Genomic DNA, 288,358 nt, shown 5'->3' with positions numbered 1-288,358 from the left:
AATTGATGTAGCTACAACAAAGTTAAAAATTCGAACCATTTGAAATGCTTACATGAATGAACATAAAAAAGTATTGAAATCACTTAAGAGTGGTGCGTCTACAGACGGTATTTATAAACCCAGCCTTGCTTGGTTTGAAGCTGCAGACCGATTCTTAAAACACGTAGTCGAGACAAGAGAGACGAGAAACACTTTGGTAAGTAATATTTTACATTTATTATGTTTCCAAAACATCTTATTTAGTAATATGTACAGCTGTTTAATCAGCTGATACAGGTGACGCCATTTTGCAAACTGCTCAATTACGAAAAATTTGTGGCGTCCTGTGTGAACGGTAGCTCGCAGCGCCACTTCAGAATGACTTGACTTGACTTGTGGCGATACTTTCGTTGCGTGTGTGAACCCGGCTTTAGATGCATGGCACATTCCATTTTGGAAATCATTAGGAAACTCAATATCCCAATATATAGAATACTAAATTTCAGACATTACTTCTCACCACGGACAACACAGTGGCCGACAGCCTTCACGTAATGACTGAGACCAGTGCCTTTTACGCAGAATTGTCAGTGCTAACAGACAAGCAACACTACATGAAATAACCGCAGAAATCAATGTGAGACGTACTACGAACATATCCATTAGGCCAGTGCAGGAAATCAGTGGGCTACGGCAGCAGACGATCGATGAAAGTGCCTTTTGCTAACGGCAAGAAATCGCTGACAGCACCTCTCGTGTTCGTATCAGTTGGACCCGAACGACTGAAAACTGTGGTCTGGACAGATGAGTCTCGATTTCAGTTGGTTATTATTATCGTATGCATCAATTACAGTAATACACATTTAGCAAAACAAAGAAATATATATAAAAATGAACATGTGAAATTATACAGGTTGGTCCATTGATAGTGACTGGGCCAAATATCTCACGAAATAAGCGTCAAACGAAAAAACTACTAAGAACGAAACTTGTCCAGCTTGAAGGGAGAAACCAGATGGTGCTATGGTTGGCACTGCCATAGGTCAAACGGATATCAACTATGTTTTTTTTTAAATAGGGACCCCCATTTTTTATTACATACTTGTATAGTACGTAAAGAAATATGAATGTTTTAGTTGGACCACTTTTTTCGCTTTGTGATAGATGGCGCTGTAATAGTCACAAACTTATAAGTACGTGGTATCATGTAACATTCCGCCAGTGTGTATGGTATTTGCTTCGTGATGCATTACCCATGTTAAAATGGATCGTTGCTAGAGAATCGGGAATCTCAAAAACGTCGGTGTTGAGAATGCTACATCAACATCGATTGCGCCCGTACCATATTTCTATGCACCAGGAATTGCATGGCAACGACTTTGAACGTTGTGCACAGTTCTGTACAAGAGAAATTACGCGTTCTATTTAGTGACGAAGTGTCATTCACCAAGAGCGGTAACGTAAACCGGCATAATATGCACTATTAGGCAACGGAAAATCCACGATGGCTGCGACAAGTAGAACATCAGCTACCTTGTCGGGTTAATGTATGGTGCAGCATAATGGGAGGAAGGATAATTGGCCCCCATTTTATCGATGGCAAACAAAATGGTGCAATGTATGCTGACTTCCTACATAATGTTCTACCGATGTTACTACAAGATGTTTCACTGCATGACAGAATGGCGATGTACTTCCAACAGTATAGATGTCCGGCACATAGATCGCGTGCGCTTGAAGCAGTATTGAATAGCATATTTCATGACAGGTGGATTGGTCGTCGAAGCAACATACCGTGGCCTGCACGTTCACCGGATCTGACGTTCCCAGATTTCTTTCTGTGGGGAAAATTGAAGGATATTTTCTATTGTGATCCACCGACAACACCTGACAACATACATCAGCGCATTGTCAATGCATGTGCGAACATTACAGAAGGCGAACTACTCGCTGTTGAGAGGAATGTCGTTACACGTATTGCCAAATGCATTGAGGTTGACAGACATCATTTTGAGCATTTATTGCATTAATGTGGTATTTACAGGTAATCACGCTGTAACAGCATGTGTTCTCAGAAATGATGCCTGTTACCAACTATTCGTTTAAAATTGTGAGTCATATGTTTGTGACTATCACAGCGCCATCTATCACAAAGCGAAAAAAGTGGTCCAACTAAAACATACATATTTCTTTGCGTTCTACACGAATATGTAATAAAAAATGGGGGTTCCTATTTTAAAAAACGCAGTTGATATCCATTTGACGTATGGCAGCACCACCTAGTGAACCAACCATAGCGCCATCTGGTTTCCCCCTTCAAGCTAGACGAGTTTCGTACTTTGTAGATTTTTCGTTTGACGCTTATTTCGTGAGATATTTGGCCCGGTCACGATCAGTGGACCACCCTGCACAGTCCCCAAGTTTTAAAACGGCTCAGACTACACTCTGATGTTGATGGACTCGATCCAGCGGAGTGCCTCGTGGGATGCTTGATGGAGCTTCTCAATGCCACCAGGGAAGCGTCTGATTGGACATTCGTTCACAATGTGGCTCATTGTCTGGGTGTCACCACAGTCTCACACACTGTCACTTGAAAAGCCCCACTTGTGCATGTTGTATTTGCACCTACCCTCTTCAGTGTGATATCTGTTTAGTTGCACCCACACCTCCCTCGGTTGATGTAAGCCTGGAATTGGAACTGTTGGATTCTCTACACATTCGTGGTTTCGGGTTCTTGTAGCTTGCCACTCACATTTCCACTCTGCGTCCTGGACGAATCCTGTGGACAGCAGTTGTTGGGCTCCCATTTTGTATGCTGGTCTTCTAAATTTGAGGCGTTTCCTAGGCAGTGATAGCAAATCGTCACGAAGAGGGATCGAGTTGTTTTCAGAAACTTGCTGACAGAGGTCGTAAAGAGCAGCCTTTCGACAGAGGTCTGGTGGACAGCAAGTAGTTGTAGACCAGACTGTACCACTAATTGCTCTCATAACTGCGTTCAGTTGGACGTCGACTTTCACTACGTTGGCACTTCGGAGCCAAACTGGTGCACAGGATTCTGCTGCAGAGTATACCAGTGCAAGGGTGTGTTTACATTTTGCGGCGTGCACTGCAGCTGTAGCGGTTATAAGCTAAGTACTGACAAACTTATTTGTGCTCTGTAATACAGTTATTAAATTTAATAGACTTCAGCGGTGTTGCGTGCCGTTTGTGGCAAAATAACGACTTAATAAACTTTTGTAATCATTCGCTCGCTGTGTTTTAGAGAGTTTTCAGTGTGTTGAAGTCGTTAGTAATTTTCGTGCTTTAGTTTTCAACTGATGTTTATTATTCTTCCGAGTGAAATATTTCAGTAAAATTTTCATATAGTGTTTTAACTTCGTATAGTGTTACAGTGGTAGTTTTAATTTCTTGGTTGTAGCTAATAATTTTGTACAGTTTTGCTGGTATTGGTATCGGCTGTGTTGTAGTAGTATTAATACAAGTAGCTGCTTTCTTAGTAGGCAGAGAATTTCGAGACCATTATTGTTAGTTGTTAAATAGTTCTACTGGTGTAACTGAACTTTGGTAACATAGACGTATAGTTTTTTTTTCCAGTAACTGTAAAATTTTACCATGAGTGAAAAGTGTGGGCTCTGTCGTAGGTTTGTGAGTGGTCGATTACGGTGCGGGATTTGTTCGAAGTATTTTCGTTGGGGAGGAATGCAGTGGGGTAGCCAGTGGTCATTTTAGGGAGATCCTCTCCTGGGAATGTAGAATCTGTAGTAGAAACAAGTTAATAGAGGAGCAGGAGCGTAAGATCTGTGCCCTTCAGGTGCAGCTACAATGCGCAAAGGAGGAACTAGATAGGTTGAGGAGGGTGAAGGGTGGTGGGGAATGGGAACTGGCTGTTGGCAAGAAGGCAGCTAGGAAGAGGAGGTACTCAGACAGTTTTACTTTGCATACATGCAATAGATACGACCAACTGTCAGAGTTGAGTGGAGAGGAGCCTCGTGTAGCTGTAGATGTAGGTAACTTGCAGCAGTCCTCAGCAATTAGGAGGCCGAGGTTAGTTGCAAAGTCTAGCAGAAAGAAGATTCTGCTGCTAGGTAGTTTCCATGGTAGAGGTGTGGGCCAGCAGTTGCAGGAAGTGTTGGGGAGTGAGTACCAGGTCACCAGCATTGTGAAGCCTAGTGCAGGGTTGGCTCAGGTGACTGAAAGTATAGGGGAGTTATGTAAGGATTTTACGAAGGAGGATCAGGTAGTGATAGTGGGTGGAGCAGGAACAGTCTCGATAGGGACGGGGAATATGATGTCAGTCGTGACTTGGTTAAGATAGCTACTCAAACTGGTGGTACTAATGTGCATCTCGTGCAACTGTTTCAGCGTCATGATCGGCCTCACCTTAATGCAGCTGTTAGGCGCGTTAATGTGGGGCTGTGGAGGCCACTGATGGTGGAGGGCATGGATCACATCTCAGTGGTGCCAGTTGGGTCTATCAGTAGATGGGTTTTCACTAGGCATGGCCTGCACCTCAATAGGTATGGGAAGGGGAGGCTGGCTAAGCTTATAAGTGACAGTGTAGTGGGTGGTGGTGATGGTGGTGGTGGTGTCACTCATGGAAAAATTCCTGTAGTAGTTGGTGTTAGAGCTGCTCCTTTTTTCGATTGAAGTCAGCTGATAGGTATACCTGCTTAAAGGAAGTCCCTCTGACTAAGGGCTCAGCTTCAGAGGATGTAATGTTTCCAAGTAGAGAAGGAATTAGCATATTTCATCAAAATATAAGAGGTATTAGAAATAAAGTTAGTGAACTACTAATAGAGGTTAACTCTGAAATTATTGGTATATCAGAGCACCACTTAAATAATTTGATAATTCAGAGGCTTCCTTTACCAGGCTACGGATTAGCTGGCTGTTTCTCAAGGAGTTCCTTGCGGGGTGGGGGAGTTGCTCTGTACGTAAAAAACAGTATTTCATTTGAGTCCATAGACGTATCACGACACTGCACTGAGCAGATATTTGAAAGTTGTGCAGCATTAGTTGAATTTAGTGAAACTAAACTTCTAATTGCTGTTGTTTATAGGTCCCCTAACTCCGACTTCAGAGCATTTTTGCTTAAGCTAGAGAGGGTTCTTGATTCACTTTGTAGGAAGTACCAGAAAGTAATTCTATGTGGTGACTTCAATATTAATTTTGTACATGATTGTGCAAGAAAAAGGATGTTGGTAGATCTCCTAAATTCATATGATCTGATGCAAACCGTTTTTTCCAACTAGGGTGCAGGGGAACAGTAGCACAGTCATAGACAATATTTTTATTCATTCTTCATTACTAGATGGGCATTCTGTTAGTAAAAGGGTGAATGGTCTTTCAGACCATGATGCACAAATTTTAACACTAGAAGGTTTTTGTACTCAAACCAATGTTGTATTTAATTACAAACTACGTAGGAAAGTTAATCCAACAGCAATAGAGAGTTTTTCAAAACTTGTCAAGGAACAAGAGTGGCAAGATGTTTATAGTGCCGATGATGTACACTCCTGGAAATTGAAATAAGAACACCATGAATTCATTGTCCCAGGAAGGGGAAACTTTATTGACACATTCCTGGGGTCAGATACATCACATGATCACACTGACAGAACCACACGCACATAGACACAGGCAACAGAGCATGCACAATGTCGGCACTAGTACAGTGTATATCCACCTTTCGCAGCAATGCAGGCTGCTATTCTCCCATGGAGACGATAGTAGAGATGCTGGATGTAGTCCTGTGGAACGGCTTGCCATGCCATTTCCACCTGGCGCCTCAGTTGGACCAGCGTTCGTGCTGGACGTGCAGACCGCGTGAGACGACGCTTCATCCAGTCCCAAACATGCTCAATGGGGGACAGATCCGGAGATCTTGCTGGCCAGGGTAGTTGACTTACACCTTCTAGAGCACGTTGGGTGGCACAGGATACATGCGGACATGCATTGTCCTGTTGGAACAGCAAGTTCCCTTGCCGGTCTAGGAATGGTAGAACGATGGGTTCGATGACGGTTTGGATGTACCGTGCACTATTCAGTGTCCCCTCGACGATCACCAGTGGTGTACGGCCAGTGTAGGAGATCGCTCCCCACACCATGATGCCGGGTGTTGGCCCTGTGTGCCTCGGTCGTATGCAGTCCTGATTGTGGCGCTCACCTGCACAGCGCCAAACACGCATTCGACCATCATTGGCACCAAGGCAGAAGCGACTCTCATCGCTGAAGATGACACGTCTCCATTCGTCCCTCCATTCATGCCTGTCGCGACACCACTGGAGGCAGGCTGCACGATGTTGGGGCGTGAGCGGAAGACGGCCTAACGGTGTGCGGGACCGTAGCCCAGCTTCATGGAGACGGTTGCGAATGGTCCTCGCTGATACCCCAGGAGCAACAGTGTCCCTAATTTGCTGGGAAGTGGCGGTGCGGTCCCCTACGGCACTGCGTAGGATCCTACGGTCTTGGCGTGCATCCGTGCGTCGCTGCGGTCCGGTCCCAGGTTGACGGGCACGTGCACCTTCCGCCGACCACTGGCGACAACACCGATGTACTGTGGAGACCTCACGCCCCACGTGTTGAGCAATTCGGCGGTACGTCCACCCGGCCTCCCGCATGCCCACTATACGCCCTCACTCAAAGTCCGTCAACTGCACATACGGTTCACGTCCACGCTGTCGCGGCATGCTACCAGTGTTAAAGACTGCGATGGAGCTCCGTATGCCACGGCAAACTGGCTGACACTGACGGCGGCGGTGCACAAATGTTGCGCAGCTAGCGCCATTCGACGGCCAACACCGCGGTTCCTGGTGTGTCCGCTGTGCCGTGCATGTGATCATTGCTTGTACAGCCCTCTCGCAGTGTCCGGAGCAAGTATGGTGGGTCTGACACACCGGTGTCAATGTGTTCTTTTTTCCATTTCCAGGAGTGTAGATGATAAATACAATGCTTTCCATAACACATTTCTCATGCTCTTTGAGAGTTGCTTTCCATTAGAACATTCTAAACGGGGTACTAGCAGTTATGGACAGCCCGGTTGGCTGACTAATGGGATAAGGATATCATGTAGAACAAAGTGGGAATTATATCAAAATGTTAGAAGTAGTCACAATCAAGCTACAGTAACCCATTACAAACAGTATTGTAAGATGCTTAAAAATGTTATTAGCAAGGCAAAAAGTATGTGGTATGCAAATAGAATAGCCAATTCACAGGATAAAATTAAAGCCATATGGTCAGTTATGAAGAAAGTGTCTGGTCGGCAGCACAAGGTTGACGATACAAAGTCAGTTTGCAGTAATAATATTTCTATTACTGATAAATCAGATATATGTACAGTATTTAACAACCATTTCCTGAGCATTGCTGGTGAATTAAATAAAAATTTAGTATCTACAGGAAATCATATAAATTTCTTAGCAAATGCCTTTCCGAGATTGACGTCTGAAATACTCCTCTGTGATACAGACAAGAGAGAGATTGAGTCAATAATTAAATCACTGAAGACTAAGGACTCTCATGGTTATGATGGAGTGTCTAGCAGAATATTAAAGTACTGTGCTACACATGTTAGTCCTGTATTTAGCCATATTCGTAATTTTTCCTTTAGGAATGGTCAGTTTCCTGAGCGATTAAAGTACTCAGTAGTAAAGCCGCTTTATAAAAAGGGAGAAAGGGATAATGTAGATAATTTTAGACCTATTTCTACGTCATCATTGTTTGCAAAAGTTATCGAAAAGGCTGTGTATGTAAGGTTAATTGATCATTTTATATCACACGATTTGCTATCAAATGTACAGTTCGGCTTTAGAAGTCGTTTGACAACTGAAAATGCTATATTCTCTTTTCTCTGTGAGGTACTGGATGGGCTAAACAAAATGTTTCGAATGCTTGGCGTATTTTTTGATTTAACAAAGGCATTTGACTGTGTTAATCACACAATATTGCTCCAGAAGTTGGACCATTACGGAATAAGGGGAGTAGCTCACAATTGGTTCACCTCTTAGTTTAGCAACAGGCAGCAAAAGGTCATTATTCACAATGTTTATAACGGCTGTGATGTGGGATCTGAGTGGGGTACTGTCAAATGGGGGGTGCCCCAGGGATCAGTGTTGGGGCCGCTCCTGTTCCTTATTTATATAAATGATATGCCATCTAGTATTATGGGTAACTCTTAAAATATTTCTGTTTGCTGATGACACTAGCTTGGTAGGAAAGGATGTTGTGTGCAATATTGACTCGATTTCAAGTAGTGCAGTACATGACCTCAGTTCATGGCTTGTAGAAAAAAAAACTAACGTTAAATCACAGTAAGACTCAGTTTTTACAGTTCCTAACACACAATTCAACAAAACCTGACGTTTTAATCTCACAGAATGGGCATATGCTTAGTGAAACTGGACAGTTCAAATTCCTAGGTGTTCAGATAGATAGTAAGCTGTCGTGGAAAGCCCACGTTCAGGATCTTGTTCAAAGACTTAATACTGTCATTTTCACTATTCGAACAGTATCGAAAGTGAGTGATATTTCGACACGTAAATTAGTCTACTTTGCTTATTTTCATTCACTTATGTCGTATGGTATTATGTTTTGGGGTAATTCTTCCCATTCTAGAAGGATATTTTTGGCTCAGAAACGGGCGGTTCGGGCAATAAGTGGTGTGAGTTCACGAACCTCTTGTCGACCTCTTTTCACGAGTCTGGGTATTTTGACATTGGCCTCTCAATACGTATATTCCTTATTGTCATTTCTTGTTACCAATATTAGTTTATTTCCAACAATAAGCAGTTTTCACTCGGTTAATACTCGGCAGAAATCAAACCTCCATTTGGATCGGACTTCCTTAACTCTTGTGCAAAAAGGTGTGCAGTATACTGCTGCATCCATTTTCAATAAGCTGCCACTCGAATTCAAAAATCTTAGCAGTAATCCACGCACTTTCAAATCGAAACTGAAGAGTTTCCTCACGGGTCACTCCTTCTATTCTGTCGAGGAGTTCCTTGAAAAATTAAGATGATTCTCATTGTATTGCTGATAGCGTCTGCTTGAACTTATTGACTGATATTCTTTGAGGTTCGTGAACATTTATTTTTATCTGTTATTACTTTTTATGTTGTAAGTTCATGTACTGACACGTTCCATGACCTTGGAGATTTGCTCCTCAATTTGGTCCTACGGAACTTGACATTTAAATAAATAAATAAAGGGATGCTCCTCAGAGGACTGATGTGGTTGCTCCCCGTGTACTGCCTGCCAGCTTTCTCACAAGGTTCACTCGTGTTTGTATCTTCTCGGCCAAGTTGTAAGGTGTTTTTTGTATGTTGAAGTTCTGTCCAGAGTGACTCCCAGGTATTTTGGACTTTCGTTGTATCTGACTGTGCCAAGAGGGCCGAACTGCGGACTGACCTTTGCTGGTGAAAGGTGATTAGAGAGGTGGAGCAGGCTTACCTCGATTTTAGAAACATTTGGTCTCAGTCGCCATTTCAGTCGGTAAGGGCTGACGGTAGGGTTCGAGTGTGACGTAAACCCCACCGAACCGTGGACCCGAGTTGTCAACGAGGCACTGTGCGAGCTGGCGGTGGCTCCGTGATGATGTGTGCTGTGTTTACACGGAACAGACTGGATCCTCTGGTCCAACTGAATTGGTCACTGACTAAAAATGTTCATGTCAAGCTATTTGGAGGCCGTCTGCTGGCGTTCGTGTACTCCACGTTCCCAAACGACGACGGAATTTTTACGGATGACAGTGCACCGTGTCACCGGACCGCAGTTGTTCGCAACTAGTTTGAACAACATTCTGGACAATTCGAGTGACTGGTTTGGCCACCCAGATCACCCAACATGAATCCCATTGAACATTTACGAGTAATAATCAAGAGGACAGTTTGTGCACAAAATCCTGCACTGGAAACACTTTGGCAGCTGTAGAGCCAGCACGGCTCAGTATTTCTGCAGTGGACTTCCAATAACTTCTTGAGTGCACAGCAAGTCAAATTGCTGTACTACACTGTGCAGAAGGTCTGACATGATATTAGGAGGTAGCTCATAACTTTGTCATCTCAGTGTAAGTGACAGTGTTCGAAGCAGAGAATATACGAGGGTTGGAACTTTGATAGTGAAAACTATTTATTTACAGCTTGTACAAAATAGATACTAGGGTAAAATATAAGGAAAGCAAGAAAGGGGCACAGACCATAGTTAGGGCGGAGAAGAAGAAGTGGATGGAAAAATGGACAAGAATGTTAGAAGAGGACAGTGAAGGGAACAAAAAAGTACTTTACACCATGGTAAGAAATAAGAGGAACGACAGAAGCGAGTGCCTGAGGATCATGGATAATAATGGAAGAGTTGTGGAGGAAATGCATGAGCTCAAAAAGATTTGGAAGGAGTACTTTGAAGATCTGTTGAATGCCGCCAAGCGGGTAACTAACAGCGTTGGAGAGCCTAAGGCAGCAGATGATTATAATAGTGGGGAAATTGATGATCTAACTTGGAATGAAGTGGAAGAAGCCATAAAGAGGATGAAAGGGGGCAAGGCACCAGGTTGGGACGAAGTAACAGTGGATATGATACGAGCAGCAGGAGAAGTAGGAACCCAGTGGCTATACAGAGTGCTGAGGGTGGTGTGGAAGGAGAACAGAATTCCTAAGGATTGGAAGAAAGGAATTATAGTCCTGATCTTCAAGAAAGGGGATAAAAGGAGATGTGGGAAATACAGAGGAATCACCCTGCTATGCCACTGTGGAAAAATCTATGAAAAGATCCTGGAGAAGAGAATAAGAAGCAGTATTGAAAATAGACTGCAAGAGGAGCAGTACGATTTCAGACTGGGAAGATCAACAACGGACCTCATATTTGCGGTAAGGCAACTGCAGGAAAGGCACTATGAGTACGGGAAGGACTTAATCGTGGCCTTTTTAGATATTGAGAAGGCGTATGACAGTATCTGTAGGGACAAGCTCTGGGATGTGCTGAACGCAAAAGGGATAGATGAAGAGATAACACGAAAAGTCAGAAAAATGTATGAGGGAAGTGAGAGTTGAGTGAAAGTGGGGAGGGAACGTACTGCATGGTTCAAGCTGGAAAATGGGCTGCGACAGGGAAGTGCACTTTCGCCTTTATTGTTTATTATTGTTATGGATGAAATCCTACAGCAAGTATCAGATGCAATTGGAGATCATAAAATGAAAGCAGTGCTTTTTGCCGATGACCTGATGTTATGGGGAAATTGCGAGAAGGAGGTGCAAGAGCAGTTAGATGTATGGGAGGCAATGGCAGCACAATATGGAATGCACTTCTCTGCAAAGAAAAGTGAAATATTTGTCACAACAAGGAAGAAGAATAGGCCAAATGTGGATACAACTTGTGGAGGGGAAAAACTACAAGTGGTAGAGAACTTCAAGTACCTGGGAAGCATGATTGAAAGTGAGGGGGGAAACGCAATGGAAATAAATGAAAGGTGCAGAAAAGCAGGGCAGTTCTACAAATGCATTAGGGGGCTTATTTGGAGCAAGGAGGTGCCACAGAAATCCAAGGGAATTATATACCGAACCTACTTTGTCCCCATATTGGCATACGGAAGTGAGACATGGGTAATGCACAAAAGCGACAAAAGTAAAATACAGGCTAGTGAAATGAAGTTCCAGAGGAGCAGGTTGAGTGTAACAAGACGAGACAGATTGCGAAATGTGTATGTGAGGGAAAGACTAAAGGAGGAACCAGTACAGGACAGGATAGAAAAATCAAGACTGCAGTGATATGGACACATGAAGAGAATGGATGAGGGAAGAATTCCAAAGAGGATGTTTGATCTGCAACTGGAGGGGAAGAGGCCCAGAGGAAGACCAAGAGATAGATGGGTGAAGGGAGTGAAGGAATGTGTGACGGGAAGAGGAGAGAACTGGACGAAGGTGGAAGAGGGGGAATGGTGGAAAGACAGAACACGATGGAGAGGCTTGTGTTCCCGACAGACCCAGCCAGTGGCTGGAAACTGTCCAAGATGATGATGATGACAAAATAGATACGTGTTTCAGAGTTTTACTGACCTTCAAAGTAGTCACAGTCATTGTGTATAACCTGTTGCCAGTGATGTGGAAGTCGTAGGATACTCTTAGCAGTGCCAGTCGTGTTGACAGTTCGAGTGATGCGCACTATTGCCCGACAGATTTGTAACAGTTCTGAAGCGAATGCCGTGAAGTGTTTCCTTCAGTTTAGAAATTGAGTTGAACTCGTGAGGGCTTAAGTCAGGGGAGTGCAGTAGGTGGTACAGCACTTAGCAGCCCCATCAGTCAAGCAAATCAGTAACAGCTTGCACTGTACGTGCTCGAGCATTGTCGTGCAAAATGACGGTCAGATCCTGCAGAAAGTGTCATCACTTCTGTCTCTAGGCTGGTCGTAGGTTGTGTTCCAAAACTGAACAGCATAGAGGCAGAAGTAGTGACACTTTCTGCAAGACATGATCATCATTTTGCAGGACAATGCTCGAGCATGTACAGTGCAAGCTGTTAGTAATTTGTTTGACTGACCGGGCTGCTAAGTGCTATACCACCTACTGCACTCCCCTGACTTAAGACCTCGTGAGTTCAACTCGATTTCTAAACTGAAGGAAAAACTTCACGGTATTCGCTTCAGAACTGCTACAAATTTGTCGGGGAATAGACCGAGCCACTTGAACTGTCAACACAACTGGCACTGCTAAGAGTATCCTACGACTTCCACATCACTGGCAATGGATTATACACAGTGCTTGTGACTACTCTGAAGGTCAGTAAAACTTTGAAATACGTATCTATTTTGTACGAGCTGTAAATAAGTAGTTGCTTCGTATATAGTGCAGACTGGCAATATCGAGAATTATTTCTGGAAAAAAACTGCTACCTCTAACAAATTTAAGTGTTAGGAAGTATATGTCTGGGATGCAGCCTTGTACAGAAGTGATACATGGATGATAAGCAGTTCAAACAAGAACTTAATGGAAGCTTGTGAAATGTTGTATTACAGAAGAATGCTGGTGATTAGGAAGTAACTAATGATATTGATGAGGTATTGCATAGAATTGGGGAAAAAGAAATTTATGGTACAATTTGATTAAAAGATGGGATCTGTTAATAGGACATATCCTGAGGTGTGATGGAATAGTCAGTTTGATAATTTATGAGTGTGTGTGTGTGTGTGGGGGGGTGGGGGGGGGGAAGGTTATAAATTGTAGTCGGAGACCAATGCAGGTTCAAATGGGTGTAGGTGACAGTAAATAAGCACAGATGATGAGGCTTGAACAGGTTAGCTTAGCATGATGAGCTGCAAGAAACAGTTTTTGGACTGAAGATACCAACAACAAAAAATCATCATATGAAGTATCTTGAATACATTATTCATTCATAAAGTTTTGGAACAAAAGTAAATATTATTCTTACCCACATAGTAACAGTTGATTTTTTCACAAAAAATACATGTGACACAGTTTAGAAACAAAATATTTTTCAATACTCTACTTTTTTCACAGGGTGCCTAGTCTGCAGACTAAACATTTGCATACCGTACACAAATCATTATCTTTTTGTTCAAGAGTGTAGTCACACACTTACCTATTTTACAATGAGTTTCCATCTGAAATACTGGGTAAACTATAGTCTACATTAGCATAGGTGGACTGGTCACACAGACAGCTTGTGGAACCTGAGATTGGTCTTCCTGAAATCCAATGACCACAACCAGGTCTGTTCATTCACAAGCTCCCTTACCACATTTTGGATCTCTCTGTCACTCTGCAGAAAAACACATTATATGTGAATGCAGTTGTTAAGACAGTGAGAGAGAGAGAATTTGTCTCCTAACCTGAACATCTTATACATACTTTTCCCAAGTCTTTATTTTCATTTCTGATGGAAGATTTCTTCGTTCTGAAAGTTGGGGAAGCAATACACACATTTTGAGATGGTGTTGATGACTGCTTATCTTCTGCCAGGAACTATCTTACGCACCTGACCTGTGGGCCTCATGCTTTTTATAGATGCTGACGAGCTCACCTTAGTGCTGGAGGGGAGGCTTTTCTATGTGGTGTGGTCTCATCTCTTCAGCTGGCATCATGGCAATGTGGCTTTTGTTTATTTATCCAGGGATCATATCACAATGATATAGGATTTGTCATCAAAATACAATAAAAGTAGACAGCCCAAAATATAAGTACCACAAAGTATATCATCATCAGCAGCAGCAGCCAATTCAATCATTAGATGATGTGGCCTCTTCGAGTCGTGGATTCAGGTAGGCTTTCAGCAGTCTTCTCCGAGTGGGATGGTCTTGGGCAGTTCTCTGCCAGGTGTTACCAGCGATCTTCTCGATGTCTTTGTCCCATCTGTCTGGTGGTCTTCCTCTAGGCCTCCGGTGCTCTCTCAGACTCCACTCCAGTACTAGCTTCGTGCCCGCATCTCGTGGTCGTGCGGTAGCGTTCTCGCTTCCCACGGCCGGGTTCCCGGGTTCGATTCCCGGCGGGGTCAGGGATTTTCTCTGCCTCGTGATGGCTGGGTGTTGTGTGCTGTCCTTAGGTTAGTTAGGTTTAAGTAGTTCTAAGTTCTAGGGGACTGATGACCATAGATGTTAAGTCCCATAGTGCTCAGAGCCATTTGAACCATTTGAACTAGCTTCGTCCATCTGTTGTCTTTTCTTCTTGCAACGTGGCCAGCCCACTGCCATTTCAAGGAACCTACTCTCTCTAAGATGTCATTAACCTTTGTCACAGACCGGATGTCATCTGCCCTTTTCCTGTCCTTTCTTGTATAGCCCAGCATTGATCTCTCCATGGCTCTCTGTGCTGTCCTAAGTTTCCCTTTTGTGAATGAGTTCAGTGTCCATGTCTCGCAGCCATACGTCATCACAGGAAGAATGCATTGATCAAATACTGCTTTCTTCAGATTTACTGGCATTTTTGATCTGAATACTTTTGAATTCTTCCCAAATGCTTGCCAGCCAAGCTCGATGCGTCGATAGATTTCTGGCCTTATGTCTCCCTTCATATTTATAATCTGGCCAAGGTAGACATATTCACTAACCTCTTCTAGTAGACTGTCCTTGACTTTCACATCTCCAGCTGGGACCCATTTGTTGGATATTACTTTTGTTTTGGAAAGGTTCATGTTCAAGCCAACCAGCTGACATTCCGATGCAAGATCTGTAACTAAGTTTTGGAGCTCTGCGAAGTCTTTGGCCAGTAAGGCAATATCATCAGCAAATCTCAAGTTGGTAAGCCTTCTTCCATTAATTCTAATTCCCTTACCTTCCCAGCTCAGCTTTGACATAGCCATTTCCAATACAGCAGACAACAGTTTTGGGGAGATGGGATCGCCTTGCTTGACACCCCTCATGATGCGGAACTCTTGAGTTGATTCGCCGATGTTAACATAAGCTGAAGAATTCTCGTAGATTTTCCTGAGCACTTCAATGTGTGCTGCTCCCACTCCTTGCTCACTCGAAGCTTGGAGGACAGCTACGTGGCTAACGGAGTCAAATGCCTTTTCAAAGTCAACAAAGGCAATGCAGAGAGGCAGTTGGTATTCATTCGCTCTGCTTATCACTTCACTTACGGTCAGAATGTGGTCAATAGTGCTAAAATTGCTTCAGAATCCAGCTTGTTCTATAGGTTGGGCTGAGTCTAGGGTGGAACTAATTCGGTTTAGCAAGATCTTTGTGAAAATTTTGTACAAAATTGAGAGCAAGCTGATAGGACGGTAGTTTTTAATATTGTGAATACTTCCTTTCTTGTGTATCAAAATAATCTTAGCCTTGCTCCACGATAGTGGGATTGAAGCATAGTGCAGGCAGAAAGTAAATACTTTTGGCAAGTGATTTATTGTTACCTCTCCTGCCAGTTTGAGGATGTCAACGCTGAGCTCATCATCACCCGACACTGTTCCCTTCTTCATGCTATCTAGAGCACACTTGACTTCCGATGGGAGTATATCTGGAACACTAGATATATCATTTAAATTAGATATACTCAAATTTTCCCCTGGATTGCTATACAAATTACTATAAAAGTCTCTGATGAACTTCAAAACCGCCTCCTTTTCAGTGATTCAACTGTCTTTTCCATCGAGTGCGATAATCTGCTTTTTACTGATTGGGAGTTTGCATTTGGCTGACTTTAAACTTGTCTTGTTCTCCAAGCTTGCTCGTAAGGTGTCTTCAGTGAATTTCTGTATGTCAGTTTTCATTTCTCTTCGCACTGCCTTACGTAGTTCGGAATACGCAACCATGTCACGATCGGTTTGGATTTTCATTTCTCTCCTCTGTTGTAAAAGGGTTTCAGTTTTGGCGCTGAATTTCTTTGGTTGTTTATTTTTTTGGCATAGGCCACCGACTTCTTGTGCACTTGAAACAATCATTTCCGCCAAATCACAATCTTTAGTTACGTGGAACTTGCTTTGGAGGACTTCTTGGAATTTTGAGGAATGTTCTTCCAGGTTTTTGAGGTTGATTACCCTTCTCTTCCCTTTCATAAGTTTACTCCTTTCACTTCTTACATTGAGTTCGACCCTTGCTCTCACAAGACGGTGATCTTGTGAGAGCAAGGGTCGAACTCAATGTAAGAAATGAAAGGAGTATATAGGTATGCTTTTATGAGGATGGGATGGATGGTTAGCCGCGGCCTCAATTAAGGAACGATACCTAAATCGGGATAGCTCGGCAGAACAAACTCCATCTTCCCAAATATGTCAGTGTCTCAACAAGTGCACTGCCTCATTCAGTTGGTCCCTATTGTACAGTTATTTGATTTGCCCCCAACTTGCCCCAATTATTATGTAAAACATTGTTTTGCGCTGCAAACACCGACAAATAGTAAGCTTAGCCTAAAATCTGGTTAAAAAAACCTTTCTAAGGTATCTCATTCATCACTGTACAATTAGTATGTATTGAGGCAAAGAGATGTTGACTTGAGAAATAAAATATATGATAATGAGTCAGGGTGTTACTGTTATGCCCTTTAATTATTAACCACTACTACGAGTTCTCTAAGTGACCTTTAATTGCATACTATGCATTACTTATAAAGAATGGTTTACTTGCCTTTTTTTACAGATTTATTTTAGTAATCTTTTTCATCTCCTTGTGCAGTTTGTTACACAATTTTATTCCCTGTAAGAAAATGCAGTTTTGAGTTTTTTTGTTTGTTTTTCCCTGGTAAATGTAAATCCAAACTAGCTCTTGTTCCATGATTATGTATAGAACTATTCCTTTCCCTGATATGCACGACAAATTGGTAGGTGCACTCAGGTGATGTAGGGAGGATAACCACCCCCTCCCCCCCTTTTTTTAACAATGAGCTTGACTGCTTCCTCTAGTTCTTATTCTTATGACCTATTAATCATGCTTAAAACCATTTGCACATTTTGTGCCTTTTAGTCTATACCTACATCTACATCCATACTCTGCAAGCCACCTGACGGTGTGTGGTGGAGGGTACCTCGAGTACCTGTATCGGTTCTCCCTTCTATTCCAGTCTCGTATTGTTCGTGGAAAGAAAGATTGTTGGTATGCCTCTGTGTGGTCTCTAATCTCTCTGATTTTATCCTCACGGTCTCCTCGCAAGGTACATGTAGGAGGGAGCAATATACTGCTCGACTCCTCGGTGAAGGTGTGTTCTCCAAACTTCAACAAAAACCCCATACCGAGCTACTGAGTGTCTCTCTTGCAGAGTCTTCCACTGGAGTTAATCTATCATCTCTGTAATGCTTTTGTGATTACTAAATGATCCTGTAATGAAGCACGCTGCTCTCTGTTGGATCTTCTCTATCTCTTCTGTCAACCCTATCTGGTATGGATGCCACACCGGTGAGCAGTATTCGAGCAGTGGGCAAACAAGTGTACTGTAACCTACTTCCTTTGTTTTCAGACTGCATTTCATTAGGATTCTTCCTATGAATCTCAGTCTCGCATCTACTTTACTGATGATTAATTGTATATGGTCATTCCATTTTAAATCAGTCCTAACGCCTACTCCCAGATAATTTATGGAATTAACTGCTTCCAGTTGCTGACCTGCTATATTGTAGCTAAATGATAAAGGATCTTTCTTTCTATGTATTTGCAACACATTACACTTGTCTTCAATGAGGTTCAATTGCCATTCCCTCCACCATTACCCCTGATTGCAATCACATATTAGCTAGTACTCTTCCCCACTTTCCCATCAAACTGCTCTGCCCACCCACACCCCTCCTCTACAACTCTTTCTTTGATCAACTGTAGTGCCTAACTAAATTTTAGGATGACACAGAATTTTTTAAACACTTATTCCCGTAAAAGAATCTCATGGCTAAGAATTGAATGTATGTAGGAATAGTATGTCACCACAAGACACCAGCTGTTACAAACTGATGACAGAACCCTAAGAGAATAACATGGTGATGGCATTCTTTGTTCCAGTATCTTTGTGTGTTCTTGCCATGTCAGTTGACAATCACTGTACAGGGTGTCTGAAAAGTCTTTCCCTCATTACATAAATTGATAACTCACGCTAGAAGTGTCTAATTGTTCACAAACTATCAAAAGTTTTTTTCACACATCTGTAAACTTCCACGTGAGCACCCATGGTAGCACGTAGCACATCTAGGCGATATTCAATTTCCGTCCACACATTAGCCAACATCACTGGAGGGATCGATTCAACGACTGTGGTTATCTGTTGCCGCAGGGTTTCAAGATCTGGTACACGTGTTCGGTAGACCTTGTCCTTGACATAACCCCATAAAAAGAAGTCTAATGGGGTTATGTCAAGAGAGCGTGGAGGCCAAACCGTTGGCCAATCACGAACAATCCGTTGCCCAGGAAAGGTCGTATCGAGATAGGCACGGACGTCCAAACCCCAATGAGGCGGTGCACCGTCTTGCTGAAACAAGACATCGGGGTGATACTGAAGCAGCTGAGGAACAGCATACAGTTGCAACATGTCCAGATACACTGCAGTTGTGACGGTAGCCAGCGAAGAAGAATGGCCCGATAATTCGGTCGTGCAGTAGCGCGCACCAAACATTCACCTTTGGACTGCCTCCGGTGCACTCTGTGACCTCGCCAGGGGGTTGTGAACCCCAAATGCGCACATTATGGCGATTCACTACTCCACTGACAAAAAACGTCGCTTTGTCAGAAAAGGCAATTCGTCTGAGATAACCGTCATCGTCCTCAATACGTGATAGCATTTTGACCACAAAGTCATATCGACGTGTACTGTCATTGGGCAACGAGGCCTGAAAGATTTGCACTTTGCATGCACGAAACTTTGATAGTTTGTAAACAATTAGACACCAGTTTCATATTTGTATCTTACTTCTAGCCTGAGTTATCAATTTATGTAATCAGGGAAAGGCTTTTCGGACACACTGTATCTGTTACTCAATCTATAGATTTATCATATATGCTTACTGAGATACTTGTTTCCCCTTTTTACGCTGAAGTGCATACTGTTTGTTTTCTGTATTACGTGCTGCCCAGTCATAAATATCACTGACAGTTTTGTTTAGTTTCTCTTGCAGGAGTTCTGATGTTTTATCTGTTACTATAGTGTTGCTGTCATCAGCAAAGAGCTGCATGTTTTATATTACTGGAAAGACATTGGTATACATTAAGAACAGAAATGGACCCAATACGCTATCCTGAGAAACATTTGTGTTTATACGTTTCTTGTCTAGCAATTGCTTCACTAAAAATTTATCATCTGCAGGTATGTGAACTATGTCTGCCTCTTGCACTCTGTTAATAAATAATGAGCACTGGTGGCCAGGAGACTCCTCACGGAGCAGTTCAGTTGCCGCTCCACAAGTTCTGTAACGCCACTACAGCGACTTGCGAGTGAATGTGGATAAAATGATGATGAAAGACACACAACACCCAGTCGTCTCGAGGCAGAGAAAATCCCTGACCCTGCCGGGAATCGAACCCGGGACCCCGTGTGCGGAAAGCAAGAACACTAGCACAAAACCACGAGCCGCGGACTTGCACTCTGTTTTCGAGATAAGTCTGGAACCACTCATATGCTATTCCTCTTACACATAGTGTTTCTTGTGCAGTGGTTCCCAATCTTTCTTAGCCCATTACCTCTGAGTGCAATCATATTTTAGCTAGTACCCTGTCCCACTTTCCCATCAAACCACCCTGATCCACCTCCACCTCTCCTCTACTACTCTTTCCATAATCAACTGTAGTGCCTAACTAAATTTTAGGATGACAAAGAATTTTCTTAAACACTTATTTTTACAGTGATGTAAGATAAAAGACATTTAATTTTTGTGGGTGTGTTATGAAACCACAATACAACTGGTACTGCTTATGTCTAACAACCTTGTTGTCCTCAGACAGTGCATGTCATAAATTGTGCTCTTAGTCCCTTCAGTTCCTCATTTTCATTTTCATTGCTGTCATGAAATTCTACATTCCCGCTTATAAATCTGGAATGCCAAATTCTTTCTTTCTCTCTCTCTCTCTCTCTCTCTCTCTCTCTCTCTCTCTCTCTCTCTCTCTGGAATGCCAAATATTTTCTCTCTCTCTCTCTCTCTCTCTCTCTCTCTCTTTCTCTCTCTCCAGAATACACTGGGGGACTCTGCTCCTTCATATTCAACTGTTGCCAAGTGGACAAATGAATTTAGATTTGGTCAGGAGAGCTTAGACAATGATCCGTGCAGTGGTTGGCCGAGATGTGTCAGTTCTCCAGAAATCATTGTAAAAGTGCACAAAATGGTCACAGAGGATGGCCGATTTAAAAGTGTGTGAAATTGCACACGCTTACCAGGTGTCATCTGAAAGGGTATATCACATTTTAACTGAAGAATTAGAAATGAAAACATTATCTGCAAGATGGGTGCCGCGAATCTTCATGTTGGATCAAAAATGCAGGAGGATGGACATATATCAGAACAATGTTTGGCCCGTTTTAGGAGAAACGGACAAGATATTTTGCGCCAGTTTGTGACCAGACATGAAACTTGGGTGCACCACTACACCCAGAGACAAAACAACAGTCAAATCAGTGGAAAGATGCTGATTCTCTGCCACCAAAGAAAGCAAAGAGTTCGTTCAGCGGGAAAGGTTATGGCATCAGTGCTCAGGGATGCGAAGGGGATTCAGTTTGTAGATTATCTCCCCACTGGGAAAAAAATTACTGGAGAATTAAGGCTAACCTCCTGGACAAATTGCAACAAAAGATACGTGAAAAAAGGACAGGTTTAGCAAGGAAGAAAGTCATCTTCCATAAAGACAATGCATGCCCGCACACGTGTGCTGTCGCCATAGCAAAATTACACGAACTAAGGTACGAATTGTTGCCACAGACACCTTATTCACCAGGTATGGCTCCATCGGACTTTCAGCTCTTCCCAAGATTGAAAATTTTTCTCGGTGGATGAAGATTCACTTCAAATGAAGAATTGATAGCCAGAGTTGACAATTATTTTGCAGCCCCCGACAAAACTCATTTTCGAGTTGGGATGAAGGAACTGGAATATCGTTGGACCAAATGCATTAATCTACACTACTGGCCATTAAAATTGCTACACCAAGAAGAAATGCAGATGACAAACGGGTATTCATTGGACAAATATATTACACTAGAACTGACATGTGATTACATGTTCATGCAATTTGGGTGCACAGATCCTGGGAAATCAATACCCAGAACAACCAACTCTGGCCGTAATAACGGCCTTGATACGCCTGGGCATTGAGTCAAACAGAGCTTGGATGGCGTGTACAGGTACAGCTGCCCATGCAGCTTCAACACGATACCACAGTTCATCAAGAATAGTGACTGGCGTGTTGTGACGAGCCAGTTGCTCGGCCACCATTGACCAGACATTTTCAATTGGTGAGAGATCTGGATAATGTGCTGGTCAGGGCAGCAGTCGAACGTTTTCTGTATCCAGAAAGGCCCGTACAGGACCTGCAACATGCGGTCGTGCATTATCCTGCTGAAATGTAGGGTTTTGCAGGGACCGAATGAAGGGTAGAGCCACGGGTCGTAACACATCTGAAATGTAACATCCACTGTTCAAAGTGCCGTCAATGCGAACAAGAGGTGACCGAGGCACGTAACGAATGGCACCCCGTACCATGACGCCAGGTGATATGCCAGTATGGCGATGACGAATACAGGCTTCCAATGTGCGTTCACTGCGATGTCGCCAAACACGGATGCAACCATCGTGATTCTGTAAACAGAACCTGGATTCATCCGAAAAAAATGACGTTTCGCCATTCATGCACCCAGGTTCATCATTTAGTACACCATCGCAGGTGCTCCTGTCTGTGATGCAGCGTCACGGGTAACCGCAGCCACGGTCTCCAAGCTGATAGTCCGTGCTGCTGCAAACGTCGTTGAACTGTTCGTGCAGATGGTTGTTGTCTTGCAAACGTCCCCATCTGTTGACTCAGGGATCGAGACGTGGCTGCATGATCCGTTACAGCCGTGCGGATAAGATGCCGGTCATCTCAACTGTTAGTGATAGAAGGCCGTCGGGATCCAGCACGGCGTTCCTTATTACCCTCCTGAACCCACCGATTCCATATTCTGCTAACAGTCACTGGATCTCGACCGACACGAGCAGCAAGGTCGTGATACGATAAATCGCAATCGTGATAGGCCACAATCCGACCTTTATCAAAGTCGGAAACGTGACGGTACGCATTTCCCCTCCTTACACGAGGCATCACAACAATGTTTCACCAGGCAACGCCGGCCAACTGCTGCTTCTGTATGAGAAATCGGTTGGAAACTTTCCTCATGTCAGCATGTCGTAGGTGTTGCCACTGGCGCCAACCTTGTGTGAATGCTCTGAAAAGTTAATCATTTGCATATCACAGCATCTTCTTTGTGTCAGTTAAATTTCGCGTCTGTAGCATGTCATCTTTGTGGTGTAGCAATTTTAATGGCCAGTGGTGTACAAGGAGACTACATTGAAAAATAAAAAAAGTTTCAGTGATGTAAATACTTTTTTTTCTATTCGGTTCCGAGAACATTTCAAACCACCCTCGTATATGGGGTTGATTAAAAAATTTCTGTTTGAGGGCATCAGCGCACCATAAATGCAGTGTAGCATGATTCCAGTGACGGTACATAAGCACTGCCACGTAGACAAGAGATCAGTGAGGCATTGATGTCTTTCTGACGTGTGTGCAGTAAATGTGGAAACGTGAACTGTGGCGACGTTACTACCAAATGTGTCCAAGCAGGAGCAACGTGCTGCTATTTTTTTCTTGGCTACTGAAGGACAAACACTGGCAGGCATCCATCAGAGAATGGAGAATGTGTACGGGGCAGCACGTCCGTCAAAAACCACCATTGTGGAATGCCGTGCTAAGTTCCGTGCCAGTCACAATTTCACACGAGACGCCAGCCGATCTGCGAGGCTGGCCTCATCGAGTGGGAGCCACTCGAGCACCCGCCTTACACTCCCGATCTCTCCCCGTGCAATTATCGTGCATTCGGTCCCTCGACCCTCGAGCTGGCAAGCCCGTGTGTACGAGTAAAGTGCGCCAATCGCAAAAACCACTGTTTCGTACCAATCCGTTGTCAATTTGCAGTTGTGAGCCTGTACCTACTCTTTCGTTATTGCTTCAGCTAACAATGTAATATGTTGTGGTGTCATACGTCGAAGTGAGCAGTGGTAATATAAAATAAAGAGCGAAGTAAGTGGGAAAAAATTATGACCTGTAAAAGAAAATGACCCAGATTCTGAGCTAGCAGCATAGTCGCACAATAAGGCAGATTGTTTATGAGATAATTAGTAATAAAATATGTGATTGTCAGGGATCTGATGCAACTGCTCTGTTTAATGCTTTGAGTGAGTCATTAGCATGGGGGTAACAGCTGTATGCAGCAACAAAGTGATATAATAAAAGTTTATTTTATTGTTTAGTTAAACAGTGATTTAGCTCATGAAATGTAAATTTATGACCGTTGCTTAATTGAACTGAGATTCAACTATGATTTTGTTCACATATGTTTACTTCGGTAACATACAGACAGCTTTTCTTTACATGCGTACAAAGTACGCCACGTGCATGCTCATGTCATGAAAAATATCACGCCTGCCCGAGGGTTAAAAAAGGCCTCAAAGGACTGATGATGAGGATGTGCAGCAGGCAGTTACGGAGTTCTTCATGTGGCCGGACTCAATGTTTTACCAGAGGAGTACCTTCAACTTGGTGCATCAGTGGGACGATTGCCTCAATCTAACAGCAATTTTGCTCGACTCGCAACCGATTCTGGATTGTACAGCCTTTGAATGGAAAATTTGATTACCTCTTACACCTACTACTTGGGGAAGAAAATAGATAGAGATAGAGATAGAGATAGAGAGAGAGAGAGAGAGAAAGAGAAAGAGAGAGAGAGAGAGAGAGAGAGAGATAGAGATAGAGATAAGTGGGAGCAGCATAATCCCACAATAAGGCAGATTCTGTGAGATAGTTAGTAATCAAATAAGTGGTTGGCAGGGATCTGATGCAACTGCACTGTTTAATGCTTTGAGTGAGTCATTAGCGTGTGGGTAACAGCTACATGCAGCAACAAAGTGATATAATGAAAGTTGATTTTTTATTGTTTACTTAAACAGTGTCCACCCCAGGTAGCTGAGTGGTCAGTGTGACAGAATGTCAATCCTAAGGGCCCAGGTTTGATTCCCGGCTAGGTAGGAGATTTTCTCCATTCAGGGACTGGATGTTGTGTTGTCATCATCATCATCATCATCATCATCATCATCATCATCACTTCATCCCCATCGACGCGGAAGTTGCCAAAGTGGCATCACATCGAAAGACTTGCACCCGGTGAATGGTCTACCTGATGGGAGGCCCCAGTCATGACAAAGACTTGAACAGTAGTTTAGCTCATAAAATGTAAATTTATTATCATTGTTTAATTAAACTGAGGTTAAACTGTGATTTTGTTCACTCATGTTTACTTTGGTAACATAAAGACAGTTATTCTTTACATGCGTACAAAGTACACCACGTGCCTGCTCACGTTGTGAAAAGCAGCAATTCTGTTCTCCTGGATGAATAGTATTAATGTGGCATTTGTTCCCAATTATTTTAGTTGCTATCCAACAGAATTTTATCAACTCATTAGTTTCTTTTTTTGTAACACTATTATGAAAAGGGAAGTTGCTACACACCATTTTTTTAAAAAAAAAAAAGAACACACACACACACACACACACACACACACACACACACACACACACACACACACACAGAGAGAGAGAGAGAGAGAGAGAGAGAGAGAGAGAGAGAGACTGCAGTCTCAGGCAACTAACAGTGTGGCTACTATCTTTGTTGAAGGCCTTACTGGCCAAAAGCTTCATTTGCGACAGTCTTTTTGTTGTGCTTATCAGCGACTCAGCATCTCTGCTATATGGTACTGTAATAAGATCAAAATTTATTGAGAATAATTTGCTGAATACCATGTATTTAATCATAAGGAGTATATAAATGTAGATCACTGAATCTAAATGGTGGCATTCGTATTCTAAATATTTTGGTATAAGAGTAATGTACCTAGAAGACACTGAGTGGATATCTGTCAGTATTTGGTGATAAAAAGTTTAATTCCTCTCATGTTTATCTTTGTCTCTATACATTCTCAAATTCACTGATTCAATTATATCAGAACTGGCAATTTTAGAATTTTGCCACTTTTTTAAACTCTGTAACAGCTGACACTATACTTCTCCCACTGCAAAAACTAAACTGTGCTTCGGTAAAAGTGTTATTATTTATTCAAGGAACTCAATCTCTCTCTTATGCTAGATAACCTCAAAGAAAAGTTCAAATAAAACAATTATCTTTATCAGTCAATCTTTTTATTTCATCCCATGACATGTTTTGAGAGTATATATACTAGCTGGATGCAGAACTAAAGAGCTCCATGCACTTGAACAGATAGTAACTCCATCATCATTTAAAATTTATAATTTTAGTGTCATATTATTGTAACAAGTACCTGTTATACATTTTTGTAGCCAAATTAAAACAACAACAAACTGGCTGCATCCAGCTAGAAAACATGTAGCACAGTGCCATTGTTCCACCTGAAGGTGCGAGTCTAAACTCTAGAAGCACATCACGGGGTGAAATAAAAGGAGTAACTGACATAGATAATTGTTTTATTTGAGCTTTTATTGCCATAAACAGTCACAGCTCCTTACAACAGTCCAAGATGGATGACATAAAGTCATTAATTACCTTTTTTAAGTAAGGACACAAATCGAACATACTTCAACATGCATTTACAGTGAGCTTAAAAACCCATTTCTCTTCATGGCATTGTTTCAAATCACATCTACAACATGTTTATAACCATGTTCCATGTTTGAATCCTCATCTACACTAGCGAGAAACATTTCTACGTATGTATTCACATTGTCTGCTACACTGAACTGACAGTAAACTTTTCACATTTTGTGTTTGCATCAAGAGATATGCTGTGACAAGTGAAGGATGAATTAATATATGGTGCTGCATTAGTAATACTCAATGTAATAAGCAGATGAAGAAAAAGACCCAAGCATACTACTGAACATGTGAGGGGAGTGGCATGCAGTGTGGGCCGATTTTGGAAGACGGTTCTTGCTTTTGTAACTTCACTAGGACGTCACTGTCCTGTTTTAAAATTCTAAAGAAGTAAGACACAAATTTCAGAAAAAAGTTCCTGTGAATCAAAGACATCAAAGACGCACTGTTGCTCTTCGATTTTATGAAAAGCCTTGCATATTTATTCCACATTTCAAAGTCGGCTGTATATCAAATACTTCCTGTCATTTGTGAAGGTTTAGCTGAAGGGTGATGCAGTTAATGTTAATGGCACTGAAACACACACTTTATTGATCATAGATTTATATCTATATGAAAATTACACCATATGAATGGTAGAGCACTTGCCCGCGAAAGGCAAAGGTCCCGAGTTCGAGTCTCGGTCGGGCACACAGTTTTAATCTGCCAGGAAGTTTCATATCAGCGCACACTCCGCTGCAGAGTGAAAATCTCATTCTGAAAATTACACCAGTTACCATTTTCGATAAACACAGCTTCTTCCATTGCAGTGTCACTGACAATTTTAACAAAGGTGAGTGGCGGAATCTCCAGTTGAACATTACACCATGATACCCACATTCCCTGTTGACTCATACATTCACATCTACCTCATAGGTATCTTTTTTATTGTTGTAACTGCCCTTTCACAGGACGGTAGCCTGAGAAATTTGCTGTTGCTGTTGCGATCCTCTACGACTGTTTTGTGCACTTTTGCAATGATTTCTGGAGTGGGGACACATCTACATCTACATCTACGTCCATACTCCGCAAGCCACCTGACGGTGTGTGGCGGAGGGTACCTTCAGTACCTCTATCGGTTCTCCCTTCTATTCCAGTCTCGTACTGTTCGTGGAAAGAAGGACTGTCGATATGCCTCTGTGTGGGCTCTAATCTCTCTGGTTTTATCCTCATGGTCTCTTCGCGAGATATACGTAGGAGGGAGCAATATACTGCTTGACTCTTCGGTGAAGGTATGTTCTCGAAACTTCAATAAAAGCCCGTACCGAGCTACTGAGCGTCTCTCCTGCAGAGTCTTCCACTGGAGTTTATCTATCATCTCCGTAACGCTTTCGCGATTACTAAATGATCCTGTAACGAAGCGCGCCGCTCTCCGTTGGATCTTCTCTATCTCTTCTATCAACCCTATCTGGTACGGATCCCACACTGCTGAGCAGTATTCAAGCAGTGGGCGAACAAGCGTACTGTAACCTACTTCCTTTGTTTTCGGATTGCATTTCCTTAGGATTCTTCCAATGAATCTCAGTCTGGCATCTGCTTTACCGACGATCAACATTATATGATCATTCCATTTTAAATCACTCCTAATGTGTACTCCCAGATAATTTATGGTATTAACTGCTTCCAGTTGCTGACCTGCTATATTGTAACTAAATGATAAGGGATCTTTCTTTCTATGTATTCGCAGCACATTATACTTATCTACATTGAGATTCAATTGCCATTCCCTGCACCATGCGTCAATTCGCTGCAGATCCTCCTGCATTTCAATACAATTTTCCATTGTTACAACCTCTCGGTACACCACTGTGTGGATCATCGTGTAAGTCCTCTCGACCAAATTTTAATTCATTTGTCCACTTGCAACAGCTGAATACGAAGGAGCGGAGTCTTGCAACAGCTGAATATGAAGGAGCGGAGTCCCACAGTGAATTCTGGAAATCGGCATGAATGTCCTTTGCTTTCATACCTTTCTTTACGAAGTACTTAATCACTGCTCAAATCTCAATTTTTTTTCCATCTTTGCAAATCACTATTCGGGAACAACAGAGCAACATCACTGCACAGCTCTCTTACAAGAGCACTGACGTGGCACGTGTTTACAGACAACAGTCCAATGAATATCACGTGAACAACTCGTTGCACTAGCATTGATGTCTCGTGGTGATTACGAGAACTTTTCAAACCACCCTCATACTTCGTCCTAGGTTTGCTTTACTGATACCCTACAAAAAGTACGTATTTTACATTCAGAGAAGATTCTTTTGTACCCCTGCAGTTTTTACCAACCTTGTCTTTAGCTTTCTTATCAACAGTAATGATCAGAAATGCCTCAATCTCTTATAAATATTTTACAATTTTCAAATGAAACCGTATGGTTCCAAAGACATTTTCAAGTCTCAAACATCTACTATGTATATACACAGACTGAAGCGACAAACGAAAATTTGTACCAAGGCCAGGATTTGAACCTGGGTCTGCGGCTCACTAGGCAGACGCACTAACCACTACGCCATCCTGACACAGTGGCTTTGCACAACTGCACAGATTACCATAGCACACATCCGTCCTCAGCTAAAATTCCCATTCACGCCTTCACCCACTTGGTATTTTCCGTAACTGTAACAATATTCCAGAAGCCCTCCAACTGTACTGCATTAGCACCTCAGAATCAAACAATATTGTGCAAAGCAAGCACACCAGGGTGGCGTAGTGGTTAGCCCGTCTGCCTAGTGAGCAGAAGACCCAGGTTTGAATCCTGACTTGGGTACAAATTTTCATCCGTCGCTTCAGTCTGCATGTATACATCGAGGATGTTTGGCTTGAAAAGATCCTTGAAATCGTGTAGTTTCATTTGATTAAAGCACCTATGCCTGCAGGATACCCAATTTTGTTCACTGCCGAGGTGCTATTCCGACACAGTAGGATAGCTCCTGCAATGCTGTTTCAGTTTAGGGGGAATACCAAGTGGGCGAAGGTGTGAATGGTAATTTGTATTGAAGAGGGAAGAGTGCTAGTTTAGTCCGTGCAGTTTTAAAAAGCCACTGTGCCAGGATGATGTAGTGATTGGTGCACCTGCCTGGCAAGCAAGAGGCTTCTCAGAATCCTGGCCTCGGTATAAATTTCTGTTTGTCACTTCAGTCTGCATTTATATACAGAAGGGTCCAAAAAAATGTATCCACTGTTTAAAAGTCTATAACTCGCAAACTAATTGACGGAGTTGTCTCATTTTTGGTGAAAGTGTAGCTTAAAGTCCAACTTAAAGATATCGGTGTAGGTGTTCGAGACGGTCACCATTAACATTCGCACACAAACGATGCTGCTGAACTGCAGCACGAACGTGTTCAGTTGGATATTTGCACACGAATGTACGATGGATTCTCGAAGTTCATCCAATGTGCGTGGCTTTTGTCTATAAACGACGTCCTTTAGTGTTCCCCACAGGTAAAAGTTCACAGGAGTTAGGTCTGGGGAACGTGGTGGATACTCCAGAGCACCTCTACGGCCTATCCATCTTCCCGGTAGATTTTCGTCGAGATACGCCCAACCACGATTTTGGTAGTGGGCTGGGGCACCATCTTGTTGAAAGTAAACTCTTCTGTCTCCATACAAGTCTCAGATGGCAGGTAAAATGGATGTCTGAAGCTTCTGAAGGTACACCTCACTGGCAACTGTGCTGTGAAAGAAGAATGGCCCAATCAAGCCCTGGTAAGACAACCCACACAACACATTTACTGCTGGAAAATTCACAGCTTTATCTACATGGACATTCAGATTTTTGGCGGCCCAGCGGGTGCAATTGTGGCGATTTACTGTACCATTGAGTTTGAACTGTGCCTCATAAGACCACACAATCATTTCTGCAAACTCTTCATTGTTGCGCACCATGTTAGTAAACCACTCGCAGTACTCCATTCTACACTCTGGGTTGTCCTTGTTCATTGCGTGTAGCAATCGTGGGATGTAGCACTTCCACTTTGCTGTCTTCAAAATTTGCCGAACACTTGAGCGACTCAGTCCAGTTTCACGGGCACACTGTCTCACAGACTTCTGTGGTGAGCGAGTGAATTGTTGTAACACATGATGGGTGTTAGCTTGACTTGTTACTGTTACAGGTCATCCAGATCGTCGTTTGTGTACATCTTTAACACAGCCCTCGGCTCCAAATTTGTCTCGAATGCGACGAATCGTTAAACGTGTCGTTGGTTCTATTGGATATTCATTTCGCCATTGCCGTTGAACCTCATTAATGTTTTCATGCTTAAAATACCACTTCAAAACTGACTTCCTTTTATCCAATGTAAGCCTTGCACCAGCCATGTTTACTCAAGTAACTAGGTGCAACTAAGAACAAAACACTGACTATCTGGCGACTGTCATCTGACAAAGCAAAACACCACAATACAGCACTTGCTGCTTTGCTCACATAGATTGTAAAATCTGCACAGACTTACATTGTTTTTTCTTTAATTGCGTTTGTATGCAGTTATGCGCATTACTCCTGTGTAAGTCTACACATTACAAAAACGTTTTTGACCCTTTACATAGCTATCAGTCTTTGCTTAATTAAATTGTTCCAAAATGTTTAAATTAATTTCATACAGTGGGTTACATAAGAAAGAGAGAAATCATTCTACAGGGCGCGCCAAAAAAATGTATACACACTTTGAAGTGTCATAGAAAATTTATTTCCCGTTCTACACTGTTAAATTTCTGGAAATGGAAAGTGTGGTGTCACAAGGCTTAGGCCTGTCCCACCCCTCATTAAATTGACCAAGACTTATACGAATAACTGTAAGAACAGTTATTATTATTGTTATTATTATTATTATTATTATTATTATTTCTTTCTTGTCTCAGACGTTATGTCTGGTTAAAAATGGAAGGTGACGCGGACCTTGATCAAGCGTGACTTCCTTTTAACTGTACGGTATATGTTACATTGCATTTAGGAACTTTTGGGTAATTGAACAAGTGTCAATAATTACAGATTTCTGTAGTTGTATATATAAGTTTGGATGTAGCTGTATTGCATTGATGTACTGGTGGAAATTGTGTGGTATGACTCCTGTAGTTGATAGTATAATTGGTATAATGTCAACTTTATCCTGATGCCACATGTCCTTGACTTCCTCAGCCAGTTGGATGTATTTTTCAATTTTTTTCTCCTGTTTTCTTTTGTATATTTGTTGTATTGGGTATGGATATTTCGATTAGTTGTGTTAATTTCTTCTTTTTAGTGGTGAGTATGATGTCAGGTTTGTTATGTGGTGTTGTTTTATCTGTTATAATGGTTCTGTTCCAGTATAATACGTATTCATCGTTCTCCACTACATTTTGTGGTGCATACTTGTATGTGGGAACATGTTGTTTTATAAGTTTATGTTGTAAGGCAAGCTGTTGATGTATTATTTTTGCTACATTGTCATGTCTTCTGGGGTATTCTGTATTTGCTAGTATTGTACATCCGCTTGTAATGTGATCTACTGTTTCTATTTGTTGTTTGTAAAGTCTGCATTTCTCTGTTGTGGTATTGGGATCTTTAATAATATGCTTACTGTAATATCTGGTGTTTACTGTTTGATCCTGTATTGCAATCATGAATCCTTCCATCTCACTTTATATATTGTCTTTTCTTAGCCATGTGTTGGATGCGTCTTGATCAATGTGTGGCTGTGTTAGATGATACGGGTGCTTGCCATGTAGTGTTTTCTTTTTCCAATTTACTTTCTTCGTATCTGTTGATGTTATGGGATCTAAAGGGTTGTAGAAGTGGTTATGAAATTGCAGTGGTGTAGCCGATGTATTTATATGAGTGATTGCTTTGTGTATTTAGCTAGTTTCTGCTCGTTCTATAAAGAATTTTCTTAATTGTCTACCTGTCCATAATGTAGGTTTTTTATGTCAATAAATCCCCTTCCTCCTTCCTTTCTGCTTAATGTGAATCTTTCAGTTGCTGAATGTATGTGATGTATTCTATATTTGTGGCATTGTGATCGTGTAAGTGTATTGAGTGCTTCTAGGTCTGTGTTACTCCATTTCACTACTCCAAATGAGTAGGTCAATATTGGTATAGCATAAGTATTTATAGCTTTTGTCTTGTTTCTTGCTGTCAATTCTGTTTTCAGTATTTTTGTTAGTCTTTGTCTATATTTTTCTTTTAGTTCTTCTTTAATATTTGTATTATCTATTCCTATTTTTTGTCTGTATCCTAGATATTTATAGGCATCTATTTTTTCCGTCGCTTCTATGCAGTCGCTGTGGTCATCCAATATAATCTTCTTGTTTAGTGTGTTTTCCCTTGACTATGCTATTTTTCTTACATTTGTCTGTTCCAAAAGCCATATTTATATCATTGCTGAATACTTCTGTTATCTTTAGTAATTGGTTGAGATGTTGATTTGTTGCTGCCAGTAGTTTTAGATCATCCATGTATAGCAGATGTGTGATTTTGTGTGGATATGTTCCAGTAATATTGTATCCATAATTTGTATTATTTAGCATGTTGGATAGTGGGTTCAGAGCAAGGCAGAACCAGAAACGACTTAATGAGTCTCCTTGGTATATTCCACGCTTAATCTGTATTGGCTGTGATGTGATATTATTTGAATTTGTTTGGATATTAAGTTATTATTATTATTATTATTATTATTGTGCTCTTTAAGTTTGTTTTGGGGTTTTCAGGAATACTGTGGGGAGAAAGTTTATTTATGTTGCAGATAACGTGGAAGACGTTGCCCAACAATCACCATGAAAGTTTCACGTAGCGGCAAGTGGGTAAGGAATAAAACGAATGCTGCATACTACCACGAGCCGTGGAAGTGCCCGGGCCGCGAGGACGTTGAGCTTCCTAGGTTGTTGTTGGACAACGGCAAAGGAAGAGATATTCTGCTTTCTCTTTGTAAACAGATCAATCGAGTCTCGAAAGGTTAATGTAAAATGTATAGGCGGGTGACACATTAGGTGGGACCCGATGCCTGTAATACTTCCACAGTTATTAAAAAGTTGTTAAATGGCAAAACCAATAGTTCATCATTTATATAGATAAAAAGTAGTAAAGATATAGGAAAGGAAGAGTTGCGGTGTCAGAACGAAAAGTGATACATCACTCAGCAACGGTGGGCGTTACATGGTGAAAACAAATCAACTGATAAAATAGTAAGTCTGTGATTAAGTATAAAGCCACGTAACACAGCAAAAGCTTAAAGTCCAATTGGAAAAATAAATGTACTTTGCAAATGTGATTAATGTTCAAACTGGTGGCCTTCAGCATCAATACATTTCTGAGTACGAGTCACCACTGATTCCGTACATCGTACCAAAGTGTCCAATGAGATTTCTGCACACACCGCCTGAATCTCATTCCAAAGCGTGTCCAGGTTACATGGTTTACGTTTGTACACCTCATCTTTTACTGTGCCCCATAAGAAGAAATCCAGCGGCGTGAGGTCTGGAAAGCGTGCAGGAAACTCGATTGGTCTCCTGGGTCCTATCCACTGGCCTGGCACATTCTGATCCAGGTATGCTCGTACGTCCCTATGATACTGCGGCGGGGCGCCATCTCGTTGGAAATAAAACTCATAATTACTATTTAATGCACGAATGGCAGGGAATATGGAGTCAGCAAGCACTGTTAGGTACGTTTCTCCAGTAACAGTACCTTCAAAGCGGAAAGGCCCAATGAGTCCCCTTGCACACAAACCACACCACACGTTTACACCACGCAAATTCACAGCCTTTTCAACTGTAATGTGAGGATTACCTTCAGCCCAGTACACACAATTGTGGCTATCGACAGTTCCATTGAGTTTGAATTGGGCTTCATTCGACCAAATTATGCTACTCATAAATTCCGGTTCACGTCTCACTATCTCCTAAACCCATTCACAAAATTCTAACCTTCGATTTGGATCGTCGTCACTTAGCTGTTGCACCAGTCTTGGTATGAACACACAAAACTTGCCTTTCTTCAGAATGCGTAGCACACTACTTGCACTTAAATTACTCTCAAGAGCCACTTGCCTTGAAGATTTTTGAGGCGAACGCTGAAACAGTTCCGAGACTGCAGTTGTGGAATCATCACTTGTAGCTGTACGAGGCTGCTCTGATCGACCTTTATGCACATCACACACTGTTCCATGAATTTCGAATTTGTCTCTTAGACATTGCCAGTCTTACATATGCCAGTGGATTCTCTCTTCTCAAACAGATATTTCTGTACATAAAATTGCATTTAAATGTGCTATACATTTTGTCATCAGTAATGATTAATTTGAGGCGTTATTACAACAAACATAATTTTATGAACATGTATTAGGCTTAATGAAAAATTAATGTATTTAAGATCAGTTTCTTTTTGTATGCAATTCTGCCAAAGCAGATTTGTCATGGTGCCTGTCAAATAGCTTTCCTCGATTTAGTTCAGAAACTGACACCACCTTCTCAACTTTTCACACTAATTAAAGCCATAGAAGTGTGGCCTTTTGAGAATGTACTTCTGACCAAAAGCGATTCTGCTTTCATAGTTAGACATTTTAGTGAAACTTCTCATTCCCTACTTCACCCCTTTAGGCGCTGAATTTCCAACACCGGACTCGCATTCACGAGGATGACAGTTCAAACCCATATCCAGCCATCCTGATTTAGGTTTTCTGTGATTTCCCTAAAAAGCTTAAGGCAAATGCTGGGATGGTTCCTTCAAAAGGGCACAGCTTCTTTCCTTCTCCATCCTTTCCTAATACGAGCTCGTGTTTCATCTCTGACGACCTCACTGTGCGTGGGATGTTAAACACTAGCCTCCTCTTCCTCCTGAACTTCCAAAAACAATGAAACATTTATTTCTTTATTGCTAACCGAGAAACAAATATGAATTTTTGTAGTTCTAGCTTCAAAACTGCCTTAATAGGGACATATTTCATAAAGACATTCCATCCCCTATTTTGCCCCTTTAGGAGTGGAATTTCAAACAAATCTCTTCTTAAAAGATGCCTACAGTATTTGACCAACACCATCTCCACATTTCAAATTTCTATCCTTGGTGGTCCGTGTTGGGTGATGATGAATCATTCGGGTCATTTCCTTTCATGTATAGAAATGGATACCAATCATTTTGAGATACAATAAATTTTGTGCACTTGTCACCAAATGTAGTTCTTGGCCTACAACACAACTGCAAACTTACCAAATTAGTTACATGAAAACTGGAAATTTTACAATCTTGCCCCCTTCTTGGACCTTGGGAGGAGGTAAATAAGACAGTGCCCAGCAGAAGAGATGCACTCATCGCGATCACCAGAAGATGGCAACAAGTCAGCTTGCCAAAATTTCACACCATTTGGACAATGCCACCCAGCTGTATACATGAGGACTTTTAAAAAACACACACGCATTTGCTTGTCTGCAGTTGTCCAGTTACTCTGGTTTTTGTGGTTGAACGACTATTCCAGTCTTACTTGTTGCAAATATTTTTTACTTTAGCCAAGAAAAATGTCACATCAGGAGAGCCAAACTTGATCTAGAACTAGAAGTAGATACTAATAACCGTAAACTACATCTACGCATTTACTCTACTATTCACAATGAAATGCCTGGCAGAGAGTTCAATGAACCACCTTCAAGCTGTCTCTCTACTGTTCCACTCTTGAATGGAGGGGAAAAATGAGCACTTACATTTTTCAGTGTGAGCCCTGATTTCTCTTATTTCATTGTGATGATCATTTCTCCCTATGTAGGTGGGTGCCAACATAATGTTTTCGCAATCGGAGAAGAAAACTGGTGATTGAAATTTCATTAGAAGATCCCGTCGCAATGAAAAACGCCTTGTTTTAATGATTGCCACTCCAATTCACATATCATGTCTGTGGCACTATCTCCCCTATTTCACAGTAATACAAAATGAGCTGCCCTTCTTTGTACTTTTTTGATGTCACCCATCAGTCCCATCTGATGCAAGTTCCACGATGTCATCTGTCAGTCCCACCTGATTCAAATCCCACACCGCACAGCAATACTCCAGAATAGGGCGGACAAGCGTGGTGTAAGCAGTCTCTCTAGTAGACCTGTTGCACCTTCAAAGTGTTCTGCCAATGAATCGCAGTCTTTGGATTGCTCTACCTGCGACATTATTTACGTGATCATTCCAATTTAGGTTATTTGTAATTATAATCTCTAACTATTTAGTTGTATTTACAGCGATCAGATTTTTGGGACTTATTACGTAATTGAAATTTAGCAGATTTCTTTTAGTACTCATGTGAATAAATTCACACTTTTCTTTATTCAGGGTCAATTGCCACTTTTCCACTATACAGATATCTTATCTAAATCCTTTTGCAGTTCGTTTTGGTCATCTGGTAAATGACAGCATGATCTGCAAACAATCTAAGACAGCTACTCAGATTGTCTCCTATGTCGTTAACATTGATCAAGAACAATAGAGGGCCTATAACACTTCCTTAGAGAAGGCCGGATGTTACTTCTGTTTTACTCGATGACTTTCCGTCTATTACTACGAACTGTGACCATTCTGACAGGAAATCACAAATCCAGCCGCACAACTGAGGCAAAACTCCGTAGGCATGCAGTTTGATTAGAAGAGGCTTGTGAGGAACGGGGCTGAAAGCCTTCAGGAAAGCTAAAAACATAGAATCAATTTGACATCCCCTGTCGATAGCACTCATTACTTCATGAGTATTAAGAGCTAGTTGTGTTTGACAAGAAAGATATTTTCTGAATCCGTGCTATGGGCCGATAAACTTTTTTCTTCGAGGTAATTCATAATGTTTGAACACTGTATATGTTCTAAAACCCTACCGCAAATCGACATGGGCCTCTAATTCAGCAGATTACCCATATTTCCCTTTTTGGGTATTGGTGTGACTGAGCAATTTTCCAATCCTTAGGTACTAAATGCATAGAAGTCAAAATAGAGTCAACACAAACCACTCAAGACCGACAGTTCAACATGTATTGCCTGTAAAAACATATTTCATTGTATTGGCTCAAAGTCTGGAGTGCAGGCATATTTTTGCTCCTTGTACACTCCTGGAAATGGAAAAAAGAACACATTGACACCGGTGTGTCAGACCCACCATACTTGCTCCGGACACTGCGAGAGGGCTGTACAAGCAATGATCACACGCACGGCACAGCGGACACACCAGGAACCGCGGTGTTGGCCGTCGAATGGCGCTAGCTGCGCAACATTTGTGCACCGCTGCCGTCAGTGTCAGCCAGTTTGCCGTGGCATACGGAGCTCCATCGCAGTCTTTAACACTGGTAGCATGCCGCGACAGCGTGGACATGAACCGTATGTGCAGTTGACGGACTTTGAGCGAGGGCGTATAGTGGGCACGCGGGAGGCCGGGTGGACGTACCGCCGAATTGCTCAACACGTGGGGCGTGAGGTCTCCACAGTACATCAATGTTGTCGCCAGTGGTCGGCGGAAGGTGCACGTGCCCGTCGACCTGGGACCGGACCGCAGCGACGCACGGATGCACGCCAAGACCGTAGGATCCTACGCAGTGCCGTAGGGGACCGCACTGCCACTTCCCAGCAAATTAGGGACACTGTTGCTCCTGGGGTATCAGTGAGGACCATTCGCAACCGTCTCCATGAAGCTGGGCTACGGTCCCGCACACCGTTAGGCCGTCTTCCGCTCACGCCCCAACATTGTGCAGCCCGCCTCCAGTGGTGTCGCGACAGGCGTGAATGGAGGGACGAATGGAGACGTGTCGTCTTCAGCAATGAGAGTCGCTTCTGCCTTGGTGCCAATGATGGTCGTATGCGTCTTTGGCGCCGTGCAGGTGAGCGCCACAATCAGGACTGCATACGACCGAGGCACACAGGGCCAACACCCGGCATCATGGTGTGGGGAGCGATCTCCTACACTGACCGTACACCACTGGTGATCGTCGAGGGGACACTGAATAGTGCACGGTACATCCAAACCGTCATCGAACCCATCGTTCTACCATTCCTAGACCGGCAAGGGAACTTGCTGTTCCAACAGGACAATGCACGTCCGCATGTATCTAGAAGGTGTAAGTCAACTACCCTGGCCAGCAAGATCTCCGGATCTGTCCCCCATTGAGCATGTTTGGGACTGGATGAAGCGTCGTCTCACGCGGTCTGCACGTCCAGCACGAACGCTGGTCCAACTGAGGCGCCAGGTGGAAATGGCATGGCAAGCCGTTCCACAGGACTACATCCAGCATCTCTACGATCGTCTCCATGGGAGAATAGCAGCCTGCATTGCTGTGAAAGGTGGATATACACTGTACTAGTGCCGACATTGTGCATGCTCTGTTGCCTGTGTCTATGTGCCGTGGTTCTGTCAGTGTGATCATGTGATGTATCTGACCCCAGGAATGTGTCAATAAAGTTTCCCCTTCCTGGGACAATGAATTCACGGTGTTCTTATTTCAATTTCCAGGAGTGTATTATGGAGCTATCTTCTGGGGCAGTGCAACTATAGTAAATAAAGTATTTATTTACCAGACATGAGCAGTAAGAATACTGTCTAAAGTAGATAAAAGAATTTTGCAGAGGCCTTTTTAAGGATTTCTTACTCTCATTTTCCAATACATTTATTTCTTAACGGTTTTCCTTGCCGATAACAGTTTCTGCTGAACTGAGATCTCCACAGTTGTGTTACAAGACACAAAAATAATTCTTTTATGTAGACTTGGGCTCCTAGTCTAGGGTTTGGAGTGGAATTGTGTACTCCAAAGCTCAGGCCTCTGACAAGCTCCCGTGTAACATAGCCGCAAAGTTGGAAATCCCAACCATTACAAAAGGAAAGATCTACCTTACTAGTCTCTCTCTTTACAAATTATCTGATTACCTAGATTCAAGGATGGAATAGCTTTATTAGCAACATGGCAAACAGTTGAGTACATTGTACAGCTGCATAAATAGTAGTAATGTGCTCTGAGCAGGAGTCAGTATACAAGGAGCCCCATCATCGTGAGAAGCATTTTCTCTTTTCCCTCATTTCAAAATCTGCTACATTGTTTTTTGCATACAATGCTGAGGCATATATATAAAGATTAATAACTGTTAATATTTTCAGCTGAATGAACAGTGGCTGGCAGTGCTCTGAACTACTAGAATTGCTCGTTGCCCTTATCACTTTCTTCTGAATTTTTAGAACTTCAGTGATGTGAAGAGAGTGTCCCCATATCAGCAGTTCATACTCTATATGTGACTGAAACAGTCCAAAATAAATATCTCTTAAATATTCTTTTGTCACTAGGTTCCTCACTTTCCACATTAAAATACATAACTCGAGACAATTTTGCGCAGGTATGGTTGATGTGTGTTTCCTACGTTAACTTAGAGTCTACATGAATTCCTAGAGTTTTAACTGCTTTCACCTCTACCTCTTTTGACAATCCTAGTATAATCTGTTGGTTTTTAACAGAATTGCAAAGCAGTGTATTTGATGAGAACCAATTTAGTGCTGCTTCCAGGCCATCTTGCATCATATCTTGCAGAACTGATATGTTCTCGTGCTGAGCAAGCAAATTTGTGTCATCAGCATAACAGATAACAGTATTGGGGATACAATGGGGTAAATCATTGACTTCTATTATGAAAAAGAAGGGCCCAAGGACAGAACCTTGTGGGACTTCTGTCTTAACTTCTAGCAATTGCGAGTCTCTGTTTCTGACAGAGTCAAACTGCTTCCTATTGTTTAGGTATGATTCAATTACTGCCAATGCAGAGTCTTGTACGCCATAGAATTTGAGTTTAGCAAGTAAGATATTTTTTTGGTGCTTCGGCAAATATTTTGCAGTTTCATTTTTGCTGTGTGCAGGCGGAGTTATCCCAAACAAATGCTGCTCGTCACGTCTCGCACGTGATACCCAGTGTCAATGGAAAGCTCCAGTTTGTCTCCCATTACAAACAAAATGATTTTTAAAACAAAATGATTTTTAAAACAAAATTTCATTTGCCCATTTGATACAGCAGTCCCAAATTTGCCTAGTGCGATATTTTTTTGGTCAATATGTATTACCAGGGTCAGTTAAATATGGAGACTAACCAGTACACCAGTGGCAGCCTTGCTGCATGGCGGTAGCATTCGCTGGTGGAATATTGGTTTGCCTTCATATTTAATTGTCCCTGTTGGTACATATACACAGGTGCCAACCTTGAGAAGTGGCTGTCAGTAATCACTTGGAAAATATGGGGAGGGAGGGTGGGTTGCATGCCTTCACACCCCTCTCCCCAGAGAAAATTTTAAATATTACAGGGTGGAGCAAATGAAGGTGGCCTGGGGAACAAAACACAGTAGACGAAAGGAAATACAGTGCCAACCTGACTATAGCAGATGTTGACATTGACCACTCTTCATCTCTTGGCACTTCTGGCCCCTGTCAGCAAGTTGCTAAAGGCTAATCGAAGCTGGACTCCTGGAATTGCTGCAGTCTCACCTGAAATGTTCTGCTGCAGTTCTTGAAGACTATGAGGGTTGTTATGACACACCTTTGACCTGAGGGCTCCTCACATAAAGTAACTGCACATGACAGATCAGGCGACCTGAACACCCAGCTAGACCCACAGTCAGACTGGCCTCTGCTAACAACTCAGGTGTGACGAGTCATGTAAATGTGCTCTGTGGCTGTATGGGCAGTTGTTTTATCCTGTTGGAAGTAAATGTAGGTCTTCTGCTTCTTCGTTCACGCTGCCACAAATGGTTTTAAAAGGTTGGCAATGTAACGCACCAAAGTGAGCATCGGACGGAAGAAGATGGGAACAATAATGCGGCGTGCAGGCGCTGCACACCAAATCCCAACCTTCTGATCGTGCAGTGGTGTTTGCGGAAGTTATGTGGATTCGCTGCTGCCCAGAACCCGCGATTCTGTGCAGTGACATAACCACTCGGATAAAACCAGACTTCATCGGACAAAGAACAGATTCGTGCCCAAGCCATTCACTGTTCTCAGTGAAAAGCCACTCACAAAACTGGAGCCCCGAGGAGCATCTGCCGCTTTTAATGCACAACAATAGACACTCTGTAGGATTTCATCTGCAGGTCCAGGTGGAGTACTCGTTTGCACGATCGATATGACACGCCTGTCTTTTGCGACAGGTGTTGTGTAGATTTGGTAGGACTCCAAACTACAGCCACATTTTCTGGTGCACAGTCACGTTTCAGGATCTTTTATCGACTTGTTAAAAACAGATCCTGCCTGACGCTGTTTTCAGACTAAGTGTTGTATGGCACACACTGCTGGCACTTTGACACCATTTAACTTCTCGGCAAACAACTGGCCGTACCGTTTACGCTCTTCACGGATATGCTGCCGGATACGATCATCTTCACTACACGGTATTTCGGCGATCAATCTGGCCGTCATCTTCAGATGCGATCGCTGAGTACACAATCGTGCCGGAACTGAATGAATATCAGAAATAGTGCCTCCTTTATACCCCGGGTCGAGGCCACTGCACCTGCGTGAGAAGCTGAAGAGCTCCCCCTTTGAAGCAAAGAATTGCATTGCCACCGGTGTAATTTGTGATTTATCACTTTCACCAGTATGCGGCAGCGCTGCAATTTCGTCGCTTCACAGGGGGCAGTTCTTCCACTTCTCGCGCAGGCACAATGGCCCGGACCCAGGGTATAAAGGAGCTGCCGGTTCTGATATTCATTCAGTTCCAGCACGATTGAGTACTCAGCGATCGCACCTGAAGATGGCGGCCAGATGGATTGCCCAAATATCGTGTAGTGAAGATGATCGTATGTGGCAGCATAACCGTGAAGAGCATAAACATATGAGATGCTATCAAAAATTTTCAGGACTGGTGCTGCCATCTGTTGAAAACCTAACCTTTGGACTAATGGTCACCATCACCCTCGAAGTAGTTCCCATCCACATGTACACACCGGTCCCAGCGCTTCTCCCACTGGCAGACATGCCAACTTTCAAAAGTGAAAAATCAGGAGAATTTTAGCGATGTACTATTGTGAATTACAACACATCCATGACAATTAAAGTTGCAATAATTCAATAACTGTAACAATTCAATTACATTTGCTTTATTATTTACATGTAAATACTAAATAATGGACATAACTGAGCCTTCGGACTGCATAATTTATCATTCAACATGCTGAACAATACGAATGATGAGCTCTGCAGGTTTCTTTGGATTCACACACATTCAAATGAAGCGCTCTCGAGAGAACTACACTTCGAAATTGCGATCCGAGGAAACAAATTAACGTATATTAGATTTCTGTTTTGACTTTAGCACAGTTTTTGCAGGAATAAATCACTGTTAAATGATCACGTTTTCATTTCATAATGCAACCCATATTTGCATGACATCTTATATCCGTAAGACATCTTTCCCAAATTTAAATCAATTTTATACAGGATGTACATGTTAGGCTTAGGAAATAATCTGAATAGTTTATCAGTCTGAATTTGTCTGATTATGGTAGTTACTTATTCAGCACACCCGTAGCTGACTTAGCCTTCTTCAAAAACTCTGAACTAAATTTCTGCTCATAGCATTTGCCTTTTTGAACTGATTTCAAAATCAAAATTTCTCCAAAGACGTTTCTGAAAGCGTGGACCTGAACTGAGTTTTGGTCTTTGTAACTGTGCTAAAAATTCTCTCACATTCTGCATTACTATGTGGAATAGACAAAATAGCCAGCATCACCTCTGCAGGTTTATCATATTGAAGAACTCCATCAGCCAATTTCTTCTGACCTACCAATGCCCACTGAACATCAGTTCTCTCTGCTGCCAAGTTGGTTTCTTCCAGCTGAAAGTTACAGAACTGAGAGTGAAGAATATCAACTTCTGTATCTAAGTGCTCACTTTTGCTAGTCAGAATATTAGGAAATCTGTTTATGAAATCCTAAATATTTTCCCCCCTGAAACATTTATCTCTCTAACTTCCCCCTAGGCACCTAGGTATCAAAGAAAACGACCACGCTCTTCGCTTTGCTCTTCACCTGTCTCGCTTTTTTGGGTCTTGGAGAGCCCGGGCTCTTCCACTGGGACCACTGGAGCTTTGTCTCTGGGTCATAACTGTAAATCCAGCTCTCGTCACCAGTGATAACCCACGACAAGAAGGTAGGATCATCAGGAAGGTCCGTGCACACTTCAACACGCTGTGCCTTCTGATCGGCAGTCGAGATCCTCGGCACAAATTTTGCGGCGACACGATCCGTGCCCAATTCGTCAATCAACATTTGTTGGCATGTTCCATAACCAATACCCACTACATCCGCAAGGTCTCGAACGGTTCGACGTCGATCCGTGCAAACCAATTGTTTAAGTTTGGCAACAATGTTTGGCATTGTGCAGCTAACGGGCTTTCCAGTGTGAGCATTATCTTCGACGTCTGTACAGCCTGCCCTGAACAGAGCACGCCACTTAAACACACGCATACGGCTCAAGCTCTGTCCCCCAAACACTTGTTGAACCATTGAAAGAGTCTCCGTAGCACTTTTCCCGAGATTCGCACAGAATTTGATACACACGTGCTGTTCTGTTTGCGAATCCATTGTACAATCGCCATGTTCTGTTTTCGGATCCATTGTACTATCGCCGTGTCCTGTTTGCGGATCCATTGTACAATCGTCACACACCAAACAGAGTATTACACAAATCACTGTGGACATGCAACACTTCCTCCCAGCTGAATGCCACTCTGCACATTGATTCATCAGATATGCAGCTCTCGTCACCCAGCGGTGCAAAGATCTAATACTACTACTACTTTCCAGATGGCAGCACCAGTCCTGAAAATTTTGGATTCTACCTCGTATGAGACGCCGGGAAAATCTACAGAATCACAACTGACCATACCATTTCCACGACTGTCACGTTAGTTTCCATAGTGGACACCCACTTCTCCACTGGAAGCACCATCGTCTCCTTAACACCACTGCACTCACATTGACACAGCCTGCGATGTGCTCTGGATCACGTGGCAGGCACACATGTGATGTGTGCGTCACGGGCTGTGCTCATATGCGTACATTCACATCCAACCTTATCCACTTGCCTGTGCCACTTATTTACTCCACCATGTAGAAGCCAGATTTAAGACTTTGAATGCTATATCCTAAATAAAGGTGGTTGTTGTTGTTGTTCTCTTCAGTCCTGAGACTGGTTTGCTGCAGCTCTCCATGCTACTCTATCCTGTGCAAGGTTCTTCATCTCCCAGTACCTACTGCAATCTACATCCTTCTGAATCTGCTTAGTGTATTCATCTCTTGGTCTCCCTCTACGATTTTTACCCTCCAATACTAATTGGTGATCCCTCGATGCCTCACAATGTGTCCTACCAATCGATCCCTTCTTCTAGTCAAGTCGTGCTACAAATTTCTCTTCTCTCCAATTCTATTGAATACCTCCTCAGTAGTTATGTGATGTACCCATCTAATCTTCAGCATTCTTCTGTAGCATCACATTTCGAAAGCTTATATTCTCTTCTTGTCTAAACTACTTATCGTCCACGTTTCACTTCCATACAAATACTTTCAGAAACGACTTCCTGACACTTAAATCTATACTTGATGTTAACAAATTTCTCTTCTTCAGAAACGCTTTCCTTGCCATTGCCAGTCTACATTATATTTCCTCTCTACTTCGACCATCATCTGTTATTTTGCTCCCCAAATAGCAAAACTCCTTTACTACTTTAAGTGTCTCATTTCCTAGTCTAATTCCCTCAGCATCACCCAACTTAATTCGACTACATTCCATTATCCTCGTTTTGCTTTTGTTGATGTTCATCTTATATCCTCCTTTCAAGACACTGTCCATTCCGTTCAACTGCTCTTCCAAGTCCTTTGCTGCCTCTGACAGAATTACAATGTCATTGGTGAACCTCACAGTTTTTATTTCTTCTCCATGGATTTTAATACCAACTCTGAATTTTTCTTTTGTTTCCTTCACTGCTTGCTCAATATACAGATTGAATACCATCGGGGGAGAGGCTACAACCCTGTCTCACTCCCTTCCCAACCACCGCTTCCCATTGATGTCCCTCGACTCTTATAACTGCCATCTGGTTTCTGTACGAATTGTAAATAGCTTTTCGCTCCCTGTATTTCACCCATGCCACCTTCAGAATTTGAAACATTGTCAAAAGCTTTCTACAATTCTACAAATACTAGAAACGTAGGTTTGCCTTTCCTTAATCTTTCTGCTAAGATAACTCGTAGGGTCAGTATTGCCTCACGTGTTCCAACATTTCTACGGAATCCAAACTGATCTTCCCCGAGATCGGCTTCTACCAGTTCTTCCATTCATCTGTAAAGAATTCGCGTTAGTAATTTGTAGCTGTGACTTATTAAACTGATAGTTCGGTAATTTTCACATCTGTCAACGCCTGCTTTCTTTGGGATTGGAATTATTATATTCTTCTTGAAGTCTGAGGGTATTTCGCCTGTCTCATACATCTTGCTCATCAGATGGTAGAGTTTTGTCAGGACTGGCTCTCCCAAGGCTGTCAGTAGTTCTAATGGAATGCTGTCTACTCCCAGGGCCTTGTTTTGGCTTAGGTTTTCCAGTGCTTTGTCAAACTCTTCACGCAGTATCATATCTCCCATTTCATCTTCATCTACATCCTCTTCCATTTCCATAATATTGTCCTCAAGTACGTTGCCCTTGTATAGACCCTCTATCTACTCCTTCCACCTGTCTGTTTTCCCGTCTTTGCTTAGAACTGGGTTTCTATCTGAACTCTTGATATTCATGTAATTGGTTCTCTTTTTCCAAAGGTCTCTTTAATTTTCCTGTAGGCAGTATCTATCTTATCCCTCGTGAGATAAGCTGCAACATCCTTACATTTGTCCTCTAGCCATCCCTGCTTAGCCATTTTGCACTTCCTGTCGATCTCATTTTTGAGACGTTTTTAATCCTTTTTGCCTGCTTCACTAAAGGTATCCCAAGAATAAAAACTATTGTAAATCAATGTTGTAAGGAAAATGCTAAAAATCAGTTTAGTAGACATCTAAAGTGCTTTAGAAACACTCCACTATTTTTAAACATTGCTTAATCAACACGTCTCTTAAATTATGAATAAAAATAAAACATGGGAACAAAATCCACTTACATTATGAAATGAGAAAAGTTAGCCAACCACTGCCTCTTCTTCCTGGACCTGCCTGTACCTGCATAATATAGAATCTGGAATTTCGGCGGCTGAAGATAATTACTACAACGGAATCAGTGTGGTGTTTATTATTAACCCTGTGGCGCATGAATTTCACTGCAGTGGACAACTTTTAATGGTCAATTCTTTGGTGGTTTCAATGAGTCATGAGGCTGCAAATGCATGCAGGACACAACACCAGTAGGGAGTGCCCACTGCTGTGAAATGTGTGGATTTTCAGCCTCAGGACTGATTGAAAATGCCAAAGAAGTGACCATTAACAACTGTCCACTGTAGTGGACACTATGCGAAACTTGTGACATAACTTGGCTCGAAAGCAGTTTTATTCTCATCCTTTAATCTAACCTGCACAGAACGAAAAAATTTTGTTACTCAGTATAACCAACATTACAAAGCTGTGGTGGTGAAACCATTATGAGACAGGTTTACTACATACTCAGGAAGGAAATCATTAAAATCTATAAAACATTTTAGTAGCATATGATTAGTGAAATGTAAACAGTACTTTTCAGATTTTTTTTAGGTCTAATTGTAAAATTTCTATTTCTCTAATTTTCGAGTAACTTCCTGTACTACATAATTAAGATGATAAACTCCATAACAAATACAGACAACCTATTACAGCAGACAGCTATGCATATTGATAAAACAAATACTGCAGTAGACTAATTTGCAACTCTGTCAAATGTGCCATAAAATTCCACTTAAAAATAATTCTGTTTGTGACAAAACAAACCGACGCTTTCTACAGACACTGGGCATCGCACAAAATGTGACGGGCAGTATTTGTTTGTGCTGGCTTGAGCTGCACACCGCCAAAATGAGCTGCAAATATCTGCCGAAACTCCAGAGAAGATGAGCCGAGCAACTGTCAGCAGAGAGACCCAGTATACTGATGTGGGTTCACAAGAGCCTTGTTTATACAGATCTCATTAATCCACATTTCTGGCTCACCCAGATTAATTTCTTTCTCTCCTTTTTCTTTTTTTTAACATGAAAATATTCAGTATACAGTTGGTACTCTACAGTATATGCACAGCTATCACACTGAAACTGCAGGTAACAGATCGCCAGTCCCACACTTACAGCTACTAACGGACAGGAGCACTGCTGGAACACGCAGTTGCAGAATATGGTTAGGGACACAACTGTGTCAGACTGGAAAAACTGAAGACTTCTGCTTCAAAGCGATGACTAAAGACAGTTTGCGTAACTGTGGTACAGTAAAGAAAACAAGGAGTGAAATACTGGATAAAGCTTTCTTCATTTGGTTCAGAGAAAGAAAAGACAGCATGGGGTTCTAATATCTGGTCCAATCCTGCAGAAAAAGCGCCAAGCTTAAATGGCAGTCTATCCGATGGCAATCTCAATTTCACAGTGAGGTGTAATGAAGTTATTCTGTGGAATAACAAGTTCCACTTCTAACCACGTAGGCTGATGAAAGATGTTCACGGCAACCAAAACTGTCGTTTAGATAGTAAAGTTTGGAACAGCCCACTGCGTGTGCTCTGGTTTGCCGTTTGTGTAGATCTAGTGTAAGAGGTGTGAGCTCAGAACACAGACAAGGTGTGATAGTGAAAGACCATCTCCACTTCCTGCAGAGTAGCCACATACGCTTTGGCGTTGCGGCTCAGTGTTGCCTCCGAAGCCATAGAGGAAACGGTGCAGGCAATAATGTCAACGCCCAAAAAATTTAAGAATACGCGTACAGATCCCATAAACAAGCAAACTTGTTTATCAACTGCACCCTCGCCTCCCACAGATTTGTCAAACAAGCCTGTACACGTACAAAACAAGTTTGTCAGTTTAACCTCAATGTTCATGTTCATGTTCGTATTTTGGCAGTAGTGAGAATGACTACAAATGCACACAAAGCAGTCCTAGCATCGACTTTGGCACAGTGTTTAAAGATGGAGAAGAAATGGAGAATGGCTTCAAATGACAGATTTGCCCATGAAAGTCTGCTACAGGAACATTACTCTCAGAAACAGATGATTACAGCAATTTTCTCCAAATGGATAAGGAAACTTTCAAAAACTTTTTTAACTCCTCCTGAAAAGAGAAAATTTCATTCTTATCTAGCCACGGATGTGTCTAACAAGCACGTACACGTACCAAGAAAGCTTGTCAATTTAACATTACTTTTGAATTTGATGCTTTTCGTGTATGCAGTGTTTTGGCACCAGTGGGAATGGTTACAAATGCAGATAAAGCATTTCCAAAATTGTCTGGCACTGTGTTTAAAGAACAAGGAAACATGACACTGATCCAAGGAAATGTTTAACATTAGAGAGAAATATAAGGGGCGTTCAAAAAGAAACGAGCTGGAGGCATAATTACAGAAACCAGTACCTGTATATTACAAGTACTGACCCTGGCTGTTGAGACACTTGTCCCACTGTGACAAGGCAGTAAATGGCTGACTCATAAAATTCCTGGGGCTGCGAAGTTAACCAGTTCCGCACTTACAACTGGATGTCGTCGTCCCCTATGCTGACGTTCTTCTTTGAGCAAGATAGCCGCCTCCTGCTTCATTTCCTACAGCACGGGAGGGTAGCAAATGCCCAGCGTTACTCGCAAACCTCGACCACCATTCGCCAAGCGATCAAATCGGAACGACCGGGCAGTCTCACCCGAGGGGTCATTCTACTCTACAAAAATGCAAAGCCTCATACAGCCAATACAGTCGCGGCACTCCTGCAGAAATTCAAAGGGGTGGTTCTCGGCCACCCTCCGTACAGTCCGGACCTCTCCCCCGTGATTACGCCATTTTTTGTCCCCTCAAAAAGGCTCTGACAGGCAAACGATTCACCTCGGACGACGACGCCCAGCTGTACGTGTGGAACTGGTTAACATCACAGTCCTGGGAATTGTACGAGACAGCCATTCACCGCCTTGTCACAGTGAGACAAGTGTCAACAGCCACGGTCAATACTTCTAACATACATGTACTGGTTTCTGTAATTATGCCTCCGGCTCGTTTCTTTTGAATACCCCTTATACACACATGAAAACTATTCATGGCAATGTGAATACATCAACCTTCTGTGAATGGAGAGTGAAATATTCAATAACTTGTTTAGTGTTGCTTCACACTCATGTCGAAAAAGAACAAATATGAAAAACTTTATTCTCTAGTACTTGGTCCACTAATGACATTTCATGAAAATACCAAAATGTGGGAACATATAGCCCACATCGTCCTGTAAGAACTACAGAACTTTGATTCCTTTTATTTCATTGCAATCCCACTTGTGTGTAAGTAAAATATTGATTTTGTTCACAACCTGGTCCTGTGTAATATATGTCTGGGAAAGATGTGCTAAATCTACCATTTTCGCAGTTGTCAGTGCTATTTTGTTTTTATCTTTGATCATAGTTTACGTGCATGTGGAACCTCATGATGCAGTGGGATAAATTTTAATAACACACTTCTTCACCAAAATTATGCAGCAAAACAATGACACAAACATTTTCCGTCATCTTGTCAAACTTTCTTTCAATCAAAATTTCCTGCAAACACGATCTATACTTGACAGTCACATGAAACAACACTAAATGTTTGGCAAACAAAGTACAGTTTGACACAATGTTTCATCATGTATGAGGGCCTTAAGAACTGTAACATTTTAATGGCAAATCAGAACAGCAAAGCCAAATCAGTAGAGCATAACACGCTACAATAGACTGTGACCTACAAGTTGCGATCAATCTTTATCATCCGTAGATATAAAAGTAATTGTGCAGTGAAGACTTTGTGATTACAATAAGGAAGAGTTATCGCAAACCTGTTTACGCCATTTTAGTAGTGCTCTTTCGGGGCCCGCCCTGCTACAGAAGGCTAAGAAGTATCACGTCACGGTCTAGTGACACTGCATAGCAAGTGCACTATAGCAAATAATTTCAAGAATAGCGACAGCAAGATATTTGTAAGGCAAAATTTATTGCATTTATCAACCGTATGTCAGATCGTACACCGATTGGAACACACCAAAACTATAACCCACATCAATTTTTACATTCCATTAGTCAGTCGAAAGTTTCTGGGGGGGATATAGTGGCAGTATGTAACAGAGTTTTTGCATTTAGTAGAATATTTCTGTATTACACAGATTACATTCGGTCCCACCTAGTCCGGATAAACGTGGTTCTTGTGCACATATTTTCTTTAACAAATTGCACTGTAAGGAAGTAAATACTTACCTGCTAATAACGGGTAAATCGCAGTTTTCCTTAAATCACTTCTTTCAAATTTAAGAAAATTTCATTAGCATTAGCGAATAGCACTGAGCAGTATACACTGATCAGCCACAACATTACTGTGTCTGTATGTGTGGATGGATGTGTGTGGCTGGATGTGTGTGGCTGGATGTGTGTGCGCGCGCGCGCGCGCGCGCGCGCGTGTATACCTGTCCTTTTTTCCCCCCCCAAGGTAAGTCTTTCCGCTCCCGGGATTGGAATGACTCCTTACCCTCTCCCTTAAAACCCACTTCCTTTCGTCTTTCCCTCTCCTTCCCTCTTTCCTGATGAGGCAACAGTTTGTTGCGAAAGCCTGAATTTTGTGTGTATGTTTGTGTGTGTATCGACCTGCCAGCGCCTTCATTCGGTAAGTCACCTCATCTTTGTTTTTATATATAATTTTTCCCACGTGGAATGTTTCCTTCCATTATATATATATATATATATATATATATATATATATATATATATATATATATATATATATATAAATACAAAGATGAGGTGACTTACCGAACAAAAACGCTGGCAGGTCGATAGACACACAAACAAACACAAACATACACACAAAATTCAAGCTTTCGCAACAAATTGTTGCCTCATCAGGAAAGAGGGAAGGAGAGGGGAAGACGAAAGGAAGTGGGTTTTAAAGGAGAGGGTAAGGAGTCATTCCAATCCCGGGAGCGGAAAGACTTACCTTAGGGGGAAAAAAGGACAGGTATACACTCGCACACACGCACATATCCATCCACACATATAGACACAAGCATGTCTGCTTGTGTCTATATGTGTGGATGGATATGTGCGTGTGTGCGAGTGTATACCTGTCCTTTTTTCCCCCTAAGGTAAGTCTTTCCGCTCCCGGGATTGGAATGACTCCTTACCCTCTCCTTTAAAACCCACTTCCTTTCGTCTTCCCCTCTCCTTCCCTCTTTCCTGATGAGGCAACAATTTGTTGCGAAAGCTTGAATTTTGTGTGTATGTTTGTGTTTGTTTGTGTGTCTATCGACCTGCCAGCGTTTTTGTTCGGTAAGTCACCTCATCTTTGTATTTATATATAATTTTTCCCACGTGGAATGTTTCCTTCCATTATATATATATATATATATATATATATATATATATATATATATATATATATATATATATATATATATATATATATATATATATACTGTTGCCTCATCAGGAAAGAGGGAAGGAGAGGGAAAGACGAAAGGAAGTGGGTTTTAAGGATGAGGGTAAGGAGTCATTCCAATCCCGGGAGCGGAAAGAATTTTGTGTGTATGTTTGTGTGTCTATCGACCTGCCAGCGCTTTCGTTCGGTAAGTCACCTCATCTTTGTTTTTATATATATATAGTGCACTGTATGTACAGTAATGTAGCTGACTACCCCATTTTACCCATTTGTGTAAATAACTCGTTTATTTGCCATTTCGAACTCTAATTACTAGACATAAAACTGTAATAATACAGGCATTATCAACACTGGTCATTATTTAAAAGACTAGCAAAACGAATAAAAGAGCATGTGCAGTAGCAGTAGCAGTAGCAAAGCGAGTGAACTGACTGTCTGGAATCAAGATGGGAGCTAACGAACTAAAAGAGCGACTTAGTTCGCAACGGAACCGCGAACTGAACTGAACGCTCCCAGTCGCGAAATAATTATGCGCAAGACTACAGATTAACATCGGCGTGGGACATTGGTGCAGTGGCAGAGCCTCGTACAGTCTGACGAATCACAATACCTTCTTCATTGTGCCGATGGGAGAGCACGAATCTGTCATCTTCCACGGGAGAAGCTCCTCGACACCCATATGACGGGTCCGAGACAAGTTGGTGGCAGCTCCATTATGCTCTGGGGTACATTCGGGTGGGCATCCGCGGGACCAGAGGAGCTCGTGCGAGGCGCCGTGATGGCCACGGAGTATCGTACACTGGTTGCAGACCCCATACATCCCTCTGTGACAATCACCTTTCCCGAAGGCAGTAGCATTTTCCAACAAGATAATGTGCCGAGTCACAAGGTCAGGAGTGCGATGGAGTGGTTTGAGGAACACAATGGCAAGTTCCAACTGATGTGCCAGCCCCCACCGACTTGCCAGATCTGAACCTGATCAAACACATGTGGGAGGTGCTGTTACGGTCGTAGGTTCAAATCCTGCCTCGGGCATGGATGTGTGTGATGTCCTTAGGTTAGTTGGATTTAAGTAGTTCTAAGGCTAGGGGACTGATGACCTCAGATGTTAAGGCCCATAGAGCTCAGAGCCATTTGAACCATTTGAGCCATGTGGGAGGTGATTGAATGTGGCATCAGAGCTCACGGCCCCCTCCCCCGGTATTTACAGAAATTAGGTGCAGATGTGGCGCTAACTCCTTCTGGTGACCTACCTAGGTCTCACTGCTTCCGTGCCACGACGTGTCGCCATTGTTACCGGTGCCTATGGTGGACATATCAGCTTTTACGAGGGTCACTCTAAAAGAAATGCACACTATTTCTTTTTTTAAATCCATCTTTTATTCTACATGTTTGAAAGTTTTACAGTGTGTAGATACATCCTTTAGGAACAATATTTTCATTTCTCCACATAATTCCCATCCCTCTCAACTGCCTTATGCCATCACTGTTTGGCAGCGTGCGCAAGGGAGTCGTCATCTTCAAACCTTGTTCCACAAAGAGAGTCTTTCAGTTTCCCAAAGAGATGACAGTCACACGGAGCCAGGTCAGGACTGTGAGGCGGGTGTTTCAGTGTTGTCCATCCGAGTTTTGTGATCGCTTCCACAGGTTTTTTTTACTGACATGTGGCCGTGCATTGTCATACAACAGCAAAACATCCTGCTTTTGCTGATGTGGTCAAACACGACTCAGTCGAGCTCGAAATTTCTTCAGTAACATCACATACGCATCAGAATTTATGGTGGTCCCACTTGGCACAATGTCCACAAGCGAGTCCTTCGCAATTGAAAAACACTGTAGCCGTAACTTTTCCAGCAGAAGCTGTGTTTTTGAATTTTTTTTCTTGGGTGAATCTGCATAATGCCACTCCACTAATTGCCTCTTTGTCTCTGGTGAAAAATGATGGAGCCACGTTTCATCACCTGTCACAATTCTTCCGAGAAATTCATCTCCACCATTCTCATACTGTTCCAAAAGTTCACTGCATACCGTTTTTCTTGTTTCTTTGTGAGCCACTGTCAACATCCTGGGAACCCACTTGGCACAAATCTTTTTTAACGCCAAGTCTTTCAGTATTCTGCAAAAATTTCCTTCCCCTATCCCCACGTAGCGTGACAATTCCTTCACTGTGATGTGTGTGTCAGCAGTGACCAAATCGTTAACTCTCTGCACAATGTCTGGAGCGTGTGTGCAGTACGAGGCCTGCCACTGCGAGGACAATCCTCAATATTGCCGTGCCCGCTTTCCTCACATAACCTGCTTTCCCACCGACTAACTGTAGTGCGATCGACAGCAGCATTTCCGTACACCTTTTTCAACCTCTTGTGGATGTTTCCCACTGTCTCATTTTCACAGCACAGGAATTGTATGACAGCACGTTGCTTCTGACGAAGGTCAAGTGTAGCAGCCATCTTGAAGACATGCTGTGACGGCGCCGCTCACGGGAACAGGTTGAACTAAGTTTCAAGACAAGCGAGAAGGATGTACCTACACACTGTAAAACTTTCACACATGTAGAATGAAAACTGTATTTTTAAAAAAATAGTGTGCATTTCTTTTGGAGTGACCCTCGTAGATAGGTTGTCACAACGTTCTGGCTGATTAGTGTAGTGGCAGTTATTTTAACACAGCACACAGATTAAGATTATACAATATGCTAGTGTTTTCCTAATGTATACCTCGAATAGTTCACATCTCAGAAAGCTTTCCTACTTGACCAAATGAAAAAAAATCTTGTTGCAATCTGTAACAGCCGTAATTCAGCCGTAACGTGTCAAAGAAGAACACCAAATTTAGTAAGTACTGCTAGTAAATATTTTATTTCTATTTATAAACAATGTACATATAATGAAGTTTGGAAACATGTATGAACAAAAACTCAGAATGTAGATTTTTGGACTACGAAAACCAGTCTTCATTCGCAGGTGTTAATGTAACAATCTTGCCACAGCACAGATCCTTAAGTGAAACAAAAATGATCAGCAGCATGTCATCTCTTAATTTTATCAACTTTGTTGTGTTTTCAGGAATGCTTTCTATTGTAGACACCAATATGTCATTGCAATATTGCAAATAGTATCAATAGCATTTACAATGACATCAATCACAAAATGGAAAATACACACATCGCTTCAATCCACATGCAAATTCCACACACAGCTGTGGAAGTAATGGATTATACAGTTAACTTTATCAGCAAAGCTTTTTTAAAAATATTTTACTCCGACACAAAGCCTTTTAACCACAAATATACGATGGAATTCAATTCCAGAATGATGAATGGGGCAGAAAAGGCATCAGTTACTGGAAAATTAAAACTTTCTTAGTAATTTTTTCTATAATTTAGTTGATTTTAGTATATTAGAATCTCCTCGGCGACCAATTACTACATCTAAGAATGCAAAACAACAAATTAATGGTTGTCACGGTGAATACAATAGAAGATATCTCCCTCAATTAACTGCTGCCGATTGACACCATGTACATACTTCTTATTTACTCTCCCACTCGAGGAGGCTTGCCGTCTTGTTTGTAGCGATCACTGAAACTGTTCTAGTCACCTGTGGCCAACGGATTTAAGTATTTATCTGTTACACATAACTGCACACGCATCTTAAATAATGACAGCAACTGTAGATTGTCCGAGAAGAAACTCCAAATACAGGCTGCCGATACTCGTCCCACTCCTCTGATACCTGTGGAATTATTTCACACTAATTAGAAAATATTTAACAGCAGTGGAACATAATTATACAACACTTACTAATAAAAGTTTAGGAAATGAAGTGTGCAATGTACATTTACAAGGGCACAGAAAAAGTTACTCACTGACAAGGCAGACTTTTTTTGTTTTTTTTTTTTTTGTTTTTTTTTGTTTGACGAAAAAATTAGATTTTTTTGACATAATCCCCTCTTACAATGCCACAGCCTAAACATCTAAAATGAGGTTGGGGAGGGGAGCAAAAGTGCGCAGAAATTGAGACTAAAGAAACCTTGAAATTTGCTCATGTTAAAAATATATTGTAACTTACCAAACGAAAGCGTTGGTATGTTGATAGACATACGAACAAACAAACTCAAACACACACACAAAATTCAAGCTTTTGCAACCCACGATTGCTTCATGCTGATGAAGCAACCATGGGTTGCAAAAGCTTGAATTGTGTGTGTGTGTGTGTGTGTGTGTGTGTGTGTGTGTGTGTGTGTGTCAACATACCAACGCTTTCGTTTGGTAAGTTACATCATCTTTGTTTTTAGATATATTTTTCTCACGTGAAATGTTTCCCTTGCTTTGACGTCTTGTATGAACACGTAGACATATTGAGTTATAGTGTTGCTTTTGTAGTGATTAATGTTATGTAAGATGATGATTGGCAAACTCATGATTTATTGATATATTGTTCACAACATTTGCTTGAGCTCGTATCTGCGTAGCTTCCATTTGAGGTAATCACATGGCTGTGGGCAGTGTCGGGGTGCAGCAGGCAACAGCGCAGTGGAGACACGACACTGCTGACCACAGCTTCGAGGAATATGCCAGTCGAAGATCCCGTGAACCCAAAATGGTAACAGGAAGAGACTATCAATCTCTGACGCATAATTGGGCAGTCTCTTATCAGAAGTATCTGGATAAACCTCTGAAGATATACGAGACATCATACATTTTATAATGGTGTCTGGGAATAAAGTTGGATTTGTGTCAGTTCAAATACCCACTGATGACATTTATCAGCAAAATTCTGCATTTGTGTAAAACTGACATTTTAAGGTTAACAAGTACAAAGCTGAGAAAGCCCAAGTCACTGAAAGAGCAGCACTGTGTAACAGTCAGTTATGATCAGCAGAGTCACAAGATTAACTGGTATTATTTGATGGTGGGGAAAAAAAGAATTACACTGAAGCACCAAAGAAACTGGTATAGATATGCTAGACAGAATACAGCGCTGCAGTCATCAACGCCTACATAAGACGACAAGTGTCTGCCGCAGTTGTTAGATCGGCCACTGCTGCTACAATGGCAGGCTATCATGATTTAAGTGAGATTCAACGTGGTGTTATAGTCGCCGCACAATCGATGGCACATTACTGTGAAAATCAGGAATCCGGTAAAGCGTGGAATCTCAGACATCGCTGCGGCTGGAAAAAGATCCTGCAAGAATGGGACTGACGATGACTGAAGAGAATTGTCCAATGTGACAGAAGTGCAACCTTTCTGTACACTGCTGCAGATTTCAATGCTGGGCCATCAACACGTGTCAGCGTGTGAACCATTCAATGAAACATCGTCGATACGGGCTTCCGGAGCAGAAGGCCCACTCGTGTACTGTGATGAATACATGACAAGGCTTTACGCCTTGCCTGGACCAGTTCACACCAACGTGGCCTGATCAGACAAGTCTCATTTCAAATTGTATTGAGCAGATGGACATGTACAGGTACGGAGACAACCTGATGAATCCATGGACCCTGCATGTCAGCTGGGGACTCTTCAAGCTGGTGGAGGATCCATAATGGTGCGAGGTGTGTGCAGTTGGAGCGATATGGGACTCCTGATACGTCTACATACGACTGACAGGTGACAGATACGTAAGCATCCCGTCTGATCACTTGCATGCACTTGTGTCCATTGTGCATTCTGACGACTTGGGCGATCCAGCACGACAATGCAACACCCCACACGTCTAGAATTCCTACGGAGTGTGTCCAGGAACACTCTTCAAAGTTTAAAACACTTCTGCTGGCCACCAAACTCCCCAGACAGGAATGTTATTGAGCACATCTGGGGTGACTTACATGTGCTGCTCAGAAGAGATCTCCACCCCCTAAAACTCTTACAGATTTATGGACAGCCCACAGGATTCATGATGTCAATTCACTCCAGCACTACTTGAGACATTAGTTAAGTCCATGCCACGTGAAGTTGTGGCACTTCTGCATGCTTGCAGGGGCCCTGCACGTCAGGCGACCCATGTCCTCGTGCGTTACCTCTCGTGCCGTAGTACTGCGGTACCATTTTTCGTGACAGTGCTCCTCGACAAACGGTGCGTGGCTCTATGAACTGTCTACACAGTGATAATGTCCTCCCGTGGCCACTAAGAAGCCCAGATCTGTCCCCAATACAGCACGTGTGGGACCAGCCGAGGCGTCAACTCTGTTCCACTGCCCGTACCTGGGACATTTAGGAGCAGTTACAACACCTGTTGGCCAGTTAACCTCTGGAGACAATAAAATGGGTTCACTGCACCCTTACCTATTTAATCTGTGTGTAACATTACGAGTCAAGATAGCTGTAACGGAAATTGAATAGCGCAAAGTTATCATTAAAAATGCACGCCGCGCGATTTGGTTGGTCATAATAGTAGTAACATGCATTTGAATACAATTAAAATATAACGGCGATACCTGTTTAGTGTGTTTGGAAATAATATGTAGTAAATTAATGAGTAAGGTAGCCAATCCTATAAGAAGAGGTGAAATTGGGCATATTAAGGTGTTTTGCTTTATGTCGACTAAGCCGATGATACGGCGTCTTTTTTTCCGTTTACTCTTAGAGGAAAAAAAAACAACAAAACAAGTAACGAAGTGCTAATTGTGCGTTGTGAAAAATATAGGGGCGAATTTTAAATAGCTACAGTGTATAAGCAGACTAACAAATGGACATTCAGCTACGCGAAATAGCGGACAGTGAAGTGTGGTCATTAAATTGAGTACACCTACAGGGCGGTCAATTCCGGGATAAGTCTATTCGCATCTCACGAGGGATGCGGTATTGAGACCGGTTTTTTTTTATTATACCACGGAGAGTGGGCTTCAATTTATAAAAAGGAGAAAAGCTGTATCAATATCATTGACTGTTGGTGTTAAGCAACCAAAACTGTTCATCAAAGGGTTGTGGTGAATGCTAAATGAAACTGTGAACGAAGTTATGTTAAATAAAGCAGAAGAGACAAGACAGTTTGGTCGCATCTGTTATTATTCCATAAACCGTAACATTTCTTCTCGTTGTACGAAGCCTTTATAGACGATCGTTATGACAATTTGCTTTGAAGGGATCTCGTTGCGAGTTAAGTTTTGGGGACCTGGTCAACAGGGGATAGTTCGTAGATCTTAACTACTGCAGCTATTCTGGACTCAGGTGCTACCGTGACCGTTGTGTGTTGTCAATGGCTTAAGGTCATCATATCTCATGCTCTAAGATCGACGCGCCTTTCTTCTTGGTATAACGGTGTCTCACGGTAACAACGACAATGCCGACGGCGAAGGAAGATACGGTAGAAGTGGTGCCACAACGTGCGGCTCGATCGAGGAGGATTGCTGCATCGAGTCGAGTGTCATCTGGATTCACGAACCCTAGAGTTGGAAAATATTGTAGCAGCCAGTGAGTCTGTCCAATGAAAGAGGTATTCTTTAATAATCGCTAAAAGTGAGCGATACTACCAGGTATGATTAAAGTAACTGTATAATTATATAAAAAAAAGGAAGTTAAGACTTGTGATTTCGGTAGATAAATATATATAAATACATAGTGAAAATAAGTGTATGTCTTGATAGTGAATAATCATGTCAAAACGAACGAAAAGAATTCATGATAATGTGCAGTTGAGTAGAGTAATGAGTAGAGAGAGAGACAGAGAGAGAGAGAGAGAGAGAGAGAGGAAAGTGAAGAGGATAGGGATGATGCATCCCATGAGCTCAATGAGGGACAGGAGATATGTACAGATAATAATACAGTTATTGATTTAGAGCCGTTAGGAGATTCAAATACAATGATAAGTAAGGTAAGCAGCGTGGGAGAACATAAAGATCTTGAGGTTTCGGAAGTAGATCAAGTTGATCCTGAAAATGGAAATATTAATCAAAAAATGTTTGATATGCTGGTATACCCCCCATGAACCATGGACCTTGCCGTTGGTGGGGAGGCTTGCGTGCCTCAGCGATACAGATAGCCGTACCGTAGGTGCAACCACAACGGAGGGGTATCTGTTGAGAGGCCAGACAAACGTGTGGTTCCTGAAGAGGGGCAGCAGCCTTTTCAGTAGTTGCAAGGGCAACAGTCTGGATGATTGACTGATCTGGCCTTGTAACAATAACCAAAACGGCCTTGCTGTGCTGGTACTGCGAACGGCTGAAAGCAAGGGGAAACTACAGCCGTAATTTTTCCCGAGGGCATACAGCTTTACTGTATGATTACATGGTGATGGCGTCCTCTTGGGTAAAATATTCCGGAGGTAAAATATTCCCCCATTCGGATCTCCGGGTGGGGACTACTCAAGAGGATGTCGTTATCAGGAGAAAGAAAACTGGCGTTCTACAGATCGGAGCGTGGAATGTCAGATCCCTTAATCGGGCAGGTAGGTTAGAAAATTTGAAAAGGGAAATGGATAGGTTGAAGTTAGATATAGTGGGAATTAGTGAAGTTCGGTGGCAGGAGGAACAAGACTTCTGGTCAGGTGACTACAGGGTTATAAACACAAAATCAAATAGGGGTAATGCAGGAGTAGGTTTAATAATGAGTAGGAAAATAGGAATGCGGGTAAGCTACTACAAACACCATAGTGAACGCATTATTGTGGCCAAGATAGATACGAAGCCCACGCCTACTACAATAGTACAAGTTTATATGCCAACTAGCTCTGCAGATGACGAAGAAATTGAAGAAATGTATGATGAAATAAAAGAAATTATTCAGATTGTGAAGGGAGACGAAAATTTAATAATCTTGGGTGACTGGAATTCGAGTGTAGGAAAAGGGAGAGAAGGAAATGTAGTAGGTGAATATGGATTGGGGGACAGAAATGAAAGAGGAAGCCGCCTGGTCGAATTTTGCACAGAGCACAACATAATCATAACTAACACTTGGTTTAAGAATCATGAAAGAAGGTTGTATACATGGAAGAACCCTGGAGATACTAAAAGGTATCAGATAGATTATATAATGGTAAGACAGAGATTTAGGAACCAGGTTTTAAATTGTAAGACATTTCCAGGGGCAGATGTGGATTCTGACCACAATCTATTGGTTATGAACTGCAGATTGAAACTGAAGAAACTGCAAAAAGGTGGGAATTTAAGGAGATGGGACCTGGATAAACTAAAAGAACCAGAGGTTGTACAGAGATTCAGGGAGAGCATAAGGGAGCAATTGACAGGAATGGGGGAAATAAATACAGTAGAAGAAGAATGGGTAGCTTTGAGGGATGAAGTAGTGAAGGCAGCAGAGGATCAAGTAGGTAAAAAGACTAGGGCTAGTAGAAATCCTTGGGTAACAGAAGAAATATTGAATTTAATTGATGAAAGGAGAAAATATAAAAATGCAGTAAATGAAACAGGCAAAAAGGAATACAAACGTCTCAAAAATGAGATCGACAGGAAGTGCAAAATGGCTAAGCAGGGATGGCTAGAGGACAAATGTAAGGATGTAGAGGCCTATCTCACTAGGGGTAAGATAGATACCGCCTACAGGAAAATTAAAGAGGCCTTTGGAGATAAGAGAACGACTTGTATGAATATCAAGAGCTCAGATGGAAACCCAGTTCTAAGCAAAGAAGGGAAAGCAGAAAGGTGGAAGGAGTATATAGAGGGTTTATACAAGGGCGAAGTACTTGAGGACAATATTATGGAAATGGAAGAGGATGTAGATGAAGATGAAATGGGAGATATGATACTGCGTGAAGAGTATGACAGAGCACTGAAAGACCTGAGTCGAAACAAGGCTCCTGGAGTAGACAATATTCCATTGGAACTACTGACGGCCGTGGGAGAGCCAGTCCTGACAAAACTCTACCATCTGGTGAGCAAGATGTATGAAACAGGCGAAATACCCTCAGACTTCAAGAAGAATATAATAATTCCAATCCCAAAGAAAGCAGGTGTTGACAGATGTGAAAATTACCGAACTATCAGCTTAATAAGTCACAGCTGCAAAATACTAACACGAATTCTTTACAGACGAATGGAAAAACTAGTAGAAGCCAACCTCGGGGAAGATCAGTTTGGATTCCGTAGAAACACTGGAACACGTGAGGCAATACTGACCTTACGACTTATCTTAGAAGAAAGATTAAGGAAAGGCAAACCTACGTTTCTAGCATTTGTAGACTTAGAGAAAGCTTTTGACAATGTTGACTGGAATACTCTCTTTCAAATTCTAAAGGTGGCAGGGGTAAAATACAGGGAGCGAAAGGCTATTTACAATTTGTACAGAAACCAGATGGCAGTTATAAGAGTCGAGGGACATGAAAGGGAAGCAGTGGTTGGGAAGGGAGTAAGACAGGGTTGTAGCCTCTCCCCGATGTTATTCAATCTGTATATTGAGCAAGCAGTAAAGGAAACAAAAGAAAAATTCGGAGTAGGTATTAAAATTCATGGAGAAGAAATAAAAACTTTGAGGTTCGCCGATGACATTGTAATTCTGTCAGAGACAGCAAAGGACTTGGAAGAGCAGTTGAATGGAATGGACAGTGTCTTGAAAGGAGGATATAAGATGAACATCAACAAAAGCAAAACAAGGATAATGGAATGTAGCCTAATTAAGTCGGGTGATGCTGAGGGAATTAGATTAGGAAATGAGGCACTTAAAGTAGTAAAGGAGTTTTGCTATTTGGGGAGCAAAATAACTGATGATGGTCGAAGTAGAGAGGATATAAAATGTAGGCTGGCAATGGCAAGGAAAGCGTTTCTGAAGAAGAGAAATTTGTTAACATCGAGTATAGATTTAAGTGTCAGGAAGTCATTTCTGAAAGTATTCGTATGGAGTGTAGCCATGTATGGAAGTGAAACATGGACGATAAATAGTTTGGACAAGAAGAGAATAGAAGCTTTCGAAATGTGGTGCTACAGAAGAATGCTGAAGATTAGATGGGTAGATCACATAACTAATGAGGAAGTATTGAATAGGATTGGGGAGAAGAGAAGTTTGTGGCACAACTTGACCAGAAGAAGGGATCGGTTGGTAGGACATGTTCCGAGGCATGAAGGGATCACCAATTTAGTATTGGAGGGCAGCGTGGAGGGTAAAAATCGTAGAGGGAGACCAAGAGATGAATACACTAAGCAGATTCAGAAGGATGTAGGTTGCAGTAGGTACGGGGAGATGAAAAAGCTTGCACAGGATAGAGTAGCATGGAGAGAGAGCTGCATCAAACCAGTCTCAGGACTGAAGACCACAACAACAACAACAACATGCTGGTATAAATAAATACTCAAATGGGTGTAATGAATGGAAGACTTGGTTCACTAGAAAAAGATAATAAGCAATTAAAACAGGACAATCAAAAGTTAAATGAAAAATTTGAGGCCAAATTTGGTTCATTAGAAGTTAAAATGGATTCTTTGGAAAGCAAACTGAACACCTTTGATTATAAACTGGAAAATACTAAGAAAGAATTAAAGGCGGACTGGGAGACTCAATTAAATGCGAAATTTGGAGAACTAGATGTAGAGTTTTCTAACACCTTAGAAAGGCAATATAATAATTTAATGGGAAAACTTCATGACGTAGAAAAGAAATATGAGGTAGTTTCGAAGAGTTATGATGGCCTGTCCAATAGGATGGTTAAGTGTAAAAGCAGCTGTTTAAATGCTAGCGCACAGATAGAAGAGCTTTCGAAACAAATAGTCGAGTTTGAGTCCGATGCTCGTAAGGGGATTGACAAGTATTTAGTAGATCAAACTAAAAGACTTGACGAAGATCTATCTGAATGGATAGAAATAAAAGGAAATGAAATTATAGACAAGGTTAAGACTACTATTGGATCCTAGCCAAATGAAAATATCAATGAGCACCTAAGTAGAAATGATGAATTAATTAAGCTCTTCACTAGCGAAATTCAGAAAATAAAAGAGAAAATAGTTGGTAAGTTACCTAAATGGCAAAAGGAAACCAATCATAAATTGGCGGAGTTAGAACGAAAGTCATCACAAAATTTGTTGACAGAGGACGAACGTTCGGAGAATAGGTCGAAAAACAACCGAACATGTGATAATACGAAGTACAATTGTGGCGAAAATTTGCATTGGGAAGTTGATGATTCGGTTGGTAAAGATGACGATTCTTTTGGTCAGCGAGGATATTTGTCTTCTTTAAAGGTAGAGAACAGCATTTTTAAAAGTAGACAATTCCCAACATTCTCCACTGAAAAGAACAACCTGCATCCGAAAATCTTTATCAATAATTTCAAAAGAATATTTCCACGTAGCTGGTCAGAACACGACCGACTTCAATTTATAGTATCCAAAATTACCGGAGAAGCCGTATCATGGGCCGCCGAAGTAAGTGAAAGTTGCCATACTTGCGCTGAGTTTGAACAACTTTTTTTGGCTAAATACTGGTCGTCGAGTAAACAAGAGAAATTAAGAAAAGAGGTTTACCAACCTGAGTATTTTAACAGTAAAAGGAGTACTTTAAGGCAGTATTTTGAAAAGTACATAAATAAGACACGTTATTGGAGTGATCCAATTTCTCACAAGGAAGTGATCAGAATTTTGAAGGGAAGGTTGCCGATAAATATACGTGAGAAGTTAATAAATGTTCCTGAGCACGATGTAGAACAGTTCTTGTCGGTGATTGACTCTATAGATACGATTATGGAAGACGCGAGACAAATGAGTAGTAATCAAATGTCGACTCACACTCTTAGTAATACGAATAATTATTATAATAATTTAACGTATGATAATAATAATACCGAAAACCAGGTCAAACCTGCATCACAGGAGCGTGGACAATCTTCATCCTATGGTTGCAATAAAAACAATGATTATAATAAATATAGAAGAGATACTTACTGTGCTAGAGGTAAACCTCGATATGGTGACGTGAATGTGCATAGTAGTAATATTAATAAGAGTAACAGATACCCAAGTGATGAATCCAATTGTATTCGACCTTGGGAAGATAATTCGAAGCATAATGTTCATCGGCAGGATGGAACAAATGCCTCGAGTCCTCATCCAGCACAAGGAGTTATACCAATGGGCGAAGGAGCCTCCAATGTGCGACGGGGTGAATACCATAACTCGGATCATACTGTACGGATTGTGGAAGTTCATGAACCCCCACCGATGACTCAACGAGATAGATTAAACTAATACCAGTCACCAAATGCCTTCCTAGTATGACTGGAAAGGAGAAGGAAGGCAGGCATCAATTTGAACAGAGTATTAAGGTACAATAATGATCAGGATGTAAGGAATGAATTAATTGAAGAAAAACCTGAAGTTTCTAATAAATGTGGACAAATTTTACAGGCAATAATTCCAACAAGTATAAATAATGTTGATGTTGAAATATTAATAGATACTGGAGCAACTATTAGTGTCATGACGCTGGACTGTTTAAAACAGATAAGGCGAGGGGTAAAAATGCCCACTTTTCCTATCACAGGAAAAGCGTTCAGCGCAAAAATGCAAAAAGTTGTGAAACAGGTACGTGTTGCCGTTACAATACGGGGGGCTCAAATAGAAAGTACATTCCTGGTTGTTCCTAAAATGACAGTACCATGTATCTGGGGGTTTGGATTTTTTATGTGAGACCGGTGCAATCATTAATTTAGAGAAAGGTGAATGTATATTTAATTCCAATGGTAATGTTTTTGACAGCCACCATGAGAAAGGGCCGAGTAATTCCAAATCAGTTGTGTATGAATCTAATGGTAAAATATGTCAGTATTGATGATGAAAATGTGTATGATATATGCCTTATTGAATGTTCTGAAGAAATGATTGATAAAATGTCATTGCAGAAAAAGGTGTTAGAATCAGAATATTTATCTGCTATCCAAAGGGACGAACTGTACTACTTGTTGGAAGCATATCAGTCGATTTTTAGTAAACGTCCGGGTATAATAAAAGACTTTGAATACCATATAAAGACGTATGCACATAAACCCTTTTGTCGTACTTCCTATTCTATCCCGTGGACAAAGAAAGAAGTAGTCAGAAAGGAAATCAATAAAATGTTAGAATGGGGTATTATTGAGCCCTCAGATTCCGAATATTGTAACCCTCTTGTGGCGGTAATTAAACCCAATGGTGACATCAGATTGGTGTTGGATGCGAGAGATCAATAAGATCATTATACCTGTACAAACGCGACCGGAGAACCTAGAAGAGTTAGTACAAAAGTTTTATGGTGCCCGCTTCTTAACTTCTTTGGATATGCGTAGTTCATATTGGCAAACTAGAATATCGAAAGAATCTAGAAAATATACTGCATTCGTTTTTCTGGGCCGAAGTTACCAGTTTACTGTCATGCCATTTGGGTTGAAAATAAGCGGTGGTGTTTTCATATCGGCATTAGATACCGTACTGGGCAGAGACCTTTTGAATGAAGTTACTTTATATGTGGATGATTTGCTAATTGCTTCTGAAACTTGGGAGGAACATTTGGACTTATTAAGAAGAGTTTTTGCGAAATTTTTGGAATACGGAGTTACTGTAAATTTGAGCAAATCCAAGTTTGCTCATAACCAATTGAAATTTCTTGGACATATAATCACTCCTGAAGGGATAAAACCAAATCCTAAAAAGATGGATGCGATTAACATATGTGCTTATCCAAAAAATAGGACGGAATTAAAATCATTTATCGGCTTAGTTTCATTTTTTCGACGATTTGTACCCAATCAGTTAGGAAGCCAAGACTGTTTGTTACGGCTGTTAAGAAAAAAATGTCATGTGGGAGTGGAATTCCAAATGCACGTAAGGTTTTGATAACATCCGCAATGCTTTGACTAATGCTCCACTGTTACATCATCCGAGACTTGATCAAGATTTTTATATTGCTGTGGATGCTTCTGAAACAGGATTGGGTGCCACTCTTTTCCAGATGGACAATCCAGAAGATATCAGTACCATCAAAATAATTGGGTTTGCCAGCAGAACACACTCTAGCTGTGAACGTGCATATTGCACTACTGAATTGGAAGTACTGGCCGTGGTCTGGTCCCTTAGAAAGTTTCGCTATTTTGTATATGGAAAGAAGATCATTGTATTCTGCGACCACAAAGCTTTATCTTTTATTTTAACAGGAAGGATGTTCCATTCACGTTTAACCCGGTGGGCCTTGCTACTGCAAGAATATGATATTACGCTCAAATACATCAGAGGGAAAGACAACATCATAGCCGATGCTCTTTCAAGACTACCGAAAAGAAAGAATGACGACGAGTGTGAAGAACGGACTATTGACTTTAAAATCATGAATTTATCAAGGCAATATTGTGAGAGGCAGATTTCACAGCTATGTCAAAGTCTTCCACAACTGCAAGATGATGATAAGTTGTGGAAAGCCATTAGGCATGCTGTTGAAAGCAAAACGCTAAGTCACTCTCAAGAACAGTATCAATTAAAATCCGGAATACTGTATCGGAGGAAGGATGAAGAAGATGTTTGGAAAGTTTGTGTTCCAAATAAATATTTAGAATCACTAGTATGGTACATGGTACACTCACTTGAATTGGGGTCATTTTGGTGCCGCTAAATGTACAGCCAAAATAGCACAATACTGCTATCATCCAAATTTGGGACGTATAGCTACAAATATTCTTAAGAAGTGCAAAATATGTCAGAAGGCGAAACCCATAAACTATTGTCGGAAGATAGAATTACATCCTATCATCCCACAACAATCTTTAATGTTGGTGTCATGTGATGTCTGTGGGCCATGTCCCATGACACGTGGACGGTTCAAATATGTATTGGCTTTCTAGGATCTCTTTTCAAAATATGTGAAATTATATCCTTTGAAAAATCTCCACGTTCGACCCATGTTACGCAAATTTATCAACAACTATGTAACTGAGCTCGGCAAACCTATAATGGTCTTGACAGACGACGCTGCTTATTATACAAGCAAAGTATGGAGAGACACTATGAAAGAACAAGGAATCCAGCACATTTACATCTCAAGATTTTACCCTTGTGGAAATCCGGTTGAAAGAATCTTCCGAGAGTTGAACCGATTTTTACGGACGTACGTACCCAAACAACATTATAAATGGATCGATTGGATTTATGAATTTGAGAAAGTGTATAATGACTTACCACACTTATCGACAAGTTATTCACCTAACCAAATAGTATTTGGTGAAAGTACTGTGCCAGAATGGATGAAGAAATTACCTGTGATAGAACAAAAGGTTACCAAGAAAAAAGATATGGTGAAGAAGGTCTACGAAAACCTGAAGCATCAAGCACAATTGAGAAAAACCCGTTTTGATAAAAATGTGAAGAAAGTAGTCACATATGATGTAGGGGAAGAAATTTTATTGAGAAATCACCCAAAAGCATCAACCAGGAAAAGACTGAATAAGAAATGGCAATATTTATATACAGGTCCATACAAAATAATGAAAATACCTCATGAAGGGAGCTACCTCCTGGCAGATTGTGATACTGATGTAATTAAAGGCTTGTTCCCTCACATAGACCTGAAGAAGTATTATCAATAATGAGCAAAATATAGATTCAAGAAACACTGAATGATACCAAGACTACACTCAGTAAACTAAATAAAAGCACCAGTAGATAAATACGTACTTATACTAACTTACAAAGAAAATTAAAGAATGTACCGACGATTTCCATGAGATACCTTCTTGGTATCAGCAACAATGACGACCCTGAAATACGATTTATCCTCTCACCGAACAGCGAGGATGGACGATTTAAAAGTGGAATTAAGAGGAAAAGAAAAGGACCAAATCATCTCTGGCTAAACAAGTGGCCTAATAAGGGTTTTGGCCTAGGATGCCAATCGTCGAACCCACAGTCGGTTGAAGAACTGAGGGCTTCATCCAAGAAAAAAATGTGGTGTGAATATGAAGTGATTAGTGCGAAGTGTTTCTAAGACGACCTATAAACAAATGTGGAATTTAGTTAAGGGCATTTTGTCTAGGCCCATTAACTCAACTTAAATATTGTAGAATGTACGTACTGACTTGTTGAGTGAATCAGAGTGTGTGTATTCGCCGAAACAAATACCCTCTCCTGTCACTGTAAAAAAAACTGTTCTGTCTGGAACACTCTTCAAGACATCACAGTCTGGGGGGCCGTGTAACATTACGAGTCAAGATAGCTGTAACGGAAATTGAATAGCGTAAAGTTATCATTAAAAATGTACGCCGCGCGATTTGGTTGGTCATAATAGTAGTAACATGCTTTTGAATACAATTAAAATATAACGGCGATACCTGTTTAGTGTGTTTGGAAATAATATGTAGTAAATTAATGAGTAAGGTAGCCAATCCTATAAGAAGAGGTGAAATTGGGCATATTAAGGTGTTTTGCTTTATGTCGACTAAGCCGATGATACGGCGTCTTTTTTTCCGTTTACTCTTAGAGGGGGAAAAAAACAAGTAACGAAGTGCTAATTGTGCGTTGTGAAAAATATAGGGGCGAATTTTAAATAGCTACAGTGTATAAGCAGACTAACAAATGGACATTCAGCTACGCGAAATAGCGGACAGCGAAGTGTGGTCATTAAATTGAGTACACCTACAGGGCGGTCAATTCCGGGATAAGTCTATTCGCATCTCACGAGGGATGCGGTATTGAGACCGGTTTTTTTTTATTATATCACGGAGAGTGGGCTTCAATTTATAAAAAGGAAAAAAGCTGTATCAATATCATTGACTGTTGGTGTTAAGCAACCAAAACTGTTCATCAAAGGGTTTCGGGGAATGAGTGGTGAATGCTAAATGAAACTGTGAACAAAGTTATGTTAAATAAAGCAGAAGAGACAAGACAGTTTGGTTGTATCTGTTATTATTCCATAAACCGTAACATTTCTTCTCGTTGTACGAAGCCTTTATAGACGATCGTTATGACAATTTGCTTTGAAGGGATCTCGTTGCGAGTTAAGTTTTGGGGACCTGGTCAACAGGGGATAGTTCTTAACTACTGCAGCTATTCTGGAATCAGGTGCTACCGTGACCGTTGTGTGTTGTCAATGGCTTAAGGTCATCATATCTCATGCTCTAAGATCGACGCGCCTTTCTTCTTGGTATAACAGTGTCTCACGGTAACAATGACAACGCCGACGGCGAAGGAAGATACGGTAGAAGTGCACGCATACAGACTGGAGAGGCTGCATCATCATACTTGTAAGTGGGCTCGTACTGCAGAGCTATCTGCAAATTTGACTATTTTGTAACCACTGAAATGACATCACATACCGTCTCAATTTGTGAATCTTCCTTTTCTTTCCTCTCCCCCCCCCCCCCCCCTCCTTCTAGGTGTGTAACTTTTTTGTCAGACTGTGTCTATTCAAGCATTGGTCTCATCTCTATATCTCTCTGCTCCCACAGGAATCAACTACCTGTTCCGAAAGCTGGGATAAAGTGGTCTCTTTCACTTTTACACGTATCTATCAGCAGTACTGCACATTTTACTTACTACATTTACCAGCTACTCAGCACACACTTCCGTTCACATGGTGACGTAACAGATTATGTTTTTCCACTTTCCCAATACACTTGACTTCAGCTACTTTGGTTACGGAAGCATCCACCGTACAACTACAAACAATCTGCCCGTATTACAATTCACTTAGCTCTGACGTAACACACTCACAATTACACAGAACACTGTTCTGATTATGGCTGACTCTTGCAACGTATCGAAGGCATTGCTCTGGTGCCATTTGTGGTCAAATACAACCTGCACACTTGGCTAACATCTGATTTATGTTCAGGAAGGATTTTCTTGTGTTTCCATATTTTTATCCAACCCCTCTATATAGAGCAGACACACATTATCTTTCATAAGTTAAGCTGCTGAAATCGTGTCAAGTAATGGAGGGCAAACAGCAATGTTTCAGTCAGCTGAAACTGAGCACTAATTTTAACAAGCGAATAACTTTTAGAAGTGTTATACATCAGTAGTAGTAGTAGTAGTAGTAGTAGTAGTAGTAGCAGCAGCAGCAGCAGCAGCAGCGCTAACCCAATTTCTCCAAAATACCAATATTAATCTACATCTACATCCATACTCCGCAAGCCACGTGACTGTGTGTGGCAGAGGGTACCTTGAGTACCTCTATCGGTTCTCCCATCTATTCCAGTCTCGTATTGTCCGTGGAAAGTAGGATTGTCGGTATGCCTCTGTGTGAGCTCTGATCTCTCTGATTTTATCCTCACGGTCTCTTCGCGAGAGATACGGAGGAGGAAGAAATATACTGCTCGACTCCTCAGTGAAGGTATGTTCTCAAAACTTCAACAAAAGCCCGTACCGAGCTACTGAGCATCTCTCCTGCAGAGTCTTCCACTGGAGTTTATCTATCAACTCTGTAACGAAGCGCACTGCTCTCCGTTGGATCTTCTCTATCTCTTCTATCAACCCTATCTGGTACGGATCCCACACCGGTGAGCAGTGGACGAACAAGTGTACTGTAACCTACTTTCTTTGTTTTCGGATTGCATTTCCTTAGGATTCTAACAATAAATCTCAGTCTGGCATCTGCTTTACCAACGATCAACTTTATATGATCATTCCATTTTATATCACTCCTAATGCCTAGTCCCAGATAATTTATGGAATTAACTGTTTCCAGTTGTTGACCTGCTATATTGTAACTAAATGGTAAGGGATCTTTCTTTCTATGTATTCACAGCACATTACACTTGTCTACATTGAGATTCAATTGCCATTCCCTGCACCATGCGTCAATTCGCTGCATTTCAGTACAATTTTCCATTGTTACAACCTCTCGATACACCACAGCATCTTCTGCAAAAAGCCTCAGTGAACTTCCGATGTCATTCACAAGGTCATTTATGTATATTGTGAATAGCAACAGTCCTACGACACTCCCCTGCGGCACACCTGAAATCGCTCTTGCTTCGGAAGACTTCTCTCCATTGAGAATGACATGCTGTGTTCAGTTATCTAGGAACTCTTCAATCCAATCACACAACTGGTCTGATAGTCCATTTGCTCTTACTTTGTTCATTTAACGACTGTGGGGAACTGTATCGAATGCCTTGCCGAAGTCAAGAAACACGGCATCTACCTCTGAATCCGTGTCTATGGCCCTCTGAGTCTCGTTCACGAATAGCGCAAGCTGGGTTCCACACGATCGTCTATGTGACAGTTATTTTTATATTTCTTTCTTTTTTGCAACTAACAATTACAGTTCAACGAATTTCCATATTTATTGCAATTTGAGACATTTAGTTCACTGCTTTCACAGGAATAGAACATAAAATATCACTTTGGCAGGAATCACTTAGTTTTCTAACAAATCCTCAACCATGTGTGTGTTAAATGTTTTGTAATGCTTTCACAAGAACTGATATCTATTTGTATCTATGAAGTCCAGGTTTTACACCAAAGTTTATATTTATGACTTCCTTTTCAACTATAGCAGATACCGAAACAATATTCAGGTAATATATTTGAAAACATTCATTACAGAGAAAATCTGTCTAGTGAGCTTTATATTAACATTCTACTGTCTCAAAATCTTAATATTCATTGAATTTTAGATCTGAGGAACAACATACTTTTACGAAGTACATATTTAATAACAATAATTCAATTTTTATTACTTACAAATAAATTAACACTGCTACATGGAACTTATGCATCTGTGTGGTAAGAATATCACTCCTTAGCTTTAGCCTGCAAATTAATTTGAATATCTATGTACATAACTTGTTTGTGTGGAATCAGTTATTACTTTCTTCCAGATATTATCTTTCAGTGCAACCAAAAACTGCACAGGACTTCACCACTGCAATAAATAAACTTTTAGCAAAAACATTTCAGTTACCATATATTGAATAGTGTACTATTTGTCTTGTGTTAGAAGACAGGTTAAGAAAAAGCAAACTTGTGTTTATAGCATACGTAGATTTGAAGAAAGCTTTTGACAATGTTGACCCGAATACACTCTTTGAAATTCTGACGATACCAAGGGTAAAATACACGGAGCAACAAGATTGTATACAACACATATAGAAACAAGACAGCAATTCCCACAAGAGTCAAAGGGAATGAAAGGGAAGCAGTGGTTGAAAAGGGGGTGAGACAGGGTTTTAGCCCATTCATGATGTTTTTGAATTTGCACACTGAGCAAGCAGTAAAGGAAACCAAAGAAAAATTTGGAAAGGGAATTAAACTTGAGGGAGAAGAAAGAAAAACTGAGGTTTGTTGATGATACTGTAATTCTCCCAGAGACAGCAAAGGACTTGGAAGAGCAGTTTAACAGAATGGATAAGGTATTGAAAGTAGAATATAAGCTGAACATCAACAAAAGCAAAACAAAGGTAATATAATGTAGCTGAATTATATCAGGTGATGCTAAAAGAATTAAATTAGGAAAGAAAACACAAAGTCATATTATTTGGACAGCAAAATAACTGATGATGGGGGAAGCAGAGAGGATATAAACTGTAGACTGGTAATGGCCAGAAAAGAGTTTCTGAAGAATAGAAACTTTCTGACACAAAGGACAGATTTAACCGCCAGGATGTTTTTTCTGAAAGTATTTGTGTGGAGTGTAGCCATGTATGGAAGTGAAATGTGGATGGTAAATAGTTTAGACAAGAAGAGAATAGAAGCTTTCGAAATGTGGTGCTACAGAAGAATGCTGAAGATTAGATGGGTAGATCATGTAACTAATGAGGTGGTACTGAATTGGGGAGAAATGAAATTTGTGGTACAACCTGACTTGGAGAGGAATCAGTTGGTAGGACATCTTCCAAGACATCGAAGGATCACCAATTTAGTATTGGAGGGCAGCATGGAGGGTAAAAATTGTAGAGGGAGACCAAGAGATGAATACAGTAAGCAGATTCAGAAGGACGTAGGTTGCAGTAGGTACTGGGAGATGAAGTAGTTTGCACAGCATTGAGTAGTATGGAGAGCTGCATCAAACCAGTCTCAGGACTGAAGACCACAACTACAACATCCCATAAATAGCCTGCAAATATACACCACCACACATCAGCTGATTGAGATGTAGTTTCGATACAATGATATCTCTTGTGATCTGTTTCATCTGTGGTCCAACACTACAGCACGTCTGATGTACTGTGGTGTGTGCCGTGTCTGCCAGCAATGTCTAAAAGACTTACAGCAAGAAAATACGACTGATGTCATGGATCATTTAATATCTATTGTGTGTAAATGGGTTATCACTCCGTTATTATCAGTGATACCACCCTACAATGCTGGAATATCTTAATTCCATTCACAAGCACACTATTCACAGTAATTGGAAATTAGTGATCTGTCCAAAGCAGATATATTTGTAATTGTTACTGTTATCACTCAAACTATTTTTAATAATAAATAATATTATTAATAAATAATTATTAATAATATATTAATAAATAATAGATTAATAATAATTAATAAATTAATATAATTAATAAATTAATAATAATTAATAAATTAATAATAATTAATAAATTAATAATACTTAATAAATTAATAATAATTAATAAATAATATCAAATTAATAATAAAAAATACCTATGTGGATACTGTAATTGGCTGTGGGAAAACAAAAAAGGAAACAGTATAAGCTGACACTACAGTGAAGCTCAAACATTAACTGAAATCTTTTACCAACCTACTTTCGTATATTTAATGGACGTATTAATAAACAAGAGTAAATAATGAGATTTGTAAATGGGCACAGAATGTAGCAGATGAGACGAGGGGCTAGTCCGGCAAGTAAGCCGACCACTAACACGCAGACCTCGCACCATCTACCTGATGGATCGGCAAACTGGGCCATCCTGACAATCCCCTGCCATTCTACTCCACACCTGTTACAGCAGTGCTAAGATTAGGCCACACATTGCAGCGAGAAAGAGGTCAAAATATACTCTCAGCGTCAGTGCAGTCACGTACGTACCTCAGCTATTCTGCCGCAATAGTCCGCAGCACGTACTTGACGGTGTAGGCGAAGGCGGCGAAACCGATGATGACGCAGATATTGGCAATGGCGTGATGCAGCGCGCCCTGCGGCTGCTGTTGGCCCCCGCGCCCCGCAGCCACCCCCGCCCCGGGCAGCCCCGACGACGCGCCACCTCCCACCCCCGCCACTGCCGCGTCCGCTGCTGCCGGTCTTCGGCTCTCCTCCTCCACTTTCCGCCTCTGCTCCAGCTCGGACTTTATCTTCTGCAATGTGCACCAGAAATAAAAGCCTTCAACAGTAATTATTTTATAAGGGAAACAACCCGTAAAATAAAGAAAAATAACACAAAACAATGTAAACTCCATGTAGGAATATCAACAGTGTAGAGGGTGGGGGGGTGGGGGGAGCTCGATAAGCCGCAGGCAGGCACAATTAAAAACACACTCAAAGAAAGCTTCAGCAACATAAGAGAAAGGCACACCAGTCATACACACAAGCAGCCACACCTCTCTCTCTCTCTCTCTCTCTCTCTCTCTCTCTCTCTCTCTCTCTCTCTCTCACACACACACAAACACACACACACACACACACTGCACTGCACACCTACAACGCCTCTCAGTGTTAATAAACCAAAATAGCTCCCAAATTAACTCCCATGCCCTCGAAATACAAATTCAGAAAATGTCCCAAGCTCCTCCACAAGTAGTGAGTTACGAAACAGAAATAAGAGACGAATAGAGGGAAATCTGTTGTTGTTGTGGTCTTCAGTCCTGAGACTGGTTTGATGCAGCTCTCCATGCTACTCTATCCTGTGCAAGTTTCTTCATCTCCCAGTACCTACTGCAGCCTACATCCTTCTGAATCTGCTTTGTGTATTCATCTCTTGGTCTCCCTCTACAATTTTTGTCCTCCACGCTGCCCTCCAGTACCAAATTGATGATCCCTTGATGCCTCAGAACATGTCCTACCAACCGATCCCTTCTTCTAGTCAAGTTGTGCCACAAACTCCTCTTCTCCCCAATTCTATTCAATACCTCCTCATTAGTTATGTGATCTACCCATCTAATCTTCAGCATTCTTCTGTAGCACCAGATTTCGGAAGCTTCTATTCTCTTCTTGTCTAAACTATTTATCGTCCATGCTTCACTTCCATACATGGCTACACTCCATACAAATACTTTCAGAAACGACTTCCTGACACTTAAATCTATACTCGATGTTAACAAATTTCTCTTCTTCAGAAACACTTTCCTTGCCATTGCCAGTCTACATTTTATATCCTCTCTATTTCGGCCATCATCAGTTATTTTGCTCCTCAAATAGCAAAACTCCTTTACTACTGTTAAGTGTCTCATTTCCTAATCTAATTCCCTCAGCATCACCCGACTTCATTCGACTACATTCCATTATCCTCGTTTTGCTTTTGTTGTTGGTCATCTTATACCCCCCTTTCAAGACACTGTCCATTCCGTTCAACTGCTCTTCCAAGTCCTTTGCTGTCTCTGACAGAATTACAATGTCATCGGCAAACCTAAAAGTTTTTATTTCTTCTCCATGGATTTTAATACCTACCACGAACTTTTCTTTTGTTTCCTTTACTGCTTGCTCAATATACAGATTGAATAGCATCGGGGAGAGGCTACAACCCTGTCTCACTCCCTTCCCAACCACTGCTTCCCTTTCATGCCCCTCGACACTCATAACTGCCATCTGATTAAATACAATAATGTGTTAATTTGAAACTGACTATTCGTCTTGAACTTTACTTCGATTTAGGTTCATAAATAATCAGGTTACGTGATTTTCACCAAGAATAAACTGCGGACTAGTAACTGAAACAAGTGAACAAGAATCTATTGAAAACACAAGTATGAACTTACTTATGGTTTTTTCCTTCACAACTGGGAAGACAATACGTGTAGTGACTCACTGGGGTTAATTTAAGAACTAGCCAGTATAAAACAAAACCCCTCAATACCAGTCAATGTATAGATAAATTAACATTCCTACTTTCATGCAAGATACGGAAGTCAGGATAGAAAGAAGTGTCGCCACAAAACACACACACACACACACACACACACACACACACACACACACACACACACACAAACGCGTGCGCGCATGGCCATGAGCTCTGGCCAGAATACAACTTTCATGTGGGATGAAAGGTGAGAGGACAGAGGAGATTGGAATCTGTTAGGTGGAGGTGTGGGGACAGCAGACTGCAGTGGGTTGAGACAAGGATAATTACAGGAATGTGGGATAATTACACTCCTGTAATTATCCTAGTGTCCGCTCCTCGTGGTCTCGCGGTAGCGTTCTCGCTTCCCGAGCACGGGGTCCCGGGTTCGATTCCCGGCGGGGTCAGGGATTTTTCCTGCCTCGAGATGACTGGGTGTTGTTGTGTCATCGTCGTCGTCGTCGTCGTCATCATCATCATCATCATCATCATCATCATCATCCATCCCCATTACAGTCGGAGAAAGGCAACGGCAAACCACCTCCATTAGGACCTTGCCTAGTAAGGTGGTGCGGGTCTCCCGCATCGTTCCCCCTACGCTCTGTAAAGAAACATGGGACTTCATTTGCATTTCAATTATCCTAGTATCCACCCACGATAACCTACTGTCTCCACACTCTTCACTCAAGTTTCCACCCTCTCTGCCTTGTGATCTCCTCCCCATTCTCTCCTCACACCCCCTTTGTTTTCCGCCTGCTGCCACCGCACCTGCCTACCTCTCCCCCATTTTCTCCTCCCTGCCTCACAATGTCCAGACACTGCACCTATTGGCTTTCCAGACCCTGCACACTCCACCAGACAGCGCCCCTCTGTCCCCACCAGTACACTACTATCCCTCCCCTTCCCCACCCCCTCCAAACTGGTGCTTGCATTCCACGTTACAGTTACATTTTTCTGTTGCTGATGAAAGCTGTAGCCGAAATCACTGTGCAAGTGCCTTAATTGTGCCTGTCTGCAACTTAACATGCCCTCTATATGGTAAGTGGCATTCTATCTTCTCTGCTGTGTTTGAAGAAGAAAACAATAATTTTGAGTTCTGAGAAAATAACCAATTGCAAAGTAGTCTCTCAGGCATAATATGAGGGTCTTTCTGACAAGGACCTGTCTCCAGCAGTGGAAATGACGTTTTGAAACTGTCCCTAAGGTGATATAGATTGCGATCCCTGGTATCACACTGTACAATCATTCACTCTAGTGGGCTGTCGTTTGAGAGTAACTGACGAGAGGGGGAAAGATTTGGAATATTATGCGACACTCAATAGTGTTGTTGTTGTTGCTGTTGTTGTGGTTTTCAGTCCTGAGACTGGTTTGATGCAGCTCTCCATGCTACTCTATCCTGTGCAAGTTTCTTCATCTCCCAGTACCTACTGCAGCCTACATCCTTCTGAATCTGCTTTGTGTATTCATCTCTTGGTCTCCCTCTACAATTTTTGTCCTCCACGCTGCCCTCCAGTACCAAATTGATGATCCCTTGATGCCTCAGAACATGTCCTACCAACCGATCCCTTCTTCTAGTCAAGTTGTGCCACAAACTCCTCTTCTCCCCAATTCTATTCAATACCTCCTCATTAGTTATGTGATCTACCCATCTAATCTTCAGCATTCTTCTGTAGCACCACATTTCGGAAGCTTCTATTCTCTTCTTGTCTAAACTATTTATCGTCCATGCTTCACTTCCATACATGGCTACACTCCATACAAATACTTTCAGAAACGACTTCCTGACATTTAAATCTATACTCGATGTTAACAAATTTCTCTTCTTCAGAAATGCTTTCCTTGCCATTGCGTCTAAATTTTATATCCCCTCTACTTCGACCATTATCAGTTATTTTGCTCCCCAAATAGCAAAACTCCTTTACTACTTTAAGTGTCTCATTTCCTAATCTAATTCCCTCAGCATCAATAGTGTTAAACGAGAAGAATTTTGTACAAACATTAAAAATGTAGCCTAGATACCTATCGCAGTATGGACAAATAACCCTGCCTGCTTAGTCGTGCAGTCTAACACACTGCTTTCTGGGTGGGTAGGCGTGCTGGTCCCCTGCACGAATCCACCCAGTGGATTAGTGTCGAGGTCCGGTGCGCCGGCCAGTCTGTGGATGGTTGTTAAGGTGGTTTTCCATCTGCCTCGGCCACTGCGGACTAGTTCCCCTTATTCCGCCTCAGTTACACTACATCGGAGAGGGCAGAGGGCGGGGGGGGGGGGCCGACAATAACCCTGTGTGGGGCAGCGGTGGGGTGAGTGGACTGCTGTAGCGTGTTGTGAACCACGCGGAGGGCCACGGCGGGGACGAAGCCTCTCCGTTGTTTCTAAGTCCTCAGTTCAATACCATACAATACAATGGACAAATAAAACAGATGAAGATTAAAACCAGAAAAGGGATTCTAAGTAAAATAAAATTCAAGCAAAATGTGGAATAGAAATAATGAATGCAATAGCATGGACAAAAAATAGGATGATAAACAAAATTAAATATGCAATAATTAAAACAAACCAAATAAAAAAAAAATGAAATTAATTCCTAAAATAAAATCACATGAACAAAGATTTCAAGCGGAAAGAGAATGATAGGAAGAAATTCGAGAGCATATGAAGAAGTTGATACGATGATTAAAATGAGGTGACAAAGGAACAGAAATAAAATATTACATTTAAACTGATTAACTGAATAAAACAAATGAACAAAATAATTCTGATACAAATTTAAAAATAAAAAAATTCGAAGTACCTGAAAAGATCCGAACCAACCTTCTGTGTATCAAGGGCCTTACCTTATCTATTACACCAGGGGACCAGTCAAAATATTAGTACTTTTTAACGCTACTGAGCATCACGCAAAATACCAAAAATTTTTTTTTTTTTGATAAAGAACTTGCAAACGAGGGCGCACCAGGGAGAATAGCTAGAAGGTCGGTAGCTGGGACACTAACCCCCATGGTTTAAAAAATTTGATCCCACCGCTGGGGACCTCTCCTTGGATATGTTTGAGATAGGTTGTGCCTGCTTAGAATTCATTTTTGAATCTTTCAACTAACAGCCTACTTGTTTCATTTTCCCCACAACAGATAGCAGCAACAGCTGCAGGAGCTATCCAAAATGGCATTTATCACCACCACCACCACCACCACCACCACCTCCTCCTCCTCCTCCTCCTCCTCCTCCCCCTACTCCAGTTTCCAGCAGCTGACTGGGTTTGTTTGGAACAGGAGTCTCTCCAGAGTCTTCTGTCTTCCCAATATTCTGTCTCCACCTCGACCTCCTCATCTCCTTTCTTTCACTCCTTCCAGCAATCTGCTGCAGTCTTTGTCCTTTCCCTTTCATTTCATATATATTCCTGGGTAGCCTCCTCACTTCAATTCACTTAACATGTCCACACCACCTGAACCTCGATTCCTCTATACCGGCAGTTCCCAACATTTTTAGCTGTGTGGACACCTATTTTATAAAAGAAACTTAGAGGCCTAGTAACTAAGTACACAAGCAAAAACATTTATTACATTCACTTAGCTGTCACAACTAGATTAAAACTCAAAGTCAAGTGAGTAATGTTATTTCTGACCCACGAGAGAACAATATTTGGATTAAAACTGGTTAATTTTAGTCTCAACTGACTATCTATATTCCATCCACTCCAGTCCTTACTTTTCAGAAAAAGTTCAGTTCAGATGACTCATTCACGTAGACAGTTTTCATAAAGCCCATCAATTATCTCAGTGAACAGTAATTATGCAGTATCTCCACAGGTACTGAGCAAAGAGGTACATCGGCTAACGCCCTAGACGGGCATTCAAGAGACCCAGGTTTAATTCTCAGGTTGGCCTTCCACATATAAGTTTTCTGTGCTCACCCAGGTCACTTCTTGCAAATGCCAGATGGTTGCTTCCTTCACCCTCCAGTACAAGAAATCTGAGGAAGCTTCGTCTCTTACACTCTTAGCCGTGCAAAGACATAAACAGAAAAAAAACTGCCCTTTCTTATTCTCGTGCCAGGATAGTAAACGAGCAAAATTTAAACGAGCCGTTCTCGTCGACATTTGTGTCCGAGAAACTACAGCCTCGACAAATTGCTATCGTGTGACACGATACGTGTTAGGCCACGGGTGGCCAGCCCTGTAGTGCAGTCTCTAAGGCTGTAGACTTCCAGTAGCCTGGTTGCACACAATAAATATGGGTAATTTTCAACATAAGAAAATACTGGGAAGCATTTCAATTCTTATTTCATTCTTTTCTGGCTGATAGACAACCGACAAATGAAATCCCTGAAGCTCCCAGTACCTTCTATCTCATCTCTGACTTGTCCGATGCTCACGGTCCAGTGCCACGCCGCCTGCAGCATGTGGGTTGGGAACCGCTGCTCTACACTACCCTGTAATGGTGCCTCCTTACTAATTCCCCGATCCTGTCACTCCTTAACATTTCTGTCTTTGTCACTCCAACACTGTTTCTCAAAATTTCATCTTACTAGCTTTTATTTTTCTTTTCTATTTTCCTTTTATTAACATCAGGAACGGGCAGCAACTCTTGGATTTCTGTGCCAGTATGGGCTTAGTAATCACAAACTCCTTTTTTAAACATAAGAACATTCACCGGTATACTTGGGAAAGCAGGGGAACCAGATCTGTCATTGACTATATAATAACAGATCAGGAATTCAGGAAGGCTGTGAGGGACACACGTGTATTCAGGGGATTCTTTGATGACACTGATCATTATTTAATCTGCAGTGAAATTGGGATTGCGAGGCCGAAAGTGCAGGAGGTCAGGTCCATATGTAGGAGGATAAGAGTGGAGAAACTTCAGGATAAGGAAATCAGGCACAAGTACATAACAGCGATCTCAGAAAGGTACCAGTTAGTTGAATGTAGTCAATTACAGTCATTGGAAAAGGAATGGACAAGGTACAGGGACACAGTACTAGAAGTGGCTAAAGAATGTCTTGGAACAGGAGTGTGTAAAAGTAGGAGGAAGCAAACAGCTTGGTGGAATGACACAGTCAAGGCAGCCTGTAAAAGGAAAAAGAAGCCGTATAAAAAATGGCTACATACTAGAACTCAGGTAGACAGAGAAAGTTATGTTGAAGAAAGAAACAAAGCCAAGCAGATAATTGCAGCATCCAAGAAGAAATCTTGGGAAGACTTTGGAAACAGATTGGAGACATTGGGTCAAGCTGCTGGAAAACCATTCTGGAGTGTAATTAGCAGTCTTCGAAAGGGAGGTAAGAAGGAAATGACAAGTATTTTGGACAGGTCAGGAAAACTGCTGGGGAATCCTGTGGATGCCTTGGGCAGATGGAGGGATTATTTTGAAGAGTTGCTCAATTTAGGTGAAAATACGATCAGTAATGTTTCAGATTTCGAGGTAGAATGGGACAGGAATGATGATGGAAATAGGATCACGTTTGAGGAAGTGGAGAAAATGGTCAATAGATTGCAGTGCAATAAAGCAGCTGGGGTGGATGAAATTAAGTCGGAACTCATCAAGTACAGTGGAATGTCAGGTCTTAAATGGCTACACAGGATAATTGAAATGGCCTGGGAGTCGGGACAGGTTCCATCAGACTGGACAAAAGCAGTAATCACACCAATCTTTAAACATGGAAACAGGAAAGATTGTAACAACTACAGAGGTATCTCTTTAATCAGCGTTGAGGGTAAAATCTTCTCAGGTATTGTTGAAAGGAAAGTGCGAGTATTAGTTGAGGAGCAATTGGATGAAAATCAGTGTGGGTTTAGGCCTCTTAGAGGTTGTCAGGACCAGATCTTTAGCTTACGACAAATAATGGAGAAGTGTTATGAGTGGCACAGGGAATTGTATCTATGCTTTATAGATCTAGAAAAGGCATATGACCGGGTTCCTAAGAGGAAGTTATTGTCTGTTCTACGAGATTATGGAATAGGAGGCAAACTTTTGCAAGCGATTAAAGGTCTTCACATGGATAGTCAGGCAGCAGTTAGAGTTGATGTAAACTGAGTTCATGGTTCAGAGTAGTTTCAGGGGTAAGACAAGGCTGCAACCTGTCTCCACTGTTGTTCATATTATTTATGGATCATATGTTGAAAACAATAGACTGGCTGGGTGAAATTAAGATATGTGAACACAAAATAAGCAGTCTTGCATATGCGGATGACTTAGTTGTGATGGCAGATTCGATTGAAAGTTTGCAGAGTAATATTTCAGAGCTAGATCAGAAATGTAAGGACTATGGTATGAAGATTAGCATCTCCAAAACGAAAGTAATGTCAGTGGGAAAGAAATATAAACGGATTGAGTGCCAAATAGGAGTAACAAAGTTAGAACAGGTGGACGGTTTCTAGTACTTAGGATGCATATTCTCACAGGATGGCAACATAGTGAAAGAACTGGAAGCGAGGTGTAGCAAGGCTAATGCAGTGAGCGCTCAGCTACGATCTACTCTCTTCTGCAAGAAGGAAGTCAGTACCAAGACTAAGTTATCTGTGCACCGTTCAATCTTTCGACCAACTTTGTTGTATGGGAGCGAAAGCTGGGTGGATTCAGGTTACCTTATCAACAAGGTTGAGGTTACGGATATGAAAGTAGCTAGGATGATTGCAGGTACTAGTAGACGGGAACAATGGCAGGAGGGTGTCCACAATGAGGAAATCAAAGAAAAACTGGGAATGAACTCTATAGATGTAGCAGTCAGGGCGAACAGGCTTAGATGGTGGGGTCATGTTACACGCATGGGAGAAGCAAGGTTACCCAAGAGACTCATGGGTTCAGCAGTAGAGGGTAGGAGGAGTCGGGGTAGACCAAGGAGAAGGTACCTGGATTCGGTTAAGAATGATTTTGAAGTAATAGGTTTAACATCAGAAAAGGCACCAATGTTAGCACTGAATAGGGGATCATGGAGGAATTTTATAAGGGGGGGCTATGCTCCAGACTGAACGCTGAAAGGCATAATCAGTCTTAAATGATGATGATGATGATAACATCAATATTGGAACATATGAGGATGTGCTGAAAAGTAATGCCTCCAATTTCTTTATCTGGAAACTCTTAAAACTTTTTAAATAAAACAAACTTTGTTAACATTATACAGGGAGTGGCAGTAATATCTGAAAGAAGAAGAAGGAGGGGGGGGGGGGAGGGAGGGAGAGGGGAGAGGGGGGGGGGAGAGAGAGAGAGAGAGAGAGAGAGAGAGAGAGAGAGAGAGAGAGAGAGAGAGAGAGAGAGGAACATAAATGTGACCTTTTACAGACATAAAAATCCTTAAAGGAGGAAAAAGTCAAATGCTGAGATCTGGGGAATGAGCTGGCCAAGCAATGCCACCGCTGCAAGAGAGGTTATGCAGCCACCTCCTCTTCCTCCTCAAGTAACCCATTACATCATTAGCTGTGTGGGCAGTTGCTCTCTCTTGTTCGAACAAGATCTTTTTCACACCCCGATGTTCTCTTTTCAGTTCAGGAATTAAGAAAGTGTCCAACATTCTCAAGTAACATTCTCGGTTTAGTGTAACTGTTTGCCCTATAACACATTTCTTAGTAACCCCACACCACATTGTGACTTTAGAACTATGCAGGGAGCGTTCATCTAAGCCTTGTGAGTGTGTGTCCAACCGACAGCAAAAATTTTGTTCGTCAACATATCTGTCGAGATATAATCAAGTGTAATCACTCATTACATGTGATTCTATTGCCATTCATCAGATCAATCACTCATTCATTCCGTAAGTCGGCAGTCTTTCAAAAGCTTAATTAATTATCACTATTACACTAATTGTATTACACTAATTGTCAGTTTTGTAAAGGTGAAAGTGTAGCTCCTTGTGCAGTATTCTTCTAAACGAGTGGTCAAACATTTGAAGAGCAGCAGTTTGTCTTCACAAGGGTCAGTGTGGGCCAGCCAGCACAGCTTGTCTCGCATGCTCTATGTTGTCTGGTGTTCTGACTGACTTTGATGGTCTTTAGGCTTTTGTTTTAATGTTGAACCAGTTGATCTGAAGTTCTTGACCCACAACTTAATCATGTTACAGGATGGAATTTGCTGCCAACTACTCACATGAAAAAGCCTATGAAGCTGATGTGTGGTCACCACTTTTAAAATACATCTCAATGATGAATGTGAAATGCTCACTGGAGCACTGCCTCAAGTAACCTCACAAACGTTGCAGAATGTTTGGCAAGAGTTTGAATACAGTGTTGATATTCTGCAGGTTAACAGAGGTTGCACGTGTTGAAGTGATCGACGTACTGAAGTGCATTACTTGTATTAAATGTTTATGTTAGGTTCCAAACTTAATGAGTAGAGGCATAAGTGATACAACAAATGCTTCATTTACTGTATACAATAAAGAGTTGCAATGAAAATAACAATATAATATGATTGGACGGATAATCTCCTCACCAAGCGGCAGGAGGAGAACACACAAACAACAAGGTTTAACTTATGCAAGCTTTCAGAGACAGTGGCTCCTTCTTCCAGCAGAAGAGTTGAAGGGGAAGGAAAAGGACTGGAGAGGACAAGGAAAAAGGGTACAGTTCAGAAAAGTCACCCAGAACCCCAGGTCAGGGGGGACTTAGCAGACAAGACGACAAGGCAAAGACTGATTGTTGGGGACTGCACCAGACGAGATTCAAAAACTTGGCAGCTTAAAAGGCAGAATACAGGGCAATAGGCAAGACAAAGGCTACTGCTAAAACATCATGCACAAGTTAATATAGGTGAAAAGCTAAGTGCATTGTTTGTAACAGAGGTGGGAGGGGAGATGGGGAAAAATAGACAGATCAGAAAATGAGATATGTAGAAAACTAAAATGAAGTGAAGAAAGGAGTAGTTGCTGTTAAGAAATGCTGAGACTGAAGGAATTAACATAAATTAAGGCCAGATACAGGACATAGTGTGTGTGGCTATGCCCATTCATTCTCCTAACTGGTAGCTCGGTGGTAGTCATACCGATGTAAAAGGCCGAACAGTGTTTACATAACAGCTGGTATATGAAGTGTCATTTCACCGGTGGCTCTCCCTTTGATAGTATATGGTTTGCCAGTTACAGGGCTGGTAGGATGGTGCATAGGATAAGTCTTGCAGTGGGGGACCGTCACAGGGGTAGCAGCCGTAGGGTAGGCATAAGAGTGCAGAACGAGCAGTGTCTGATAAGGATATTGGGGAAATTGGGAGGGTGCCAAAAAACTACTCTAGGTGTGTAGGGCAAAATAGATTTCATTACAGGGCACAATTTTAGGAAATCAAAGCCTTGTTGAAGTACCTGATTAATATATTCAAGACCAGGATAATACTGCGTGTGACAAGAGGGATCAGCAGTACCAGGATTGGAAGTGATGGCCCGGGAAATCTGCTTTGAACTAGGCTGGAGGTTTAATTACTTCCAGTGAAGGCTGAGGTGAGAATGGTGGTGTACTGCTGTAATTGTCTGCATCTGAACAAATATGTTTGCCTCGAATGACAGGGCTATTTGGGAGTGAACATCTGACACGGAAAGGGTGGCAACTATTTAATGTAAGCACTGCTGTTTATTAGTAGTTTTAATGTAGAAAGAAGTGTGTAAATGGCCTTTGGAATGAGATCAACATCAAGGAAAGTGGCACGCAATTCAGAACAGGAATGTGAGAAATTTAATTGTGGAAGGTATTTAGAGATTCCGGAATTTTAACATGTCGAGCTCACTGTGAGTTCGTATGACAAAGATGTCATCAATGTATCTAAACCGAACCAGGAGCTGAAGGCTTACGGATCCCAGAAAAGCCCCCTCCGAGTGGCCCACGAAAAGATTCGAACAAGGAGCCATCCTGGTTCCCGTGGCTGAAATCCTGATCTGTTTGTGTCTGCCCCTCAAAGGCGAAGTAACTACTGGTAAGTAGGAAGTAGATTAAGGCGAGTAGGAGTCATAGGTTTGAAATCAGGTGGGAGCTGACTAAGGAAATGTTCAGCAGCAGACAGACCAGTACATGGGGGATGACATTGGGTACACCACATCCAATCCTGGTACTGCCGATCCCTCCAAAAAACAACTTCGGAGCACACCACTTGTCACTCAGTATTATACCGGTCTTGAACGTATTAACCAGCTGCTTTGACAAGGCCTTGACTTCCTAAAAATCTTGCCCTGAAATGAGATCCATTCCGTCTGAGATTTTGCCCACGACACCTAGATTAAGCTTTTTGTCACCCTCCCAACCTCCGCCATATCCTTGTCAGCCCCTATGCTCCTTCTGCACTCATCTCTCTACCCTATGGTTTTTATGTCTGTTACTGTCCCCACTGCACGACTTGCCCTAAGCACCCTCCAACCACCACCTGTAACTGGCAAACCATATACTATCAAAGGGAGCACCACCTGTGAAATGACACGTCGTATCAGATGTTACGTAAACAATGTTCGGCCCTTTACATCGGTATGACTATCACCCAGTTATCAGTCAGGATGAATGGGCATAAGCAAGTGGTGTATACTAGCAACACACAATATCCTGTTGCAGAGCACGTCCTACGACATGACAGTAGTGCCCTAGGAGCCTGTTTTCACCACAAACACCGCTTTCTCAGAACTCCGCAGGTGGGAACTAGCGCTACGTGTTCAGGTTTTTGCCACCCACCTGGCCGTAATTTATGTTAATTCATTCCGTCTCAGCATTTCTTCTCAGTAACTATTCCTTTTTTCACTCCTTTTAGTTTCCTACATTTCTCATTTTCTGACCTGTCTTTATTTTCCACCGTCCCCCCTCCTGCCTCTGTTACATACAATGCACTCAGCTTTTCATTCGTACTAACTCATGCACAATATTTTAGCAGTAATCTCTGTCTTGCATATTACCCTGTCTTCCACTTTTAAGCTCTCAGGTTTTCAAACCTTGTCTGGAGCAGTCACCAACTGTCAATCTTTCCCTCTCATCCCATCAAGTAAGTCTCCTGACCCGGGGTGCGGGCTGACATCTGAACTGCACTGCTTTTCCTAAATCTCTCCAGTCCTTTTCCTTAATCCCTCTTCATTCCCCTTCAACTTTTCTGCCAGAAGAAGGAGCCACTGGCTCCGAAACCTTGCCTAAGTTAACTGCTGCCGCTTGGTGACATAATTTTTTTATCTGTCCAATCACATTATATTGTCAGTAAAAGAGTTAAAATAGTCTTTTTATCAGTGTAAACATTTGTAGACACCCCATATTAAGCTCCCCAGATACTTTGGACCCTCCACCTTCTTCAGTTGTTCCACACCTTGTGCTACTCCAGTTGTGACATTCTCCATCTTGCCGATTGTGATCATCACACTACACTTATTCTATGCTACGTTCCATCCCATATCTTTGTACTATTCTTTGCCATACATTCATAACTGATACGGCACTACTTCCTCCTTGTTTCCCCACATTTTCCACACTTCCTTCACAAACTAATTTTGCAGTGCCAAACAAATTCGACACTTTCCAAAGGCACGTGGAGGTGATACAGTAGACTCGAGCAATGCGAGGTGGTGGATCTCTTAACTTCAATAGCCGTGGAAATGACGAGCACGATAGCCCACGCCCTGGTCGACCTTGCTCAACTGCCGTCCCTCACAGTGAATGGCATCTCTATCGAGTAATCTGTGACGGCTGGTGGATTACGGTCATGTAATTGTCTACACAGCCAAATACTGACTGTAATGCCCCAGACGAGACGTTACACAATCTTAGTTATCGAAAAATTTGTGCGAGATGGATCCCTCAGACACTTACGAGAGACCAAATCAGTTATTTGTGGAAATTTGTCCGGATCTGAGGCCAAAGGCCAAAGCTGACGCTTTCCTGAACACCGACACAGGTGGAGATACATGGTGTCAACACTACGAGCAGGAATCCTAAAGACAAGTCTATAGAATGACGACCGGAGAGATCTCCCACAAACAAAAAATTTGAGAGACCACCATCTGCAGGCAAAGTAACATGCATAGACTTACGGGATAGGTAGGGTGCAGTTCTTTCGGATATCTCGGGGCCGAAACGACTGTCAGTTCATCATGGTACAAGAAGACACTGACTAGGCCTAAAGTCCAAATTTTGAAAAGTCAGGCCAGCAACACGGGTATACAACATGCCCCGCAACAGTTTTACAACTGTGGAGTTCATTGCCAAATTTGGCAACCACATTCACCACACACTCCCGACTTAGCACCTCCGGGCTTCCACCTCTACGGGTCTGCGAAAGACAGACTATACGGCCAGCATGCTACTGTCAAAGCCGTAAAATGGCAGACACCCTCACCCGGTTCAAGTTCTTGTGCACTCACCATGCAGTTGCTTGGCCTCAATTGGTGGAAGTGGGTAACTGATGTTGGCTACTATGTGGAAAAAATGACTGTTTGTATAGGATATCTTAATTTAGTTAACTGTGTCACTGTGGTGTCTGTCTGGTTGTAGTTTCCATAAATATAAAAAAATGATTTGTTGAAAGGTCATCTTATTGTGCTACTTTGGTTTTGGCATTCCACCATTACAGAGCATCTTCTCAGTGTGATGCGATACAAGAGTTCCCTTGCTGATACAGCTGCAGAAACACTGGGCAGATGCTCTGTATTGGTGGAATGTCTAAGCTGCAATAGTGAAACAAAATCCCAACAGTCATAAAAGAAATACGATATCATTTTGGCTTCTCAATGTAATTGCCACTCAGATCTACACATCTCTTACCACCGAGCGAGGTGGCGCAGTGGTTAGCACACTGGACTCGCATTCGGGAGGACGACGGTTCAATCCCGTGTCTGGCCCTAACTCTCCAGGCAAATGCTGGGATGGTTCCTTTGTAAGGGCACGGCTGACTTCCTTCCCCGTCCTTCCCTAATCCGATGACCTCACTGTTTGGTCTCTTCCCCCAGTGGCTCCTTCTTCCAGCAGAAGAGTTGAAGGGGAAGGAAAAGGACTGGAGAGGACAAGGAAAAAGGGTACAGTTCAGAAAAGTCACCCAGAACCCCATGTCAGGGGGGACTTAGCAGACAAGACGACAAGGCAAAGACTGATTGTTGGGGACTGCACCAGACGAGATTCAAAAACCTGACAGCTTAAAAGGCAGAATACAGGGCAATAGGCAAGACAAAGGCTACTGCTAAAACATCATGCACAAGTTAATATAGGTGAAAAGCAATACCTTCAAGTTTTCCATAGAAATCAAAAGGTTTACAGCCAACACACATTTTTTGAACATATCAAGTGATGGAAACCACTTTTAACCGAATCTGGGCTGTAGGCGAAACATTAAAAAATGCCTCACTTTGAGGCACTGTGCCCAAGCAATGTCATTAAAAGATGTGACCCCGGCAGTTGAAAGAGCATTTCAGTCATTCTGAATGGTTCTGTTCAGTTTTCTTAATTGTCGTAGCAGGCTTCACAATTGCTGAATGTTTTTCATCATTCCATAAAATTCATAAACAAGATTCTTTTCGTGTCTCAAAAAACAGTAGCTGTAACATTCCCAGTTATCAAAATTTTGGTGTGATTTTATTCAGCTTTTTGGGCAAGACAGTACGAGTCCACACCTTACATCTGCATCGGTATTCCGCAAGCCACTGTACAGTGCGTGGCGGAGGGTACCCTCTACCCCTACTAGTCATTTTCTTTTCTGTTCCACTACGAAATAGAATGAGGGAAAAACAAATGTCTACATATCGACATATGAGCCCTAATGTCTTCTACGTTATCTTTGTCAGTCAGCTGCTGTTGTCTCTATGCATTGGCACAACAAACAGTCTCTGCCCTCAAGCCACGATTCTGTTTGGTATGAAGAAATGAAGCCAGGGAAGCAGTCATCCACTGAGCCGTGTTTCCCAGGAAGTAGTTTTGGAATCAAACACAGAACTCAGAGTACTGTAATTGCTTGCTCACGAACTTGTGTAGAACAATCTAAGAAATCTGTGGAAAGTTGTCTATGGCCACTTCTGTCACTATCAGGAACTTCATCCTTCCACTCAAATGACATCATCAACCAACAACACCCTCACTCGACACATTCTGTCCGCTCGCAGCATCAATTTTGCCACTGGTATAAATAGTGTTTATATTTTTCACGACTAGAAACATTACTGGAGGATGGATTTTATGTTTGGTGGGATTTTCAATGGCTAATGAGAAAAGATGCATGTTTGCAGTTACCACTTTATCACAATGACTCAATGTATGAGGTAGGGCAGCAGCTCTTCCGTTTTCCTCCCACTACTTCCCACACTACATTCTAACAGGTGTAACTCTACAGATAGCCCTTGTATGTTAATTACTAGAGTATTCAACTTACCTCAACAAGGTCTGGGAACAGCTCACGAAAAATTTTGTCCTTCAGATTGAACTCCAGGCTCTGTGCAGCCAGGACCCGCTTCTCGTGGTCGGACGACTCTATACTCCCCAGGGTAGGACTCTTCTCAATCTGTAACAACACAAACAAATTCAACTGTATTTCCTAATGTTCTGCAAAATTATATTTATTTGTTTACCAACCAGCTTTTGGCTTCTTGGGCCATCGTCACGTGACAACAGAATGTCGAACAAAGATAAGGGAGTACATAACAGGGTACAAAGGCAAACACATGGTAATGAAATGGAAAGACAGAGACGCCATTACGGTCATGTAGAGTGTTTATGTAGGAAAGTACTACATTTTTAAGGTCTAATTTTCATAATTACACACTTAAGTAAAAAAGAAAATAGTTTTTATGTAGAGATATGTATAACAACATATGAAAAATAAAGTTGAATTTACATTTTTAATCTATTGTTTGTATAACTAGAACCCCACTCCACTAAATTAAGTTCTGTAGCATTGTGGTACTTCACTGTAATAATTAAACCAAATGGAATGTAAAAATTTTGCAATCTAATTCAGTTTGTGATCGTCTTCTGACAAAGTTCAGCTATTGTCAAACAGTCAAACTAAGTACGCAGCCCAGTGACATTAATGTGACCACCACGTATGTTCGACATCAGTGGATGATGTACAGAGCATGTCAGTCGGACGCAGAAAACAGTGCAGTTGTTGTCTTAATGTGGATACAAAGTGACTGATTCATCTGACACCCAAAAAGGCATGATCATTAACTTTTGGGTCAAAAGTGAAAGCATCTCCCAAATGGTACTGTTTATACACTATTTGTGTGCTGCCATGGTTAACCTTTTAAGTGGGCATGACGGATATATCCGTCTATGCTCTGCTATTGCACATTGGGTTAGACGGATATATTCGTCCACTGCGTTCTGTGGCTAGTATCTAGTTATCGGCCTGCCATTGACATCGTGGTATTAGTTGAGCTTCATCCAGTAAATGGCAGCTCTTTTGACGCGACACAGCGTGTTCTAGGCAAGTTATAACATTGTCCACCCGAGCGCGTGTTGAGAAAATGCGTCCTGTGAAGCAGCCGCAAAAGCGCGCCTTTTTCGTCTGTTTACCGCAGCGTTAGTGAGAGATCTTTTGCAATGGCGAAAAGAAGTTGTTTATCAGATTCAGAGATTGAGAAGCTGCTTTTAGAAAGTGACGATAATTTCAGTGACAGTTCTGAGTTTTCAAGATACAGATGTCGAGGCTAGTGAAAGTGACTTCGATTCAGAAACATCCGATGCCAAGACACTACTGCAGCAGACGGTACCTAGCGAATTTGTGCGTGCTAGTTCAGTTCGTATTCAATATTTGTTCAGTGGTAATAGTGGTACAGTTGTACCTCTAAAACAAAACGATGTGATGAGTTGTTTTATGTGTTTTGTGGATGATGTTTTGTGCACAATGATAGCTGAACAGACGAACTTATATGCAAAACAGTTCATAGCTTCCCATCCCAATTTAGCAGCACGCTCCAGGGTTCACAGTTGGCAGGATACTACACGCGACGAGGTAAAAACACTTATTGGAATTGTAACGCTGGAAATGCATATCCTCCTATTTCCATCTATTGTACTATTATTTTTTTTCCTTGTTTTGTTACCTCAAGATATGACATTTCTGTCTCTTTATATATTGTAATTGTTTTACTGTTTGTATATATATATTTATGCTTTTATGTCGATGTATAATTGGTTTGTTGTGTAAAGATTATTTGTATTTTTACGCTGGGTCTTGCCTAGGGAAAACTGCTATCGAACGATTACATCGATAGGTCGTGTGAAGAATCAAAGTGTGTGGGATCTTTGGTAATGTTAACTCTGCCACGTGGAGCGCGGGCAGAGCAGAGAGAGTCTGGCTGGGGTGGTGCAGTGGAGCAGGTGTGTTGTGTGACGCTCCCGCGAGTTGCCGCGCTTTCGGGGTTGGGCAGCATGTAATTGCGCTCGACTTGCGATGATAGTTTCTGACATGGTGTCGCGGACGGGAAGCATTAGCTGGCGCACATCAAGAGCCCGTTTCGCCTGGTGACCGTGTCGAGAAGAAGGCGCGCCAACATCCAGCTTCTGCAACAGCGACGGCCGACAATGAGTGACTGTCGCCACCTTCTCGATCGACGGCTTCAAACCTTCAATCAACCAACAAGGAAGACTAAAAGCACGTAAAGTTTCAGAACTGTATGGCAGACCTCAGCTTTTCAAATTGTTCCATTTGCCTCGCAAAATTACAGCAACTTAGCATGAACCTTTGTTGCTCATTGTCCCAATTGCATTGCTAAGCAGGCTCCCTTCCTTTTCCGAAATGAGCCCGAGGGTCGTTGAAATTCAAACGCCAGCATCATTCGATTTCACTGCTTTAATTTCAAAGTTCAGCTGGCTACAATATTTAGATTGCACAAGCACAAATTAAGAGTGCGAGTTTTGTTACCGTATTTTAGTTACCTGTGACTGCAGCTCAGCTTGGTACGTACTAAATTTTACTATTGTTAATTGTTCAGAATCATTTAATTCAAGTTCAAAGTTAAATCTCTTATTTCTAAATTGCGTAGATTCAAGTAGCTTTTGAAATGATTATTGAGGTAGTCCAAGACTAACCGTATTTTACTGAATGTCGATGTGCTTCAGAAAGAAAGCTTCTTATTAATTTCAGTCACTAAATTAACTTTCAGTTTTCTGGTTTTATTAATTCTTCTGCTAAATTAAGTCATGAGTGTAGCCAAATTTATTACTTCTGACAAACTTTCAGTTTTCACACTACACGTGTCAACCTTCAGTTGCCATGCTTCTAGTGCTAATTATATGTGTAATTACCTTTCTTTTTCAGTTACTATAGTAATTGTCCTTAGGACTGGCGACCGTAATTTCCCCCAAATCTCAAATATCTAATTACCGCTAGTTAATTGTTAACGTAACGGCCGCACATTTACTTTCTTTATTAACTTTGCCCCTTTTCAAAATTAATTTCCACCAGTTTCATTTGCATTTTTCCGTTCATTAAGACGTAACCCTTTCCTCGCTCTTTACCGACAGATTAACTTCGGTAACGATTGCTTTTCCCAAATTTCCATTAGGTACACGCGGTTTAATTTTTCACTGTCATTAAGGTCGATAAGTGAGGGGGAGGTTACAGAATGCTTGTACTTCAAGGAATTCTTCACAAACCAGACCACAAAATGTACTTTTCAAGGAGGGAATCAGTTGACACACCTTTCTTCAGGAAAGTGATGAGTGAAAAGCGGTTTCATCTTCTACTGAAATTCCTCCACTTTGCTGACAAAACTTCATATGATCCACTAGGCACTATCAGCAGAAAACTATTCAAAATTCACCCCATTATGGAGCATCTGCGGGGTAAATTCAGATCAGTGTACATGCCAGAAAGGAACATCACTGTTGACGAATCGTTGTTGCTCTGGAAAGGACGGCTTACACGGAAGCAATCTATTCCATCAAAGCGTAGCAGATTTGGCATCAAATTGTACGAACTCTGTAAAAGCAGTTCCGGGTATGTATGGGACTTTAATATTTACACTGGAAAGGACACTAATTATGGTAGCTATTATCCAGATGAAAAAATAGCCTCTCGAATTGTTTTGGAGCTTGCACACGATCTACTCGAGAAGGGCCACTTTATTTATCTTGACAAATGGTACACCAGTACAGATTTGGTGGACAAACTAACCAGCAATAACACCGACGTTGTCGGCACAATGCGGCAAGACAGGAAGCGGTTCCCTGACTTCATAAAAAAAGGAGAAACTGAAGAAAGGGGAGTACATAACAGGGTACAAAGGCAAGCACATGGTAATGAAATGGAAAGACAGAGACGCCATTACGGTCAGCACCTTCCGTGACGATACATCTGTAAATGTAAACTCGAAGAAGGGAATCGTTCAAAAGCCACAAGTTGTCGTTGGCTACAACAAGAATATGGGGGGCGTGAATAGGTGCGATTCTCAGTTACAAAGCTACCAGATGGCCAGAAGCAGGCTGAAAAAATACTGTCAGAAACTTTTCCGCCACTTGTTGGGCATTGCATGCTGCAATGCATACATTCTGTACAAGAAGCATGCTTGCGAACAAAGTAGAATGAGCTTCCTGATTAGTCTTGGTGAACAGTTGACCATATCTTCACCACATCAAGGGACATCAAGGGACATCAAGGGACATCAGTAGGACGCCCACCTCGAACACCAAAAGCACCACGCCTTACAGCCAGGCATTTTCCAGACCCTCTGCCACACACAACAAAGAAAGGACCAACAAGGAGGTGTGCGGTGTGTACAAGAAAAGGCCTTCGCAAAGAGACTTCATACTGGTGCGCAGAATGCGAAGTTTCCTCGTGTGCAGCACCTTGTTTTAAAATGTTTCACACTGAAAACGATATGTAATATTACGAAAATACAGTTTTGTTAACTTCTGCAATATATTTTATTCATTTCCACCCAATATCAATTTAAATTCAACAATGAAAACGCGAAGGAAAACGTGAGAACAGTGCACAGCACCACTGCGAACGGGCGCGCTGGCATATATTACCCACTGTGGAAGAGGCACACGCACGCAAACTACCCACTTAACAGGTTAAAGGACACTGTGCACGGCAAAATGGCACTGTGCAAAATTTGTGCCAAGGCAACTAGAGGGGCCACAGAAAATAGGGGGTGAACGACAGCTGCAGGGATGTGTACGAGCGAACAGAAGTGTAACTGTGGAGCAACTGACCGCCAAGATGAACCGAGCGGCTACCGACAGTGTCTTCTCAGTGAACGTTGCTCTGGAGGCACCTGCTTTGTGCGCCCATGCTGACTGCTATTCACTGGCGACAAAGTGCGGAATTTGCACACAAATACCACTGGGTGTCCACTGAGTGGTGAGAGGTGGCCCCATCAGATCAATCGCATTTTATGCCGCACACGACAGAAGGACGTTGGCGTGTACTGCACGAAATGTTTGGTCCAGGCTGGAGGATGGAGCATTGCGGCCTGTGAAATTTTTTGTGAAATTAGCTGGGTGATTTTGTCACTCGGGAAGACACAATGGATCGACACAAGTATGTACCTATCATTCGGTACCACGTCCACCACTAGTGGCAGTTTTTTTTCTTTCTTCTTGGTATAACATTACAGGTCGGGATTGATCTATGAAGTCTTTAATATATTATTTGTATCTGTCAGTTTGTAGGGAGAAACTGCGATTTCCGGCATTTCTTTATATAGTTTTGCCTGATTAAGTCCCGACGCTATGCAAAGCTGTCATTTAGTTACGGGTGATTTGCGATCTGTTATGTTTTATTTTTCGATAATAAGTCATATTTTTCTGAATACCGTTAAAATATAATGACTATAAATGTTTGAGGTCATTTGGAACAATATTTTAATAACTACGTAGACGATGTGAGGTCATTCTTTTACTCTTAAAAAATGAGTGTTAATTGTGTGTTTATGAACGGTCAGTGTCGGGATCAGTGATTACGATACGAGAAGTAATTGATTTGATGAAGTTCAACTGCACACAATCGCATGAGGCAAAAGACGACCTCAGAATTGATTGTCGACGTATGCAGGTCAATTTCGTGACAGGCTAGTAAGCGCCGCGAGTGTGTTGCGGTATCGAGACCGCTTTTGTGCCGCCGACAGTTTGCTTTAAACTCGCGAGAACACAATTTACACAAATTCTTAATTATTGCCAAAGGGTAGAATATTTTATGGTTTTCTCACTGTTGATGAACCATTGCGGAGGATGTAACTTTGGATAGAAAGATCAATTTCAAAATCCAATAGAAACCCTGTTGATCGAAGTAGCCTTGCAACCCAAAAGCTCAGACGTGGTTATCAGCAGAAACAGTGTACAATTTTTCATGCACACATTTACACTCTACATCGAAGTGTGAATGATCTGTTGGTGCGAAATAAACATTTGAAAGTATTTGATTGAATAAAAGGAGAGATATAAAGAAGTTTATTCATAAATTTTGTTATTTCATGAATAGTGATATTTCCTTCTAGTGGTGTAGAGCTTTATGTATTATTAATATGGTGACAGACTGGTCGTAAGTGCTCTCATTACAAGTTGAATTTTGGGCTTGATTAAGAGTAGCCGGTTCTTAGAGTCTCAAAGATTAAGTGAAGATTAAAATCACACTTAAACAACGCTGCATCGAAACCCACTATCTTTATACTATATTAAGCTAGCTTTCCTGGAATCAAGTGGTACCATCGCCATGTAGTTGTGTGTTGTCTCCGGCCGCTGTGGCCGAGAGGTTCTAGGCACTTCAATCTGGAACCGTGTGACAGCTACGGACGCAGGTTCTAATTCTGCTTTGGGCATGGATGTGTGTGATGACCTTAGGTTTGTTAGGTTTAAGTTTTACGGGACTGATGACCTCATTGGCATGATGGCAATGCAACATGTCAAACAGCTCGCAGTGTTCGTTCCTGGTACAAAAAGTGCCAGGATGAGCTTACCGCACTTTCTCGGCCACAAAACTCTCTGGATTTAATCCCAAGTGATAATCTGTGGGACAAACTCTATCGGGCTGTTCCAGGGTGTATACGTGGACAAAGGAGGGGGGGGGGGGGGGCCACACCTAGATTTTTCCCGGTTAAAAACACACTTTCCCCTGGGTGAAAACACACTTATTCCGTGTTACATAACAATATATTTTCCCTCCAAACTGTAAAACTTATCAACCCTTTGAATGATTAAGATTTTATACACAGGCATAGAATTTCTCAGCACTTTAGAAAACGAAGCTCAGCGTAAAAAAATACATTCTGGAAAGATCTTTGATGTGCAACAACATGTCGCTGCATACTTTCGCATTATGAAAGTATAAATTCGAATTCCAGAGAACACAGCACGTTTCTTTCCGAAGTATTAAAATCGAGATTGTGATGCACTTTTGTAAGCCAGTCATAGCTCATGTACCATGATCTCGCCAGCCGACGACAGAGACATTCAGAGCATAGGACAAGTGATGTACAGCCAATAGCAACGTCACTGTTAAGCAGTGCGAAAAAACAAACAGGAAAAGTTAATGGTTTAGATTAATATACACAGTATGCTACAAGAAAAGCACAGCTTTCACATATAATGTTTATCTTTTTTGCGGTGTTTCACTTTAAGATATACCACACAAATGTGCCACTAACATTTTTAACGACAGCGTAAATGACTGATCTGGGTTCGAAATTCTTCTACATGGCTTGTCATCAAAGAGTTGATTTTCAAATGAGACTGAAATGAGAAGATAATACGTAATCTTTTCTACCTGTTATTGCTGTTAGTCATTTATTTTCACTCTGGTAGTCTGAATCTACAGATTTTGCTAGTAAATTGTAACAACGCTGATCATTCGCAAACCCAGTTAACCACATAAACACGCAGCAATTGGCGTTCATCCGTTTGAATTTACTCCACTCAGCTCGTATAGACCCATCCACTTTTGTCTGCAGGAAAGTTTATTTCTAGATGCAACAAGGAGTCCCCTGACAAATACGCCACATACACCATGCACACATTCAAAACTCAACTTATGATTCATTCAGAAATTAACTTAAAATGTGTTCAAAAATGTTCAAATCCAACAGGGATGAGTTTCAAAATCATATCAATAATTGTTAGACTAACTGGATGCTAGGCACTTTGTGAAACAAGACTTTTTTCCCCTCAATAATATGAAGTTGCCCCCTCCCCCAAAAAATTGCCACCCGGGTCAGAAACCTTGATTTGCCCTGCCTTCACCAAGCCAAGCAGTGCTATGGTCTTAGCTGGTGGCCGGAATACACTTTTAATATGAAATCTCCTTAAAACCCTTCCTATTTTTGAAGACAGGTGTCCCTATAAAAGGGAGGAACGCCACCAATTTGCTTTACCTTCTGTCTGCTCCTGTGAAGGTTCCATCTGTAGAGCACGATGGATCTGACTGTCGGTATAACCGTTCTGCTTCAACACTGCTTTTAGGTGATGGAATTCTTGTGTGAACCTCTCTGCATCTGAGATGGGATAAGCTCTTTTTACCAATGTACATAGGACCCCTTTGCACTGGTATGATGGATGACAACTTGACATATGAAGATATAGGTCTGTGTGTGTGGACTCACAATAAACACTGTTCTAATGTCCCATCATCCCTCTTGTAGACACACCAAATCATCTAAAAACTGAAGTTTTCCAACCTTATCAACTTCCACCGTGAAATTAAGTATTGGGATGCAGACTTTGAAAATTATCTAGGAAATGATCAAGAGCATCCCTCCCATGTGGCCATACCATGAACGTATCATCAACATATCTCTGAAAACAAGTCTGTTTTAAGAATGTGGGCAGCTGAAATGCCGAAATATTGCATCAAGATGACGTTATGTTAAGGCTGGAGACCCAATACGAATATCATCAATTAATACACCGGGAATGTTTAAGGAGTTGGAATGCAATATAGTCTTTTACAGAGTTTGGCACAAGACTATAAAACTGCATTCTTGTAGAGAATGACCTCCATGCCAAACAGCATGAATTCTGAAAAAATCTATCATGTGGAACCCAAGTCGCACTTTCCTCATATGACATTCTGAAAGCAACGGGTGAAGGCAGTCTGGCAGGTGTGGTAATTCTTGACTTCCGGGAATCAACCAGATAGTACTTCATTATAGATAACTGCATTATCTGCAAAAAAGTCTGGGGTTACTATTAAAATTGTGTTTAGGATCCATACCAATTAGAACTACAAGGGTATATTGAACGTGTATAGAGAAGGGCAGCACAAATGGTCACGTTTGTTTAATCCGTTGGACAGTGTCACAGAGATAATGAACAAACTTAACTGGAAGACCCTTGAAGATACATGTAAACTATCCTGAGAAGTTCTATTAACAAAGTTTCGAGAACCGGGTTTAAACAGTGGCTCTAGGAATATACTACAAACCCTACATATTGCTCACAAAAGGCTTGTGAGAATAAGATTAGAATAACTGCTGCACACACACAGAGGCATTCAAACTATCATTCTTCCCACACTCAATACGTGAATGGAACAGGAAGAAACCTGAGTAACTGCTATAATGGTATGTACCCTCTGCCATGCACCACACGACGGTTTGCAGAGTATAGACGTAGATGTATGCACACCTGAAAAGATGCACGTGGGTGAGGAGGGCAGTGTCACGACAATGCTGACTGGTGACGTTATAATCGTTTCGGTGGGACGGATGTTATGGTGAGGAGGTACGATGTTGCACGTGCGTACTGACTCCGAATCTTTGAACACGGTACACTTACCGGTCAACGTTGTTGTGACTGTACTCCTTTCACACCTGTACATCTTTTCAGGGGGCATCCAGTCCCACTTTATATTTCACGGACAACAATGCGCGACCGTACCGAACAACACAAGTGAAGTGGCTCTCGGAATGAGAGAATATTCTGTGAAGTCAGCTTGCCCATTCCCTGACTTAAAACCCATCAAGCATGTGTGTGATGTTTGGAAGATGTACTGCAGCAAGTGCACATGCCCTACTGACCATCCAGCAGCTGTTAACTACACTGGTGGAGGAACTGAACATTCTACCACAAGAACTCCTTACCGATGTTGCGGCCAGCACGGGAACACGTTGCAGAGTGTGCATCGTCTATTAAGAACAACGTCCCATGTTTTGTAATATAGAGGGGGATCATCATGAATCATGGTCACTATAGTCCAATTTTTGCATTTGAATGAAAGTACCATTTCTGTACGTCTCATCGCGCATTTCTTTCAGTTACCTGATGTACTACACTAGTAATTCTTTGTATGTACGATCCAAGTTTCGTTGAGTAATGTTACTTGGCATTGCAGTTTGCTTTCACCCGTAAGTCTTGCGCATCACTGTATAAATTGCTCAAGTGAGTGTAAAGGGGAGGGGGCAGGAGAGGGGAGGGGAGGGGGGGAGGGAGCACGGCTGGATGGACAACAACACTGCAGTATCATTCTAAATTCCATATAGTTAATAGACACAAAATTATACAGGAAAGTGTTATAATTGGCTTTTTGGTCACAATTAATGAAGGGTCGTGTCACGAACTGAGAGAAAGTGGGCTACCAATTGTAACAGCACTAGTTATTGGATAGTTAATGTATTCTTCGATACCACAAAAAGTGTAGCAGATTGTGTACCACCCAACCCACAATATGTAATGAGCGAATGATGGAAAGTACAGTTTTTCTTAATTTCTACCACCAAATTAAACTGTATGGTTCCCTTGCATAACAAATCAACATAATTATTATTTCAGATCATTTAACTGTAATTAACAAAAACTCATAATTAGTTAGAAAACCTGTTGTGAACTCCAGCAAAATTTGTAATTTCATTCTCATGATTACACGTTAGGAGAAATATCTATGTCTTAATTAAATCAATAATTAATTAGGAAAAAAATTAGACACTTGTATTTAACTTTTTCACTAACAATTCTCAAACATTCTGATGTAAACACTATTAATTTTCAATTATTTTGTTACTACAAAAATATCATACAGAACTTTACCCTGAAATTGCATTTTGGCATATTCTACTGTACCGTAATTACTGTTAGGAATAAAATCCGATGCGAAATCAAGATGTAAATAGCAATTTTATGATAGGTATTTTTTTGTATTCAGAATGAATCACTGCTTATCATCTTTAAAACTGTACTAACAATTTGTTGTAAATCATTAACTTTTCAGTCTAAATTAGCAAATGTAACCGTTTTTGACAATAGGCCAAAGAACATACATTTTTAAAATAGGGTATATATTGAGTAGTGCAAAGCACTTTAAGTCAGTAACTGTTTGGACTGTGTAATGACGCAAAATCTATCACAGTTGCTGTTTTGTCAGTCATGTTGGTAGGAAACAGTTTGTGTGTCAACATCTTTGTAAATGCTTATTTTCCATAAGTCTGCTGTTAAAAAAGATTCACCAGTGTGTTGGAAAATATTATTTTAACATCCAAGTTTTCATCACATCCGAAAGGCTGGCAAATCTGTAATATACGTCACCTAATGGAATTTATAGGTGGAGGAGATTCAATGCTTCAGAGCTAAGTATTCCATGGTAGAAACTACATCACTCTCATACTATGACGAATCTCTCATGACGAGAAGTGTTTCAGCAAGAACTGCAGTTAGAGTAACACTAGACAATCCACTCTGCACATCAACACAGTGAAAGAGACATCTAATTGCAAAACAGGCAGCAAACATACCATAAAACTAAGAAGGCCGGTGAGAATTGTGGACACACTCCATGCAGGGTTCCACGAGTCAGGGTGGAAGTCGCTGATAGACAGGCACAGCCGAGTATTCGTCTTGAACCTGCAACACAAAACTTTGCACTTCAAAAACATTATACATGCCTTGCATTCCACACATAAGCACTGGATCCCAACTGTGGCTAACTTAGCTGGACACATGATTAAATAAGTGCTACTTATAATCACTGCTATCAACAGTAGCATAGAAGGCGGGAGGCATAAAAATTACATGAAGAGAGCAATGCTTGACAACTAAAAGCAGGTTCAAGTGGATGGGCTGCAGGAGTTATGTAGAGATGATGAGGGTTGCTCAGGATGTAATAGTGTGGAGAGAAGCAATAAACCATTTTTCGGACTGAAGCTAACAAACACAACAACAATAAAATCATCCATCGTTGTCTTCTGTTTCATTACATCTGGAATTGCTCTATTTGAAACTAACAAGTTACTCAGTATAGCCCAATTCTCCATCATCTTCCACAGATGTAAATGTAATTTCAGGTGTAAGTATACACCTCTGAAGTGTTACACGACGATTACTCTCTACGATTTATTTTAAAGATCTTGTTCAGGGCCTAACAACCTCACTGGTTTTGAGCACAAGCAGTCACACTTGCTCAGGCTCTCGCTCGTGAGCCGAGCTGTCGCAGCAGGTTGGGGATGAGGGAAATGTGCACGCAACAAATGGTAACGACAACGCTGGAGAAGTACCAACTGTGAAATGAGGCAGGACCAGTTTCGACAGTGAGGCCACCTAATAGCAGCAATGGTGAGTTAACATCTGTAACACCTAGAATGTCTTCGCATTTCAATCCGAAATGCGAGGAACCTCATCTTTTCAACAATGTAGGGAAAGATAGATTGCTACTTACCGCAAGACACAAAAGACACTCACATATAGCTTTCAGCCACAGCCTTCATCAGTAAACACACACACACACACACACACACACGAAAAAAAGGGCAAGCATGCAAACAACACACCTCACGCACACACACCGCCGACCCGATATGCTGGAGTTGGCAGTTGTGTGTGCATTACATGTCCTTGCTTCCTTTTTTTCCGTGTGTGTGTGTGTGTGTGTGTGTGTGTGTGTGTGTGTGTGTGTGTGTGTGTCCATTCAGACCGATGTAGAGTGAAAAAATCACATGTAATAAATTGGGGGTGAAGCAGATTCATTGGGAAAATCTCAAAGGAATGTAATTTGTCCACAGAAGAAGTGCCTTACGAAACACTTGATTGGTCGATTCCTGAGTACTGGTCATCAGTCTGGGACACATACCAGGTAGGATTAATAGAAGGGAGAAGGAAGATGGATTTAGTCACACGATCATTTTGTAACCATGAGAACATTACAGAGATGCCCAATGAACTACAGTAGCAGACACAAAGGTGTCACTGCATATCAAAGAGACGTTTATTGTTCAATTTCTGATGGTGTACATACCAAGAAGAGATCAGAAACATGTTACTCCCTCCCACACATCTTGCAAAGTGACCACAGCAATAAAATCAGGGAACTTAAAGAGTTCATCTGGCAACTCGTCAACAATCAATCTCGACTTGTCATTTGTGAATTGAACAGGGAAAGTGGGAAAAGGTAAGTGGCATCACAAGTATCCTCCACCACACACTGTAAAGTAACTTGTGGTGTATAGATTTAGGTGTTTTAAGAGGGTGGACTTCAAACGTATATGGATGGATGTGTGTGTGTGTGTGTGTGTGTGTGTGTGTGTGTGTGTGTGTGTGTGTGTGTGTGTGCGTGCGTGCGTGCGCGCGCGCGAGCGCGCGAGTGTATACCCGTCCTTTTTTCCCCCTAAGGCAAGTCTTTCCGCTCCCGGGATCGGAATGACTCCTTACCCTCTCCCTTAAAACCCACTTCCTTTCATCTTTCCCTCTCCTTCCCTCTTTCCTGATGAGGCAACAGTTTGTTGCGAAAGCTTGAATTTTGTGTGTATGTTTGTGTGTCTGTCGACCTGCCAGCACTTTCATTTGGTAAGTCACATCATCTTTGTTTTTAGATATATTTTCCTACGTGGAATGTTTCCCTTATATATATATATATATATATATATATATATATATATATATATATATATATATATATATAACCAATGTTTGTCAATTAACATTTTAATTTTAAAAAATTGCTACTAACAATCAAACTGACAACTTTCACGGTAATAAAATAACAACATTGCACACTGAGTTACACGTGGCTCTATTCGTTATAATATTTACTCTTAACAGCACCTGGAAACCTTTTAACTAGGTTTTTTTTCAGGCGTTTTACAGAAATTTATCCTACTGCTTTAGGAAACTGATGCCCAGGCACTGAGCTTCAAACCATTTAAGTATGAAGAAAATTGAAGAGGTCCAGTCCATAAAAGGAGCCCTTGCTACACGAGTTCTACAGACGTGCTGTGCACCTATTATGTTGATTAATTGACACTATCTTGTGCTGTTCTGGTCTTCAGTCCACAGACATTACTCCTTCCTGTGCAAGCCTCTTCATCTCTACTACAAACCAGATTCATTTGAAACTGCTTACTGTACTCATCTCCTTGCCTCCCTCTTCACCAGAATGCATCCCAATGACCGATCCCTCCTTTTAGTCAAGTTATGACACAAATTTCTTTTCTCCCAATTCTACTCAGTCTCTCCTCATTAGTTATATGATCTATCCATCAACAGTCCAATTAAAATTACTTGACAGTTGACACTCCACACATTGGAGCTGGTTTCCTCCAGTCAAAATGTTCAACATCACTGCCGATCCTTTCATCGTCGTCAAACTGCAACAATTGGACAGTTCACTTCCAATTCCTTGCCCACCCTTCTTTATTTGTGTGTTTTGATCCTGAATCTCTCTCTCTCTCTCTGAGACACACACACACACACACACACACACACACACACACACACACACACAACAGATCGGCTTACGTTATTAGATAAGCTTTGCCCAACATTGCATGAAGCTGAAGTTTTAAAGAGTGCAATTACTCACTGCAACTCTGTAACAACAGTTGTATTTACAGCTATTTAATCTAGTGTTGTTAGTTAGCATAGGAACATGACATAAAGAAGGTCATTTTATCTACTCAAATGTTGCATAATGTGTTTTTATCTCTAAATCTAGTCAAACATGTTTTGATTATTACTTTTGTTCAAAGATTTCTTATTTCTAATACTTTGCCACATCATTTTCATCACCATATTGACTTCTTTATTTGCTCGTATTTTCTTCCTAACATTCTTTTTTTTTTTTTAATTTGAAATCTGCCTGTGATGCCTATAATCTGCAACCAAGTGCCAACAATGACTGCTCATTGGTTGGTAACACAGCAGCACATGTAGCCAGTGTGAGAATAGTTTCAGGTAACATGTAATAACAGTGAGAAATTACAGTTTGCTTTTAGCAGTGAAACCAATTTTTTTTTTGTCTTGGTTTGCTATTACAGGTTAGCTTTAATCACTGTGAAAATGCAACTGTTATTTCAGTTGTTCTGCAATTGCTGACCACAGTTTACTTTGATACATTACACATTTCGAGGTTCTGGTCAGCTTATGACAAAGAGTTTAATTTCAAGGCTACAAAACGCATTGCCTGCCACACTTCAATCACTGGTCACTTAAAATCAGCTGTCGACAGAGGATCTCGCATTTCGGAGCATACTTCATGGGACCACTTCAAACAATCCTCAGTTACACACTGACAACATTTGTGAAGTGACGTGCATTATCTGTTTGTCACCTATAACCGAGCAGTAGCTGTTAGCCGATATTTGAGAATTCGCGCGCATTTGTTTGCACCGAAGTTGGGCCGTGGTTCCCTAGAATAATTTTTAAATCAACTACGGGTTGTAAATTAACAATTCTATCCCCATTTATGAAAGTTACAGCACGTCCACACTCGACGACTACTTGATAATATACACTCGAGCAACACGGAAGTTTTTTTTTTCTTACAAAGAGAAAACATATGGTGCATAATGCAACAAGGTTATTTGCTATGTCAAATCATATTTATATCTATCTCATTAAAACTCATTACCTATTAAATGTTGTACATAATTAAATTCTTTACTCTGTAAATAATCAACAAAATTTAGAAATGAATGACATGTATACAAAAAATCTCAAGTTTATATGACGTCATGGGTCACTACCGGTTTCAACTCCCCTACACTCACGTGACGCAAAGTACATCAGACTATATAGGACATACTCGTGTAATGTTACAAGCTCATAATGAGGATGACCCCAATAGGTGAAGTGAACTTTTTGAGTGGTTCGTTAACAGATGTGAAGAAGAGTAACATTTCCATGATCTAATTCTTTGGGCAGATCAACTCAATGGAACAATTAACTACCGTAATTTGCATGTACTGGGCCACTGAGAACCCGTACGTAACAGAGGAAAGACGTGTTAATCTACCAGGTGTATGAATCTAGTGTGCTCTGTCTTCTGGAAGGTTAAATGGGCTGTACTACTTTGAAAACACTGTCACAGGTGACTCTTACTTAGAAATGTTGCATAGAACAACTCCTGGTCTTAATGACTTTTTGGAAAATGAAGATTACTGCTTTCAACAGGGTGGAGCACCACATCACTTTCACACTGATGTGAGGGTATTTGTCATTCCCTGCAAGATGGACAGGGCAATGAGGGAGTCTGGAGTTTCCAGCTTGATCCTGATTTAACTCCACTAGACTTCTGTCTGTTGTGTGGGGTACTCTCAAGAACACAGTTTACACTACAAGACCACAAACACTAGATGATCTTAAGAGTGCAAATTGAGGAGGCCTGTGATGCTATTTCATTAGGAGCAATACAGTTGGCATGCCACTCTGTTCTCTCATTGTCAATGGTGTATTGCAGCTGAAGGAGGCCATTTTGAATATTTACCACCTTTAGGCGGACCTTAATGTATACCACAAACATTGTACTGTATTTCTATATCCTACAATTAATGGATGGGTGAAGTATCTTTTAGGAACATTATGTTTGTACATTGTCGACAGTTGGAAATGTGGGTCTCACGGGAAGCATGCAAGGTATAAGTCCCTATTCACCTGTGTCCTCGGTGGCTCAGATGGATAGAGCATCTGCCATGTAAGCAGAAGATCCTGGCTTCGAGTCCCCTTCGGGGCAAACATTTTCTCTGTCCCCATCGAGGTATGTCAACAACACCTGTCGGCAGCTGAGGGTTTTCAATTAATTATAATTTATTCTACAGAAGCTGCACGGTCATCAATGGTATCTGTTCTTTCGAGAACAGTCACTGTCTTCATATTTCTATCTCCTTTAATTAAAGAGATATTCAGTTTCAAAGAGTGTATACATTATTTTGGGACACCCTGTATATCCAGTGTTAACAAATTTCTCTTCGGAAATGCTTTCCTTATTATTGCCAATCTACTTTTATATCCTCTACACTTTGGCCATTATACATTTCTTACAGCCCAAAAAGATAACCTTGTCTACTGTTTTAGTGTCTTGCTTCCCAATTTAATTCCCTCATCATCACCTGATTGTAGTACATTCCACTACCTTTGTTTTGTTTTATCAATGTCATCTTATATCCTTCTAGATATGAGTGAAACAAATTCTTGAGTAATGTTCCAACGTTTGCAAAGCTTATCAAGTACACATGACAACAGGCATCAAACTAATTGCTTAGATTGTAATGGGACGGTACTGGTTGTATGAAAGTGTAACAGAAACAATTGGGGAACATAAATCTGAATCCTCAGAAGAAAGACGATGAGTGTTCTCGCAAAACCCTGTTAGGAACATTGAAGAAAAATCTGGTACTCAATGAAGCCCACACAATAATTCTGCTGCCACTATCTCATATCCTATGTGGGCACCCAAAGAGCAAGATGAGAGATTAGGACACATACAGAGGCATATATTCAAGTCACACTTCTCCTCCCAGAAAACCCTCCACAATGAACTGAAAGTCCTTTACACACACAGCTATTTCATCATAATTTTAGTAGCACTTGCAGATATTGTCTGTATGCGTTAGTTCATTGACGGCCACTGTGAAGAATGCTTGCATGACGAGGTCCATTTTTACATGAAGCTGCACTGTACTGCTTTTCATTCCAAGTTCTGCAGCACACTTTCTGATTGACTTTCAGAGTGAACAGATCACTAATGCACAAACTTCAGCACATGTTTCCCTTCATCTGACTGACGGCCAGAGTGGTGAAGCATCCAAAACACTTTCCAGACACACAGCTTTCTTCTCCGACGTGACAAGTCTGAAGACTTGGTGGCTCCTTATCACATCGTCCGTGGACTTACCGGTCACCTGTGCAATATTTTCATTGTTGTGCTTCAGTTTATTGTTCAAAATACTTGCCATTAAATACATCTCCAAAGTTTCTTTGAAAATATACAGTTGGACAGACAAAAATCTACTCACCCAAAGGTGAAAAGAGAAAAAAAAAGTCTTTCCTTGTCACTTCGTCATCCAGGAAGTCTCCCCAACCTGGGGTGCTGGGCTACTTTTCTTTAACTCCCTATTTGCTAAACCTCGCCAAGTCTTTTGCAGCATCCCTCTTCTTTCCCACTCAACCCTGCTGCCAGAAGAAGTAGCCACCGGCTCCAAAAGTTTGCACATCTTTGTAACTTTTAGATGTGTCATTTTCTGACATCACTTGCCAAGTAGAATTTAACCTATTGAATTATGTCACCATCTTACATTGTTAAACACATTTATTTTAGGTGGAAAGGGATTATGTGGGCACCCTGTGGACTTGCTTATAAGTACATATACAGATGTAGAATTTTGGCAGCAACAAATTTTTAATTGTCACTTACAAAAAATGAGACAAAGACAGGATACTGCAAAGTGGAAGGATCCAACACGAAACATCAGATTGCAAGCTGTTTTGGTAGCCGCCTACTCACCTGCCATTTGGTGTTGTCATGTAAATGCTGGGCGGCTTGAATGGAAATTCCCTTGGAAAGACCAACTTTCCGTGGTAGATCCCACCCTCGTACAGTGTTCCTTCGGGACCCGTGACGGCATAGTGCCTGCAGCAGTGGAACCAAATGTTTTCCATTTTCTTTCTATACTACTGAAAAAGCTGTCTAGTATACATCACTTTAAAATAAATAACAAATCAAAATGTGAGACAAACAAAGAACGTGTACTCTGCCGGGATCCCTTAATCGGACAGGCAGGTTAGAAAATTTAAAAAGGGAAATGCACAGGTTAAAGTTAGACATAGTGGGAATTAGTGAAGTTCGGTGGCAGGTGAATACAAGGTTATAAGCACAAAATCCGATAGGGGTAATAAAGGAGTATAATGAATAAAAAATAGTAGTATGGTTAAGCTAGAATGAACAGCATAGTGAACACATTATTGTAGCCAAGACACAAAGACCATGTCTATCACAGTAGTACAAGTTTATATGTCAACTAGCTCCACAGATGAAGAGATTGAAGAAATGTATGATTACATGAAAAGAAATGATTTAGGTAGTTATGGGAGACGAAAATTTAATAGTCATGGAGGACTGGAATTTGACAGTAGGAAATGGAAGAGAAGGAAAAGTAGTAGGTGAATATGGACTGGGTGTAAGGAATGAAATAGGAAAGCCTCCTGGTAGAATTTTGCACAGAACATAACTTAATCATGGCTAATACTTGGTTTAAGATCCATGAAAGAAAGTTGTATACATGGAAGAGACCTATAGGAACCAGGTTTTAAACTTTAAGAAATTTCCGGGGGCAGATGTGGACACTGACTGCAATTTATTGGTTGTGAACTGTAGATTAAAACTAAAGAAACTGCAAAACGAGGGAATTTAAGGAGGTGCACCAGGATGAACTGAAAGAAACAGACGTTGTAGAGAGTTCATTAGGGAATGATTGACCAGAATAGGGGAAAGAAATACAATAGAAGAGGAATGGGTGGCTTTGAGAGATGAAATAGTGAAGGCAGCAGAGGATAAAGTAGGTAAAAAGACGAGGGCTAGTAGAAATCCTTGAGTAACAGAAGAAATATTGAATTTAATTGATGAAAGGAGAAAATATAAAAATGCAGTAAATGAAGCAGGCAAAAAGGAATACAAACGTCTCAAAAATGAGATGGACAGGAAGTGCAACATAGCTAAGCAGGGATGGCTAGAGGATAAATGTAAGGATGTAGAGGCTTATCTCACTAGGGGTAAGATACTGCCTACAGGAAAATTAAAGAGACCTTTGGAGAAAAGAGAACCACTTGTACGAATATCAAGAGCTCCGATGGAAAACCAGTTCTAACCAAAGAAGGGAAAGCAGAAAGGTGGAAGGAGTACATAGGGGGTCTATAAAAGGGCGATGTACTTGAGGGCACTTATGGAAATGGAAGAAGATGTAGATGAAGATGAAAAGCGTGAAGAAGTTGAGAGAGCACTGAAAGACCTAAGTTGAAGCAAGGCCTCAGGAGTAGACAACATTCCATTAGAACTACTGATAGCCTTGGGAGAGCCAGGCACAACAAAACCATCTAGTGAGCAAGATGTATGAGACAGGTGAAATACCCTCAGACTTCAAGAAGAATATAATTCCAATCCCAAAAATCCTGAAGGTTACAGGAGTCAAATATAGGAAGCAAAATGCTATTTACAATTTGTACAGAAACCAGATGAAAGTTATGAGTCGAGGGTCATGAAAAGGAAGCTGTGGTTGGGAAGGGAGTGAGACAGGGTTGTAGCCTATCCCCAATGTTATTCAATCTGTATATTGAGCAAGCATTAAACAAGACAAAAGAAAAATTTGGAGTAAGAATTAAAATCCACAATCTGTATATTGAGCAAGCATTAAACAAGACAAAAGAAAAATTTGGAGTAAGAATTAAAATCCACAGAGAAGAAATAAAAAGCTTGATGTTTTCCAATTACACTGTAATTCTGTCAGACAGGAAAGGACCTGGAAGAGCAATTGAACAGAATGGACTGTGTCTTGCTATGTCTTATGTTATGTGTATGTGATTTATTTATCTCATTACATACAATTTCCAAATCATTTGATTTGATGTACACAAGACATGTCAAGGTTCACAAAATAAACTTTTTTCACTTTAAGAGAAATACAAAAGTTTACACTATATTTTACACTTCTAAGTTACAGCTACACATGTACATAAAATAATACATGTAATACAATCCCTGTGTTCAGACTGTGAAGCTGTCCTCAATGAATTCATCGACAGAATAACAACACTTTTCCACCAGAAGAGTAAAGAGCAATCTTTTCAGTGAACCAAGCTCCATCTTAAATATATTGCTGCCTTTTATTTTACTGAAAATTTTTAACCCCATATAGTCTAGCATTTGGGCATAAAGTTTTAAACGATGTGTTGGAAGTTCGTAGTTATCTTTGTGGCGAGTGCTGTAATTGTGGTCAAAACAGAAAGTGTCTAGTGTATGTTGATTTTTATATAGGAACACCACCACCTCATATATGTAAAGTGGGGGCTGAATTTACCCAGAAGATTATGCCATAACGAATAATTGACTCAAAGTAGCCGTGATAAACTATCTTTCTGGTATCCATGTTTGTGTCACCTAACAAAATGCACATTGCAAATGCCAAGCTGTTCAGTTTATTTGCTAAGTAATCTATTTTTACCTCCCAATTTAAATTTTTGTCAAGATTTAGGCCTAAGAACTTCACAAGGTTTGCTTCTGTGATATCCTGATCATTGCAAGTTATCTTTATTTCAGTCCTTTCCTACTGATTTAGCTTCAAATTGCATCATTTTGGTTTTAGTTACATTTCGTTTCAGTCCATTTTGATAGAACCAAGATTAGAGTTTTTCTAAATTATTTTTGGCTTTTTCTGGAATACTTTCAGATACTTCATTTTCAATTAGAACTGGTGTATCATCAGCAAATAAGACGGAATGAACATCAATAGCAAGTGGTAGGTCATTTACGTAAAAAAGAAACAGATGGGACCCAATATCGGACCTTGTGGGACTACCTAGGGAACTGTTTTCCCGTCTGAGGAATAATTGGTTCCATTTGAAGTTAAAATTACTCTGTTTCCTACCTGACAGGTAAGAGCTCAACCATTTTAAAGCAGTGTCCCTGATTCCATACACCTGTAATTTGTGGAGGAGTAATGCATGGTTCACTGAATCCAAAGCTTTAGTTAGATCACAGAATATTCTTGTGACTTTTCTACCCTTATCTAACGTGGAGCATATTTTTTGGATAAATTCATTTCTAGCATTCACAGTGCTTTTACCCTGTTGGAATCCAAACTGGTTTTTAAAAATTATATCATTTACAATAAGAAAGGTCTTAATTTGTTTTGCTGCAATCTTTTCAAACACTTTAGAGAAGACTGGCAAGAGAGAGAGAGAGAGGGTGGTAATTCCCCATATCTTCTGTCGATCCTTTCTTGAATAGAGGTTTGATCTCAGCATATTTCAATACATTCGGAAAGCATCCCTGTTCAAAAAACTTATTTATAATAAGTGACAGTGGTTGAGAAATAATATCTTACACATACTTGATTACAGATGATGTTATTTCATCCCAAACACATGAGGTTTTGTTTTTTAGAGCCAATATTTCCTTTTCCACATCCTTTGGGTGATTTTTTCAAGATGTTTAGAAGAAGTGTTCTAGCTGTTTTCCAGACTTGTGATGCCTTGATAGAATGTCATATCCACATCTGAACTTACTACATTTAGGAAGAATTGATTGAAACAACTTGACATCTGAACAGGGTTTACTATAATTTCATTATCACGTCTTAATTTTCAAAATCTAATGAATTTTTACTTTGGCTCCTAATTCAGACTGAACAGCTGACCACACTGCCTCTGTCTTTTCTCTGTGTTCTTGTATGAATTCATTGTTTGCCATTCTTTTATCTGTCACTACAACTTTCCTAAATACAGATTTATACTGTTTGACATAAGTAATAAAATCCAGAATTCTGTTTGATTTTAACTCATTGTGGAGCTCTCTCTTTCTGGCACTAGAATTTTTTATTCCTGTTGTAACCCATTTGAGTTTACCATTTACTATCTTTTGCTTATAACTATGAGGAAATGTTTCATTAAATACCTCTAAGAAGCAATTTAAGAATTTGTCATAGTTTATCACGCTTGAACTATTGTGGTCCACAGGTCAGCTTATTATACTTAATTTACTGCAGAATAAATCCATTTTACTTTTACTGAGATCCATTTTTAAATACACTTCTGGAGGATTTAGGTTATTTGCTTTTGGGAGCTCAATAAACAGAGCTGAGTGATCTGAAATACCCAAGTCTAAGCAGTATCTGTGCTTATTTCCAGTGTCAAATTTGTAGTTGGTAATAATATCATCAATGCAGGTCACTGATCTGCTGTTTTCCCTAGTGCCTTCAGAAAAGTTTAGCTTGAAACCAGATTTCTGAATTAAGTCACGAAATTTTGTGGAATCATTGCTTTCAACTAAGACATTGAAGTTGAAGTCTGCTGCTATAGCAACTTTTTTCTCACTTTCTTTTCTGGACATTTTCTAGGAGGCTTTCGAATTTGGCTAAGAACACTTTTGTTACCACACATCCAGGAATTCTGTAGATTGCTATAACCAGTGTGTTCAGATCATTTAGTTCTACAGAATAACTTTCAAACACGCACTCTTCATTTAAATAATTAAAACTCTCTCTTACGGTATAACTTACAGAAGAACTGACAAGAGTGTAGGAGCCTCCACAAGATTTGCTTATTCTACAAAAGCTAGCAGCTACCTTAAAATTATTAATACTATTTAATACTTTTATACTATCTTCTGCTAACCAGTGTTCGTTTAGGCAGATTATTTTAATATTTACAGATTCTGAAAGCAGAATTTTTAGTTCGTCAATTTTTTTAGTATTTACGATTTGGTAGTTCTGCCCCTAAGCCATTTATATTCCAGTGCAGCAATAGATCATTTTTGTTTTTGGTTATATCATGTGCATCCTTTGTTGGGTACCTAAACGTTTTATTTTCAATTTGAGTTTTTTCTTTGTCACCCCTATCAGAATGAATTAGTTTCCCTTGCTTCTTAGGATTTCACACACGTCTACGAACATTTTAGTAAGATTCACAGAGCCTAATCTATTCAAGTGCAGGCCGTCTTTTCCCAGACACTTCTAGTTTAAGAACTTGTTTGGGTCAATGAATACTGCACAGAGTCCGTTGCACTGTTCCCTAATGCTGGTATTTATCCTGTTGATGTAAGTATCACTTACCGATCTTCGATGAATCATTCCACTAATTACCAGCCTGGATGTTGAGTATACAGTTTTCATCGATCTAATCAGATACCGTGTTTCATTCAAGATTTCTTCCTCACTGTTACTGCGAATGGAGTTTGTGCCCATGTGGATTAAGACACCACTGTAATCGTTGGTGCTTAAAGTTTTGTTACCAGTTCCGCCCGTGTTTCTTTTCATACAAAATACACTCTTAAAATGTTTGACGAGTTGATGCGATCGAATTCCAAGTCGAACATCGATCTTACAGTCCAGCACAATAACATTTTTAAATATAGAATCACCTAATTTTCAAAATTGTTTTTCTCATCTTCTTTATTCGTTGCACTTTTTGTGTTTGCCCTTATTATAGGAAACTGTTTGCAAAGAGTATATGAGATGAACAACAACAAAAGCAAAATGAAGATAATGGAATGTAGTCGAATTAAATCAGGTGATTCCCAGGGAATTAGATTAGGAAATGAGAAACTTAAAGTAGTAAAGGAGTTTTACTATATGTGGAGCAAAATAACTGATAATGGTCAAAGTAGAGAGGATACAAAATGTAGACTGGCAATGGCAAGGAAAGTGTTTCTGATGAAGAGAAATTTGTTAACATCGAGTATAGATTTAAGTGTCAGGAAGTCTTTTCTGAAAGTATTTGTATGGAGTGTAGAGATGTAGGGAAGTGGAACACGATGATAAATAGTTTAGGGAAGAAGAGAATAGAAGCTTTCGAAATGTGGTACTACAGAAGAATCCTGAAGATTACATGGGTAGATCACATAACTAATGAGGACGTTCTAAACAGAATTGGGGAGAAGAGGAATTTGTGGCACAACCTGACTAAAAGAAGGGATCAATAGGTAGGACACGTTCTGTGGCATCAAGGAATCACCAATTTTGTACTGGAGGGAAGCGTGGAGGGTACAGATTGTAGAGTGACACCAAGAGATGAATACACCAAGCAGATTCAGAGAGATGTAGTTTGCAGTAGTTACTCAGAAATGAAGAAGCTTGCTTAGTACAGAGTAGCATGGAGAATGGCATCAAACCAGTCTCTGGATTGCAGACAACAACAACAACAACAACAACAACAACACGATTGCTCTGGGCCAGTCTTTATTTTTTCTTTCCAAGATATTTTTTATGGAGCTGTTATGTCTAACTCAGCGCCCATTTAATTTAGTTTTTCTCCTTTGTTTCAGTTAATCAATGTCCTTTTCTCTTTAATTTCTTTTAGTAGTTGTTCATTAGATTTTCTTTCAGCCCACACTTTTTTTTGCGGCTCTACTACATAACCACATCTCTACCACTCCTCAATTTTTTTGTTTCCACAAGGTTCACCTTTCAGAACCTAAGCCTAAAACACTCCAAATAAATGTCAATTCTCGTTTCTATATTAAGAAGCTCGTTTGTTAATAAATTAATCTTATTTCTGAAAGGATTCAGTCATTGCAATTCTTCTTTAATAATTTTCGTGTGTGTTGCCAGATCCTGTCAACATTCTGCCACGATATTTCAGCCAGAGAAATCCACCAATCTTCAGGTGAGCGGACAACTACTGAAGAGCTGAAGTGCAATCACAGTACTTATGCGAAGTATTACGCAAGCGAAATGTACCAGTGTGTTTCAGCGCTTGCATCAGGTGATGTGTGCTGCTCTCAGTGGTGGAAGTGAGATATGATCTACTTATCTGAGTATCGAATGAGCCCATTGATTCGCTGTGACTGAATAATTTTATACACCTGTCTCCAGTTTTTATCCAGTTGAAAGTTGTTGCCACAATTTATAAGGCTATCCTGCACGCGTCATCATCTGATGGATGCACCGAAAGATGTCAGCACATTTTGCGTGCACAAGATTCAGCATAAATACCGTGAATGCACCTGGTCTCTTCAGTAGTTGTCTACTCACCTGAAGAAGTGAAGATGGCCAGATGCCACTGGGTCAAAATGTCACAGCAGAATGTCACGGGGTTGCGGCTGATTATAATTACTAATAGTATGCCAAGAAAATTTCAGAAGTTACACTGCAATTCTTTTTTTAGTATCTCTTATACACTGAAGAGCCAAAGAAACTGGTACACCTGCCAAAAATATCAAAAGGGGCCCCTGCAAGCACGCAGAAGTGCCACAACACAATGTGGCATGGACATGACCACTGACTGTAGTAGTGCTGGAGGAAATTGACACCATGAATCCTGCAGAACTGTTCATAAAACCATAAGATTATGAGGAGGTACAGATCTCTTCTGAATAGCATGTGGCAAGGCATGCCAGATATGCTCAATACTGTTCATGTATGGAGAGTTTGGAGGCCAGCAGAAGTGCTCAAACTCACAAGAGTGTTCCTGGACCCACTCCATAGCAATTCTGGACATGTGGAGTGTTGCACTGTCCTGCTGGAACTGTCCAAATCCATCAGAATGCACAATGTACATGAATGGATGTAGGTGATCAGACAGGATACCTATCTATGTGTCACCTGTCAGTCATATCTAAACTTACCAGGAGTGTCACATCACTCCAACTGCACAAGCCCCACACCATTACAGAGCCTGCACCAGCTTGAACAGTCCCCTGCTGGCGTGCTGGGTCCAAGGATTCACGAGGTTATCTCCATAAGATGAGCTCCAAAAGCCCGTATCAATGATGTCCGTTAAATGGTTTGCATGCTGACACTTGTTGATGGCCCAGCGTTGAAATCTGGCGCAATTTGCAGACCTGTTGCACTTCTGTAATGGTCAATGATTCTCATTCAGTCTTTGTCGGTCCCGTTCTTGCAGGATCTTTTTTGAGCCACAGCAATGTCTTAGGTTTGATGTTTTAAACACTTCTGTTACAGTTTATCAGTACACTCACTTGACTATTCTCAGTATGCTTGTTACTTGTTTGTACTCTGCCTCATTATGCACACGGGTCAGCTTATCAGAGGGACACTTATTGACCATTAATTTTCGACAGGAAATGCTGTCTGAAATATTGTTGCATGTTAAACAAACAAAATGTTGACACACTAAAAAATCTTACATGAAAGTGTAATGTGCAGTGGTACTTTTAGTTTATATTACATCTGTATCATCTGGTAAGATAAAGTTACCGTGAATGAAAGCTTAATATCTGTACATACCTTATTACAGTACAGTGACAGGCAACTAATTTGCACTCAACTGTTAAAATTAAAAAAATTAGAAGTAAGGTATAAAGATTAAGGTTTAACATCCCATCATTGTAAAAAATGTTCTGTTCTTACACAGGACAAAGAAAGACTGCAATATTCTTTTGCTTTGCTTACCACACGACAACCTCGATTTTGTCACGATGTTCTGCCATTTCCTAACCCATAAAATGTCTAATGGAGTAGATGTAGAGCTTTGCTCAATGTACTGAAGGGCTTCATGAAATGCATTTATATCATCTGCATGTGATACTTAAGCCACAAGCCCATTGTCTTATTTGTCACCATACTCTTTCTTGTTCTTTTCAGTTGTTCAAGTTACAGCATCAACAATTTGGTCGTCAGTTAATATCAGCTGTACCAATATACACAAGTCATTGGGCTCAATGTCCGGTTGTAAACACAGCGTCACATGTTTATTTTTATATGGTGCCGTAATTTAGTTTTACACACTTTAACATGTAAGAAGAACATCACTAATTTTTAAAACAAATGCATGCTCAACAACACTTATCAACAGAATCAGAAACAAGTTATTTCATACTAAAAGTGATCGAACTATCACACCCAGCAGTTGTCAACTGCCTATTGATCCAAATCTCAGATGACAAGTTATCGACAAGTCCAATCCTGACTGCAGCAGAGGCCAGTATATAAACAAACACCTGAACTCTGGCCACTCATCCTGGGACACCCTCTGAACAACAGTATCTCAGAATATGTACTTTCTGAATTCAACAACATTTTCAAAACTTTATTATTCGCTATGTATTTTTCCAATTACTGAATGTAATGTTTAGTTAGTTTACCTAGAAATATTTGTAGTTTTCCAAACACACACACACACACACACACACACACACACACACCAACTGAAAGGGAAATTTTCAATGACGAAAGAGTTGTTTGTTTCTAAATTGATATAGCTCACTTTAATGCCCTCATCCTCATCTTTTCAACAAAAATAATACTTCACAAAAACTTTATACTTAAATTTGTGTGTTCGTAAAATGCAATTATTTCTAAAATTCAGTGCGACTGTTTTATAGAACTGATCTTCCTGTCTCTAAAAATGCAAATTTGCACTAGAACTTGTTAGTTTGTTAACTATCACAATTATGAAATTTCACTTTTTTAAAAGGTTCTGGTTGGCTTTAGTAACCTTAAAATCTTCCTCATGAATCAGTTCCTATTATTTTTGGCATTTTATAGTTGTATCTGAGTCAGCTAAACAAAACTTATGCCATTATTATTATTATTATTATTATTATTATTATTATTCTGTTCCTTTTAATTTTTCTGTTTTTTATATTATCAACTAACAGGTAATATATTTACATTTTATTAAATAATAATTTTCTTTATTACTCTCGTCTATGAAGAGCATCCGAGTCAGTCCGTGCCAAGTACAGTTAGTAAAGCATGCTTCAGTTGTGAAGAACCTACTATAAAGCCATTAATAATAGGAGCACAGTCCATGAAAAGAGGTTTGGTAAGCTTACAGACTACTGCGTACCACTCTAAGATGTTGGCCGGCAGTGGCTCGGCGACTACGTAGGGCACCGGGTCCTTCTTGAGACGCAGGTAGTCTTGCTTGAGGCGCAAAGTCGCGCTGTTGGTCTTCCGCGGCTGGGACATCGCTACCTGAGACAACTGCTGCAGACCACACACTGTCAGCTGTGAGTCGCGTCAGAAGGCAGGCATTCCTGTACGAGAGAGAGAGGAGACACCGTGAAGCCGGCATCACGAGGCGTCGATTACAGTGATAAACGAGCTGTATCTGAAATTTTATACGGTATTCGGACGAGTCTTATCGTGCGTATAGTGCATTATTTCAGCAATCTGACTTGTTGACATTTTTGGACTTTCCAGGTGACCGACCGTCATGGTCAGTGGCCGACTGACTCCTACTCCTACTCCCCATTCTCGTTCTCGTCCTGGCAGGTGTACCGGTATGAAATGAGCGTTAAGATACAAATGGTCGATAGGGAACATTTGTTGTGAACAAGGCTTAATTTTTTTCGTTTGGTTGGTATGACATCTGGCAAAGATATTTAGTATACATCAAGTCATGGAACAAACAACACCATATGTTTTCATCGTGTTAACAATAGGGTGAAGTGGGGTAAGTGTAACCATGGGGTTACTATAACCACGGCTTATGGTGCCTTAAAGAAGCTGTATTTTTACCTCTGACCTACCACACGTTAATTTACTCCTATCTTTGTTATATTTAACCATAAGTTATCAAATCTGACAAATTGGTAATTAATTTTTGGACTTTAATTGACGTCTACATTTTCATTCTGCGAGAGAGTGACATGCTCAGAATTAGGTGGTCTGTCTTTTTTGCAGTTTTAAAGACAACTGCACAATTTTGCTTCAAAGACATGAAAGAAAATCAATTTTGCATCGAATTGTTACTGGTGATGAAAAATGGGTTTATTTTAAGAATCCTAAACGGGAAAAATCGTGTGTTAATCTGGGACAACCATCAACATTGACTGCAAAACCAGATCTATCCGGCAAAAAGACAATGCCCTGTGTTTGGTGGGATAAGAAAGGTGTGGTGCATCATGAGCTTCTAAAACCCGGTGAAACTGTGAATACTAATCGCTACAGACAACAAATGATCAATTTGAACTACACATTGATCGAAAAAAGACCAGAATGGGCCATAAGACATGGCAAAGTAATTTTTTTTTTTAAATGACAATGCACCTGCACACAAAGCAAAACTGATTCAGGATACAATCAAAACACTTGGCTGCGAGCTGCTACCCCATCCGCCACATTCACCAGACTTGGCCCCTTCCGACTACCATTTGTTTACATTAATGGGATACGTATTGGCTGAGGAACACTACAGTTCCTACGAAGAAGTCGAAAATTGGGTGTCTGATTGGTTTGCTTCAAAAGATGAACATTTCTATTGGTGTTGTGTCCACAAATTGCCAGAAAGGTGGTCAAAATGTATAGAAAGCAATGGTCAGTACTTTGAATAATATGTTTTTACTTTTCAATTCAAAATTAGTGTTTCATTTAAAAAAACGCTCATTTCATACCGGTACACCTGGTACATTTGGAAGCAGGCCGTTTTGACGGGTTAAAATGTTCCCTTTGCTATCAGAGGTTATCATTTTTGTATTGGTTTTAATTCTTCCCTTTCCTGACAAAAGTCTGCTGGCATTTTGTTTTTAATACGATGTCTCGAAAAACCAAAACACTCGATATTAAAATACAAAACTGATCATTAGTTAATAAGACACACAGAAATGATCTTTATTAAGTTACAATATTTTTCTCTGTTTAGTATGGCTTTAGCAGCTTCTTTCAGAGTTAGCACTAGACACACAAAATTATGGTTAAGTCAGAAGAGAATAAAATAAGGGTGGGCAAGTGGTAAATTAAATACTGATCATAGGGTTTAAGTTCAATTTATGCAGTTGAAACAGCATTACACTAAATGGTTATAAATAAAATATAAACAGCGATAAAAAAATTTGCATTTGAGGGGGGGGGCGGGGGGGGCGGGATGGTTGCTGAAGCGTATAAGCAACAGTGTGACTCAGTTATGGGTATACAAGCACCAATGTGTAGGCAAGGGATTACTGTGTCATTTGTGTCTTACTGACCCGCATGTGGTACATGTGGAAATGTGAACCACAGTTGCAATTCAACACGAGACGCCCATCAATCTGGGAGGCCACCCTCACCCACTACACTGACCTAAGAGGAAGACACTCTAGCACCCACCGTATAGTCCCGATCTCTCTCAGTGTGATTATCATGTCTTGGATTTCATAAAAAAGACCTGAACAATTCTTAAGTGGTGATGATGCACAGCTGGCAGTTACGGACTTCTGCACACAGCAGGACATAAGTGTTTTACCATATGGGTATCTTCACCACAGTGAGTTGGTGAAGTGACTGCATCACTGCTAACAGGGATTTTGCTGTATTGCCATATCTATGCTGAGCTGTACAGTGTTCGAATGGAAACTTTTTGATTACCTCTCTCATAATTTTAGCGACAGTATAAAGTCAGTTTGGTTTTGGTTCAAATTTATGTTCTGAGCTACAGAAAGGTAATGGGGGTATAGGGGAGACAATGCTTGAGTTAAGTGGGGATGAGGCAAAGTGATTATTGGGAGACTTTTGTTTTCACCTCGGGGAAGATGAGTTCAAGTTTGAAGGAATGTAGGAACACATGACACTACTCATTTTAAAGGCTTCTTGGGTTACAGATTGAAGAGAGCAATAGTATGTTTATATCATCTGTTGATGTAGAGAAATCTTTTGGCAATGTTTACTGGGCAGCATTTTCCTGCTTGGTGTAAGAATATGCTTAAAACTGTTCCAAGATGTGATACTACGAATAGGTATTGATAAAAGAAACTTAAGTAATTTCTCCACTTTTTGCACAAAACTAGTGAGACAATCTACAGAGAAGGACTGCTATATTAACTCAAGAAAGTGTTCCAGCTGCAACGAAGATCACTGGACTTCCAAGATACTTTCTAACCTCTAAGGTAAGGCATCCCAGTAGTTTGCAGAATTTCTTCAGAAAAGAAAACAGCTGAGTGGTAAAGCAAGAAAATCCAAAATAAGTTGGTTGTGCTCTGACTATAATATGGTTGTGCTCTGACTATAATACTCTGCTTGACAAATTCTTCAAATGGTGTGACTTAAATGGTAAATTAGACAAGAACTTTATGATTAATAACATTTCGGTATTATTCTTAAACTATTGTTAAAGAATTTGAACAAGGGCTATAAAACTAATAGTTCCTATTTGACATGGCTCTTTAATCACGAATCATATGCCAGTAACACTTTAACAAGAACGACGGTTTCTGCTTGATGTCAAAAGCGTTAACACACACACACACACACACACACACACACACACACACACACACACACACACAACCATATTTTTTTCCCTTTCTTTTCAATATTGCTGTTACTGCAAAACATACAAGGAAAACAGTTTGCCAGTCATGCCGAGTAGTTTGGCAATGACCTACCACAAGATTTTAAATGGTACACAAACACGCTCCTACATATGTCAAGTCATTTATGTCAATCTTTGAGAGTGATAAGTACATCCAGCTTCCGCTACGCGTACTATTATTTTTTTACGTTAAGCCATTGTATGTGACAGGGCACACGCAGGCGTGGCCACGCAGTTTCGCCACGAAATTGGTGTTAATGTCTTGTCGCCGCTATCTTCGTTATGTAGTTCACACGGGGTACTGAAAAAGAACAGTAATGTAATTCAAGGTCAAATCCACGCCGAATAATGCCAGTAATTGCTAGGTGTACGTCATCTTACTAAAATAACTGTCTTAGTTCGAAACAGACTACCAAAAATACAATCAGAGTCATAGAACACGATTATATGAGCAGCGTCTATTGCAGGCGACAGCAAGCTCTGTAATCGGCCCAAAATATGGAGTCAACACCTCGGAGAGGAAACAGATAACCCATTCCAAAATCTGAAGTGAAGTAATTAGTTGCTTGGAATTTCAAACAATGACGATTATTCCAATATCAACGTGATTAGCATTATTTGCAAAAACGGTAAAAGGTTTCGATAGAAAATACTGTAAATCATGAACTAATAACCCGTGAATCAATCACCATATTCAAAAGGACACTACTGTATGGTGCGTGGCATTCAATGAAATGCGGAGCTGACATGGGAAAGGATGATATGGGGAATGCAAAAACCATCTTTTGTATGGAACCAATGACGTAAGACGGGAGGAAGAACATTTCCACAAAGCATACGTACCAACAGCACAGGGAAGTTCTTAGAGTTTTACGAAAAATATCTCCGTTATATCGAAAGGATTCCTTCTCGTCATTACCACTGGAGAAACTTCCGCACGTTAAAGTTCCGATTGTCTTTCAACATCAATCACTCCACTACGCTGTAACTAAACTGTAAACATAAAGAGGTCTCACTCACTCTTCGTGGACTTCCCCGCAGCGTTTGCTCTATTTACTGGAAACATCTGAACTGCCCGCACAACGTGTCAAAGTACAATCAAACCACTTTGATAAATTCGACTGGACAATCTAACCATTACAAAACTTTTCATTTAACATGCCGGAAGAGGGAAAGTAGATCAACAACTGTCAAATTTTGAGTCAATATTTCTAATTCAATACAATTTCATGTTCCGCTAGATTAATTTTCAGATATTCGACGCACCTGGAGACGATATCGCTTATTGTAAAATAAACAAATTTTGTTTTTGTAGAGAGGAATTCATTTTACTAGAGCTAGAACGTAATATCCGGAACAAACGCCAAAGCGATGCTAGATTGTGATTGGTTGCTTTAACAGTTGAAGCGTTGAAAGTAATATGGCCGACGTTCTATTGGAGAACGACGTAGTTAGATTTTTCGCGATGTAATTTGTTTGTCGACGTATTATTTGATATCGATGATTCTCGACGTTAAGCTCCTGAAATTCAGGAAGTTCCTCTCTGCTACTTTATTTGCGCCGTCGGGGGCTGCGCGCTCGGCGGCGCACGACTACGAAATGTCGATCAGGGCAGCCGCAGCTAGGCTGCTCCATAATGGTCGGCTACTGCTGCGCAGCGCCAGACCGAATCAAAACAATCGACAGACCGACGTCGTAGACGGTTTCGGCCTCAATATTTTGCCCAAGCGAGGGTCAGCAGCCGAAAAGGCCGTAGGATCAAGCAGTCCCGCCCCCACTGGAGGTAGGGGTGCGTCTGTGGTGAGGAATGTTGCTTATAAATTTCACCAGCACGCAAGACGCTTATTTGTTGACAACGTACTTCGGCGAGTGACAAATTCCCAGTCAGCAGAACTCCGTGAGAGAGCTACGAAGAGATTACTGTATGGAGATTCAGCCCCCTTCTTCGCGCTGGTGGGCGTCAGTCTAGCATCGGGAACAGGGATTCTAACAAAGGATGATGAGCTGGAAGGCGTATGCTGGGAGATTCGAGTAAGTATGAAATCGTAATGCGAAGTTATAATGAAGAAACACTACTCAGTTTTTGTGTGTTGATACTTAATGTGCCCCTACTTTTTTAAAGGGTTGACGTCATTGACAGTGCTGTTATGTTCAGCAACAATGAGGTCATACTCATATTTTTTTCTTGTTTACGTCAGATTCTAGAGATTTAATTCTTTTTGTATAATAATTTAAATAGTTGCAGTGATGCTTATACCAGTACAACTTTTTGAAAGCATTCGTTTCTATGTAGGCTATTTTAATGTAGAAACTAATTAACTTCCGTTTGAAGTACAGATAATAATTTGCAGTGATTCGATTGTTTGTAATTGTGTGAAGCTTTTTAAAAATGAAAGCAAATGAAAGTGTCAGTAAAAAGGAACACTTCAGTACTGTAGTCTAGTATATGTATGGTGCCTTACTACATGCTAATAGAGGTCTAGTCAAGCGTTGTCCCATGTCATGAATAAGTATAGGACCTAACAGAGAAGTGAAAGGATCTTGCTGCCTGGGGGAGGAATCCATTGTTTCAGTCAGATGGCTCTGCACATCTAGTTTCAAATGTCAGTCTATGATCAGTAATTGTTGTACAGAGAAGTGGGGTAACTGGAACACCTGGTTATTAGAACCAGGTTCTGCAAACAGTAACTAAACAAAGTTGAGTATAATGTAAAATTGTTATGGAAAGTCTTTGCAGCAGTCAGTTATGCCTCAGTCAGTGCCATAGTTTTATATTCGACACATGACAGGAAGATAAGATATCTTTGCCCTCTTGTACATTAATTTTTGTGCCTAAAATTTTAGGGATTAAATTTGAAGTACCGTAAGGCTGGAAAGTAGATGGAATATTTAGTGTGTCTGTTGGCTATACTAAGGGAAACCAATGTGGAAGTCAATACACTAGATATAAAGGAGGCAGTAAATGAAGGTTAGGTGGAAGTAATGATATTGCAACAAGAATTTGACAGGGCTATGAAAGAACTAAGTTGAAAAAGTCACCTCAAGTAGATCATATTCCCTCAAAATTATGAAGATCCTTGGGAGCGAAAATCATTACAAAAATATATTACCTTTTATGCAAGATATATCAGACAGGCAAAATACTCTCAGACGTAAAAAAAGTATGTAATAATTCCCATTACTAAGAAGCCAGGAGCTGAGAAATGTGAATATTACCAAGATATCAGTTTAATAAGCTATTTCTAAAAAATACTGACAGGAATTATGTAGGATCTAAGAGAATGGAATAAAACTGTTAAGTCAAATTCAGGGAAGATGAGTTCGGGTAGCTACTGGGAAGAGGTAGGAACATGTTAGGCCATAGTGACCTTATGATTTATTTTAGCTGACTGAAGAAACCCAAACCTACATATGTAGCATTTCTAGATTCATGTGCAGTGTTGACTGTTACAGTTCAAAATTCTGGAGTTAGCAGGGATAAAATACTGTGTGTATGTATGTGAGAACAAAATGTTGCCTACAACCTGTACAGAAACCAGACTGCAGTTTTAATAATCAAAGGGCATGATATGGAAACAGTAGTTGAGAAGGAAGTGAGACAGGGCTGTACATTGAACAAACAGTATGGGAAGTCTGAAGAAATTTGGGAAAGGAATTAAAGTTAGGGAGTAGAAGTAAATAATTATACCTCGCCGTTGACACTGTAATTTGTCAGCTACCAAATGGCTTTAAAATGCAGTTGAACAGAATGTATATTGTCTTGAAAAAGAGGGTGTAAGATGAAGATCAATAAGAGTAAAACAAGGTTAACTGAATGTAATCTAATTAAATCAGATGCTGAAGGAATTAGATTGGGGTCTTTCCACATCAGAGACCAGAGGTCTCCACATCAGAGACCAGAGGTCTCCACATCAGAGACCAGAGGTCTCCACTCAGCCATCTCCACATTTAATGAAATTTGATGTGAAGGTTCTACATGGTCTTTGATGGTTATATACCAAACTTTGGATCAGTATCTTCAGTGGTTGAATTTTTAGGGGCTTCTAAAGAGAGGCTATTCATCTTCACATCACAGGTGATGGTGAAAATGTGATAAGTTTTCTGGGCTTTTTTTTAAAAGTTCTAAGTAACATTTGGTCTCTTTTTTATAAAAAAAAAAAAAAAAAAAAAAAAAAAAAAGCTGTATTGTTTAATTTCTGGATCTTGCATTTTGTTAAGTAAGAATACATTTAAAAAGTTGTAATTTTAGCACTTCGAGAACATTGAAAAGTGAAATGTTTTAGTCATTAAGTCCCATATTTTTTATATTTGAGTTTGTGAAGCAGTTTCAAACATTAATTTAACACATGCCATAAATACAAGTATAATACGTAAGCAAAACAAAAATACTAAATAATCAGTTCCATTTTTGGTTAAACAGATCTACAATTTTGTATCGTCTTCCTGATGACGTTGGTGGTGCTTCTAAAGTCTTGAAAATACGTTGCTCAGGAATCCAGCAAGTGTCTTCAGCAGTTGGCCAGTGGGAGGAATGAGCAGAACTGCGTTGTTGCATAAAGCTGAAGAGAACATCTTGTTGTTCATGTGAAATTTCACACACATTTCCAGCTCACCAAAAATTGTCATACGTACATGCAACACACAATACTGGTTGTAAACTTGCTATTGAGATTGCTGGAATTTCTTCATCTGCTTCAAAGGCATTAACTGTGAATGCTGTAGCATCCTTCCCAGATAGCACAGTAAGCCAGTTTCAAACTTGTTTCCAGATGTAAAGTTCAAGTATATAAGCTTGATCAAAGCTGGAATATTCAAGCCTGTTCGTTGGATTCAAGCTTGAAACAAACATCAAAGTTGGCAGAGTTCAAGCTATATTTCAAGCTTGACTTATGAAGTTTGGCTCCAGCTGTATCTACACACGTGGAATACAGCCTGGTATTTACAGCTTGTTTTAAGCTATATAATTATTAATCTGAATTTATTGAACCTAGTTAATTAAATAAATATCAGAATGGAAATGGTGTGAAAAAAATTATCAAGACATGTATGTTTAAAAAATTTTATTTTCAAAGTGTTTAAAATTGTTTTATTTTAAAATTTAATTATTCTGAAGCCCCTCCGGCCCCAGCACACAGACCAGAGCAGGATCAAATATCGCTGACTTCTGCTGGTATAATGATCCTGTAACAGGTAAAAGAAAATGTTAGCCATACCTAAACATAAAAAATGCAAAAAGTTGAAACTGATCAATCTAAATATAATTTATGCCCCAGATTAGCAAAATAACTTCAAACTCACTGATGTAGTAAGAATCATTAACTAGTATAAAAGTCACTGAGTAAGCAGCTGCTTCTGGTGACTTCATTCCAAAGGGTTTTTAAAGTAATTTGAAACAACTTTTTGTTTGAAATTTTGAAAGTAAAGATGACATTTGGGTAATTTTGTGATGACTTCATGAAGAAGCCACACATCACTATTTCTAACAGTTTCAGGGCCATTTAATCTGAATTATAAAGAAACAATTACTTGAAATCATGTACACCTCGTACTGTAAGCTTATAAGGAAACTACCGTTTGGAAAAATGTAGACGGTTTATTCTATCCACAATTATATTTTGGTGAGTAAAACTGAATCAAAATGAAATAAAAGATGAAATCGAAATGAATTTAAGAAATTACCAGTTCAGTGGAACTGAAATGTAAAAAACAAAAAATGTTCTCCTTGTCATATTTTAATATTGCCTTCATTTCAGCCACATTACAAATAACAATAAAAGTAAGAAGTACCAGTAGGACTTGCAGTATTATTTCACCTAGGGAACAACAAAATTAAGAGCAATTGAAGACCAGTCAAAGCTACGTAAATAAAAAATACTGACACCTATGTAGTGACTGGTTCTTGATGCACTTTTCCCGTTCACCATGTCATTACTATTTGTATTAGCAAAGAAATGTTTCACACTTCACGATTATTCATTCATGGTGTGACACACGCGAGTATTTACAAGTAAACAAATGTAATAGGGCGATATATATAAAAAGGCGAGATTTTAAGAAGGTAAAATAACATTAAGTTTTAATTTATTAGTGCCACGTACTAGAGAGCTAGTTTAAGATGACCTCTTTTTGCTGAACAACTTGTAATATGTTTTCTTAGCTGGTAATCCGTTTCACTTTCATCCAGGTTCAATTTTTCTACGTAAAAGAATATGATATTTCTTTACGTACGTAATAATATTTAACATTTTTAATATGAGAAAAAATGCACCAGCGTACCTGTAACACACTATATATCTCCTTCAGACCCGGTGTAGCAGTTAAGGCAGGGGACGCCACACACTTTCCGAACTATTTTCCAGTATAAAACAAACTTCACAACAGTCAATAATCATTAATGCACGTCACAAAAATAAAATGGCTGTAAACCTAGCAGATTCAGTGCAACTGCAAGGCTTATAAACGCTTGTGGCGCTTCCCGTGGACGTCTATGGAAGCTATGCTGCGCGCGCATCTGCTGTACAGCCTCCCAGAGAAATTACAGTTTATTTCAAGCTTGGGAAAATTATTTTAATTCAAGCTAAATTTTTACAGCTTGATGTAAACTTTGTAACACGTTGATTTTTCAATCTTGAATTTTCAACTGAACGTAAACTCGATATCCACCTTGAAATAAGCTGTGTAACAGGTTGATTTTTCAATCTTGAATTTTCAACTGAACCTAAACTCAATATCCACCTTGAAATAAGCTTGAGTGCTAGCTGGGTTGGAAACTCTGCTTACTCTGAGCTGATTACAATTAATTGCTTAAATTGGCGATATTATCTTGTTACAGATAGTGTATGTCCCATTGCAAACCATGTTTCTTAACTGGTGGTTTACTTTTTTTCCAGGCTTTATGCCTGGGATACTGTCATCACAGAATTTGAACAGATCATATGGAGTCAATATTTGGTTATATGGGCCTCTGCAGACTAGCACAGGCTGCTAATCGTTTTGCTGTTCCCCAAATATCATCACAAGGCAGTTTACTGTGGCTTGTTCCAAAAGAATTCCATTCGGCCGAGATGCCAAAAACCTTTTTGTGCAGACATCAGTTGATGAAATTTGTGAAATTCTTATTTATAGCAGCAGAACCATCATTAAAATAATAAATAGTCTTAATGTTTTCACTCTTTGTCTTTAAATATGCTATTAACATTATTTGAAAGGCATGGTCAGCAGTTGCATCATGACGGAGACAGTAGCTGATCATACAAATGCTGATATTCTGACATTATTTGCCACCAAAATAGACAACAAATGGATGTAATGTGACCTGACTATACTCCCAATGAAATCCTTGCAGAGCATATTGAACAACAAATGAATAATTATGAGCAAAATCCATCAATATAATTAACCCATTTTCTGCAAGATTTCTTTTTAGCTCCTTAAGGTATGAACATTGGTGTTTTGACACAAAGTGATGGCTTCTTAAACTGGTAATTTTCAAAATCGGTGCCTCTATGAAATCTTCAACGGTTCTGACATGTCTCCAATGTGTGTGTGTGTGTGTGTGTGTGTGTGTGTGTGTGTGTCAGTATTGACCCATTGCTTGCTTTCCATTGTTTCTTCAGGGTCATGGTCTTTAAAAGCGTCTTCAAGAAAAGCCTCGTATGTGATCCAGAAGCACCACCTGTAGTACACCATTTCAGCCTGAGCGTACAAAATTAATGAGAAACTCAGCTGATTTCCACATTGCTTATTGTAAGCAATGAACATTTCTTTCAGGTGACAAAGGAGCAGGTGTTTCTGCGTATGAATCTTTTCCTCATTTATTTGTACTGCAACACAATCCTTTTTGCCTGGCCATAACCAAGAAAATTAATTACCTTCAAAAAAAGTAAGGACTTTTTGTTTTACTTCATTACTGAGCTTTTTCCCTTTTCGATTTGCAGGTGTTGCCAAAATTCCATCTTCCATCTTTAGTTTCCTGATCTTCGTCACCATTTAAGTTGAACAGCAAATTAGCAAATTCTTTGGCCCCCCTCCCCCCCGCTCCCCCTCCCAACAGCCCAGCTTTTTCTGACCAGGGTCAAAATTTGAACTTTACTGCAATTGCTTGAAGTCTGAACCTTAATCTTAGTTCTTCAATTAAGATTCCATATCTTTACATTTTTGCTTGCCACCCTTCTGTTTGTATTTGAGTAATATCTACTGCTCTACCAGCAGCTGCGACAGTTACCTTAAAATGCTATGTATCCCATTGGATCCCTTTTGCTGAGCCGTTGAAGCTTTAGTGGTGTTCCTCAAAGCAATCATAATGAAGTATTAGCAGTAAAGCAAGCATGAACAACATCCATGTCTTCAGTGGATAGTGATTCTTGCTTACCCTAAGGGGGTGATTTCTTTTGGGCCACTTCATCTCTACATTTGATACAAATTTTCTGACAAGGTTTAAAAACCTTAGTAACTTCAGCCTATCACTCATCTCAATAGTTACGTGTTTTTCTTTATTGAATGTGTTCCAGGAAGTCTTCTGCAGGAATTAAATTTTGTCATCAACAAGGCATTATGGTATGAATAAATTTGGGTGTCTTCAGTAAACTCAAGCGCAGACCTATGTCATAGAAGCTCCTTATCGATTGGTGACATTTCGTTAACTGATTGTAGTTGACTTTTGCCATAATAGAATGGTGATGACTTAAGACAGTCAGCTCCATCTGATCCACCAAATTAGCAGGATACTAGGGTCTCTTGGTTATACAAACCTGTAACAAGCAACTTTGAAAGCTGATGAATATCCTGGTTTGAAGCATATAATATTAAGTCTTGTTTGTATATAAACCATATAAATTAGGCTGTCAAAACAATTGTTTCAGTGTGTACCTTGAGCTACAACAGTGATTGATTATTCAAACACTGAGTACTCAACACGAAGATTGTGCGTTACCAACACCAAAGATTACACCGCACAGAGGAGTGCCACTGTGAAAATTGCCTATAATGAAAGCAACAGTTGAAAGTGGTGATTCAGCAATGTATCACTGCTGCGAGGATAGTCTTCAAAAACTATTGCTGCATTATAATGTCAATGGAGACAATGTAAATGCATATATGCACCACCATGCATTGTAGGGTTAAAACATCATAAAGCAACATAGCATTCCATTACAATCTTCTAGATTTTATACTCTTAAAGAGCCTTTTCTGAGGTTTTGTTATATTTATATTCCATATCTATACTGTAAAATAATGTAAAAACATTTCTTATTAGCATAGTTACATTCCATAAACTACAGGCAAGTCTTACAATATTAAGACATAACAATTACACATTTCTTGATTTACAACTTCAAATTGTATTAATTTTTTGTTTATTGATAATCCATTTTCCTTACTTTTGTTATATATTCTTACTCATCAAAATTAAAGATCCAGAAATTAAACAGTATAGCTCTCAAAGCTTAAAACATGCTCTTTCCAGCTGTGGCAAGAAGAAGAAGAGAGGGAAAAAAGGGGAGGTTGAACCAGACACAGTTGAGATATTTCCCGCCAAAAATATCTTAAAATTTGCATGAAGAAAACATTGAACAACTTTGCAGACACATATCTTTTCATCTAAGCATTCTATGTTATTAAATTTGATCCATATATAGACATCATACATGGGAATAACACTGTGAAGTTTTGGTGTGATTGGTTCATATGAAAAGTAGCAGTGCTTAGTCAAACCTTGGCTCCCAGAATAGTGCGACGAATTTTTTATTCACTTTAGACGCTTGTATCCATATTTCGGTATGGTTAAATCCCTATTTTTGCCATGGTGTGATTCAGCAAAGCAAATGACCAAATGTTTCCTAGAACTTTTTTAAATGCCTAGCAAACTTGTCACATTTTCACCTTTGTCCGTGATACGAAGGTGAATAGCCTCTCTTTAAAAGCTCCTAAAAATTTAACCACTAAAGATACTGAACTGAAATTCGGTATATAACCACCAAGGAGCATATAGAACCTTCACACCAAATTTCATTAGGTTTGGAAGTGGCTGAGTAGGGACACTTTCTAATATCAGTCCTGTTGACGTGGAATGACCCATTAGGCAATTAGATGCCATAAGTAGTAGAAGAGTTCTGCTATTTGTGCATCAAATAACTGATAGTAGATTTAGAGAGATTGTAAAATACAAACAGGCAATAGCATGTAAAGCATCTCTGAAAAAGGAACTTCTTTAATATTAAATATAATTTTAAGTGGTAGCAGTTATTTGCTGAAGCTGTTTGCAAATGTTGAGCCTTGTACTGAAGTGAGCACGGATAACAAAGGGTCAGACAAGAAGAGAATAGGAGCTTTTTAAATGTGGGGGTACAGAAGAAATTTGGGTTAAAATAAGTGTTGGAACCCACCCCTCACACACACACACACACACACACACACACACACACACACACACACAAAGTGTGTCACTGATCTGTAGCATAGTCCCAGGTCTAGGTTAGCCAATGAATTTTAAATCAGAAAATCTGGTTGCGTTAACAAATTGACCAGTAGCAAAACCTAATGTTTACATCCATGCTGTATTGGAAAATGTAAGGGGGGGTGTGGAGGGGGGGTCCCAATACATAATTATTACTGAAATTGAAAATGAAGTAACTTACGAGGAGGTACTGAATCTAATCTGGGATAGAATAATTTGTGGCATAATTTAACTAAAAGAACAGTGTAGTTGAGAGAACACGTTCTGAGACATCAAAGTCATCAGTTTGGTATATTAGGTTTTTTTGGGGGGGAGAGGGGTGTACAATTTTTTAGGAGAAGCCAAGGTTTGACTACAAATGGAAGTAGGTTTGATGTAGTCACACAGAGATGAAGAGGCTCTAATAGGATAACCTGGCACGGAGAGCTGGAGCAAAGTAAACCTTGGACTGAAGATTAAACCAACCATTCTCCTTTCATATGGTAGTTGTTTATATTGCCTGTTCTAATTATGCCAGGTAAAGTGACTTTTGGTCTTTGGAACAATGTAAATATACAGAGGGGTCCAGAAAAATGTAGACATTCTTTGATAATTAATATCTTTGGAACAAAGTGACTTATCATTGCAAGTTTGCGCAGTAGTTCAGTCCATTATTTTCTTGACAGATCTTGCCACACGTTTTGCAGCAGATGACATTACAGCAGTCAATGAAGTAAGATTCTCATGTGAGCTATGCAAGTGCTACTGGTAGTACAAAAATGTAATGTAGGTATAACAGCAATTTGGCGTAATGTGTATGGAAGTCGGCCACCGGCACGTGTAATAATTTATTATATTCGGGACAAATTTGAAGCTGACAATACTGGTCTGGATATGTGTAAGGAAAGGTCTGGCTGACCAACAAGATCAAGTCCAGCTTCCAGCGTTGCTGTGTTGCACCATTTTTCTAGGTCACCTCAAAATCGGTGAAGCAGGCTGCACATGAAAGTACGTTAATCCAATCAAGTTTACAATGAATCTGAAGACTGCAGAGTTGTGGACACTGTACCTTCCGAGATCACTTTGCGCTATGAATGAGGACAACCTGGATCGAAGGATGGAGTACTGCAAGTAGATTGAAGGCACGCTTCACAAGGATGAACGGTTTGCGGGGATGGTTATCTGGTCTGATGAGACACTATTCAAACTTAACGGCACTGTAAACCACCAAAACTGCATGTACTGAGCTGCTGAAAATCTTCACGTTCACATGGACAAACGTCTTAGCCTACCGGGTGTTAATGTGTGGTGTGGACTGTTATTGCGCAGTTCGATTGGCCCATCCTTCTTTGAAGGTGCCATAACTGGTGAGGTGTACCCTCGTATGCTGCAAACATCGATTTTACCTGCCATTTGAGAGGTGTTTGGAAACGAAAGATTTTACTTGCAACGAGATGGCATCCCACCTCACTGCCACAGAGATGCCAGAGCCTGCTCGGATGAAAATCTACCTGGACGAAGGGTAGGTCGAAGAGGAGCTGTAGAGTACCCACTGTGCTCTCCAGACTGTACAACTCTCTACTTACCTGTGCGGACGTTGAAAAATGTTTATCAACAGAAGCTAGCTACAGTGAATGAGTTAAGAGAAACCATAGAGGCGTCTTGTGCGGCTATCACAGTGTCAACAGCGACAGCTGTAGTTTGGTCGACAATTCAGTGTTGACTGCTAATGGGGATCACTTTGGACACACAAAATAACCTTCACCTTGTGCAAGAGTTGTAATGGAATGTCATTTTGTTCCATTAATATTGACTATCAGAGTGTGTCTACATTTATCTGGACCCCTTCATACTCTGATGATGGTCATCAAGTAATTAGAATATTTGAGGGGATTATTAGAACACTTGGTTACATTAGTAAAGTTTCTTTGCACTGAAGAGTATAAGAATAAAGTGGAGTCTTTTTTCACAAAATTGTTTCGAAAGGAAGAGTAGAATCCATAGGCTCTTGATACACTTAACAAACTGATCAAATCAGATGTGTCCAGAGCACACAGAACTTCATTGTTTCTGAAAATCCTATAGCACCAATTTCTTTCAGCCCTTTACCTGCTCCACCGAGTTTTCAACTGGTACGGTACCTCTTGAATCAGCACATTTTCAGGGTGTGCTTCCAGTGCTCGCTACTGTTATATTTAAAATGGGTGGATTTATATGGCAACACGTGTGTACTAGTTTGAAAAATATTTTCTTTCACATGCTAGATGACAAGAAAGTTTACAAATCTCTGGGAGACAGTTCACTATTTCACTACAGTCAATAGGTTTTCAGCCTCTTTAGTGTTCATGATTTAAAACTTGTTTGTATGTTACCAAATTCAACAACTCCATGTCAGACACTGGATGTCACTTTCTAGAGGCTTCGGAGGGATGCGTATGAGGAGTGGCAGAAGTTCGCAGCTCACCGAATAAAGGTTATTAATCTACAATGGTAATCTAGGATAGAATAATGACAGCATTATGGAAAGGATAGATTGCTGCTCACCATATAGTGGAAATGTTGAGTCGTAGAGAGGCACCACAAAGCAAGTAAGCATTTGGCCAAAAAGCCCTCTGAATTGACACACCCCTCGCTGCCCCTCCTCCCTCCACACACACACACACACACACACACACACACACACACACACACACACACACACACACACACACACAAGCAGCTATGCATGATGGGAGAAACAGTCTGGCTGATGGCAGTAAGTGGGGGCTGGGTGGGGGAGGAATGGTAGGGTAGGGGTGTGAGCATACAGGGACGAGTTGGGGAGAGCGTAGGGCAGTGAATTGCAGTCGGGATGTTAAACAGAGGGCAGGATGAAGGAAGTGGAAAAGGAGAGATATAAAAAGATGTGGTGCATTGGTGGAATAGAAAGTTTGTAGTATTGTAATGAGAACAAGGAAGGCGGTAGGTAGGTGAAGGACAGAGACTATCTAAAGGTGAGTTTACACCTGTGCACCTTACAGCACACGGAAGTAGACGTCCCCAGTGCAAACACAGGTGTGAATGGAATCACTAGCACATTCATGTTAAGGAAGTGGCATGCAACCTACACACGTGCCTGTATTTAGCGTATGGGCCAAGCATTCACACAGCAACTAGCCGCAAGGTCTTCAGGTGTAAAAGCACCTTAAGGTTGAAGCTAGCAGGCCTACGGGATATATTGCAGGGAGAGTTCCCGGCCACGCAATTCAGAAATGCTTGTGTTGGTAGAAAGGATTCAGATGGCACAGGCTGTGAAGCAACCATTGAAATTAAGAATGTTGTTAGGCATTGTACTCAGCAACCGGGTTTTCTAGCTGTTTCTTGGCCATTTGTGCAGACCGACAGCTTGTCGGTTGTCGTGCCTACATAAAATGCAACACAGTGGTTGCAGCTCAGCTTATAGATTGCATGATTGGTTTCACACGTAGCCCAGGTTTTGATGGCATAGGTGATGCTTGTGACCGGACTGAAGTAGGTGGTGGTGGTGGTGGGAGGAGGTATTGGAAAGTTTTTGTGTCAAGGTCATATTCCTGGGATATGAGCCATGAGGCAAGGGGTTGGGAACATGGATAGTGTAGGGATGGATGAGCATATTGTTTAGGTCTGATGGATGACAGAATGCCACTGTGGGAAGGTAGGAAGGACAGTGGATAGGGCGTTCCTCATTTCAGCTCATGACGGGAGCTGGTGGAAACCCTGGTGGAGAATGTGATTCACTTGCTCCAGTCCTGGGTGGTACTGAGTCACGAGGGGATTGCTGTTCTGTGGTCGGATGATGGGACTTTGGCAGGGGGTGGGTGGCTGGAGAGATAAGACACGGGACATCAGTTTCTGTACAAGGTTGGAAAGATGATTACAGTCTGTGGAGGTCCAGTGAGACACTCTGTATATTTCGAGAGGGACTACTCGTCACTACAGGCACAACAGCCACAGGTGGTTAGGCTGTATGGAAGGGACTTGTTGGTATGGAATGGGTGGCAGCTGTTGGAGTGGAGGTACTATGGGTAGTTGGTAGTTTTGATAAAGACGGAGGTACTGATGTAGCCAACTTTGAGGTGGAGGCAAACATCTAGGAAGGTGGCTTGTTTGGTAGAGTAGGACCAGATGAAGCAAATGAGGGAGAAGGTGTTGAGGTTCTGGAGGAATGTGGATAGTGTATCCTCAGTTCTGGAAGAATATGGATAGTGCCTCACTCTTGATTGTGGAGAGTCAGCAGTAGCATTTATACAAATTGGTAGGATTACGAAGTTGGATACTGGTTTTCATATGTACCTCTTGTATTGTATGTTTCTTGGAATGTGACAGGATATTTTGGGATATTGCTTCATATTCTAATGTTGTAGTGTGGCTGAGGGTTGGCAAAACTAACAAATGTGAGTGGAGGAAAGCTGGCTGTGGTAATTGGTTGATCTGTAGCATAGCTCAGTGATTTGTTTCAAAGACTTTTTGTGGCATTTTCAAAATTTCCAGATTATGGTTATGCAGGAACCTAAAAGTATGTTTAAAATTTTATGGAATGTTTAGTTTTATATAACAAAATCCTGGGAGAAGAAACAATACAAGCAAGAGTATATATTTGTGTTCATTGGAAGTTCTCTAAGACCAGGATAGAAAGACACTGATATTTGTGAGACAAATTTGAGGTTCTCACAAAGTGTATAGAGTGGAAGAAGCTGACGTCACAGTAGAGCCTATGAAGGACATTTTATCAATTTTACCAATATTTTCTATTGATGCAAGTGGTCTTAGAAGAAAAAAAAACTAGTAACACTAACCTATGTAATGGCATCAAATGTAACTTATTATGTGAAACAGTTATTCTGTTATAAATTTTTATAATCAGGGCAAGACTTTGTGCTTACCCTGTATTTTATAGGCATCTTTATGTTTTCACTATGCACTCACAACTGAAAAGAGCGATGTGACGTGATCGACGGGCATGCTAAAGACACTATCCAACACATACATGCAAAGCTTCATCAGATTTTCACTAAAACTAAACTAAACTACTCCCGAACAGGCCATGAGGGCCCAACGGTACTGACCAGCCGCCGTGTCATCCTCAGCCCATAGGCGTCACTGGATGTGGATTGGCGGGGCATGTGGTCAGCACACCGCTCTCCTGGCCTTACGTCAGTTTCCGAGACCAGAGCTGCTACTTCTGAATCAAGTAGCTCCTCACTTTGTCTAACAAGGGCTGAGTGCACCCTGCTTGCCAAAAGCGCTCGGCAGAACGGATGGTCACCCATCCAAGTACTAGCCCAGCCCGACAGTACTTAACTTCGGTGATCTGAGGGGAACCCGTGTTATCACTGCGGCAAGTCCGTTGGCATCCGATTTTCACAGTGGTTTCCATTTCGGGACTGATCGGAATTTACTTTCTGAATATCCTTTGTAGATAATATTGGAGACACACAGTTTGTGTGTGTGTGTGTGTGTGTGTGTGTGTGTGTGTGTGTGTTCATCACAAAAGTAGCTTGTTTTGTTACAAACTATAGACAACAGACAAAATCTTTTATTAAATATGTGAGCTGCTTCTCATTCCAGGAAGCCGTGTCGAAACTCCAGTGGTCCATATCGCAGCTGCAGAGTGGCTGTCATCCCAAGGCAGATCTGGACGCGTCTGAGTGTGTGAGTGGACTGAAAGACCTGGACGTGGGGCCCATGATCGCTAAGGGCTGCAGTGCTGTCGTGTATGCCGCGAAACTAAAGGAAACAGGTAAACGTGGCTCTTAAGCCGTTCATTGTGAATGCATTGGAGAAATTAAATTTAATTTGGTATCCTGGCACTTAATGTTCTGTCAAGTGAATTTTATGTTAGTTTCTCCCACATTGTTTCTTTTGCACAGTTTATAGTTTGAGAATGTTAACTACACTACTGGTCATTAAAATTTCTATACCAAGAAGAAATGCAGATGATAAACGGGTGTTCATTGGACAAATATATTATACTAGAACTGACATGTGATTACATTTTCACGCAATTTGGGTGCATAGATCCTGAGAAATCAGTACCCAGAACAACCACCTCTGGCCGTAATAATGGGCATTGATACGCCTGGGCATTGATACGCCTGGGCATTGATACGCCTGGGCATTGATACGCCTGGGCATTGAGTCAAACAGAGCTTGGATGGCGTGTACACGTACAGCTGCCCACACAGCTTCAACACGATACCACAGTTCATCAAGAGTAGTGACTGGCATATTGTGACGAGCCAGTTGTTCGGCCACCATTGACCAGACGTTTTCAATTGGTGAGAGATCTGGAGAATGTGCTGGCCAGGGCAGCAGTCGAACATTTTCTGTATCCAGAAAGGCCGCACAGGACCTGCAACATGCAGTTGTGCATTATCGTGCTGAAATGTAGGGTTTCGCAGGGATCGATGGAAGGGTAGAGCCACGGGTCGTAACACATCTTAAATCTAACGTCCACTGTTCAAAATGCCGTCAATGCATACAAGAGGTGACTGAGACGTGTAACCGATGGGACCCCATACCATCACACCGGTTGATACGCCAGTATGGCGATGACAAATACACGCTTCCAATGTGCATTCACCGCAATGTCGCCAAACACGGATGCAACCATCATGATGCTGTAAACAGAATCTGGATTCATCTGAATAAATGACGTTTTGCCATTCGTGCACCCAGGTTCGTCATCACGAACAACATCGCAGGGGCTCCTGTCTGTGATGCAGCGTCAAGGGTAACCGCAGCCGTGGTCTCTGAGCTGATAGTCCGTGCTGCTGCAAACGTCGTCGAACTGTTTGTGCAGATGGTTGTTGTCTTGCAAACATCCCCATCTGTTGACTCAGGGGTCGAGATGTGACTGCACGATCCGTTACAGCCGTGCAGGTAAGATGACTGTCATCTCGACTGCTAGTGATACTAGGCCGTTGGGATCCAGCACGGCATTCCGTATTACCTTCCTGAACCTTCAGATTCCATATTCTGCTAACAGTCATTGGATCTCAACCGGCACGAGCAGCAGTGTCGCGATACGATAAACCACAATCGCGATAGGCTACAATCCGACCTTTATCAAAGTCGGAAACGTGATGGTACGCATTTCTCCTCCTTACACGGGGCATCACAACAGCGCTTCACCAGGCAACGCCGGTCAACTGCTGTTTGTGTATGAGAAATTGGTTGGAAACTTTCCTCATGTCAGCACGTTGCAGGTGTCGTCACCGGCGCCAGCCTTGTGTGACTGCTCTGAAAAGCTAATCACGTGCATATCACAGCATCTTCTTCCTGTTAGTTAAATTTCGCGTCTGTAGCACATCATCTTCGAGGTGTAGCAATTTTAATGGCCAGTAGTGTATGTTCTTTGCATCTGCAAGGTGAGCCTGTGCAGGATAGTCAATGTGAGGGCACCGTTTAGGGGTTGTTAAATTATAAGATACGCAGTGTGTTTGGAATTTCCCATTACAGACTTCTAGGACTTTTATAGTGGAGTGAGTATATAATATTTTTAATACGAACGCATGTCCTGAAATGTACTGTTTCTGTTCTATGACACTTTCAATTCAGATGTATGACGTGTCCACAACTGCTGGGGCAAAGAGAATGTGCATCTCCGATACAGTAAATGTGGTTCGGTACACATTTTAGGAATACACAGATGTTCTCCTCTTGCATGACGAAGCTCGAGATAATGGGAGAGCTACCAGTCGGCTGTACCACAAACGTTTTCCGCAACATAGCGTGCCACTGGACAAAGCTTTCGCCCGAGTTACACAGTGGCTCCAAGAAACCGGTACCCTGACCGTGCTGAGGCAGGAAACTGGTGCTCCACAGCAACACCACATGCCCGAATTTGGAGATGTACTACATCGCATTGAACAAAACCTATCAACAAGTACTCAAACAATTGCACAGGCAATGGGTGTTAGTCACAGTTTCATCTGGGATGTTCTGCGTGAGCAGCAGTGGCATCCATACCACTTACAAAGGGTACACACTATCAGTCCAGTCAATTTTGTGCAGCATGTTACCTACAGCATACGATTCCTTCACTATTGCATCGACACACCTGTTTCCACTTGTTCACATATAAATGTAAGCTCATTAGGGACCATGTTCTGTATCCACAAAACGGCCTTGTCTGGGCAATTAAAACCCTCGTGCCATGCATTTTCTACATCTACATACATACATACATACATACATACATTCATACTCTGCAAGCCACCATGTGGTGCATGGCAGAGGGTGCGCTGTACCACTACTAGTACTTTCCTTTCCTCTTGCACTTGCAGATAGAGTGAGGGGAAAATGGCTGTCTACACGCCTCCGTTGTTGTTGTTGTTGTTGTTGTTGTTGTTGTTGTTGTCTTCAGACCAGAGACTGGATTGATGCAGCTCTCGATGCAACTCTATCCTGCACAAGCTTCTTAATTTCCAAGTAACTACTGCACCCCACATACTTCTGAATCCACTTAGTGTCTTCATCTCTTCGTCTCCCTATACAATTTTTACCCTCCACACTGCCCTCCAATACCTATCGCCTTAAAATAGGACATTTTCCCCACATTCATAAAAGAGCTGACTGCGTTCCCACGGTTCAGTGTTGGTCCGAAGGGCTTGTATGTGATCGAGACACTAAACATTTATAATGTCATCTCTCTTGGATGCCTATGTGCTGCTTACGACAATTTTGTAAGGCCTGCGTGTTATAGGCAACTATTAATATCGCCATTGTTTGCCTTGATGTTGTAACCTGTATGTGTCCTAAAGTATGTAACTAAATTTATATGTATGCATGTTATATAAGTGGAATCCAAGCCCACTGTTATAGTGTTTTCTGTCCTCCCTAGATCCGATGATGGCGCCGAATCCGGTAGTCGGGGAATAATAAGAATTCCTGCATCTTGGCTACCAGTTTATTGTTTTATGTAAAATATATAGTATAAACAGCTACACACAAAGGGCCTGACACACAAGCAGTGGTTCGCAGACACCTATCATGTGTAAGACCTCTGCAATTGGTCAGTTGCTTTGACAGTTGCCCCACACGAGCAATTTGCTGAGCAGTTTCAACCACTCTTATGAATGCTGTTGTGGAGAGAAGTTCTACTATAAAAAACAAACTGCTGTGTTTAACAGTAGTTGCAATTGGCCTTTATATCCCTAAGAACATGTGAAGAAAAGCGGGGGGATTGTAATTTAATTATTACATTTTCAAACTATTTTCTTCGGAACTGTAGGTTATTTTACAGAATATATTACAGTGGAACCTCTCTTAACGAGCACTTCCAGTAACATGCAATTCGCATAATGAGCAAAACAAACGGTGTAAAAAAAAAAAACAAAACAAAAAAACCCTCACTTAATGAGCGATGTTTCACATAACGAGAGATGATGATTTAGTTTAATGTCACCAGCCATTTGCGCGGGGGAAATGTTCAACAAAATGAACACCTTTCATTGTTGGCAGCGACATATGAACAAAGTCTTTACTACGTATTGTAGTCTGGGTTTAGTGCTCTTTCTGCTAACATCTTAGTGCAGCCTGTGATCTCACATTTTTTCTAAACTTTTGTTCACACAGTGTTTTTTGTGTGCAAATTTTAATAACCTCTGTAAAAATGTGTCTGAAGATAAAGCCGAAAGATTATGACCATAAGAGAAAGAAATTTACCTCAGAAATGAAACATAAAATCATTGAAAAATGTGGACATGGTCCGAGTGTTGCTGATTTATCATGCACATAGTCAGTCTACATAAACTATTTGCACTATCCTCGAGAACAAGAACAAGATTAAAGAGATAGGGGGCTTCAAGTGGAGTGACAAGACTACCTAAACAACGGTGTCGTATTCTGGACGATATAGAAAAGTTGCTCCTTATATGGATGAATGAAAAGCAATTGCAAGGTGACACTTTAACGAGAACATCATTTGTGAGAAGGCAAGAATAATTTTCGTCAACCTCGTTAAGAAGACGCCAGGATCATCAGTGGCGGAAGAAATGTGTAAGGGAAGCCGTGGTTGGTATCGGACGCTTAAGAGAAGAACCGACAGTCACAGAGTTGTGAGGTGCGGCGATGCATCCAGCTCCGATACAGAGACAGCAGAGAACTTCATCAGCAACTTTGAGATGCTCGTAGATCCTGAGGGTTATCTACCACAACAGGTTTTTAATTGTGACGAGGCAGGTCTATTCTGGAAAGAGATGCCGAAATATACCATTGTAACAGCAGAGGAGAATGCATTCCTGGTCAGAAGCCAATGAAAGACTTTCTGACACTATTATTCTGTGCCAATGCAAGTGGTGATTTGAAAATTAAGCTGCTTCTTGTTTACTACTCAGAAATTGCGCAAGCCTTCAAGAAGTGTAAAGTCCAGAAGAGCAGTTTAGATGTGATGTGGAGGTTCAACAACAAGGCTTCGGTGACACGTGTTTTTTTTAAATAAATGAAATGTTTGGTTGAGATGAATCTGCCACTCCATGTCATGGTTGTGATGGACAACACTCCTGCCCATTCTCCAGGCCTACGAGAACAACTCCTTGAAGACTTTCAATTCATCAAGATCAGATTCTGCCACCCAACACCACGCCCGTCATGGACCAGGAGATTATTTCTAACTTTAAGATGCTCTACACTAAAGCACTCTTTGAGCATTGCTTTGAGTTTGACTTTAGCTACCAATCAAACTCTGAGAGTTTTGGTTAGCTACCAATCAAACTCTGAGAGTTTTGGAAATATCACTTCAACATCATTGCCTGCGTGAAGATGATGGAAAATTGTGGGAAGGGGTTACCAAAAGAATTCTCACTTCTGCTTGGAAGAAGCTATGTACCGGAGTGCATTGTTGAATGTGACTGAGGTATTTGAGTCAGTACCTGTGGAGCCTGTACTCAATAAGATTGTGTCTTTGGCCAAGAATACAGGGCTATAAGAGGATAACAACGATATCAGTGAGCTTGTTGAAGATAACAGCCAAGAAATGACCACCAAAGAACTGATGGAATTGCAATGTGTTTCACAGCAGGAAGTTGTAAAGAGAAGTTCTTCAGAGGGTTGGGGGGGTGGGGGGGTAAAATTAAAGCAGCAATCTTCTGATGCAATAAGAGAAATGCCGAAAGCATGGGTATTGCTTCCACCATACATTGAAAAATCATTACCCCCAATAAAGCAGTGTCTAAGCGTGCCATAAATTTATTTTATGGTAATGCTGTGTCACATTTTTGCCAAGTCTATTGATAGCTTCTTAGTAAAAGTAATTATTTATGTATCATGTATGTAATTTTCTTTGAATAAATGGTATGAATAAAATAAAACTTTAGAACTTTTCTGCGCGACACACATTATCATATTTTACATTTATTTATATGGGATAAATTGTTTCACTTAATGAGCATTTCGCACTACGAATAAGATTCTGGAATGAATTATGCTTTTTATGCGAGGTTCCACTGTACGTTTTTCACTGATTCTAAATGGGTTGTGCACCTCTTTCCAGTCTGCTGATACAAATCATTTTTCATTCGATAATCCTCAATTCCCTTTTCATTCATTAATCTTCCAGTTTTAACTACAAATGATCAAGTAGTTTGATTTCTAACGTCAGTGTGCCTATAGAAATGTCAATAGCAGGTCTGCTGCTTACCATAACTTTTATTAAACATTGTATTAGGGAGAGTTAGGTTATACCAGTAAATCCAGTTTCATTAAAAAATCGAACCCCTGTGTTCAAACATCTGCTTCAAACATCTGATTGCTTTACAAATGAGTTAATGTTTAAATATATGACATTAAACATGAGAGAACATTTTTTGAAAAAGTTTAAAATTATGATTAAACTTGTTTGGAAGTTAGTAAATGCTCTCATTATGAAACACTGGGTAAATATAGCCTGGTCGGTTTGCACTCCACCATAAGCAAAAGCAAGTTTTTCATGCATCTCAATGTTTATGGCAACATATCTCCTGAAGTATGTATTGCACTGAGACATAATTTTGCAGATACATTCAACGATATATGTAGATACTGTGTGCAAAGTGTGTGGTGAATGGAGTTAGTACTAAATAAGTAATAAATTAAAATGTCATGCTTGATGTTCAAGTTTCAGTGCACGCCGTTTTAAGCAGAATGTGGTTTTTCGTGCATCTAAATGTCTTTTATGCCAAAGGGGAATTTCACAGTAATTATTTTTTAGTTGACATGTGACAAAAAGTTAAACTTACCATAGCTCTTGTATTTAGTAATTGGTATGTACCTTTCAATTTACAAAAATTTAAACAACTGATACAAGTAGGATAACCATTAACGACAAGTTACAATTTTATTTTTGTATGTAAAATATATCATCTTACATTTGTTATGCATGTGACAGAGAAGAGGGCTAGAAAAAATTGTTTTGGTGATTTGAGAAAAATCTTCTGAAGTTTAATGTATAATTTTTTACTGGTAACCAGAACCTTTCATTAAGATTCCATGGTAATGGAGACTATTTTCATACTTCTACAACTACATCTACTAACTGCATATCGTTATAGATGCTAATCCAAATTAGCCATCTGACACTTTGTCCTTATGAAACTTAATTGTCATAGATTTTGAAAGTAATAGGATATATCACAAGAACACTATAAAACAAGAGTAAAGTCTATGAATTTATGAGGCGACCCCATGATGAGAGCCACATTTCACACAAAGATGTCAAAATGAAGTCCACAATTACTCTATAAGGCTACATTCACAGACAGACATTAAATTCCAGACCGGGCAACAGTGTACTTACACCAGCTACTGAACATACATTGTAGCAAGAAACCCAACAGCAATAATCAGTCAGTTTCTCCAGTCAGTTGTTGGTTCAGGTGAAACAGACACTATACTGGTACCATCAGTCAGAACATAAACATTCTTGTCATTTGGTCTCACAAAGGTGGCATTCTTACTTTCTACAAAATGTCTCCTCTATCTCATCATCTACATTTGGCATAACAACTGAGGTATTACGTGGGCCCATATGACACTCGGAATTGATAATTGGTGATATCACAGACAAAGAAAGCCTTAATAACATCACATGTATCGTTTACAGTGACTCAAATCTCTCCTTTTCATGATGTTTCACCCACAACTATGTCTTCTTTTATTGGTGACAGTTCGCAACAAATTTGATCTAGTAGCACTGCTTGCTCATGGGTGACCAAGGTAGTGCTTTCTTACATCTGCAGACTGCTTTTCCCAATGCTTGAGGAAAACTTTTACGAGTGTTTATGTCTTGTCGCTGCTTGTTAATTTTTTCTTGCCCTCACTGACAAGATTTCATTTCTGTTGCTCTTCCCGCCCTGCCAATGTTGCACTAGTTTTCTTCTTTTGTCGATACTTCCTGCTTCACTTTTCTGTGTTTTTCTTCTTCACCTGCTAGCTTCTTCCTCCAATTTTTCCAGCTTACTTTCCCAGGTGTATGAGATGCGACCCTAGATTTAGCCACTGTTTGGAGTAAGAATAAGCTTGCCACATACGTGAAACTTGAACAATGCTACACGTCATATTTCAGGAACAAACAATATTACTTGAGAATTGATGGTTCAGATAGATTCAATTGGTGATGATGAAATTAAGCACCTAGAAGTTCTCAATCCAGCACAAACTGTTTCACAGTTTCAGCACAAAAAATTAGCTTAGATTGTTAGACGTGTGACGAGAACTGCATGTCCAGATTGTTGGCAGCCATTTCAAATAATTTGGGCAGTATTTCCAGACAAGATTCATGATGCCAGGTGCAACTATGAACAGTACTAACTTTGGAAAATACTTTCTGCTTGCTCTGGGAGGATAAAAAAGTCACATACCCAACAGGAATTAAAAAATTTTCATGTTTACTGTTACAAAAGTCGTGGTACAATAATTTCTGATAGTTAATTTTGTTATACGAAGAGTCATTGCGAAAGTCGTGGCAACTATAACTTATCTCAAAAATGATAACAAATGAAGATATTCTGAAATATGCAAGTTGAATGCTAGTTCATATGTAAATGTGTGTCTACCCACGGAGCAACTGTTTGGTACAGTAGAGCAGCATTTTCTACCGTTCCCTCTAGCTCCTGGTGGCATTGTCATGAATTACTTCCACAGTGAACTGCAATCTTTATGATAGTGCTGTTATAGTCAGGTAATATCTGTCCCAATTGGCTGCTCGACTCACAATGTGGTCTCTCTTCACGCTCCTCTCTCCTGCATAGTACTGCCATCTAGCATCGCATCACATTACTGTGGATTCTTGCGAAGACTCCAGATTCCGTGAAATCTGCGTAGTTTCTAATATACTGTTGTACGCTGTTGCAATTGACAATAAAACATTTTTTGCAACAACAAACTTTTTTTTGTTTTTATGTGGCAATACCGGTTCCCATCAGATCGCCAAAGTTAAGTGCTGTCGGGCTTGGCTAGCACTTGGATGGGTCACCGTCTGGGTCGGCAGAGTGTCGTCGGGAAGTGAGGTGCGCCCAGCCCTTGTGAGGACAGTTGAGGAGCTACTTCATTGAGAAGTATCGGCACTGGTCATGAAAGCGGACAGTGGCCAGAAGAGCTGTATGCTGAACACATGACCCTCCGTATCTATGTGCAGTGAAGTCTGAGGATGACATGGTGGCTGGTCAGTACCATTGTGACTTTGAGGCCTGTGGGTGTTTGTTTTTGTATCTTTATAGTGTTTGATCCAGTTGATATGGGAGAAGGAGACACTGCCAGAAGAATGGAAATTGGCTATAATGTGCCCAATATACACTACTGGCCATTAAAATTGCTACACCAAGAGAAAATGCAGATGACGAACGGGTATTCATTGGACAAATATATTACACTAGAACTGACATGTGATTACATTTTCACGCAGTTTGGGTGCATAGAGCCTGAGAAATCAGTACCCAGAACAACCATCTCTGGCCATAATAACGGCCTTGATACGCCTGGGCATTGAGTCAAACACAGCCCGGATGGCGTGTACAGATACAGCTCCCCGTGCAGCTTCAACGCGATACCACAGTTCATCAAGAGTAGTGACTGACGATTGTGATGAGCCAGGTGCTCGGCCACCATCGACCAGACATTTTCAGTTGGTGAGAGATCTGGGGTATGTGCTCGCCAGGGCAGCAGTCGAACATTTTCTGTATCCAGAAAGGCCCGTACAGGTCCTGCAACGTGTGGTCGTGGATTATCCTGCTGAAATGTAGGGTTTCGCAGGGATCGAATGGAGGGTAGACCCACAGGTCGTAACAAATCTGAAATGTAACGTCCACTATTCAAAGTGCCTTCAATGCGAACAAAAGGTGACAGAGATGTATAACCAATGGCACCCCATACCATCACGCCGTGTGATACGCCAGTATGGCGATGACGAATACACGCTTCCAATGTGTGTTTGCCACAATGTTGCCAAACGCCGATGCGACCATCATGATGCTGTACACAGAACCTGGATTCAACCGAAAAAATGACGTTTTGTCATTCGTGCACCCAGGTTCGTCGTTGAGTACACCATCGCAGGCACTCCCGTCTGTGGTGTAGCGTCAAGGGTAACCGCAGCCGTGGTCTCCGAGCTGATAGTCGGTGCTGCTGCAAATGTTGTCGAACTGTTCGTGCAGATGGTTGTTGTCTCGCAAACGTCCCCATCTGTTGACTCAGGGATCGAGACGTGGCTGCACGATCCGTTACAGCCGTGCGGATAAGATGCCTGTCATCTCGACTGCTAGTGATACGAGGCCGTTGGGATCCAGCACGGTGTTCCGTATTACCCTCCTGAACCCACCGATTCCATATTCTGCTAAGTCATTGGAACTCGACCGATGCGAGCGGTAATGTCGCGATCAGATAAACCGCAATCGTGATAGGCTACAATCCGACCTTCATCAAAGTCGGAAACGTGATGATACGCGTTTCTCCTTCTTACACGAGGCATTGACGACGTTTCACCAGGCAATGCCGGTCAACTGCTGTTTGTGTATGAGAAATTGGTTGGAAACTTTCCTCGTGTCAGCACATTGTAGGTGTCGCCACCGGTGCCAATCTTGTGTGAATGCTTTGAGTAGCTAATTATTTGCATATCACAGCATCTTCTTCCTGTCGGTTAAATTTTGCGTCTGTAGCACGTCATCTTCGTGGTATAGCAATCTTAATAGCCACTAGTGTACGAGAAGGGAAGTACTATGAAATCTGGTAACTGCAGAGGAATCAGCTGGTTGAATGTAATATATAAGGTACTGTCCATCATTATCCTCAGAAAATTGCAACCATTCATAGAGAACAACATACAGGAGTACCAAGCTGGCTTTCGACCGAACCGATCAACAATAGATCACATTTTCACACTAAGACAATTGTTCGAAAATCACTGGGAATATGATAAAGATAGCTACAGCCTGGTCATCGATTTTCAATGTGCAGGAATAGCCTATACAATGCAATGCGTGACTCCAGAATCCCTGAGAAGCTAGTGAGAATGGTGCAAGCTTGTATGGAAGGGTCAAAGGCAGCAGTACATTTCCGAGGAGCCACATCAGAAACATTAGAGATTGGACAGGTCTCAGACAAGGGGATGCTCTCTCATGTGTTCTGTTCAATGTCATCTTAGAGAAAGTAATAAGAGTGTAGGCAACAAGAGTGGGCTGGAGTTTAGATGGACGGTAACTTCAGTTGTCTCGCGTATGCAGATAACATAGCACTTCTCAGTGAATCAAAGCACGAGTTGAAAGGAATGTATCAGAAAATGGATGATCTTGCACATAAGATAGGGCTCAAAGTGAATAAAGACAAAACAGAGTTCGTGCAGAAAAAAAAGAGCAGGAAGAATTTCTTGAGATAGATGGCAAGAGGTTCAAGAGAGTACACCAGTTCAAATACTTGGGATGTTGGTTTACCACGGATGACAACATAAAAATAGACATCAAGGCCAGAATAGCAGTGGGAATGAAATGCATGTATTCCCTCAGAGAGACGCTCGGCTCTAAATCGTTCTCAGTGAACACTAAGATGAGAATCTACAACAGAGTTTTATGCCCAGCAGTAATGTACAGTTCAGAAATATGGAGCACTACTAAGCGAGAAAAGAAAAAACTATTAATATTTGAAAGAAGAAGAAGAAGAAGAAGAATGAGGAAGATATGGAGACCAGTTTTAGACAACTGAGAATGGTGGAGGAAAAACTAGGAAATCTACCTTCTGATGTGACAACCAACTATACTACAGAAGAGCAAAAGAATACAATGGGTGGGCCATGCCAGGCACTGCGTCAATAGCAAAGCCTACAACAGGCAATGAACACACAGCACGTGGTCAGAGGAACTGTCATTCGTCAGTGCCATCTGCTGTGGCAATGATACGTTTTTGCCCCTGCATTTATTGGTTTTGTTAATGTTCGCCCTATAGTTTAATATAGGGGTCATCTTAACATTTACAGGTGAAGCTTTGGTCATTGACGTTTTGTTCGAATTTATTTTGACGAGTTCCAAAAGGTATATCTTGGCAAATAGTACTATTTGTTTGAATAGGTTCGAGATTTCCCGATACGCAGAAGCACTCGACGCAGTATCGATCTTGCTAGGTCAATCGCGTGACTTTTGACTCGTGGCACTATTGCAGTGAAGTGATACACGAGGAGCTATGAACTATAGGCACTACAGCAATCTCAGGCTCTGCTTAAAAACTGACAATTTTGTGAAACACAGGAGGAAATAGCATTACATTCGATCAACTCTCAAATTTTCATTGTATTTGAATTGGTTTGCAGTAGAAGTTATCATACATATATGGATACCGTACACGTATATTGATGCTGCTCGTTGAGTACAGGTAACATTCGGAGACGAGAATCTTGTCCTTCAAAAACCCATTACATGATTCTGAACCCAAGTCATTATTTTACTTGGTTGTGAGAAACTAATCATTTACGAAGTGAGTTGCAAATGATAATTCAGTAGCTGTTGTCGTATTAGTATATTGGGGGGGGGGGGGGGGATGCTACTAGGTTTTAATCTGATTTAGATCAAGATGGTGCATTCAGATCAAACAAGGATAAAATAATTCAGAATGAAATATCTAGCAAACAGAACAAATGGCATTAAAGTGAGTGCAATGGCTATCACAAATTAAGTTGTAGTGAAGAGACCCATTGTGGAGATAGTACCAACAGATGTGGGTCGAGCAAAAGTTTGAGATTTGGACCGAATCTTGACTGCGATCTTTCGTTTGTGTGTTAGCTGCTGTTGTCGCGTATGACCTGCCCACCTAGAAGATATAGCCGTCCATGTTTCAGTTTTGTTAAAGCACAACACTATGGAAGGCTCGGAGGGAGAACAGGGACAAGATTTTAGCAGAGAACTGGGTGTGGCGAGGGCAGTGGTGAGCAGGAAGCAAATTTTGTCTCGCTGACTACTACGGGAATCTATACTGTGTACTTCAGTTGTTTATGGACATCTATCACAGTTTACCTGAATCCATTTGTAGTTAGAATTGAACTGACTTTAAAATTGGACAGGTATTCGACAATAGCATACATTTCTGTAGCAGATGCTAAAAGTATAGACAAGTGGTGTGTCAGCTGCTATGGGAGGATGACAAGCAGACGATATGTTTTGTAATGAAAGACATTGTAAGATTCTCACATAAGTACAAAAGCGAAATCTGCTGTATGATTTAAAAATCAACATATTTGGAAGAAACAGTCAAATATTTGTGAAAAGGAAGATGCAAGTTTCACAATTGCACTGCTAGGCTGATGGCAATAATGATAATGTGCTACATTGAGCGTAGGTGGAAGAACATGGGGCCCAATCAAGACATCACTGACAATGCCTGCCCAAACATTCACAGAAAATCTGTGTGGATGACGTGATCTCACAATTGCGTGCGGATTCTCGTCAGCCAACACGTGTTGATTGTGAAAATTTACAATTTGATCATGTTGGATGAAGCCTCATCCGTAAAGAGAACATTTGCACTGAAATTAGGATTGACACATTGTCGGATGAACCGTTCGCAGAAGTGTACCACGGACGACGGACTAAGCGAACAAAAAAGACAGTAACGTTAATAATTAATGTAAAGAAATTCTTTTTGTTTATTTTATCTCTTCATGTGTTATCAAAACGTAGACAATCAATAAATGGTATAAGTTTAGAATAGGTGTATGTAAATTTTTAAACAAATATGTTAACATCAATAAAAGTTTATTTTGATTAGACAGAACATTTTAAAAATCAATTTTTCTCGAGGAGCCTCTTAAAAAAAGTAGGGTTATCTTGTTTGTATTCAGGGTCGTCTTATACTCGGGTAAATACGGTAATCTTAAAAAAAAAAAACTGAAATTGGACAACATAGGTGACATTGGCAAAAAAGCAAAATTTGGCAAAAAGATTAAATTGAATCTGGCAAAAAAGTAACACCAAATCTGCCAATAGAGTTTGTTGAGCAACTTACTAATGCCGTTGCACCGACTAAATGACAGTGTGATGAAACATGCCGCTCTTCATTAGATCTTCTCTGTCTGTTCTGTCAGGCCTACATAGCAAGGATCTCACACAGATGAACCGTACTGAAGAACCGGTTTAACAAGTGCCTTGTAAGCCATTTCTGTCGCGGATGACTCTGTCTGGCATTTGCTTTTCTTAAGTTTTGTTTTATGTGGTCACTATACTAAAGATAACTCTGCATAGTTACTGCTAGATATTTTACACTAGATACTGTTTCTAGCAGTTTCTCATCAATAGTGTGTGTATACAGTAGTGACTTTCTTTTCTTTTGCACACACAGGTTGTTACATTTATTTATGTTCCGTGTTAGCTACACTTTTCATCAGTCCTCTGCAAGTCATTCTGAAAATCGATACTGTATCCTGGTATTGCTACGTTCTCACAGACAACCACATCAGCTGTGAACAGTCTTAAGCCACTTCCGACGCTTTCTAGTCGATCATTTATACAGGGTGTTACAAAAAGATACGGCCAAACTTTAAGGAAACATTTCTCTCTCTCTCTCTCTCTCTCTCTCTCTCTCTCTCTCTCTCTCTCTCTCACACACACACACACACACACACACACACACACACACACAAAGAAAAGATGTTAAGTGGACATGCGTCCGGAAACTCTTACTTTCCATGTTAGAGCTCATTTTATTACTTCTCTTCAAATCACATGAAACATGGAATGGAAATACACAGCAACAGAACGTACCAGCGTGACTTCTAACACTTTTTTACAGGAAATGTTCAAAATGTCCTCTGTTAGCGAGGATACGTGCATCCACCCTTCGTCACACGGAATCCCTGATGCGCTGATGCAGCCCTGGAGAATGACGTATTGTATCACAGCCGTCCACAATACGAGCACAAAGAGTCTCTACATTTGGTACCAGGGTTGCGTAGACGAGAGCTTTCAAACGCCCCCATAAATGAAAGTCAAGAGGGTTGAGTTCAGGAGAGCGTGGAGGCCACGGAATTGGTCCGCCTCTACCAATCTGTTGTCGAGAAGCATACAAACACTTCGACTGAAATATGCAGGAGCTCCATCGTGCATGAACCACATGTCGTGTTGTACTTGTAAATGCACGTGTTCTAGCAGCACAGGTAGAGTATCCCGTATGAAATTATGATAATGTGCTACATTGAGCATAGGTGGAAGAACATGGGGCCCAATCAAGACATCACCGACAATGCCTGCCCAAACGTTCACAGAAAATCTGTGTGGATGACGTGATCTCACAATTGCGTGTGGATTCTCGTCAGCCAACACGTGTTGATTGTGAAAATTTACAATTTGATCATGTTGGAATGAAGCTTCATCCGTAAAGAGAACATTTGCACTGAAATGAGGATTGACACATTGTCGGATGAACCGTTCGCAGAAGTGTACCCGTGGAGGCCAGTCAGCTGCTGATAGTGCCTGCACACGCTGTACATGGTACGGAAACAACTGGTTCTCGTGTAGCTCTCTCCATACAGTGACGTGGTCAACGTTACCTTGCACAGCAGCAACTTCTCTGACGCTGACATTAGGGTTATTGTCAACTGCACGAAGAATTGCTTCGTCCATTGCAGGTGTCCTAGTCGTTCTAGGTCTTCCCCAGTCGCGAGTCGTAGGCTGGAATGTTCCGTGCTCCCTAAGACGGCGATCAATTGCTTTGAACGTCTTCCTGTTGGGACACCTTAGTTCTGGAAATCTGTCTCGATACAAACGTACCGCGCCACAGCTATTGCCCCGTGCTAATCCGTACATCAAATGGGCATCTGCCAACTCCGCATTGGTAAACATTGCACTGACTGCAAAACCACGTTCGTGATGAACACTAACCTGTTGATGCTACGTACTGATGTGCTTGATGCTAGTACTGTAGAGCAATGAGTCACATGTCAACACAAGCACCGAAGTCAACATTACCTTCCTTCAATTGGGCCAACTGGCGGTGAATCGAGGAAGTACAGTACATACTGACGAAACTAAAATGAGCTCTAACATGGAAATTAAGTGTTTCCGGACACATGTCCACATAACATCTTTTCTTTATTTGTGTGTGAGGAATGTTTCCTGAAAGTTTGGCTGTACCTTTTTGTAACACCCTGTATACATTGTAAACAGAAATGGTCCTGTCACTGTCCCTAGATATACTCCGGAAATTACCTTTACATATGTCAATTTTATTCTGTTAATAGCAGTGTGTTGAGTTCAGTCTGCAAGGAAGTCCTGAATCTAGTCAGAAATCTAATCCAGTACTTACCAAACTCCCCTGCTCTACCCCCCCCCCCCCTTCCCCCTCCCTTCCTCCTCCCTTCCTCCTCCCCCTCCACACACACACACACACACACACACTAAATGGCAGGGTGGGACGGTGTCAAATTCCCTTCCTGAAGTCAGGTAACACAGCATCAACCCGAGTGCCTTTGTCTGCAACAGTATCGATCTCGTGAAGGAACAGAGTTTGTCTACAACAGTATCGATCTCGTGAAGGAACCGAGTTGTCAGAGTTCCTCAGCCTCTTTTTGCAGAATCCATATTAATTTTTATAGAGAAGATTTTTGTTCTCGAGAAGCATAATAATTCTTGAGCATAAAACATGTCCCTTATGTCTACAACAGATAGATGTCAACGATATGGATCTAAAAGTGTGGGCATCTACCTTACAGCCGTTCTTGAAAAAGTGATTACTTGCAATTTTTTTCCAGTTGATAGGTATGCTTCGTTGCTCCAGTGATGTACAATAAACCGCTACTAGAAGGGAGCAAGTTCTTTCGTGTGATCTTAACTCATCTTGTCCTGATGGCTAACAATTACTAAGCGATTAGATTTCTTTTTCTACTCCGTGATCGGTTATCTCAATTTTTGCTATTTCGACCTTCATACAATGATTGAAAGGAGGGACTGTGTTATGAGCATCTGTGCTGAATCAGTTTTGGAAGACCGAATTCAGTATTTTGGTCTTATTTCTCTTATTTTCTGTTTTGGTGTCAGTGTGATCTCCGAGTGGAAGAAGACATGATTTTGACAACACTGATTTTACATTAGACCAAAACCAGTTAAGGTTTTTACTCAGATCAGCTGACAAAATTTTAGTTTGTGTCATTTAATGCTTCTCTCACTGCGATGTTAACCAGTTCCGCCCATACAGCTGGACGTCTTCTTCCGAGGTGAATCGTTTGCCCCTCGGAGCCTTTTTAAGGGGACAAAAAATGACGTAATCATAGGGAGATAGATCCAGAGTGTATGGAGGGTGGCTGAGAACCTCCCATTTGAATTTGTACAGGAATGCCGCGACTGTGTTGGCTGTACGAGGCTTTGCATTGTCATGGAGCAGAATGTCCCCACAGGTGAGATTGCCTGGTGATTTTGATTTGATCGCTTGGCAAAAGGTAGTCAAGGTTTGCAAGTACCATATTTACTCGAATCTAAGCCGCACATTTTTTCCGGTTTTTGTAATCCAAAAAACTGCCTGTGGCTTAGAATCGAGTGCAAAGTAAGCGGAAGTTCTGAAAAATGTTGGTAGGTGCCGCCACAACTAACTTCTGATGTCAAATATATGTAGCGCTATACAGGCATGCTTGGCAGGCACAAAGATAAAGACTGTTTGGGATGGTTGTCAATATGTCCAACTCTACGTTCTGAATTTTTTGCTACCTGTGAGAAGACATGGTTGCTAATAGGAACTTTTATGAATTGTGAATCACACGCAGTATTCTCTTCACCATAAGAATAATACGAATATAAACATTTTGCCATGTATTCTTTGGTGTTTGCTGCCATCTCATTTAAATCCTGTCTGCCTAATAAACTACGAAACTAGAGTGAGACAACAGCAAACACGGAAGAATATACATATCATGTCATGTTTATATTCGTATTATTCTTAAGCCTAATAGTGATACAGTCAGAAATGAAGCATGGTAATTGATTAGATTTTTAAATCTAAGGTGACTCTAATTTGTGTGCAGAATGTAATGTACTAAAGAGGTGTCTGCAAAGATTTTCAAACGGAGAAAAATTTTCGCTAAACTTTCGTTCAGAACATCTATCACACGCAGTCTATTATTTGGTTCTTGTTGATCATTATCAAAGAAAGCAGCAGTGTAAGTAACAACAAATAGCAGTCTCTTGCCATTGTTTTGCTAATGAGACGATTTTTTTTTGAAATTGTAGGCTGCGGTGGCACGCACAAAAGCAAGCCATGCAGCGAATGGCGACAGGTCGTAAACACTCATTATCAGAATGCGACAAACAATGCACAACACAGTACAATAATGCATTTTGAGCTTACAATAATGCATTTTGAGCTTACAATAATGCATTTTGAGCTTACAATAATGCATTTTGAGCTTACAATAATGCATTTTGAGCTTACAATAATGCATTTTGAGCTTACAATAATGCATTTTGAGCTTAGAGTGACGGAAACACCTATAACAAAGAGAACGGCACTTATCAGATCAAAGAAAAATAAGCATTCAATTCAAACCAACACTTGAAAAAGGAAGGGTACCCGTATAAATACGGATGGAGCGCCTGACGCATAGCTGTGATGTCCTGGTAAAGCTTAACTGCTAAGCTTACCACAAGAACCAAACTACTGTAGCTGTATCGTCATTCATTCGACCCAAATTGTGTCTCATATTACAGTGGACCAACTTTCGTTTCGATTTGGAGGTGCGGTCTAAAACGTTTCTCTCCCCTTGCATTTCGAGTCTCAAATTTCAGGTGCGGCTTAGATTCGGGGAAATTTTTTTTCCTTGATTTTGAGTCTCATTTTTCAGTTGCGTCTCAGATTCGAGTAAATACGGTAACTCTGGGTATTCACTGTAGTCCTGTACTGCAGGAAGTGAATCAGAAAGGGTCCATCTCGGTCAGAGGAGAATGTCAGCATAACGATTCACCTCAGACGACGACGTCCAGTTGTAAGTGCAGAACTGGTTAACATCGCAGCCCCGGGAATTGTATGAGACTGCCATGCAGTGTCTTTTGTCACAGTGGGACAAGCGTCTCAACAGCCAGGGTCAATACTTCTAACATACAGGTACTGGTTTCTGTAATTATGCCTCTGGCTCGTTTCTTTTTGAACGCCCCTTATATGCTACGACACCGCCGTCATTGAGTGTTTTGAGAATAGTTGTTCTGGAATTGCCAATTTAGTTTTATACCTTTTTGTAATTTTATCAGAGGAAATGCTTTCTGTTTCAGTGAGCGACACTGGTGAGGAACGCGAAAAAAGCAAAATCGACAACCTCGTCCAGTTGCACGACAGTGGCATTTCACGGCTGGCGTTCCCCCTCGCCCTCAAGATGATGTTCAACTACGATGCAGAGTCAAATGCGTCTGCCATCTTGCGAGCCATGTACCGCGAGACAGTGCCAGCTCCGCACCACCTCGTACTCAACTTGGACCTCGAAGGCGACAGCGAGTGGGCGACAGAGTAAGTTTCCCCTACTAATACGGGTTTGCGACTCCGGCATTGTGCCAGGATAGCAGACCACACGGGGTCAGATTTTTGCAGTGGACCAGAGTCTCAATACTGTTCTGCAGGTACTTTGAGGGACTCGGCTTGCCCATCTCGGGGCCCCTCGCTTCCCATTGACGAACTGACAGTCCCCCCTTGTCAGATTTAGTCTCTCAGATCTTCCCAGGTGGTGTGTAGGTAAACAGGGATACTTTTTGTGATTTATCAGTGGACACAGGACTGGCAGTAAATGCTCAACCTGCCAGAGGCCGCTGGCTACAGATTTCGGTAGTCGTGACTGTCTCAGCTTGTCTTTTTGGAGCTGGCCAGGGTGGCTGAGCGGTTCTAGGCACTACAATCTGGAACCGCCTGACCGCTACGGTCGCAGGTTCGAATCCTGCCTCTGGCATGGATGTTTGTGATGTCCTTAGGTTAGTTACGTTTAAGTAGTTCTAAGTTCTAGGGGTATGATGACCTCAGAAGTTAAGTCCCATAGTGTTCAGAGCCATTTGAACCATTTTGTTTATTTTGACACTGAGTGTAATATATTTCTTGATTTTGTAACTCATTTATATAGCCTTAAATAAGTCAGTATGGTTGATAGTAGGAAGAAAATTCTGGCAATGATATGCTAGGAAGTGGGCTTTTGATCCTTTCTAAAGTACAGTAACTTTCAATACCTGTAGAATAATGGATGTAACACATGCATAATACAGGGTGTTCAAAAAGCACTCTATGCAGTGCCATATGATTGTTGGCCGTGCGTGCCGTATGATTGTTCGCCTGCTTGGGTTACTTCCCTTCAAGAGGACTCTCCCAACATTCCACTGTTTCGTTTATCTCAGCCAGCATCAGTAGTATAGTTGGTGTGTGTCGTTAAGTGTTGACGTGAACATTTAAGTTTAGTTCCTTTGTTCGTTTGTTTCATTTTTCTCACTGTTAAAATGCTAACCATGGAAGATTGTGTGTTTTTAGTTGAACAAGTGTTCAAAGCTGGCAGTAAATACACAGTTTCAGTTTGTCAAACATTTTATTCAGGTTTCCTGGAGACAACACTCCCACATCGCAATACTGCACGAGATTTGATAACAAATTTCGAAGTATGGGTTCAGTGATACATGCACCAAGAAGTGGTCGTCCTAGTGTTTTGTCTAAGGATAAACTACTCAACATTTCTGATAAAATGTCCACGAGTCCGAACAAGTCAGTAAGAAAACTCGCCCAGGAAATCGATGTTAGTGTCAGAATGGCCCACACAGCTGTAAGGAAAAAATTAGAACTTTTCCCATACAAAGTGACAGCCGTGCAAGAACTGAAAAATACTGATTGTGGCAAGAGACTGCATTATTGTCAATGGTTCAAAAATTTTGTTCAACAAAATGGAAGGGATATTCTTAATGAAACGTTTTTCACTGATGTGTGGTTTCATTTATCCAGTTACATGAACTTGCAAAATTCTCTTTTGTGGAGTACTGCAAATCCATTGTGTATTCATGAGAAACCACTTCATTCTGTGAAAATAGGAGTTTTGATTGCAATTTCTAGACATCGGATTGTGGGTCTCATATTTTTCAACGAAACAATAAATGCACAACGATACAGCAGTGATATTCTGTACCCATTCATAGGAGAACTTGTGTTAAGTGAAATACTGAACGGCTATTTTCAACAAGATGGTGCAACCACGCATACAGCTCACGTTTAAATGTCACTGCTTGCTGATGTTTTTGGTGATCGCATAATTTCACAGGGACTTTGGCCTCCACGATCACCTCACGTAAGACCACCTGACTTTTTCTTCTGGGGTGCAGCGAAAGCAGCTGTTTATAAAAACCGTCCAAAATCCATTGATGAATTGAAAACTGCAGTATCCACTTTCATGATTAGATGAATTGAATTGTGTATTCAACAACATGGGAGGGGGGGGGGACACTGAACATTTAACGTGAAAATTTGTAAGTGAAAATGAATATTCAATAAATTAATATCTTGTATTTCACTGAGTTTCATTTCAGTATATTCACTGCGGCATATGGCACTCGTGTCTGACAATCATACGGCACTGTGGAGAGACTTTTTGAACACCCCGTACAACAGTGAACTTAGTAATAGCAGCTTCTTATTGTCACTCACCATTATGTAGGTTTTCAATTCATTCTCCCTTTTTCCACTTCTTTCAGAGGCTTGCAGCTTTGTGAGCTATTACCTGAACCTTGATCTCAAATCTTGGGTCTTAATTTTTATTACATTTTCGTCCACAGCTGGAAAATTTCTTGGTATGTTTCAACTACATCTTCCTATGCCCCCCCCCCTTTTTTTTCTCCCCCGAATCGTATTTACCAACTAGGATCACGTTAACAACTTCAGTTCCTCGTCTTTCTTTGTTGTTGTTTCCTATTTTTCCAGTATTCCCTCATTTTCTCCCCATGAAATCTCTTCCTTTCATCTGCCGTAGTTGTTTCCGATTTTTTTATTTCTTCTGCTGTGAAAACCTTCCAAATTTACTATTTTGTTTTTAAAACGGTTTCTTTCTGCTACTTATGGTTCTTTGATGTTGTTTCTTTCTAGATCTTTCCTTACTTCTGTAATCCATGCTACTATTGATTTCTTCTTCCAGAAATATAGGAGTATTTGTTTTGTTAGTGTATTTCCATCCATTTGATAGAGGCTTCGGAAAGGGTTAATCTTCATTTGGCCATTACTTCAGACATTTTCTCCGTGTTTTTGCAGATCTCCTCATTTCTTCTTATTTTCCAACCATCTGCAGTTTTTATTGCAACCATTATTTTTCTAATGATCCTTCTTTCCAGTACTTCCAGTTTGTCCATGTTGCAGTTCATCGTTATGCTTTAGATCCATATAAACATTCTGGTCGTACCACTGTGGTGTAGCGTTTTAGTTTTGTTTTTCTAGATATACATTTCTTATTGTAAATATTTTTGGTCAAACCACATGCTTTTTCCATTTTGTTAATTCTTACATCTATTGCAGATTTTTCTAGTCCATTCAGGTGTATACTTTCTCCAAGATATTTAAATTTATTTACTCGTTCTATTTTATCTATTTGTGTTTCTTTGAATTTTGGCACTTTTTTATATTTGCCATGAATTTTGTTTTTTCAGCTTCCTATGCCTAATTTTTTATATTCTTGTTCGCTTAATGTTTGTGGATCAGTTACCACAAATAAGATCTTTTGCAGTATAGTTATATAAGTTTTCTCATTTTTTCCAGTTATGTAACACCCTCAAAGTAACTAAAACTTGCTATCACACGAATACTACAAGAAAACACACTCTTCAAATTTGGAGTGCTACAGAAATGTGCTTATATGTCCTAGCTGAGGAGGTAGAATTGCCAATTGAAAGAACTGGAAAGGTAACGGTCTGAAGGTCGTACCTCCACTGCCGCACAGGTAGGGCCTGCGGGTTTTCCACAGTCTGTTGGAAGCATCTATGCCTGTTGTAATTCTGCATTTCAACAACACAGTCTTTTTTTTTTTACCACCCGTTGAGTACAAATAATTTGCAGAGCACGGTGTCCAGTCACGTCAGTGTGATACCCTGTCAAAAGCCTGGATAACAATGTTATGCAGCACAGACTTCTGCGAGATGTGCAGGAAAGGAATCTGTGGGGTTCTGGAAAGTACTGACACGGATACGGAGCTGTGCCGACTGCAGTGCTGTAGCTCCCTGGGCTCGTTTTCTCGGATGAGGATCCACGGCATGAACAGCCCGATCGTGGTGGTCACACAGATTCTCAGTTGGGTTTTAAAGTGTGGGGACTTCAGTGGTCAGGGGTGTGCAGTAAACTCGTCCTGGTGCTCTCCGAACCACCCAAATAAATTGAGAGTTGTGCGACACGTGGTAGGTGTGAGTGTCCCGAGGAAAAACAAACTGTTTGAAGGGGAGGACACGGTCCCCAAGGATTGGTGCATACTTCTGTTGATCCGTTTCGCCTTCCAGAATGACAAGATCATCCAGGAAATGCCATTAAAACATTCCCCAGACAGATAATGCTCCCAATAATGCTTAACGGTGTCCTCACGCCATACGTGCCGACAGCTGTATGTAGAGTGGAGCATAAAATGTGATTCGTCTGCAAATGCTCCCTGTCTCCACGCAGTGGACTTCCAGCTGAGGTTTTGGTGTGCAGATTCTGGCCTGTGTCACTGATGAACAACAGTCAGCGTGGGTGCACAAACCGGTTTCCTGCTGCAGAGGCGCGTATACGGAAACGTGTGCTGAACGATCACTGAAGGCACACTGGGTGGTTAGTTGCTCAACAGTTGCACATGTATTTGCCCGTACACATATCTCCAGACATTGTCAGCCCTTTTATCTTGGCGGTTCGTGCATGCCCGCCCAGATGCGGGAGATTGCTGCATTGCCAGTAGCACGTGCCAAGCAAACTTACATTTATGGGGTAAGCGCGCAGTTTATGAAGTAAATCCACCACGGCTGCGTTAACCCTTTCGCTGCTACAGAGACGTGGTGCTCCCTGCATTCTGCGCTGTGCGCGATTTTGTCATCGCTGCACTGCTCACCTGTGCAGACACACGGTGTTCCGACTGCTTTGACACACTTATCATTCGATTTCACAGAAACTATTTGGTCCAAAAATTTGATTTTTACACATTGTCTTGACTGATACCTTCCCCCAATAAATGACTTAATTTTGTTTCGAGGTTTAACGCAGTTATTGAGCAGCATTAAATGTAGTAAACCATTGTACGAAATTGTGAAGAGTTTGCAGACGTAAAAGTCGATAGATTATACCTTCCGTATGGTCGATTTTAGTTGCCACTAGAAATTTCAAAAAATTACATTCAAACGAATAAAATTCATGATTAAGACACTTAGATATTGTTTCTAAATAAAGAAAATATTAAGCACTGAACGAGGTTTGAACTCAGAACCTTTGGCTTAGCAGCCAAGCACTTTAACCATTACGCTAAAGCAGCTTATCATTTAATATAACTTCCGGAGGACTTTAAAATAATACGCAAAATATCGACAAACACTGTTGGTATGACTATGAATTACTCACGTTTCTTCGAAGTACAATAGGAAATAAACAATTACCGCTGTTCTTCATTGTGAAAAAGCGGTTAGTGAGAATGATACAAACACCTTTCCTTGCTATCGCCTGAATTAGGAGGCTTATTGCTTGTTTGGTTTAATTAATTAATAGAATATGAAGCAGTTGGTACGAGGAATACTTTTTCCAAACTTTCTATAAAAGAAAGTCTGCTATCAAGACATTGCTTTTGTTCAGTTACCTTATTTATGACTGACTGTTTCTAAAACTGAAGACACTTGTCCGTGCTCTGCACTGCAGTCCATCTCTGGCAATGTCGTTCTCTGTTCATTGGCTGACTGTGTTTTGTGACATCAGATGCGCAGAACGAACCTAAACTTGGCCGCCGTCGCAAATGACGTGCACTTTAGTTTTGTATAGCACGATTCTGCCACGTGTGGTGTACTTCAACCACAGCGGTAGGTGAATATTTTACAAACTTCGCTATTTTGGAAATGTTTCCACATTTGGCCCGCAAGCCATTGATCTTGTCCTTTTGGATATTAGATAATCCTCTCAATTTCTGCGCTATAACAGTGACTGCACTCTTTTCCACATCCCCTGACGTGCTTTATCAGTGTGATGATTCTTCTGGAAAACCTGGAATTCTCAGTAAATTATAACATACCCGGAAAAATTGAGGGACTTCCAGGACTCTCATAAAATCTCCCGTCTGGTACCGCGTGCTGCGGAATTTGAATCCCCGCCAGACGTCATAGACGTCAAAGTCCCCTAGAGGTCTCTGCACCATCGTGCCATTAGCTGTGGTGGTGCGCGCGTCCTGGTCCGCATTTAGTGTGAGGGCGCCATAGTGGAACACGGGGTTCCAGCAGCCAATAGCGGCACCCCCGATAGAGTCTAATTGTTGCGTGAGTCTTGACACATCGCCTCGACAACAGACAGCATGTTATTCATTCTTTGTTTTCCTTACTAGTGGTCATCTTGGATTCGTTTGGTTGTCTCTGTAACTCCGTTGATTCTTACGTGTGGTCGTCGTAATGTGTCTCCCCCTCGTCTGTCGTTGTTTCGTGTCCGTCCTTTCCGTTTGATTGTTTGTTCTCGGGCCGCTCTCCGTTTGGTCCCGCCGCGCTTTCTCGGCCACCCTGTGACCGTTCCGGTCGCAGTTACAACAGGTTACAACATCATGGTTATCAACACGCCTTTCGGATTGTATGAGTACAAGCGCCTTCCCCTTGGTGTCTCTTCGTCGCCAGCCATTTTCCAGCGATTCCTGGAGCAGCTTACACGGCCTATCCCATCCTTGTCACCAGATCATGGAATTCTCCCTTTGTAACCTAACATTGAAATTAAATATTATTGAACTTTATAAATCACAAATTTTAAAATACTTAATATTTCAAAGTGTTTTAATTATATGGTTATTATTCCTACATCAACATCTATATTGTGCAAACCACCATGAGGTGCACGGCAGAGGGTACAGTCTATTGTACCAGTTATTAGGGTTTCTCCCTGTTTCATTCACATATGGAGTTTGAATGCTTCCGTGTGTGCAGTAATGATTCTCGTCTTATCTTCAAGATCCCTATGTGAGCGATATGCAGGGAATATAGTATATTCCTAGTGTCATCATTTACAGCAGATTCTCGGAACTTAGTGGACTTCCTCAGGATAGTTTGTCTGTCTTCAAGAGTCTGCATGTTCTGTTTCTTCAGTATCTCTGTAACTCTCCCACGGACCAAACAAACTTGTGACCATTTATGCTGCCCTTCTTTGCATACATTCTGTACCTACTGTTAGTCCTATCTGGTACAGGCCCCACACACTTGAGTATTAATCTAGAACTTGTCGCACAAGTGATTTGTATGCAATCTCATTTGTAGACTGATTGCACTTCCCTAGAACTCTATCAATAAGCGAAAGTCTACCACTTGGTTTACCTACAACTGAGCCTATGTGATCATTCCATTTCATATCCCTACAAAGTATTATAGCCAGGTATTTGTATGAGTTGGCCATTTCCAACAGCAACTCGTCTGATATTAAAATTATAGAATACTGCGTTTTTTTGTTTTGTGAAGTGCACAATTCTACATATGTGAACATGTAGAGCAAGTTGCCAATCTCTGCAGCACATTGAAATCTTACCAAGATCTGACTGAACGTTTGTGCAGCTTCTTTCAGACAGTTCTTCATTATAGATAACTGCATCATCTGCAGAAAGCCTGAATTTATTATTAATGTTGTCTGCAAGATCATTAATATACAACATGAATAGCAAGTGTCCCCTCATGCTTCCCAGGGGCACACCCAGAGATCCACGATAACATCCTCCCCGTCAATACGTCCTCAAGCCAGCCACAAATTTCACTTGATACCCCATACTATCATACTTCTGACAGCAAGAGTAGGTGCAGTACTGAGTCAAATACTTTTCGGAAATCAAGGAATACTGCATCTACCTGGTTGCCTCAATTCAACGCCTTCAGTGTGTCACATGAGAAAAGAGCAAATTGGGTATGTGTACTAAGAAAAATGGGTCTGTAGTAATGTAACCACATCAGGTACTGGATTACAATCTGAATAAAATTGGAGTGGTTATCTGAGACCAGTGCCTGCAGTACAATCCATTCCAGTACAGAGCATTGAAATGGTGGCGAAAATTAATTTCCATCTGCTGCTGATGGGAGTATCAAATGCTTTTTGGCTATACAATGGAGTGCACAACAAAAAAATAACAATAACAGACTTCGTAACAGTGCTGGCAGCTCAGCTTGTTGAAGATGATACACTTGAAGTCGTACAAAGGAATGAAGGAACTGTAGGTCGGCTAACAAAGATGATCTACAAAGAAACATGCTGCTCGTGTGCGTCATGTGTGCAGTGCCAGGAATAAGAAAGAGAATGGCAAAGCTTCTCGCAAAGAGACACGGTACGAATGTGAACAGTGTGGTGTTTCACTCTGCCTGGAACCTTGCTTCAAAATTTTCCACATTAAAAACAATATGATTCTGTGTGAAACTTGTATGCAGTTATTGTAGACTGACAGAAAGATGTTATGTAGTGCCATAATATTAGTTAAAAATAAATAACAATTCATTCTCTTATCCGTATGACTTTTATAAATTCTTAAAAACACCTATGTGATTTCTATAACTGTACCTTAAAGCTGTGCATTCCAAAGTAGTTTGTGTTGCACAGAAATAAAGATGAAAAGTGCAGCTTCAAAATGGTACCAAATTTGCCACAATCCAAAAAGTAGATTTGACGGAGTGAATTTCTAAATATTGACAAAATTGCCTAGTTTCTAGGGATAGGTACATAAAATGGGCCTGGTACAGAGGGTGTTAAAAGTGCAATACATAATTTTAGAATCTAGTAAGACTGTTAGTGGATCACCATAACATCTTTCTTGTTAAAGATGAGTAAATAATTTCTCTTTGCAAGGCACACGAGTAACACATTGTTAAATAATAAGAGCTACATCTCTGTTTAATAATATTGATTAATATTTCTGTAAAATGAAGGCGCAATTAAATGCATTATTTGTAGTCTTTCTTTTAAGCATGTGTTGTTATCGTGTATCTCAAAAATCTTCAGTTAAAATGGTAAAATCAAATGTGAATTTAAATTGTTTGATTCTAATAATGTAATAAATTGTCATTAAATAAAAAATATTGAGCTGATAGCCTTATTTGGTTTTTGACTTACTACATTTTAATAATAAGTCCAAAGCCATAAAGATTATGCTCAAGGTGCTGTGCTTACCTGTAAAGTAAAATTTATTTTAATATGTTCCCACTGTAACACTATCTTGAAGATTGACACACACATCAACAAATAATGTATGACTAATATACATTTTTTTTCCAAAGCAAAAAAATCAGATTTTGAAATTTTCAGAATTTAAAAATAATTTCATGTGAGAAAATGCAGCATTGTTGTATCATCAATTAGCGCATACTTTTACAGCTTATAAGATACTGAGTAAAGTGGTACACAATTTAGGTCTGTAAGTCATATACAGCATTTTTGAGAAGGGTAATTTTGAGGTTTCCAAATGTAACAAAAATCAAAGAATTTTGGAAGTTTTAAAAATTAATAATTAAAAAATGGAAAGGTTAAAAAAAAATTTTAATCCGGGTTTTTAATTCAAACAATTTTTACTATAAGTGTACAGAAAATTATTAAAATTAGATATGTCAAGAACTTCAAACCATTGGTTGATCTCACGTAAGACCGACCAATAATGTTTTTCCCATTCTCTCAAAGGCATTAAGCTGTCTACTGATTTGTTTACCGGTGTCCCCTTCATATCTGTAGACTCCTATTGTTTGTGATCTACATATTAAACCCTCAATCTGGTTGCATTTCTGTTCCCAAATGTTATTTTGTGGTTTATTTCTGTTTCTTAACCACTGATTCATTGTCTGGTAACTATGTCTGTCTTGAGGTGATGAGATAACCATTTTTTTTGTACAAATTCTGATTTTCGTAAACCATCTCTGACATCCATGGAAGAACCTGTTTGTCTGTGCTCTTACTCTGTCCCCAGTACCTCTAGATCAAGTCCACACTCTAGTAGAGTTTCTCTTCATTGCATGGCTAGTTGTCCAGTTGTTAATGGTTGTTTTTCTAAAGAGATGTCATTTTTGATGCGATTAAGTAGTGCTCAGGTCCATAGTTTGCTCCCTACATGACTCAACAGTCTTGTAGTACCATTCTTTATCTTTGCTTAGCAATTAAGTAACCAGTTATTGACTTCTGTGATTGTATACACGATTAATGTGTGTCAAGAATTTCAGGTTGTGCTGCTTTCAAAATTATACAAATTTTTTTCCAGAACTATTCATGACATTTTCTCTATATCTTCCTACTGCTGCACCATTTACTTCTGAGCCCATCCCAGCTTTAAAAGTCTCCTGCTATTGCTGCATATTGATAGTTTTTATCTTGGTTGAGTAGGTGATCTAATTTCTGCTAAAGAGAATCTTTGGTCTGCTTCGACAAATGATCATTTGGTGCTTATACTCCTATTATAACCATTTCAATTCCGTGTAACTTGATGATGGCAGGTGACAATCCTTTCATAGAAGAATGTGTAGTCCTCGAAGTAAATGCTCAATTTTGTTAATTAGATTGAAAACACCTGCTTATGCCCATTTATGTCCATAAACTCCAGACCAAAATGGATAAAATATCCAAATTACTCATTTCCTTGTGTGTCTATTTTTTATTTTTTTTATTTATTTATTTATTTATTTACTTGAAACTGGAAAGATTCCACGTGGAATCAATTCATTTCATTCTCTATTTGTACTTGTTTGTCATGCTCTGAATGTTCCATGTACCAAATCCGTGTGTTCTTTTTCTTGCCAGTAATTATCATAATATTTTTCCATTGAAGTGCCGAGGCTTTACTTTAGATTCTGGAGCCTTAGAAAAATTGTATGGATAATACAATGCTGTTCCATTGATCCAACCCTCGACCTGGAGGATCAGGATTTGACATCAGGGTTTACTCCCTTAGGAGGGTTGGCGCCACTATGCCTTAGTAGACACCCCCCTCCCCCCCCCCCCCCTCCCCCACTTCCTAACATCATGACGAGGTCCTCAGCAGTGGGATCAACTTAATGAAATAATCTATACCACTTTGTAGGTTACGTTTCCAGGTATCACACCCTCCAACCATTCACCCTGGTGGATCCTCATTCGCAAACAATATAGCTAATTTTTTGTGATGCCTTAAAGATTTAAAAATGTCATAATGATTGTTCACGTAGCATAATGGTTGTAGTACAAGCCTCATAAGCAAGAGGTTGTTGGTTTGAATCTTATAAAGTGCTTTGAAAATTTTTTATTTTTAAATCTTTATAGAATTGATTTTGGTCATTATTTTTATTCAATTAATAAAAAAAAATTATTTTTGTTTCTTTGTTACATCATTTTAATCATTGAATTAACTTCAATTGATCCCATTTTTTTCTTCCCATCATTCTTTATCTGTCTGATCTTTCTGCATGTGAATTTAATTACTTTTATTTATCTATAAATAATATTTAAACATTTGAAAATACCAGTCTATTGGTTGAAAAACTAAAGATGAAATAATCTGTTTGTATGTGCAATGTTTTAAAAATGTAATTTACATTACGGGGTCTACATTTTCTGTAGTGGTAATTATCAAACAAACTCGTAAAACTTAAATTATTAATGCACAATGGACAAAATGATCCAAATGAAGATTTAAAAGAAAGAAGAGCTTATAACTAAAATGAAATTCAAGCAAATTGAAGAACAGAAATAATGAGTCAAGAACATGGATGAAAATGAAAATGTAGAATGACAAAATGTGAAATTAAATTGCCATCAATACATGGAAACATTTGAGATCACATGCCTAAATATTCTCAGCAGTAAAAGAATTACAGGAAGAAAAAATGAAAGCTATTGGAAAAACTCAATAGGATGGTTAAAATGGTGTGACAAGGGAACAGAAATTTTAACACTTTGGGTCCTGAGCCATTGCGCGTGAGTGTGTACCATAGAGACTGGCTAATTTTAACGTATTTTAAACTACTACAACTCATAAAAGGTTTCAGTTATAGCAATAAAATTACTCTTATTGAAAAACCTAGACTTTCTTGTTTAAAACCATATAGAATACCTTTCTCTTGAATTAATACATACTTTTGACAAGCGTTATTATTATAACATTGTTTTTGAAAAAAGGAAAAATTGGTCAAAGGTATATTCACTGTATTTTCTAGAAGAAAATTTTTTTATTTCACACAAAAAATGGAATTATGATGGATACAGTATGTCTTATCTACAGTAACCTCCTGTAACTGTTTTAGGATGCAATTTTGCCCTTTGTGTGGTAAATTTTGAAGTGCGGCATTTTGCACAGTGCTACTTTACATTCACTACGCTGGTAGCTTGTGTGTTTTCGCCACACTTTACCAGAAACTTCCTTATTTCCATAAGTGTAACTCCTTTGCACTTTGATAATGGGCAGGTGGGTGAAAGGGAATTTGTGCTTCATAATTTCCTGATGCATTGTTGAGCATACAGATTAGTTTGTTCTTTTATATGTTTCATCATACTGTCTGTCAGGAAATATGAAAAAAAATTCTAGAGGTGCACTGTTCTGGTCTAAACTGACAACATTGCATATTCCAAATTGTCCTGAGAATAGATCGGTATCTGGTGCACCATCAGTAGTTGTCCAACCTTCCTCAGAATCAGTGCTGCGTGCACGTCTCGGCTTCCCACTCACCGTTAGTCTCACTCGTTATTCAGGCACAATATCGACGGGATTACTTGCTGCTGAAGTGCTTGGACATCTGCTCTCCTCTTCTGAGTCTATCAGAACATTAGTATTTGCAAATAAAATCATAATTACGTACTGAGAGTGTTTTCAGTGAAAATCTGAACAAAAATTATAGACGTTTTGTTGTCAGAATTCTTTACCTGAACTGCCAGAAACTACTTCTTGAACATAGTCCACATCATCAGAGTCATCTACAATATCTTCCTCTGACAAATCAACGTCAATTTCTTCTAAATCACTGTATAACTCGTGAGCAATTTCTTCGTCCGTCAAGCCACGCTTCGCCATGTCGACGCTACTGAGACCGCGTGGGGAAAAAAAAGCCGCTCACAAAACCCGACAAATAAAAAGGGAAGCACACCCTTCCACAGCATGCCCGCACCATCTAGTGACCAATACTCAAACTACAGTCCGTGCAGCGCCTCCCAGACAAGTGGGAGCCGTAAGAACACACAAAGGAAAGAAGAGGAAGAACGAGAACACGCGCCAGTAAAATTACGGGCGCCGGACTTTTGGGCAGGTCGCGCACGCCCTTATTTTTACGGGTGTCGGTGCCTAAGTGTTAAAAAACTTATGTTTAAACCTACTAATTGAATAAAAATAATGATAAAGATCCTAGAATGAGATTTTCTCTCTGCAGCGGAGTGTGTGCTGATATGAAACTTCCTGGCAGATTAAAACTGTGTGCCCGACCGAGACTCGAACTCGGGACCTTTGCCTTTGGAAGGTAGGAGACGAGATACTGGCAGAAGTAAAGCTGTGAGACCGGGCGTGAGTTGTGCTTCAGTAGCTCAGATGGTAGAGCACTTGCCCACGAAAGGCAAAGGTCCCGAGTTCGAGTCTCGGTCTGGCACACAGTTTTAATCTGCCAGGAAGTTTCAGTGATAAAGATCATTTTTGGCAGATTTAAAAATAAAAAAATTCAAAGCACTTCATGAGACTTGAACCCACAGTCCTTGCATAAGAGGCTCGTGCTATAGCAGTTATGCTACAAGACCAGTCTGTGTGACATTTCTCGTTTGAAGCTCTAGAGCATCGTGCAAAAAAAAAAAAATTATTATCAATTACTTGCAAATGAAGGTCCAGGGGGTAAATGGCTGCAGGGCATGATATCAGTGATCTTAACCTACATTACAAAAATATCAGGGATCTTAACCAACATTACAAAAGTCATCCCACCATTCCTCGTAAGTTGAGGCTAGAGAGTGAAAATGAAAGACATCCCAGGCCTTGTAGTCTAACACCGACGGGGTTGAAAAAGTGTGAGTCGAGCGGGACTGACAGGAAAGTTTTCTGAAATTCCTTCACCAGGGAAGACGAATGGAATATTCCAGAATTTGAAACACGAACAGCTGCTAGCATGAGTTTCTTAGAAGTAGATACCTTAGGGGTTGCGAAGCAACTCAAATCGATTGATACGGGCAAGTCATCAGGTCCAGATTGTATACCGATTAGCTTCCTTTCAGATTACGCTGATACAATAGCTCCCTACTTAGCAATCATATACAACTGCTCGCTCACCGATAGATCCGTACCTACAGATTGGAAAATTGCGCAGGTCACACCATTTCTTAAGAAAGGTAGTAGGAGTAATCCATCGAACTACAGACATATATCATTGACGTCGGTTTCCAGTAGGGTTTTGGAACATATACTGTATTCAAACATTATGAATCATCTCGAAGGGAACGATCTATTGATACGTAATCAGCACAGTTTCAGAAAACATCCTTATTGTGCAATGCAGCTAGATCTTTATTCGCACGAAGTAATGGCCGCTATCGACAGGGGATCTCAGGTTGATTCCGTATCTCTGGATTTCCGGAAAGCTTTTGACACCGTTCCTCACAAGCGACTTCTAATCAAGCTGTGGGCCTATGGGGTATCGTCTCAGTTGTGCGACTGGATTCGTGATTTCCTGTCAGGAAGGTCGCAGTTTGTAGTAATAGACGGCAAATCGTCGAGTAAAACTGCAGTGATATCAGGTGTTCGCCAGGGAAGCGTCCTGGGACCTCTGCTGTTCCTGATCTTTATAAATGACCTGGGTGACAATCTGAGCAGTTCTCTTAGGTTGTTCACAGATGATGCTGTAATTTACCATCTAGCAAGGTCATCCGAAGACCAGTATCAGTTGCAAAGCGATTTAGAAAATATTGCTGTATGGTGTGGCAGATGGCAGTTGACCCTGAATAACGAAAAGTGTGAGGTGATCCACACGAGTTCCAAAAGAAATCCGTTGGAATGCGATTACTCGATAAATAGTACAACTCTCAAGGCTGTCAATTCAACTAAGTACCTGGGTGTTAAAATTACGAACAACTTCAGTTGGAAAGACCACATAGATAATATTGTGGGGAAGGCGAGCCAAAGGTTGCGTTTCCATGGCAGGACACTTAGAAGATGCAACAAGTCCACTAAAGAGACAGCTTACACTACACTCGTTCGTCCTCTGTTAGAATATTGCTGCGCGGTGTGGGATCCTTACCAGGTGGGATTGACGGAGGACATCGAAAGGGTGCAAAAATGGGCAGCTCGTTTTGTATTATCACGTAATAGGGGAGAGAGTGTGGCAGATATGATACGCGAGTTGGGATGGAAGTCATTAAAGCAAAGACATTTTTCATCGCAGCGAGATCTATTTACAAAATTTCAGTCATCAACTTTCTCTTCCGAATGCGAAAATATTTTGTTGAGCCCAGCCTACATAGGTAGGAATGATCATCAAAATAAAATAAGAGAAATCAGAGCTCGAACAGAAAGGTTTAGGTGTTCGTTTTCCCTGTGTGCTGTTCGGGAGTGGAATGGTAGAGAGATAGTATGATTGTGGTTCGATGAACCCTCTGCCAAGCACTTAAATGTGAATTGCAGAGTAGTCATGTAAATGTAGATGTAGAAGCCGCTGCCCCCCCCCCCCCCCCCCCCCCCCCCCCTGCAGCAGGATAGGTCCTTCCAATATAGCTCTGTGGATCATTGAGACACACGGATCTAATCACCACGTTAAAGTGGTAGTTCACAAGGCTGATAGGCAAGGATATATTCAGGTAATCAGTGTACAAAGTTGTTCTTACATTTTGTGATAATTAGGTGGGACTGACTTGTCATTCGCAGCTGTACTACTTGTTGCACACACATGACATAAGTTTAGAATCAGAAGTGCTTTTTCACAATCCTGTTTAATTTTAATTCTGTTTAATTTTAATCCAATTTAATTTTAATCCTGTGTAATTTTATTAGGGATACTATTTTTAATTAATGAAGAATGCACTCTGATTATGATCCTCTGACGACCACCCTGATGTTGCAAATACAATAATTACTCTTACGTAGGCCCATTAAAACAATTTTGAGTTAAAAGGCTATTTTACAAATTGAATCTGAGGTGCAATATGCACAAGACAAACTGAAAACACAAACATTTGAAACACTGTGCAGCTTTTTTGTGAAGCTCTGTCAACATTTGAATGGTGAATATTGTTGAACTGTCAATTCTCAATCTCCCATGCTCAGTATGTGTTGACAGCTTTGAGAATATTTTTGATTATCAATATTCTAAGTATTGACAGTATGCTCCGCCAGGCAGTCAATATATTAACAATTTGACAATATTATCAAACATGTTGTGTTGCTTAAGGAAGAGGCACAAAGCGAAATTGAAAGGGTGCAGTTGACATCTGTTGAAAGGCAGATATACTGGGAAAACAGTAAAGAGTAATTATTAAATCAACGAATAATTTCAAAAAGTTGCTTCGGATAAATGAAAAAAACAACATAACAAATGATAAAGTCCCCAGTAGACAAACACTCAGTTTTTTTGCAATGTTTACAGTTGTTCTACCTGTCCACCCTTCATCAAAGGTCATACATCTAACAGGTAGTCCAACCCTACCCATACCCAATGCACCATATCAGGAGTGGTAGTAAGAACAGTAGATGTGGTTTGGTGTCGCAAGTCTTTGAGCTTCTGTGGTAGAGATGGAATGTAAATGTTACCAATGATGTATACCCACACGAGAAACATGGGACGTCAAGTCCGGATATGCAGCCGCTCCAGTGATGTGACAGTGCCCCATTTGGGTAATCTTACACACTATTCTGGAAATGTGGAGGTGCGCCATCCTGTCCAAAGATGAAATCCCTTCTATCACCTTCAGATTCTGGCACGAGCCAAAAGTCCAGTATGTTGGGATAGGTGATATGACGGCAGTTCCCTTAGCGAAGAGGGAAGGTCTGCAGACAGTTTTGTTACCCACAGCACAGAACACACTAACTTTATCGGGCTGTTAGACATGTTGGACAGTTTATTCCTTTTGACCCGTGTGTGTGTGTGTGTGTGTGTGTGTGTGTGTGTGTGTGTGTGTGTGTGTGCCTGATGATTAATTTGCTTCTCAAGATGCCATTTTAAGATGGTTCCAGCTTATCAGTGCAGAACTGCAAATGGTGCAATTTGCCGTCACTGTTTAGGCTTGCAGATGGTGCAAATTTTTCGGTGTCACTCTTTAATTCCTTATGGACGATTTTGCAGACTGTTAGCAGAGGGTCTCCACTAGCTCGATTGGTTTACTTTGTGGGACTATACAATGTTCCATCCTTAACACAATTCACTGTCTGTTTTGACACGCCTGATTGGCCCGAATGTTTTGAATCACACAGACGACTGTCATCATCAAATTTCTTGTGCCATTCCTCTATGCTGTTGTAAACTGGTGGTGCACTGTATGATTTACCACAGAATGCTCTTTGCACACTCACTGCCAATTGACAATGAGCAAATTCTAACCCCAAAATGCTTTCTTGCAGATTTGTCACAGTTTTCACTAACTATGGACAGTGGCACCCAGTTTTTCCAAACTAACTTACCAGCACAATTAAAAAAAAAAAAAAACACTTAAAGAGTTTGGCTTTAGTGTACTGTATCATTTAATTGGTTATATGTAGTCATTTGCTTATACAGAGTTATTTTAAAATGTTCCATGGGCTGTATAATTGTTGTGCATCATCTATGTGGGGCCTTGTGATCTATCCAATTAAAACTGGTAGTAAATGAAGTTTTTATGTATTTATTTTTTAAAGAGCAACTCATACTGGTGAAAAGTATGTTGTTAAAAGTATTATGGGAGCACGTGATCAGATTCAGTCCTTATATTTGACAGAATTTCTTCCACCTCTTTACCAGTAATAAATTGGCTATAAAATGTATAGAAGACATTTTGTTGCTTTACATTTAGTGGTGAATCATGGCATTGGCTTTCAATTCTCTGTCTTGCCAAGAATGTTATCACTATAGAGACTTGTGACACAGTGATAAGCATCGTGAAGGAAAATTGTATTCTGGAGTTGCTGCGGATTGGTTTTGTATTGTGACACCTGAAGCTTTGTTTACTGTCTCCGTGGAAATCTGCTGTTGCTCAACAATTTCTGGTGACATGAGCTGATAGAGGACTGGCCCAGTTATTGATGAGACACTCCTGAGTTCCTCCTCTAAAGAGAACAAAGCTATCAGATGTGGTACCATGTCATAGGGAAGGCCATTGTTCCACAGTCCTTTGTTTGGGCAGGCAGACTGGAGAAACTGATAACGTGGAATTGTGAGAGTTTAGATACATTGCCTTTTGAGCAGCTTGCAGTTCATAGTTAGAGAAAAGATCTTAATGACAGAATATATATCAGTTGTGAACAGAAAAACTGTAGATGTGAGTTCTGTTTGGCATGGCCAAATAGATATCTTACATTTCTGCTATAATTCTTGCTGTAAATGAAAATAAATTGAAAATAAACCATTTTTATATAGTTTTTAGTGAATAATTCAGTAGAAATTGGGGAATTTTGTCATCTGGGAAAAATATGGGAAAAACCTGGACATCATTTTAGAATTTCAGGAATTTTTCATTGTTTTAAGTTTTCAGCAAAGTTTCCTTAGTTTTGACTTGTAAAAACTGATTCTCTAAGAAAGAATTTTACTGTAGCTCACTACTGCAGAATAATACTGCAGCAAAATAACATAAACAAGAGAATAACACCAAAATAAAACTCAAGTTGCAAAGAAAACACAGCGCACACCCACGTGTCCGCCGACAGTAAATAACAGTGAGCTGCTTTCGATGAGCGTGACAGCATTCATGTTGTGTGACATGAGCTATGATTGGCTGTCAAAAGTGTGTCAGTCCTCTCTGTTTTAGTACTTACAGTGCTGCATTTGATGTAATTTGTACTTACACTTTCATAATATGAAATGGGAGATACGAAACTGCGTGAAGAGTTTGACAGAGCACTGAAAGACCTGTATTGAAACAAGACCCCGGGAGTAGACAACCTTCCATTGGAACTACTGACGGCTTTGGGAGAGCCAGTCCTGACAAAACTCTACCATCTGGTGAGCAAGATGTATGAGACAGGCGAAATACCCTCAGACTTCAAGAAGAATATAATAATTCCAATCCCAAAGGAAGCAGGTGTTGACGGATGTGAAAATTACCGAACTACCAGTTTAATAAGTCACAGCTACAAAATACTAACACGAATTCTTTACAGATGAATGCAAAAACTGGTAGAAGCCGACATTGGGGAAGATCAGTTTGGCTTCTGTAGAAATGTTGGAACACGTGAGGCAATACTGACCCTACGACTTATCTTGGAAAATAGATTAAGGAAATGCAAACCTACGTTTCTAGCATTTGTAGACCTAGAGAAAGCTTTTGACAATTTTGACTGGAATACTCTTTCAAATTCTGAAAGCGGCAGGGGTAAACTACAGGGAGCGAAAGGCTATTTACAATTTGTACAGAAACCAGATGGCAGTTATAAGAGTCGAGGGGCATGAAAGGGAAGCAGTGGTTGGGAAGGGAGTGAGACAGGGTTGTAGCCTCTTCCCGATGCTATTCAATCTGTATATTGAGCAAGCAGTAAAGGAAACAAAGGAAAAATACAGTGTAGGTATTAAAATCCATGGAGAAGAAATAAAAACTTTGAGGCTTGCCGATGACATTGTAATTCTGTCAGAGACAGCAAAGGACTTGGAAGAGCAGTTGAATGGAATGGACAGTGTCTTGAAAGGAGGATATAAGATGGACATCAACAAAAGCAAAACGAGGATAATGGAATGAAGTCGGGTGATACTGAGGGAATTAGATTAGGAAATGAGACACTTGAAGTAGTAAAGGAGTTTTGCTATTTGGGGAGCAAAATAACTGATGATGGTCGAAGTAGAGAGGATATAAAATGTAGACTGGCAATGGCAAGGAAAGCATTTCTGAAGAAGAGAAATTTGTTAACATCGAGTATAGATTTGTCAGGAAGCCATTTCTGAAAGTATTTGTATGGAGTGTAGCCATGTATGGAAGTGAAACATGGATGATAAATAGTTTAGACAAGAAGAGAATAGAAGCTTTCGAAATGTGGTGCTACAGAAGAATGCTGGAGATTAGATGGGTAGATCACATAACTAATGAGGAGGTATTGAATAGAATTGGGGAGAAGAGGAGTTTGAGGCACAACTTGACCAGAAGAAGGGATCGATCGGTTGGATGGACATGTTCTGAGGCATCAAGGGATCACAAATTGAGCATTGGAGGGCAGTGTGGAGGGTAAAAATCGTAGAGGGAGACCAAGAGATGAATACACTAAGCTGATTCAGAAGGATGTAGGCTGCAGTAGGTACTGGGAGATGAAGCAGCTTTCACAGGATAGAGTAGCATGGAGAGCTGCATCAAACCATTCGCAGGACTGAAGACCAAAACAACAGCAATATGAAAATATGCAGTGTACACGACACTGCATATCAAAGATGTTTCCAAAATACGTTGGTTGTTTTTCTAGGTTCCAGGAAGCTCTACGTCAGTGTATAAAACATTTACCATTCAAAGGATTGATAAGTTTTACTGTTCTGAGGGAAAGCATATTGTCATTTAATGTGTAACAATGTACTTTCACCTGGGGAAAAAGAGTATTCTTAACCGGGAAAAATCCGGGATTTTTTTTTTTTCTCCTTGTCCGCATATGCACCCTGTAATAATGATTTGTTCTGTACCATTTTTTACACAAAACTGCAGTGACTCCGTGCTCCAGAGGTGCTGCTCCTCCCTCTTGGCCTTACTCCCCCCACCCCCCACCCCCCCCTCCCCTTCTCCCGTGTCTGCCCATTAGTCTTCTGACTGATTCGACACAGGCAGCCACAGATTCCTCTCTCGTGTCAACCTCTTGATCTTAGAGTAGCACCTGTTTATTTGTCGGATGTATTCTAAGCTCTATCCACCCCTACAGTTTTACCTTCTGGAGCACACTATAGTACCGTGGGATGTATTCTAGTGTCTTAATCCTGTCGCCAGCCCCGGGTTATTATACTTACTCGTAATCGTATTTCATTACTGCATTTATTGGAATACGTTGCACCACTTATGTAAGCTCTTGGCATCTGTTTCAGTATACTGTCTATGTTGCAGTTTGTGATTGTTGTGAAATACAGTTTTTAGGGCCGTGGGAAGTTGGGAAGTATGCTTACCACCAAAGTAGTTTCTCCAGCAGACGTGGGAAAATATTTCTTTTGTGAAATTTGAGAAGCATACATAGTGGTTTTACTATATTTATTAGAATATGTCTTACACCTCTGGATGTGCCTGACATCTAGTGGTAGCAGGCTGTACGCGGTGTATAAAAACTTCTAAAACAAATGGTGTCCACTTCTCGTGAGATCATTACTGTTGTCACATGTGAAGTCGGAACACATTGTTTAATGTCTGCAAATGGGAAATACACTTACACCTGGGTTTAACTACTCATAAATGGGCTGTGGTAAAATCACATATCACCATTGCTTTGGGTCCTAAATTACATAAATGCAGTTATAATAAAAATTAGTAGTCATTTGATCACAGTTCTAATATTGCACAAGAATAAAAAAAACCACCTTTGTTGACTTGCTATAAAATCACCTACAAAAAGGTTAAAAAGTGTACTTTCATCCTGCCCCTTCACCTTATCAGTGTTTTCCGTATGTTCCATTCTTTGTCAGTTCTGTAGAGAGCCACCTTATTTTTTCTCTCATGAGTCCACCTAATTTTCACCCATCTTAGCACACCATCTCAAATGCTTTGATTCTCATTTTCTGGTTTTCTCACAGCCCATGATTCACTACTGTACAATGCTGTGATCCAAACATGCATTCCCAGAAACTTCTTCCTCATACTAAGGCCAGTGTTTGATACCAGCAGACCTACTTTGGCTAGAAATGCTTTCTTTGGGATTGGAATTATGATTAATAAAGCCAAATTTCTTTAGCAAACTGACAAATAACTTCATTGTTCTGCAAGGCAACTAATGCTTGACTGCTAATAACCTGGAAATAAAATAAAATCAGAAAACTGAAACTCATAATATATTTTTGCCCTCCGTAATTATGTGAATGCTTTTTATGTCCTCCTCGCTTCATCTATCGTCTGTTATTCTGCTTCCAAAACAGCAGAATTCCTTAACTTCATCTACTCTATGGCCCCCTAATTTTGATTTTAAGTTTGCCGCTAGTCTCATTTCTGCTACTCTTCATGATTTCTTGTCTTTCTTCAGTGTACTGTCGATGCATATTTTCTGTCATCAGACTGTTCAATCCATTGAGTACATCTGTAATTCTTCTTCACTTTCACCGAAGATAGCAATGTCGTCAGTGAATCTTTTCATTGATATCTTTTCACGCTGAATTTTAATCCCATTCTTGAACCTTTCTTTCATTTCTGACATATCTTCTTATACGAGGGCTATCCACAAAGTACATTACGTTTTGGAATTAAAATAAATAAAGTATTGGAAATTTTTTTTATTTTATACATAGTTGCCATTTAAATTAAGGCACTTGTCGTAGCGATGGACGAGCTTGGAAATTCCTTCGTCATAAAATTCGGCCGCCTGCGCCTTCAACCGCGTGGTTACCTCTTTTGGGACAGAAAAGGTGTGATTTTTGTGGATTTCCTGGAAAGATGCACTACAATAAACTCTCAAAGGTATTGCCAAACTGTGCACAACCTCAGAAGAGCAATACAAAACAAATGCAGGGGAAAGTTGGGCTCAAAGATCTTGCCGGTTCACGACAACACCCAGGCACACACAGCAAATGCCACTCGTGAAGTTCTCGAATCTTTTAAGTGGGAGTTGTTTCCTCATCCGCTGTACAGTCCCGACCTGGCACCGAGCGACTTCCACTTACTCCCAGCAATGAAGAAGTGGTTGGCTATGCAGCGTTTTGATGACGACACACAGCTTCAAGAAGAGGTAACCATGTGGTTGAAGGCGCAGGCGGCTGAATTTTACGACGAAGGAATTTCCAAGCTCGTCCATCGCTACGATAAGTGCCTTAATTTAAATGGCAACTATGTAGAAAAGTAGTATTTAAGTGTGGCTTTCATCTGTATATAATAAAAAAATTTCCAATACTTTATTTATTTTTAATTCCAAAACATAATGTACTTTGTGGATAGCCCTCGTATATAGATTGAACAGCAGGGGCAAAACACTACACCCCTGTCTTGCACCCTTTTTGATATAAGCACTTCATTCTCAGTTTTCAGTGAAGGAACATGGTGTATACAACCCGGGTCAACCAGGAAACCCGGGAATTTTTTCATCCGGGAGAAAACTGTGAATTTTTCGGAATTCTGTGACTTTTTCATTGTTTTAGCTTTCAGTTAAATTTTTGTAATTTTGACTGCTAAGAATTGATTCTCTAGCAAAGAATGTTACTGTATCCTGCTACTGGAGAATGATACTGCAGCAAAAAATATAAACAAGAGGAAAAAAATAAAACTTTAGTGGCAAAGGAAATGCACCATTAACAACAACAAAACACCGTGCACGCACAAGCGTCTGCAAACAGCAAAAATATGTCAAAGACCTTAGGGCGAAGACTATGTAATACCTCGTAACAATAAACTACTTTCTATGAGCGTGACGTCACAACTGTTTACCTTCGGTTCGTTTGACCAGTTGCCAATGGGCTCATGTGCATGCACAGTTGACTCACTAATGAGCAGTAGCTTCTCCCATTTCCTGCTACTTGAAGAGTGGCTGTTAGCTGTATTGGCAGTAGCAGCAAGCAGCCAGACGCTAACGAGGGGGAGGGGGGGGGGGGGGGGGGAATTCTTGTGAGCCCTGGTTGTCAGATTCGCACATGTGCAGAGTTGTCTGAACTGTAGTGGGGAGGGGTTAGACTCCACGTGACCCATGTTTGCGTTAAGTAATTTTGCAGTTTCCTCTTCGTTTACAGCTCCCACATCAAATGAAAACAAAATGGATTTGTGGCCGGGAGCTATCAAGTGAATTGAAATACATTCACATAATTACGGAGGGCAAAAATATATTATGAGTTTCAGTTTTCTGATTTTATTTTATTTCCAGGTTATTAGCAGTCAAGCATTAGTTGCCTTGCAGAACAATGAAGTTATTTGTCAGTTTGCTAAAGAAATTTGGCTTTATTAATCATAATTCCAATCCCAAAGAAAGCAGGTGTTGACAGATGTGAAAATTACCGAACAATCAGTTTTATAAGTCACGGATGCAAAATACTAACGCAAATTCTTTACAGACGAATGGAAAACCTGGTAGAAGCCAACCTCAGGGAAGATCAGTTTAGATTCCGTAGAAATATTGGAACACGTGAGGCAATACTGACCCTACGACTTATCTTAGAAGAAAGATTAAGGAAAGGCAAACCTACGTTTCTAGCATTTGTAGACTTAGAGAAAGCTTTTGACAATGTTGACTGGAATACTCTCTTTCAAATTCTGAAGTTGGCAGGGGCAAAATACAGGGAGCGAAAGGCTATTTACAATTTGTACAGAAACCAGATGGCAGTTATAAGAGTCGAGGGGCAAGAAAGGGAAGCAGTGGTTGGAAAGGGAGTGAGACAGGGTTTTAGCCTCTCCCCGTTGCTATTCAATCTGTATATTGAGCAAGCAGTAAAGGAAACGAAAGAAAAGTTCGGAGTAGGTATTAAAATCCATGGAGAAGAAATAAAACCTTTGAGGTTCGCCGATGACATTGTAATTATGTCAGAGACAGCAAAGGACTTGGAAGAGCAGTGGAATGGAATGGACAGTGTCTTGAAAGGAGGGTATAAGGTGAACATGAACATGAGGATAATTGAATGTAGTCGAATTAAGTCGGGTGATGCTTAGTGAATTAGATTAGGAAATGAGACTCTTAAAGTAGTAAATGAGTTTTGGTATTTGGGGAGCAAAATTACTGATGATGGTTGAAGTAGAGAGGATATAAAATGTAGACTGGCAATGGCAAGGAAAGCATTTCTAAAGAAGAAAAATTTGTTAACATCGAGTATAGATTTAAGTGTCAGGAAGCCATTTCTGAAAGTATTTGTATGGAGTGTAGCCATGTATGGAAGTGAAACATGGACGATAACTAGTTTAGACAAGAAGAGAATAGAAGGTTTCGAAATGTGGTGCTACAGAAGAACGTTGAAGATTGGGTGGGTAGATCACATAACTAATGAGGAGGTACTGAATAGGTTTGGGGAGAAGAGGAGTTTGTGGCACAACTTGACTAGAAGAAGGGATCGGTTGGTGGGAGATGTTCTGAGGCACCAATGTAGTATTGGAGGGCAGCGCGGAGGGTAAAAATCGTAGAGGGAGACCAAGAGATGAATACACTAAACAGATTCAGACGGATGTAGGTTTCAGTAGGTACTGGGAGATGAAGCAGCTTGCACAGGATAGAGTAGCATGGAGAGCTGCATCAAACCAGTCTCAGGACTGAAGACCACAACAACAAACAACAATCTTTCCGCTGAAGCAATCAATTTATCTGAAACGAAGTGCTTCATTCCACAGTTTTGGCTAGTCCCAACTATTCGCTGAATTCGAAATGCACATTTTCATCCTCTGCCATGTATGGCATTATACCATAATAAAGAACCAAATATTAGATAGTACAGTACTGTTACTCCAAGAAAATTTATATCCCAAAAACTACACTGAAAAGCTTAATGTCAGATGGGACCTACTTCATTGTGAATCTGGAAAAAAAAAAAGGACAATATACACTTCGAGCCGAATTATGCATTTTAGTATGTTTTCCAAAATTCAAATGCTCTTGGAGTATCCTCTGATGACCTGTTTCTTATATTGCGTAATGTAAGCCTTATTAGTGCTTTATACATACGAACATGCGGGCTTCCTACACCACTGCAGCTGCACCCATGCAATAATGTCTGTTTTCAGGCGCTCTTTGGCAACTGCTAAATTTTGAACCTATTTCTAACAGTCTTGTGATAGTATAATGAACGGTGGTTTGAAAAGCGTTACTTTCAAAGTAAAGTTCTTTCTACGCGAGATGAATTATGTTACGTGTGAGGAAGTGGGATGAGTTTCTTAAATCACAGAGCATTTGAAACTGAACACTTTGAGGACCAGCCACTTACAAGAATTTCGAGCCCAGAAGACCAGACATTTATGTCATTATTTTAAATCTGTTGGCACATTCGTGTGATGTATCTTAAAGTATAACACATGCAAACAAAGATTAATATTACATGTGAAAGCTTAGCTTCTCTTGAAGCTTTTTAATCTTAGAGACCAATATTATATGTGAAAGCTTAGCTTTTCATATAGCTATACTATGTATATTAATGTAAACCATTAACTTCTCCTCTTTGTGTGTTCGCGCTATGTAGCAATGATCTTGCTACTGGCTGACTATAGCATGTGTCCTATGCTCTGAATACCTACTATCATTGGCTGACGAGATCTCGTGGCATGAGATATGATTGGCTTACAAAAGGACATCGCAATCTCAATTTCAACACTCCGGAAACCAACGTGCTGTGTTTGGTGGAATTTGAATTTATACTTTTGTAATACGAAAATATGCAGCGTATATTTTGCTGTACATCGAAGGTCTTTCCAAAACCTCTCTCCACACTTACTTTTTTTTTTTTTTTTTATAGTTCCGAGGGAAAAATCTACGGAAAACCTACTGTCACTTAGCACGGAAAAAGTGTATTTTCGCCCGGGAAAAAGTATTTTTTTAAAATGGGATATCCGGGAATTTTTTTTCCTTGTCTGTGTATACACCTTGAGGAAGTTGTCAAAATATTGTGGAAATTAAAATGTGCGCTGTACTCGACTGTAAACCTAGGTACTTGGAGATCTTCACTTTTGTTGAGGAAGTCCATAATATTGTGAGAAGCTAATTAAGGTGTAAGGAGAGTGTACTTGAAAACAATTGGAATTCCAGAAATAATTTTACTATTGTTGTGTTGTTATTAGTCTCTCACATTTCTGTCATCTTCTTGTAATTCCAGTAAGGTGTAAGTGTGAAATATGCCAATTTGTTTGCTGTCGTTCAGGTTGGCCAGCCGTGTACGTCGCCTACCTCCACATCCGAACATTGTGGAAATCCTGGGGCTATTTGCAGACCGTGTGCCATTTCTACCCGGCTCACTGGCTATGTACCCGGATGCCCTCCCATCGAGGCTAAATCCGGAGGGCTCGGGAAGGAACATGAGTTTGTTCTTGCTTATGAAAAGGTAAGTGGATGAATTAAAAGTCAGCAGCATGAGGTAGTTTATGATGCTATTATTATAAGGTGTATTTGAGAAGTAGAGAGATCCAATTTCTCTGTCATTTCATGTGTATTCCCAGCCAGCAGTAAAGAAGTGAAACACTAATCGAACTCGTACACAGAGGGGTTGAAGAAGCAAGTGCAATGACAACAGAAAAATTCGATTAGTGATTCCCTTTGTTGCTTTTGAATGGGAAAAGGTGTGAGGAGATAAATGGGAAATTGGATGATGGATGGGAAGTTGGATGCTCGTAACAATAACCCTTTGCCTACAGTGATATCAAAATATTATCACTTCAGTGTAATGAAACATCAGTTTTCACTGAGGATTCTACATCTACATCCATACTCCGCAAGTCACCTGACGGTGTGTGGCGGAGGGTACCTCGAGTACCTCTATCGGTTCTCCCTTCTATTCCAATCTCGTATTGTTTGTGGAAAGAAGGATTGTCTGTATGCTTCTGTGTGGGCTCTAATCTCTCTGATTTTATCCTCATGGTCTCTTCGTGAGATATACGTAGGAGGGAGCAATATACTGCTTGACTCCTCGGTGAAGGTATGTTCTCGAAACTTCAACAAAAACCCGTACTGAGCTGCTGAGCGTCTCTCCTGCAGAGTCTTCCACTGGAGTTTATCTATCATCTCTGTAACACTTTCGTGATTACTAAATGATCCTGTAACGAAGTACGCTGCTCTCTGTCGGATCTTCTCTACCTTATCTATCAACCCTATCTGGTACGGATCCCACACTGCTGAGCAGTATTCGAGCAGTGGGCGAACAAGCGTACTGTAACCTACTTCCTTTGTTTTCGGATTGCATTTCCTTAGGATTCTTCTAATGAACCTCAGTCTGGCATCTGCTTTACCGACGATCAACTATATATGATCACTCCATTTTAAATCACTCCTAATGCGTACTCCCAGATAATTTATGTAATTAACTGTTTCCAGTTGCTGACCTGCTGTATTGTAGCTAAATGATAAAGGATCTTTGTTTCTATGTATTCGCAGCACATTACACTTGTCTACATTGAGATTAAATTGCCATTACCTGCACCATGCGTCAATTCGCTGCAGATCCTCCTGCATTTCAGTACAATTTTCCATTGTTACAACCTCTCAATATACCATAGCATCATCCGCAAAAAGCCTCAGTGAACATCTGATGTCATCCACAAGGTCATTTATGTATATTGTGAATAGCAACGGTCGCACGACACTCCCCTGCGGCACACTTGAAATCATTCTCACTTCGGAAGACTTCTCTCTCCATTGAGAATGACATGCTGCGCTCTGTTACCTAGGAACTCTTCAGTCCAATCACACAATTGGTCTGATAGTGCATATGCTGTTACTTTGTTCATTAAACAACTGTGGGGAACTGTATCGAAAGCCTTGCGGAAGTCAAGAAACACAACATCTACCTGGAAACCCGTATCTATGGCCCTTTGAGCCTTGTGGACGAATAGTGCGAGCTGGGTTTCACATGATCGTCTTTTTCAAAACCCATGCTCATTCCTACATAGTAGATTTCTAGTCTCCAGAAAAGTCATTATACTCGAACATAATACACGTTCCAAGATTCTTCGAGAACTTACTGAACTGCCCTCATAATGGGTGCATTGTGAAGGCTTCCCCTGCCGAACACAGATGCTGGTGCTGAGAATTAATAGAATTGTTAAGCAAATGTACGAAGAGAGACCTTCTCGTGTTGCAGGTACGACACGAGCATGAAGCAGTATCTGGAGCAGCACAGCCCGTCAGTGAGGGAGGCGACGCTGCTGCTGACCCAGCTCCTGGAAGCCGTCACGCACATGACTCGCCACGGAGTAGCACACAGGTGTGTTGTCAGAGTCGACACTGGGTGGAATTGCTAAAAATGTGCGGGCAAACTAAATTATCTCGTGGATTAAACTCTTTCGTCACCAAAAATAGGTAATCCACTATACCTAATGTTTCTAACATTCCACTAACAAAGTAAGTACCTCAGCCTATCCATAAAACTCTGTCTTTCTGTGTAATTGGTGAGTGAATGTTAATCACTAAAGAGTATTCAAGTCGAATGCTGGAGAAACAGTACTGTGTGGCAGTGGAATGAGAACATTTGTTGTTCTGTATTGGAGATAATGTGATCAGCCTTCACCACAGTGAAGATACATGCCATTTCTACTGAAATGCTAGAGTTCTACTGGAGAAAGTGCCACTTGAAATACGTAGTTGTGGGTGGTACTAGCGAGATATGTGCTCGGCCTATTACTCACCTGGCTCTTTCCCGGTTGCCAAATAGGATGTGAAAGTGTTGCTAATTGGCCTGCGCGTATGCCTGACGTGACATCATTGGAGTTTGTTCTCTGGGAGGTAAAGTCAAAGATGAAGTCTGCGCACAGGTTTCAACGACATGAGGATTTAAAATACCTCATTCTTACAACATGTGCAGCAATATCAAAGATATATCTTCAATTCCTCCTGAACCAGTGACTGAAAATGTGTATTACTGTGGACAGTGGGCGTTTTAAACACTTCATGACATAAACAAAATTTTAAGGAAGTGCTTGTGACCACATTCCTTGGGGATTTCTTCTTAGTTTATGGGGAAGGGGGGCAGGTTGATAGTGATGTATTATTTTGCAATGTTAGTGTGGATCTTGGCATTAAATTTATGGCAGGAAGTTATTATTTTAAGAGTCTTTATACCTCAGTTACCTGTTGTACATATCTGTTCAGTTTTTGTTGTGCACCTTTTGAAGCTCTTGCAGGAACGAGCAAAACTGGTACCATCGTTAAAATCTAGAGGTCCGGCCACTTAGAAAAATTTCGGACCCCAAAGGCTAGCCATTTTTAAAATGTTACTGGCACATTTGTTTGATATAAAAGGTGTTAAGTAAGTAACATTTAGATATAAAGATAAAGTGAGTATACTTTTTTCAGCAGTTTTATTTTTCCGTGAAAGCATGTACTTTGTCTATTCTTCTGCTCAATTCCCAGCAATATAAGGCACTTACTGTATTGCACAATTAGCTTTTGAGTACCATCCTCCTAGAAATCTGCTGCCCGATCAAACAACCATATCCCCAGGGGGCTCGCCACTCTTTGACACCCCCTGCGGGTTCGGGGGTAAGAATAGGCCCGCGATATTCCTGCCTGTCGTAAGAGGCGACTAAAAGGAGTCTCAAACGTTTCGGCCTTCTGTGATGGTCCCCTCTTGGGTTTGACCTCCTTTTTTCTTCCAAATTTCCGTCGTCAGTGCGTGCCATTTGGGGAAGGACACCTTACGTGGTGTTTTTGTATTGGTCCATCATGCTCCACCATCTTGCATGTTACCTATTGTCGTGTGGGGGGGACTACGCCCAACATCTTCTGGGTTGTCTCCTTCTCGCCTTGTGCGCACTCTTCTTCTTAGCGCCTACGACAACTGTGGACCCTTTAAACACCTAAAATCCAGCACGGTAGCCAGTCCGTTGTGGTGGGGTCGTCATGTACCCTCTTGGTGGTAGCCCTCTGACCACGCAGGGATCGCACTACAGATGCCAGAGCTGTTTCCTCCCCATGCATGCCAAGGAGTATGTGCCCATCTTGTCTGGGGCACGGGGACTCCGGGCAACGGGATATCGGCCAGGTACCCGTTGCTTTGGCTGGGTGGCGCCCTTGGGGAGAGCCCTCGTTCGGAGTAGGTGGCATCTGGGCGGATGTGGCGCAATGAAGCGCAATAAATCACACCAAGCTGGTGGTCGCACGGCCACCAGCGTCTCTAAGCGAGGTAGAGTCGACTTCGATGCTGCGCAATATGACCCTCAGACATTCCCCTCGTTGGCTGCGCCATGGGAGGGACGCCGATCTAGTGCCAAGCGGGAGCCTTATGTACCGCAATACCTTGTCTGCAGCAGGACTGATGGTGACTCCTTTCTTACGACGAAGCCTATGTTTTTTGTGGAACACCTGGAGGATAAGTTTGGGGAAGTGGCAGGGTTGTCAAAAATGAGGAATGGGTCCACCCTCCTCAAGACGTCCTCCCCAGCCCAGTCACGAGCGTTGCTCTTGTGTGATAAGCTGGGTGACGTCCCTGTTACCGTCACTCCCCACAGTAGCTTAAATATGGTCCAGGGGATTATTTATCATCGTGACCTCTTGTTACAATCCGATGACGAGCTGAGAGCCGACTTGGAACGGCGTGGTGTGCATTTTGTCCGTCGTGTCCATCGAGGACCCAAGACAAACAGGGTGGCCACCGGTGCCTTTATCTTGGCCTTTGAGGGTGATGTCTTGCCCGAGAAGGTCAAGGTAATGGTTTACCGTTGCGACGTGAAGCCATACGTCCCTCCCCCGATGCGGTGCTTCCAGTGCTGGAAGTTTGGGCATATGTCCTCCCGTTGCCCATCCAGCGCTACATGTCGAGATTGCGCACGCCCCTCTCATCCCGATTCTCCATGTGCGCCCCCGCCTGTATGTGTCAACTGTGGGGAGCACCACTCTCCATGCTCGCCGGATTGCCCCGTTCTTCATAAGGAGCGGAAGATAATGGAATTTAAGACCCTGGACCGGCTTACTTATCGAGAGGCTAAACAGAAATATGCGAGGTTGTATCCTGCTTCCCTTCGAACATCTTATGCTGCAGCCACGTTATCGTCGCCCACGCGAGCGACGGTTGTCGCTTCATCTGTGCCGCCTTCAGTGGGCCCTCAGGGCCATGTATCTCTGTCTGCCCCCCTCGTGCCTGGGTGCAAGCCTTCCTCTATTGCCCCCTTAGCAGTTGGGGGCAAACCCTCTTCTGTCGCTCCCCCCAAGCTTACTTCGGGAGTGACATCTGCTCCACAACTGGGAGGCTCGATTCCTCCCCCACCTTCTCCGGCGGCGTTGCCTCCGCCGGTTCCTCTCTCGCGGAAGGGGTCCCTCGGGGCTCTCCCTTCCTCCGTTTCTTCTCCTTCCCAGCCAGATGTCAGCCAGTGGCTGAAGGTTCCGCCACCTGCTGATCATAGGGCTTCTGCATCGTCGTCAGCCTCCAACGCTCCTTCAGAGAAGCTCTCCCAGCCCTCTCACCCTAAGGGCAGACGCGAGAAGAAGGAACGGAATGTGTCCAAGAAGAAGGACTTCCGGCGGTTTCAGCACCGCCTGCTGTACATAGTCCTGGCTCCGGGGATGAGGTGGAGATCATCGCCTCTGCCGCGGATCTCGCCCTCACGGAACCCTTGGGGGCCTCTCCTATGGACTCAGCTGACTCTCCCCCAGTGGCGGCAGTTGGCTCTGAAGCGCTGTCTGCCTCTTAGTCGCATTCACGCCCTCCCAGTCCCTTCCTGCTTCCATTCTCCAATGGAACTGCGGCGGTTATTTCCGCCACCTGCCTGAGCTCCGGATGCTTCTGAGTGATTCCCCTGTTCTCTGCATTGCTCTGCAGGAAACTTGGTTTCCTGCACTACGGACCCCCGCCCTTCGCAGTTATCAGGGATACTATAAGAACCGTGCTGCCTGTCATCGAGCGTCAGGTGGGGTTTGCCTCTTTGTTCACCACTCTGTCTGTAGTTCGCCAGTACCCCTTCAGACGCCTTTAGAGGCAGTTGCTGTCAGGGTTGAGCTCTCGCCGGCTATTACTGTTTGCTCTGTTTACATTCCTCCGGATGGGGAGCTCCCCCGACATGTCTTGGCTGCGCTGCTGGCTCAACTCCCGCCACCATTGCTGCTTCTGGGCGATTTCAATGCCCACAACCCTCTATGGGGTGGGACTGTCTCTGATGACCGCGGTCGGGCCGTGGAGCATTTGTTGGCTCAGCTCGACCTTAGCCTCTTGAACACCGGTGCTCCCACGCATTTCAGTGTTGCCCATGGCTCGTTCTCGGCCATCGATCTCTCTCTTTGCAGCCCCGGACTTGTCCCATCCCTCCACTGGAGGGTGCACCCTGACCTGTGCGGTAGTGACCATTTTCCCATCTCTTTGTCCCTACCCCAGAGTCGTTCTTCTGGGCACCTGCCCCGCTGGGCTCTCCACAGGGCAGACTGGTCGGCTTTTACTTCTGCTGCTGCCATTGAGTCTCCCCCACAGGGTGACATTGACGAGGTGGTCCATGTTTTAACCACATCCATCATTTCAGCGGCCGAGGCTGCCATCCCCCGATCTTCTGGCCTCCCTCGGAGGAAGGCTGTACCCTGGTGGTCACCGGAGATTGCTGAGGCTATTCGCGACCGTCGGCGGGCTCTCCAGCGGCATAGGCGGCACCCGTCTCTCGAGACCCTCATCGCCTTTAAGAGGCTCCGTGCCCTGGCCCGTCGTCTTATTGCACGGCGTAAGCAGGAGTGCTGGGAGAGGTATGTCTCATCCTTGGGCTCCCATGTCTCCCCCTCACTCGTGTGGTCCCGGATCCGGCGGATTTATGGATACCAGACCCTTATGGGTGTCCCTGGGCTCTCCTTGGACGGCGCTGTCTGCACGGACGCTGCCGCCATTGCTGAACGGCTTGCCGTGCACTTTGCTCAGAGCTCTGCGACTGCCTCCTATCCCCCCGCCTTTCGCTCTCTAAAGGAGCGAGCCGAGCGGACGCCGTTCTCATTCCACACGCGTCGTTCTGAAACATACAATGCTCCTTTCAGCGAGAGGGAATTCCTCGCTGCCCTCGCCGATTGCCCTGATACGGCACCAGGCCCAGACTGCATCCACGCGCAGATGCTGAAGCATCTCTCCAGGGACTGCCAGAGACACCTTCTCGCGATATTTAATCGCATTTGGAGCGAAGGCGTGTTCCCGTCGCAATGGCGAGAGGGTGTTATTGTCCCCATCTTGAAGCCTGGTGCGGACCCGCTGGCGGTGGACAGCTATCGTCCCATTACCCTCACCAACGTTTTGTGCAAATTGCTCGAACGTATGGTGGGGCGGCGTTTGTGTTGGGTCCTTGAGTCGCGCGGTCTCCTCGCTCCATCCCAGGGTGGCTTCCGTCGGGGCCGGTCTGCAGTGGACAATTTGGTGCGGCTGGAATCTGCTGTCCGTACGGCTTTTGCCCGACGTCAGCATCTCGTTGCTGTATTTTTCGATCTGCGGAAGGCGTATAACACCACATGGAGGCATCACATCCTCGCCACATTGTATGGGTGGGGTCTTCGTGGTCGGCTCCCGGCTTTTCTTCAAACCTTTCTATTGCGCCGCTCTTTCCGGGTGCAAGTTGGTGCCGCCTCTAGTTCTTCTTATACACAGGAAAATGGGGTCCCACAGGGCTCGGTGTTGAGTGTGTCCTTATTTCTAGTGGCCATTAATGGTCTGGCTGCAGCCGTGGGGTCGTCGGTGTCTCCTTCTTTGTATGCCGACGACTTCTGCATCTCATTTAGCTCCACGACTACGGGAGTCGCGGAACGCAGGCTGCAGGTAGCCGTTCGGAAGGCAGCATCATGGGCTCTGACTCACGGTTTTCAGTTCTCTGCAGCCAAGACTAGAGTTATGCACTTCTGCAGGCGTCGGACGGTCCACCCTCATCCTGACCTTTACCTCGACGGCCACCTGCTTGAAGTGGTGGACACTTGCCGCTTCTTGGGACTCGTGTTTGATGCCCGGCTCACATGGGTTCCTCATATTACTCAGCTGAAGCAAAAATGCTGGCGGCACCTCAACGCTCTCCGCTGCCTTAGCCACACGTCTTGGGGTGCGGATCGCTGCACGCTGCTGCGATTGTACAGAGCCCTTGTGCAGTCTCGGCTTGATTATGGGAGCCTGGCCTATGGGTCTGCATCACCCTCAGTGTTGATGTTGTTAGACCCCATACACCACTGTGGGGTCCGGCTTGCAACTGGCGCTTTTCGTACGAGCCCCGTGGATAGTCTACTGGTGGAGGCCGGGATTCCCCCACTGCGGATTCGCCGCCATCGACTGCTCGCCGACTATGCTGTCCACGTGCATTGCTCGCCAGGCCATCCCAATCGTTGCCTGCTTTTCGCTGCCATGGTACTCCATCTGCCCGAACGGCGACCTAGGTCTGGGCTTTCCGTCGCCGTCCGCGTTCAGTCCTTGCTGTCGGAATTGGGTTCATTCCCTCTTCCGCCTCCCTTCCGGGTCCGTTCCCCCTCGCCTCCCTGGTGTTTGTTCCGGCCGTCCGTCCGTCTGGACTTGGCACAGGGACCCAAGGACTCGGTTCCGCCTGTGGCCCTCCGTCGCCGTTTTCTTGCGCTCCTCGCCTCATTTCCGGGCTGTGAGCCTGTCTACACTGATGGTTCCCTGGTTGATGGTCGTACTGCCTACGCCTTTGCTCACTCTGCCCATGTTGAGCAACGCTCCTTGCCGGCTGGCTGCAGTATTTTTACTGCAGAGCTGGTGGCCATCTTGCGCGCTCTTGAGCATATGCGTTTCTGCTCAGGTAGGTCCATCGTGATCTGCAGTGACTCCCTGAGCAGCCTTCAGGCCATCGACCGCTGCTATCCCTCCTCTCCTCTGGTGTCCTCCATTCAGGAGTCTGTTTCCGCCATTGCCCGTTCGGTGGTCTTGGTTTGGACGCCCGGTCATGTTGGCATCCCAGGGAACGAACGTGTAGACAGGCTGGCCAAAGGGGCGATCGACGCCCCGGCTTTGGAGGTCGGCCTTACGGCTCGCGACCAGCAGATGGTGTTGCGCCGTAAGCTGATTGGGATGTGGGCTGCTGAGTGGCGTGGCATGACAGCCCCGAATAAACTGCGGGCTGTCAAGGAGACGACCGCCGTGTGGCGTTCCTCCCTGCGGGCTTCTTGCAGGGACTCGGTAGTCCTGTGTCGGCTGCGCATCGGCCATACATACCTGACGCACGGCCATCTCTTGCGTCAGGAGGATCCCCCCCTGTGTCAGTGTGGGTCCCGGCTGACGGTCGGCCACATTTTGCTGGAGTGTCCTCGACTGCGCACACTCCGGCAATCTTTTAATCTCCCGGGCACTTTGGCTTTGGTTTTATCCGACGATGCCTCCATGGCTGACAATGTTTTACATTTTATCCGTAGTAGTCGTTTTTATGGTTCGATTTAGGGAGGTCCTGCGCCTTTCCCTTTCTGTGTCTTTTGTCCTTGTGTCTGTTGCTGTTCTGGTGTGCCGTCAGATGGTTGACTCTTTCCCTTTTTTTTTTTTCTCATGGTCAGTCAACCAGTCTCCGGCCATCCTCCTTTCTCCTGTTTCTTTCTGTCTGGTGCTCCTCTGTCCTGTTCTTGTATGTAGTGTTTCTTACTGCATTTGTGTTCTTTTAGCGCCTGGGGGGACGTCTCCTCCCCCTTTGGTTTTTATCTGCTCCGTAGATTTTCGGCTCGCCTGATTTTGGAATGGGGGACTGATGACCTTTGCTGTTTAGTCCCCCTTAAACATCCCAACAACCACCACCACTCTTTGACGGGTTCGTGCTCGGCTGCCACGGGACCCCATCCTTTACAGCATCTTTTCCCTTCCGTGCTGCATGTGTATCCTCTTGCTATTCTTTTTCCCCTCTCTCGGGGAACAGATCTGGGGTGTTATTGGGAATGTTCCGCACTGTCTTTTGCTGACATAAGAACAGTCTCACCACTGTTCTTCGTTCCCTTTTCCACTCTTTGTTTACCTTGTCCTATCCTTCCTCCGCATCAGTGTTTGATGTTCCTCTTTTTGTTCTTCCTCCCTTTGCACCCCTGAAGACTGGTCCACGCGTCTGATGCTTAACAGGTGGCTGGGTAACACGATAGGTAGCGTTCCCACGTACCCCCCAGTACAGGCCGGGCTCAGGGAGGGGTAATTGCCTGAGCTGCTACCTTCCAAATTGCCGATTCGTCCCCCTGTCAGGTGTTCGGGAGGTGTGAACAATCACCTAAGGTGGGTGCAGCATCTAGTGAAGGGCCCCCCAGTTGGAAGGAGCGTGCCATCGGAGATGCTGGCAATCGCGGGAAATTTTCTCGCTGAGCCGATCGTCTTCACGAGCGACGTCTGCGAAACGAAACGGTGCTAACAATTCGGGCCCTTTGAGCTGCACCGCAGTTTCCTGGTTTCACGTACTGTAAACGGTCAGTCCTTCACAATGGTACATCCGTTTATTATTCAGAAAGGCATTGATGGAGTTGCTGGCCCTGTGAAATCCTGCTCTCGTTTACGGAATGGTGCTTCGCTTTTGGAGAGTACTTCCGATTCTCGAGCACAGTGCCTGCTGCTTTGCGTCTCCTCGGCTATCCTGTTTGTGTCGAGACCCAGAGAACTCCGAATTCTTCCCGCGGTGTTATTTACACTAGGCAGCTCGACAGACTGACGGAGTATGAAATACAAATATACACCTCTGAGCAGGTGTCATTGCCATCGATCGGCTGATGAAAAAAGGTGGATTCCTCCTTAGTGGCCTCAAGCAGTCTTTTTCTCACTTTTAATAGAGTGGTTCTCCCGTCCGAGATCAAAACGGGCTACGAAGTTATCACAGTCCGACAGTACATTCCGACCCTGATGCGCTGCTACCAGTGTCCTCATTTCAACCACACCAGACTGTTTTGTCGACACGTGGCCAAATGTGTAACCTGAGGTAGGGATGCGCACGAGGGCAATTGTTCACCTCCTTCCCCCTCTGTGTCGACTGCAATGCTGACCGTGCCGCTGCCTCTCGAGATTGTCCCATGTATCTCAATGAGTGGTGAAATATGCTCACATTTTTATAAACTTGAATGTAGCTTATTTCGTTACAGTACTCACTTCTCCGTGAAATGTTTACAAGATGATATTTGTCTTTTTGTGTTGGCTTCAGTTGTCTAGTGTTTTGTCGGCTGCAGAAATGACCTGGTTCAATGCGTTTGCCTCATTTTTGGTGCTTCAAATACCATTTCTTCGAATGTGGTTCGTTCTTGATGTTTATATAAAAAAAGCAGTAACATAATTCATTTTTCCTGTTCACTAGCAAATTATTAAAACGACGACCTGCACATTGTTTCACTGTCACACACACCGAAAGTTCACTGCCGACTGACTACGGTCAAAGACGACTCCAGTGTCAGACATTTCACACCACACACAAGCTTCCACTTGTAACCAGTCTCTTTGATATTCTTCATCATATCTACTAATATTAATCAATATGCTATCACTCTCAAACATATAAGCAAATTAGCATAAAATAAGGCAAATTACAATTCACAAAAAAATATTCTGACAAAAATATAAGAAAACATTTACAACCTCCCTCATTAGATTTGGCTAGTTGCAAACCCTGCCTTCTACCGTCTGGCAATTATAGTACTGTTCTTGCTACACATCTCGCTCCATGAAGGACGTGGCCACACAGGCATGCGGCCTCAAATTCAGCCCTGTGGTTGTGAAATCAGCGAGTGTCAGGGTAACATCGCCATCCCCTCATCCAGCTGTGCAACGAGCCATGAAACTCTCGCATCAAGGGACGAAGTCACCAGTTGCACAACTGGCAGGCAGTAAAGGACAGGAGTACTCCTGTAAAGACTTCCTACATCCCTCCAGCCAACACCTGAGTCTTCCTCTTCTAACCGGAAAGGTTCAACGAAGTCCAACAAAGGCAAACGGTTTTCTCCTTCGCCAACTTGACTGTTTTTCTGTGCCGGACTCTGCTGGTGCTTCTGTTGACCCCACAGAGCTGGATCTTCCTGCCTCTGGGCCCTGTAGCTGCGAGTCTTCACACACTGGCACTCGGCAGTCGCCGAGGAGACACCCCTTCGTTTTTTCCTCGTCGTGACTCTCCTCCAGTGGGGTGTTTGCGGCTATCTATCCACCAAAGAGGATTTATGGCTGCTTTTAGAATTGCAGCCTCCCCTTGTACTCTGCCTTCAGGAAACAAAATTGCGTCCTCACAACCGCTTTGAGCCTTTGCATTTCTTCCCGGTCCGTTTTCAATTTTTCCCTGAGGCCGGCATTCATTCTCGAGGGGGGGGATTGTGCTGCTCGTACGGTACGACGTTCGTAGTCGACCCGTCTCCCTGAGTATTCATCTTCCAGCTGTCGCAGTTCGCCTTTTCCTTCCTCGTCTAACTTTCTCCTTTGTACCGTTTACGTCCCTTCGTAATTCGATGTCACCGGGGCAGACTTCCTCCGGCTTATCGGGCAGCTGCCTCGCCCATTCCTGCTGCTCGGTGACTTTAATGCTTACTGTCCCCTTTGGGGTTCTCCCAGAACCTGTCAGAGAAGTGCCTTCTATGCTGACATTCTTAATCAACTTGGAGATACCTTAACTCAGGAGCACCCACATTCCTTTCAGACTCCTTGCACACCTATTCCCATTTGGACGTATTCTTCTGCACTGCCCATGGTCTCGAATGGTCCGTTCTCTCTGACACATATCTGAGCGACCATTTCCAGTGTTCTTTATGTTTGGTGATCCCCACCTGCATGTATACCCAAATGGCAGCTTACTAATGCTGACTGGTGGCTTTAGTCCTCCCCGATGACCTTCGATCAACACAAGTTCCCCAGTTGTGAAGACCAGGTGGACTACTTTACAAATGTGCTGCAGGACGTTCAACTCCCCGCACTTCCTCTTCACCACGCCGTGTCCCGGTCGCACGGTGGACTGAGGCGTTCTGCAACGCAATTCACACGCGGAGATGTGCTCTCTGCATTTTTAACCGTCATCCTACGATGGCAAACTGCATTCATTGTAAACAGATGTGTTCACAGTGTCGTGTTGTTTGAGATAGCGAAACAAGCTAGCTGGATTTCATTCACTATTTCTTTTAACAGTTCCACTCCCTCCTCTGTCGTGTGGGGCAATCTCGGACGGCTCTCTGGGACCGAGATCCGTTCCCCAATTTCCTGCCTGACAGTAGCAGACGATGTCATGGTGGACCTTATTGCTATCTCCAACACCTTGAGCCGCCTTTCTGCGGAAATTTCAAGGTATTCCCACTATTACCCTGCTTTCCTCGAGCGGAGGTGGCCCGGGCAATGTCCCTCTCTTCCCAGAATCGTGAGCACTACAATGCTGCCTTTACTATGTGGGAACTAGATCGTGCTCTCACTTCATCCCGATCCTCTGCCGCAGGGAGGCAGGAGGCTGTCTGGATCGTAACTTCCAACACCAAAATTTCTGCTGATTCTTACCTTCTGCTCTGTTCTCAGATTGTGCCAACAATATTGAAATCCATCTGGCCCGTCTAAATTATACTGCTACTTGTCACTGAAGCTCATTCTACCCCATTTTGAAGTCCATGGCATATGTTTTTCAACAAACCCCAATATAGCATATTTATGCTTGGTGTCTGCTGTTGTTTCTTGAATGCAAGGTATTTCTCATTCGATAAAATTTGTCACTTACCTACCAGTTCCTTACAACTATATATCAGCAATAAGTTGAGAAGAATAACAGTTTGCAGTGCTCGCTTTGTGCAAAAGGAACTGTTTTGACGTCTCAAAGAATTTTCTACTTAGCCCATATTTTACATTCTGTCCATATTGTGTACCAAATAAAATAAAATTATTGATCACTGTATTTTAACAGTTAAGGGGGGTAGGACGTCAAACGGGCTGACTTGGTGCAGGAGAGGCACCACAGGACATTTTAATTTCCCCTGTCTATACTTTTAGAAATAAATTCATAAAATTTTGTCAGAATGACTAGGAAGGATTCAGGATTCACTCTCATAGCAGTGGAAGTTCAAAAACATAACCAAATAAATATTTTTACATATGAAATTACATCATTTTTTCACTTACTGGCTGCATTTGTTGTTATAGGTACACTTTTCTTCATAAGTAAGAGAGATTCTTCGATGAATTTTGCACAGCATACAAATCGTACTTACAGGTGTAAGAAACTCTAGAATTTTCCAAATCTATTAAAAACTGTGGTAAGAATTGAGATAATTAACTATAAAATTTGACTCTTTTTCTAAACATGACGTTTAAAACGTAACAGCTCATTCATTTTTTCATAAATTAAAGAAATTTTATAATTTCAACACCTGTATGTATGTTTTGTATGGTGTGCAAAATTCATCTAAGGATCTCTCTTACTTATGAAGAAAAGTGTACCTATAACAACAAATGCAGCCAACAATAAGTGAAAAAATGATGAAATTTCACATGTAAAATAATTAATTTGTTATGTTTTGAACTTCCACTGCCTATGAGTGTGAATCCTGAATCCTTCCCGGTCATGCTGACAAAGTTTTATGAATTTACTTGTAAAAGTATAGATAGTGGAAATTAAAATGTCCTGTGGTGCCTCTCCTGCTCCAAGTCAGCCCGTTTGACGTCCTACCCCCCTTAAACTTACTGGGGATTTGACGATTAGAGAGGCCCATTTCCTTGGACACGCTATCTCAAGATAACTGTGTTCTGTGTGGCATTGTCACTGCAGTAAAGGCACACCGCACAGAGCCAACTGCTTCCATACCGAGTTCCATCCTCTACCACCTGAATTGCTGGATGTCATGTTATATACTGTACTACTGGCATCTAATGCGATACCATTTGACTGATTTCGTCATTATCTGGATCTCGTTCTATTGTGTACACACTGTGCACGACTATTCCAGCTGACATTTGTTAATTTTCCTACAAACATCCAGGTCTTAGTATTGATTTCCACTACTGTGTAATTGTAACTTAAAAGTGTAACATAATAAGGCACGTATCACTAGTAGAAACTGTTTTTGCCTTGAGGCTGCTTAACTGAGTGTGCGAATACACGGACTTCATTCATCCATCCAGTATTTCGCTTAACAATACAATTCAGATATAGTGCAGTGTGTAGGTGCCGTTTCAGTGATTCTCCACACTCTGGTCTACCTCCACCAGAGGTATGACCAGCCTGACAGGTCTACAGAAGTGCCTTCCGTATGCGGTCGGGATTCCGCCTCTGTCTTCTTTCGGCTCCTGTACTCGCACTCACTTCCGCCCTTCCACAGGTGCTTTGGAAGAACTACTTGTAAGAGCACATTGTCATCAGTTCGGAGCCTCACTGCTCCTCTGTTCGAGCATTCGAATTGGTGAAAGTTACGTGAGAGTGCCAGGTACTCGGTACTTCCTGCACTTCCAGAAATTTTCTGTTCTTTGACACTGTGTGAACTTTGTCATCAAGTCTGCTGCAGTCAGTGGCTCAAGTCCGGTTCACAATACTGTGTCTCTCTCCCCCTCGAGGAAGTGCGCTGGAGTGAGTACTTTGTCCTAAGTTTGAGAAATGGGCCTCGAGTTATCTGAAACGTCTCTTTGTCGAGCCGACCATTCTCTCCCGTAATCCTCCCTACCGAGTCACACACAGAGCTATAAATTTCCGAGGTGTGCCTCGTCGAGCGAAGTTTTGGTGAGACTTATCGCCAGATATTATGGACCACAGTTGCATTATTTCTTTGTTGGCTGTTTGGAACGTTTGAGCTTTGTAACTACAAATGGTGTGTGGAATGCCAGATCGACAAATACACTACTGGTCATTAAAATTGCTACACCAATAAGAAATGCAGATGATGAACGGGTATTCATTGGACAAATACATTATACTAGAACTGACATATGATAACATTTTCATGCAATTTGGGTGAATAGATCCTGAGAAATCAGTACCCAGAACAACCACCTCTGGCCATAATAACGGCCGGGGGGGCATGCGCACAGGATTAAAAGCTCTGTGAAATGGTGATTTCCATCTTAGAATAAGTGGGTGTCCTCCTTCCATGGTTAACTGGGCGTATTGTAAACAACCTCCAAAAATGGGTTGAGAGACACTATTTTTGATACTCTGCATAGTGGCACATTCTCCATCTTCGTGCAATAAAGTCAAGCTTTTGTGATTTCTTCTGCAGTTAATTCCCCTTGCTTGTTCACCTTGTCAATCTGTTTCCTTTTAAATCGAAAAATGTGGGCTGTGATTCACAGTAGTTTTTGGTAATAACTACATATTTGATCATCTATTAGTGACTGGGACGTTTCCGCTATGAGGACCTGTGGATCTCAATGAATGTTTTAAGTTTCTGTCTAAAGGCGCGTTTACACTGAGTTCACAACATTGTTCACAACAGTGTTCGTGGCTAGTAATTGACTACCAATGTTCGCAACATTTTGGCAACATGTCTGCCTCGCTGTGAGACCTATTCGATGCCTGTGCATCTCCAATGCAAAAAAGTGGCCCAGTACACGTTTTCAGACTAGACAGGTACACTCCTCACGTATAGCGGAGCTCGAGGGAACGGAAGAGTTGTTTGTGAGCTGTATCGCAAACATTTTCTGCAATAGAGCGTGCCATCGCACAAACATCTGCCGGCACGAGTTCTGGCTGCTGCTCTAGTAACTGGAGAGACACCAGATGGGATGGAGAGTGTACCAGAACACGCTTTGTACGTAAAATGTCTCTAATGATGTCGGTGGCTCCCACATTGAACAGATTTCGTAGTGCATCGGTGTTGTTCCTTATGTACAGTATGCTGGGTTCTATTTTGTTTTGGAATAATGGAAACACACAATTTTTAAGTGGTAATACAAATAAATGTGCTTAAGTGATAAATGGATCCTTTGTTATGTTCCCATTGAATTGTTACCTAATAATTGTATTGTCTTGTGCCTAATTCAGTTGCTCAAGCATAAATGTATAGGTTACATATCAGATTTGAAACTGTTGCGGAATGGGAAGGGTACGTTTCTGGACATTGGTTCCAATTCAAAATATTATGTACCGTATTTACTCGAATCTAAGCCGCACTTTTTTCCCGGTTTTTGTAATCCAAAAAACCGCCTGCGGTTTAGAATCGAGTGCAAAGTAAGTGGAAGTTCTTAAAAATGTTGGTAGGTGCCGCCACAATTAACTTTTCCCGTCGAATATATGTAGTGCTACGCAGGCCTGCTTTGCCGGCACAAGGATAAATACTGGCGCCAAAACCTCTGCGTCAGTAAATAAATTAAAAGAAAAGGTAGAAGAATGTAAACATTATGCCATGTTTTCATTCGTGTTTGCTGCTATCTCATTTAAATCCTGTCTGCCTAATAAACTGCGAAACTAGAGTGAGACAACAGCAAACGCGGAAGAGTAGACATATCGTGTCATGTTTATATTCGTATTATTCTTATGCTGAATAGTGATACAGACAGAAATGAAGCATGGCAACTGGCTAGATTTTTAAATCTAAGATGACTCTAATTTCTGTGCAGAATGTAATGTACTAAAGCAGCGTCTGCAAAGATTTGCAAACGGAGAAAATTTTTCGCTAAACTCTTGTTCGGGACATCTTCTATCATATGCAGTCTATTATTTGGTTCTTGTTAATCATCATCCAAGAAAGCAGCAGTGTAAGTAACAACAAATAGCAGTCTCTTGCCATTGTTTTGCTTATGAGACAATTCCTCTTTTTTTTTTTTTTTAATTGTAAGACTCGGTAGCGCGCACAAAAGCAAGCCGTGTTGCGAGTGGCGACAGGTCGTAAACACTCATTATCAGAATGCAACAGACAATGCATGACACATTAAAATAATGCAGTTTCAGCTTAGAGTGACGTTGTTGTTGTTGTTCTAGTCTTGATGAAGCTCTCCATGCTACTCTATCCTGTGCAAGCTTTTTCATCTCCCAGTACTTACTGCAGCCTACATCGTTCTGAATCTGCTTAGTGTATTCATCTCTCGGTCTCCCTCTACGATTTTTATCCTCCACGCTGCGCTCCAGTACTAAATCGGTGATCCCTCGATGCCTCAGAACATGTCCTACCAACCGATCCCTTCTTCTAGTCAAGTTGTGCCACAAACTCCTCTTCTTCCCAATTCTATTCAATACCTCCTCATTAGTTATATGATCTACCCATCTTATCATCAGCTTTCTTCTGTAGCACCACATTTCGAAAGCTCCTATTCTCTTCTTGTCCAAACTATCTATTGTCCACATTTCACTTCCATACAAATACTTTCAGAAACGACTTCCTAACACTTTAATCAATACTCGATGTTAACAAATTTCTCTTCTTCAGAAACGCTTTCCTTGCCATTGCCAGTCTACATTTTATATCCTCTCTACTTCGACCATCGTCAGTTATTTTGCTCCCCAAATAGCAAAACTCCTTTACTACTTTAAGTGTCTCGTTTCCTAATCTAATTCCTTCAGCATCCCCCGACTTAATTCGACTACATTCCATTATCCTCGTTTTGCTTTTGTTGATGTTCATCTTATATCCTCCTTTCAAGACACTGTCCATTCCATTCAACTGCTCTTCCAAGCCCTTTGCTGTAAACACCTATAACAAAGTGAATGGCAGTTATCAGATCAAAGCAAAATAAGCAATCGATTCAAACCAGACGAAGCACGTGAAAAAGAAAGGGTGCATATACAAATAAGGACAGAGCGCCTGACACATAACAATGGCTACTTGGTAAAGCTTAACTGTTAAGCTTTTGTTCGATTTGGAGGTGCGGTCTAAAACTTTTCTCTCCCCTCGAATTTAGAGTCTCAAATTTCAGGTGCGGCTTAGATTCGGGAAAATCTTTTTCCCTCGATTTTGAGTCTCATTTTTCAGGTGTGGCTTAGATTAGAGTGCAGCTTAGATTCGAGTAAACACAGTACTCATTCTCCTGTGCAAGTTCTAGAAGTTTGTAATGGGAATTTGTGACCACCCCGCATAACCTACCAGGTCTGGTGGCAACACTAAACATGAATAGCACTAGTGCATTCTTGTGGCCATTCTACTGCTCACAGAAAATTGAAGCTCTAATTATTTACATTCCTGTTGACTGTGTGTGCGTGTGTGTGTGTGTGTGTGTGTGTGTGAGAGAGAGAGAGAGAGAGAGAGAGAGAGAGAGAGAGAGAGAGAGAGAGAGAGAGAGAGAGAGAAGTGGACTAGCTGAACAGAAGTGTTTGGCAGGGACCTGAAGAGTGACAACCTGCTGCTGACACTGCTGGGTCCGGAGGATGGGGAGGGGGTGGAGGAGGAGCCACCCTGCCCGCTGCTCGCCGTCACCGACTTCGGGTGCTGCCTGGCCGACGCCCACCACGGCCTGTCTATGCCGTACCACTCTGCAGAGACGGACCGTGGCGGCAACACTGCACTCATGGCACCGGAGGTACTTTCCTACTGCCTACTGGCTATTTACTTCACTATTACGAGTGTGAGATGTGTCTGCAGTGGTTTTTTAATCCATTAATTCATGGCCTTGGGAGAGCCAGTCCTGACAAAACTCTAGCATCTGGTGAGAAAGATATATGAGACAGGCGAAATACCCTCAGACTTCAAGAAGAATATAATAATTCCAATCCCAAAGAAAGCAGGTGTTGACAGATGCGAAGATTACCGAACTATCAGTTTAATAAGTCACGGCTACAAAACACTAACGCGAATTCTTTACAGACGAATGGAAAAACTTGTAGAAGCCGACCTCAGGGAAGATCAGTTTGGATTCCGTAGAAATGTTGGAACACGTGAGGCAATACTGACCTTAAGATTTACCTTTAGAAGAAAGATTAAGGAAAGGCAAACCTACGTTTCTAGCATTTGTAGACTTAGAGAAAGCTTTTGACAATGTTGACTGGAATACTCTTTCAAATTCTGAAGTTGACAGGGGTAAAATACAGGGAGCGAAAGGCTATTTACAATTTGTACAGAAACCAGATGGTAGTTGTAAGAGTCGAGGGGCACGAAAGGGAAGCAGTGGTTGCGAAGGGAGTGAGACAGGGTTGTAGCCTCTTCCCGATGTTATACAATCTGTATATTGAGCAAGCAGTAAAGGAAACAAAAGAAAAATTTGGAGTAGGAATTAAAATCCGTGGAGAAGAAATAAAAACTTTGAGGTTCGCCGATGACATTGTAATTCTGTCAGAAACAGCAAAGGAATTGGAAGAGCAGTTGAACGGAATGGGCAGTGTCTTGAAAGGAGGATACAAGATGAACATCAACAAAAGCAGAATGAGGATAGTGGAATGTAGTCAAATTAAATTGGGTGATGCTGACGGAATTAGATTAGGAAATGAAACAGTGAAAGTAGTAAGGGAGTTTTGCTATTTGGGGAACAAAATAACTGATGATGGTCGAAGTAGAGAGGATATAAAACGTAGACTTGCAATGGCAAGGAAAGCATTTCTGAAGAAGAGAAATTTGTTAACATCGAGTATAGATTTAAGTGTCAGGAAGCCATTTCTGAAAGTATTTGTATGGAGTGTAGCCATGTATGGAAGTGAAACATGGACGATAAATAGTTTAGACAAGAAGAGAATAGAAGCTTTGGAAACGTGGTGCTACAGAAGAATGCTGAAGATTAGATGGGTAGATCACATAACTAATGAGGAGGTATTGACTAGAATTGGGGAGAAGAGGAGTTTGTGGCACAACTTGACTAGAAGAAGGGACCAGTTGGTAGGACATGTTCTGAGGCATCAGGGGATCACAAATTTAGCATTGGAGGGCAGTGTGGAGGGTAAAAATCGTAGAGGGAGACCAAGAGATGAATACACAAAGCAGATTCAGAAGGATGTAGGTTGTAGTAGTTACTTGGAGATGAAGAAGCTTGCACAGGATAGTGTAGCATGGAGAGCTGCATCAAACCAGTCTCAGGACTGAAAACCACAACAACGGTTTGATGACGATTTTGCTGTCTGTGTTTAGTTTGGAGATTGGTTTGATGCAGCTCTCCACACTACTCGAACTTCTGCGATCCTCTTCATCTCCAAATACACTGTGTTCAAAAGTATCCGGACACCCCCAAAAACGTACGATTTTCGTATTATGTGCGTTGTACTGCCACCTACTACCAGATACTCCATATCAACGACCCCAGTAGTCATTAGACATTGTAAGAGAGCAGAATGGGCGCTCTGAAGAACTCACGGACTTTGAATGTGGTCAAGTGATTGGGTGTCACTTGCCATACGTATGTATGTGACATTTTCACGCTCCTAAACATCCCTAGGTCCACAGTTTCTGATGTGATAGTGAAGTGGAAACGTGAAGGGGCACGTACTGCACAAAAGCATACAGGCCGACCTCATCTGTCGACTGACAGTCCGCTGACGATTGAAGAGGGTTGTAATGTGTAGTAGGCAGACATCTATCCAGACCGTCACACAGGTATTCCAAACTGCATCAGTATCCACTGCAAGTACTATGACACTTAGGCGTGAGGTGAGACAACGTGGATTTCTTGGTCGAGCAGCTGCTCATAAGCTACATATCGTGCGCTTAAATGCCAAATGGCGCATTGCTTGGTGTAAGGAGCATAAACATTGGACTGTTGAACCGTGGAAAAATGTTGTGTGGAGTGACAAATCACGGTACAAAATGTGGCATTCCGATGGCAGGGTGTGGGTATGGCGAATGCCCGGTGAACGTCATCTGCCAGCTTGTGTAGTGCCGACAGTGAAATTCGGAGGCAGTGGTGTTATGGTGTATCGTGTTTTTCATGGAGGGGACTTGCACTACTTGTTGTTTTGCTTGGCACTATCACACCAAAGGCCTACACTGATGATTCAAACACCTTCTTGCTTCCCACTGTTGAAGAGCAATTCGGGGATGACGATTGCATCTTGCAACACGATCGAGCACCTGTTCGTAATGTACAACCTGTGGCAGAGTGGTTACACAACAATAACATCCCCGTAATGGACTGGCCTGCACAGAGTCCTGACCTGAATCCTATAGAACACCTTTGGGATGTTTTGGAACGCCGGCTTCGTGCCAGGCCTCACCGACCGACATCGATACCTCTCCTCCGTGCAGCACTCCTCGAAGAATGGGCTGCCATTCCCCGAGAAACCTTCCAGCACCTGATTGAACGTATGCCTGTGAGAGTCGAAGCTATCATCCAGACTAAGGGTGGGCCAACACCGTATCGAATTCTGGCATTACCAATGGAGGGTGGCACGAACTTGTAAGTCATTTTCAGCCAGGTGTCCAGATACTTCTGATCACATGCTATAACTACTGCGACCTACCTCCGTCTGAACCTGCTCACTGTATTCATATCTTAGTCTCATCCTAAGATTTTTACCTCTCCTCCCTCCACATAAGCTGCCATCAGTGAAAGCTTTGGAGCGACTGTGGCTTACCTGCTCCTGACCGCAACAAGTTCAGGAAATAGCCGTACGAGCATCAGAGTGGCACGTTGCCTGTCGACACGTGGCTTTCACGCAAGTTTCGAGGAGCCAATGATGTGAACGTAGGTGTCGATATGGCATGTTTTTATTCAGTGTGTTTTGCACAACACCCCGCAGTCCCGTAAGTGGTCTGTAGTGAACAGCGGACAGTTCGAATATCAGTCATTGTGGTGGTAAACTCATGCTTAAAACAAAATACTGGCCGTACGGTTTACAAAAACAACTTGTGATCTGCTGTTTATGGTTCGGGACATAAGATATATAATATAATAAGAAATAAAGTTTATATATATGGAAATAATGAGATTAATTTTCCGGTGTGTCGAGCAAGCACAATAAGCTGAGCTGTGCCAGTAAATGGGTAAAGAATCTTTTCATATTAGTTCCACATAAACAAAACAGTCTTGTTGTAGATTTATGCTTAACAATTAATAATACTGCGTCCGATTGCCATATCCACCTACAAGATCTCGACCGTGTCCTTCGTAATGTCGTAATCAGGTATTCATGAAAACTCCGAAGTACACAGGCAACCTTCCTGGCCTTCCATATATTACAGTACTACTTGGAATGATCACTCGTACAGCCTTTCAGTTAGTAAAATAATACAGGGTGTGGCGCAGGATCTTCCTTGTTGTTGTTGTTTTCAGTCCTGAGACTGGTTTGATGCAGCTCTCCATGCTACTCTATCCTGTGCAAGTTTCTTCATCTCCCAGTACGTACTGCAGCCTACATCCTTCTGAATCTGCTTGCTCAATACACAGATTGAATAACATCGGGGATAGGCTACAACCCTGTCTCACTCCCTTCCCAACCACTGGTTCCGTTACGTACCCTTCGACTCTTACAACTGCCATCTGGTTTCTGTACAAATTGTAAATAGCCTTTTGCTCCATATATTTGTCACCTTCAGGATTTGAAAGAGTATGCTAGTCAACATTGTCAAAATCTTTCTCTAAGACTACAAATGCTAGAAATGTAGGTTTTTCTTTCCTTAATCTAGCTTCTAAAATAAGTTGTAGGGCCAGTATTGCCTCACGTGTTCAGATATTTAAAAAAAAAATTATTTAAAAAAAATCACAAATCGAAGTATTAGAGACATAATTTTATTTCTCTTTCTGTCCAAAGAGTAACATCTAAAGTTTTGTTCTATTAAGTTTTGAAAATGATATCTTGAAGGTGGTCTCCGTTCTGCTCAATGCATTTGGAGAGTTGAAATTGGAAGTTCCGCTCCACTTTTTCCAACACGTCTCTATCAGTGTTGGCAACGGTGACACGAATATTGTTCAGTAGCTCAGCCAGGGTCTGCGGACGATCGGTATACACCGAGGATTTCAGATAGCTGCGTAAGAAAAAGTCACACGGCGCAAAATCTGGCGAGCGTGCTGGCCACTGGAGATTGCCCTCTCAGAGAGATAGACGATCGGGGGAGTGTTCATGCAATGTCATCATTGATGTTCGTGCCGTGTGAGCTGTGGCGCCATCTTGTCGGAACTGGACATCACCCACATCCATTTCTTCATGTTCTGGAAGAAATAACTGTTCAGTCACCGGAACATAATGCTCAAAAGTGATCATCACTGCCTTATCATTCGCTTCGAAAAACCGTGGGCCAAAAATGCTGACTTTAGATGGTCCACACCAAACAGTCACACGTTCTGTATGCAGGGGCTGCTCATGAAGTTCTCGTGGGTTCATGCCACTCGAATAGTGCACATTTTATTTATTCGAGCAGCCAGACAAATGAAATTGTACCTCGTTGCTGAACAACACTAAGGCATCGTGAGGCAGTTCATTGATCAAGGCTTCACACACATTTTTACGTGAAAAAAATCACGTGGGTAAGTGTGTGCACAATTTATACTGATGAAATTTCAACTGTTTGTGAAGAATTTGTCTCACTGTGAGTTCAGAAATTGCAAGGGCAGCTGCGTGTTTGCGTGCAGATCGCTTGGGGGAATTCAAAATTGACGTCCTTACCCTCTCGCTGTTTTCAGGCATTCTGGTGATTCTTGAAGGTCTGGGTTTCTTTTTCTGCACACTTCCAGTATTCATAAAGGTGTCTGCCCACATAACAGTTGATTTCCCATGAGGGACACGACCTGCAGGTTCGATGTTTGCCCACTGCTTGATTGCTACTAAACTAACCTTAAAGAAAACGTTAAGTCTCGCACGTTTGATTGCTCTGAAACCCACACAACGATGAGTGACAGTTGCTGTGTGCCACGCGTTTCAAATAAGGAAGTTCCCGCGCCACGCCCTGTATTATATTCTTCCTTTGATGCACATAAAAAATACAGACTTTTAACTTATTCTCACAACCAAAATGGCTACCGCCGATTATGCTCTCAAATAACGTGCGTCTACTTTCGTTCATTAACAGTGAGTCCTTCCTCTTACCGAGGAACGAGAAAAACATCTTGTGGTCCCCCCCCCCCCCCCCCCCCCCATTTGAAAAAAAAAAAAAAAACATGACGGTAGGCACAGGCTCTAAGCTGGGCTATCTCTTTGCCTTTGAAGAAAATGAAAACATAAACGCAAGGAATACAAAAAGTACATCATAGACAGATGGAATAGCACCATCTTTCAGGCTTCTGCAATTTATATACTTTGCAAGGAAGTGACTTCACTCGAATTTTTCCTAACATAGAAAATTGTGTTCTGTCAGTCTAAAACCTTATCTCCTGACAGTATTTGACCATTTTTCTAAAAATTTGTGGTTTTGAAAGAGGGAACCTTCAATTACATGCACATTCATTATATTATCAAGTTGTAGACATAATCATTAGGCAAATTTATTAACCTACATCTAAATGTATTTACATACCTATGAAAAGTAATATGAAACTTCCTGGCAGATTAAAACCGTGTGCCGAACCGAGACTCGAACTCCGTACATTTGCCTTTCGCGGGCAAGTGCTCTACCATCTGAGCTACCTAAGCCCGACTCATGCCCCTTCCTCACAGCTTTACTTCTGCCAGTACCTTGTCTCCTACCTTCAGAACTTCACAGAAGCTCTCTTGCGAAACTTGCAGAACAAGCACTCTCGTAAGAAAGGATATTGTGGAGACATGGCTTAGCCACAGCATGGGGGATATTTCCAGGATGAGATTTTCACTCTGCAGCGGAGTGTGTGTTGATATGCGCTGTGAGGACTGGCCGTGAGTCGTGCTTGTGTAGCTCAGTCGGTAGGGCACTTGTCTGCGAAAGGCAAAGGTCTGTGAGTTAAAGTCTTGGTCGGCACACAGGTTTAGTCTGCCAGGAAGTTTCATATCTGCGCACACTCCGCTGCAGGGTAAAAATTTCATTGTACTTAGTGTTTTAAGGTTTTGTTTGTTGTCAGGGCTCCTTCCCACAGTGTTGGATGGGATATTTTATTGTGTCACAGATTGGATGGTCACCCATCATTTCTAAGTGCTCACCCAGCCACAGTAATCTGGTGTCTAAGTTGCTGTACTTGCAGGATGTGGTCCCCCTATGACTTCTTTCTATTCCTGTGGCTGAAGGGAACTGTGAAAGGACGTCATTTCGCCACCTTTAATGTAATAAAAACAGAATCACTGAAGGATGTGAACACAATAACGAAATAGGAGTTCCAGAAGTGTTTCGACGATTGAAGGAAAACGCTGGCACTAGTGTAATATATCTAAGGGGATTACTTTGAAGGGGATAAAGTTGATATTGATGAGTAAATAAAGATTCTTAAAAATTACTCTTACTTTTTGCTCACACCTCGTACAGTAACGTCTCATTACCTATCCCTGTAAAGTTGTGCATTCTTCTGTAGTGCTGTATTTGAAAAGCTTCTATTCTCTTACAGTATGAGGTGTTTATTATCAATACTTCTTTTCCAAATAGGATTACACTCTAGATGAAAGCTTCAGAAAATACATTCTAACATTTAAATTTTTCTCCAATGTTAACAAATTCTGTCTGTACTTCTGCTGTCGTCTGTTATTCTACTTCCCAAATAGCAAAATTTGAGTATATTCATCAAACTCGCTTTAATTTTATTGAACATCATTTTATAACTTCTTTTTTGACATTCACCTTATGTGCAAAGTTCTTTATATGTATCCTTTTATGTATACAGTATGCTATCATGATTATTAAAGTGGGAAGCACAGAGTATATTATTTGTATCAACCAACACAGATGTTACGACTTGCTCCAAAATGGTTATAAAGGCTGTGCATCCAAGTTGTTGATAAATACTCCCCAGCTTAGCTTGAAGACAAGAGACTGGTGGCTCTAAGGTAAATGTACACACTTTCGCACTTGGGCATCACTCATAAACTCCCTCTGACAGTTGGAGGTCCTGAGTCAGACTACAGATATGTGCCCAAACAAAATAAGAGAATATGATATATGATGAGCAGTCATAAAGTATTCTTCTTTTGCTGCTTCATTAGGACCTTTCAGGATAACGTGAGGCTTGTTTTGCCCATCTTCTTTCTCCCAATACCTCTTCATTATCTCTCTTTTTCTGTTCCTTTCTTCTTCTGTAAATAAAACTTTGATTTTGATGTCTGGCCACCTGTGACTGTCCACCAACCCTATATACTTCTCCCAGCCCTGTATTTATGTCTGCAGATTCCTTTTTTAATTTCTACGGCCTTCCAGTCATCTCTGACTTCCTTCACCCAGTCGTTTCCCGTATGACAGGTTGCATTCTATATCTTCTTAGTCAACCTCTCCTCGTCCATCCTCTTGATGTGCCCAAAAAATCGTAACCTCCTCTTGCGTATCTTGGTCAGTATGGGATCACATTTTCATACAGTTCCTGTCGTGTTCTGTGTATCCGGATACCCCCATGTTTTCTGCTCCTTCTTCTCTAACTGTATACAAGGTTTGATCATTTCTAATGCATACAGAGCCGCATTTCTTACAGTTGCTGTGTAATGTCGCAATTTGGCATTCCGTGACAGATTTTTCTTGCCATATATTCACATACCGAAGCTTCTGCAAAAGCTGTACCCTGTCTACTGCACCACCAGTCATCTCCTCCACCAAATAACGAAAATTGTAGACTTTCTCAACCACTTGGCCCTCTATCTTCCAGTCAGACTCAGTGTTCAATTTCTCGGTCTTCTTATATGCAATCTTCAGTCCGACCTTTTCTGCTGTTTAGACTAGATTTTTTAGTGCTGTCTTTGCCTCCTCTTCTGTCTCGTTTAAGAGTGCCGTGTAAGCCGCGAATTCCGGGCAGTCCACTGTTGCATTATGTTTGACCTTGTACCCTATTTGCACACCTCTGATCTTCATGTTACTATTTAGTTGTCTCCACTGTTTCACTACTTTGTCCAAAACCAGGTTAAATAAAATTGGTGACAGTCCGTCCCCTTGCCGGACTCCTGTTATTATTTCGAAACTGTCTGACAGCGTACTGCGGTGCCTGATCTTTTAACACATCCAGCAGAGCTCTTCTGTCAACTGAATTGTAGGCCTTCTGGAAGTCCACAAATGTCACTGTTGTTTCTTTTCCTTTCCTGTGTCTGTGTTCTATTATCTTTGTATTCCAAATATCTGTTCTGTACAGTTCCTCCATTTTTTAAAGCTACACTGGTACGCTCGTATTGTCGGCCCCAGTTGTTCTTAAACTTCGTTCAGCAAGATTCTCGACAAAACCGTGTACTCTATGTATTTCTCCAGATATCTATCATTATATTGTACATACTTCTTTCTATTTCAGGCCCACACCACTTGATCTCTTCAGCACAGATACCATCATTGCCTGATGCCTTGTTGTTTTTGAAGTTTTTAATTACCTCTGCTACTTGTGCTCTGGTGGATGCTTTGTCTAGATTATCCTGACTTTCGTCCCTATAGCGTAAGTGTGTCTACTTTACTGTCGGTGCTTCTGCATTGAGCAAATTCCTAAAATATCTAGCCATTTCCTCACACACCTCTTTCTAGCCAATTTTTATTGTGCCATTGTGTCCTATTACGAAGGGTTCTTTTGCCCTGAACCCATTAATTCTACTATTCATTTCTCTGAAAAAGACTCAAGATTTGTGTTTCTTGAAAGCTGTGTTTCTTTCAAGTTTCTCATTCTATCTATTTCTCTTGGCATTTATGATCGTTTTACTAGCAATTTTTCTCACATTGTGGAAGTTCAGCCAGTCTTCTTGCTTTTTGCTGGATTGCCATTTCATCCATACTTGTCTCCTGGTCTCAACTGCATTCTCACATTTATCCGTCCACAACTCGTGCTTCCTTTTCTTGTTGTAGTAGCCTGTCACACTGCCTCTTCTTCCATCATCATCATCATCATCATCATCTCTCTCTCTCTCTCTCTCTCTCTCTCTCTCTCTCTCTCTCTCTTCCAGTCACTCTGAACTACCATTCTCTTTGCATACTCTGCTCTGCTGCTCAGTGTTTTTTCAGAACTAGGTCGATTCTGTGAGTGTTTACGGTCCTACGTTTCCTTGCTCTGTCGTGTATCCATCTGCACTTTTATCTCAACAAGGTAGTGATCTGATTCCGTCCTGCTATTTTTCCTCGCTTTCGTGTTCATAATCTCTCTGTGATTCTTGTCACAGATTGCTACATGGTCTAGCTGTTTTTCCCCACTCCAGTTTCCAGGGCTGACCCACGTTGTTTTCTTGCTTGCCTCAGCTTTGTAATGGGTGGTCATTATTCTCATCTTGTGTCTCCTAAACAGGTTCCAGGTCCACTAATCTCTCGCCATTCTTGTCTGTTCTCTTGTGGGCTGTATAATCTCCCACAGGACCTCTAAACTTCCTTTCTGTGCCTAAAGTCATTAAAGTATATAAATAATCACCAAAATATTTTTTGTTGATTATTTTGCACAGCTTTTGTAAGTTGTAGAAATGACAATATGCAGCACCTTAAGCTGCTGTTCAATTTATCCCTAATTTAATTGCATGAGCGATTTTAGCTAAAGACCATTACTCAGCTCAGATTTTTGCTATCAGTTACATATGAAAAAAATGTCAAAAATATGTTTTTTTAATGTAATACCATTAGTCATCCATAGATAGATGCATGGATTGTTGTCTGTAATTGACACTGCAAGCATTTACCTCTGTATGACTAAACGTTATGTACAAATATTATATTTTTGACATGTTACGTACGTAATGCTTGCTGTCGACAAAAATCCGTTTTGGATAATGGTGTTTAACCTAAACCTATGGCACGATAAAGAAGAAATTGAGCTGTAGCAGGTGTTGATGTCATTTCTGTAAGTATCCACTTGCAAAAAGTAAGTCGCATAATAATTTTTTTTGTTTGCTAGCAGTTACACGTTGGCAGTCCTGGTACCCAGTGAAATCTCTGTAGCCCAGTACATTACTGAAGTGCCTAGAGAAGCCAAAATGAACTATCCTTTATCAGTGGATGCGACATATTGCTTTGGAGCTCGATACTGTATTACGGCACGGGAATCTTGCTGTGTACCAGGGCTGCCAACTTTTTCATGAAACAAACATCTCCCACATGCTTTATTTGCAGCCCTCTGCCAATGCATTCACCTGTCTTTCCCCACTCCTCCATCTCCCTGTTGGCAGTCTAGTCCCTACACAGTTCATCAGACAGCGTTCGTCTCTCCTGTCCACCCGTACACTACTATCCCTTCCCCCTGCCTTCCCCCTCCCCACCCCCTCCAGACTGCTGCTTGCATCGCATGTGAGTTGCATTCTGACCCAAGCTGCTGGAGTTGGCAGGTGTGTGTGTGTGTGTGTGTGTGTGTGTGTGTGTGTGTGTGCGTGTTTTACTGTAAAAGTTGACTACTCACGTGAAGGTGTATTTTTAATATTTTTCAAATAAATCTGCTGGAACCACTTAAGTATTTTATTCATAACCTAATAGAAGTGACTTTTTGGATATACACTGTTTTAGATGTGATCAGCCTGATTTTTGTCGTTTTACTGTATGTCTGGTATCACGAGGTGGGAACAAATGCGTCTCTTTGCCCGCAGGTGGCCTGCGCGAGGGTAGGCCCATTCTCCAGCATCTCGTACCGCAAGTCGGACGCGTGGGCGTGTGGCGCCCTGGCGTACGAGCTGTTCTGCGGTGGCCGCAATCCCTTCTATTCGAACTGGGCGCCGGTCGAGTCGGAAAGTGGCGGAGGAGGCGACGGAGGCGGAGGGGAGACCGCGAAGGAGCTGCCGGCGCTGAAGAGCCGCAGCTACCGCGAGGAGCAGCTGCCTCCGCTGCCGGCCGACGTTCCGCCCCTCGTCGCTGCCGTCGTGGCCGGCCTGCTCGTGCGCGCGCCCCACAAGGTCTGTACCGAACTCGGGCCGAATGGTGACGCCTTTTTTCTCTTACACTTGTTAGGCTGAGGTGCACTCCCTGCATTTATCAAAGAGCCATTTGAAACAGTGAGGATGCTTTTAACACGGAATGACTCGAAACGAACAGAATGGTCTGGTATTCTAAATCCACAACTGGTTGCTGACGTGCTGGCAATGCACCTGTCACACAAGTCTGAAATGACAAAATAAGGCCTCAAATGACGCAAACGCTTTGCCATCTGCCACTCATCGTGCTGCGAAGGCAGATCCACCGCATTGGGTGCACTAGGAGGTGCCCCGGAAGCAGAGCCAGTGGCCAAAACAAGTGACACCTGAGGTTTCCCGTGCGATGCGTCAGATTCTTCGCCACCTCTGCACCCCGAGGTAGCAGCATGAAGGTGACTGACTGTAGCCGAAAGCACATTCAACTGTTCGCGAACTGCAGGCAGCTCCTCCTGGGTCCACACACAACATGCACACATCCTAACCCTCCTAGCATGACTAAGAGAAGAAGTGAACTATAAAAACAGACACAATTCTAGATATGCAACTCACAACCCTCCTGATGTGTCACCAATGGATGCTAATACATTGATGAGCTATATACCGTATTTACTCGAATCTAAGCCGCACTCAAAACTAAGCCGCACCTGAAATTTGAGACTCTAAATTCAAGGGGAGAGAAAGGCTTTAGGCTGCACCTCCAAATCGAAACAAAGTTGGTCCATTGTAATACGAGACACAATTTAGGTCGAATGAATGACGATACAGCTACAGTAGTTTGGTTACAGTCGTAAGCTTAGCAGTTAAGCTTTACCAGGTAGCCATTGCTATGCCTCAGGCGCTCCGTCCGTATTTATACGGGTACCCTTCCTTTTTCATGTGCTTCGTCTGGTTTGAATTGATTGCTTATTTTTCTTTGATCTGATAAGTGCCATGCTCTTTGCTATAGGTGTTTACGTCACTCTAAGCTGAAAATGCATTACTGTACTGTGTCATGCATTGATTCTTCACATTCTGACAATGAGTGTTTACGGCCTGTCGCCGCTCGCGGCATGGCTTGCTTTTGTGTGCGCTACCACCGCTTACAATTAAAAAACAAAGAAAAAAAAAGAGAGAGGAATCATCTCATTAGCGAAACAATGGCAAGACACTGCTATTTGTTGTTACTTACACTGCTGCTTTCTTTGATAACGATCAACAAGAACCAAATAATAGACTGCATATGATAGATGATGTTCTGAACGAGAGTTTAGCGAAAATTTTTCTTCGTTTGAAAATCTTTGCAGGCGCCTCTTTAGTACATTACATTCTGCACAGAAATTAGTCACCTTAAATTTAAAAATCTAGTCAATTGCCTTGCTTCATTTCTAACTGTATCACTATTAGGCATAAGTATAATACGAATATAAACGTGACATGATATGTATATTCTTCCGCATTTGCTGTTGTCTCACTGTAGTTTCGTAGTTTGTTGGGCAGACAGGATTTAAATGAGATAGCAGCAAACACAAAACACTACTTGGCAAAATGTTTATATTCATATTATTCTTATGGTGAGAGAATACTGCATGTGATTCACAGTTCATAAAAGTTCATATTAGCAACCACCTCTTCTCACAGGTAAGAAAAAATTCAGAACGTAGAGTTGGCCATATTGACGAACATCCAGAACAGTCTTGCCAGTCGGTTCTTCGTAGTACATTGAAATGCTGCTACATTCGAAGATGAACAATACGGAATTTGTATTTACTTCGTTGGATAATGTATGAAAATGCAGTGGTTCAAACTCGTGGCAGAGAAAAAAGCTCGTCTTCCACCTTTTTTTAAATTTATTTACTGACGCAGGGGTTTTGGTGCCAGTATTTATCTTTGTGCCTGCAAAGCATACCTGTGTAGCGCTACATGTATTTGACGGCAGAAGTTAGTTGTGGTGGCACCTACCAACATTTTTCAAAACTTCCGCTTGCATTGCACTCGATTGTAAGCCGCAGACAGATTTTTGGATTACAAAAACCGGAAAAAAAGTGGCTTAGATTCGAGTAAATACGGTAGCTGGCTGTTCAGTGAGGAACTATTGCGCTACGGACTGAGGGAATTTACACTTACGAAAATGCGAGATTAATCATCTTAAACAGAGAAACACAAACAAAATTTAAGAAATGTACAATGAGGAAAACATGGAAAAAGATAAATACTTAACTTGCTGCTCTCTAGTTTTACTCGTACTCGAATATCAGACAGGAGTTGGAGGTGTTGTGCACGCCTTGCAGTGGCAACACGGGCAGATCGGCATGGCTGAACAGAGACAAAAAGAAGGGGGAGAAGTACGAGGTGGACTCCCTGCATTAATCGAAGAGCAATTTGAAACAGTGAGGATGCTTTTAACACTTTTGCTGCTACGGACGTGCTCCTTGCATTCTGTGCTGAGTGCGGCTTTGTTATGGCTGTACTGCTCATAAGTGCTGCTACCTGTGCTGAGAGATGGCATTCTGACTGCTACAAAATACTTATTGTCCAATTTTAAGAAAACTATTAGGTGAAAATAAACTATTTTTTCACATCTAACAGTCTGATACGTTTGCTCAATAAAGGAGTGAATTTCTTTTCAGTATTAATTATAGTTATTGTGCTGCATCAAATTAAGTAAAACATTGTGTGAAATTTTGAAGAATTTGCTGAGGTAAAAATGCATTGAGTAAACTTTGTACATGGTTGATTTTAACTCATACATAGCAGTGTATGAAATGTAGGTAAGGTAATGAAATTTTATTTAAAATTAAGAGCAGAACGATGTTTCATTTTGTTCTTGTGTTACTGATTTTTATATCTGCACGTCATGTATCGTGTAATCATAACAATCGTCATTTTCGTAAATAGTTTAAGATATTGAAGTGAGGTGAGGTTGCTGCAAGTGATGGCATGGAAAGAAGTGCATATGTTCTATGATAAATACTCAAAACATTTTTACTGACAGAGATATGGAAGTACACTACACGATCAAAAGTATCTGGACACCCCCCAAAGCATACTTTTTTTCATATTAGGTGCATTGTGCTGCCACCTACTACCAGGTACTCCATATCAGTGACCTCAGCAGTCATTAGACATTGTGATAGAGCACAACGGGTTGCTCCGTGGAACTCGCAGACTTCGAACGTGGTCAGGTGATTGGGTGTCACTTGTGTCATACATCTGTACGTGAGATTTCCACACTCCTAAACATCCCTAGGTCCACTGTTTCTGATGTGATAGTAAAGTGGAAACATGAAGGGACACGTACAGCACAAAGGCGTACAGGCTGATCTCGTCTGTTGACTGACAAAGACCGCTGACGGTTGAAAAGGGTCATAATGTGTAATAGGCAGACATCTATCCAGACCATCACACAGGAATTCCAAAGTGCATCAGGATCCACTGCAAGTACTGTGACAATTAGACGGGAGGCGAGAAAACTTGGATTTCATGGTCGAGTGGCTGCTCATAAGCCACACATCATACTGGTAAATGCCAAGCGACGCCTCGCTTGGTGTAAGGAGCATAAACATCGGAAAAGTGAACAGTGAAAAAATGTTGTGTGGAGTGACAAACTGTGGTACACAATGTAGCGATCCAATGGCAGGGTGTGGGTATGGTGAATGCCCGGTGAACATCATCTGCCAGCGTGTGTAGTGCCGACAGTGAAATTCGGAGACGTTGGTGTTGTGGTGTGTTTGTGTTTTTCATAGAGTGGGCCTACACCCCTTGTTGTTTTGCGTGGCACTATCACAGCACAGGCCTACATTGATATTTAAGCAGCTTCTTGCCTCCCACTGTTGAAGAGCAATTCGGGGTTGTTGATTGCTTCTTTCAACACGATCGAGCACCTGTTCATAATGCATGGCCTGTGGCAGAGTGATTACACAACAGTAACATCCCTTTAATGGGCTTACCTGCAGAGAGTCCTGACCTGAATCTTATAGAACACCTTTGGGATGTTGTCGAACGCCAACTTCGTGCTAGGCCTCACCGACCGATATCGATACCTCTCGTCAGTGCAGCACTCCGTGAAGAATGGCCTGCCATTCCCCAAGAAACCTTCCAGGACCTGATTGAACGTGTGCCTGTGAGAGTGGAAGCTTTCATCAAGGCTAAGGGTGGGCCAACACCATATTGAATTTTAGCAGTACTGATGGAATGCACCACAAACTTGTAAGTAATTTTCAGCCAGGTGTCCGGATACTTTTGATCACGTAGTGTAACTTGCCCACAACAATGAGAGGTTGACAGAACGGGATACAAAAAAATGTCCTTGCCACCTAGGGAGTGGCAGAGCATGAAGAGTTAACTCATCCACATCAGCTAAAGGGTTAATAAACACTTCTTCAGTGCCTTCATAGGAAAAGTTATTCTTGCATATTTTCAGTGTGCATATACACTTAATCCAGTCTTCCACTTTGGCATTGTCAGTTCATTTCTGTGGAAAAAACTGTACATGTTTAATTCCTAATTTGGAATTTCTGGATGCTATCTTTCCTTTCACTAGTGTCCACACAGTTTCTGTCAGCCTCACACCCTGATTGCCTATTTCTTGTGCTAAGATGTCAGGTTCCAATTTATTGTAAAGGTCCTTGCACTGGATGTCATGTGTTTGTGTCTTGAAACTCGGACACCATAACTAGCAGATAAAAATAGCAGTACTACATGATGTAAATCATTGCTGTCTGCGTGCTATAGACTGCTGTACAGTGATCGTATAAGCGAATGGTGGGTAGTGATACAGGTGCAAATCCATGCCGGTAACAGTACTGCCACATAAATTTTGTTGACAATACATGTTTGTTTGGTAGTTGTTGCTTGTTAAGATGCAACCTGAACACTGGCAGTCACGTGTACATGAGCCAGACTAGGTGCAAGGCATCTCGTTCGCACTTGGGAATTGAGGAAGGACAGAAAAGGGTAGGAGATTAGAATTTCTCTGGGTTAAATAATCCAAACATAGATCTTTTTCTGGTGTAAAATTGCTTAACATCAATACAATTTATTTACTTGTGCTGTATAGTGCCCTCATCTTGGGGACAAATGAATATCTTTCAACTAGTGTTGATTTTCTCTGCTTCTAGCAGCACCAGCAAAATTGTTAAGTCATCGTGGATAAGCTGTACTTTCTCACTTGTTGCCTCAGTGTCAGTAGTGTAGTTTTTTTGGTAAGTCGATTGTACGTCATGCACTCCCCTTCTCATTCATTGCTATATTCTTTACTTCTCATCTTCCACTAGCATGTATGGCTTTTGTGAATTACGCATTAAATACTCGATAATGGAACAGGCTCGCTTTATAGTCTGTTACATTTTTTGTGCCACCTGTTCCGAATCTGCGATCTGCCTGCATTGGCTTGTTTGCACATTCATGATATGTGTGGGTGGATTTCAGCAGTTCTGCTCAAAACCTGCAGCTCTTTGTCCCTGTGTTGAGTGGTTGTCATGTCTGTACAATTTTCTGTACAGCCGTGAATTGCACGGACATATCGTATTGTGTCAGTTGGCTTTAATAATGACTTTATCTTAATTGGGGCGGGTGTGGACTTGGAGAAAGTGAGGCCTCTTAGCCTCTCTTCCCAGAATGTCTTCATTCTTTCATTTATCTCCCCCTCAGAAATGCAATGTATGAAACTCCTTTTTAGTGGCTTCTGTTCAAACGATCTTGTGCCATTGACTTTGCTTCCGAATTCTTCAGTTTGCGCCATCTCCAGTTTAATTCCAGTTTCTTGTGCGTCTCATTTGACTTCTTGTACCCACTCAGAGGTGGATTTTAGTGCTGTGGCGAAATTGAAGATCTTTTTGCTCATTCAGTTTTCATCCATTCTTACTACGTGTCCATAAAATTTCACTTGTTGTCATATTCTGTCTGTGATCTTTCCGGTGTACTTGTAGAGCTCCTAGTTTTCCTTATTCTTCAGAGTCACATCAGTAATCTTATGGGATCCCAGGAATTTCCTGGGCATCTTCCTTTCCTTTCCTTTCCTTTTTTATTTAAAATAGCTCCATCCAGTTTTATAATTGTATTGCAACACCCAGCTTTGTCCTCAAAAGATATTGCTTATTAATTGTATCTGTTCTGTGTTAGTTTAAGTGAGGGGTAATTTTCTAGCTCTCTGTTGATTGCCTCTTCATCTGGTCCATTTGGTTGGATCCATTCTCCTAAGTGGTTGAATGATTCTCCCCTCTTTTAATTGTTAAACCATTTTTGTGAAAATTCAGCCAGTGGTTTTAGTATTTCTGTTTAGTGAAAGTAAGCAGTTTCATAGAAATGTTTTTCCTTTTTAACCTTCCCAAACTTATCCCTCTCTCCTCCTCGATGAAGGAACTATCAGTTTGAAAGTTTCATTAATATGAGGTCTGTTCAAAAAAATTCTGGAACTTTGTCCACAAAATTTTTCTGTTCTTACATTTTACTTATGGTGTATAGTCTCCTTCGAAATACTCTCCTTCACAATTGATACATTATTCCCAATGCTATTTCCACTTCTGGAAGCAGTCTTGGTATGCCTCTTGCTGGATCGAGCAAAGCACAGTTTCTGAATTTTCTTTTATCTCTTCTACCGTTGCAAACTGTCATCCTTTCAACAGGCTTTTTTACTTTGGAAATTAAAAGAAAAAGTCAGTAGGGGCCAGGTCCAGAGAATACGAAGGATGAGGCAGCACAGTGATTTGGTTTTTTGTGCAATAGTCACACATCAACAGGGATGAATGTGTGGGTGTGTTGTCCTGATGCAAGAGCCGTGAATTGTCTTGCCCAATTTCAAACCATTTCCTTGTCACATTTTCTCGCAGGCATCGCAACACTTCATGATACTACCATCGATTAACAGTTTGTTCCTGTGGCACGAATTCGTGTTGAACTAATCCTTCAAATTCAAAGAAAACAGTTAACCTGATCTGACAAACATTTTGTGGTCTTTAGAGACACTTTCCCACCCATTGTGAAGATTGAACCATGGTCTCAACATAACTGTAGACGCATGTTTCATCACCAGTTATGATTCTCTTAAGGAATATCTCATTCTCATTTGTGCAATCCAAAAGCTCTTTACAGGCTGCAAGGCGAAGAGTTTCTCATCTTGGCAGCAGCATGATGCATTGCAAGATGCTGTATCAGGATTTCATGATACGATCCAACTGAAATGTTACATTCTTCTGCTCTCTGTTGGACAGTCTGTCTTCGATTGGCACACACAATTTCATTGACGTTCTTCACATAAGCATCATTGGTAGACGGCCAAGGACATCCTGAACGAGAATCATCTTTAACTTCTGTCTGGCCATTTTTAAAACGTGTGAACCGTTCGTAACAGAGTACAGCTTTAGCACTCATCACTGTAGGCATCCTGCATTATTTTGTGTGTCTTTTAAGGATTTCTCAATTTTCACGCAAAATTTAAGGCACGTGCATTGCTTCTCCAACTCTGTTGTCTCGAAATTCACAAACTGTGCAACGCAATGTTCTACTCAGTGTAGCACTGAACAATAACTAACAGCCATACAACAATGAAACTTCAGACAGTTACACATTAAACACAGACGTGCAGGGACGTAAACCACATTTCGTTCTAACACACCATTGGCACGAAATTTCGAATGTTCTGGAATTTTCTGAGGCTACCTCATGTATGTATTTCATGTGTGTATCTGTGGTACTGACACTGGGCATGAAGTAATGGACCATCCTGCAATTCGGTCTGTCAAGTAATTAATGCTTACATGTGTAAAATATACTACCACATGAATATTGTTGTGTAAAATAAGTTAAATTAATTTGTTTTCACAAAGTTGGACTCATATGATTGAGTATAATAATTATTCCAATGCAAAGGTCAGACCTGTACACAGTATTAATGGAATATCATTGTAGAGGCTAATTTAATGAAATTCTGGGATGTCTAATTACTTCCCCTTATATCTTCTGATTACAGCTTTAAAAATTCCGAGTTGGAGTCATGATTTCCAGTTCAGTGGCATACAAAAATAACTGACGAAATGCCCTTCCTTGCAAAGATGATGAAATTACCCAGTTTCTCATTTACTATTAACATGTATGATCACATTTTTGATTTGGTCTCAAAGGGACTGACTGCATACAAAAGCATTCCAGTCCTGACTCATTGATGTAGTAGTCATAGGATACTAAACTTTTTTGTTCTGTGGAGTGCACAATTTTATATTTATGAACATTTTATAGCAGGTTACCAGTCTTTGCAGACCGTTGATGCCTTATTAAAATTCCACATTGCTACATTCCAAACTTTACTACTCTTAGTGATTTTTGCTGAACCTTACATTAATTTACATTCCACAGTTAATGTCGATTGTATGTTCTTGCACTTTGCTCCGAGACTGGGATTGCAGTTATCGGTTGCAGTAAATAGTATAAAAAAATATTTCCAGTTGTCGAGTGTGACAAAAGTGTTCAGTTGCCGATTCTCAGTTGCCGAGTCTCCGGCACCAATGTCGGAGGGTCGACTGTCGGACGATTTTTGTGAAATTGGAAGGTAGCGACATTACATAGCAACGTCCTGCAACTGTGGATTGGTGTTACAGAGACTGAGTGCCGAGATGGCGGCGACGATCCTGCAGCTGCACCTGTGGGCTCCCAGCAGCTGGCTGGGCGGTGGCGAGGAGGGCCCGCAGAAGCCGACCAGCAACGAGGTGAGTACAGCCCCGGCTGCCACCTGGCTCATCTGAAACTGGTCCACAGAATGCACTGTAAGGCAAAAGAATGGCACCACAGAGGAGTTCTGTCAATGGAACGGAAGTGGGTTGACGTGATGTACATGTACAGGCAAATGACTACAATTTCAGAAAAATAGAATGATTTATTCACAAATTGAGCCAGTCAGTAATGCGCCGGTCCACCTCTAGCTCTTATGCTAGCAATTATTTGGCTCGGCATCGGTTGAGAGACTATTTGGATGTCCTCCTGAGGTACATCGTGTGAAATTCTGTCCGATTGTTGTGTTAGATCGTCAGAATCACTAGTTGGTTGGGGGGCCGTGCCAATAGTGCTACAAATGTTCTCAACTGAGGAGAGATCTGAAGACCTTGCTGGCTGAGGCAGGATTTGGGTGAGCATTATGATACGCAGCAGAAACTCACAATGTGCAGGTGGGCATTATCTTACTGAATGTAATCTCGGGACAGCTCGCTGTGAAAGGCAACAAAACGAGGCACAGAATATTGTCCACATACCACTGTACTGTAAGGGTGCCACGTGTGAAACCAAAGGGGTCCCGTTGTGGAATGAAATGGCACCCCAGACCTCGACTCTGGGTTGTCGGGCTGTACGTCGTGTGACAGTCGGGTCGGTATCCCACTGCCGTCCGGGGCATCTTCGCTGGTCATCGGGACTCAGTTTGAAGTGGGATGCATCATAGAAGACAGTCCTACTCCAGTCAATGAGATTCCAGGCTGAATGTGCCCGACACCCCGGCAGATGGGGTTGTCGGTGTAGAGAGGTCAGTGGTGGTCCAGGCCAAGGGATGCTGTGTGCTCAGCCATTGTTCTGTGAGCCGCCTTTTAATGGTACAGTAGAGCGTCGATTATCTGAAGTAATTGGGGGCATGGGTGTTCGGAAAACTGGTTTGTTAGGATAATTGAACTGTACATGTTTATTTGCCAAAAAGAAGTACTGTACAGTACATTTATTCATAAAAACAAGCATCTCTTTTAGTATTACAAAGTAACATTTGGAATACATTTCACATACATTTTCTCAGCATGTTATAGTCTTAGGTGGAGATTTCAATTTACCAGATATAGACTGGGACACTCAGATGTTTAGGACGGGTGGTAGGGATAGAGCATTGAGTGACATTATACTGAGTGCACTATCCGAAAATTACCTCGAGCAATCAAACAGAGAACCGACTCGTGGAGATAACATCTTGGACCTACTGATAACAAACAGACCCGAACTTTTCGACTCTGTATCTGCAGAACAGGGAATCAGTGATCATAAGGCCGTTGCAGCATCCCTGAATATGGAAGTTAATAGGAATATAAAAAAAGGGAGGAAGGTTTATCTGTTTAGCAAGAGTAAAGGAAGACAGATTTCAGACTACCTAACAGATCAAAACGAAAATTTCTTTTCCGAAACTGACAATGTTGAGTGTTTGTGGAAAAAGTTCAAGGCAATTGTAAAATGCGTTTTAGACAGGTACGTGCCAAGTAAAACTGTGAGGGACGGGAAAAACCCACCGTGGTACAACAACAAAGTTAGGAAACTACTGCGAAAGCAAAGAGAGCTTCACTCCAAGTTCAAACACAGCCAAAACCTCTCAGACAAACAGAAGCTAAACGATGTCAAAGTTAGCGTAAGGAGGGCTATGTGTGAAGCGTTCAGTGAATTCGAAAGTAAAATTCTATGTACCGACTTGACAGAAAATCCTAGGAAGTTCTGGTCTTGTGTTAAATCAGTAAGTGGCTTGAAACAGCATATCCAGACACTCCGCGATGATGAAGGCATTGAAACAGAGGATGACACGCGTAAAGCTGAAATACTAAACTCCTTTTTCCAAAGCTGTTTCACAGAGGAAGACCGCACTGCAGTTCCTTCTCTAAATCCTTGCACAAACGAAAAAATGGCTGACATCGAAATAAGTGTCCAAGGAATAGAAAAGCAACTGGAATCACTCAACAGAGGAAAGTCCACTGGACCTGACGGGATACCAATTCGATTCTACACAGAGTACGCGAAAGAACTTGCCCTCTTTCTAACAGCCGTGTACCGCAAGTATCTAGAGGAACGGAAGGTTCCAGATGATTGGAAAAGAGCACAGGTAGTCCCAGTCTTCAAGAAGGGTCGTCGAGCAGATGCGCAAGACTATAGACCTATATCTGTGACGTTGATCTGTTGTAGAATTTTAGAACATGTTTTTTGCTCGAGTATCATGTCGTGTTTGGAAACCCAGAATCTACTATGTAGGAATCAATGTGGATTCCGGAAACAACGATCGTGTGAGACCCAACTCGCTTTATTTGTTCATGATACCCAGAAAATATTAGATACAGGCTCCCAGGTAGATGCTATTTTTCTTGACTTCCGGAAGGCGTTCGATACAGTTCCGCACTGTCGCCTGATAAACAAAGTAAGAGCCTACAGAATATCAGACTAGCTGTGTGGCTAGATTGAAGAGTTTTTAGCAAACAGAACACAGCATGTTGTTATCAATGGAGAGACGTCTACAGACGTTAAAGTAACCTCTGGCGTGCCACAGGGGAGTGTTATGGGACCATTACTTTTCACAATATATATATAAATGACCTAGTAGATAGTGTTTGAAGTTCCATGCGGCTTTTCGCGGATGATGCTGTAGTATACAGAGAAGTTGCAGCATTAGAAAATTGTAGCGAAATGCAGGAAGATCTGCAGCGGATAGGCACTTGGTGCAGGGAGTGCCAACTGACCCTTAACATAGACAAATGTAATGTATTCCGAATACGTAGAAAGAAAGATCCTTTATTGTATGATTATATGATAGCTGAACAAACACTGGTAGCAGTTACTTCTGTAAAATATCTGGGAGTATGCGTGCGGAACGATTTGAAGTGGAATGATCATGTAAAATTAATTGTTGGTACGGCGCGTACCAGGTTGAGATTCATTGGGAGAGTCCTTAGAAAATGTAGTCCATCAACAAAGGAGGTGGCTTACAAAACACTCGTTCGACCTATACTTGAGTATTGCTCATCAGTGTGGGATCCGTGCCAGATCGGGTTGACGGAGGAGATAGAGAAGATCCAAAGAAGAGCGGCGCATTTTGTCACAGGGTTATTTGGTAACCGTGATAGCGTTACGGAGATGTTTAACAAACTCAAGTGGCAGACTCTGTAAGAGAGGTGCTCTGCATCGCCGTGTAGCTTGCTCGCCAGGTTTCGAGAGGGTGCATTTCTGGATGAGGTATCGAATATATTGCTTCCCCCTACTTATACCTCCCGAGGAGATCACGAATGTAAAATTAGAGAGATTAGAGCGCGCACGGAGGCTTTCAGACAGTCGTTCTTCCCGCGAACCATACGCGACTGGAACAGGAAAGTGAGGTAATGACAGTGGCACGTAAAGTGCCCTCCGCCACACACCGTTGGGTGGCTTGCGGAGTTTAAATGTAGATGTAGATGTAGATGTAGATGTAGAACATACAAAGGCAACTTCAGTAGGAATATATAGTATGTGGCAAGGTTTATTAAACAAAAATTATACATATTACATATGCATTTTACATGAACAATACACACAGTATACAAAATTAACATTTAAAAAATTCTTTATTTTGGTCTGTCTAAGCAAGCCTACACGCTTACGAGCAGCTAAGTCACGTGAGAAGCTCTTCTTGGGGGCGCGCAATCCTTCAAACTGCGCGGAGCGGCACGCCTCAACTCTAAGCTGGCGCAGCTGTTGCTGTGAACAGCTTTGACACTGCCGCTACTTCTACTGCCAGTGCCAAGCCGACAGAAGTGTGTTGAAACACAGCGACTGGCGGCTCGGCCGGTCAGCAGCACCTCGTGAAGGCCACATTAGAAGCAATGTTCCGCCAGCGGTGGTCCAGTGCGGCGACTACTGTGGGAAGCTTGGTTTGGGAGTGAGGGGGATGATGGACGGTAGGGTGGCAGAGTAACAGGTGCGAGCAAGTACAGAGTCCGGTTAAGCGGTCGTTCGGTTGACCGACATTCGGATAATCGACGCTGTACTGTACTTGCAGTCACTGAAGCACCAGTTGCATGTCGGACTAATGGTAATGGTGAATCCGGGGCTCTGTGTGCCTCTCTTGACAGTTGTTCGGTCGCCTCATTCTGTCATCTCTCTATGTCGACCACTCGTTTCTCGACATTGTGTTCAATCACAGTTTACCCGTTCCTCCCGGCACCGTCAAACAGTGGCATCGCTTGTATTCACGTCGAACGATTTGCCGATAACTCCGACCGGCTTCTCTGAATCGAACTATACGTCCTCTCTCAAATGCTGAAATCTGCGTACAGTGTTCTGTGTCTGTGAGGCATATTTACTGTCCAATTGAGTATGTGTAATGGAATTTGCAAAGATTTTATGCACTGGTATCGACACATCCCGTTTACGACCCATGACAGCTGCACGGTGAAATTGCGTTACAGCTTCTCACATTCGTCCGTCAACTGCCAAAAGTTTACGGTTTTGCATCTTCCGTCAATATCTGTACAAATATAAATTTGTGACCAATTTGCATAAATCCTTCGTGGTGTGTCACGTTTTTTATTTCCGATAATACCGATGCAGGATAGAGTGCGGTGCTCGATTTATCAAACTGAGGTGTGTGATGCAGCAGCAGTAGTGCTTTAAGTGTGCTGCTGTAGTTCTTCCATGGTGTGAGGACTATCTCAGTACACCTCATATTCAATTTGCCCACAGGTAAAGTGGCAGGGAAAGAGGAAAGAAGGTAGAGTTGGCCAGGAGACAGCACTGCCTCTGCTGATTGTCCTCTTTTTCACAGAGTGCCTCGTGCACTCGTGATGTTGTCACAGCAGTGCGTGTTACAGTTTCTGAATGTGCCAGTTAGTGTTAACAGTTTGATGAAAGAATTGTATTACAAAGTGGACACAAGAAACTGCACACCAAACAACAGTCTCAAGATTATGCAACAGCTCTTGGTAAAGTACTAATGGGAATTTTATGTGCCCTAGTGCCATGTGACTATAATACCAGTAAGTCACTTTTGGAATTGGCTAACTTGTACAAATATCTGGTGTAATACTTTGTAGTGATTAACACACGATCACATAGACTCAGTCTAGGGTAAAGCAGGTGATTGGTAGAATACTGGGGAAGTGCAATCATTCTACGAAGAAGATTGCTTACACGTCACTTGTGTGACCGGTTCTAGAATATTGCTCAAGTGTGTGGGATCTGTACCAAATAGGACTAACAGAGGATATTGAATGTATACAGAGAAGGACAGCACGAATGGTCACAGGTTTGTTTGTTCCGTACAAGAGTTACTGAAGCAACTGAACTGATAGACTCTTGAAGATAGATGTAAACCACCCTGAGAATGTCTATTAACAAACTTTTGAGAACCGGCTTTAAATGACAATTCTAGAAATACGCTACAAACTCGTATGTATTGCTCTCATAGTGATTGTGTGGATAAGATTAGAATAATTATGGCACACACAGCAACATTCAGTCAGTCATTCTTCCTGCACTCCATATGTGAATGTAATGGGAAGAAACACTAATAACTGGTACAGTGGGACGCACCCTCTGTCATGCACTTCAGTGATTTGCAGAGTATAGATTTAGATCATGTGTGAGTCCCCAGGTTGAATTGCACCTGATATGAAGAAATGGAAAAAATTAGATTGCAGTAGTCCACATTCCATTTCACTAAGAAACCACTGACAGAATTCACATGCAAAAGTTTATCTGTAATCTCGTGCACAACAGCATCTACTGTGATGGCCAGGTCTTGTGTTCATCACGGAGAGGCTGTTTGTCACCAGTCTCATAAATATTTTTCTGGGTCAGTTTTATTTTGTCCGCTTTCTATCCTCAACACCCCCCCCCCTCCCCCCATGAATTTTCAAGCAAGCCCATGAGAAAAATTGTGTCAAGATGGTTTTCGTATTCTACTGCTTACAATGAAGGGGAATCAATAGACTGAACCTTCACTCTCAAATCCCTGCCTGTATATGTCTATAATATGCGTTGATGAATAGTGATTGACATTAAATATTAATGTAGTGATAAGAGTTAGATACCAGTTTGTTACTGGCAATGGCAGTACTATCTTGTCTGTTGTAAAGACATGCTAATTTAGTAAATGTTTTGCTAAAGCTCTGGAATACAGTACCACGAGTGCCACCACCTAACAAGATTTTCTCAAACAGTTATATGAAACGAGGGTGCAAAATGTCAATACTTAGTATTTACCAAGTTCACTACTTGCTAATGGCGTATCGTGATAAAGAATGTTGTGTTTAAGTTTCTTATTGTTACTTAGGGTGCGTTTTAACAGTTCCTTCAACCCACATTAGATAGAACTGCCAAAAACAAATACCGTATTTACTCGAATCTACGTCGCACCTGAGAAATGAGACTTGAAATCAAGGGAAAAAAAATTTTCTGAATCTTAAGCCACACTTGAAATTTGAGACTCGAAATTCAAGGGGAAGAAAAGTTTTAGGCTGCATCTCCAAATCGAAACAAAGTTGGTCCATTGTAATATGAGACACAATTTAGGTCAAATTAATGACGATACAGCTACAGTAGTTTGGTTCGAGTCGTAAGCTTAGCAGTTAAGCTTTACCAGGTAGCCAGTGCTATGTGTCAGGTGCTCCGTCTGTATTTATACGGGTACCCTTCCTTTTTCACGTGCTTCATCTGGTTTGAATTCATTGCTTATTTTTCTTTGATCTGATAAGTGCCGTTTTCTTTGTTATAGGTGTTTACGTCACTCAAAGCTGAAAATGCATTACTGTACTGTGTCATGCATTGTTTGTCGCATTCTGATAATGTGTGTTTACGGCCTGTCGCCTCTCGCGGCATGGCTTGCTTTTATGCACGCTACCGCCGCTTACAATTAAAGAGAGGAATCGTCTCATTAGCAAAACAATGGCAAGAGACTGCTATTTTTTGTTACTTACACTGCTGCTTTCTTTCATAATGATCAGCAAGAACCAAATAATAGACTGCGTATGATAGATGATGATCCGAATGAGAGTTTAGCGAAAATTTTTCTCCGTTTGAAAATCTTTGCAGGCGCCTCTTTAGTACATTACATCCTGCACAGAAATTAGAGTCACCGTAGATTTAAAAATCTAATCAATTACCGTGCTTCATTTCTGACTGTATCACTATTAAGCTTAAGAATAATACAAATATAAACATGACATGATATGTATATTCTTCCGCGTTTGCTGTTGTCTCACTCTAGTTTCGTAGTTTATTAGGCTGACAGGATTTAAATGAGATAGCAGCAAACACGAAACAATATATGGCAAAATGTTTATATTTGTATTATTCTTATGGTGAAGAGAATACTGCATGTGATTCACAATTCATAAAACTTCCTATTAGCAACTATCTCTTCTTGCAGGTAGGAAAAAATTCAGAATGTAGATTTGGCCGTATTGACAACCATCCCAACCAGTCTTGCCAGTCAAATTTTCATAGTACATTGAAGGCTGCTACATTCGAAGATGAACAATACGGAATTTGCATTTACTTTGTTGGATAATGTATGAAAATTTAGTAGTCGAACCTCGAACCTCGGGGCGGAGAAAAAAGGTCTTCTTCTTCTTCTTCTTCTCTTTTTTTTTTTTTTTTTTTTTTTTTTTTTTTTTTTTTTTTTTTTTTTTTTTTTTTTTTTTTTCATAGGTTTTGGTGCCAATATTTATCTTTGTGCCTACAAAGCATGCCTGTGTAGCGCTACATATATTCGACGGCAGAACTTAGTTGTGGGGGCGCCCACCAACATTTTTCAGAACTTCCGCTTGCTTACAAAAACCGGAAAAAAAGTGCGGCTTAGATTCGAGTAAATACGGTATTCTGAGACACAATTGAAAGGGACAACAATTCTCCAGTGCTCGATAGTAGCAGATTCGGAGCGTTCCCCACTATCAAAATTGTGAGCCACCTGTGATCAGGGGGAAGAAGGACGACGAATTTCGGCAGCAGTCGATGCTCGAGCAGTGGTAGTCAATTCGACTAGTGAAACTGGCAAATTTTGGCACCTCGTTCCAGCTTGGAGGTGTGGAACGCAAAGTTATAATGCGTCTCCTGTGCTAATGTATAATAAAGGAAACATTTATATAAAAAGGAAACATCGTTATGAAAAATCTTAAAAATTCGGTTGCAGATCCTGCAGTGGCTGCTGTGCCTGACGACAAAGGTGCTGTGCGAAGGCGGTCTGGGCCTGTGCGCCGTGGGCGGGCGGCGTACGCTGGCAGAGTACCGCCTCATCTCGGCACTGCTGTCGCGGGCCTCGCTGCACCAGATCAAGGCCGCCCTCGCGTGGGCGGTCGCCGCTGCAGTGCCCGAGCTGTACTAGCCGCACCATGCACTTCTGACGGTGGAACCGGAGACACTAGAGCTCGGAATGTGGGTATATTGCTCGAGTTGGAGATGTCGACCTGAAAATTGTAAAATTTTAATCTGTATCGGATCGTGAAACCCACAGGACGCCAGTTGCGGAAGCCTGTGTACTTAACTTTTGTACGACTCTAATAAGCTGATCGAAACCGTCAGCGTGGCATTTAGATGCACCTGACCACTCGCTGTGAAATGCAGTATGTCACAGTTACTGGCAGGTTCGTCCGTTGCCGAGTGAGTTGCGATATCTGCCGATTCGAGCACACCGCTCGGATAGGGTGATTTCTGAGCTCTCGAGTATGGAACACTTGCTATTGGAGGCCAGCTGGCAGAAAAGCCTTTACAAATAAGTTAATTATGTTTCTTATGGCATATAAAAAGGGGCAGTATGGGAAAGATACGCATTTTCATAAAAATATTAAAACACTAAAAATTTATAATTTTAGGTGCTAATAAATTCTCACTTATTAAAATACTACGGGTTGCTATGTTTAGGTCAATGAAGTTCTCAGAGAAACTGAACACTTCAGCCCTGTCTGCAAAGGACCTCTTCGAGGGTACCGATTCCTACAACAGTCGGTACGAAGCCAGAGTACGAATCGCACACTGATAGAAGCTACAAACTACCCTCCGTCCCCTTAAAAATTTAAATCCTCCACAGATAGGGACAAAACATTTCATTTCTCCAGGAAAATCAACCCTGACATACTAACCTGGACTACTTTAAGTGTAATATTTCTGGCCACAAAACTTTAGGTTTAAAACTGATCAACTTTGTCAGGGATTTCCAAAACACATGGCCTGTGTTTGCACATATCCTCATAAATATGCTTCATATTTTCAAAAACAAAGTAGCATTTATGTTCTTGTGATTAGATTTATATATTTTTTAATTTATGACATCAGTTGCATACTCACTGAAACCCAGGATGTTGTTTCTTAATTGCGATATTTATCGTAGCGTCAGCAGTGACATCTGTAATGGCTTACTGTTATCAAAAACTGTAAAATATAACATTGTGTTAATACTGCATATTTAATATGAGAAAAACTGGCAATTTTTAATCCACTCAAAACAAATCATACAGTACATAAGTTAAGAAAAAGTGTAATGACTTTAAATTGGCTTTAAATGTGAATTCCATTAGACTACAGCACAATTGTCTGGAACATTTTATTAACTGTGTCATGTCTGGCGGTGGAAGTTTACATTTTGCAGTTACAAATTTGATATCTGCATAGTTGTATGTGACCAGCTGAATCTGCTTTACACAGACTTTGTGCCCAACTGCACACTCGACACAGTTTAGCTGAAACCGCACAGCAGAATAAATGTCACCACGATCCTACAGCGACATTTTCCCAGCCCTGTGGCCTGTGGTTTGTTGGGCAATGGTTGCCTTGTGTTTGCTGTTCTATTGCGTGCTGCTGATTTCCTGTACTGATGGGTTTTTTAAACTAAAATGAACGTCCTGTACTGATTGTTGTGGCTTACTTCAGATTTTGTGTGCTTTTATTCTGCTTTTTACAGATGTCAGGACATCTGTAAGAAAAGCTGAGCCTTCTAAGCATGTCACTGAAGTAGCAAAAAGAACAGCTTGTAACGAGACTACCACAACCTTTGTCGTGGATAGGCACTTGTAATGTCGATAGTGTCATGAGCAATGTTTCACTCTACCTACACAAATCGATACCTAACCCACAATTAAGATCCAGTAATGAATAAAAGTTCTACGTACTAACACAATTTACTGCCAAGTCACAGCCTGTAAATGGATTTCGGGTGTAAACCATTCATTAACAGAGGATTGTGAGTTTAGAATAGCTAAATTTGCAAACAAAGTTGTGTTTATGTAAAGTGTGGCAGAAGTTGGTAACCATCACCTGATGGCTGTAGAGTACATACAAATGCGTACCTCACATAAATTGATAGCACGTGTGCTGATCATGGTATTGTGGTATCGTGCAACCGATAATTCATCAAATATAAATATTCGATTTCGAAAGTTTCTCACTAGAGTACTGTAAAAGAAATAGTCACTTAAACAGAGGATTGGCCAAAGCAAAATGGTTCTGACAACACACTGCCAGAAGGAAACTTTTCAGCAAGATTGTGCAAAAATGAAATTTATCTCCTTCTACAGTGTTCCAAAGTACTATAACCTCGGGAAGTACCTACCGCTATGCATTATTCTGTTATTGAATGATTGGAAAAGCTTCTAGTTCCTGCAATCCATTCAAAATTTTTAAGGACATTTCGTCATTTGTTTATTCTGACAAAAAATTAATAGAACTGCATATAATCATACGTGCTCGATAATGAAGAACTGTTTTGCACTTATGATATATTTCAAGTCTGTAGTGCCGTGCTGCATAGTGCCAAGATAGCAGCGACAGCACTCGTCATGTGCAGGCAGACACCCCCCCCCCCCCCCCCCCTCCAACCTCCAACCCATGTTACAACTACGTAGTTATATTACCTTTTTCCTCCATTGTCACTGTCTCATTCTTCTTATTCTTTACATAACATCCATACCAGACATAGCATTAATTACAAAATTTCCACACAAAACAATATAAAAATGTTACTGTGTGTGTGAGGTGTACATGTGACATAGAGTTGTTTAGTTACAAGCTGTCCATGTTGTAGAAATGGAGATAGTCATTTCTATGTAACTTTTACTGTGTTTTTCATCTTTACTGAAACAATTATCACCTTCTGTATTGTTGTGATTTCCTTTTGCAGGGTGCTGTGTGGCTGTAGTTGTGCTTAAGAGCTTGAAAGTTAACACCATTGCCCTGCTTCGAACTTCAGTTAACTTATTTGTATTGATTGCTTTTGTTCCTTAGATTCTATCTGGTGAGAGTCTATACATGGCTGTGAATATTGTTAATGTTAACTTTTTCCTCTCCAAATGTAAGTTGTTATATATATGGAATAGAATTGCAGGAGAAGTAGCCTCAAAGGGAGAACCTTGTGACTCCCTTTTCTTGTAAATGTTGAGGATCCACCGTTTTTATTTATCCCATGTTGAAATAATGAATTTGTTTCTCCATCTCTGCCGTCAGATTGTCAGAAGTGTGGATTCTTTTGACTGTTTGGTGATTGATTAGCACACTTATGTGACTTATTGTAGATAGTATTATTTGTGATATGATTCCTCTTCATATTTTAGTTACATTAATTTCAGTATTTCAGAAAATACATGAGCTTTAGTAGCTGTTTTTTAGCTGAGATCTGCTACTGTAATTTCATCAGAGTGTGTGTGTGTGTGTGTGTGTGTGTGTGTGTGTGTGTGTGTGTGTGTGTGTGTGTAAATATATATAAGAAAATGCTTTAAGAACACTCTTAACACTTAAAACAAACCCATTAAAGGCTGATAAAATGGAGAAATATTTCAGGTGTGCTACTTACTTGTGAATCATTACTACAAATGTATGTTTGTATGCTGAATGTTCCTTTCTTGACAATTTTGAATTGTTAAAAATATGCATGTATGTAACACAAGAGTCATAGTAATATGTACTTAATACTGCACATTATCATAAGTAGCACTTTTATGTGACATGAGATGCAGTGGAATATTGTGTACTGAATAGTATGTTAATACTTGGTTTTCCTTGTGTGTTCTATGCTGTTCTTCCTTCTTTTTTCCTACTTTCATTGTCAGTTCAAAGAACAAGGTACAGTCTTGGTACACTTGACTGATGTATAGTACTATTTAATGTGTTACTTTGCTTGTAAAAATATATTTTCCCATGACTTTCATGTCAGAAAAGTGTAATAAAGCTATTTTTCTGTAAACGTGTTTTTTACTGCACAGTTATGACTTGCTGGCTGCAGTGTAAGAATAATTGACATTTTATTTCTTAAACAAATTTAGATTTTTTTCCACCCCTCCTCCTCCTCCCCCTCTTCCTGCAGTGACAGGATTGTGCCTTTTGGTATACGTGTGTACTTTTGCTAAAATTGTTAGAAAAAGAGCAGGAGGTCAAGAGATAATGAAGCAAACCATTTTCTGTTGTGTCTCTGTACGAGGGTTGGAACTTAAATAGTGGCGACTGTTTACTCACAACCGATACAAAAGAGTTACACGTTTGCATCTGTTACTGTATTTCAAAGTAGTCACCAGCGTTGTGTAGAACCCGTTGCCTCCGATGTGGAAGGCGTAGTATACTGTTGGCAGAGTCTATTCTGTTGATGGTGCAAATGGAGCAGTCTACTGCCTGTCGAATCTCTGGAACAGTTCTGAAGCAAATGCCACGAAGTGGTTCTTTCATCTTCAGAATCAAATAAAAGTCACACGGGCTTAAGTTGTATTACTTTTCATTTTTGGAGCATCACCTTCAACCAGCTTTGCAAAGAAGTGGCGACACTTTCTGTGCAACCCACCCTTCATTTTGCACAACAAAGCACGGTGTATACAGTGCAGGCTATGGCAGCTCCGTTCGGTCGATGGGACCATCCACCATGTACCATCCACCATACTCCATACTCCACAGACTTAAGTCCTCGTAACTTTGATTTGATTCCGAAGATGAAGGAACCACATCATGGCATTTGCTTCAGAACTGTTCCAGAGATTCGACAGGCAGTAGACCGCTCCATTTGCACCATCAACAGAACGGGCTCTGCTAACGGTATCCTACTCCTTCCACATTGCTGGCAATGGGTTCTACACAGTGCTGGTGACTACTTTGAAGGACAGTAACATGGGCAAACATGTAACTCTTCTGTATCGGTTGTGAATAAATAGTTGTCACTATTTAAGTTCCAACCCTTGTACAAGCCACCCATCCGTCCACAATAGGTGAGTGGTTGTGTTTACTTTATTTTATATGTATATTGTTCCATCCAGGAATTTTACATTTATATGTGAATATGATACGGAATGTTCTTGGAGAATGTAAATAATTTGGGACTAAAGGTGACAACTCATCAAATACTAAAGTTGTAGACATGCAGTTAAACAAGACTGGAAACTGCTAGCTTTTGAACAAATCATTTGAGCTAGAGTGCTCAGTGATGTAGGTACAACAACAATGTGCCAGGAGAGGAAGGGGGGGGGATTTTGTTGTATTGTACTTGTTTACTTACACAATAATAGTGCAGTGCTAATTTTTAAATAGAAGTAATACCAGAGAAGGGAAGTTGCTACTCACCATATAGCAGAGATGGCAAGTTGCGATAGGCACAACAAAAATATTCGCACAATTATAGCTTTTGGCCATTAAGGACTTTGTCAGCAGTAGACACACACACACGTGCAAACGCTACTTGCCCACTCATCTGCAGCCTCAGAGAACACCCCCCCCCCCCCCCCCCCCCCCCCCTTTCGAGGTTTTTCTGTACCCGCCACTAACCACTATCAAACTGGAGTCTTAAGTTTTGGAAGCAGATGAAAATTTGATGGCACCAAGTTGGGACTGTATGGAGGGTATTGATGACAATGAAACTGAGACATCAGAGTGTACATTACACACTGCCTTGATACACACTACAGTTTGGAGCCCCCCTCTAACTTGCATCAGCAAAGCGGGAAAGTCGACCGAGTAATACTGCGTGACTTGCCTTACTGATAAATGGTATCTTAACACGTAATGTGTTCTATAAGTCTGAGCATTGCACTACAACTCTCAAAAAACCCTGGGATCGGTCAACCTCTCAATCATATGGAATGGAGAAAATGCGAATAGTTTAGGACAAAGACCATAAATAATATAACCAGTTTGTTGTACCTACACTTTCTAAACATATTGAAATTTAGTTTTAGTACTGTGTTAATACAAAATAAAAAAGAAACCTTCTTTTCATTCTAATTTGTAATGTATACTTACTTACTATTTACTCCTTGGCGGTACAGCCCATGTAGGGCGTCGGCCTCTCTGATGATCACAGCCTAATCCTGACAATTTTCTGCTAGTTTCCTCCATCTCCTGACTCCAATCTTTCTCAAATCATTTTCCACATTCTCCAGCCACCGTTTCCAGCGTCTCCCTTTGCTCCTTTTGCCACATGGATTTCCTGTGTGAATCTTTTTGACAGCTCGATCCTCCGACAGTCACTCTGCCTGGCCCAGGACATCTCAATCTGTTACACTTAATTTCAGTCACCAATTCAGGATTTCCATACAGCTCTTCCAATTGATTTTTTCTCCATTGCCCCGCCACATACACGGCTCCAAAAATATTTCTTAATATTTTCCTCTCCCATTTTCTCAAGAGCTCATCTTCTGCTACAGTCAATTGTCAATGTTTCTGAGCCATACATTACCACCGATCTTATGACTGTTCACCTTTGATTTTCTGCTCAAGCTATGTGACTAAAGGATCTTGATCAGGGCCCAGTAAGCTCCATTTCCTGCAGCAGTCCTAGGTTTTATTCCTTCTCTTATTCTGCGATCCTCTTAACAAGCACTCCCAGGTATTGAAAATTCTCACATCTCTCATAATTGCCTCTGTTCAACTTAAATAATTTCTCTTTAACAACAGCATTTTTCCTGGAAGCAAAGAGATACTATGTTTTTGTTTTGTTTACTGTAAGTCCCAACTGTTCTGCCTCCTTTTCCAGTCCGGCAAATCCTTCTTCCATTTGTTTCAAACTTCTAGACAGCATACACACATCGGCATAAGCTAGATTTTGGTGCATACGGTTAAACAGATTGTCACCTCGGTTATCATTCTCCACCATTCGCCTCACTCCTCCAACACTATGTTGAAGTGTGGTGCGGATAATACATCACCCTGTCTTAACCCTTGGTTGACCTCAAATTCTTTAGAAAGTTTTCCTTCTTCTGTTACCTGACATTTTGTACTGGTGAGGGTCATTAGTACCAGTCTGATAAGCTTATTTGCGAATTCCATCTTCATTATGGTGTCATAGCTTTTTCCTTTTAACACTATCATAGGCCTGTTTAAAGTCTACAAAAAGCTGGTGTACATCCACATTATATTCATAACACTTTTCCATTATTTGCCTTATAATGGAGATCAGATCAGTTGTTGATCTACCCCATAGAAAACTGCACTGGTAGTCCCCAAGTATTTTTTCTGTAATTGGTACAAGTATCATAGCAATGACTTTGGCTAATACTTTGTACACCACACTGACTAAAGCAATAACATGATAATTTTCACAGTTTGCTTTGTCCTTTTTATGAATCAGGCATACAATGGCCATGTTCCACTGGTCTGGCATCTTTTCCTTTTACCATATTTCCACTATCACCTGATGTACCAATCTTGTTGGATGTCCACCTTCACCCTTGATCATCTCTGCTGAAATGTTGTTGTCATTTTACCTAGAACCTTGTTATTCCTTAGGCTTTTAATTGCCTTCCTAACTTCCTCTGTTGTTGGTATAGGTACAGGTCTTTCATCCTGACTTACATTCTGCCACGGTTGGTCACCCTCTGTTTCATTTTCTTCCAGAACTTCTTTTTATGCAGTAACATTTAGCAGCTCACTGAAATATTTGGCCCATCACTCTAAAACCTGTTCTTCTCTTCCTATAAAATTTCCTTCTTTATCTCTGCAGAATACTGTACACGGTTGGAAGCCTTTCTACAGTTCGTAAACTTTCTTGTAGAATTTTCTGACTTCTTGATCGATATACTCTTCTTCTGTCTCCATAATCTACCTCCTCCTCTAATTCTCATTTCTGTATTCTGAAAATCCTATCTGCCTCTTTCCTTTTCTTCATGAATTCTTCTGTATTAGATCTTGTTGTCCAGTTTATCATTTTCTTCCTTGCCTCATTTCTCTCTTCCGCTGCTAAACAATCTTCATTGTACCATCCTGTCCTTTTCACCCTTTCTTCTAAACCTAAAACTTCTTCTGCAGTTTCTTGTAGAGCCTCTTTAATAATACTCCACTTCCCTTCTACGCTTTCCACAGCTTGGCCTTGTTTAGCCTCACATTTCTTCTGCAGTTCTGTTTCATACTTTTCGGATACTCCCTTCTCTTTCAATTTTGAAACACTATCTTTGCATAGCTTTTCTCTTCCCTCTGGATCTGTAGATGGCTATGCATTGTCTGTATTTCACTCTTACCATATAATGATCCAAATTGCAATCAGCCCCCCCCCCCCCCAACCAACTTTTGTGAGGGCTCTGGCCCCGTCAGGCCCTATGGAGTTGGCGCCTGTGCTAATACTACGCCTGATTCTTCCTTTATTGACCCCATCGATGTTATGTCCTTGGTCGCCATGTCTCTTGCTTTAGCAGTCCATAGGAGTTGCCTGCTATCCGGTCCTCTTTCTGGCTCTTCATACACCTCTTCCATTGCCTCAGCCTTTCATTTTGCCACTGCTCTTTTTGCATTCTGTTTTGCATTCTTGTAGGCTTCCCTGTCCTCCTGTCTTCTTGTTAAGTCCCATTTTTTGCATCTTTCTACACTTCTATCACTTTCTGAACCTCCTTATTCCATCACCATGCCACCTTATCTTCTGGTGGTCCCTTTCCTGTGGTTACACAAAGAACATCTTTTTCAGCTCTTGTAATGTCATCGCTATTATAACTCCACCACTCCTGTACATCCTCTGGTAATTTCACTTCTCTTAATACTGCCTCCTTGAATTTTTCTTGCAACACCTCTTCTTTCAGTTTCCACTACTTTATTCTTTGTTCTCCTCACTTTATACATTTATATCTTTTCCCACTACCACAATCGGCCTCTATGAGTTTGTGTTGTGCAGCCACACTTTCACGATGAGGAAACAATAAATAATTTTAATCTTCCTAACAAGGAAACTGAAATAAATATTAATATTGGTGATAGTTGTTTTCGCCACTCTATATGACTTATGATATTATTCACACCGATGGAACTGATTTTCCTGCATATGATAGCAAATAAAATATGAAAATAATTGATAATTATGTTTCAAAATTGTTTGGTTATTGGTAATAAAAAAGGAAATTGTTTAATTTCTACTCTTTCGAATGAATTAAATATGGAAGGACATATTCTTAACAATGGAAAAATTAAAACTAAACAAAATGAAGTACGTTATCCATTGGAATTTTTTGGTGGATTCTTTAAAAATCATAAAGAAATTATGTTTGAAGGTGATTTAACGGTGATTTATACTTGGAGTGGGAGAAAATATCAAGAAGATGCTATTCTTCATTGGACTATTGATAATTGTACACTTTCAAAAGAAAGTAAAATTGTTGTTAAAAGTGTGGAACTTTGTGTGCCTGTTGTTAAATATGAACAAGAATATTCTCTTCAATTGGATCAAGAAAGACTTAAACATCCAAAAATTCCAAGTTCTTTCTTCGAACTTCAAATGATTGAATTTGCTGGTTTACAGGGAAAAAGAAATTTTGAACTAGATATTACAAATTATTATAATTCTACAGAATTGGACATGCCTCACTTTATTTTCGTTGTTTTCCAAACTAATCAAAAGAATAATCAGTTGCTTGACTCTCCTTTATTCGATCATGTTAAGTAATGAAATATCTGATTTAAAAATGGAATGTAAGTTTTTCCACAACAATTGTGGAATATTGATCTGCCAAATAACTTCTTAAAAGCTTATGATTCTTTTAGAGATTTTAAAAGAATAACTCAATTAAATAATGATGTAAATGTTAAGTCCATTCAATTTTAATCAAAATTATCCAATCTGTGTAATTAATATGATTAGAAGGAGAGAATATTCCAAATGATACAGTTGCTTACGTTATTAGGTGTGGTAAAAAGAATTTAACTTACGGCTCCTAACACACAATGCTTATTGAAAATTTTTAATTTAGTAAATGAATCAAAAATTAGAAAAAATTAAAGATCTTTTAACTTCTGGTTTTCATTTCCTATTGAAATATTTTCGTTAAACTAGAGAAGACAAAAAACTGAAAAATTTAATTTTTCAAATATTTAAATGTTTTGAGAGAGAATGGTAGCACCGAAAATCAATTAACTGAACTTAACAATTATAGTAATGGTTGTTAAGAAGTGTTCACTAAATTATCAGAACTAAAAACGACAAATATTATGTAATTTCAAAAGCTCAACTTTTACCAACTAAATTTGGAGATAAAATTTTATTACTTTTAAATGAAAAATATAGAATTACTCTTCCCGATTGTTATACTAAAATCTAGGAAACGGTAATGATAAATTAGGAAAACTTGTAATTTTACGTTTTGTTTATTGAGGTAAGAAAGCACATAAAGATCATCCAATTCATTTTGTCGAGTTTGAATAAATTTTAAAAATTTTGATTTTTCTTTTATTAATATTTCGTTTGCTATAATTTTCTAAGTTTTTTCAATAGCTCAACTTTGTTTGTCATTTTCGTTTCCATTGTATTTAGGTAGAATTTAATTTTTTGAAGTGGGGGAAATGAAATTTTTTGGTTTGCGGGAATTGGGAAATTATATATTCGGTCGGCATCCTGCAAATTTGACTCTCAAATGCTCATTGCGCTCGAATCGTCATAGACATACTACTGTACTTCATTGTAGGTAACTGCATGGCCTGCAAAAGGTGTGAGATTACTGTTAATCAGGGGTCTGCCTAGGGGTTGGCAGGAGTGGCCCCGCCAGGGGCACAAGAGCGAGGGGGGCGCAAATTCCTAAGGGCCGCTGAATGACGTGACAGAGCGCCGCGCCGCCCTCTAAAAAATAACGCTCCGCCGCGGCCAGTCTGGTACGAGAAATTGTGGGAAAATTTACTACAGAACGGAGAAGAGATAGTAAAGGAAGACGCTCTGATAACGAGAATCCTCTTCGCTTTACTGGGAGGCACTTTCCTCATGTCACTCCAAGTGACTAGCCCAAGAAACGCGGACTATGGCGTAGATGTGCAGTCTGCTCGAAACAGAATGTGCGCCGCGGCTGGTATTATCTTTTTAGATAAACTTTTGGACAATACTACTACTACTACTACTAATAATAATAATAATAATAATAATAATAATAATAATAATAATAATTTATTCTTGATTTTTTGGCAATGCTCAGCTAATATATATTACCCAATCTGAACCTCTTTACTTCATGAACTTTTTTATCAGAGCACGAGAGCACATAACCTTGCAAACCAGATTTGACATCTTCATCCTCCTGCAAATGCATAAAGTGCGATTGTGGTCAGATCCAGTTGACATACTTAAGTGAGCAAGTAAACGTATACTCAATGTTCACGGTAAGTAAATATTATTTACTTGTTATATTAGCTTATGGCAACAGTTGCAAAATATTACCTTCACAAAATACCCAGAAAGTCATATTAGACCTATTTAATAACAATTATCACATACACTTATAAACAAGATTCGTTGTTAATATTACTGGTCTTATTAATTTTGCTATGGTAATTGCCATATCAAATCTTTTTACCTTATTCTTTTATCTCCGCTGAGTCGGCAGTTTATTAGCAGATTCGAGGTTTTGAAGGAACATAGATCCTTTTGGCTTAATTGTACTCTCGGCAGGTCAGGGCAATTATGACTTGTCCAAACGTTTGGGGGCGAGGATTTTGAAGCACGAGGCCTTACGAGAGCGACATAGAACAAGTCATGCTGAACGCACCATGTACACTTTTGGCATTACCTGGTTATCATACTGAGCAATACTTTAGCTCTTAAAAGTTATTGGCAGTAACGTCTCGCCTACCTCCCCGTCCTGGTCGGTTTTCCCAATCAGGGTTCAAAATCACCACCCACCTTCATACTGGTAGGTGTTTGTGTTAGCTGGCGAGCGGAAGTATCCCAGCCCGGGCACACACCCCCGTGTTGTCTGTCGCCAATTTGCAGAAGGACCTCGGTGCCGACACTAATCCTGTCGACCGTGAGGCTCACTGCCCCCCCTCGAAGACTCGCCGAAACTGTGTTCACAGTTACACGGGCCTGCAAAACTCAACAGTTACCAGTTCATCTGTGGCTGTGTAGCAAGAGGAAGCGCCCGGTCGTACATCAAGCAAGGTGAGTCGTGTGTTCTGTAATAGCAATGTTTCCTGTGCTCGTGCTCATGTTTCATAAGCAGCTACGATTCATTCATCTTTGGATGAAACTCTTATTTTGTTTTTTCAGGCAGTTAAACATTTTCCCCATTTTTCTCACAGTAGAATCGCACTATTTATGATTTGACACTTCTTACGTATATCTGCTTAATTTATGGACCGATTTTTTTTTTCGCAGTCAATGTTTTGATTTTAAATTCGTAGCTGTAGGTAAAACTACATTATAACAAGATGTACGTATCAAAATCTGTGGAACGTCATGCCTATGTCACTATAAGTTTCAATCGATATAGGTGTTGCCAAAAGCGTCCCTGTGGAAAATACTAAATTATCAGTCTTGTTGTTAACGAGTACATAAAAAACCAGAGTTTAACTTTTGATTATTCAAAATAATATGAACTCATTCATCTACAATGCCAGTCATACAATTTTTCTTTCTCAGAACTACATTTCATGTACTAAAATTAATAAATATGAACATACTGGTGTTTGATAATTGTAGCACCTTTATTGTTTATTTCAGTAACATTTGATATGCTATCTAAGGGGATTTGGCTGTTTGCCATATTGTTTATAACAGACGTACCAGTTAAAATTACACACAAATTTAAAAGAATTGGAGATGAAATCAATTGTTTTATCCTAAATGTCATCACGTTCGATAAATATCAAAGTGACGCTAATTTCATTATAATCTCAGATGAATGTTTTTGATAAAAGCAAGCAGTGTTAATGAAGCAACTTTGATGTATGTGCCAAGTACAAGCGAGATGTTGATAGTATCTCTGAATTTTTTCCACTGTACTACTATCTGCTGTTTTGCCACATGAGGCACGATGTGTCCCTTCATGCATTGCACTGAGACTCTCTGGGTTAATGAAATCCAGCAAAATTTTGTTGCATTTCTCAAAGTGTTTGTACGGAATACAGAATACAGAACGACAACAATAACTTTCTTTAAAACGGAAATAAAGCCTGACGTGTGAAAAATGCTAGATGTTTATTTCTCTCTCTTACAGTTTTCCTTTTTTTCTGCAGACATCGATGATCCCTTCACAATTTGTTCTATACGTAAAGCTGGTATTATCAGGCGTGAACCAAAGTTTCTGGTCCATTCACATAGATAACAATGAGTCATCCAGATCTAACTCTGAATTCTCTAGCTCTTACATCGTTAGTATTGTCTACTCTAAAGCAACACCGTGTGCGCGATTTGGTTTCCCTGGCAATAAAATTTGTTTGAATTCAAAGAAATATTAAAAAGTCACGCATTTATTGTCACCGTTATTTCTAATATACTTCTACATTGTTTTGCTGCTTTTTTTTCCCTTGATATTTGACATTCAGACCAAATCAAAGAGTCGACGGATAAGCTGTCTCTATAGCTTATTCCTATTCTCTTCAGAATTTCTAACATCTTACACCATTTTACACTGTCGAATGCTTTTTCTAGGCCGACAAATCCTATGAAAGTGTCTTGATTTTTCTTCGTTCTTGCATCCATTATCAGTCGCAGTGTCGTGACTGCCTCTCTGGTGCCTTTACCTCCCTTAAAGCCAAGCTGATCGTCACCTGACAGATCCTCAATTTTCTTTTCCATTCTTATACAGCGTGTTACAAAAAGGTACGACCAAACTTTCAGGAAACGTTCCTCACACACAAAGAAAGAAAATACGTTATATTGACATGTGCCCAGAAACGCTTACTTTCCATGATAGAGCTCATTTTATTACTTCCCTTCAAATCACATTAATCGTGGAGCGGAAACACACAGCAACAGAACGTACCAGTGTGACTTCAAACACTTTGTTACAGGAAATGTTCAAAATGTCCTCAGTTAACGAGGACACGTACATCCACCCTCTGTCGCACGGAATCCCTGATGCGCTGATGCAACCCTGGAGAATGGCGTATTGTATCACAGCCGTCCACAATACGAACACGAAGAGTCTCTACATTTGGTACCGGGGTTGCATAGACGAGAGCTTTCGAATGCCCCCATAAATGAAAGTCAAGAGGGTTGAGGTCAGGAGAGTGTGGAGGTCACGGAATTGGTCCGCCTCTACCAATCCATAGGCCACCGAATCTGTTGTTGAGAAGCGTACGAACACTTTGGCTGAAATGTGCAGGAGCTCCATCGTGCACGAACCACATGTTGTGTCGTACTTGTAAAGGCACATGTTCTAGCAGCAATGAAATCATGATAACGTGCTCCATTGACCGTAGGTGGAAGAAACTAAAATGAGCTCTAACATGGAAATTAAGCGTTTCCGGACACGTGTCCACATAACATCTTTTCCTTATTTGTGTGTGAGGAATGTTTCCTGAAAGTTTGGCTGTACCTTTTTGTAACACCCTGTATATATTATTCTCGATTGTATCTTCGATGCATGAGATGTTAATCTGATTGTTCGGTAGTTCTCACATCTATCTGCCTTTGCTGTCTTCGGAATTGTGTGCATGATAGTTTTACAAAAGTCTGATGGTACGTCGCCAGTCTCATAGATTCTACTCACGTAGTAGGACAGTCGTTTGGCTGCTACTTCTCCAAACGACTTCAGAAATTCCAATGGAATATTATCTATCCTCTCAGCCTTATTTTATTTCAAGTCCTCCAAAGCCCTCTTAAATTCTGCCTCTAATACTGGATCCCCTATGTCTTCCATGTCAACACTCATCTCTTCTTCTAGCAATCCATCTGACGCGTCTTCCCCCTAGTAGAGTCCTTCAATGTATTCTTCCCATCTATCCGCCCTCTCCTTTTCGCTCAGCAGTGGAATTCCCACTGCACTCTTAATGTTACCATCGTTTCTTTTAACCCAGCAGTGCACGCGTCTGGAAACGGGATGCACAAACGTCAAACATGTAGCTGTTCTTTCAGACCCTTACAGATTAAATCGATTTTTAACTACCATCAGACGGCTCTTATTGTTATTTTTTATATGTGCCGACAAGATGGCTTCTTTTAACCAATTTTCAGACATTGTATTAATGTGAAGATTACTCCGTGGTCTGACACACCAGCTTACTGCTCGGTTAATTCCCCCGAATGTTGTTTTCACTTTTTCTATATGCTGAGTCAGTCTCATTTCATTTTCAATTTCTTCACATTTTTCCTGCAACCATTTTGCCTTAGCTTCCCTGCACTTCCTATTTATTTCATTCGTAAGTGACTTGTATTTCTGTATTCCTGAATTTCCCTGAACATTTTAATACATCCTCCTTTCATCGATCAGCTGAAGTATTTCCTCTGTTGCCCATGGGTGCTTCGTATTTACCTTCCTTGTTCCTATGTTTATCATCCCAACATCTGTGATTGCTGTTTTTAGAGATGTCCACTCTTCTTCACTTGAACTTCCTACTCTGGTATTCACGACTGCAGTATCCGTAGCCTTCGCGATCTTCAAACGCGTCTCATCGTTCCTCAGAGCTTTGGTATCCCATTTAATTCTCGACTGGTTCTTTCGGACGGTTCTTTTAAACATAAGCCTGTTCTCCATCATTACTAAATTGTGATCTGAGTCTATATCGGCTCCTGGGTATGCTCTACAATCTAATATCTGATTTGCAGCTATCTTTTGCATGCACACACATTTGCACAGATATCTGTGCAGACAAATCATAACGTGTGGATCGGCCTTTCCTTGTAAGCGCCAGCACACTAAATAAATGCTTTCGTAATTTCTTTTAGGTAACTTCCATTGTGTCTCAGCAGCTGAAATTTGGCATGTGGGTTTAAGTGACGTCAACTACAAGTGGCAGAAATCAAGGCAAGTTTTGATATGAGAAGTCTGATTATCTCGTCTAGATTCAGCCTGACCTGGAGAGTGTACTTGAGCCAATTGGTGGTACTTCAGAGAGTTCTTTTGTGTGTGGCCCATCATAAATTATTCATGTGTTATTGTTATTATTATGTGTATAGGTTCATTTAATTTTCATTTATATTTCATTTCAGGTTAAAACATTTCCTTTCATACAACAAAGAGATGGGACCTAAAAAACTATCTGGAAGTGCATTTAAAAAACTAAGAAAAGAAAAGGAAAGAACTGCAGTTCTCCCTTCAGGATACTTGAAAAATTGGCTAAAATCCAACAAGGTGTTGGACACACGTAACACTGCAACAGATCAAGATGAGAGTAATGCCGATTTTGAAGCTAACGATACGGAAACACATCCACATAAAAATGATGACAACCAACCGCAACCATCAAGTTACCATCACATAGCCCCACCAGTTTCAGAAAACAACTGTGAAGAGTACGAATCTTCCACATACAGTTCTTTAGATGAGGAAGGATCAGCAGTTGATTGTCATGATTTACCTCTACTAGAAGAAGACTGTTCACCAGAAATAGGTGAAATAGTTTTTAATGATCCAAAAAAATTGCCTAGCTACCCATTGATCCCGTGTTGGATGGAGATAGACGTTTCGATGGCAAGTGGTTTTACAAAAAGCTCACAAATGGCGAACGTGTGTAAAGACAATGGTTACTTTATAGTCAGTCGGAAGATTCTCTATTTTGTTTTCCCTCTCTTCTCTTTGGGAACGATTATCGTGGAAAGTCATCTTAATTTTCAGATTTTAATAAAGGCTTCAATGACTGGAAACACTTAGACCCTCTTGTTTACGACCACGAAAACACGTCCAGCCACAGGTTCTGTTGCATGCAGTGGAAAGATCTGCAAAACCGACTAAAACAAAAGAAAACTGGAGATGATGAAATTCGAGATAGTATTCAGAAGGAGGTATAGAAGTGGAGGAACATACTGAAAGTAGTCATAGATGTAAGTATATTTTGTGCTAAGAATAATCTACCACTTCGCGGAACGGCAAAGAAAGAAATAATTGGTGAGCCAAGTAGTGGAGTTTTTTTAAGCACATTAGAACTAATAAGTCAATATCATCCTAAACTAGCAGAACATATGGCATACGTTAAATCAAATAAAATGGCACTCAGTTACTTTTCCCCTAAAGTCCAAAATGAGCTCATAACTTTAATTGGAAGTAATGTGAGGCAGAAAATCTTGAATCAAATAAAAAATGGAAAATACTTTTCTATCATCTTTGACTGCACAGACAGTGGTCATACTGAACAAATGAGCCAAGTTATTAGATTTGTTGACTTGCTATATGGAAGGTGTCAAGTTAAAGAAAGTTCTATTGACTTTATCAACACCAATGAAAAAACCGGTGAAGGCATTTCAGTGGACATTCCTAAAAAACTTAAAAGAAAATGGGCTAAGTATTGATAATTGCAGAGGTCAGGATTATGATAATGGCAGCAATATGGCTGGAAAATATATCGGTGTGAAAGCTCAGATCCTCAAACAAAATGATCGTGCTCGGTTTGTACCATGTGCTGCACATAGTTTAAACCTTGTCTGATCGCATGCTGCCGCTGTTTTGCCTCTAATGACTACTTTTTTTTTGGAGCATTTCAAAAGATATTTACTTTCTTCAGTGGATCTACAGGGAGGTGGCATTACGTTGAAGGGTAATTATGACACTAGGTGGTCAACCAAACGAAGAGCAGTCACCGCTTTGTAAAGAACACTGAACGAACAGTATGCAAGTCTGGAGGAAATGGCTGATATTAACGAAGACAAATGGAACCTGGAAACGTCGGTGGGGGCTCAAGGACTTATAAAGCAAATCGACTTCAGATTCCTATGTCTTTTGCACATGTGGGAAAGGATTCTAGTCTCGATTGATAAAATCAGTAAGTCACTTCAGAAAGAGACTGTTGCAGTCGACAAGGCTAGCAAAATGATAAACGGATTGTCAAAGACGATTCAGGAAATCGGCCGGCCGGAATGGCTACAGTCTGAAACCGCGCGACCGCTACGGTCGCAGGTTTGAATCCTGCCTCGGGCATGGATGTGTGTGATGTCCTTAGGTTAGTTAGGATTAAGTAGTTCTAAGTCCTAGGGGACTGATGACCTCAGAAGTTAAGTCCCATAGTGCTAAGAGCCATTTGAACCATTCAGGAAATCTGAGGAAGGTATTGGTCCAGCAATCGACTATCCAACAAAGCAAGCGCAAGAAATTGGTATCGATGATAATTTTGCTGAAAAAAGGCGAAAGATCATAAGCCAACGTCTTTCAGATTCAAACAAATAAATGCATGATGACTATCTCGGCTCAAAACAGGAGTTTCAGAGGGAAATAAATTTGGTTTATGATCAAGTCCTGCCAGAACTCACTAAGAGGTATGAGGCAATGGCTTCAACATCTTCATAATTTTACTTTCTAATGGTAGAAGCTCTAAAAAAGAGCCAATTGATGTTCTTCTTAAACATGCTGCAGATTTTGGGATTAAATATTCACCTGATATAGATGTAGTTGAGCTGTCACAAGAATTGGAAATTTTTCGAATGCAAGCTAAAGAACGCATTAACGATATTACAATGTTGAAAAAGCAACACCACTTGACATTCTTAAAAAGATTCAAGAGCTTTCTTTAGAAGACATATATCCGAATATGTAAATAGCTCTTAGAATTTACTTAACACTTCCTGTTACGGTGGCCTCTTGTGAGCGAAGCTTCAGTAAAAATAAAGCTCATCGAGAATTATTTAAGATCATCCATGGGACTGGAACGTTTGTCAAATTTAACCAGTTTATCGATTGAACATGAAGAGGTAGCGAAACTTAACTTAGAGGAATTAATTGATAATTTTGCGAATATCAAAGCCAGGAAAGTAGCATTTAAGTAGATTAACTGAGCGTAATAATAGTGTTAAGTTAAATTTGATATAGGTAGTCCTAGCAACTCAATGTATTTTGAAATAGACTTTGTAAAATATAACGAGTTTTTGTATTTAAATGTGTGTTTCTGTTTCTTAAGCTTTCATAACACCTTTGATTCTGGGCTGTAAATTAGTTTCGTTCTGTCTTAAATTTCTGTAAATTAACAATATTGCATATATATATTTGCCAAGAAACACCTTCACATTTTCTTTGGACAAGGGAAAATATCAATCTCTCTGTATTGACAAGGGGGTGCATTCTTTGCTTCCTGGGGGGTTCTTTAGAGGGCGCCATTTTAAATTCTTGCCAGGGGCGTCATATACCTAAGGTACACCAATGCTGTTAATATTGTATGCTAGGTCACTAATATACGACATAATCAGCCAGTGTCCCGACACACTAGCGTGGGGCACACGTGAATTTACTTCTACATCTCACAATGAATCTCCATCCAAGGTAACATACCGCCTCCTCCCTACCAAAACTTCCTCAATCCAGTCGCAAATACCACCTCATACCCCATATGATCGCTCTTTTGACAATAAGCGTGGATGTGGTATTGAGTCAAATGCTTTTTAGGAAGCAAGGAATACTGCATCTACCAGACTGCCTTCATCCAAAGCATTCAGTATGTCATGTGAGAAAAATGCAACTTGGGTTTCACATGATCGATGTTTTCGGAATCCATGCTGACTGGCATTGAGGAGGTAATTGTGTTCAAGATACCTCATTACGTTTGAGCTCAGAATATGTTCTAAGAGTCTGCAACAAATTGATGTCAACAGTATTGGAAGGTGGTTTTGTATATCATTCATCTTTTCAATGGTAAGGTGATTAACTTGTCGCAATTCTCTTGGCTTTTCCTTTGTAAGGGAACATTTGAAAATGTAGTTAAGCATTTTAGCTTTTGCGTTGCTATACTCCATTTCAGTTCCCGTCACATTCACTTTGGTGCCACTAATAGCCCTTTACATAGGACCAGACTTTCTTTGCGCTTTAATCCCTAATTTAATGTGCAATATATTGAATCGTGTATAGTGACTGGGGGAGGAAATTCACACATCATTCTTTCTCTTCGTTCGAATGATTCGCAACTTCGGCACAAGGCGGGATAAAAGTGTGTCCCGAGTCCATTCACCTCGGATTCTGGACAGTACTTCTAATTCTGAGACAACCCATCGAAAACTGGATTGACAGTTTCAGATCTGTCACGTAAAAAAAAAAAAAAAAAAAAAAAAAGAGAGAGAGTTAATGTCTCCTCTTAACCAACGTTCAGTCCTTGCCATTTAATTTCTGTAACGTTTCATGCAAAACAACATTTTGTATACACATTGTACCTAGTGTTCGGAGCTGAGATTGTTTATGATATTGCAGAAACAGCTATAAAATACCGAGAAATTACGAAATCGTCGACAGGACTACTATTCCTATTACATATTTTATTGGCTTATTTTAGTTGCCAGTTTCTTGTAATTATAGAGTAAAAGCAAATAAACAAATGAGAATAGCATGCTTCTGGAATTGTACACTATAATCTGTTCATCATAAGAATAAACCTAATGTGAACATTACGCCGTGTATTCTTCCATGTTTGCTTTAATCTCATTGGATTTCGTTTCACATGGAGCGGAAGCTAAGCTGTGACCAGTACAGTCAAGTAAGATCATAAGGATACGTTTCACGCTGTGTTGCACGCACACAGACTGAGCGATAATGCGGGACAACAGCTTTACCGGCGCATAAACTTTGACAGCAATGGCTAGCCAGCGGTCCAACTAACCTGCAATGATATGAGCAGTTGCAGTTCAGATGTAAAGAGAGACGAGCAAACAAACAATATAGCTTCGAATGTCATTTAATTTTTAAAGAGAATGAAAAGATATTCGGAGAAACTCCAGCACTAGCGCGCGCTTTTTAGTTGACCAGACGGAAAGCATAAAATGCACCCGTTCTCACATGACGTTGTATTCTAATTAAAAACAAGAGTAATGAAAATTTCTAACTTAAAGATAGCGTAATTTTTCTGAGCGAGCTGTGTATGATGCAAAAGCATAGTGCAGGGATTTCCCTGTATTGCTGAATACTGAAGCCGCTGGAGATATTAATTACAGTCAGTCGTCTGATAATCTCTTAGCTCCTTCCTTATCCGAATCCGAGAAATACATTCCAATTCTGGAAGTGTCACCTGCTACGTTCATAACAAGCCTATCGATAACAGAATCCACGAAGACAAATAGGTGCCACATTTTCTCTTCTTCTTTTATGACGAGCCGTTCTATATCCCGCCAGCGTTCGCCAGTGACGTGTGAAAAAACTCCGTGCGTTAGTTCCAGTACGTCTGACAGCTTAACAGTCTTGTTACTTCTCGGGCCAAATCCCGCAACTTGGCTCCAGATCAGTTCTGTTGGGTTCATATTGTACTGGTACAGCAAATGTAAAAAATGCAGAATTTGTATGGCGTACTCGATGCTGTGAGAATGATTGTTTTTCATGTTTCTACGATACTTATCTACCTCTGTGGCATAAAACGATGGAAATAGTCAAAATAAAGAGGATCTGGGTTTCCATTTATGCCTTAAAAAATTAAATTGTTATGTTTTCTTAGTTTAAGGAACTGTTATGAACAGACTTTCATAAAACATCCATAATTAATAATTTGTATTGGAAATGAAAACAGGAATTTCGCGTCCAATATGTAATTAGAAACCATGAGAAGGGCATTATTCGTAAAAAGTGATGGTGAGTTTTATAATTACGAGATTTTATTAGTAAAAAGTGATGGTGAGTTTTATAATTACGAGATTTAGGAATTTAAAATTGAACGAGAAAAGACAGGATACTGGAGAGATTTGAACCAACGGGTCATTAACTGTAGCCGGTATATGCTCCGTTACGCTACAGACCGTTTTTCAAATCTCATTTTGTTCGATATTGTTCGTTGCAATTGTTCAGGGCGGAAGTCCTATGTCACCCGTTCAAGTTCACTGTTAATCCTTTCAATCAGTTCTTATTACAGACGCAGCTAACCCTCTGACCGAACACGCTGAGCTACCGTGCTGGCTCGACTGAGCTACACACGATTCAAGTTGACAGTCGCTGTAAATTTATGAAAAAAACGTTAAGAACATCCTATTTCTCAGCACTTTTTAACCGTATTCCACACGCGTGATTCACAGCGGAACAGGAAGCAGCCTCAGCCATTTTCATTCTGCGCGTTAACAGCGCGACAATCAGAGCACAACAATGCAGAGGCTGTGGCTGTACACGATGTTTGAAATGAAAACTACGTGGCTAAAGCGTGATTAAGAACAACATTGACGGCTGTTAATGATTTGAATATCTTTTAACCCTTCACTGCGTTGCTGTGCACATGTGCAAAGCAAAGTTTCAACTCACTTTTCGCTGTTGTTCATGAAGTTTAACGCTTGAAACTGCTTTGCTGATGTGCTATGTTGCATTATGACGGTAACTGATAAGATTCTGCCACTAGAATGCGCTACTGAGTGTATGACGCGACAATGTGTGTTGCTGTGAGTAGCATTGTAAGTCAGGCTGACACTGCTCTCTTTCGGCGGTAATTATTAGTAGTTGAATGGAAGAACACGGGAATACAAAAAAAATTGTAGTGCTTCTACAACCTTTGAAGAGTATTCTGCTCCGTTCATCTTGTATTTCTGCTAATAAATATGTGAGTAGTATAGAAATCAATTTCGTTTGCATATGTGCACTAGTACGTAGTAATACCTATCCACAATCGAACGATGAGAAAGTAGTGTTTCCTTCTTTCTGCTTTTTTCTAGTTTATCGTGATAGTTCGAGTGCTGTTATGGAGTCATTCTCGTATTTCGACAATGGACGACGTAAAGTGATGACGTATGAATGCCCTTCTGGCAGTGAAGATGAATTAGATTTTGACGATTCAGATGAAGACCCGACAATAAACGTAAATTATCTGAAATCTGCAGATAGTGATAGCGAGCCTGAGGCTACTGTAGTTAATACACATAATTCAAATAATTATTGTTTGAAGGATGATGAGGATGAAGCTTCTGAAAAACAACAAAAGGTTCAGAAAAATCGAATCATCTGGAAAAAACAAAGTGCTTCATTTGGAAATGATAAATTTATATTCAAAGGGAAGTCCTCACCGCCACAGTCAGTGCTAGAGTTGTCCACGCCATATCAGTTTTTTAAATATTTTTTTAATGATGAATTAATGGCAAAAAATTGTTGATGAAACTAATCTTTACAGCACACAAAAAAACCAAACAAACCATTTAATTGCAATGTTCATGACATTCATAAACTTATAGGCATGTGTATTATTAGTTCTTTGGCTCCATCTACTGCTGTTCATGATCTGTGGAATGATGTTATTGGTGTTGAGGTAGTAAAACAGACAATGTCTTAGAGATACTTTGAGAGTTTAATGGCCACTTTGCATTTCAGTGAGAATACAAAGAGGCCAGACCCTGAGAGTCAAGATCATGACAAATTGTACAAAATCAGACCTATAATTGATCAAGTGAATAAAAAATGTCTTTTAATTCCAATCAGTCAGCGTTTGTCAGTTGATGAACAAATCTGTGCAACCAAAGCAAGGCACCATATTTATATGAAAGACAAACCACATAAATGGGGGTATAAACTATTTGTTTTGTGTGGGGATAGGGGTTTGCACACAAAATTGAAATCTACAGTGGGCAAGAAAATAATCCAAAATTCAGGTTAGATAATGAAACAGATATTGGAGCATCTGGAAACGTGATTCGCCTCATAAGGGAAGTTCCAAGGTATCAGAATTACAAGATATACTTTGACAGATGTTATACCTCTATGGATGTAGTTGTATATCTTTTCAAACTTGGGATCCAGAGTGTAGGAACAATATAAAGGAATAGGATACCAAATTTCAAAGTGAAAAGCAACTGAAGAAAGAAGTATGTGGCTATTCTGAGGAATACATCACTACTGTTGACAATGTGGACATTTCCTCTGTTTTTTATAAAGATAATAATATTGTCTGTTTCCTGTCTATATTTGTTGGTGAGCTGCCAACATCTGGAGTGACAAGATTTGACAGAAAGAAGAGAGAGCACAAAATGGAGAAGTGTCCAGCTGTTGTTTCTGTTTACAACTCACATATGGGAAATGTAGGTTTGTTGGATAGCAACATTGGAAGATGTCATATAAAGATTAGATCTAAACACTGGTATTTACGTATGTTTTTTCACCTGATTGATATAATTGTAATAAATTCGTGGATTCTGTACAGAAGGGTAAAAATGGAAGAAACAGCAGCAAACATGCCAATGAATCAGAAGAAATTTAGAACTGATTTGGCTCAGTATCTTTGTCAGATTGGTCCTGGAGCAAAAAAACGAGGTAGACCAGCTAGCTCAGATCAAATAGAGATAAACAGGATGAGATATAAGGGATCATCATTACCTCCAAAGGAAGTAAGGTTAGATCCTTATGATCACTGGCCAGTGTGGAATAAGAAGAGAACAACATGCAAACGCCCTAGCTGCAGAGGCTATACCTTTATCATATGTGAAAAGTACAAAGTGAATTTATGTTTAAATAAAGACAAAAACTGCTTTCTTGCATTCCATAGTGTTTAAGACATGTGTCTTTCATTAATTTTCGAATATGTCATTAATTCTTTCATATCTGTTGTTAATTTGACATGAAACAAAATATTTTTTACAGTTAATAACCTTTTTGTGTGAAAAACTTCACATGGTTTTGCATATGTGCAAAGTGTCACTTATGAGTATATATGGTAAGTTTCCCACAGTTTTGCATAAATGCAAACTGAATAAAATTTTTTTTTTTCTGAATTAAAAACTTCTTATTTTTTTCAACGTTTTCCCTGACATCCTTGAAAAATCTGAAATACAAAAAAAATAAAAATATTTTAACTTCTAAAAAAAAGTGTGTAATGAAGGGTTAAGTTTCATGTAACGTAACTTAGTAATGATATACAGTATGTAACACTTAGGTAGGACCTACTTCCAAGGGCGTAATATCACCTGTGTACGTGTTGACCAATCACCGCGTTGATGTTTGCTTACATCAGGTTTATTCTTATGATGAACGGGTTATAGAAATTGAAACGGTAATCTATTTCGTTAGTTCGGTTGCAGATAACTTTTTTTCAACTAAATATCGGTACATCTCTAATGTAGCCTGAACATTACACAACAATTCTCATCACAAACTTGTGTAGGTGAAAATACTGCAGGTCTTTGCTATGAGATGATACAATCGTCGGTGAATCATAACTCACAACTTGCGTTAACACACGAAAGTTGTATTTGCTGCACACAGTCGACTTTCACTTGTGAGCTGCCAGTTCGCTCTCCGTGGTTTTCATCAGCCACATTTTTCTTCTTGCTGCAACATCCCTTCAAAACGATGCCAATAAACTTTCCCGCTCTCCTGGACTGGAAAACTACAGCCGAAAACACAGCACTGCTTCACTACTCACCTCTTAATTTGCGAAAGTACATAAAACTTCCAATTTTTAAACAAGCAACAGTATTGTATATGAACATGGTGGCTGAAAATATCATCTAACTCACTTTCAGCCAATGACAAACTGCAGACGGGGGGTAAGAGGATCGCCATATTTTGCATGGCAGCGTGTGGAGCTGACATCTGTCGACAACGCCAAGCAACAGTGCTGCACACATGAGCCGTTTATTTGTTTCGCAATAAGAAGTTTAACTGGAAAACACTGGAAAGAGAAAATGTGTCCCACCCGCGCATGTGTATTGACTGTTTCAGAAGTCAATACTTTATACTCGGCAACATTCTTGATAAATTGTTCTATATCAAAACACCGTAATACGCTAGGCTATAAGCAAATAAGCGCCCCTGCAAAGAAAAGAATTTTTGTAGTGGTGCGAAGATATTCGCGCCGCAGAATACTTATAGGTCATAATATCAACTTTGGTAAATGTTAATATCATTCATAGGAAAGTATCTTTCGTGATTATGTTTATCTTCATTTACCTTTGGTAAGAAAGTAATGTTCTTACTATGAATTTAATTCATATACACTCCTGGAAATGGAAAAAAGTACACATTGACACCGGTGTGTCACACCCACCATACTTGCTCCGGACACTGCGAGAGGGCTGTACAAGCAATGATCACACGCACGGCACAGCGGACACACCAGGAACCGCGGTGTTGGCCATCGAATGGCGCTAGCTGCGCAGCATTTGTGCACCGCCGCCGTCAGTGTCAGCCAGTTTGCCGTGGCATACGGAGCTCCATCGCAGTCTTTAACACTGGTAGCATGTCGCGACAGCGTGGACGTGAACCGTATGTGCAGTTGACGGACTTTGAGCGAGGGCGTATAGTGGGCATGCGGGAGGCCGGGTGGACGTACTACCGAATTGCTCAACACGTGGGGCGTGAGGTCTCCACAGTACATCGATGTTGTCGCCAGTGGTCGGCGGAAGGTGCACGTGCCCGTCGACCTGGGACCGGACCGTAGCGACGCACGGATGCACGCCAAGACCGTAGGATCCTACGCAGTGCCGTAGGGGACCGCACCGCCACTTCCCAGCAAATTAGGGACACTGTTGCTCCTGGGGTATCGGCGAGGACCATTCGCAACCGTCTCCATGAAGCTGGGCTACGATCCCGCACACCGTTAGGCCGTCTTCCACTCACGCCCCAACATCGTGCAGCCCGCCTCCAGTGGTGTCGCGACAGGCGTGAATGGAGGGACGAATGGAGACGTGTCGTCTTCAGCGATGAGAGTCGCTTCTGCCTTGGTGCCAATGATGGTCGTATGCGTGTTTGGCGCCGTGCAGGTGAGCGCCACAATCAGGACTGCATACGACCGAGGCACACAGGGCCAACACCCGGCATCATGGTGTGGGGAGCAATCTCCTACACTGGCTGTACACCACTGGTGATCGTCGAGGGGACACTGAATAGTGCACGGTACATCCAAACCGTCATCGAACCCATCGTTCTACCATTCCTAGACCGGCAAGGGAACTTGCTGTTCCAACAGGACAATGCACGTCCGCATGTATCCCGTGCCACCCAACGTGCTCTAGAAGGTGTAAGTCAACTACCCTGGCCAGCAAGATCTCCGGATCTGTCCCCCATTGAGCATGTTTGGGACTGGATGAAGCGTCGTCTCACGCGGTCTGCACGTCCAGCACGAACGCTAGTCCAACTGAGGCGCCAGGTGGAAATGGCATGGCAAGCCGTTCCACAGGACTACATCCAGCATCTCTACGATCGTCTCCATGGGAGAATAGCAGCCTGCATTGCTGCGAAAGTTGGACATACACTGTACTAGTGCCGACATTGTGCATGCTCTGTTGCCTGTGTCTATGTGCCTGTGGTTCTGTCAGTGTGATCATGTGCTGTATCTGACCCCAGGAATGTGTCAATAAAGTTTCCCCTTCCTGGGACAATGAATTCACGGTGTTCTTATTTCAATTTCCAGGAGTGTATTTACAAACGCCATGTCTCTAACTCGTTATTTTCTTCCCAGCAGCATTTAAAGTCCACCAGCATTATATCGTTGCTAAAACCCAACAAAATTACTACTTGCAGTATTTGTAAACTTCTGAACAAATCACACACTAGTTTTTGAAGCCCTAACGAGTTTACTTCTTTCAATGCCCATCTAATCATTATCTTCAGTTTCCGTAGACATAAAAACTCCTACTTACCGTCTACGAATCTAATCTTATCAATTATTTGCTAGTGCATTATTATTTTTTTTTTTTTTAGTCTTGTAACTGAGTTTCAACCATAGTCTCAGACGTACCGGTAATATTAGGTTGTTGCCTCAATTACAGGTGTTTTTTGTGCACGAGCCGCGAACAGCACCATACCGTCAAAAGGCATAATTTTTGGAAGCCGGGATTGCGTTCGCGCTAACCTGACGAATAATAATATTTAAAAAAAGAGGGAGCTGCTTCACATAGAATTATTTGACATGTCGCGTCTCATCCAATGAAACTCGCTATCGTATCAGCTAATGGCTTTAAAAGCCGGCTCCACGTGGTGCAAAAGACTGACTCCAGAGAGCAGCAGCTGCCGTCAGACGCGCGCAGCCGGCACCACGTAGTACGGACTGACACCGACAGAGGGCAGGCGCTAAACAAAAAATCCACTTCTTTATTGTGATTTCTACTCCCCTCAAAGTGGGCGCGCTGACAGCTGATTAAAACCGCTCTTTACACAAAACTTACGTAGACTGTATTTAAAAGGTAATTAAAACATATAAAAGGAATGACAACAACAGACGATTTTGTAATAAAAAGAAAGCATTGGTGGACGATATTTACGATTTGTGCATAAAAGCAAGTGTCAATAAACGATGATTTTGTAAAATACGCATAGATGGAAATTATTGATGGCTTTTAAATATCGTTTGACGATTTTGTGTTAGAGTTAAAATATAGTCACTGCTGAAAGTTTGGACAACATGGTTACGGAGTAACAGCACTTAGTATAGATTAACTTAGTATTAAGAAAACAGTCGTAATCGCGTTTTCCATTTATTTAGTGCCGACCGATTTCAGCCCGTCGTAGGGGCCATCTTCAGGGCGCACATATTTTGAAATTACAATGTATATCTTGTTTTTTGTTGTGGTCTTCAGACCAGAGACTGGCTTGATGCAGCTGTCCATGCTACTCTATCCTGTGCAAGCTTCTTCATCTTCCAGTACCTACTGCAACCTACATCCTTCTGAATCTGTTTAGTGTATTCATCCCTTGGGCTCCCTCTACGATTCTTACCCTCCACGCCACCCTCCAAAACTAAACCGGTGATTCCTTGATGCCTCGGAATATGTCCTACCAACCGATCCCTTCTCCTAGTCAAGTAGTGCCAAAAATTTCTCTTATCCGTAATTCTATTCAATACCTCCTCATTAGTTATGCGATCTACCCATCTAATCTTCAGCATTTTTCTGTAGCACCACGTTTCCAAAGCTCCTATTCTCTTCTTGTCCAAACTATTTATCATCCATGTTTCACTTCCATACATGGCTACACTCCATACAAATACTTTCAGAAACAACTTCCTGACACTTAAATCTATACTCGATATTAACAAATTTCTCTTCTTGAGAAACGCTTTCCTTGCCATAGACAGACTACATTTTATATCCTCTCTACTTCGACCATCATCAGTTATTTTGCTCCCCAAATAGTAAAACTCATTTACCACTTTAAGTGTCTCGTTTCCTAATCTAATTCCCTCAGCATCACCTGATTTAATTCGACTAAATTCCATTATCAAATGGCTCTGAGCACTATGGGACATAACTGCTGAGGTCATCAGTCCCCTAACACTTAGAACTGCTTAAACCGAACTAACCTACGGACATCACACACATCCATGCCCGAGGCAGGATTCGAACCTGCGACCAGAGCGGTTGCGCGGCTCCAGACTGTAGCGCCTAGAACCGCTCATCCACTCTGGCCGGCTCATTCCATTGTCCTCATTTTGCTTTTGTTGATGTTCATCTTATATCCTTATTTCACGACACTGTCCACTCCATTCAGCTGTTCTTCCAGGTCCTTTGCTGTCTCTGACAGAATTACACTGTCATTGGCGAACCTCAAAGTTTCTAGTTCCTAGCAATGGATTTTAATTCCTTCTCCAAATTTTTCTTTTGTTTCCTTTACTGCTTGCTCTATATACAGATTGAATAACATCGGAGATAGGCTACAACCCTGTCTCACACACTTCCCAACCACTCCTTCCCTTTCATGCTACTTGACTCTTATAATTGCCATCTGGTTTCTGTAAAAATTGTAAATAATCTTTCGCTCCCTGTATTTTACCCCTGCCACCTTCAGAATTTGAAAGAGAGTGTTCCAGTCAACATTGTCAAACTCTTTCTCTATGTCTACAAATGCTAGAAACGTAGGTTTTCCTTTCCTTAATCTATTTTCTAAGATAAGCCTTAGGGTCAGTATTGCCTCACGTGTTCCAACATTTCTATGAAATCCAAACTGACCTTCCCCGAGGTCAGCTTCTACCAGTTTTTCCATTCACTGATAAAGAATTCGTGTTAGTATTTTGAAGCCGTGGCTTATTAAACTGACAGTTTTGTAATTTTCACATCTGTCAACACCTGCTTTCTTTGGGATTAAAATTATTATATTCTTCTTGAAGTCTGAGTGTATTTCGCCTGCTCATACATCTTGCTCACCAGATGGTAGAGTCTTGTCAGGACTGGCTCTCCCAAGGTCATCAGTAGTTCTAATGGAATGTTGACTACTCCCAGGGTCTTGTTTTGACTTAGATCTTTCAGTGTTCTGTCAAACTATTCATGCAGTATCATATCCCCCATTTCATCTTCATGTACATCCTCTTCCATTTCCATAATATTGTCATCAAGTACATTGCCCTTGTATAGACCCTCTATATACTCCTTCCACCTTTCTGCTTTCCCTTCTTTGCTTAGAACTGGGTTTCCATCTGAGCTCTTGATATCCATGCAAGTGGTTCTCTTTTCTCCAAAGATCTCTTTAATTTTCCTGTAGGCAATATCTGTCTTACCCCTAGCGATATACGCCTAACATCCTTACATTTGTACTCTAGGCATCCCTGCTTAGCCATTTTGCACTTCCTGTCGATCGCATATTTGAAACGTTTGTATTCCCTTTTGCCTGCTTCATTTACTGCATTTCTTAGACTTTACTAATGATAACTATCTTAAAAGAGTGGATTACATAAATATACGATCCGAGAAGATGATTTTTTCAAAAATGCAAAATATGGGTTGTAGTGTTGCCAGAAGAGCCAACACTGTGTTGCTAGAGGAGGCCGAAATGCACGCTTCTAAGCTCACGCAGATTGGCGTGAAGTCTGGAACAGTTAAAGGATTTGAGTCTAGCAAATAAAGTACGTAGCTGTTGGAATACTTAACTTTAATCCACAATTGTAGAACATCTCTCGTTACTGTACAAACTTCACAATATTAATTATCAAATGCTATGGCGCCTTGCTAGATCGTAGCAAATGACGTAGCTGAAGGCTATGCCAACTATCGTCTCGGCAAATGAGAGAGTAATTGTCAGTGAACCTTTCCTATGGATGTAGGACTGGTAGGGTCTCACAGGCCACACCAATATTCAAGAAACGCAGTAATCCGCTAAACGACAGGCCTATATAATTAAAGTCGATATGTAGCGGAATTTTGGAACACACATTGTATTTGAACACTATGAATTACCTCAAAGAGCCCATCTATTGACACACAGCCAACACCGATTTAGAAAACATCGTTTTTGCGAAACACAACTAGCTGCTTACTCAAACGAAATCCTGAGTGCTATTGATGACGGATTTCGAATTGTTTCCGTATTTCTAGAATTCCAGAAGGCTTTTGACGGCTTGTAGTACAAATTGCGTGCTTTTGGAATGCCGTCTCATTTATATAACTGGATTCGTGATTTTCTGTCAGATAGGTCACTGTTCGTACTAGCTGTTGGAAAGTCATTGAGTAAAGCAGAAGTGATTTCTGGCGTTCCCTAAGGTAGTGTTGTAGGCCCTTTGCCGTTACTTATCTTTTTAAGCGATTTAGGAGGCAGTCTGAGCAGCTGCCTAATGTCATTTGCAGATGATGCTGTCGTTTATTAACTAGTAAAGTCATCAGAAGATCAAAACAAATGGCAAAACGATTTAGATAAGATATCTGTATGGTGCAAAAATTGGCAATTGACACTGTTGTTGTGGTCTTCAGTCCAGAGACTGGTTTGATCCAGCTCTCCATGCTAATCTATCCTGTTCTAACTTCTTCATCTGCCAGTACCTACTGCAACCTACATCTTTCTGAACCTGATTAGTGTATTCATCTCTTGGTCTCCCTCTACGATTTTTACCCTCCACGCTTCCCTCCAATACTAAACTGGTGATCTCTTGATGCCTCAGAATATGTCCTACCAACCGATCCCTTCTTCTAGTCAAGTTGTGCCACAAACTCCTCTTCTCCTCAATTCTGTTCAATACCTCCTCATTAGTTATATGATCTACCCATCTAATCTTCAGCATTCTTCTGTAGCACCACATTTCGAAAGCTTCTATTCTCTTCTTGTCTAAACTATTTATCGTCCACGTTTCACTTCCATACATGGCTGTACTCCATACAAGTACTGTCAGAAACGACTTCCTGACACTTAAATCTATACTCAATGTTAACAAATTTCTCTTCTTCAAAAACGCTTTACAAATGATTAAAGCGATTTCATAAATTCACTGTAGCTCCATTCATTGACATATAGTCACGACACACTACAGATACGTAGAAAAACTCATAAAATTTTGTTCGGCTAAAGCCGCACTTCAGGTTTCTGCCGCCAGAGCGCTCGAGAGCGCAGTGAGACAAAATGGTGACAGGAGCCGAGAAAGCGAATGTCGTGCTTGAAACGCACTCACATCAGTCAGTCATAACAGTGCAACGACACTTCAGGACGAAGTTCAACAAAGATCCACCAACTGATAACTCCATTCGGCGATGGTATGCGCAGTTTAAAGCTTCTGGATGCCTCTGTAAGGGTAAATCAACGGGTCGGCCTGCAGTGAGCGAAGAAACAGTTGAACGCGTGCGGGCAAGTTTCACGCGTAGCCCGCGGAAGTCGACGAATAAAGCAAGCAGGGAGCTAAACGTACCACAGCCGACGGTTTGGAAAATCTTACGGAAAAGGCTAAAGCAGAAGCCTTACCGTTTACAATTGCTACAAGCCCTGACACCCGATGACAAAGTCAAACGCTTTGAATTTGCGGCGCGGTTGCAACAGCTCATGGAAGAGGATGCGTTCAGTGCGAAACTTGTTTTCAGTGATGAAGCAACATTTTTTCTTAATGGTGAAGTGAACAGACACAATGTACGAATCTGGGCGGTAGAGAATCCTCACGCATTCGTGCAGCAAATTCGCAATTCACCAAAAGTTAACGTGTTTTGTGCAATCTCACGGCTTAAAGTTTACGGCCCCTTTTTCTTCTGCAACAAAAACGTTACTGGACACGTGTATCTGGACATGCTGGAAAATTGGCTCATGCCACAACTTGAGACCGACAGCGCCGACTTCATCTTTCAACAGGATGGTGCTCCACCGCACTTCCATCATGATGTTCGGCATTTCTTAAACAGGAGATTGGAAATCCGATGGATCGGTCGTGGTGGAGATCGTGATCAGCAATTCATGTCATGGCCTCCACGCTCTCCCGACTTAAACCCATGCAATTTCTTTCTGTGGGGTTATGTGTAAGATTCAGTGGTTAAACCTCCTCTACCAAGAAACGTGCCAGGACTGCGAACTCGCACCAACGATGCTTTCGAACTCATTGATGGGGACATGCTGCGCCGAGTGTGGGAGGAACTTGATTATCGGCTTGATGTCTGCCGAATCACTAAAGGGGCACATATCGAACATTTGTGAATGCCTAAAAAAACTTTTTGAGTTTTTGTATGTGTGTGTAAAGCATTGTGAAAATATCTCAAATAATAAAGTTATTGTAGAGTTGTGAAATCGCTTCAATCATTTGTAATAACCCTGTACTTCGGCCATCATCAGTTATTTTGCTCCCCAAACAGCAAAACTCATCTACTATTTTGTCTGATTTCCTAATCTAATTACCGCAGCCTCAACCGATTTAATTCGACTACATTGCATTATCCTCGTTTTGCTTTTTTTGGTGTTCATCTTATATCCTACTTTCATTACATTGTCCACTCCGTCCAACTGCTCTTCCAGGTCCTTTGCTGTCTCTGACAGAATTACAATGTCATCGGGGAACCTCAAAGTTTTTATTTCTTCCCGATGGATTTTAATTCGTACTCCGAATAGTTCTTTGGTTTCCCTTACTGCTTGCTCAATATACAGATTGAATAACATCGGGGAGAGGCTACAACCTTGTCACTCCCTTCCCAACCACTGCTTCCCTTTCATGCCCCTCGATTCTTATAACTACCTTCTAGTTTCTGTAAAAATTGTAAATAGCCTTTCGCTCCCTGTACTTTACTCCTACCACTTTCAGAATTTGAAAGAGAGTATTCCAGTCAACATTGTCAAAAGCTTTCTTTAAGTCTACAAATGCTAGAAACGTAGGTTTGTCTTTGATTAATCTATTTTCTAAGATAAGTCGTAGGGTCAATATTGCTTCACGTGTTTCAATATTTCTACCAGTTTTTTCATTCGCCTGTAAAGAATTCATGTCATTATTTTGCAGCCGTGGCTTATTAAACTGATAGTTTGGTAATTTTCACGTCTGCTTTCTTTGGGATTGAAATTATTATATTCTCTTTGATGTCTGAGGGTATTTCGCCTGTATCATACATCTTGCTCACCAGATGGTAGAGTTTTGAAATGGCTGGCTCTCCCAAGGCTATCAGTAGCTCTAATGGAATGCTGTCTAGTCCTGGGGCCTTGTTTGGACTTAGGTCTTTCAGAGCTCTGTCAAACTATTCACACAGTATCATATATCCCATTTCATCTTCATCTACATCCTCTTCCATTTCCATAATTTTGTCCTCAAGAACACTGTCCTTGTATAGCCCTCTATACACTCCTTCCACCTTTCTGCTTTCCCTTCTTTGCTTAGAACTGGGTTTCCATCTGAGCTCTGGATATTCATGCAAGTGGTTCTCCTTTCTCCAAAGGTCTCTTTAATTTTCCTGTAGGCAGTATCTATCTTACCCCATGAAAAGTGTGAGGTCATTCAAAGTGTTAAAGGGAATCTTCAACTTCCGTTATATGGTACATCAGTCAAATCGAAGGGATGTAAATTCAAGTAAATACCCAGGAACTACAATTATGAAGAAGTTAAATTGGAAAGAATATGTAGAAAATGTTGTGGGGAGGGTGAACCGAAGACCGAGATTTATTGGCAGAACACTTAGAAGATGCAACAGATCTACTAAAGAGACTGCCTTCCTTCACTATGCTTGTCCATCCACTTTTGGAGTACTGTTGCACAGTCTGGGATCCTTACCAGGTTGGATTAGTAGTGTATATCGAGAAAGTTCAAAGACGATCAGCACATTTTGTACTATCGAGACATAGGGAAGAAAGTGTCACGGGCATGATACAGGATTTGGGGTGGACATCCCTGAAATAAAGGCGTTTCTCTTTGCGGCGGGATCTTCTCACGAAATTTCAATCATCAACTTTCTCCTCCCAATGTGAACATACTCTACTGGCCACTAAAATTGCTACACCACGAAGATGACGTGCTACAGACGCGAAATTTAACCGACAGGAAGAAGATGCTGTGATATGCAAATGATTAGCTTTACAGAGCATTCACACAAGTCTGGCGCCGGTGGCGACACCTACAACGTGCTGACATGAGGAAAGTTTCCAACCGATTTCTCATACACAAACAGCAGTTAAACGGCGTTGCCTGGTGAAACGTTTTTGTGATGCCTCGTGTGAGGAGGAGAAATGCGTACCATCACGCTTCTGACTTTGATAAAGGTTTATCGTATCGCGACATTGCTGCTCGCGTTGGTCGAGATCCAATGACTGTTAGCAGAATATGGAATCAGTGGGTTCAGGAGGGTAATACGGAACGCCGTGCTGGATCCCAACGGCCTCGTATCACTAGCAGTCGAGATGACAGCTATCTTATCCACATGGCTGTAACGGATCGTGCAGCCACGTCTCGACCCCTGAGTCAACAGATGGGGACGTTTGCAAGACAACAACCATCTGCATGAACAGTTCGACGACGTTTGCAGCAGCATGGACTATCAGCTCAGAGAAGCTCAGAGACCCTGGCTGCGGTTACCCTTGACGCTGCAGCACAGAGAGGAGCGCCTGCAATGGTGTACTCGACGACGATCCTGGCTGCACGAATGGCAAAACGTCATTTTTTCGGATGAATCCAGGTTCTGTTTACAGCGTCACGATGGTCGCATCCGTGTTTGGCGACATCGCGGTGAACGCACATTGGTAGCGTGTATTCGTCATCGCCATACTGGTGTATCACCCGGCGTGCTGGTATGGGGTGCCATTGGTTACACGTCTCGGTCACCTCTTGTTCGCACTGACGGCAATTTGAACCGTGGACGTTACATTTCAGATGTATTACGACCCGTGGCTCTATCCTTCATTCGATCCCTACGAAACCCTACATTTCAAGTGGATAATGCACGACCGCATGTTGCAGGTCAGGTCCTGTACGGGCCTTTCTGGATACAGAAAATGTTCGGCTGCTACCTTGGGCAGCACAGTCTCCAGATCTCTCACCAAGTGAAAACGTCTGGTCGATGTTGGCCGAGCAGCTGGCTCGTCACAATACGCCAGTCACTACTCTTGATGAACTGTGGTATCGTGTTGAAGCTGCATGGGCAGCTGTACCTGTACACGCCATCCGAGCTCTGTTCGATTCAATGCCTAGGCGTATCAAGGCCGTTATTACAGCCAGAGGTGGATGTTCTGGGTACTGATTTCTCCGGATCTATGCACCCAAATTGCGTGAAAATGTAGTCACATGTCAGTTCTAGTATAATATATATGTCCAATGAATACCCATTTATCCTCTGCGTTTCTTCTTGGTGTAGCAATTTTAATGGCCAGTAGTGTATTTTGTTTACGCTGACGTACATTGGGAGAAATGGTCGACATATTTTTTTTATTTATTAGATACGCACACATGCCGTGCAAAGGATTATATTCACATTACTTGTCTTTGCTATAAGCTACGATGGATTTCTATCTGTTCCTGCATTTGATAATATTGTATCAGTCACAAAATTCCAAGCACAGCTCACACACACACTCATTTGGTCCGTGAAATATTTTGCTGCAACGAACCTTGTGGTGAAAACCATGGGTTGCTAGTCACGTCGTCACGTGACGCATTTCATGGTTAGCTTCCCTCCAGGTCCAGTCTTGCATAGAAGTCCTCTGGTATGTTGTTTTTCTTCTCATGCAGATGTTGCAGAAGCTGTTTGAAGTCGGAACTAGCAGGGAGCATGAGCTCGCATCTTAGATCCTCTGTCGGGAAGGTCTCCCTGATAAGCCCATACACTAACGTCGATCTTGAGTTCTGAGGCTCTCCTAAAATTCCCTTACCTGTTTGGAGGTAAACCTTTTTTTATTTCTCGACATAGTCTCCATTTAGACTTATACACTAAGTCCAACACTGTTCTAGTTTGTTGATCCCTTCCGAATAACAGGAATTGTCCAAGTCTGCAAAATAGCTATTAGTTGCTGAAATCACCTCCTCGTTTAAATAAAATCTTTGACCCGCCAGCCATTTCTTCAAACTGGGGAACAAATAGTAGTCCGAGGGAGCCAAGTCTGGAAATCGTGCGACCACAGCTGCTGAGGTATGTGCTGATGCATTGTTGTGATGGAAAAGGACTTTTTTGCGGTCCAATCGCCGGCGTTTTTCTTGAAGCTCGGTTTTCAAACAGTCCAATAACGATGAATAATATGCACCTGTAATAGTTTTACCCTTTTCCGGATAGTCGATGAGGATTATCCCTAGCGAATCCCAAAAGACAGTCGCCATAACCTTTCCGGCCGAAGGAATGGTCTTCGCCTTTTTTGGTGCAGATTCTCCCTTGGTAACCCATTGTTTAGATTGTTGTTTGGTCTCAGGAGTATAGTAATATAGCCATGTTTCATCCACAGTGACGAAACGACGCTTAAAGTCCTGCGGATTCTTCCTGAGCAGCTGCAAACCATCCTTGCAGCGCTTCACATGATTCCATATTTAGTCAAGCGTGAGCAATCGTGGAAACCATCTTGCGGATAGCTTTCTCATGTCCAAATGTTTATGCAAAATATTATGTACCCATTCATTGGAGATGCCCACAGAACTAGCAATCTCACGCACCTTAACTCTTCTGTCATCCATCAAAATATCATGAATTTGATCAATGATTTCTGGAATCGTAACCTCCACAGGGTGTCAAGAACGTTCAGCATCATTTGTGCCCATATGGCCACTCCGAAAATTTTGAAACCACTTATAAACTGTTCTGATCGAAGGTGCAGAATCACCGTAATGTTTACCAAGCTTCTCTGTAGTCTCCTGAGGCGTTTTGCCTTTCATAAAGTAATGTTTAATCACCACAAGAAATTCTTTTTCGTCCATTTTTTGACAATCACTCGACTTCCTTGATTCACACAAATGCCAAACACAAAGAAATGGACCAATGTGGCTGAAACTTGGTGTGCGTTCTTTCCAAAGACGCCACTAACTAAAAATGACCTCGATATGCACTGGTGGTGCCATCTTTCGGACTTTGCATGGACTTTTTAAAAGCCCCTCGTATATGTAGTCTGAAACTTTTTCCATTGTTTGTATTGTGATACCGAGATATTTAAAATTGTTAACCCTCTTGAGTGATTTTCCACTGCATTTGACGTTCTCTGCTTCAGTGAGTCTTCCTCCTTCCCCGAACACTACCAATTCCATCTTCTCTTCCTTTATCTTGATGTCGTTTCGCTCCACCCTTTCGGTTAGTGTGTTGAGCACTGCTTGTAGTTTGTCTATATCTGCCGCTGCAATCACCATGTCATCAGCATATATGTACGTGCTTTTACTGCCGTTCCTTTCATGACATTGTGCGTTAAACAGGATATGACTGAGTGGATCGCCTTGGAGGTTGCTGTTCGTCTGTGGCAGCCAGTCGGATATGCCTGTTCTATCATCCTGTATGTGGTTTTCTGCCAGTCTACTCGATATCAGGGTCGTTGTACTCGTTCTTCCAATTAGTTCCTCCAGTTTGTCTATTAAAACCTTCCTGTTGACCAGGTCGAGGCCTTTTGAGTAGTCGACAAAAACCACATATAGTTTTCCTTTGGGCCTTCCTACCATCTATTTTATTTGTTCCAGCAGGTTTTCTACTGCCACGGTCGTAGACCGTCGCTTCCTAAAACCAACTGCTCCTCTGGTAGAAGAGGTTCGAGCTTCTCTGCCAGCCTTTTGGCGACGATTAGGAGTTTCAGTGGCATGGATTCAAAATCTATTCCTCTGTACGCATTTGGGTTCTCTGTGTCTCCTTTTCCCTTATGCAGGGTGTATGTAAAGTTGGGGAACACTTTCAGTTATTTATTGCACAAGGATGAAACATTGTACAGATGTCAGTAGTATTGCATTTTCAAGAGAAACTCTGAAACCTTTTTTTACAAACATTCGATATGTGAACTACAAGTGACCCAGCAGACGTCAATACCGTAATCGAATTCTGTCGCAGCATGGCATCGTCGACTGTGACAGTTGCTTCCCATCATCTCTCCCGGAGCTCTGCTACATCACGTGGTAGAGGCGGTACATAGACCAGATCTTTAATGTGTTCCCACAGAAAGACCCACACAGAGTGAGATCTGGTGATCGGGGAGGCCATTTCATGAAACAGCTGTCCAATTTTGTAGCACGGCCAATCCATCGATGCGGCAGCTCTGTGTTCAGGTACCCACGAACTTCACGGTGAAAATGGGGTGGAGCCCCATCCTTCTGAAAGATGAATGGAGAGTCCGATTACATTTGAGGCATCAGCCATTGCTGCAACATGTCCAAGTAGGAATATCCAGTGACAGTGCCCCTGGCGAAGAAGAATAAAGCACTCCATCTTCAGGCCACAAGTGGCCCATCGGGACCATCCTCAGCTTAGGACGAGGATAAGAGGGGCGTGTGGTCAGCACTCCGCTCTCCCGGTCGTTACGATGGTTTTCTTTGACTGGAGCCGCTACTATTCGGTCGAGTAGCTCCTCACTTGGCATCACGAGGCTGAATGCACCCCGAAAAGTGGCAACAGTGCGTGGCGGCCCGGGTGGTCCCCCATCCAAGTGGCGGCCACGCCCGACAGCGCTTAACTTCGGTGATCTCATGGGGACTGGTGTATCCACTGCAGGAAGGACGTTGCGACCGAAGAAGAATAGCCCGTATAGCATTCGACGTGACATGGCACAAAAAGCATTTACCTTTGGGGAATTCAATGCATTGGTGTGGATGATTTGTACCCCAGATTGGACAATTATGCTTGTTCACTTTCCCATTAGGGTGAAAAGTGGCTTCGTCTCTACAAATTAAGTGATCGACAATGTCATCCCCATCCTCACTGAATTGTTGCAACTGCGAACAAAACTCAAAACGCTTGTCTTTGTCGTCGTCACTGAGCTTCTGCTCTAGCTCTAGCTTGTATGGTTTCATACTTTACTTTACTTTTTCGTGTCTGGAAACTACAATTTGTTTGCCCAATATTGGGCAATGTCCAATGCTTCTTCTTTAGCCAGCCATAGATCGTCGAGGGTGCATCTGTGCGGGCAGGCTGGGCATTGTAGGAGATGTTCCATGTCCTGTCTAGTGCCGCAGTCGCATTTGTCGTCATTTTCGTCCAACAAACCCCATTTGATCAGATTAGATTTCACAGGAGCCACCACAGTTCTGATGCGGTTAAGCATTCTCCAGGTTTTCCAGTCACCAGAAACGCCGCTTGGTGGGTCCTCTCTTAGTGGATAGTAGATGGGGGGCTCATCTAAGGCGCAACTTAGGAAACGGCGTCTGGATATGAGTCTGCTGGGGCCACACTCTAGGCCAAATATTGAGTGACGACCATCAAAGGTTTGTTTTAGCTTCTCGGTATGTTCATGGGCTTTCCTACGTGAGTCAGGGTTTGTGAAACCTGCGGCCCTGTAAAGATTTTCTATGGGGGTAGGTTTCATGCAGCCTGTCACTATCCTGCATGTTTCATTCAGGCTAATATCTACCTTTTTTGCGTGGGCGGATCTGCACCATACCGGGCAGGCATATTCAGCAGTTGAGAAGCACAAAGCTTGGGCTGAAGTTCTGACCACGGTAGGTTTGGCACCCCATTTGCTGTTGGACAGCTTTCTTATTAGGGAATTTCGTGCTTCTACTTTTTTGCGTGTTTTTTTGCAATGATATTTGTATGTCAATGTTCTGTCGCAGCACTTTCCACACTGTCATTGGAGCCATTTCGAGTTCATGGGATGCACGACGCACCGATTTCTTTGGACTACTTATGAATGTCTCTCGTATGCGCTCCACATTCACTTCACTCACACTGTGATGTCCGCTTCTCTTTGCCGGACACAAGCAACCTGTCCTAACTATTTTGTTGTGTCAGTCGTAAATGGCCTTCCTTGTTGGTGGCGTCTTACTGTAGCTGGTTCTAAACATACGGTGAACAGCTGTAGCACATGTTATTGTCGAACTCCAATTCACAGAAACTCTGAACTCGCCGTGTTCGCGACTAGCGCTGACTATCGGCGAATTACCAAACTATGCTGTGGCGGTATACATGAAAAAAGATCTTTCAGGGTTTCGCTTCAAAATGAGATATGTGTGATATCTTTACAATGTTTGATTCCTGTGCAGTAAATAACTGAAAGTGTTCCCTATGTACACCTTGCATAGTAGTTTGATTGTAGACTTTCTCCATTCGCCTGGCAATGCTTCCAAGTTCTATACATTTATTTAAAAGGGAGGTCCATATCAGCAGGTATTCTTGTGATCTCTGATTTAAGTGTTCGTTTCTTATTCTATCTCCTCCTTATTTTCTGTATCACTCTCGCAATTTCATCTGTGGTGAGGATCTCTTAAGCCTGTGGTGTTCTAGATGTCTTGATCGTGGCTCTTGTTTCTTTTGAACACATTACTTTTTTTATGTGGTCTTTCCACGTTTCCATGGGGATGTTGGGCTGTATTTTCTGCCTTTTCGATCTCAGAGCTCGGTATGGGTATTTTTCTGCCTCCCCTACCATTTTCTTTTGTTCTTGTCACAGGAGTTGCTTTTTCTTCGTTCTTATTAGGTCCTTGTATTTCTTCCGTTCTCGTTGGTATTCTGCGCCGGTTGCGCTTGTCATTTGTCCTCTAGTTTTATGTAGTGTTTTCAGCGTCAGTTATCTTTGCTCATAGCATTCTCTGTCGAACCATCGCCTCGCTCTCCTATTTGTATCTTGTGTGGTGGCCCCATTTATTATATTATGATTTCAGCCATGTGACAGCCTTATCGGTATTTCCTGCTTGTATTGATCCTTCAACCCTATCTTTTTCTGTCATAACAAACTAAGGGAAATCAGATATGGCACAGAAAGATATACGTGTTTGTTTTCTCCATGTGCTGTTTGGATTTGGAATAATAAGAAAACAAACAATAAAACCTGATTCATTTAAGAGTATTGTGATGCTATAACAGCTGATTAAGAAGAAGAAGACATATGATTTATGCATACTGCAGATCCAGACGAAATGAGTTTGAAACATTCTACGTAAATCACTCTTGCTATCAATTCTGTAGAATTGTTTTAATGTTTGGATTCCATACAAAAGGTACTGGGAAAAGAGAAATGATAGTAGAATACAAATACACACACCTAAGACTATACAGTTCTTCACTTAAGCATGCTATAATATTAATTAAGCAGTATAGTTTCCAATACTTTAATTACACAGAACGAAACGCTGTTAATACTGCAATGCAGGAAATATATTTGCAACACATGGACATGTATTCACCCTGAAAGTTTTCTATCCCACACACTGTGGTGAGAAACTTTAAGAATACTACTTTTACACCAAAGGACAACTCAAGACCAGCCTGCCCAGTTAGCTGAGTGGTCTAATGCACGGCTTTCTGGATTGGGAAGGAGTGCCTGGTCCCCGGCGGACTTGTGTCCAGGTCCAGAGAGTTGGCCAGTGTGTGGATGGTTTTTAGGCGGTTTTCCATCTGCCTCGGCAAATGCGGGCTGGTTCCCCTTCTTCTGACTCAACTACACTATGTCGATGATTGCTGTGCAAACAAGTTCTCCACATACGCGTACACCTCCATCAATCTACCATGCAAACATAGGGGTTACACTCGTCTGGTGTGAGACGTTCACCGAGCTACTGAGCGTCTCTCCTGCAGAGTCTTCCACTGGAGTTTATCTATCATCTCCGTAACGCTTTCACGATTACTAAATGATCCTGTAATGAAGCGCGCTGCTCTCCGTCGGATCTTCTCTGTCTCTTCTGTCAACCCTATCTGGTACAGATCCCACACTGCTGAGCAGTATTCAAGCAGCGAGCGAACAAGTGTACTGTAACCTACTTCCTTTGTTTTCGGATTGCATTTCCTTAGGATTCTTCCAATGAATCTCAGTCTGGCATCTGCTTTACAACGATCAACTTTATATGATCATTCCATTTTAAATCACTCCTAATGCGTACTCCCAGATAATTTATGGCATTAACTGCTTGCAGTTGCTCACCTACAATATTGTAGCTAAATGATAAGGGATCCTTCTTTCTATGTATTCGCAGCACATTACACTTGTCTACATTGAGATTCAATTGCCATTCCCTGCACCATGCGTCAATTCGCTGCAGATCCTCCTGCATTTCAGTACGATTTTCCATTGTTACAACCTCTCGATATACCACAGCATCATCCGCAAAAAGCCTCAGTGAACTTCCGATGTCATCCACAAGGTCATTTATGTCTATTATGAATAGCAACGGTCCTACGACACTCCCCTGTGGTACACCTGAAATCACTCTTACTTCCGAAGACTTCTCTCCATGCTGCGTTCTGTTAACTAGGAACTCTTCAATCCAATCACACAATTGGTCTGATAGTCCATATGCTCTTACTTTGTTCATTAAACGACTGTGGGGAACTGTATAGAACGCCTTGCGGAAGCCAAGAAACACAGCATCTACCTGGGAACCCGTGTCTATGGCCTCGTGGACGAATAGCGCGAGCTGGTTTCACACGACCGTCTTTTTCGAAACCCGTGCTGATTCCTACAGAGTAGATTTCTAGTCTCCAGAAAAGTCATTATACTCGAACATAATACGTGTTCCAAAATTCTACAACTGATCGACGTTAGGGATATAGGTCTATAGTTCTGCACAGCGATTGGAAACTTTGCCTAAGTCGTCTCGTATCTTCCAACGGTCACTCATCTTCGACACCTTACCATACACCACAGCATCATCAGCAGACAACCACAGACTGCTGCCTACCATGTCCGCCAAATCATTTGTGTATTCATAGAACAACAGCGGTCCCATCACAGTTCCCTGGGGCACTCCTGACGATACCCTGGTCTCTGATGAACACTCGCCAAGATACTGGGCTCTGTCATTAAGAAGTCTTCGAACCAGTCACATATCTGTGAACTTATTCCATATGCTCGTACCTTCGTTAACAGCTTACAATGGGGTACTCTGTCAAATGCTTTCCGGAAATCTAGAAATATGGAATCTGCCTGTTGACCTTCACCCATAGTTCACAGTATACAGGGTGTAAATTTTAAGTTGACAAACCAGAGCCGGCCGGAGTGACCGTGCGGTTCTAGGCGCTACAGTCTGGAGCCGAGCGACCGCTGTGGTCGCAGGTTCGAATCCTGCCTCGGGCGTGGATGTGTGTGATGTCCTTAGGTTAGTTAGGTTCAATTAGTTCTATATTCTAGGCGACTGATGACCCCAGAAGTTAAGTCGCATAGTGCTCAGAGCCATTTGAGCAAACCAGAATAACTCGAAAAATAAGCTTCACACGAGAAAATGTGTACAATCCAAAGTTGATTACTTTCGAGGGGGACATCTGCTGGTGCTAAAATTATCAGAATCAGATTCTACATAAAGAACTACGTACATTTTGTCTTCAACATTTGTTTTGATTCTTGGTAGTTGGCACTGTAATTCAAGAAAATCCATGTTCTCATTTTTGCGTGGAAAATGTTTACGGATAAATAAAAAATGAGTTCACTCGTTACTAAGTAGGATGTTTGGTTAGTTAGTTAGTTAGCTAGTCAGATGATATGTTTGATAATTAAAAGTTTTGTGGCCTCATGACCACGAAACAAACAAAACTTATCCGAATCTGCAGAAAAATTAATATTTGGGCCAACATTTGGAAAACTCTAATTACTCTCTCTCAAACCCCACCCTATGGGGAGAGAGGGAGAGTTTCAGTTTCAGCGAATCAAAATTTTTGAATTCAATAAGTATTTTTATTTATCCGTAAATAAGAACATGGATTTTTTTGAATTACAGTGCTAACTACCAAGAATCAAAACAAATGTTTAAGACCAAAATGTACGTAGTTTTCATGTAGAATCTGATTCTGCAATAACAAATGGGTGTTCCCATTTGAAATTTTAAAGTTGCCTCCCGCAGCACCCCCAGGGGGCTGGGTGGCGGGCTGATTTTATCACCAGCAGATGTCCCCCTCAAAAATAATCAACTTTGGATTCTACACATTTTTTTGTGTGAAGCTTTTTTTCCGAGTTATTCCGGTTTGTCAACTTAAAATTTACACCCTGTATATCATGTGAGAAAAGGGCAAGTTGACTTTCGTACGAGCGATGCTTTCCACAACCACGCTGATTCGTGGACATAAGCTTCTTAGCCTCAAGAAACTTTGTTATATTTGAACTGTGCATTTGTTCAAGGATTCAGCAGCAAACAGAAGTTAGGTATATTGGTCTGCAGTTTTGCGGGTACGTTCTTTTACCTGTCATATACTGGAGTCACCTTCGCTTTTTCCCAGTCGCTTGAGGCTTTGTGATGGGCGAGAGATTCACGACAAATGCGAGCTAGGTAAGAGGCCAATGTTGTAGAGTACTTATTGTAAAACCGAACTGGGATTTCATCCTGACCTGGTGATTTGTTTTCAGATTTTCAAGTTGCTTTTCTACGCCAGGTATGCTTATTCCCATGTCGTTCAACGGTCAAAGGACGGTATGTTTGTAAGGTTCACCTGCGTGAACGATGTCTTGAATGTGAAACTTAAAACTTCGGCTTTCGTTTTGCTTTCTTCAAGTTCCACAGCAGACTGGTCAACAAGTGGATGAGTGGAAGCCTTAAGCCCTCTTAGGGTTTATACATGCGACTAGATTCTTCTCGGACTCTCTGGCAGATCTTTTGCTGTGGTTCGGAAAGGGAAATGAGCGTTTGGCGACATTGGCCGGGAGGTCCCTCGCGGGGCCGATCTTATTACATTCGACGCCACATTGGGTGATCTGCGCGCCAGATGGGGATGAAATGATGATGAAGACAACACAACACCCAGTCCCTGAGCGGAGAAATCTCAGACCCAGCCAGGAACTGAACCTGGGCCCGTAGGATGGCAATCCGTCATGCTGACCACGCTCGGGGCGGACGTCGCAAGACACCCGTTTCAGTTCGTTGTTGATTGATTAACTCAGTTTTTTTATTACAGAGGGCAGCTAACTCTCTGACCGAACACGCTGAGTTACGAAAAAACACGAAAGAAGACTACCACCCTTTCCAGTTCAGGTACCCACAATCAACACCAGGCAACGAAATACGTACACTCCTGGAAATTGAAATAAGAACACCGTGAATTCATTGTCCCAGGAAGGGGAAACTTTATTGACACATTCCTGGGGTCAGATACATCACATGATCACACTGACAGAACCACAGGCACATAGACACAGGCAACAGAGCATGCACAATGTCGGCACTAGTACAGTGTATATCCACCTTTCGCAGCAATGCAGGCTGCTATTCTCCCATGGAGACGATCGTAGAGATGCTGGATGTAGTCCTGTGGAACGGCTTGCCATGCCATTTCCACCTGGCGCCTCAGTTGGACCAGCGTTCGTACTGGACGTGCAGACCGCGTAAGACGACGCTTCATCCAGTCCCAAACATGCTCAATGGGGGACAGATCCGGAGATCTTGCTGGCCAGGGTAGTTGACTTACACCTTCTAGAGCACGTTGGGTGGCACGGGATACATGCGGACGTGCATTGTCCTGTTGGAACAGCAAGTTCCCTTGCCGGTCTAGGAATGGTAGAACGATGGGTTCGATGACGGTTTGGATGTACCGTGCACTATTCAGTGTCCCCTCGACGATCATCAGTGGTGTACGGCCAGTGTAGGAGATCGCTCCCCACACCATGATGCCGGGTGTTGGCCCTGTGTGCCTCGGTCGTATGCAGTCCTGATTGTGGCGCTCACCTGCATGGCGCCAAACACGCATACGACCATCATTGGCACCAAGGCAGAAGCGACTCTCACCGCTGAAGACGACACGTCTCCATTCGTCCCTCCATTCACGCCTGTCGCGACACCACTGGAGGCGGGCTGCACGATGTTGGGGCGTGAGCGGAAGACGGCCTAACGGTGTGCGGGACCGTAGCCCAGCTTCATGGAGACGGTTGCGAATGGTCCTCGCCGATACCCCAGGAGCAACAGTGTCCCTAATTTGCTGGGAAGTGGCGGTGCGGTCCCCTACGGCACTGCGTAGGATCCTACGGTCTTGGCGTGCATCCGTGCGTCGCTGCGGTCCGGTCCCAGGTCGACGGGCACGTGCACCTTCCGCCGACCACTGGCGACAACATCGATGTACTGTGGAGACCTCACGCCCCACGTGTTGAGCAATTCGGCGGTACGTCCACCCGGCCTCCCGCATGCCCACTATACGCCCTCGCTCAAAGTCCGTCAACTGCACATACGGTTCACGTCCACGCTGTCGCGGCATGCTACCAGTGTTAAAGACTGCGATGGAGCTCCGTATGCCACGGCAAACTGGCTGACACTGACGGCGGCGGTGCACAAATGCTGCGCAGCTAGCGCCATTCGACGGCCAACACCGCGGTTCCTGGTGTGTCCGCTGTGCCGTGCGTGTGATCATTGCTTGTACAGCCCTCTCGCAGTGTCCGGAGCAAGTATGGTGGGTCTGACACACCGGTGTCAATGTGTTCTTTTTTCCATTTCCAGGAGTGTATCAATTCCATTTATAGGTAACATATCCTATAAGGTAGGTCGTTTATTAAAAACCTAGGGTGTAAAGTTTCATACTCTACCGCCAACAACCTCAAAAAGAATTTAGTTCATTCTCTGGATAAAGGTAATGATAAATCATCGCTGTCAGGTGCGTATAAGATCACGTGTGCTGCATGTCCTTCTTATTACATTGGCCAGACAGGAAGGGCCCTGTCTGTTAGGTTTAAAGAGCATCTGCCGACAAAAAGCGGTGATGGAACACGAGGATCTACATTCGCTGAACATCTGGTCCAAAAGGCGCATGCTCCCAAGCCTCTAAAAGACGCAGAGCTTTTGCATAATGAAGTCAAGGGATGTAGACACCCTCGAAGAATTGCAAATTTTTAAACATCTTAATATTGATAGAGACAACTTACTTAATGATCAGCTGCAACTAAAAAATGGAAGTTATTTCGAAGGATTTCAACCTTTACTCCAGTGGAGTTGACCCACAGTCCGCTTCGAATGGCCGATGCTGTTTCCCTATCTGCTTTGTCCCTTTATTATAGTGCGATTGTACATGTGTGTCTTTGTATTTCGTAATATTCTTGGTAATGACACATAGTTGCTAAGGCGTTTTTATGTTAAAGACATTTTATGCTTAGCACGCATGGTTTCGACACTAATTTTTTAGTTACTGTAGCGGGGCTTCGCCCTCTTACTATAATATTTAAATGTAAAAAATTTTTATACCTTGGCTTTGTAGTTTGTTCTCAGGTAAATTGTTTAATGTTGCTATACCAATAGATAGGTTTGTCCATTTATAGGACGGCTTTCAGTCACAATTTGTTTATATATATATTTGCTGTAAGTAACTTCGAGACAGTTTGTCTCTCGCGCCTGCGCTTGGCCGCGGCCGAGCCTCGCCGCGAAACTGCTCGCGACGCCTAGTTTTCCGCGCCGCTCACATGTGGTCCTTATTTCTGGCCGGCGTAGCTCCGTCTACGTTCGCCTTAATGGTTTTAATCTTGACAGACATAATCTTATGATTATGCGTCTTTATTGTTTTAATTTTTAATCTGTGACATGGCCTGTGTTTGGCTCTCAAAATAATTTAATTTTTTGTAAGTATCGCGATTCTTTATTATTCAATCATTAGACTGATGATGCATTTCAGTGAGTAATATATGTCCGTATGTGGTTTAATTTATAGGTTCTGAAGAAGATTCCATTATTGGAATCGAAACCTAGGTAAACGAGCAAAAAATTACCTTGCAACTGAAGGCTGAAAAAATTGTTTATTTTCTGTACGCTGAGTTACCGTGCTGGCCGACCACTGAGCTATCGGGGCTGACTTTTGCTCAGGTGTGACGGCGCTAGGTGTTGTAAGCTTCGCGCATGCTATGAAGGATATAGTCTATGTTACTATGCATCGTTATTCCCTGCGAAGTCCTTCGACTGTCTTACGTCTTCACTGAGCACACGTCGACCGCCTCTCGACAAAATCCTTTTTTGTTTTGTATTGCACTGCTCTACTAAAGCAGTAGCACCATTCCTCAAATACAGAATAACAATTTATTATTCTTCATGAACGTAGACCTATACAGAAAAGCAGGACCGACTAATCTCGTTCTCGCACCCACCAGAAACAACTGACATTCCCGTCGAAATTATCAGCTCTACACTCCGGTCTTCCTTGGATGCTGGGCAAGGGTAACATTATGTAAATGATTTGTCCAATATGATGCCTTGTAAGTCCATACTATACGCAGACGACACCACCTTTCTTACAGTAGATAGGGCCTTGGACATACTCAAGCACAAAAGTGCAGAACAACTCAGAATATGCAGTGTATGGGTCGGAGCAAATGAATTACAAACTAACCACTCTAAAACTGTAAACATTCTATTCAGCCTATGTAACAATGACAACTGTAGTTCCTCAGTTAAGCTTCTTGGCATTCATCTGGACCCAAAATTAACCTGGGGAACTCACACCAATTATGTATGCAAAAACGTATCCCGAGTCACCTATCTGCTAACTAAGCTCAAGACTTGTGTGACGGACAAGCTACTGCAAAATGCTTTTTTTCATGGCCACCTCACGTATGCAGTGCTGTTATGGGGCAACGCCTCTGGGGCAAAAAGAATTTTTCTTTGGCAGAAAAAGGCCATTAGGTGTATTACTGGAGTGAGAAACCACGTATCATGTAGAGACTATTTCAAAGAGTTAAAAATACTGACACTTACATCACTGTTTATTTACAGTTGCTTAGCGCACATAAAGGAAAAGCAAGAAAGCTATAAACTGTGCGAATCTGTACATAGCCCTGACACAGGCCAAAGGCAGATGATGGACATCCCAGTTACTAGGCTTAAAAAAAAAAAAACCAAACCAGTTACACATACACAGGGATGCAATTATTTAACATGCTACCACCTACGGCACACAGTGTATCACTGAATGTCTTCAAAAATATTACAGAAAGGTGGCTTGGACAAAAAGCATTCTATACAATAGGAGAATTTAAAGTATGTAATAAAAATGATCTAATCTGTTAAAACTGCTGTATGACATGACCACCATATTACATGAGAACTTCTGAAAATGTTATTGTATCATGCGGTTGTGCTTTATTTACATAATGTATTTTTACTCAATAGTTAACTGATGTATGACATGACCACCCTATTACATAAATTCTACTGTAAATGTTATTGTACCATGCTGTTGTGCATTATGTACATAATGCATTTTCCCCAATGGTTAACATGTATTAAACCTGTCTTATTTATATTTGTTAAAATGTTTTTCTTAGCATGTGTATTGTGTTACACATAGAGTATCTCCTTTTGTCATTCTGCACGATACATTTATCTTTAATGACTACTAAACATGTGCAGTATAAAACATATTTACTCACTCAGAATGTTACAAATGTATGACTTATTTTGTAATTATATAATGTATGTAAAATGACATCAATTGCATAAATAATGCTTACAGATGGGTCAATAAATCAATTGCGATTGATTAAATCAGTCAATCGCACTACTTCCTGCAACGTGATGTCATTTCGACAACACACGCAATATCGACGATTGCATCGACTTTCGTTTGCTCTCGATATGGGTCTCACACAACTTCATGAGCGTGTACCAGAGATTCATAATTTTATTTTTACAGAAAGTTAAGAACATAGCATTCCATGCACTACTCCTACATACTAGAACTATGCAGAGTGAATAACTAGATTCCTTTTCTACTCTTATAACACACATAAATAGGTAGCTATTATTTTATGATCATCCAAGGATGATCATATAAATAAATAAATATTAAATGATAAATAAATAAATATGGATGGGCTTATGTGGGTAATACTAATAACTGAGCTACACAACAGCTGTGATCTACAGCTGGGGAAGCATCACCCTTTTTTCGAAAAAAAAATTGCCAACTTTCCTCTTAATCATACTATGTTAAACTTATCCCCAGTAAGCGTAAATAGTTCATAGGCTTCAGTGAAGAATGGTAGGTGGGAGACAATGTTGTCGCTCTGAAGCATTAATAAGTCTGTGAAACCAAAATTTTCACTAAAAGGCGGAAACGTGTTCTGACACTGCTGTTGTGTTTACAAAAAGAGGAATTCCCAACAAAAACAGAGTTGAACAATATTTTCTGCTACTGATGTAATGTGTCTGAGCGAAATTGGAACACTAGTGTTTTATCAAAACGTTTTGCAACACGAAAAATCGATGTTTTGTCTGAAACAGAAAAATATTTCCAACAAATAGTACACGTAACTGGTGTGGCTTTCCAATTTCATTAAGTCTGTTACGGCACAATGTGCTACATGAAATGAACACTCCTTTCCACTACTACTGCAGATGTAACACACTTCAGGTAAGAAAGACTATTTTAGCATGAATCGTCATTTTAAGGTACCTGATTAAAAAAAAAAAAAAAAAAAAAAGAAAAAAAAAAAACTGATCGCACTCACTAAAGACTGAAGTCAAATGCATATTACTACAAATTAATAGCATTGTTTAAGAAAACAGAAATAGTCTCATCTGTCTGTTGTAACATCCACGAGATAAATTTTAGCTACAGTGCGACGTGAGGAAATTATGCCTCTAACAGTTATAAACATTATCTATTCGACATATGAAAAATAGTGAAAACGATGATAAATATTAATTATTTGTATAATATTTTATGATGTAATTGGACATATCGATGTGTATCATACAAAGACAATTATAATCGTAAATTCCTTTTATGATCTGCGTTTGTCTACTTTTGTTTTTACCTTTTGTTGGTTGGCTTTTGTAGATTCAGGACGCAAGACACATATCAAACTGAGCTCTGTTAAGAAATTGTAATTATTTATTAATTATTACTTGAGAATAGAGTTCATTATTATTATAAATATGAGTGAATAATTATTTGTAACTTTAATTCCTCTCTCAGTAAGCATTATCTGTGTTAATTATTTCTTTCCACTGCAAGGAGCGCAGCCATTGATGATAGCGATTTGTATCGCGTTTTTTTTTGTATGTGTTTTTCTTAGAAAAAAAATCAAATGTTTGCTTGATGAAGTCTAAATAGTGCACAACACGAAAGTAAAGTTTAATAGCATTTCAAATACTTATCCTGTTTGCTCTAACTATAGAAAGTCTCTATCAATCGTCTGCCGCCATCTTAACAATTATCTCAGTGGCAAATTCAAATTACGGAACTATGCAGACATAAATGCCGAAGGTAATAAAAATGAGTAAAAAATAAATGTACACCGGTGGTCCCGAACTCATTTTAACGAAAATAATTCGAATCAGATTGGTTCTTTAAAAACAGTGCTCATAGCAAGATCCTGACAACAAACTTTTGTAGCTGATGTATGGAGCCGAAATTAATTAAGCACGAGTTGCGAAGAATATTCATTCAGGTAATATACTTCAGTGTTGTGTGCGGCTGATATTCGATGGTTTTAATGATCATTTCGCTGAAGATAACTATTCCCATCATAATCAATAGTGGTACAGAATCTATTGCAAGAACTGTGATTTAGTGACACTTACACAACTTCCCCAGGCAACACTTTAACACGATTTTAACTTGGAGTTCTTTAGCAACTTGACCAAATCTTTAGCCAGGAGTAAAATTATTTAGTAATTAGTCAATGTAATAAATTAAGATTATCATTCTCATTTACATATTAATAAAATACCAAACCACCTAATAACACAGCGAACGCCACACTGTCACATGCTCCAGTTTCTCACATACAAGATTGAAAAGACGAAGTACGATCCCTTTGATAAGCGAAATCTGGATATAAATTCGGAATTGGCATCGCCTCACATTCTTCTGCTTGCTCGTTCTCACTCTCGTGAACAGTTCATCCAAAATCTCGTCATCGCTGTCTGCATCTGTTCCTATTCTACCATCCTGAAAACTTATAGCCCTGTTAAGCTCGCTAACCGGTCAGAAATCGCCGGTTAAGTTATTCCGAATTTATTCTCCGGTCAGGAGTTATTCTGAGTTCGTACAACGCGTTGCTCACGCTATTCCGAGAGCAGCGCGCAGCTGGCTGCTAACCGGTGATTGTACAACCTCCCCTTAGAAAGACACGTCTTTCTTGGAATAATTTATTATAACTACTGTTATAATAAAATGTCACATAATAAAGCAGAGAGGGGAAAGCAGAAGGGTGGAAGGAGTATATAGAGGGTCTATACAGGGGCGATGTTCTTGAGGACAATATTATGGAAATGGAAGAGGATGTACATGAAGATGAAATGGGAGATATGATACTGCGTGAAGAGTTTGAGAGAGCAGTGAACGACCTGAGTCGAAACAAGGCCCGGGAGTAGACAACATTCCATTAGAACTACTGACGGCCTTGGGAGAGCCAGTCCTGACAAAACTCTACCATCTGGTGAGCAAGATGTATGAGACAGGCGAAATACCCTCAGACCTCAAGAAGAATATAATAATTCCAACCCCAAAGAAAACAGGTGTTGACAGATGTAGAAATTACCGAACTATCAGTTTAATAAGCACGGCTGCAAAATATTAACACGAATTCTTTACAGACTGGTAGAAGTCGACCTCGGGGAAGCTCAGTTTGGATTCCGTAGAAATGTTGGAACACGTGAGGCAATACTGGCCCTATGACTCAATCTTGGAAAATAGATTAAGGAAAGGCAAACCTACATTTCTAGCATTTGTAGAGTTACAGCAAACTTTTGACAATGTTGACTACTCTCTTTCAAATTATGAAGGTGGCAGTGGTAAAATACAGGGAGCGAAAGGCTGTTTACAATTTGTACAGAAACCAGATGGCAGTTATAAGAGTCAAGGGACATGAGAGGGAAGCGGTGGTTGGGAAGGGAGTGTGATAGGGTTGTAACCTATCCCCGATGTTATTCAGTCTGTATATTGAGCAAGCAGTGAAGGAAACAAAAGAAAAATTAGGAGTAGAAATTAAAATCCATGGAGAAGGAATAAAAACTTTGAAGTTTGCCGATGACATTGTTAATTCTGTCGGAGACAGCAAAGGACCTGGAAGACCAGCTGAACGGAATGGACAGTGTCTTGTAATGAGGATATAAGATGAACATCAACAAAATCAAAACGATTATAATGGATTGTAGTCGAATTAAATCGGGTGATACTGAAGGAATTAGATTAGCAAATGAGACACTTAAAGTAGTAAATGAGTTTTGCTATTTGGGGAGCAAAATAACTGATGATGATCGAAGTAGAGAGGATATAAAATGTAGACTAGCAATGGCAAGGAAATGGTTTCTGAAGAAGAGAAATTTGTTAACATCGAGTATAGATGTAAGTGGCAGGAAATAATTTCTGAAAGTATTTGTATGGAGTGTAGCCATGTATGGAAGCGAAACGTGGACAATAAATAGTTTTGACAAGAAGAGAATAGAAGCTTTCGGAATGTGGTGCTACAGAAGTATGCTGAAGATTATATGGGTAGATCACATAACTAATGAGGAGGTATTGAATAGAATTGGGGAGAAGAGAAATTTGTGGCAAAACTTGACTAGAAGAAGGGATCGGTTGGTAGGACATATTCTGAGGCATCAAGAGATCACCAGTTTAGTATTGGAGGGAAGCGTGGAGGGTAAAAATCGTAGAGGGAGACCAAGAGATGAATACACTAAACAGATTCAGAGGATGTAGGTTGCAGTAGGTACTGGGAGATGAAGATGCTTGCATAGGATAGGGTAGCATGGAGAGCTGCAGCAAACCAGTCTGTGGACTGAAGACCACAACAACAACAACAATGAATTATCGACGGTTAATGCCTTCATACAAGAGTGATCTCTCAGGACTGAGTTACTATCGTCAATAATTTACAAATTAACCCTCCTAGTACCACTGGGGCCAATATGATCCGATAAGCACATTTGAGATATATATCGTCTTTGTTTTCAGAGCGATTGTTTCAAAATTTATGACTTTGTCTCTCTAAGTTACTTGTATGCAATGACATGTTGTTCAGTTTTACATCTACAACATATAAAAATTTATTCATGGGCTACGCACTGAGTACCACTGGGGTCAGCATGACTCCAATCTAAATTTTTGTTTTGTTTCTTGAATGTGACATTATGAAAACAGAATGACGAATGTTATGTTGAACCGATGTTATACGAAACACTTGCAACCATGAAACTAACATTTCCCTCTTATTATTTATAGCAATTGTTGCTGTTTCTTGCCTCAGCCATTGTTGGGTATTGCCTCAATTGTAACTAGTGTTTTGTTTCAGCCTCTGCATGAACTACATTAAGACTAGAAAACGTTTGAGTAGTGCTGAAATACAAGCAATTTTATGTGTGTGTGTGTGGTTTGAGGTTTTCAGGCGCTAAACAGCGTGGTCATCAGCGCCCAAACGCATAGAAACAGGAACACATGCGGTGAAGGGACGAAGGCAGACAGTGAACATGGAGAACGGCTAAAAGACACAGACCTGATGCAGTTCCAAATCCTCACATGCAGAGGCAAAACTTCAATGAAGAAGAGGAAATAGATGATACACCGCCAATTGTCGATGAAGAGATTGATGCTATTATTTCTGGAGGTAGTGAATCAACTGAAGAGTATGATGAAGATGATGGGTATTTGGAAACTCTTACTTCCTGAAGTTCCTGACATCTCAAATCAGGAGGTTTTCAAGTAAGTATATATAGTGTACCATATGTTTGCAAAAACTTTATTGATATTACTACTACTACTACTAATAATAATAATAATAATATGTAAGTACATTTGCAAAACAGTAGCCCCTTTTTTCAGGTCGAGAAATGAAAATGGAACATGGGGAAAAACTCCTGTTAGATTACATGGGAGATAGCCAGCACAAAATGTATTGAAGACAGCTCCAGGTCCCATGTGGCATACTGTAAGGAACGTAAGTACTGTGCAGTCAGCATTTGAGTTATTTATGAAGCCCAGCATTTTCCAGATTATTTTGAAGTGGACCAACAAAGAAGGTAACATTGCTCTCGGTAACAGATCTTGATAGAGAAGAATTTGAACGC

The 288,358-nt window shown here is 41.3% G+C and overlaps 2 protein-coding genes across 6 annotated transcripts; one reads left to right on the top strand and one right to left on the bottom strand.

Moving 5' to 3' along the window:
• Nucleotides 1-54,654: 54,654 nt before the first annotated feature.
• On the bottom strand, nt 54,655-124,090 carry LOC124720009 (ubiquitin-conjugating enzyme E2 J2). Of its 4 annotated transcripts, none has more exons than XM_047245248.1 (7): nt 123,988-124,090; nt 119,281-119,470; nt 109,265-109,390; nt 102,288-102,396; nt 90,992-91,120; nt 74,728-74,993; nt 54,655-55,558 (listed from the first exon to the last, which is right to left on the bottom strand). In XM_047245248.1, exons 2-6 carry the CDS (start codon nt 119,400-119,402, stop codon nt 74,733-74,735), a joined length of 747 nt encoding a protein of 248 aa, XP_047101204.1. In that variant the 5' UTR covers nt 119,403-119,470; nt 123,988-124,090; the 3' UTR covers nt 54,655-55,558; nt 74,728-74,732. The 4 variants fall into 4 exon arrangements, with proteins under 4 accessions (XP_047101204.1, XP_047101201.1, XP_047101202.1 ...); XM_047245245.1 differs by lacking the exon at nt 123,988-124,090 and adding an exon at nt 123,742-123,910; XM_047245246.1 differs by lacking the exon at nt 123,988-124,090 and adding an exon at nt 123,565-123,721.
• Nucleotides 124,091-124,115: 25 nt separating this feature from the next.
• On the top strand, nt 124,116-236,162 carry LOC124720007 (serine/threonine-protein kinase Pink1, mitochondrial). Of its 2 annotated transcripts, XR_007006034.1 has the most exons (10): nt 124,116-124,752; nt 138,743-138,914; nt 157,876-158,107; nt 184,843-185,022; nt 186,775-186,897; nt 203,781-203,979; nt 214,946-215,248; nt 223,837-223,944; nt 232,125-232,366; nt 235,104-236,162. XR_007006034.1 is itself a non-coding variant. In XM_047245244.1 (9 exons), the coding sequence occupies exons 1-9, from the start codon at nt 124,222-124,224 to the stop codon at nt 232,314-232,316; spliced, it is 2,040 nt and encodes a 679-aa protein (XP_047101200.1). In that variant the 5' UTR covers nt 124,116-124,221; the 3' UTR covers nt 232,317-236,162. The 2 variants fall into 2 exon arrangements, 1 of the variants encoding a protein (XP_047101200.1); XM_047245244.1 differs by having other exon boundaries at nt 232,125-236,162.
• The last annotated feature ends 52,196 nt before the right edge of the window (nt 236,163-288,358 follow it).

This window comes from Schistocerca piceifrons, chromosome 11 (genome assembly GCF_021461385.2).
Source record: "Schistocerca piceifrons isolate TAMUIC-IGC-003096 chromosome 11, iqSchPice1.1, whole genome shotgun sequence".
In the NCBI taxonomy this organism is placed as follows: Eukaryota; Metazoa; Arthropoda; class Insecta; order Orthoptera; family Acrididae; genus Schistocerca; species Schistocerca piceifrons.
This window is presented reverse-complemented; position numbering and strand designations above follow the sequence as displayed.

Coding starts and splice junctions, on each gene's coding strand:
- LOC124720009 (XM_047245248.1), bottom strand. CDS start 119,402: ATGTCCCAGCCGCGGAAGACCAACAGCGCGACTTTGCGCCTCAAGCAA. Junction 102,397..109,264: donor ATGACAACACCAAATGGCAG/GTGAGTAGGCGG, acceptor TTTGTGTTGCAG/GTTCAAGACGAATACTCGGC. Junction 74,994..90,991: donor TGTTCCCAGACCTTGTTGAG/GTAAGTTGAATA, acceptor TGCACATTGCAG/AAGATAAAGTCCGAGCTGGA.
- LOC124720007 (XM_047245244.1), top strand. CDS start 124,222: ATGATTCTCGACGTTAAGCTCCTGAAATTCAGGAAGTTCCTCTCTGCT. Junction 124,753..138,742: donor GCGTATGCTGGGAGATTCGA/GTAAGTATGAAA, acceptor TTCTCATTCCAG/GAAGCCGTGTCGAAACTCCA. Junction 215,249..223,836: donor TCGTGCGCGCGCCCCACAAG/GTCTGTACCGAA, acceptor TTGGTGTTACAG/AGACTGAGTGCCGAGATGGC.